General features: G+C 37.8%; 2 protein-coding genes across 9 annotated transcripts; both read right to left on the bottom strand.

The window, feature by feature from the left end:
• Window positions 1-26153: 26153 nt before the first annotated feature.
• On the bottom strand, window positions 26154-118181 carry LOC109047384 (gamma-adducin-like). Of its 8 annotated transcripts, none has more exons than XM_042749143.1 (17): window positions 118069-118181; window positions 88960-89012; window positions 51403-51625; window positions 43754-43892; window positions 41514-41665; window positions 41007-41087; window positions 37289-37438; window positions 37013-37156; window positions 36271-36369; window positions 35249-35422; window positions 34110-34361; window positions 32000-32116; window positions 31454-31537; window positions 31289-31306; window positions 30874-30997; window positions 29922-29999; window positions 26154-26473 (listed from the first exon to the last, which is right to left on the bottom strand). In XM_042749143.1, exons 3-17 carry the CDS (start codon window positions 51595-51597, stop codon window positions 26226-26228), a joined length of 2055 nt encoding a protein of 684 aa, XP_042605077.1. In that variant the 5' UTR covers window positions 51598-51625; window positions 88960-89012; window positions 118069-118181; the 3' UTR covers window positions 26154-26225. The 8 variants fall into 8 exon arrangements, with proteins under 8 accessions (XP_042605077.1, XP_042605079.1, XP_042605076.1 ...); XM_042749145.1 differs by lacking the exon at window positions 118069-118181 and adding an exon at window positions 89104-89195; XM_042749142.1 differs by lacking the exon at window positions 88960-89012 and having other exon boundaries at window positions 118069-118179.
• A 1811-nt stretch (window positions 118182-119992) lies between these two features.
• On the bottom strand, window positions 119993-197512 carry LOC109089835 (NACHT, LRR and PYD domains-containing protein 1 allele 2-like). The gene is made up of 11 exons (XM_042749678.1): window positions 197397-197512; window positions 196432-196600; window positions 188734-188904; window positions 183287-183421; window positions 180694-182481; window positions 172356-172523; window positions 172031-172204; window positions 171758-171922; window positions 170473-170519; window positions 135273-135470; window positions 119993-120808 (listed from the first exon to the last, which is right to left on the bottom strand). Exons 2-11 carry the CDS (start codon window positions 196584-196586, stop codon window positions 120465-120467), a joined length of 3345 nt encoding a protein of 1114 aa, XP_042605612.1. The 5' UTR covers window positions 196587-196600; window positions 197397-197512; the 3' UTR covers window positions 119993-120464.
• Window positions 197513-226311: the final 28799 nt, after the last annotated feature.

Raw genomic sequence — 226311 nt, 5'->3', positions numbered from 1 at the left:
GATCCCTTTAATGATAATAATCATGCTAAAATGATAAAAAGAAAAAAAAAAAAAAAATCACCGTCCGTTCCCTGCAGTCTTTGACTTTTTTTAGCATGGCAGCTTTTTACCAGCGCCAGCACAAGAGCTCAGCTCTCCCCAGCACTTCAAAGCCGCTGCACAGGGCTTCAGCCGTTTGATGTGAAGTTCACAGGAAACTTGAAAGTTGAAAGCACAAAAAAGCCAGCGAGCTCTACGTCTAAAAAGAGAGAAATTGGTAACGTGGCCTTCGACCTGGATGCGTGCTAGTCAGACACCTGACGATGATGCAAGGCATTGTGGGAGATGAGCGGAGCTGAAAAGGCTTGTATAGTTGAGCTAGTACATCAGTGAGATTATTGCGTTCTTGATGTTGTCAGTAGAAGCAGCGAGTAGTGCCTTTGTCTGTGTGGGGAAAAAAAATATATGACAAGTTTTTCATTTTTCAGTTTTCAGTTTTCCTTATTTTAACACATTCAACTAAATGAAACTGAGAAATGCTGCCTTGCAAATAAATGACAAAAATGTAAATACTTCATTTTATTTCAGTTAATGTTTTTTTTTTTTTTCCCAAGTAATGAAAAAGTTTTTTTTATGGTTTTAATTTTAGTTAACTATCATAACCCAGAGATGTCACAGACATCTAAAGTACACCCTTCCTAAAATACAAAATCAGTTATATATTTAATGTTTAATATAACATAACATAACATAACATAACATAACATAATATTAATTTCATGATTTCTGGAATTTAGAAAGCAGAATGAGTCAAATCCTGTAATTTTCTGATCATATAATAATAAACAAATAAATAATAATAATTTAATATGAATTAACAATACAATTTAAAATAACTGTTTTCTATATTAATATATTCCAAAATACAATTTTGCAATTTATTATTTTGTTTTTTTTACTCGTTTTTAGTGTCACATGATTTTTCATAAGGCATTCTAATATGTCACACAATGGGTCACTGATTAATATTTTTGAGTAAACCATGATACACTTTCAAGATTCTTTAATGAATATTTATTTATTTATTTATTTATCAACGCAACTGTCTTTACTGTCATTTGATCAATTTAGTGCATCCTTGCTGAATAAAAATATACATTTCTTTAAGAAAGAAAAAAAAACAACTTATGAACAGTAGTGTACTATTCCATTCTCCAAACCCACTGCTCTCTGTAGGGTCACAGAGATGCAAAAAGGATCTGAGATCTCCCTGCATGAGGACATTCCTTGAAGCTCTCTACAATCAGTCACGTTTAAAAACCCCAATGAGACCTTAATTAAAGAGGAGCCATGAGTGGACTGTATTTAAAGCCAACATGACCAGCCGGCACTGCAGGCTATCGGGGGTCAGAAAATCTCGTTAGGGTCGTCATTCTCATAGGGAGCCATGACAACAGGCACCAGTCAATCCTCCGCTCCCGGCCTCCAGACCGCGTCCACCTGATTAAATATTTAACACGCTCATTCACGACTCCCACAACCAAATTAAAAATGCATCCTCTCCCTGGTCTGCTTTTGAAAACAATAAGCCATGACTGTAAGTGGAAGTCATCTCTGAAGCTCCTGGGCCCAACAAATAGCGTTTAACATTCTCAAAACAAGCAGTTTAAAATTCTTCACCGAGGAAGCTCTCGTTCTCGAAGCCATCGGGTCCTGGAGGAAATAAGATATGTTATTGTGATAATAGAGTGCGGATGAAGAAGTAGCTAATATTGTCAAAAAGGAACTGCTATAATCGCAGTCTCCTCCCTTGCGTGTTCATACTGACGGTGTCTCTCCACCTACATGCTCACTCTGTGACATTCAAAATAAATGCCAGCAATCTGTGGCACTCTAGGGAAAGCTTCACTTTAGGGGGTGAGCGTTTGATAATTAGCTTTGAGTCGCTGCTTCCATCAAAATCACTGGTGTGAGACAAAAAGAGTTTTAAAATGCGTCAATACAGCTGAAGTTTAAGCACGATATTAAATTTATTTTTCCTTTACATTATTGAGCGTATTTAGGGTTAGCAATTAAGCTAATGCTGAAGTATTGAACTCTACGGCTGTAAAAATGCTTTAAATCTTCCAGCTGATTCATCTTAAAATTAATCACTTGCTACGTTTTTTAGTATAATCAGATTAGCTCTACAAATAATTTAAACTCATGTTTTCAAAAAAAAACTTGTGTAGTTCAATCTCGTATTAATTTAAAAATGCAACATGCTAACAACAAACTCTTATGGGATACTTGAATTTTCACACTTGTTTTATGCTAGATGTATGACATTGTTAGCTTAGCAACATGCTAACAACAAAATCTTACACGATACTTGTATTTTATGTGTTTTATGCTAGAAGTATGACATTGCTAGAATAGCAACATGCCATCAACAAAGTCTTACATGATACTTGTATTTTTACAATTTTATTATGATGCTAGAAGTATCATTGTTAGATTAGCAACATGCAAAGTACAAAAATATAAGTATAAAAAGTGAAATAATACACTACCATTAATTTCTTTTTCATCATATGATGCTGCTAAAAAGAACATTATGTTGTGTATTAGGTGTAATGAAATGTGTTTATGTGGTTTAAGGTTCAAAAAACACATCATAATTCCATATAATGTACATTATTGTTTCTCCTCTATGCCCCACCTTTTTTAAACTCGATTTTTATAAAGCTCATCGGTCTGAAAAGCGAGGTGTGCTCTGATTGGCCAGCTATACAGTGCATTGTGATTGGCCGAATGCCTCAAGCGTGTGACAGAAATGTTACGCCCCTCACTGCTGCGTCTGAAAACTCTAAAATGCCTTCGGAGGCAGCATTCCAAAACACAAATTCATCAATACACACTCAAACCCAAACCCTCCCCTAATCCAATTCTCAAGATCGAATTTTGAAGGCAGCATAGATGAATCCTTCGTTGTCTTTGATATCCCACAATCCTGTGCGTTACATTCCGTGATGGTTGGGATAAAAAAAAACATAGATGGTGTCTGAAAGTTGCATTTGTTGGTCAATTTGTGTGTAAATGTATGTTTGTGACTAACTTTTTGCACTTTTGATGTTATTTTTAGCAAAAAATCTGTATTATAGTATGTAAATATTCATTTAGTTATCACCAAAATTCATTCTGTTTTGTTGTAGATAATTAAACCGTTACACTGCCTCAGAAGCCTGTCCGAAATAAGTTTCATGAGTTGCATTCATGCAAAAACACTGCCTGCAAAGTCATTGCCTCATAAGGCAGTGAGGCAACAAGTCAGCTGCCTAGGCTTCTGGATGCAGCCTTACTGTGATGCCACCTCCTCGCAGCACAATACTCATTCCAGCTGCTCTGCTCGTGCACATCTTATCATCAGTTCTCTTTTAGCAGTTCGGTCAATGTACTGTTAGGATTAACTGAATAACTCGGGATATTGGTTTATTTCGCGTCAGAGGGAGTGTAAGCCACGTTTATAAACTGAATAACTTAAGTAATTTGTGGATTAGTGTGTACTGGAGACGCAAACTGTTTCAAACGATTCAGATAGATTCGACCGGTTCACTAAGAAGATCCAGTTAAATAGAAAGATTTGTTCGCGATCCGGACATCACTATCCGGACGAGGCAAAACCAATAAAACCCATTACAAACGAGGCATTTGTTGCATCCAGTGGGGACATAATTACTGATTATAATGACTTATACTGTCTTCAATGCATTGCGTTGTGTATTGCGCTGCATAAACATAAAACCATGTCTGCATTTGTGATCTGAGAAACAACAAACAACAAGATTTACTCTACACTGCCTAAAACTCCTGTTTGAATCAACATTGGCAAATTATTTAAATATAAAAAACGTACGTACAGGCTATGAGTCAGAAGCGCCAGACTGTCATTGTAGGCTTCTGTTTCAGGAAACAGTCCTCATCCTCCAAAAAATGCGCAGCACACATCTGAATATTTGGGTTGGACTGTTCTGGAACAGTGTTGTATATACAACTTAACCACTGATTTCCAGTCATGTCCTCTTTTGTAAGAACAAACAAAGTAGCTTCCCTTTCAGAATGAAACACACAGCGACTCCACAACATGGCGCCGGCGGCAACAGAGAGAATAAAAGTTATGTCTTCTTTCTTTGTGTGAATATTTGGGGTGGCATTATGCAAATCTTCTCACACAGTGATGTAGAGATGTGGGAAGTGTTTAAACGAGGCGTTTTAGGAGGGCGTGGACAAGTCTTAACTTTTATAATGAATATCTCTTTGGATTTGCAACTTTACAGATCTTCTTTATGCGCCAAGAGCTTGTAACACTCGAAAACTCTCTAGCTAAGATGCTAAAATGTGCTAGCAGTATGGTAAAAAAAAAAACACTCAGAACACCTTAGCAAGCATATTACAGACTTAATTTAAACTCATTTAGATAAAATAAGTCTAAATAGACAGGTTATGTTAATTTAATTTAATTTGAATTTGAATTTAATTTTGTTATGTTGTTAGAATGTTTGCCATTCAAAATATAACCAATATTGACAATGCTATTGTAATATCTGCATATAAACTGGTCTTCTTTCTAGCATCTGTTTGCATACTGAACTGCGATTGCTCATTTTCCATGCATCATTTGCTCTGTGATGGTAAATACGCCAAAAAAAAAAAAAAAAAAACAAGCTAAAAAAACATGCCATTAAACTTTTATAACAATAAAACTATGGTTAACTTTCCTAAGGGCTCTATTATTTGTCGATTCCTGTACACAGTCGTCAGAATTTCTTTTACACCGAACCTAATCACCATTCTGTTGCTTTGCTATTGCCTTTTCATTTCAGAAAACTATGTTAATCTTGAATTTCTAATGCAAAGAAGCGAGCCGTAAGTCATAAGAGAACTGTAAACATGTCTTAGGTAATAACTGATCGGATGCAACAGGATATGCGGTTGCTTCTGAAACTTGTATACCATACTCCGCACCCAGAGTGACGCAGTGCAGCTCAAAACCGTGTGTCTTCTACATTTCACTGCTGAGTGTGAATTAGTGATGCTGACCCTCTCTGTGTTTCTCGTTCGGGTTTTGTATGCGCATGTTGGTGTGTGTTTACACTGTAAAGCTGATCCCTGAATATAAAAACACCACGACAAGTATTCTCTTAGCTGCTCTGTTGTTCTATAATGATGGTGATCAGTGTAAACTGTGAGTGACTCCCCAGAGGCATTTACTAAGCAGACTAGCACAAGCTAGCGCTGTTTATAACTGGCTTTCTTTGTCTAAAGTGTAATCAAGCTGTGTGTGGCCTTTATTCATTGAGTGCTGATGGATTTTAGTCTAATCATGTTCAAAACCTCATCCACCACTGTAAACAGGGAGGCAACTATTTACAGAAATTAGCTGCTAGCTTATGAATAACACCTTAGCATATGAGGTGATTCATAGGTTATTCGTGTTATGCAGTAACATTTGAACACGGTAGCTTTTGAATGTTATTTCAAATTTTTTTCAATCAGAGTTTTTGATAATATTATATGAATTTCTGAACTTTATTTAACAGGATCATTTAAAGAGAGACGTACCAGCTACAGTAATACTACAAAATGTCAAAATGTACAGAAATTCATTGCTACTAACTAACGTTTGGGCTGATGTCACTTCCTGGAGGATGAGGTCATTAAGGAACTGCCATTGTTAGTTAAAAGTATTACAAAAGACACCAAAGCCACAGGAAAAGCCTGTGAAAATATTAACAATTTAAACAATATTCCTCCCAAAAAAAGCTAACAGCAAACTCTAATGTCATACTTGTATTTTTGTGCTTGTTTTATGCTTAAATTATTACATTGTCAGCTTAGCAACATGCTCTTAGGTATGTGATATATTCATAAGCACAGAAATACACAGCACATTTGTGTGCTATGCGTTTTAAATTTCATTAGCAAAAGGAAAAAATTAAGAAATACTTGAACTAGTTTTTAATAAATCGACAGTTATAATATTAGAAGGTAATTGTGCACCCGGAGATATAAAAAATGGCAACATCAATTCAAACTAATCTTAATGATTTAAATGAATTGTGATATTGTTATTAAGTAAAACCAGCTAATATGATTTCCATCCATTAAAAAGTAAAAATGCTGTATATTTTCACATCTTATCAAGAAATATCAACCTATTTTGATTAGCGAAAGGAAAAATTAAGAAATACCTGAAATAGTTCTGAATTTTTAATGACAGAACCTGGGGATATTAAAAACAGTTATTTTAAATTGATATTCTTATCAAAAGAACACAATCTAATATAATTTTTCAATTCATCAATTCATAATTTATCCTGTATATTGACACACACATAGACTTCATAACTTGACTAATACCTTTGGACCCTCAGGTGCTGTAACCAGTTTGTTTGGGTCAAATATCACTCAGGGGGTCTTTTGTTTGTCCAGATGCCTCCGAGACACAGAGGAGGACTTCCTGGATGTTATCATGGCTGAACTATTCTCACCCTTTCCTTCAGAAACAGTATCATAATGTCATGTACTGGACCCCTCCCTGCATCTAAGCAATCCACACACAAGTCCCTCTCACACACGCAAGTGCGTCCACATACACACGCCAAACCCTCACACTCTCTCGGCAGCACGTAATTGCCCTTTGGCTTTTGTAGCTCATTGTCTTCCTGTGTTCCTAAGGAGGGACAGCTGGTGACAATGGAAGAGGGACAGAGAGATAAAGAGAGGGGGTTGGTGTTAAATAGGGATCCGGACTGTCCTCCACTCAATGCGATCTGTCTCACTCTGTTGCGGTTTTAACCAGTTATTATTTGCGTGACACTCAGCCACAGACACCTGTCTCTGTTGAGACATCTGTCTCTCTGTCGTCTGGTCTCTTACTAAGAGTGAACGAGTTTCTGCCTTCGGCTCTTTGAAGCGGCGAGACGCTGCCGTAGCTGTTAGCATGAGGCCTCCTCGGAAAATTAGAAGGAAGGAAAGGAGATGATTAAAGAGAGAGCGACAGGTCGATGGACCTAATGTCCGCCTGAGGCCAGGATGTTGTGGAAGTTGTGAATGTTGAATGCATCCATCACCTCTTTAACAGTAGGACAAACACATGTAGATGGGGACTTTTAATCAGCGATTAACTTGTTTTTTTAAGGGTATAGCTGGTGAGTCAGTCAAAACATTAGATTTTATCACAGAAACACAGCTGACAGAATCGCTGTGTTTCAAAACCTAATGTAAGCGATTTAGGGCATCATAGGGGTGCTCCCTACTGGAAATTTGTTCGAAAAGATCAACAGAGTTTGATATTAACATGTGTGCTATGTATTTTTACGTTTAAGATAAAGTGTTGTGTTGTTAACTTAGCAACATGCTAACTACAGTCTATTGCTCAACTCTTTAAAAAGCCTAAAAATACATAGCAATTTGTTTGCGGTGTTTTTACTTTTAAGAAAGTACCATGTGATTAGCTTGTGTGCTGTGTTTACACTTAAAATATCACTTTGTTAGCTTAGCAACATGCTAATTACGAACTCTTACGCGCCACTCTTAATAAGCCTAACAAAAACATTTGTTTGCTATGTGTTTATGTTTATTAAAGTATCTTGACATTAGCTTAGCAAAATGCTAACTACAAAATATTTTTTTTATGCCTAAAGCACGTCAGAATCCAATGTTACCTTCACTTCCTGGCTCCTGAGATGCCGGGATTTGATTGATATTAGAAGGCAGCACAGATGTATCCTTCACTGCCTGATATCCTGTGCGTTCAATTACGTGACAGCTGAACTAGAAAAAAAATTTATAAAGATTTTTGTGTGAATGTAGGTTTTTCCATATTAAGTGAAATTAGTTTTGTAGTAAATTAGAAATCAGTATTTTAGTAGTTAAATTCACTTAGTTATCATCAAAGCTTTCACTATTTTCTTGTCGATCATTAAACAACTATGCAGCCTCATAAATCTGTCCGAAATCAGTTTTATGAGGTACCTTCATGCACAAACACTGTCTGTAAAGTCATTGCCAGATAAGGCAACGAAGCCAGCTGCCTAAGATTTCAGACGCAGCCAAAGTATTACACTGTTAGCCTAGCAACAAGCTAACTACAAACCTTTATGTGGCCTGTAACCAGTGCTGGGTAGTAACCAGTTACTTGAATCTGGATTACGTAATCAGATTCCAGAAATGTAGTACTTGTAATTATATATTAACTTTTAAAATGCTTGTAATCTGATTATACTTACTTTTTATATGGAATTTATTGATTCTGGAAGTCTGGACGTAAATGTTTTAAACCAGGAAGACTTTATGCTTGTCGTTGTTTTCATGTTTATTAATGTGTTTAATGTAGTGATTCCCAATTCCCGTTTTTGTCACCCACTAAAATATAATATTTGTTGAAATATCACAGAAGTTGTTAATATTAAAAAAAAAAAAACAACAACAACACATTAGCATGTTTACAGTTCTCTGGTGCACACTAACATTCACACAAACAAACACAAAAACCAATACAATATTTATTAAATTTTAATGCTAAAATACATTTTAATGAACAAATTTTAATATCTAATAATTATGTTTTTATCAACTCACTATTCACTCACAGTCAACTCACTAATGTAATGTTTAATGCATTTTATGATGTTGATATCAAAAATACAATATAATTACACATTACATTAAAATTACACATTTACAGTGTAATTATACCTTTAAGTACTGAGTAATATTAATTTACTACATGCATTTACTATATGGTTAGGATTAGGGTTTTGCTTTGGGTTACTTGCATGTAATTATGCATAATTAATTGTTATTATAATAGTAAGTACATGCAATATGTGTAAAAATTAAACTTTACGCTTAATTTTCTGTTAATACTTGGGATCTCTATTCAATTAAAACAAGTTTGATTAAAAAAAATTAAAAAGTAATCAGATTATTTTACCTAAAATGAGTGACCTAGATTACATTACTAACAACAGTTTTCATCATGTAATCTGAAATCAGTAATGGCCTACAATTTGAAAGTAATCTACTCAGCTCTGCCTGTAATATATTTGTTGGCCACATGTTTTTATGCTTATTAAAATGTCACGCTGTTGAGATAGCAATATGCATATTATGGCAAATGGAAGTGCTGCACACTCCAAATCAATCATTAATGAGTGATGTAGGGAGCAGCGAGAAAGCTCACTTGGTTTTGGAGCAGAGCTAATGTAAAGTTGAAAAAGTAGATGTTGTAGTTCCTGTCAGCTCACAGCTGTCTCTCTCGCTCTCTTGCTACTAGTGGTTTTCTGTTCCCATCATCTCACAGACTGGTTTTCTGTTTATTTCTTAGTTGACTGCTGCATTTCAACACCCTCGCGGTCTGATGTCATGCCATGTGTCGCAACTGGCAGCTGGTTTTATTAGGTTTGGGTGTTTAAATGTGATGTTCAGGTCTGACTCAGCTGCTCTACCATGTGATGGAGGTTAGCGGTGAACAACTGGTAGTTTTTGCAGAAGGGAACCGCAAGAAATTGCACACTCATGCACACTGCTATCAGAATCTGGGCCATTGGTTTTATTGTGTTAGTGGTGTTAGCTGAAGTAAGCGTCATCACTATTGTTCATACATAGGGTTGGGTTTTTTTCAGTATTATACTTTGCAGCATTACACTTTCAACAACAACACGTTCAACACAGTTTGTGTTATGAACATGAAATATTTGTCAAATTATTGTGTAGCTTAATTAAGCAGTATGTGTTTATTTTATTACTTTTCCAGGTGGATGATCAAGTTTTGCTTAAATATCATTGAGACTTGCAGGTGGGCTTTTTTTAATTAGACCAGTAAGCAACCACCTAGCAACCATCCATAATACCATGGCAACCACCTAGCAATGGCCTAGCAACCCCTAATAACACCTAGCAACCATATAGAAACATGCTAAAACAGGCCACAATACCCTTCCAACCATGTATCACTGTGTAAAACCCACCCAGAACACCTTAGCAGCCACTCAAAACACCCTAGCAACTACATGGCAACATCCTAAAACAACCCAGAACACCCTAGCAACCACATAACATGCAAAAACCATCAGAACACCCTAGTAACCATATAGCAATGCAAAAACCACCCCGTGCACCCTTGCAATCACTCAAAACATCCTAGCAACTCCATGGCAACATCCTAAAACAACCCAGAACACCCTAGCAACCACATAACATGCAAAAACCATCAGGACACCCTAGTAACCATATAGAAATGTTCAAAAACCACCCAGTACACCCTTGCAACCACTGAAAACACCCTAGCAACTCCATGGCAACATCCTAAAACAACCCCGATAACCCTAGCAACCACATAACATGCAAAAAAAACCATCAGGACACCCTAGTAACCATATAGCAATGTTCAAAAAACCACCCCAGTACACCCTTGCAACCACTGAAAACACCCTAGCAACTCCATGGCAACATCCTAAAACAACCCCGATAACCCTAGCAACCACATAACATGCAAAAAACCATCAGGACACCCTAGTAACCATATAGCAATGTTCAAAAACCACCCAGTACACCCTTGCAATCACTCAAAACACCCTAGCAACCAACTCCATGGCAACATCCTAAAACAACCCAGAACACCCTAGCAACCACATAACATGCAAAAACCATCAGGACACCCTAGTAACCATATAGAAATGTTCAAAAACCACCCAGTACACCCTTGCAATCACTCAAAACACCCTAGCAACTCCATGGCAACATCCTAAAACAACCCTGATAACCCTAGCAACCACATAACATGCAAAAACCATCAGGACACCCTAGTAACCATATAGAAATGTTCAAAAACCACCCAGTACACCCTTGCAACCACTGAAAACACCCTAGCAACTCCATGGCAACATCCTAAAACAGAACCGATAACCCGAGCAACCACATAACATGCAAAAAACCATCAGGACACCCTAGTAACCATATAGAAATGTTCAAAAACCACCCAGTACACCCTTGCAATCACTCAAAACACCCTAGCAACTCCATGGCAACATCCTAAAACAACCCAGAACACCCTAGCAACCACATAACATGCAAAAACCATCAGGACACCCTAGTAACCATATAGAAATGTTCAAAAACCACCCAGTACACCCTTGCAATCACTCAAAACACCCTAGCAACTCCATGGCAACATCCTAAAACAACCCCGATAACCCTAGCAACCACATAACATGCAAAAAACCATCAGGACACCCTAGTTACCATATAGAAATGTTCAAAAACCACCCAGTACACCCTTGCAACCACTGAAAACACCCTAGCAACTGCATGGTAGCATTCTAAATCACCAATAACAACCTAGCAACTGCATATTAACAGGCAAAACTACCAAGAACACCTTGAAAACCACTCAAAACACCCTAGCAACTGCATGGAAGCATGCTAAATCACCAATAACACCCTAGTAACTGCATAGCAACAGGTAAAACCACAAAGAACACCTTAGCAACCACTTAAAACACCCAAACAACTGTATAGCAACATGCAAAAACCATCAGAACACCCTAGTAACCATAGAGAAATATGCAGAAACCACACAGTACACCTTGGCAGCCACTCAAAACACCCTAGCAACTGCATGGCAACATCCTAAAACAACCCAGAACACCCTAGCAACCACATAACATGCAAAAACCATTAGAATACCCTAGTAACCATATAGCAATGTTCAAAAACCACCCAGTACACAATTGCAACCACTCAAAACACCCTAGCAACTGCATGACAGCACGCTAAATTACCAATAACACCCTAGCAACTGCATAGCAACAGGCAAAACCACCAAGAACACCTTAGCAACCACTAAAAACACCCAAACAACTGTATAGCAACATGCAAAAACCATCAGAACACCCTAGTAACCACAGAGAAATATGCAAAAACCACACAGTACACCCTGGCAACCACTTAAAACACCCTAGCAACTGCATAGCAACATGCAAAACCACCAAGAACACCCTAGTGACCCAATAGCAACATGCAGAAACCACCTTATACATCCTAGAAACTGTATAATGGCATGATAAAACCACCCACAACACCCTGCCAAACAGATATCAATGTTCAAGAACCACCCAGAACACATTAGAAACCACTCAAAACAACTATACAACAACACCTTGGCATCTAGTTTTGCACCCACTCACATTTTATTTGAAAACATTTTGGTCTGTTAATTCTGGAACAAGAAAATCAAGACTTCTGGCTTGAAATAGAACCAGAAACCGAGAACATAAGAGAAAGGTTTATAAATCTTAAGTACTGCCCAAAGGGTTACATCATTCAAAAGATAAGCTGACACTGCATTAGCCCCAAACGCTGGCCATTGAAAAACAAACACCAATGTTCCCAGGTCTTAAATTTGCTTGGACAGATGAAGTAAAGCCCGTCTCCTTTAGTATGATGGCTGTTGGTTGGATTCAAGTCTGAATGAAATGGCCATTATTCTCATTCACATGGATCAGAGGCCAGCATCGCCCCAGAGCAACAACAAGCTCATCATTTGGTGCCCTGACCCCGCCTACAGCTCATCTCTCTGACATTTTAAACACCCTAATTTAATGCCCCCTCTCACAAGGACATATTTGTCCCCCAACCTCTAGTCGACACCCAAAAGCCTTAGCTCTTTACATCACGCACATAGTAGCCTTCGGGACAAAACTCTTTGAGTTTTCATTGGTGATTTGATATCGACTTTGACAATGAAGCATGCTTCACTATGCTTACATTGCAGTCAAATTCTCGCACAGTCATTTACATGGACGTGACTTCAGACAGACACACAAGCGTATATTTCTTCACCCGTCTGGTTAATGCCGCCAGCCCTGGAGTTTAATCCCAAAATCAATCTCCTCTCCAGGGCTTTCACTTGCTTCATCGTGGCCTTGACAGACAATAAGATCCAGAAGAGAGAGAGAGCGAGAGAGATCATCCGTCTGTAAAGTAGGTCTTCCATTCAAACCAGCTCACCCTTATTCTTCCCATTCATGTTGCTGGGGATGGCTGTTTAGGCCAGACAATGCCTGGTGGTTTGCTGAGATCTGAAAGGCCCGTGCAGATCCAGGCAGAGGTCTGTCGTCTGTGCCAGATTGAAGGCGGATACTGGGGCACCACTTGCTGAGGAACATCTGGACGTCATGCACATCTATTCACCCACTTAACAGCAGAATAGAGATTTCACGAGCATTGTGGAGATCTCTTTAGGAAGAGGACGTGAACTCAGAAGCTTAAAGATTTACATGTTTGTGTTGGAAGGTAAATGCAAATTTAAGATGCCATGTAAACTTCGGATTATCTGGCATTGATGGTTCTTCGGGGACAAGCCTTTCAAGGTTAAGGTTTAATATTAATAACCAACTGGGAAAAAAAATAGTCACATACCTCAATTATCAATTAATAATTATTTATCCTATTCATCATGCCTCAAGACACAGATTTTACATTGGACATCAAGTAGCAACCCAACACAGTATCTAAATTGTTCCCTAATACAAAATTAGTTAGAGAAATCTTGTCATAAAATTAGTTAATATTATATTGAATATACGGTTGCAATTGGTGAGGATTTGGCAACCTGTCTAAATGAAGCCAAATTAATTTGAGCCTTGAGTTTGATTGGATGGACAGCTTTGACATCAACAACAAAAGAAGCATTTATTCGCTATTTTAAGAGTAATGAGCATGATAATATGATTATTTGCATAAGGATTGTTTTTCTTGCTGTCCTAGACCCTTTTTTGGAGTTATGGCCTGCCTGATCTGTCATTGACAGCAATGAGATTAAAATTAGAGCAGATGGAGATTTGGTCCCCTACAGATTTTCTCTCAGTGATCTCACATATTTAACCTTTAGAGTTTCAAACAAGGTCTCAAACACTTCTACCAAATGTTCCTACCAAGATGCCAAATGTTTACAACCAAATGTCAGATACATCTACAACTTTGCACTTGTATTGTATGTCGATATTTATTTCAGTAATGTTCTCATTTGTGTCTTTTTATTTCTCCTAAGGATCTACAGGAGTAAAATCTCAGACAAAGTCTCCTTAGCTCTGAAAGAGCAACTTCGTTTCCTATGGGAATTTAGGGTTAGGATAGGGAAACCTCATCTTCATATCACATCACAAAGGCTTCAAAAACTCTATAAACACAATAACCATAATTTGGGCGACCAGTTCCACTGCTGCTATCTCTGTCCTGCAGATCCACTGTCATGTTATCCCAAGAGGATGGAGGGGGTGTAAAAAAAGACAGACAGTAGTAGGAAAGAAAGGGGGATAAAAGTTGTTATTTCAAACAGAAAAGATCATCACAGCTGCGAATTGAGGATAGTTTCTGTTGAAGAGTGATTAGTTCCTTTGGGTCTTTATTGAGCTGATGTTTTACTGCTCAGTAAGTCATGTTTTTTTCATTGCAGTTGGATTTAAGACCCCTGCCCCCTTCTTAAAAGCTGGTTGTGTGTGTATGCAGGGGGTGGTGGAGCCTTGTCCCCTGCCCCAGACAATGGGTGCAGATGGCCTTCAGGGTGGGGTGAATGTGGGGTGGGTAAAGACAGACATCTGCAAGAAAGAGAGGGAGAGTGTGTTTCATTCTGGAAAGCTAACTGTGTATTTTGGGTAGGAGGAATTGGCCAAAACTAGTCAGGAGGAGACAAGTCTGCAAATATTAACCCGGAGAGTGTCTCAGACATGAGTTGAGGACCTAAAATCATCCACATAATAAAAACAGTATTGTTTTCAGCCATTTTTAGTCATTTACTAACCCTCATGTTGTTCCAAAACAACATTTATCCTCTCTAGCTCCAAAAAGGACAAAAACAGTATAAATATAGATGTCTATATTACTCGTTTGCTGTGTCACGTTTATCTCTTTAGAGTGAAGTTTGGTTGACTCAAAATGTTTCTTTTTTAGTTAACCACGTTTCTGTCCTAGTTTCATTATCTCTCACTGTTTAAATTGTTTTTGTTAATTCAGACATCATGTGTTCCTGAGGAAGTGACAACTCTCAGCCCCTGGTGCAAGTGGGTCAGTGTGGTTTGGAGTGTAAGGCTGATATCCGCTGTCAAGAAAACCCATGTCATCATGAAGTCTTACACCCTTATCCTACCCTGCAAGCAAACAACACAACAACTCTAGAACTTGACCGTTATAATCATCCAAGCTAAGCCGAGCACTTGCTGACAGATTTGTTTATAATGGGAGCTTTCCAGTTTAGTCATGTCATGTCACCCGCTTGTAGTCTATTCATCTGTCACTTTGTAGAAGCTAATCAAATTAAGACGGATGCCAGTGTGGGTGTGGCCAGTCCTCATCTCTGAAAACTGAACAAAACTGCAATAGGTAAAGGAGAATATGAGTCAGACTTAAATAACTTGCCGTGAATTTATTACTGGAAAATCCAGTTTAAGCTTTTAGCTGTTTTGGAACATGGTAGCAAGTTTACATTGAGGCAGGTTTGTTGCTGGTCTTTAGTTGGTCAATCCAGCCACTATGTTCCAAAAACCAACTTGACTCACTGGTGTACGTTGGTTTGTTAATGGTCCAAGATGGTCTACCATCTTATCACCAATTTGGACCAGCAAGAAACCAACTACCAGCTGGACTTATCAAAACATACAACAGGTTTACAGAACATGGTCTTAAGTTGGTCTTAAGTCAACTAGATACTAACTTGGACCTGCAAGAAACCAGCTACCATGTTAAAAAAGACAGCTAGCATTAAGTACAAACTGGATTTCCAGCATAGTTACTGGCTGCCATGAACATGTAACTATCAAAACTCTATTTCCAATTAAACAATTTTGGTATTGGTTGGGTCGCCTCTAAAATCTGGGTCCTAAAGTAAAACAATTTAAGAACCACTGATCTAGTAACACAAATACCTAGATACAGTTCCTAAGAATGCATAGACCTCAGAACATGTTACACAGCAGAGTCTGGTTCCTAATCAATGGTTGTTTTTCTCCCTTCGAGAAACACAAAGGCATCAGTGTGACCTACTGCTCGATATTTGCCCTGAGACTGATGCATTACATGCACACAATGGGCTTATCTCATAAGGAGGCCAAGTGTGTGTGCGTTATGACACAGGGTCGTCCTGGATTAGATGGCCAATCGGTCCTCATTGTGCTCGCTAAGATATCCTGAGAGTTCGCAGAACAGGGCGGCTCTCACAGTATTGCGTTACAGGAAAGAGAGAACCAACAGGTACAAAATGAACCTAAATATGATCTCATGCTTTTCCCTCCCCTCTCTTTCTCTTCGCTCCCCTCCCTCCCTGGCAGCCGGCCATCACACGGGAGACACATTGCATGACTCCCTCCTTTTTATTTCCCCCCGCAGCATTCTCTCGAAACCATCAGACTGGTAAAGGGAGGAAGAGATGCAGTCGGATATTGGTGGTGTTGTTTTGGTGCCTTAATCCCTTTTAATATCAGATTTAGGAAGGAGGCAGAGAGGGACTGGTGAAGACAGAGCCAGATCCCAGTGTCGAGCTGGCCTCCTAGAGTCTTGCTGCAAAGTCATTCCATCTAAACACAATCTCATAGTGGCCTGTCCTCATTTAGAGGGCTGATGGGAGCGTGTTTATCATCGCATTGCTGACACGGCTTTCAGTCGGTTTGGCTCCAATTCAAGAAGCTTCTGTTCTCTCTGAAACGGGCTCGGATTGAGGCCAGTTACAGTCTGACTGGTGCTAATTTTAGTCCCGGCTTAACTGGACTTGCACGCTTTACTTCTAATTATAAAACAAAGCTGTTGTAAAATAGCCATTATGAAGTGGACAGTTCTGACTGGTCAATGTATGTCATGCTAAAACCTACCGAAGGCCTTTAGCCATGATAAAAATACGGTTCTGCAGTTCACTTCTGTTGGCATAGAAACCATGGAAATGCTAATGTACTTAAAAAAAAAAGCAAAATTATTTAGATATGGCAAAAATATTTGTTTGCAGTGGCATATATAAACTTTTGCTCAATAACAGGGGGACCATACTGTGGAAATATTGTGCCTTTGGATGTTAGAATCGGAATGCAAATCATTTTTATAGAATATTGTCGTCAACTATAAAACTGTAATTTTCTGCCACCGGATAGGCTTGGCCCACAAAAAATAAATAAATAAATAAATAAATCAATAGTCATCACTGTTTTCAAACACCAAAATTGGTCTATAGACTCATGCTTATGACTGCACATGCACATTGGCTTGTCCAGCCTGAAAAAATATTTTTTAGCATAAGAAACAATATTCATGGGGCATTTCATTCCAGATTTTGTTGCCAATTTGAAATATGTAAATCAATTGCAAGTTCAGGAAGCAGTTTTTGAGATTTCAGGATTCCCTCATTCACTGTATAGTACTTGGTCTTAGATGCCCCAAATAGCTGCGCTGCAAAAATGGCTTCCGAGTAAACAGACTTTCCTTGTAAGGGGCTTTGCATCCCTCCTCAGACAGCACCTGCTACTGATTAGCATTAGCAAGTAGCAAACAAGGGTTTCGCTGGATCCTATTTTAGCCAAGTTGCTTTACCATATATTTAGTCTTAAATATATGATAAATATGTTAATATGCTTTAAATGAAATAACACATTATTTTACAGAAGCTAAAGAATTAACATTTCCTTGTGTTTTCAGTGAGCAATTGAACAATTTAGCCACTAGCTTAACACTAAGCTCAGTTAGCTTAAACAAGACATCATGAGGAAGGGGGAACAGCATCTTGCATAACACCAAGCTAGATGTAAACTGAAGCCTACTATCTATTTCAAAGAAAGGACGAGCCCTTTGAAAAGTTTGTAAACGGCCTACGGTCGTACTTTCTTGCTGTTCGCAGAGTTGCGGCAACAGGTGTGGTCTCAGGACACCCGCTTCTATTATATCCATCAGACACTAGGAACATTTTATTCACATGCAGACATTGAGAATTTAGGCGTGTATAAGTGTTTTAAGTCACACACTCACACATCCATCTCTGTCACTTAGGAAACCTGACCCTCCTATTTACGTCCACTCAGGTCAACACAGGAGAGGGACGCACTGGAGACAATGTACAGAGCGCAAAGGCTGATCCTGATTAACCCTCTGTGACCTACACTGTCATCCTACACTGTGTGTGTGAGAAAGAGAGAGTGTGAGCCAGGTCACCATGTGCTATTGTGGGTAGGACAGTGTTTAGGGATTGTGTCTATGTGTGTGTGTAGACCTGCAGTGCCGTGGGCTCCATTAAAAGCATTGTCCCCTAGTTGGGACATCCTCCTACCTCCCTCCACGGTGACCCCGCTGACCTCCTTTCAAGCGTAGATGGGGTCTGCCTTTCTCTTGCCCTGGCACAGGGTTGGGACGGTTTCTTCCTTGAAAGTAGTTGGGGGGACTCCAAAACACCATCTGCTCCAGATGTCTTGCCCACTGGACACCGGTTTACAGCGGGACTCGTCACCCAAGGAAATTATACCAACAGAATATCATTTACACCCTTAAAGACAAATGATCTGTTCACATTAGAAAGGCACACTGCTGCCCATTTGAAGTGGGTTCACAGCAGCTAACAAATATATTAATTTGAGTTTAGTTAGAACCACCAGAGCAGTTAATGGGTTAGTTCACCCAAAAATGTTAATTTGCCCATAAATTACTCACCCTCAAGTCGTCCTAGGTGTATATAGCTTTCTTCTTTCGGTCACCGTGATTTTGCCAAGTAAGACATGTTCCTGGATCAACATTATTGTCCAAAAATATAGACTTAACCCAGTCCCTACCCCTAAACCTAACCCTACCCATAGTTTATTACTAAAATCAGAGAGAAATGATAGCTGATTAACAAGTGTGTAGAAGCACCTAACCTTGATTGTAAGCCTAAAACAGATATTCCTGAAAAGTTATATCTCAGTTCTGATTGAATTATAGGAATGTTGTTCCAGGATCAACAAGGATGTTGTTCTTGGTGAAATCATGCTCACCTTCTTCTTTCAGACAAATCCAGTCGGAGATATATTAAACACGATATATCTCATGAACAAAGCCCTCCTGTAGCGAATCAATTCGTTTTTATAAGAAAAATATCCATATTCAAAACTTAATAATCACTTTAATGCAGCTTGAGCTTACTATACACGGAAGCAGTTCCAGGGCAGATGATGTATGAGTTTGGCTTTGCGCATTTGCGCCGTTCAGAAGTGACGCACGCGGAAACACTGCGGAGAGATCAAAACAACGGTCACTAATTAGAAGTACAAAATGAGGATTTGTAAAAAGAATGTCAGAGGATTTCGATATAAGCCAATAGGAGACTGGTTTTCCTTTGCTAAAGTAAGGAAACTTTGCTTCTTTTGATCCTGTAAACAAACAGGTTGCATGCGCAGCGCTGACCTCATATGTCATCCGCCTGGAGCTGCTTCCGTGTACAACTGTTGGCACAAGCTACATTAAAGTGATTATTACCCTTTGAATATTTTTCTTACAAAAACTAATCGATTCGCTACAGGAGGACTTTGTTCAGCCCCTGGAGCTGTGCGAGACACTTTTTTTTTTATGGATGGGCACTTTTTATTTAACAACTTTTGGACTGATGCATGCAACACCCGAGTGGCATTAAACATCTTGAAAGATGAAAAACTATTTTTAATATAACTCTGACTAGATTTGTCTGAAAGAAGAAAGTCATATACACTTAGAATGACTTGAGGGTGAGTTATTTATGGACTAATTTTCATTTTTGGGTGAACTAACCCTTTAAGAACGAACACACACACACACACACACACACACACACACACACACACACACACACACATATATATATAGATTAGATAGATGTTTACAATTATATAACTGCATATATGATTTATTTTATATATGTGTTTAAAAATAAAATATTTTTATATAGTACTGTATATATATATATATATATATGGGTTGGGTTATATATATATATATATATATATATATGCATGTATATACACACAGAGACAGTATACTTTGTTTGTAAAATAGTATAAATATATTTAAAAATTAAAATATTACTGTATGATATATTGATATTTAAAATTGTATATATAATTAATCTAAATATGTACATATATTAAATTATACTACATTATATACTAATATATATATTATATATTAAATACACATATACATACACAAATACAATAAAAACAGTGTTTATAAAAAATAACAATGTATATAACTATATACTATATATAGTATAATGTATATAGTATGTAATATAATAATGTATATGTAGTTTTATATATATAAATTTAAGAATAAAACCTAATATCCATAGACAGACAAACTCATTTTCTCACAAATGTCACATTAGCCTGGAATAGTTTGCATTAGGTTCTCCGTTTGACGTTTATGAGGCGAGGCTCATAAGAACATTGTGTCTCCTGATGGTTCAGCTAGGACTGTTCATGAGAACATACGAACAAACTGTTCAGGCGTCTCAAGGAGGGCAGGAGTGAAGCAAGAGTGCTGAAAGAACAAAAAAGGGAGTCTCTGGTCTTCGAGGGTTTTGCTGACACAAATCCACTTCCCTTCAGCTCCACAGATCTCATCACAGTGGCCTGTAGAGGGAGCGTGTTTCTCCCCGTTCATCCCCTCTGGCTGAGCATCCATCTGGACTTGAGCTGTTTTATTGTTTTGACACTCACAGCAGGACACCGTCTGGAGACCTGGGGCCCCCATCCTTCTCTCTCTCTTTTTCTAACACCCCCACTTCAGTTCCTCTCACTCTTCTTCGGCTTAATGTCGAGATCCTGCGGTCTTCCACAAGAGCCCATCTAAACGATACGTTCACAAGGAACAGCAGTTTCCCAGCTCGCTCTGTTCTCCAGGGACGCCCCGCCTCTAAATGGCTGTATTGTCTAAGGGCTGGTGTTTCGGCCCACTGACCAACTTCCCACAGCTCCTGCAGTCATGAGCTCAGAGGGCCGAGCACAATGACAATGCAGCTGGGCAACCGAGGAGCCTTTCTTCCTGACAGGAAGGATATTTCTGGAGCACATGTGGTTAAATACCAACTGCTTTGAAGCTAGAAGTTACATGGGAATGTTTGTTTAACATTACCTTTGAATTCTACTCTTGATAATAGGATGTTTATTTAGGACGCATACTTAATAGTATGTAGTACTTGGAAACAGGGTGCAAAATCTATCTATCTATATAAACAATCCAAAGCACATACATACCTAAAAACTGAATATAAATATTTTTTATAAACGATATTATAAATAAGTTTAATTTTTAATTTAGAGATCTATTTTTCATTATTTAAATTATGACATTACACACACAAACGTAATACTTATAGCTTGTATGACTATTTAGTAAATACTCCAAAGTATGCATTCCAATAAGGTCGCATGAAGAAGAAAATAAATAAATAAATAAAATCACAAGGACTTTTATTCATTTCCATTTAATGTTGATGCTTCATATACAACCAGAACATCTTCAAAACATTCATTTTCACGGGCAAAATGAATCACAAGGCTGATAATGTTTGGGTCACTATAGAGGCTAATCTTGAGAGTTTCACTATGCATAGGTCTGACCCCAGCTCAGCCCTCAGGGCAGCATTATTCTATGGCTCTTTGAGAGTAAAATGAGTCGATTGAGAAGAATCAAATTAGATGTGCAGGGAAAATGAAAGCAAATGAGGCTTGTGAAACAATCCATCTACAACCAGCCTCATTCTGACCACTTTGTGTCCTAAAACAGCAAAGCTGCCACACAGTGAGCATTAGGGATTTGCCCCCACCCACTCAATCGCCCACGGTTTAACTAACGCGTGAATCATGCCAGTGTTTGGATGAATTTGTTGCATTTTTCAGGTGTTGCATTCACAGGGAAAATGCAGAAAGGCACATCAGCACAAACACAAAAGTAAAGCGCCTACTTTCAAATGAACAGTCTGTCGCTTGTGCAAAAGCAATCAGATGCATATTCAATCTCTGAGAGGTCAAAGAGTAGAATAGACTGGATTTCTCAACACTGAACATTACTTGTTAATATACTGATGTCATAAATTCACTATATTCTTAAAGTAAATGCATTGTATTTGCTGTAAAGAGGGAATTCACTATCCTGCAGCAGGACTTGCCTTTGGTAGTTTATGGTGCATATTGGCGATAACAAGAGTTTTCAGTTAAAAGTGCTTCATACATATGTAATGGGAAACAAGTGATGGCTATATCATGAGAACATGGTTGTGTTCTCATGATATAGATACCACATACACATGATTTTTAGGAACATGTTTTGCTGTGTCAGAGATCCCAGAACTAAAAGTGAGAAAAGCGTTGGCTGTTTGTTTACACATTTTTGACACAACATCCTTTAAGTGCCTCTGTTATGGATTTTTGAAAATGAGCTTTCATGCAGTGTGTAACAGCTCTAGGTTAATAAAGACTTCCTGCAGAGTTTTAAATCTGAAAGTGCACTGTATAAAGTTATTGTCTCTCAAAAGAAAGAGTCTGACTCATTGACTCTGAATCATTGAAACGAGTCGTTTTTAAAACGAATCCCAAGCAGTTTCATGTTGACATCAACATGAAATATTAACATATTGCCCAGCCACTTGTTGCGCGAGCAGATTTTCGCATTGGTCTAAATGAAAATTCTAATTCATTCTTTGCCACTAGGTGCCGCTTTTGGAGCAGTAAAAATAGCGGCACCCATTCACTGCAGAGGATCCACCGGTGAACAAGTGATGTAATTCTACATTTCTCAAAATTTGATGATGAAAAACAAACGCATCTAAATCTTGGATGGTCTGAGGATGAGAACATTATTCAAACTGAGGCGAGTCTCTATTATTTCATGTGCTAATCAACTGTTTGCATGACATATCACTCTCAAACACCATTGTAGTGATTGGCTACAAGACACTTGAGAACCAATGCTGTCATCAATGATGGTGCGATTTACTGTGTCTTACAAATGACAAGGCAATTTAAAAATGTGACGTTCAAGTTCAACGTCTCTAGACCTTTCTGTTCTAGACCTGTTCCCAGTCAAAAATGAACAGCCTTTTAAAAACTGCTTGTAAATCTCATTATACTATATTATTACCAAATATTGCATGCTCGTGGTCGTGGTGCTCTCATGAACATGCGGTGAAGACTGAAATGGAAGAGAAGAAATTGTTGAATAAAGTTATTTTTGTTTTCTTTGTGCACAAAAAGTATTCTGGTAGCTTCATAACATTACAGTTTACCACTGATGTCACGTGGACTATTTTAATGATGTTTTTATTAAGTTTCTGGGCCTTGAACGTGTCAGTTGCATTGTGTCTATGCAGGGTCAGAAAGCTCTTGGATTTCATTAAATGTATCTGAGGTCTGAGTTCTGAAGATGAACAAAGGTCTTGCAGGGTTGGAACGACATGAGGGTGAATAATTAATGACAGAATTTCCATTTCTGGGTGATATTTTTGTAGATAATTTTGGGAATATTTATTGCATAAACTCAGATCAATTAAACCTATGATCAATTAGTTCCAAAAACAAATATAAAAACTGTGCAAATTGAAAGAAAACAAGTTGACAAAAAGATTTAATCTTATGTTTGGTAATAAAAAATTTTTTGTAGGCTGATCATTTTTGACCAGAAACACTGCAAGAGAAACAAGGTGAGGAAAAAATTATATATATTTTTTTGTTAAGTTGTTGTGTGAGCAAAGTCATTACGTTTTAGTACAATGTGATAACACAATATTTTCCTGAAAATAGTAAATCTTGAGTGTGATTTATCGGTCAAAAATAGAGAAAAGGCAAAAAGTTAATTTTAATTAGATGTGCAGCATTTTTGATCAAAATGTCTACATTTCTAATAATCATTAATTATTTTGGCCATGATAATAGTGTAGTGAAGATCTGATATTGTGAGCCCTACATATAGTGCACAAGGCATAACTACCATTTTTATAATCTTCCAACAGTGTGAATATTGAAAATTTCTCCTTTTGTGTTCCACAGAAGAAAATCTCAGTTCAGAATGACATGAGGGGCATTTTTTTGAGGTAAACTAACCTTTGAAATCAAATGTTCCGCTGTTAGTTAGCATTTGCATTTCATAACTGTGAAATGGTTGTGAATCACTGAAACAAGGAAATGGAATGAAATGCATGTTTCCGTCCCCACAGATGAGTGCAGCGTTTGCTTCTTAAAATAGTTTATTTGTGAATTTACACTGATTAGCAATACATCTAAAAGCAAGTCCGTTAGATAACCATTTATATATGATTTCACAGGTCACAAAGAGGCTCGGCTCAAACTCGCATGCCAAAGCAAACAGGCCTTCCGAACCACAGACTAACAGAGAGGCATTAGTAAAACAAGGTGCAAAATGGTCAAAAGGGATAAAAGGAAAAAGAAAAAAAAAAGAGCAACAAAAATTAAAGAGAATGTGATGCACATTCCAGTTAACGCTTCCTACACTTCCTGAAACCAAAAACAGCAATGCGCAATAGAAACCAAAGCAAAAAGAGCCAAAATAAGGAAAACTTTAAAGCAATAAAATGAGTTAATCTTCCCGCCGCCCCAGTTCTCGCTCCAAACTCGCACCCATTAAATGCGTTTTAATCCAACGCCTGGCCCGCGTTCAAAAACACATGCCATTAACACAGCTAAGAAGTGTCTGTCTCTCTCCGTGCCCAAGCCAGTACTTCACATTGCCCACTGGGATATACATCTCTGTCTCAGTGGTTCCTCTTCTTCCTCCCCCTACGGGACGACCACATTCAGGCCTAACGGAGTTCAAACTGAGGTCAAACTGCTAATCTTAACCATAAGAGATTAGCTTTTGGTGTACATTCTGTCCACGGAGCATCATCTCGTGGGACAGGGCACTTCGAAAAGGGCAAATCGAGCAACCTCTGACCTCACGTGAATTGGAAGTGGTGGAGGGAAGATGACAGTCCAACAGCGTTTCTCAAACTTTAGTAACACTGACACTTTGGATGGTTATGGGATGACCAGAAGGTGACAATCAATGACGTAGCACTATAAAGGCCCAAAATGAACCTTAAATGTCTTAGATTGAATAGATTTGAACCCACTGTTGACCCCATGAGAGCCAGTACTTTGCTTTTTTTTTTCCCTCAAAAATAGTTTACAAATATATATTTTTTTCCTTACACATTAACAAGTTTCCCTTCTCCACCCTTTTTCAAGATGCTTAAACATTTCTCATGTTTTCGTTTCGCGCCTCTTTCGCTTTAGATCTTCATCCATAGATGTTTTTTTTTTGTTATGTTGCATACCACATTAAAAAGTGCAGCACAAAAATATTATATTTTATACATATATATCTCATCACTCCAGTTTTCATATATTTCCGTTACATGTGTTTAGTAATCTGAGCTATTACACGATTGAGAAGTCAGGCCACATTATCAGCCATATAAATTCAGACTAGCAAAACATGCTTGGTTTATTTATTTTTTCCGTTCGTTGTTAAAGTATAATATAGAAACGAGTACAAAACTAAATGGATAAAAACTAAATTGTTTCAATTAAAAAAAAAAAAAGCTAAAATGTTTCATAAGAGATGAAGAGTTGATGTTCACTAAAACGTGACTGCTCTGCTTTTTTTAGCTGTTAAATGTTTTCGTACAGAACGGGGAGGAGACTGGAGTGACTCTACACAGGATCAGACCATCGTAGGCATCGTAAGAGAAACTAAATAACACAAACCCTGTTAAAATAACCCCCGAACGGTTTCCAGTGTGTTTCATTAAGCGTTTCCTGTGTAGTGTGACCAATTCCACTTACAGCCGGAGAAATGACGCAAGCAGAACTGACACCATGAGAGATGACGGATTGAAAAGGGGCTCATAAAAGGTCTGTGTGAGAATCTATTAAACATACAGTATGAAAAAATTATGCAGTATGGGCTCATCAACAAGATAAAATCAGAACATTTTCAGTCTATCGGGTGAGAGAAGCCAGTTTCCCAGGAGTTTCCCTCGCTTCTCCTCCTGTTTAAAACTCATAATCATGGCACGTCTTTTAAAAAACAAACTTACTCCACCCATCAACCAACTACCAAAACAAAAAACAACTTTCCTTTTTTTTAAAATTTTAAAAAACAAACGTAGAAACATAAAACGACAAACAAAGACAGACAAAGCGACAGACGTGGATGCTCTCCGTCCTCTAGGCTTCCACTTTGTCTTTCTTTTTGTTCTTCTTCAGGAAGGACGGGGTTCTGAACTTCTTCTTCTTCTTGTTGGGTGATTTGGAGGGCGAGCTCTCGGGCGTCAGAGCCTCTTCGATCTTCTCTCCCGAGCGCACGCTGATCTCGACGCTTTCCACGCTGGTGGTCAGCTGGCTCACACGCTTGATCAGCTCGTCCTCGTCGCCGTGGTCGTCTTTACCGTTCAGCATCACACCGCTGTGGTTCTCTGCATGAGGAACGATGAAGAGCACAACTAATCAATCAATGTTGGGAAGCCATCAACAGCCAACAGTGGTGCTAATGTATTTTATTTGCTTGTGGTGGTTAATTTTTAATGCGTTAATTTTATCATCAATAAATTATACAGTAACTATTAGAAACATTAACTAATGATAATTATTAATGTTGTTTGGCAACCATAAAGATTTGTGCTAAAGAATTATTTTTAGAAGAAAGTTGCTGGTTATTTATTGTATTATTATTAAAGTAAAATTATTAGAAAAAAAATTAATAACGAGTAATAATCACATTTTAAGTTACAACTTTTCTTAGCCAAAAAAAATTGTACTAATGAATTTTATTTGCTAGAAATTGTGTTTTTTATTTATTGTGTGACTGTATTATTAATTAAGCTAAAATAAGCAAAATACACTAATAATTATTACATTAAGTTTTTTTTTTAAATGGTTTATTCCATTGTTGAGCTAAAATTACATTTTATTTAAAAACAAATAATTTGAAAAAAAAAAAAAAAAAAATCAAAAGCAATCAGATGCATATTCAATCTCTGAGAGGTCAAAGAGTAGAATAGACTGGATTTCTCAACACTGAACATTACTTGTTAATATACTCATGTCATAAATTCACCATACTCTTAAAGTAAATGCATTGTATTTGCTGTAAAGAGGGAATTCACTATCCTGCAGAAGGGCTGGTCTTTGGTAGTTTTTGGTGCATATTGGCCGTAAGAGGGGTTTTCAGTTAAAAGTGCTTAATACATATGTAATGGGAAACAAGTGATGGCTATATCATGAGAACATGGTTGTGAACCACATACACATGATTTTTAGGAACATGTTTTGCTGTGTCAGAGATCCCAGAACTAAAAGTGAGAAAAGCGTTGGCTGTTTGTTTACACATTTTTGACACAACATCCTTTAGGTAGATTCTTTAAGCTACAATGTTGCTAGGCAAAAAGGGGACAAAAGATGTGCTAATGTGTTTTTTTTTTTTTTTTTGCTAGATTTGTTTGTGGTGTTTTTTTGTTGTTGTTGTATTATTGTATTATCTTATTATTAATATATTCTAAACTAATTATTAAAAAATATGAACATATAACATGAACATAATAAAAATCTAATAAGTTACAATGTTGTTATTCCATAAAAAAAACTATAGTTGTTGCATTAATGTATTATTAAAAAATTCTAAACTAATTATAAAAACAAACAAAAAACACAATAGATTTAAATACAAATTCTTTGTTACAATGCTGCAGTTCCATAAACTATTTTTTTTTGCATTATTGTTTTATCAAAAAAATTCTAAACTAATTATAAAAAAGCAATAGATTAAAAAAAAAAAATCTAAGTTACAATGTTGCTGTCCTCCCCCCCCAAAAAAGTTTGTGACTATTTTTACATTTATAAAGTAATGAAATTATACATTCACATAAATTATTAAATTATCATATGATAAAATTTACAGAGTTAAACTCCATGGCAGGTGATTACTGTATACTGTACTGTATAGCAGGCATATAGTATAAAACGTTTGAATATTTAATAAAAAGTCACATCTAAACTCGTGATGCCCGAAGTAACAGAAGTTAATCATTGCATCATCATTACAAGAAGCTCTGGGGCAACACGCCCTGGCTCGAGTGTGACCTACACTTCAGATAAACGTGTTGAACGTGCCCTCAACTGTTGTCTACTTATGGCTCATCACCGCTCATGTAATTTGTCTGGTTGAGCAACCGTATATTTTGATGCAACTGGTACAGTACGCTTCCGGTTTCTCCACCCAACACTAAACTTTATCCCGCTGTGTGTGTGTGTGAACACATATCTGTGTTTCCTTTGTTTATATAAGGCTCAATCTTCAGTTTATGTAAAGGTCTCTACTGTGCTCCCCTCAAAGCTTCTCCTGTAATCAACTTTAATTTACTCTTTTAACGTGGGAATTTCAGGTATTGCTTGTTTTATGAAGGCAACAGAAGAGCAAGGTAACGTCCTGCAACATATCCTGCCAGAAAGTTTCGCAACAAGCAGGACAGTTTACTATAAACATTTTGAAACTATGGTTCATGTTGACCTGTGCTATTTTAGTATTGTTTATGTACTAATATTGCATTGATTCATATTTTGAATTCAATGTTATTTTTATATTTCCAATTTTACTAATTTCGTTACATGTTTTTAAATTTTTTTTTATTTAAATCATTCTATTTAGTTTTATTTTCAGTTTTTAAATTGTGGTACTTCAACTTAAACTTCTTTCAGTTAGCTGCCAAGACATTCGACATTTCAAATTTTGACTAGTTATTTCAATTTAGGTTTTTTCATTTAATATTTTATTTTATTTCAGCTTAACTTCAATTATTTTTAATACAAAAAAAAAAAAAAAACAAAAATATAAACACATATATATATACACACACACACAATTAATAATAATAAAAAAACCATACATACATACATACATACATACATACATACATATATATATATATATATATATATATATATATATATATATACATACACACAACAAAATTACTAAACCAAAATGAAAACATAAAAATAAAAACTGAATCATAATATTAAAACTATAAAAGTACCTTAAAGTTTTTTTTCATGTAATATATATAATTTAATTTAATCCACACTCAAATAAAAAAAAATTTTATCAGCCCTAGTTAATCTAGTTATTATAGGAAACTACAACTGAAATAAAAAGAAATAAAAACTAGACATATAAAAACCTACTAAAAACAACAAAAACACTTAACAAAATTGCTAAATCAAAATGAAAACACAAAAATATAAAAATAAAAATTGAATCACAATATTAATAAAACTATAAAAGTATCTCCGTTTTTTCATGTAATATTTATATTTTATTTTAGCATTATTAAACAAATGAGTAAAAAATTATTAAATGAATGGTTTTAGCCCTAGTTATTAAAGTATACTAAAGCTAAAATAAAAATGAATAAATGCTATATAGACATAATAAAAAAAAAAAAACACAACAAAATTACTAAATCAAAATAAAAAAAAAAAAACTAAAAAAAAAAAAAAAAAAAAACTAAAATTAATCCAAAATATATACAAAAACTCTCTATCTCTAAGCTGATTTTTTTCATGTAATATTTATATTTTATCTCAGATTCACTTCAATCACCAAAAATGATTTTAATGATTTTAGCTTATACTTTGCGCTGTTTCAGTATAATGAATTTCTCACAGTGTTTTCTTTCATTTTCCTCTTTTGAACTGTTACCTAGCAACCCTGGTAAACATTTGCAGCTAATATTGACATGATATGCTAACATACTGCAGTTTGGAGCTGCATAACACACACACACACACACACACACACACACACACACACAGGTCACAGCTGAGGCTGAGTGAGGTGAGACAGCTGGCTCTTTCAGTGTGCTATACCTTCTTTAGCGGGAGTGTTTTGTGGAGACACTGACTGAGAGAGTGTGGAAGCGTCGTCTGACGTGAGCTGCTCTTCATCTGCAGGAGTCAGTTGGTTAGTGAACAGACAGACAGACAGTTAGAGAAGTGGACAGGTTAATATGCAAGGATACTGTCAGAGCTGTAAGACGCTCGTAGGATAGACAGTCTTGGCTGTGTGCATTCAAGTTAGTCCTGTGCAAGATGCACTGTATTGATTTTTAGCTATAAGGGCCGAGTTATACCATTAGCATTGACTGGGTCATATATGTGACTTTGGGAACAGGAAATGAGGTGCTCTTAAAAGCAAGGAGGTATCATGCATCACAGTGGTCTTTATTTATTAGTTTACACCAGTTTGAAAGATAAAACAATTTAAAAGTTTGGGGTTAGCAGGGATGTAACAATGCACCACTTGCGTTGTTTCGCTGCTGTTCATAAGCGCCATCTACTGTCAGAGAGTCTCTTTCAGCCCTTCTGCTGTTTTTGTTCAGTGCAGATGTTTTATGTAGTATAGTTTCACAAAGCTTACGTAGGGCCATCTCTGTTTGGATTGTGGTTAAAATGCAGTGGTTGCCTCTCATTTTAAACAGAAAGAGCTCAGACAAAGCCTTAGTTTGTTTATATCAAGTGATTTCTTTTGTGTAACATACTTGTTTGATTTGGGGTTTGCTTTAAAATTTCAATTTAGTTTTTTAAGATTTCAACTTCACAAGAAGCAATAGCCTAATAAAAGGACACCTTTTCATTTACTGTATAATGTCTTTAATCTCATTTTGTAAAAACAAAAAACCATGAGAAAACAGAATCGTGAATTCATAATCCTGAATTGAATCGTGAGTGAATTGTTACATCCCTAACGGTATTATATACACATATGTATTTAAACGGTAGAGTACGGTGGAGGTGTGAGGGACTCGTGAGCGTGTTTTACCGTATACTCCGAGCTGCTGTCGTTCTACTCGTTTCTGGTAGTCCTCCAGCTCTTTCTCGCTCAGCTCGCTGAAGGGGTTTGGAGGAAGTGGTCCTGTCTGCTCCTCGTCATCGCCTGTGTACGGCTGCACGTGTGTGTGTGTGTGGGGGCAGAGCAGAGAACACAAAATAAGACACTCGAACTTATGAAATGAGTCACAACGATGAGAAAAACCACTCAAACACACAGATGAGTTGATCACTGTGCATTCGAAAGCAAGACAAGTCACAAATCCTCTTATATTGAAATGCAAAATATGAAGTGAGAACACCGCAAATCCAAAACTACAAGATTTCGATGTAACAAGGAGTCATGCAGATATTTCAAAAATGAAAACTGTGACACAGCGACAAACAAAACTCCCTGGGATTTTTACCTGCACTGGCGACTGTCCCTTAAAAAGAAAAACAGAGCTTCATAAGACCCTGCTGTGAAACATGAGGCCTTTTTCTTACAAACTGACGCTCATTTCACCACAGTTCAACTGTCTCTGAGAGGATCTGGCGCCATCTAGTGACACGAATGTCACTCTGACACTCACCGGGGGTCTTTCCACCACAATCCCTGCCAGCCGCTGTGACTGCGGCCCTGCCGTCATCATGTCAAACCGGTTCTGTTCACGAATCTGAAAAGATCACAAGGAAGCTCTTTAAGACTCAGTGACATCGATAAAATTGTGGATAAGAGTCGTGATGGCTCACCCAAAAATCAAATTTCGGTCATTTACTCACCCTCAATTTTTAACAAACCTGTATGAGTTTCTTTTGTTTGGTGAACATAAAAAAAAAAGATATTTCGAAGAATGTCAGCAACCAAACAGTTGACGGTAGCCATTTACTTCCATAGTATAGAAATAAATGCAACGGGAGTCAATGGCTACTAGTAACTGTTTGGATATTAACATTCTTCCAATACCTGTTGTGTTCAACAGAAGAAAGAAACTGATGTTTTGAAATGGCCTGAGTAGGTAATAATAATCTCACTATGTTTACTTTATTTGGAAAGTCACAGAAATGCTATTGTAGATTGCTTTCTTTTGCTTTTGGAGCAAGTGTGAGTGCAAAAATGGTATTTGTTTATTTCTCACCTTACTTCTCTTCTCCAGAACTTCACTGGGGTTCGTGTTCAGAGGAACAAACTGGTTGGGATCTTCAATGCGGATCGGAGTCCCACTGGTGTTTCCACCGTCATCAGACTTCATCCACTGCAGAGGAGTTAGAGAAAGTTTTTAGTACAGAATTCAAGAAAATAAATACAGGCTGAGATTTGGAAGCATCTGAGAGCATTCAGAGTCGGTGTAAAGGTCTAGGGACTGCTGTTTTGAAAAACTGCATTCTGTCAATAAACTCATTCATACAAAGTACAAATTTCTGCCATGAAAAGATATGCTCAAATGCCTAGTCTTGAGCTAGATTCAGACTTGGCTAATTCCGTCATTTCATTCTTGGTGAATGAACAGCACAGTTTCATCTGCTACACATATTAAAACAGGCATGATGCTTGTGGTACATTCTCACTACATGAGGCCGTGAACACATCTCCAGAGCTGCTCTGAGAGTCAATTCACCAATACTAACATCATATATAAACAGAAAGTTCACAACAACCTGTCAAAATAATAGTTAGGTTTAACTTGTAACAAAAATATAGTACTACTGTACAGCAGATTATATTTCTCAAATTAAATTATATAATAATAAAATTAATGCTATTTTATAATCAAATTTTTTCTCTATGATTTAATTTTAATAGAGACCCTTTGCAATGTAGCAATTTGTTGGGCAAAAAACGGTTAACAATTTTATTTGACTACATTTTAAAAGATTACATTTTTAATGTTTTACATTTTAAACTTTTGAAGCCTCATAACTTCCTTCAGTTGACTGTCGGCCACTGCCTTCAAGCCTGATGCCACACACAGTTCCCTCCTGACCTCTAGTGGTCGAAGCTTTAGTATTACAGCTTTGGTGGCATTTTTTTTAGGCCCCTATGAAATTCCAAATTATTTACTTTTATCTGTTTTCATTATTCTGGATTCCATTTTAATGCTTAAATAAAATTTTGTTGATATAAATGCATTTCTGTTTAATTGAAATCATGAAACTAATACAATTATACTATAACAATTTATTAAAAAGTTAAAAAAATACGTTTCTGGGACCCTTGTAACATCCTTTTTTTTATTATTCTATTCTGTTTTATTTTTCCCAAATTCTGTTTTCCTTTTTAATTGTTTTTTAATTATTATTATTATTATTTTTTCAAATCTATTGTTTTGTTTTATTTTCTTTATTTCCATTTAAATTGTTTAATTAAATTAAATTTAATTTAATAATTAAGTGCCAACTTCTGTTGGCACTTAATTATGCCTTTAATTTGTATAAAGTCATAAATCCCAAAAATTAAAACAGACATCAAAGAATTTCTAACAACATAAAACATTTGATAGCACTTAATTATTGTAAAAAGTTCTAAAATTTTAAAAGGTTTTATGAATGCAACTGAAAATTGAGTAGACGTTTTATGATTATTAAAATTTAATTAAACAATTTAAATGGAAATAAAGAAAATAAAACAAAACAATAGATTTGAAAAAAAAAAAAAACAATTAAAAAAGGAAAACAGAATTTGGGAAAAATAAAACAGAATAGAATTAAAAAAAAAAAAAAGGATCTTACAAGGGTCCCAGAAACGTATTTTTTTTTTACTTTTAATAAATTGTTATAGTATAATTGTATTAGTTTCATGATTTCAATTAAACAGAAATGCATTTATAATCAACAAAATTTTATTTAAGCATTAAAATGGAATCCAGAATAATGAAAACAGATAAAAGTAAATAAATTGGAATTTCATAGGGGCCTAAACAAAATGCCACCAAAGCTGTAACACTAAAGCTTCGACCACTAGAGGTCAGGAGGGAACTGTGTGTGGCATCAGGCTTGAAGGCAGTGGCCTACAGTCAACTGAAGGAAGTTATCTGAGGCTTCAAAAGTTTCTGTGATGACAGAAATATGAGTTCATTGCATCTGCCTTAAGGTACGCTCAGGAAATAAACACATACTTGCTCATCCACAAAATCCTGTCTGATAAGAGAGACTTACTACTTTTACAGCAATCCCCTTTTTTTCATTCAAAAGGCTATCAAAAACTGGATTGCACAAAACTCAGATGCCCATAACAGAGCTGAGCCTCACCATGGTCTTGGTGCGTCCGTTCTCCTCGCTCGCCCCGTCCGACACGTTCACCTTCATGTAGCAGTTGGGTGAATTGAGCCAGCGTGTTTTCTCTCTCTGCTGTCGCTGCTGCAGTAACTTCACAGGGAAGCGTGGAGTGTCATCGTCGTCGAACATGAACGCCGTCACTGTCGCAGGAATCTCCACTTCGCTCTTGTGCCGCGGCTTCTCCCGCACGATGGGGTGCCGGTACGTGTAGCCTGTCCTGTAACCCTGAAAGTAAAACATAAATTTTTATAATACACGTGAAAAATATTGAAAAGTATGCAAAAGAATTTTATAGTGGAAACAGAAAAAAAAAGCCTGCAAAAGAACAAAACCCATACTATGAACAAGAACTACAAATATGCACCAAACTATCAATAAAAAAAATGAAAAACACAAAGATAACATGCACATATAATTAATAATGAACTAAATTAAAAAGATAATATTAAGATAAATGTACAAAATGTACCTATTCTTAAAGTTCAACTGTGAATTATTCAGCTGAAGTGGTTTATATAATCAGCCGCTGCTTGGAAACTGACTTTGCAGAAAGAAATGGCCAACTACAAAAGGCGCTTTTTTGTAAAGCTCCATCTGCGTTTCAAGCACATTATGTAACCAAACGCTGCAGCTCTCCAGCAGAAGCAGGAAAAGCACATCGGTTCACTGAGAGCTGGTGACGGCGGCTCACTGAGCGACACACCATATCATTATCATCTTCCACATCACTCCATTCTTCTGCCGCGGCTGAGAAAACAGACTTTCCACATGCCTGCATTCTTCCCTATCTCACACGGACAGAGAGAGAGAAAACAGCACGGTCTGCACAGCTGGAGAAAGAGACAGACAGAAAGAAGAGAGAAGTGTTTTGGCTCTCTCTATATACGTCTATATCCGTTCGACTGCCTAATATGAGAGGAAGGAGGGCGGAAAAAGAAAAAGACTAAAAGACGAAGAAATAAGTGATTTTCCAGTCTCTCCGCTGTGATTATTCCTCTCAAACACAGCTGGACTAGTAGTAAGTAGTCATTTAGCAGACTCTTTGGGCTGTTTTTGGCTCGGCGGCTTGGTTTAAAGCGTCCGCTGTGTCTGTATCTCACACAAGCACTCACCAGGTTGTCCAGCATTCTCATGAGCGACTCGAACTCCAGCTCTCCCAGCCTCCACTTGTGCTGAGAGCCCATGTTGACCCCAGCTTCTGCCACCCCCTGCGTCCGAGATCTGTACTTCTCCAGATCCAAGACGATTAGGTTCTCCACTCCTCCAGCGCACGAGAACGCATTCACCTACAGAGAAATGTGCAGATATTTTTTAGAAATGGAATGGTTTTATTGAATTTACTGCCGTATCAGCTTACATACACATATAAAAGAATATACAAACTTATTATAACATTTTATTAAAATTCAACTTAGAAGACTGTAGAATATGCTGATACAGTAGGATGCATGTCTCAGTGTAATACTACTACTACTAATTATTAAAATGGTATTTTTTAAGGAACATTTACACAAATTTTCCATAGTTTAATTTTAGCAGTAAACCTGTTGCACAGCACTTTGCCTTAAGATTAAAGGTGTGGTTTAATGTTTTACACCTTCATTTGATTACCAGAAAAATTTAAATACACATGGAATTTCTGAAAAACAAAACATTACATTCCACAGGGACTTATTATTGTAAAAATAAAAAGTAAAAATAAAATAAAATTTAAACCATCTTGATTATTTAAACCATCAATACAGAACACAGGAAAAAACCTGAAAAATAAAATTGGACCAAAAATAAAAAAATAAATAAACTAAATAAATATAATAATAATAAAAAAAACTTCTCAACTTTTCCATAAAATTTCATTTTTCATTTTTTTTCAATAAAAGGAATTCAGAGGAAAAAAGTTTTTCTGCGTCCATCTTACAAAATAAGCCCTTCAAAGTTTGTGCTTCATTTCTCATCATTGTCTCATCACATTAAAACTTGGGCAGACCAAGCTCTACAGACAAGTTAGTGCTACAATACTAACATGCTGACTGCTCTTTGCCCTTCAAGAAATGCCTGTGAGTCAGTCTAATATGGCCTGTAAGATACCTTGTATATAAACTGTAAAAGTCTACGAGAATGAAGAAAGTTTTACCTGTATTTCACAGGCAAACTGAGCGTTGTAAATGTAGTGAAAGGCCTCTTCAATGGTCTCACCGAGAGCTACAACCCCATGATTCCTTAAAACCAACACCTGCAACACACAACAAATACGTAATTATCTAGCACACTTACAAACGATATTTTCACTTTCATTCTCAATGACATTAGCTATGTTTACATCCAATATCACAAACTAAACTTATGCGCAAAATCACATAAAACATTTGCAAATAAAGCACCATTTCCATCCAATGTGTTGAATAGAACAAAATTGTCACTTCCTGGTTAAGTTGCGCTAAATATTACGAAGAAAATTTCAATTTGCTGCAGCAGGAGAAAGCATTGCATATAATTACGAGCTTCAGAGCGCAGAGACGAAACACGGTCATGTTATCTTATTTTCGGAGTTAATTATAACAAAGCATTTTGACGAGACTTTTCTCAAGAATTTTAGAATGACGAAACTAGCATTTCAGATGCTGTGCAATGAGATCGGTTTGTTGGTTGCTCCAGTTTTCTGCGATCATGTATCTTTTTTGATGTGCATTAAGGAATGTATTAAATTAAATTTATCCAGCTTAGTTGATTGTGTACGTTTCTTTTTTTCTGTGCATTTTAACTAATTCACACCCATCTTTTTCCATCCAACCAACTTTTTATGCGATATCCCAAAATGCGCATAAAAAATAGGCAGCTGGAAACATAGCTAATGACAAGCACAGGAAGTAGTTCACCTTCGCTGATGGTCCGAGGGCTTTCTGCAGCTCTATGCGGTCCTCTTGCTCGTCCAGACTGCCTTGGTAGTTGTAATAGGCAATGTCACCCAGGATCAGAGCCTCCTGAGAGATGGGCAGAAGGCCGCACTTCATAGACGACACCTGACATGACAGAAGAGATCAATGCAAGTCATGGTGATTTACAGTTATAATGTAAATTTCAGCTACATATTACTTAGGAATTGTTGATAGAGCATGTGGAGCAGAAGCAGGCGTGACTGGACGGAGACTTACAGCAGCAGTGGCCGGTGTGCTTATGTGAATGACGCAGCGCACATCAGGTCTCACGGAGTAAATGGCAGCGTGAGGGCTAAAGCCAGCCGCGTCGATCTGCAGGTTGGTGGATCCCTGATTGATCACGTCACCAATAATATTCATCTTCACCTGGAGAACCAAAGAAACACAATCAAGTTTATCACTGAAGATGATTGTAAAAATGTACTAAAGACATTGAAACCTCCTAAAACCCAAAAAACTGTGAGGCAACACAAGCTTTATTAAAGAAATTCATATTAGCACAGATACATCATCTGATCTGATCGCTCTTTATTCCCACATCCTACACTATATCTCATTTCCTATTAATCCTGACACTGTGCTCCTAATTATTCATCAATCATCGGTTGTGTGTGAGTGAATAAAGGTGCTTGTGCACGTCTGATTCCTCAAGAGCTCTGATTGAGTATCAAATTGCATCACATACTTGCCCTGTAACAGGCCACCCAACATGCCTTTCACATGCTTGTCGCGGTCGATGCCATACCCCTTATCACTACCAGCTTAAAATAAACACACTGTCCCACTGCTGTTAATAACATCCAACCTCATAGAGATCATATTTATACACAACACTAATATCATGTGACTGTTCTGACACAAAAACACACTCCCCATATTTCTCATGCAATTCTTACTGCAAGCGCTTACTAGCACATCCCCACAGGAAGTTGGTCCACTTCTGTATGGACATATCTGCTGTACTATGCCACTACACTAATGCTAATGGACTGAAACAAGACCTAGCTGTTCTCTCACGAGATCTTGCGAAATCTTGCATCTCATTTGGAGAAAGAATTGTAGTTTAAACTAAAGTTGGTTTTAGTTTATGATGTAATAAATGCCTTTTAAGGAGTGAAATAAACACTTTCAACAGGGCACATAAAAAGCATGAAAAGGCAAAAACAAAACTACAAGTTACATTTCCTGTTACATGAACATTTGGAACAGTTTACTGCAGTTGCTCCACAGACATGAAATCTCATGCCACATTATGTAAGAGTTACAGTGATGCTTGCTTTAGCAAAACACTACTAATCAACCCATGCTCATTCCTGCGGTTAAGGATTTGAACACACTTCTTAAGGTGCGGCCACATGTACTGTTCTTTGGCAGGTTTTTTATGGGTAAAGTCCAGTCGTTTCAATAGAAATCCATGGGATTATTAAATTCACCATGCATACCAACAAAAAGCTTCTAATTTTAAAAATCACGTATACCTAAAAAGAGCTACATACAGTCAATATAAACTGATCATATTACGCCTGAAATACACTGAAAACATTACAAAAATTACAAAAATGACACTTTAATACTGCAAAACTTTGTTAATGTGCCCATACTTTCATTTTTCAGTAGTCTTAAACTTTGGTGTGAAACCCATCCTGCACAATGTGGGCTATGGACATTAATAATACCCCAAATTGTGTGTTTTCTCTATTCTACATTGTAGGAAAGGCCCAAGTGATAGTAGTAAGTTGATAAAAATCAAACTTGATGACACACCCAAAGTCTTCCAGGTTTGAAATGATTTTGTCCAGAGCAATATGTAATAATGTAATCCATAAAAAGTAACTGTAATCTGATTTAAAATGTAATAATTACAAGTGCATAATTTTTGGAATCTGATCACATTATCTCAAGTATAGACATTTCTCAAGTGCTCAAATCTAGTGTTAATGTGATGTTGTCCGCTGTTAAGAGGGTTTAGTGAAATAATGAGTGTAGAAGAGAGAGTGTGAAAGTGAGCGGTCGTGTAGAGGGTTAATAAAACTCTGACCCAGATTGCTGGCATCATTCCAGCGGGCACCGTCCCCAAGGCCACGCCCACAGAAAATGAGAACAGGAGCTCTGAATGACGGTGTCAGCAACACTGAGATCTCGCTCTATCGCTCTCATACAGACAGAGACAAAAAATCCTGTATGTTCTGCCTATGCAAACGAGATCGGTCTTTATCGAACTCTCACTGTCCATGCAAACAAAAAGAATCTGGACAAACCTGCACTGGCTTTGATCCATGCATAAAAGGTCAACATGCACCTATTATAAATGACCAAAAATTCTGATCTGCCCTAATCCTGAAATGGCACAATGACTGAGTGTATGTTTCACGACTGTGAAAAATGTGTTTGCGGCAGTGGTCATAACTCAAGCCCAAACACAATTCAGCATAGCACTGCATTAAAAACAGCATTAGCCAGCACAAGAGTGCAAGTCAGACGCGGATACTGCCACTGCTCGCGCTTTCAATTCTGTTCACTGAGTCATAAATGCTGCAGGCAGGAGGACAAATGTGCTTCACAAATCTGTTTCAGTGTCAAATCACCTGATTGGCAGGAATTTGTCCAAACAGCATCCACCACGAGTAGCATGTCAAAACTCATTAATACGCCAACGGGAGAGAAAAATGCTCAAAAGCGAAACCTCAAGAACTGGTTCGGTTCTATTCGTCACCAACTAACTTGTGGTTTGCATATATGAGCCAGAAGTGAACTCTTCGCAAGGGCGTAAATGCAGTCGCAAATGCTTGTATAAACTTGATATATGCACTTTTGTTATATGGTGGTAGTAAGAAAAAATCTTGGTACTTACATTGTTACATTTAAAAGTGTGTTGTTATTAGGGTGGTTAGCTATAAACATATTAAAAGCTTTGACTTTAACAGAACCTGATTTTACTCCAGATCCAGTGTGAACAAATGTAGACAAACACCTTCTGTGTTTTTGCACAAATTAATTGGTCCACAAGGTGGCAACAATATCTAGGGCTTTTTCACAGTTGAAAAAACCAGAAGAGACGGAATGATAAACTACTGGAGACGTATACGGAGAATAGACGTTCGCGTTTATGTGGGTTAAGATATACACGCAATTGTTGTTTAAATGAGTACAAAGACATTTTTAACCGTTCATAACTTCTGGAGATATACAGCACAGACACTGGACAAAGATGATATTTTCTAGTGCACTCTAGTGTGTTGGGTTCGCACATGCTATCAAATGGTGTATGGGCTACGTGTTTGGCTACTCAAAGTATACTTTGGGCTTTTTTGCTGGGGTTTTCCAGGACCAGGATTAAGAACCACCACAATATGATTAGAAAATAATAAGCATGAACAACTACAGGCACTAAAAGCCTCTGACGGACATGAAAACACAGGCTAGTACAAATCCGAAACCCACTCTGAGATTTCAAAGAAATAACCGGCTGATTAAGCACATGCCACACATTGGCAACGAACACTGAGCTCAGTCAAGGTCTGCCAATGCATTCCCTCTGTGCACAGCACATATCAGACTGTGAAAATCCCAAACGCACAAAGGAAAACACATATTATTAAGCTCTAGGCAATATTATTGTCTCATTAATAATTTAATCAGACTGCTAGATCACAAAAAAAAAAAAAAAAAAGCCAAAGCAGCACAAAATATAACCTGAAGCTATCAAAACGGAAACATTAAGTAATTATTTATCATTTAATCAACTGATAAATGAATTCCAATGGTAAAACTGCACAAGCCTGAATCCAATCTATTTTAAGTCTTACTGGAATGTGAGTTCAACTAAAGTCACCACTCAAAGTGACCCCTGCAGCCCTGTGGTGTGATGCTCGAGCCGTTCCCAGAACCGCTATCAGGCTCTGCCGTGATAATGCAAGACAGACAGTTTGTTTACCAGATTGGACGCAGAGGCCTCAGCGAAGGAAAGTCCTCTGGGGATGATGAGGATATGATCCTGCTCCTTACTGACACGAACCTACAAGTTTTAAAACACACAAATAAGCAGCTGTTTTTCCTCTCCTGATCAAGTTAGCTCAGGGTTTCTTCATCTATTCCAACAGGCATCCAGATTCTTTGATATTTCCTTCTTTAGCACACCTGGTTAAGCTGTAACTACAGCATTATGAAGACAAAAAGCATCTTTGTCCATTAACAGCCAGTCAAAAGTACACAAGTATAATTTAATAATAATTTAATTTGATGATGAAAGGGAAAGCAGATATAATTTTCTATGTATTTCCTGATTAGTGGAACTATAATGTTTATGGCCTGCAGGAATGGATTGCGAAACCCTGGATTACATAATGTACATAATTCACTTTCATTTCCTTGTTCTAAAATAAAAAAGTATAATATTTAATCTGTTGCAGCAAAATATTAATGATAGTATGCTGTGCCTTACTGTAACGTAACAGCTTGTGAAGTGGGCCCAATTGAACAGGTCCACTAGTCTGTAGAGGCTGGCCAGTTTGCAGCGGATCTGTTTCTCTCCCTTCACCACAGTACTGGACTCCATGCTGAACATGTCGTTTATTGGGGTCACCATGCCCAAACCTGAGAAATAAGAGCAACAAGGGACAATTCAAGAACAGGTTTGAACCATTTTTTAAGATGGACTTCACTTAAATATTTATTAGCCCACTTAAACGCACAACTTGAAATTGACAGGTCTATACTGCTGTCATGGGAAAATGGACAACAAACGAGTATAAATCGATACCTTGATACTAATCAGACTAAAAGCAAGTGCTGTGTCCTGATTCACTGATAACACCTCGAGAGTGTCCATGAAACACTAATATGCCTGAATCTAATAAAGGTGTTTTCAGTTAGACTGATGTAGTTTATACAGCTAAAAACACTGCTGTAATCAAATTTACCATAGCTTATTTAGAACCTTGAGGGATTCTGGTCAAAGAACAGTAAGGAAATCCAATAAAAAAATAAAAAAAATAAAAATAAACTCAATTCAGCCATACAAAAGATCCAGCTACAATAAACACAGTCAACACTTCACATCTAGAATACTCAGACTTTTCAGAATGGCAGTTTGTATATTACAGAACTCTAGTTGGAAAAAAAAACAAAACAAAAAGAATACTAAAAAAAAAAAAACACATTCTGAACTCATTCTAGAGCTCCATTTGATTACGCAATCCAGAACTCTTTCTTGAGTTTCACTGTTCCAGAACTCATTTCAGACCTCCAGTTATTACAAGTATCAGGAAATCATTCTCAAACACCAGTATACCTTCCATTCCAGAACTCTTTGAGCTCCACTTGACTAAACGTTCCAGAATTCGTTGTTAAACTCCAGTTCACCAAACATTTTAGAACTTAACCTTGAACATTCTAGAAACATTCATCCTTGAACTTCATATGACTAAATGTTGCAAAAGTGTTTCCAGAGCTCCACTTTACAAAACATTTCAGAAATCATTCTAGAGCTCCAGCTGACTGACTAAACATTCTAGAACTCAACCTTGAACTCCAGTTGACTAAACAATCCAGTACTTTTTCAAGATCACCACTGACTAAAGGCTCCAGAATTCAACTTTGAACTCCAGATGGCTAAACATTCCGGAACTCATTTCAGACCTGCAGTTATTACAAGTTTCAGGAACTCCTGTTGATTAAACATTACAAAATTTATTTTAACAAAACCATTTGCAGAACTCCACTTTAGGGGTCGACCGATTATCGGCGTGGCCGAATATCTTCCACAACACCAATCAACTAAACATTGCAGAATTCATTCTAGAGCTTCAGCTGACTAAACATTTCGCAACCCATCTCTGAGCTCCAGTTATCTAAACACTCCAGAACTCATCCTTGAACTTCAGATAGCCAAGTGCTCCAGATCCAGAGCTCTTTCCAGAGCTATTCTTAAAAGCTCCGGAACTAATTTCAGAATGTCTTATAGAACTCCAGCTGGATAAATCTAGAGCTCAGTATACAGCGCAAGATTGAGAACTGCTGCTTTCAAAATCTCCACTGAACAGACCTCATGTGCGCAAATATGGGCAGCCATTATTCAAAAACCACAACCATGACACATTCTTTATGGCCTGTTTTTGCAACTTTGTTTACATAAATGGTGTGGGCAAAGAGAGGAAGGCATTGCCATTTATATAATTTTTATATCTAAATAAACTATCAGTGTCTTATTTCTAAATCTCATACCTTTTTCCATTATATGTCCTAGATCAGTGGTTCTCAACCACATTCCTGGAGGACCCCCAACACTGCACATTTTGCATGTCTCCTTTGTCTGACACACCCATATGAAGTCTGTGAATATCTACTAATGAGCAGGTGACCTGAATCAGGTGTGTTTGATTAAGGAGACATGCAAAATGTGCAGTGATGGGGGTCCTCCAGGAATGTGGTTGAGAACCACTGTCCTAGATTATGCTCTAGATCTTTGCATAGTCTACAGACACCTTATGAGATTTGGGCTATGAATTTGAAAGGGATTCACTGAAGTTCTGCTGATAAGTTCCGCATAGCAGAGTGCAGAGAGAAAACAGATACATACACAGAGTGATAAGGGAGGAAGTAGTAAGATAGAAGAATGCCACGGTTTTCCTAAGACAGCTAGTCGTATTTCCTCCCTCAATGTCTGTTTATGGCGATACTCACTGAGGGGTGAGGTGGAGAAACCGGCTACGGAGCTGGCCATGAAGAAGTCTGCGATCTGCTGCAAAGCGAGCAGTCCTGTGGGGTTGTTCCCCTTGTTCATTTGTTCCTGGATCAGTCCCTCTAGCTCATCCCTAAATGCCTGAAAGAGAAAGAAAACACGAGATTAGAGATGACTCACACACTGTAATGAGAGATGGACACGGAGCTGTAATCCTCTCATGCTCCTGCATGTTTAAACCTTCTGTACTCCGTTTTTTTCCACTTGTATCTTGACAACTAGTTAAGTCTATTAACCCATAGGCCTACTCCACTTTCTCTGAAGAGCTGGAGAAGACTCTCTACAAAAAAAGCAAGGTAGTGAAGGATGAAAGTGCCATCTTAAATTCGTTGGGTACATTTTTAGTCCACTGGAACAGTTTATTTTCAATGTTTAGGGAAGGAAACCATCTGTAACTGGTTTTATAAGCAGTACAAAGCTTTTCTGTATGATGCACTGTCATTCTGCGCACCTGCTCGGAGTTCCGAATGAAGCTTGAATGAATCACAGGATAAACAGACACTGACAGAGCACTTAAACTGACACTATGCCTCAGTTACGATGACTGCTCGTTCTTACTTACAGAGACTTACAGACTTGTCTTATTTACAGGTGTGAGTAAGTGTCCGGATGTTAACTGAGGCATGTACAACTTCACTCGGCACTGTATTTGAGATTGGTGAGATCCAAACATACAAACAGTATGCAAAGATATATGCATATCAGAAAAAGGAGGGTAAACTAGTCTCAGCAGACACGCTCTGTTCACTGATGGTCTGATCTGTTTTGCACACAAAATTTCAAGCAGTAGTAAAAATCTGGACTAATTGGTTTTATGCAAACTGCAGGTACTGGGATATATAATCGTTTTCGAAGTTGTTTATATGGTACAGGATTGCAATAAGCATCAATGAATCACTAGATTTCACATCACATCAAATCTTTTAGAGATACTTTAAGGCACTTAGCAAAAATTAACTTATTCACAATAAAAAAATAGTAGCTGTTATCCTTGTTTTGATCTATGTTATCTTGTTTTCTAATAAATAAGCTTATATGATATCAAATATTTTAGATACCAATTAAATTATACAATTCTTTATTTCACTTTCGATACCACAGCAAAAATCACTAAAATCTATGGATTGTCCGTCCATTCTGGAATGTGTTTTTGGGTGATATGTGTGTCCCATAAAGCACTTTAACTTCCCACCACAGGAGCATCCTAGCACGCATCACAGGTCTGGAGAAATTGAGCTAAAGAAAGTCTGATTTCCATAGTCACAGTCGCCAAGCAGCCACAGGGAAGTAGGCATGGTGTTTGTGTATCCATGTGCGGGCCATCCCTGCCAAACTCTCAGTGACTTTGTGTGTGTGTGTGGGGGGTCAGTTAAGTTCACTGAGGCTTGATTTCCTAATCTAGGTTGAAACAAACTACACGGGAAGCAAATTAAATTGGCCCTTAAGTTTGTTTGGATTTGAATGAGAGCCTCATTCATCAAACATATACTGAAAAAAAGAGAAAGAAAGAAGCCATAAATTCATGACGTTAATGCACACTTTGTACACAGCTCTGTGGAATGCTTGATTCTGATTGGTCAGTCACGACATTCTGATGTATGCCATCCCTCGATAACAATCAGTAAAAACTAATAACACAGGCTCATCTGGGTAATTAAAGTCAGCGCTATACTCTTGCTAGGAACATTTTCTCTTCGTGAAAGCTTTGCATTTAGTTAGCTAATAAAATATTAAAACTCAATTCAATATTATGTGTACAATTATTTAATTTTGTCAATTGTAATTATTGCGTTCAAATATTTTAACTCAAATCAATATTTTGAGTCTAATTATTTACTAATGAGGCAAGTAGCATCTGCTTCGCATCGGGGTTCTGATCACCATGTCGGGGTTATTCTGCGGTAACAACTGGCTGGGTGTACATTATCTCTTATGTAATAGCCCAAAAAGTTACGGTAAGGAGTTGTGAATCTTAACTGTAAAAGTGAAGCACATTAACAGCTGTTTAGTGACATTTTGCCCAAATTTCACTGCAGCCATAAAAAGGTTAGTCTACCCAAAAAATGGAAATCCTGTATTTAATTACACACTTTAATGTTGTTCCAAAGACCTACGGTAAGATCATCGTTCATCTTTGAAACATTAATTAATATATTTTTGATGAAATCCGAGAAATCCGACATTTTGATGATGTCCTTACTATCTCTCTGGGCCTTGAATGTGTCAGTTGCATTTTTGTCTATGAAGAGGGTTGCAAAAAAGGTGCAAAAATTTCCAGTAAATTTCAGAAAAATTCCAGACATTTTGGAAACTTTCCAGGATTTTTTTGGAATCTTCCAGGGATTTTTGGAAAGTTTCCATAAATTTTCCACCCCTTTGCAACCATAGTCAGAAAACTCTTGGATTTCATCAAAAATATCTTAATTTGTGTTCTGAAGAAGAATTAACGTCTTATGGGTTTGGAACGACATGAGGATGACTAATTAATGACAGAATGTCAATTTTTTTGAGTGAACTATCCCTTTAAGTGTGGATAATGGGAAAAGTGATGCTTGTCTTGAACTAAATGAACTAAAATAATTGAACTAAATATGTGAATATTTAAATATTTTAGCAAGTGCTTTAGAGGTGAACTGCATCATGATGGAAGATTAACCGTGGGAATCATCAAACATGCCTCCAAAAAAACAAACCTGTAGCCAACATGCTCTCGCAGGGATACGCCATCACAAAAACATGGGTTAACATGCCCACACTTGTCACTAGATCAAAGCAGTGTTGATCTAACCTCGTAACAACACAAAACATAGTAACTACATTAATATCAAATCATAAAACCATATCTGTCATGGGGGAAGATGGGCGTTATCTGAGCTTTGTGACATTGTAATGTGGGCCAGGGTGTGTAATGATCAGATGTGGTGAATTTGCTTTAATAACCCATTCACCTCACATGGGCCACACTTCAAACAAAGCAGCCCGAGCCAACACCGGCCGAGTCTTGCCAAAGCACAAAGGTGAGATGGAGATATCCTGGGACTCTAGTTCCCTGTGTGAGTATTAAATTGTGCTTGGATGAGAAGTGGACGCTCGGGACAGGGTATGAATGATCCCTGCCTGCCTCTCAGCAGAAATTCCTCTCAAACGTAAGTGTCCCGACCGACCCAAACCACAGCGCTCTTGGAAAACAGCTAGGATTCTGGGAATAGCGTGCTTCAATGGTAAAGAGGGAAACAGAGGGGAGTGGGGGAACTAAAAATAACCCAAGGGAGGAAATTCAAGACAAATTCAATTGTGCCATTACAGTTTAATATCATTAACATGTTGTTTCACCTCCTAAGTAAATATCAGCGGTCCCTCAGTGCAAACCGCTATTTTTCTGCTTGGTTCCTGAGTGGGATACATTGACCTTGGTTGTGACAGCACAGATGAGGCCTAAGCATAGCAAACTCCGCCCTGACTATAATAGTCTGACCTTAAACACAGTCCACGGAGAGACGTGCAATTTAAGCAGTGCTCTTCTGCGTGTCAGCACATACGCAGAAACCCTGCAGAGAGAGAGGGAGATGAAAGAGAGGCTTGTTGAATCAGCTCTGATAGAGCAGACGTAAACACACAGGCCTGTGTATCGATACACCTGCTGCCTGGCCTGCCTGGCTCCTCTCCACACAGAGTGTAGGATGAGTGAGAAGAGTGTATATAGTGTGTCTCAGAAACACGTGCTCGGACAGCTGCTGCTAATAAAGCCCAGCGGCACTGCCGTAATTAACCGTACTGTCACACCGCCTCTGTTTTTATCACAATCACAGGGATTACAATGACAGAATCTATTTTAATTTCACATACTGTAAATACAGTGCTCAAACCCTACAGAACTTTTCTAGGGTTTCTCTTCTTTTCAAATTAATGTAGTTCAGATTTCTCAGATTTTCAAAAATAAATAAAAACCCTACATTTTTTATAATTTATAAATTTTTTATAAATGAAAATAGATTTTTTTAATTTAACTTTTTAAATACATAATTAAAACGAATTATATAAGGGATGCACTGAATATTCAGCCACCGAAAATGGCCCAAAAGTGCATTTTTCGGTTTTCGGCCGAAATACTTTTATCACCGAAATGTTGTGATGATGCAAACAGAAACCACGACCTGCACGTGCACCTGCAAAGCGCAGACCACGAGCTCCCCGCGACATTCACTTCTAACCAGTGGGTCTTAATAGAAAAAATTCTCTCTCTTCTTGCCCCCTTTGAGCAGCTAACTAAAGAGATCAGCTCCTCTGATGCATCTGTAGAGGACGTTATTCCTTTAATCGCAACACTAAAGCGTCTCCTAAGCAAAGAGGTCGAGACGGACCACGGAGTGAAAAGTACACTCTTAAGAGTATGTCAGCACACATTTCACTGAGATCTATTCGGATCCTCTGCACTTCATCGCGACTGTACTTTATACGCGTCATAAAGACCATTACTTGGATGCGGAAATAAAGCAGCGCGCACCAGAAATGATCCAGGCCGCGATGGATGCGGAGAACCCGCGTGGAGACGGAGACGGAGAAGCGCACGGAGTATTGCACGGAGAAGGAGATCAGAGCGCAGAAAAAAAGACTCGTCTCTCTGCACCCTCGTTGTCTGATATGTTCAGTGAAATCCTGCAAGAAAATGCCTCAAATAATAATAATAATAATAATAATAATAATACGTAGGCTATTCTGTTCTTAGGCTACTATATATGTGACTATCAGATTGTAGCCATATTTCTACTAGAATTTTTTTTAAAATTTGATATAAATGTTTATTTATGCCCTGGCCCTATTTAAATACACTCTCTCAAATCTTTCTCAAATGTCAGGCAGATGACAAGCTTAACAGGTAGATGGTTATCTGTCTGAAGTCCCCATCCCCAGAAGTGATAACCCTCTTGCCTACTGCAGAAGTAATGCACTTTCTTGTAGTAGTCCTACAGAGAAAAAATTCAAAGGCACTTGACCTAAATGCACTTTGTTTTTATGATCAGAACATTTAATTTTAAAACCTTTCTGCAGGCCAGTAGGCCTGTACATTATTTTTCAATGTACACATGAGTGGAGTCAAGTTAGTTAGAATTTTATTTTATACTGTGCATTGTGCTAAATAAATATTTGCATAATTTGTAATTGATTTATTCTTTGAAACTTTAATATTAATTTATGCAATTGCAATGCCTTGATTTTAGTAAAGTTAGTACACAGTCATAGCCATAAATGCAATGGTACTAATAATTGTCATAATTTCTTTCGGTGTTTTAGGTTTTCGGCCTTGGTTTCCTCTTTTTCAGTTTCGGCCAAGAATTTTCATTTCGGTGCATCCCTAATATATATATTATTTTTATATTATATTATTTTTATTAATTGTAATTATATTTTTTTATATTTATTTTATTACAATTACAGATCATTTTCCACACATTTTTAATAGGATGCTTGTTCTTACAACACAAATATGCAATACCAACTGGATATTACACAGTTATTGTAATTTTACAAAAAACTTCAAGAATCTGAACTCCAAAACAGAATAAAGTTCATAAATGAGACAAAAGATCAAGAATTGGTTTGTGATTTTAAACCCATTCTTACTGATACTACCAACCCTATCACAAATCATTCTTGCAATTTTTAAGTTGACAAGCGGAATTCTCAAACAAATGTCACTGATTTTGCAAGGTCTTAATGCATTCACTACCGTTTGGGGTCAGTAAGAATTTTTAAAGAAATTTTTTAGTCTCATGCTCACCAAGGCTGCATTCATTTGATTAAAAATGTAGGAAAACAGTAGTACCGTTAAATATTACAATTTAAAACACATTTTTCTATTTTAATATATTTTAAAATGTCATTTATGATAGCAAATCAGAATTTTCAGCAACTGCTGGTACTCAAAAAGCATTTAATGTTATCATCAATGCTGAAAACAGTTTACTATTTTTTTTCTGGATTTTTTGACGAATTCTGTTTCAAAGAACATAAAATTGAAATCTTTTGTGACATTATAAATGACTTTACTGTCACTTTTGACTAATCAAATCCATCCTTGCTGAACACAAGTAGTTATTTTCACAATGTGTGGGAGCTGGATTTATTTGCAGCATGTGACAGATGCCATCCATACAGCTTAACTTGTATTGAACTCTGAACATTCCTTTAAACACAGTATGTGTTTGCTGAAATGTCTGCAGGAGTGTAATCTGTGCAGTATGTTCTTTGTAATCTCTCCAGTGTGTGTGTTAACTAATCGCGCGTGTGTGAGTGTGCACTCGCTATAATCTCTCTCTACTGTAGGTCAGAGGTGCTTCGCTGGCTGGATTGTGTTTATATACAAGATGTGGAAGTCGGTGGTGTGCGCGTAATAGGGTGTGGTCTTCCAGATGGCTTTTATGGTGCAGCTGTGTATTTGTGTGCATGATTGAGCTGTAACTCAAAACATCACACCAGACACACAGTTAAGTGACTGACAAACCTGCTCATCTGACAAGAATAAACCATAAATCTTTCATTGTTTCATCTTTCAACAGAGAGGCAGTGTAAGATGCAACCAGCTGGGTTCAAAACCAACTTTACAAGTTCATGGCAGTGTGGCATTTACTCGAAACCACATGGCTCGAGACAACCTATAAAATATATAAGTAAACACTTTTACGTTGAAAGCACATTCTTGCTGATTAAATCAGTGGAAAAGTGGAAAAACATCCCTGTACAGTACAATAACTTTACAAAACATTAAAAAATAAAGGTTCCAAAGGGGGTTTTCGCCATAGAAGAACCATTTTTGTTTCCCTAAAGAACCTTTCAGAAAAAGAAGAACCAAAAGAACCATTTTCTGTTAGTGTAAACAAACTAAAGAAACTTTTTCCACTGTAAACAGCCTTTTGTGTGTTGAAAAGGTTGGAACCATAGATTCTAATTCAAGGGTGAATAAAGGTTCTTTTATTGGAATTGATGGTTCTTTGAAGAACTTTTAACATCTATAGAACCTTTCCATTGCACAAAAGGTTCTTTACAGTGGAAAATGTTTTTTTTTTTTTTTTTTCTTTTAAACACTGTTCTTCACACCAAGAAAAAACTGTTCTGAGAACCATTCACTGAAGGTTCGTTGGTTCATTCATGGTCTCCCTGCAAAAAAACAAAACACAAAAAAAACCTTTTGGAACCTTTACTTTTGATCCTCACGTTGTGTTCTGATCATTTTAACCCGAAGATTTTCTTTTTCCTGAAAACGCTAGTTAATTTTTTTGCATTGGACTAAAATTTGGAGCTAATTGATCAAAGGCCTCATTTTCTGAGTGAATATTTCCAAAATTACCCACAATTAATGTTTTTTTACTCAAACATTGAGGTGCATAAGCTCAAATTAATGAGGCCTGCGATGAATCAGTTCCAAAATAAATACAAAACTGTTGCTGAAAGGCAAACAACAAAGAAAACAAGGCAATAAAAAGATTGAGTCCAAGATTTGGTATACGAGATTTACAAGCAATTTTTAAAAGCCCAGTCATTTTCCACTGGGAACACCAAAGTGACATTTCAGTGTGTGTTTGTGTTTTCTTACTGGACTCTGTAGTATCTGTGTGACCCTTTTCTTCTGCTCCATCATGTTGAAGTCTTGTCGCAGATCTGGCGACATGTTGCGTGCACGCAGGTATTCAGGGTCGTTTTCGTTGATGCGGTCGAAGTAGCCCTCTTTTTTCCCCATGCTGGGGGGCGGAGGGGTCGTCACCACCTCCTGTCTCGACTCACCACTCATCTCTACTGAATTTTCCTGCTGTCTTCACCTGAAGAGAAAGAGAGAGATTCAGCTTGAGTATGTGCATGTACACCCTAGTACACACATAAAAACAAATACTGCACTGACTGAATCAAAAAGCCACAGAGAGGAAGTCCGTGCACTTCATTTGACAGGCAAAACAGTCTCGATCAATAATGCCCCAAGGACAGACTCATCATCCCACACAAACCAGCACATAAGTCCACCGATCAATACAATCAAAAAAACAGCCAACCGCACATTAGCTGAACTCGCTTGCTGAGAATATCTCTATTCACAATCGACTTCGTTCTTTGTTCACCCTTGACAAAAAGAAAAGAGTGGCTGTCCTGCCAACAGTGAAGGGTGGCGTCAGGTCAACCAACAGGAGGGCAGCACTATCCTATAACACTATCAGGTTTAGTTAAGCCTGACTTTGTTCTCTCTCTCATACACACACTATTGTCCCAGACTTGTGGATTTCTCTCTCTGGTGTGAGTCAAGCTGTAGAGCATTATAAATGACTTTCACTACCATTGGTTTGTAAGATTTTTAAAGAAATTAAAGGTGACATTGTGAAAATCTAACTTTTTGCGTGTTTAAGTGCTATAATCGGGGCCCAGGTGCATCATTCGAATGCAACGTTTTTGTATTCGAATGTGGCTTTTTATTTTAAATTCGACGAACATTCGAATATCGATTTTTTTTTTTGACAGCCCTAGTACTCACGGGGTGAAAAAAGTAAGTTTGATCAAAGTAATAGCACACCTCTCCTGAACAGACGACATGATTTCAAGAACCATTCATATATGGGGCGAGGTTTCTTCAAATCCTTAATCCTAGATACCTTAATAGTGACACTTTGCAAACTCCAGACATTCAGCTGGGACTGTTGTGCCAGACAGTGTCAGGCATTTCCCAAGCCACGGTAAAAGCTTTCACCTGCACCTCTCTAGGCTTTCACACTCGCTCTCTTCTGCGATTCACTCTGGAGGGGCTTCTTTTATCTGCTGTACGTTGCTAAGCTGTTTGTTCAGGTCAAATGGCACTTGGAAAGATGGTTCAGATTAAAGACATGCAACTCTGCCAGAAAAAAAAAAAAAAAAAAAAAAACACACGTACTGAGGGTGGGCTCAATAAAAGAGCTCAAGCCAACAACGGCAATACCACAGCACACATTTTTAAGCATGTGAACACACGTGCAAGAAAGCAGAAACCTTATTAACCTGAATAAGAGTTGCATTCTAGCGGAAAAGCCAAATAAGCACTAACATAAACAAATGCTAAAATAAATCAAATAAATCTAAAGGGGGAGATTAAGGGGACGCCGCTTAAGTTTATTATGCTGTCAAGACAACACACCACACGCGTACACACAAAGCTCACATGTTTCAACTCATGATGCAATATCGAACCCAGCACTAGCGACAACTCTGACACACCCACCCAGAAACAGAAACACAACACACAGGCTGCCAAGCCTGAAAGGCAGAACAACTCTAAACAATGACAACAACAACAGGAGGGTGGATTTTTACCAGACAATAACCACTATATTTGTCCCTTTAAGATCCAAAAATGAAGTTTAGTCAGCCTTATGTCATTTCAAAGCTGTTATGATTGCCTTTCTTCTACAAAACATAAAATTAAATGGTACTGATGCTATTTCCTGTAAAATGAAAGTGAGAGAGGAAAAAGAGACACCTTTAAAGTAGTCCATATTAAATTGTGTGTAGTTGGGGGTCAAGGAACTTCATAATAATAACAATAATAAAATAACAGTACTTTTATTCAGCAAGGATGCATTAAATTGATCAAAAGTGACAGTAAAGACATTTATAATGTATTTCTATTTCAAATAAATGCTGTAAATAGAAGAATACTGGAAAAATAAAATGCATCACGGTTTCCATAAAATATTAAGCAGCACAGCTATTTTCAACATCGATAATAATAGGACATGTCTTGAGCTGCAAATCAGCATATTATTATGATTTCTGAAGGATCACGTGACACTGCATAATGAAGAAATGATGCTGAAAATTCAGCTTTGCATCACAAGAATAAATTGTATTTTAAAATATATTCAAATAGAAAACTTATCATAATTTGCAATAATATTAGTTTTTAACTTTTTTATTTTGAGCAAATAAAAGCAGCCCTGGTGAGCATAAGAGACTTTTCTAAAACATTATTATTATTATTTTTTCTTAATCTTATCGACCACAAACTCGTGTGCATTACGGACCACTTTTATCCTACTTCTGACAATATAATATTTGCATCAACTAACCATTTAAAACGTCCCACCATCTGTTAAACAATAAACTCAATGGAATTAAAATCTGCCAAATATGAATCTGGACATGACTCTAATACGGGGACAGGCGGCAGATGTTCCATACATTAAATTATATAACACGAACTGTCCATCTCAGCTTATTGACTGCTTTATGTACAGCAGTGTGTTGATCCGGGACGTGTTCTCGATCGTTTCAAACTGTCAGTGTGGGTGTATGAGGAAAAAAAAAAAAAAAAGAGAGAGTGTGGGAAATGTGAGGAAAGAACAGGGAGGATCCTCAATCCTCACTACAACAGCTGTTCGGTCTCTGAATACAGGCATTAATGAAGTGCTGTGCAGGATTTCTCCTGCATAGTCAGGCTTGCAATAACAGAAAGGACACTAGTAATACAATAGCCACACAAGACAATAAAATACACTACAGGGACACCAGCAGTACGAGTCACAAGATTCACACTGTGTCCTACAGTCAATGGCTCATTGTGTAGCTGCTTTCTCTCACACAGTTTAGATGCAGGGTGACAGGATTCACATTTCAGATGGAAAAACACCTTCAAATGAGCCTATACAACCACTGCTTACCAATTACAGCCTCGCCGGCTGACCGTTGAACTTTTAACACACTAACCGAATTCGGATTAAAAACAAAAACAGATTTAACGAATGTCACGACTTTCATATTTGTGACCCTGGACCCTGGGTCAAGAAACTTCATAATAAAACCAGTCTTAATGTGGCTGGGGTATATTTGTAGCAATAGCCAATTGCTATTAAATTTTTATTCTATACCAAAAATCATTAGGATATTACGTAAAAATCATGTCCCATGAAGATATTTTGTAAATTTCCTATTGAAAATATATCAAAACTTAGTTTTTGATTAGTGACATGCATTGCTAAGGACTTAATTTGGACAACTTCAAAGGCGATTTTCTCAATATTTTGATTTTTTTTTTTGTACCCTCAGATTCCAGATTTTCAAATAGTTGTATATCAGCCAAATGTCATATCCTAACAAATATCCATACATCAATGGAAAGCTTATTTATTCATAATTTTTCAAAAAGAAAATCTACCCTTTATGACTGGTTTCGTGGTCCATGGACACATATATTTATAAATGAGTCCTCAAGTACCTTTAAGGGCACTGTACAGTGCACTCTGCATCCTCCCACACCTCCTCATCTTTAGTATGCATTACTATTTCTCCTCTTATCTTTAGCTGCTCTATAAATAGGGCGCGAAAGATTTTGGGACTCAGATTTCAGTCGCGGCACAAGGGTCTCGCACTCAGAATAGAAAACACAACAAGGTAAGAGAAAAAAACAAACAGTAACATTAATGTTACGTTTTAAACTCACAGGAGATGCGACAAAAAGCGTTTAAGATTTAAAAATAAATTTAAAAAAAAAGTGTCGGTTGAAGAATACCGTTAAATCCCTCTTTTGAAGCTGCTCAACGGAGTTGCATGCAACTGTATGTGTGATCTGCTTAACCACAAACTCGGCTCTAAACGACAGTTCGTCGTTAAATCATAACCCAGAAAACAAAACGGGGTGTTTTTCCAGAATTTTAAGCCGTTAAACTCACCTGTTTGCTCCTCACAGAGTGAAAGTCCAGTACGTTAAGCGCTCGAGCGCATCTCTCTCATTCCCGCCTCAAGAATCCCAGATTACCTCAAAGGATTAAACGCGACAAAAACAGACCCCAAACTCCACAAACAGACCCCAATTCCACTCAGTAAAGCGCAAAACGCCGCTCTCACACAGCGACACTCCTCGTGCCTCGTAAAAGGGGGATTTTCGGTTGTAGTGTGTGTTTGCGAGGAGCTGCTTCAGCAGTGAGAGAAACTGAAGCGCTCACGTGACCAACTAATCCGCCCATTCTCTGAGCGCACGGAGGCGATCGACCAATCGGAACGCAGGATGTCCACTATGCCCCGCCCCCTCGTGTCCCAGCTAAAAGATTTAAAGGTCAGTGTTTACGATACTCAGTGCGTGTATGAGAGAGATATAAACGACTGCATTGTATGACACAAATCCACACTGCACCTGAATCACACGAGCAGTCCGCGCATAGATTAGAAGAACACAGTTGTGATTCAAAACAACCTTTGAACAAATCCTGCCAATACAACATATTGGCAAGTTGTGTTCCCCTGCATTCAATCAATGTTTTGGGTTCAATACAACTGACAGCATCTGTAACCTGCTGTGGATTACCAGGCAACAATTTAGATTAGTTAGTTTGTAAAAGCAAGCAAAATTAGCGTTTAATGAAATCTACATAATATTGCATATTCAGCAAGATATTCTGAATGGATTACAAGCAGAAACATGTAGATTATATTTTCAATTAATTCTTCTATACAAAAGTGTTTTAAGATGTTAAGGTGTCAGTTATAGAGAAAGTGAAGCTGATGTCACGCCGCGTTGAGTTCTGGGAAACTGCTTTGTTTATCCGCCATACTGGAAGGATCACGCTGCCCTTCTGCTATTGAGTATAGGGGCAGTATTTTGATTTTCTGTCGTTAAATCACCATTATATGGCATTCATGCTGCATCGAGAATTGCAAAAGTATCTCAGATCAATGCAGATACTTGCATTTATTCACAAGCTCCTATAGGGATTTGATTTTGCTTGTCATTTGTTGAAATAAATATTAAAAATACAGTGCGTTCATGTCTGTTCGGTTAATGTGACCCACAATCTCTGATTCTCCTCCGTGGCCATAGAAAAATGAATATTTACATTGACAACAATTATACTTCATTTCATAACTGGCCTCTAAAAGCACCCAGCACAAGTAAATAAACAAAACTGAATAACTATTTCCCACAACCTGCCATCCAGAGGACTGGAAACACTATCACCACATACTCACTCTCTGAAAAATGACATATTCTTCTATTTGTTTGAACGTGTCAGCGTTTAACATCTATAACACAAGGTCAAGGTTAGCATGGCCTAGTTTGCGTCTGTAGGTAGATGGCAGAGTGTATTCGCTGTGTACCATGCCTTTTTATATTTTGTCAAGAAACATGGAAAACACAAATACTGTAGTATATTACAGTAGATATTTAAGCATTTTTGTTTACTTTTATAAACGGGTATCAAAAGAGCAGACAGACACCGATATCACACTCATAAATCTCTCTCTCGTAAACCTTTTCCTGTCAACGTAAACACATAGATTAATCATAACTCATACATACAGTACACACAACATTATCTCAGATGACATCAGGGAAGTAAGGATCATGATTGTTGTGTACACAGACATCCAACAGTACAGTAAAACAGACCAAACAGACAAATTCAATCCAGGAATACAGGAAAATTTTAAAACTCTATGCAATTTAATGGCAGCTTTTAGATATGATCACTGATTTAAGTAAACCAATAAGAAGAGAAAAAGACAGAGACAAACAGACTATAAAGAAATGGTTTCCATGAGACAGTTCACAAAAGTCCGGTGGGAGGACAGTCAATCAGATTGACAGCCAGAGCACATGCAGGAATTCCTGCGAGCCGGCAAAAGCAAGCGGAAAATCTTTGTCTCGTGGTTTGGCCTGAAATAAAGCCCCACTTTTATGGAGACTATGCCCTGTTATCGCTCCCTTTCCCACAATTCCCTCTGCCTACTATTTGACTTGAGCAATACCAACAGAACAGGTGCAGATGTGTGTGCGTACTTCCCTGTGGTCTTATGCAAACACACACCATCACTGATTACGCTCTCTCTAATGGTTCTGCTCCATGTTTCCCACAGGTATCTCATTGTAGGAGTGCATTACGCGATGCTAAAATGTTGGAATGCAAACACAAGACCTCATCGCAGACCACTTTCCCCTTCAATTACAGACATCCGGGTCTTGCACGTTGTTTTTACACTTGGTTCAAACTGGATTTGATAATTCTTGCCCTTTCATACGTCTCTTCTGCGGATCATAAGTCCTTATCACTGCTAAGTGTTTGCATTCTGTGTGTAACCTATTGTTTGCACTGTAAAATATAGCCCACAGTTGTGGCTTTACACACACAAACACACACATTGTTGTGATATCAAATCAGGCCATCATTTCTCATGTTTCGTCATAGTGCGGCTCTTTTTGTGTGATGTCTCAGGGAAGGGCAGAATCATTGTGGCCAGAGGCTAATATTTAACCCACCCTGACTTCTGAACAATGCGAACAGTGTATGTCAATAACTCTTCCACACAAACACGCACATTTAAATGACACTCTTACTGAACCTGCATGTAAACTTGGAACTGAGACAAACTCATTAAACTGGTGATCACAAGCATTTCAGAAGATCATGAACACACACAAACAGCGTCTAAAAGAGACTGTCATCTATAACAATAAAAACGCATCAAGCTGGAAAAGTCCGTCGATGACTTAATTTCACCAATTTCGGTGTCAGATTCATTCACTATTATTAAACTACACACACAATATAACATAACAATCCTAACAATCTCAATAAACCAAAACCAACATAACCAAGTTGACCACAAGGCTACTTTCAAAACAAAAAAACTTAATACATCCTTCTTTTCTTTTTTGTGAGTCTTTAATAGTCTGACTGTCAATAGTGTGTCTGAAATCATATTTACATTCTTAAGACTGCTGCTTGGACGACTATTGGTATTCTTGCGCATCAGTATAATTCCTTCATGTTTTCATGGCTGATGTACAAGCATGTGCCGAGATCCGCCTGTAGCACTGCAGCTCCAGGAGGCCAGGCTCACCTGACAGCTGTCAACACATTCCCCAAGTGTAGCAAGTGTAACTTAGGGAACAGCCATCTTGGAAACACGCACACAGTAGACAAACAGTCTCTGCTGTATCTTTGTTTGTCATTTTTTCAGATTCTAAACAGATATTTGGTAATAATTACCATGGAGATGCACAAAAAATAAACAAATCTTCTGAATGCGCAGACATATCAACTTCATAGGCTTATATATTAAAACATGGGTTGGATAAGTCACATTACCTTTATAATTTGTCCTAAATCTGACCTGGTCGGAGAGTAAAAGGTGAAATTTCCTGCTAGGTGCACTGACTTTTCCAATAACAGCGGATGCAGCTTGACTAATACTGTAGTTTTCACTCAGCCGTGAACTCTCCGTGATTGTATGCTTTATCTAGAGAGAGTTCCTCAAGGGAAATGATTTTACCTTGAACTGTTTGAGTCTTGAGCCGATTTCCGATTGTTTTAATTCAATCCGAGTCAGAGCATCACAGGACGCAAAAAAAGGCTTTAAAGAGAACATAATGGAAAACAGGATTTTCCTTGATCTTTTGAAATAAGAGTCTGATGTACAATGGTGTCATACTAGATAAAGATAAAGCCCCCTCCCTCATCCACCCAGACCATTTATGAAAACTTGCAAAACTAACTTTAAAAAAGGCAACAACACAATACTTATGTGTAGAATATGGCAAAGAAGTAGTATAAGACAGTTAATCTTCTCCTTGAATAACCTTATGTACTGGAAACCCAGTACATTCTCATCTTGCTACAGATCTGTGTTTAATTAGTTATTCTTGGTATCCTTTTATTCTCAGTGCGGATCAAAGCCTTTTCTGAATAAAGTAGAGCCAGCATTAATTTCACACTAATAACCTGTTAGCTCGCTCGCTCATTCATGTTTAGGAATTACGTAATGGCTGATGACAGAGAGACACGTTGCTCTTTTGATCATGAAAGCTGCAAAAAAAGACGACAAGCTGTAATTCTGAATAATAGAGATGGCAACCGTTCACAATACAACACGTGATGCTATTGGCACCTATAAAATTTTGCTAAATCACCTGACTTTATTGTGCTAGACTGCTGCTTTGCTCTTATTTCACTGAAATTCAAGATAGACTGAACACTTATGTTCAGTAATGCACGCTTTATAATAAAATTCATCTCAACACAGTCAGTTAATAATGAGTTATTTGTCAATTTTAATCTTTTATTTATCAATCAACTCACAGACTTTAAGTCTTTCACTGATTATCAGATGGATCATAGTTTGTGAACCACAGACTGCACAAACCAAACAAACAAACACCAATAAATCACCATATAACTGATCCACTGAAAACTATCCAGAATCCATTCACCCATGTGTAACAGGCCTCATTTTGTGATGATGCTGATAAATAAGCCGATAAAGAGGATGTTTGTGTGCTGCTATGTATCACATGGCATTGCTGTGACTCTCCATGTCATGACCACACAAGTTCAAGCCCTGCGGGACAGAGTCATTTCAGAGGCACAGATTAGATCCTGATGGAGGATATCACATGGGGTTGTCAAACCTGTTTGTAGTAAATCTTGGCTTTAAAGTAGGGCTGCACGATTAATCGAATACGATTGTCACATCTTGTCAGTAAAGCCGGTTCTGTGATTAGTAGTAAATCTCCATCACCTGCTTTCCAGATGGAGCAGCATTTACTAAACAGAGCCTAGTTCTCAGACAAGCTACGCAAAAAAATGGCAGATGATATAATCGTACGATTATGAAATCGAATAAATAATTTGCGATAATGACAGCTGTTTGCGTACCTTGTCAGTGAAATACGGCTCTGTGTAGTAGGCCTAAATGCTGCTCCATCTGACAGCATGTGAAAATACCACAGTTAATAACATATTTTTACTAACTTCATAAAGTCAATTGAGTGTTTGAAATAAATCCTTCCGTGAGATGTGGCTTCTTACACAGAATAAGGCACGCAACATATTTAATTGCATTCTGTGTAGTGATAAAGGCTATGTTAATTAGCATTGCATTATAGATATACTTTATTATAATGAAAATTATCATAAGAACTCAGATAAACCATATATTGCATAGTCGTTTGTTTATTAGTCACAATGAATCAACGAAAGCATTTAAATCTTCTGTTTATTCAGCCGGGTTTCTTCTTCGGGGCGTATTTGAAGTTTCCGCGTGAGAGTGCCCTCTGGCCTTCAGATAGAGATTCACTGCTGATCGCAGAACCGTACTTCATTGACAAGATACGCATGACAATCGCAGCTCTGGTCTAATCACGATTTTGATTTCATTTTGATTTACCGTGCAGCCCTACTTTAAAGGAACAGAATCACTAAACTTAAATTAGTGGCTAATTAGTTGCAGTCACAGTGTAAACCCTCCAATAATACACTTTATTTCTAAAGTTATAACATGATTCTCAAGGAAATAATTGCTGTCCTATTATTTTCCATTTGTTCTTGATCAAAATTACCATGAGAATTATTAACAGAACTATTAAGGAATCAGAAATCTAATCCATAAATTTTATACAAAAATCTCATTACCAACTCCAAGTCTCAGCTATCATGTTACTTATCTGATATCAGCATAATCTGATCTGGTTAGGTCAGGCTAAAAACTTTACTTGGTGAACTCAGAAACGAAGAGAATGTCAACAAACGACCTTTAGCACAGCATAATAACCATTTCACTGTCCCCGTGGAGCCATTTCAACATTTCTGGCACAGGAATGAGTAAATAAAAAAAGAATGAATATTAGAGATACAAAGGGAACAAGAGACTCATTCACATCTGCAGATGCCATTGCTGCAATCTAAAAAATTTCAATTTCACAGTCACACCATGTCCATTGTGGAGCTGATTATGAGAGAGATGATTACTGCAAGTATATGAGATAATGCTGAACTCCTGGCCTTGACCAAGACTTGTGACAGCAGATTTGTGACTTGTCATTGAACAATATAGAACTGAAACAATCATGGATGAAGGAAGGGATGACTGTTTCCTGGAAGGGTACTGCACAGTCAGGAAAAAGAAGCATGGTGTGTGTGTAAGAGAGAGAGAGAGAGAGAGAGAGACAGAGAGAGAGACACAGAGAGAGGGACAGACAATGATGTACTACCCCATGAGCCAAAAAGACTTTGTCACAAGTTTTGTATGACCACTCCTCCACGCACACACACTTAAAAAAACATCTGCTGTCCACTCAGCCGAACTATCAGAGGTTTCCAGGGAGACAAACACAAACAGTGGAGATGTATGTTGTGGCCCCACCTTTTGTCCTAAGAGAGCAATCGACCTGGTCCCCTCCTCCCCTTCCTTCAAAATTCACATATGGTTCTCTTTACCATCTTCAAGGGACTCATATATAGAAAACATTTCAAACATACGATAAACATAAACCATGTGTACAAAAGCTTTAAGAAGTAATGGAGCAAGCGTGCAATTATATGGGAATTATATGGGATGATCTTCCGTCTTCGTTCTTTGTTTGAGACCTCATGTCGAGCCCTTTACTAGATTACGACATTATTATCTGCCACCTGCTACTAGTAACCACCTAGAGGTGAAGATTTCATATGCGATCCAAAGGTGTGAACAAATACATGCTAGGTCATGAACTTGAACTTTGACCCTTTCAGAGACTAGATGAAAGAGTAATTTGTAGGATGAAGGGTTACTGAGGGGAGTTACGAGCTTTCTTTCCTCTGGGTCTCTTTATGTTTTCAAAGCACACTGACTGAATGAAGGAATCACGCAGAACTTTCTCCTACGTCGTTGTCATGTCCTGCTCAGGAATTCCCCCCAACTGAAGAAAGAAAACGTGTTTTATTCAGGGGGTCGCATCTGAAAGGCAAGAAAGCCTTCTAAAAGGCCTGTTAACATTTTGAACTCCGTTCTTTCTGGGCTTGTTTTAAACAGTCAAGCTATAAGAAAGTTTAGATGCAGGCCATCAGCAAATGTTGTAGGTGCAATAATGGTTTCCTGCATTGCTTAGTTTCTGCCCTGTTGATTTAAGGAAGTGTCTCCTGGGATGGACTGAAGACTGGATTTGTTGTCTAAAGGTTGTTCTGGTAAAATGGTTAAAAAAAAAAAAATGAAGTGGCTCAAGCAAAGCAAAGATCCTGCAATCATTTAAGGCAGGAAATCGCAGTGCAATAGGCAATAGGTGTAACTCAAAGTTTAGGAAGAGTAGGGACTGGAGAATATGGCTGCAAGTTGCATGAAAAGCAAATGGGGAAAACCAGGAAAAACCAAATGGTGTTTCTCAATATTCAAGGTCGGAACTGATCTCCTTAGGATGAAAGGACACCTTGAATATTGGCTTTGATGATAATGTATTAATTATCAATGAGCTTTTAACTAGCGCTGAAAGCTGCAAGGCTCTGTTCCAATCTGGCATGTTTGTAATAGAAGACTGCTGGAGGAAGTGAATCAAGTCCCCACCGAGGTGGTTATTTCTCCATTTCTCTGAGAGAACTGTGGATGCCCCACTGTGTATCAGTACTAAAAACCTGTCGGCAGGGGTTTGGAAAATTCCGGAGCCCCTGTGAAGTGAGCAGAAGGTCAGCTCCAAGCTGAACCAGCAGTAAAGGCCAAGATAGAGACCCATAGATGTCCACTCACCCAGCAGCAGGAGCCATCACTTCCCCTGCCAAATCCATTTATACAGCACCACCTCCTGCCGAAACACCATTCAGCTAGTAACACTGTTCAAGACTAGCTCTTCCCAAACAGATATGAGCATTTGTGGGAGTTGCTTTTTCCATTCAAGGGAATACAGGACCTGTCACTAGATTTGCTGCAAAACCTCGGAAGGAGAATGGCACAACTAAATAGAATAGAGACAAGAACACTTTCTATTTTGTTGTGCAACTGGCCATTAATGTCTGAGTGGTGATGGGTCTCCGCAGTTGGGATGAGGCAGATCAAGAGAACTAAAGAGACAGAAAGCAAGGAGCCAAACTTCCTGACAGACAAAGGGATCCTGCAGGGTCACAGGCATCCAGCCAGAGTCTGCACTGTCTACTGAGACAACACGCAAAGAGACTGAAGCATAGTAATATGTGACTCAGAACCAACAGTAAATCCTAAACTCACAAGTGGTCTTTCCGTTTTGCATTTCAGTCCAGAATTTTTGAACATTAAGGAAAACAATTGCTATCAAGTTCAACAACATTCAAGTCCAAACACAAATTATATCCAACATAAAATAATCTTGAATCATCCAGTTTCCCACAAGCAGGGCTAGTCTTCAGGACCTGGAATATTGTCCAGGATAAGAGGAGTCTTTTAAGGTCCCCTATGACATAGCCTACTCGTTGGGACTGTAGACGGGCGAGCCTACTTCTAAAAACTTCATCTCGGGACACTGTAAATTTCACCAGAAACCCTGCCCACAAGTATGAAAAATTGGTTCCTCAGGAAGAGCTTTGACAATGGAGCACCAATGGACACAGCTGTCACAGTCAGGGTTGTTGAGCCGGTCTGAGGGGGCATGTCACTGCCTTTTCAATGGAGTAGGTTGCGCTCAGTCATATGAGTTGTATCCCTCCTAGTGTGTTGATTTAAGACTAAAGGTCACTCCTTCCAGCTGTTTCCTTCCACACCCCATGGAGCGAAGAAGTAATGAATGAGTGTAGACCATTCGGGGAGGAAGGTACTGACTGTTCAAGGGGTTCTCTCTAACTTTAAACATTTGATGCAACACAGGCAAGTCATTTTTAGTAACAAAGTTTTAAAGAACAAAATAAGCATGTGACCTAAAAAAAAAAGGTAAGTAAAGTTTTTAGAACTGCATATCACAGTCTGTAAAATGCCTTTATACCTTGTACCCGTGATAGTGCTGATGTTATCCAGACATCATATTTTCTCTCTGCAAAGTTGCCCATCACAAATCACCCACCTTGACCATGGCAACTCAGGCATGAAGATATCTCCTCATAAATGGTCCTGGGTGTGGATCCCACATGCCTCAAAGGCCAAGAGACTGAAATATAATCCTGTGCTAGGGAAATGTTTTTTGAGTGTTGAATCTACGCCGAAGCAAATCACCCAGCTCTCCTCAACAGGCCATTTCAGGCTGGGTTTGAGTCACAAGACAACGTGTCACAAAATGTGAGCTTCAATGTGCACAAAGGACTGTCATGAAGTGAGAGAAGAACAGTAAAATTGAGAGATCATACTTACTGCAGATGCTGCAATGCATTTCTCCAATGTAATAACTGATACAGTTTAATGTGTACATACTCCACACTCAGCATATATAAAGAACACTAAAACTGGCATCTCATATTTTTATATAATTGCAGACTATATAATTTATACATTTTTACAATATTTCTGAATCATTTTACCTTCAGGGACATTCAAGGGGTTTTATCAGATTTAGCTCACATTTGAGGACTTTTTTGTCCCCAAAGTACACAGTACTTCTAAACACGAGTATCAATACCTCATTCTTGAATGTTATTTCATTTCCCACCTTTTTTCACCTTTCTCACACACATGTAATTGTATAAACAGGCTACTGGCCTACCTGGCCGGATGAATGATTTTGCCACAAGGAAAACCTGAGATGAAGAGACAGAATATGAGACACGAGGAGTGTGAGCACAGTAAGATTTTTTCAAGGTGAGGCAGCATGTGTCTGAATTTACTGGCCACTGGTAAACCAATAAAAACCTTCCAGACTGTCTCACTTCTCAACAGTGACCAGTGGGGAGAATATCACTTTCATACACCCGCTATGATCTCAGTTTCTCTTTTATTTCTCTTTCCCTTTTTCTGTTTAAGGCATCATCTCTCTCTCTCTCTCTCTCTCTCTCCCAGTCCTGGGCAGTGTATGGATTGTGTGAGCTCAGAACTTGTGGATGACTCATATTCCATTTTTTCTGTCTGTCCCTGAAATGGATTTACAACATACATAAGGAGATATTAAACACTACACTGTGTCCATTATGGTAGAAAGAGGTTTGGTGATGGTCAGTGGAAAGATCTTTTAAGGACAGCCTGCATACTGTAATTTTCCCCAAGAACAACCTGCTGACAATAATATCATCAGACTCAAGAGTAAAGATTTTTTTTTTTCTTTTTCATATTCGTCATCCCTTCCTATCAAAATGCTTGCTACAGATGTAAAAATGCAGAAAATCCAACCTGGTCTGAATTTTTTTATGATGGACTAAAGTTTCAGAGGCAGTGTGAAAACATGATCGACACAACATGAGGTTGTATTTATTTTTTAACGTGCAAAAACTTCAGACAAGAATTTCGGACTAAGTATGCCAAGGCCTTAAATGCAAATTTTGTAGTTGTGGGTAAGTATAAAACAAAATATATTGATTTTATACTTTCAAGATGAGTTGCTGTTTAATTCCCTCTCTTGTTTTTTCCCTGTTCCTCTTGGTACAGAATGAATATTGGACTGGGACATTCTTGCATAGTCTTATTATCCTCTGTTTTCTTTGCCCCTGCTCTCTCCATTTCTTCCTATTCCTCACTGCTGCCATCCCTCCACCCATCCAACCAGTACTAATGCCTCTCTTCCACCTCACTGACTCCCAGCACTCATTTGTCTTTGCTCTTTGTTCGGTGGAGTGGAGAGGGTGGAGGGTTCCAGGCCCCCTCAGAGAGCCTCTCTCTGTCTCCAATGACGGACAGTGCAATACTCTCCCTGCCTCACCCACATATGGAAAAATAAACAAGTGTTCACATGTAGCCACAGAATGTTAATAGCTTCCATAACTCTGCTCTACACCTACCAAAAGTCCATAATACAGATCCTGACGTATTGCATTAAACACCATAAATCTCTAGAGTCAATGACTACTAAGAATCTTCATTTAGAGAATCCTGAAGCAAACTGAGGTAGACTTTTTTTGCAATCAGTTTGAGTGGCAGCTCAACCAAAACAGTCTATAAAGAGATTTTGAAACGTTCAGTCATCATTTTTGCAATTCTATTTGATGCCATCAGTGGACCAGAAATGGAATACTTTACCTTGAATTGTCACAGTTTTAGATGCCATGAAGGTCTGAATAATTTATAGACATTAACCTAACAGTATTACAGTGAAATCAGGACCACTTGATTGTCCGAGACCTGGAACCCAACCAAGCCACACTACTGTTGTGTTTATTTCATAAACCAGGCTGTTTACTCACAGAATGCCTTTCAGATTGCTCCTGTAATGAGTTCCGGCCCCAAAACAGGCCTCTCCATGAGCACCTTCACTGGGGGTCTCTTGGACACTAGGTGGTCTATAAGACTCAATATTGAGTTTTAAAGTGGTGTTCTCTTTCTTTTATGACTAAAGCATACAAGAGCTCTTCTTGAGCCTGAGGGCACATTACACTGGAATTTTGAATGGCTGCTTCTAGGGTTCGCATGACTACTCAGTTTTACCACTTAAATGGTTGTCCTAAAAGTTGTGCAAAACTGCCATTTTTCATAATCAATTAGTTGATATATAGAACATCCTATAGAAATCAAGTCAAGTCATGACTCATAAGGTGCTAGAGATGTGTATGACTATTTCTTCTCATGATTATAGTGACCAAATGTTTAAAAAGTACTGAACCATAAATCGATTCACCAAGTTTTATATTTTAAATCAACAGACAACGTAAAATGACTCTTGTTTGCACACACTAAAACAATAACATTACCAATGATGTTCAGTTTTAAATTACAACATGACTGACAACAGTTTATCTAATAACGTACAAAATGGTGAAATAAAACTTTGAAAAGGTATCATAAAATGATAATCCTCACATTTCAGCCTTTAAATAAACAAAAGGATTACGTCAAAATGATAACTGACTAATAAATAATATTTTATCTGTAATTCTAGATACTTTATCCAAATTGTTATGTGTGTAGAATCGACATAAGCGTGTTTTTAAAATCAACCGGTCAAAATCATGGGGAATTGTATCATGTTTAATCGTTCCATCCCTATCAGGTACAGTTGTTATGGATATATTGACATTGCCTTCAATAGGAAAATTAACAAATATAACGGCTACTTAACTACAACTTTTGTTGCACGAAACAAGTCTAAATCCAATGCAGAACGATACAACCCATCTTAAATGTGCATTTAAATGTGCAATCTTGATGCAGAATGATGCATTTTAAATGTAGCCAGAGAGCAAAAATTCATATCATAGCTGTGAAACATCTAGTCCAAGGCATCCAACAGTTTGTTTATCCTTTTTTCCCTACTTATTAACAGATTAATGCCATTATCAGTTTGACTACAGTGCTCTAAGAGACACCTTGATGTTGAGAAACACCATAAACACCAGACTTCAGAAAAACAGCACCCTTTAATCTCTCTACAGCACTTTACAAATGAACCTGTGAATTTTGCATAATCACATGAATTTGATGTACACTGGGATGCAGTTTGTGGAAGGCAACAGGCAACAAATCTAGTCTGTACAATCATAACCTTCTTCAAGTAGCAACCTTGAAGCACAACAACATATTTGGTGCTTTAATGACAGAAGATTCGGTCCATCTATCCTGATCTTGTTTTCTGTGATGCTGCATAGAGGAACACCCAAACTCACACTGGGTAAATGTTTAGTTTTCCAAAAACTCTGTGTCGTTTTCCCCTCTCGCCTGTTCCAGCTGCAGAGGAAATGACAATGCTTTATAAAAACAACAGCCGGTGCAGTTCATAACCTCCACATCTCTCTGTCTCTCTACAGCTGGTATATCTTGAGTATGGGGTGCTTCCTCAACTGTGAAAGGGGTCCTGACCCTGAAATCTGATGCGTAATATCATAATGAAATAAAATATCAAGTAACAAATGCTAACATGAGAAATTCTTTTATGCTTTTTGAAGAAAGACTAAGACTATGACTACGGCTAAAAGCAGGATTATGGTTTGAGTGAATAAAAGCCCGGATACAAAAAGATGGAGATTAGAAGAGTGACTCCAAGTAAAGTGTGTGATAACAGAATCTGAGCAAGTCAGCAATTTGTCTTGGGTCACTCAGGGAAGCACACAAGTCAGTAAGTGTGTGTGTGCGATATTACTGTACTGAAAAAAATTCTGGACAATATTTATAAGTTGATAAATAGTTTCATGTCACAGCCAGTAACCGATAAATGGTCATTATTTAAATTCTATACTTAAAAAAAAAAATAATAATAAAAAAACAAAAACTAAAAAAAGTTAAAAAAAAAAAAATAAATTTCATTTTTTAAAAAAAAAAAAAAGGGGCGAATTTCCATTTCATGGAGACTTTAAATGCAACAAGTGAATTATAATATGCATTAAACATGAATATTTATTTTGAGATTGGTTATTAAATGTGTTTTTTAAGATTAACTTTAGGTGAACGTTAGATGATGACAAAAGCAAGCTATACATAAAAAAAGATTAAATGAGCTCCAATATCAATATCTCCAATATCGTCCAATGGCAGCATTTTTTTTAAATAGCTCTTAATATTGACTGATATGATACTGATATACTGTTAATTTCTAGTTTTAAAATCCAACTAAAGTTGACCTTCTTTGAAAGTGTATGATGTTTCTGAAAGACACAGAAGATAGTGGGGAGGTGGGTTTGACGGGATACAGGATAGGGAATGTTGGCCTTTTGATTTCTGGATAACAATGGATATTCCATTTCCCTCCCTGAAGTCTCCAGTCGGCTACAGAGGCCCAAAGCTCAGCTTAAAAACTTTGTCATGACTTCATCCCTCCGCTCTCCCACCCTCTTTCTCTGCCTCTTTTCTCGCCCCTTTTAGTCCTGACTTTCCCTCTGCACTCTCACAATTCTCTCTCTCTGTCCCCCTGTGGCGATGGTTCACATGCCGTATGTGTGGCCTCATGGCCTGACATTTCCTGTCGCTTTCTTCTGTCAATGCAGCCACAGGGCCGGCTGCTATGTCATGAAAAACTTTTCATGGATTTTGAACCCACAAATGGGCTACATAAAGTTTCCTGATTTCAGGGTTTTCAATGTTGCAATAAAAGGCTCAAGTGTTCCATTTATCATTTTGTAGTACATATTGAATCATAAAGTAGGTTTTTTTTCTTTTTTCATTATTCACTTACACTCCATTGGATCCAAACCTGCCTGACTTTGTCTGAGTGTCTTTTTTTAGCCTATACAATGAAAGTCAATGGGGTCCAAAACTAAATGTTGGACTCCACTGACTTCATTGCAACAGGGAAAACATTTTTCAAAATGTCTTCTTTTGAGTTCATTTGGAAACAATAAACAGATCTATTTGTGCCTTAGCTCAAATCCACAATCTCCTATGAAGATCAGTGAAGCAGACCAGATGTGGCGCTTTCTGTAAAGAATCATTCCCTGGATCTGTCACGATATCACTGTCAGCATCAAATCAGACCTGGCATTCTGTGTCAGATAGCAAATCTGGGAGGAAATGAGACTTTGAGGGGCTGAACGGAGGAATGCGAGTGGCGTGATAGTGGGACAGGTCGAGAGGGAGTTGGATCAGATCCCCACGCACACCAAAAGTGTCAGTCGCTCTGTCTTTTTCCAGGTGTGTTACTGACATCTTGGATTAAATACAATATTGGAAATGCAGGACAATCTGGACAGCATATGGATACTGTGATATAAGAATACCTGTATCTATATACATGCCAACATGTTACCGATATATCGGTTATCAGCCAAGAGATTTTTTTATTTATTCATGCTAATTTCCCATAATTCCCTCCCTTTTCTTAATTATCTCTGCTATCATTTACCAATTACTTTAAAATTTGTACAGTTCATTCAAACACTTTTTCACAAAATGTTCGCTTATTTATCGGTTATCGGTCATAATACAAAATTATTTATCGGTTTGCCAGAATTATTATATTAAGATCAAAAAGAAAAAGTTAGGAAGGTTACATTACATAGTTCTCTAGACATCCCTAAAAGAACTGTATATTGCTACAAGGGAATGGTGATTAACTCCTGCATCACCAAAGTCCTCCAAATGAGCTCCAAGTGAAACCAGACGCACATGCGGGTATCCTCACGGGTCAATCCCTCTTTCTGGCAAATCAGGCTCTGCCACCCTAAATCAAGCAGAATTTGGCCTGATGACACAAAAAAATAACTTCAGCGTGTTCATAAACTCTTTCTGTGCAAAAACTCATGTTTTTCTTTGATTGTTGCAAACATGTCACATCTACATCACTGCAGAAGAATGCCGTGAGTCCCGGCCCGTGAGCTCAGGCCCAGCCCAAATCCATTTGGTTCAGTTTATCATGGAGACTGACTCCACATTACTCAATCTGTCTCACACAAACACCATTAGTCCACACACTCTGGGGGCTACGGGCCGCCAAGACACACACACATGGTTGCACAGACACACATATGTTACATGCACACCTGCAAATACAGAGGGAGAGGGAGGTTTCCTGTTGTTTAACTTTAAAGTTAGACTGATTCAATGGCTAAAGGACAGCAGAGACTGAATGAAGGGAATGTTGCATAACAGTATTTACACTCAATGCATCATACATGCCTCTTACCATCAGTCACATGACATCTCAGGATAGGATCTGTCCAGAATTGGGAAGTGTCTGATCACACTGGTATGAATGTTTTGAGTAGTATTTATTTTGTACAGCACAGTTGTAAACCATGATTGGATACCTTTTGCTGGCAGATGTTAATGGGAACGGACTTGTGTGAAAATGATCTGCAATCCCAAAGAACAATCTAAAATTATATATATATATATATATATATATATATATATATATATATATATATATATATATATATATATATATATATATATATATATATATATTACAATAAACATCTTGATGCAAAAATAAGGCAATATTTGACACTGAAAGTAGTGTTGAAAACATCACAGTACTACAGAGATGTTCTATTACATAACATATGATTTATAGCCCTTAGTGCCAGTGTGAACTTCAGATCCCAGTTTACAGAAAAAAGTAATAATGTAAAGTAATTTACTGCAAGCGTTGAAACTACAGGCAACTGGATACTGTCTAGCTTTTGGCGAAATGCTAAATTTCTCTTGAAGTGTAGTTTTGAACTCTCTTGGGTCGGTCGTCAGGAATTTTAGTAATGGTAAAAATGGCACTTTCTCCAGTTTATTGACTCTTTAACGCACATATCTGAGTAGCCCTGGGAATTCTGGGATGTGTGGGCGGAGCTTGTGAAGTTGAGTGATAGCATCTTTTCACACTGTAAACGGGATAAACAAGTGATTTACGTTTGGCCCGAGGACTCAGGAGCGAGCTCTTCCTCTTTACCAGTGTTTGACACGACTGTCATCATATAGGGCAAAACTTGTTCATAATTATACACCCTAACATACGTTTTCATTTTTTCAACTCAAGCTTAGGATAGCACAAACTATTTATTTACTGTGACAAGACACATGTGTGTGAACATAAGACATGACACTTCAAGTGTGAATCGGGAAACAGTAAATAATACATGATGACAGAAAAAAGAAAGGTCCTTTTCAATTTTAACAATGTTTACCTTGTTATATGTTAAATCTAATGCAAGCAACTTCTTTTTGGAATACCAGAAGTAAAATGTCTTAACCACTGGATAGAGATCACAGAAACAGAAATGGGTATCTGTGACAGCACTAATATGTCTGAATGACCCCTGAGTTTGGGGCAAGACTACCTACTTCAGCAACATGGCAAAAGAAATCCTATTTTACCATATCTGATTGAATAAAAAGACCATGTAACTCTAAAGAGTGGAAAGAAACATCTTCCTATTGAGTTGTCCTGTAGAATGCACGCAAAACAAACATACGACTCCAACCAACATAATTTAATTTCTAAACAAACGACTCCTGTGAATCAGTTCTTTTTACAGATTCAAATACATACAGCACAAGCAGTGCAGTCAAAATTCGAACAAATGACTCTTATGGACTCAAAATTCATACAGCACAGCCAGAGTAGTCCGATCCCAAAATGAATAAATCTTAGAAAACTGATTTTTAGTGACTCAAAAATATACCGAACAAAGTGATGTAGTCCAAATTCCCAAAATGGAAGACTCTTATGAATCAGTTTTTTTTTTTATTAACGCAAAAACATTGACCCCTACAAATCAGTTAGAATTGTTCTGAAACTATGCCAATTTTCTTTAGCAAAGAGAGAAAAGCAAAAGTCTTTAGCAAAGTCTTTCATCATTATTATAATTGAAATATCCAAATCCTGCCATAAAGAATTTGGAATCAGAATCAAATCAGGAAATGTGTATCAAAACTCAGCTCAACAATTTAGGATAAAACCAGATTCTTCCTCTCCCTTTCAAACACACAGCATTGAGATTTATACAGAGGGCAGCAGCAATCATGTGGACTGGGGTGGTTTTCACAGCATTTCATCTCTGAACGGGAAGCATTCATCTGGAAACGCAGAGCATAATGGGCCAAAGGGCCTGCAAGCAACCTGCTTTTATGCCCACTTAAGATCACGTCGGTAAACAGAAACATATGAAAGACAAACACGCCTGCTGACTGCTGTACTCAAATCCTCGCATGCTGCCCTTCAGGCAAAAAGTGTTTGGAGAAGTGAGATGACAAGGCAGGGCCCTGTTTCAGCATCAGTTTACATCACTCACACTTTTGCACCTTCGCTTACCAATACACACACAAAAGGTCATCCCTTAGGCAAAATGGCTCCCTTCACTATTAAACTGAAGCACACTGTTGACACCCTGACCTCTGACCTGCACAACAATATATCTGTCAAGGTTTTTCCATGCAGACTGCTTAGGAAAAGACTGCTTTGCTGAAGCAAGTTCCAGAGTTGGATACGGGCCTATGGTTGCTGCCTTGTCCGCTAATGATTTATTTATAAGCCTGACTGCAAGATGACAGCTCAGAGAATTTAGTTTGAATTCAACAATAACATACGAACAACTCACCTCCACAGCCGAGGTCCAGGAGCTCACATGCACGCTCATTTTTAAGGGATAGGTTGCCCAAAAATTCTAATTTTGACTCTCTAAAGGGAAGTAGTGATGGGAAAAAATGAGACTGGAGGAAAAAAAATTATATATAAAAATATAATATATTACTCACAAAAAATACATGTTAAACACACGATCTTTGGATATAGAAATAAGATCAGGTGGGAGAAAAAGATAATATATTATTGGGTTTTATGACTGGGGGAACACAATATGGTGAAAAAACACATATTTGCAAGCAAATGCGATCTATGAAGGAACTTGGTAAACAGAGATCCAGGGGGGGGGGATCCAAGAGTTTAGTAAGAAAATGCAAATTTCCTTGGGGAATGCAAAAGATTTGAGAAAACGCTAAAGTTTTGTGAACAAATACAAATTTGTCTGAGGAATGCAAACATTTTGTAAGCAAAAGCAAAAGCAAATTTCTCTGGGAAATGCAAAGGTTTTGCAACAAATGTGAATTTCTCTGAGGAATGTAAAGTTTTTGAGAAAACGCAAAAGGTTTGCAAACAAATGCAAATTTCTCTAGGAAATACAAAAGTTTTATGAATAAATGCAAATTACTTTGGGGAAAACAGAAGTATTGTAAGCCAATGCAAAAGCATTGACATCTAGCCTAATTTTTCTGCAGAAATGCAGACTTATCGGGACAGTGGCGCTTAGCAAGGTGACTCTGCATTGCAGCTCTGGTTTAAATTAAATGCAAAGGAATGTACCTCAAAAATGCAAAGGAGATAACAGCACAATAACCTCAGCAGAGAAGAAAAATCGCAAGAGAAAAATTCACCTGCTTGCGTTCCAGACCTTCCTGTTCTCAGAGTCTAGTCTCTCCTCAAACTCAATGCACAAATTTCCAGTGTTCCTGCATGGGCTCTCCAGTCTCCACAGGAGAAGATATCATACTACTGTACTTATCTTCATGGTTAGGAGTGGCTGATAGAGAGAGGCAGAAACAAAGAGGGAAAGAGACACACTCACATAAGGGAGGGGTCTCTGATTAAAATTCTCCTGGCATATTGTAGAAGACCATCGCAGCAATAAAGCCCAGCCAACTGGCTGTTGTTCAAGTTTAAGTCTGAACTGAAGTCTTTTTTTTACTCCGATTCTGCCTCTTTTTGGTCTTCTGGCAGTGTTTTCTGGAACTGAAGGGAGGTGCAGGGAGGCTAAATGAAAAACTAGCAGGGTAAAAAAAAAGCTAACCCCCCTCCTCTCCTTTTCCCCTCTATTCGCTCTTGTCTTCTCACTTTCTTCAGATGGGGTATTCATTGGTCTCTGAAGGGTTACCCGGTCTGAACAATGCCCAGCATCAGACTGCAACAAAGCCAAATCAGCTTTCAAAAGGTCTTACAAGTTAACGCGGCCTTCAAAGCTGAAAGACGCCAACAGTTTCCTTTGTAGATCCACAATCAGAAATGGAGAGCTAGCATGGACAGAGATAAACCTGATTCTGATTCTGTATCAAATCTAAAACTGTAAGAAATCAGCATTTTAAATTCATATCCAACTGTGATTAATTTATATTTTTAACATTTCCAGGCAGGACCACACTGCCTATGATGCTCCATATTTGGCTATTTGGAATGCATAATTGGCCAGTTTTCACCTTACTTCAGTTCCATGTACGGATGCACTGATATTTAAATTCTGGCCGATACCGATAAACGATAATTATGTTATGGCAGATAACCGATAGATGGACAACAATAATATTTTACTACTATTTATAAATTACTAATGAATCACCAGAAATTAAAATCAATGATTTTAAAGCATCCAATAATGTCATCACAAAATCATGAAGTTCAGCATGGAAAATTTGTTTTGGGATTTGTTAAAGATTACTTTGAACAGTGTTAAATTATAAGGGTTTTTTAAAATATTGAGCATTATATGATGGTAAAGGTCATGTATATGTAGCAGTAGGTAAAATAGACAATTAAAAATTCAATAAAGACTGATACCGATAAATAAAGAAAAACCTCAGCCGATAACCGATATATGTGCATACCAGGTTCCATAGCCTACAAATGGCCTTTTAATATATTTTGACTAAATATTTTGTAAAATAAGCTTTAATTGCATCTTATTTGTGGTATATATTTAGGAATCTTCTCATCTTTAGTAAATATTGATTTGTGTTTGGAGAAAAATATTCAGGGAACGAAGGATGAAGAGAGAATGAGAGCTGAGGTTCAAAAAAACCCACTCTTGGACTCTCCATAAATTCACCTCCATTAAATTCAGACTCAACACATCTCTCTCACGGGGTTCACATGCTAAAGTTGGTTAACGCCTCACATGTGAGAGCGGACAATAAAAATGCCACAAACTTTACGACTCCAGTGTCGGTGGTGATCGTAAAGGAGCTCTTGACAAGTTAGTGCTGGACCAGTTTCTACTGCAACATTTTTGAAAATCTTCAAAATGTTTCCAGAACAAAAAGTGGGACTCTCAATTGGTTGTATCATTTTTATGTGTTTTTAGTATTGTTGAATGATTATCCCAGGGTCTATTTGTTAACTAAAGAGGCGCAAAAAGACACAGTGAGAGTGACACCAAATTAGCATCTGAATAACTTGGCCAATAGAGCCTTTACTTACTATTCTGCTGAGTAAGTCATCAGTACAAGTGTGTCTAGTTTGTCTCAAAAGCTCCAGCTGGAGTCTCCAAAGCAAGTGTTGGAAAAGTGAACAAAATTGTAAAATAAATAAATAAATCAGGCCAGCCTAATACAGGCAAAGCAGCCACGTCAAGCTCATTCCTACCTATCCTGCGGTTCCTGATGTCTTTTTAATTTCTGAGTGAACTGCCGAGCTCTTCTAGGGAGTGCTGACCAAAGGAGACAGTGAAGAACAACAGTTATGGGGGGATAAAGTATGATTGTGTACTGTTTACCACAGAAAACCCAAATGAAAGCCCTCAGCTGGGCCTCTGCAAGTGTGGGTCTCTCGGGGGATGTTAAAAATCAATATGCAACCAATTATTCATGTAGGAGGGAAAGCCTCCTGCGGTCCAAAAGCTGACAAGAAGCTGGAAACTGCAAGCCACATTCTGCTAATGTATAGCTGAGAGTTACGCAACAAATTCTGCGATTTCTGAGGAGTTAAGGCTTCGGAGTCAGAGTCAATGAGTGCAAGTTCCTGAATCTTTGGAAAACTAAGCCAGCTGCGATATCCGGCACAGGTGCCCTCAGGCACAACAACCTAAAGACTGGAAACACACCACGTATAGTACCTGCCTATACTGACTAAATGATATTGGACATCGGAAATGCACACTTCCTATGAAATGTGGGGCCCCAGCTTATCTTTTCACCAGAATAGATCAGAAGCAAAGCACAGAATCAAAATGTGGAGCCTCAGAGGCCCCTGGGTGTCCCTACCATATTTTTGCAACAGACTACCATAAACATATGAAGGTGGATTTTTGATTTGGGGCAAAGTACAGAATCCAAATTTGAGGCCCCTGCCATATCAGTTCACCAGTATACCACAGACACATGGTGGCTTTTTCTTTTGATTTGAAACAGAATACCGAACCTAAATGTATGGCTTCAAAGGCCTCTGGGGGCCCCTAGCATATTTTTGAACAGGAAAACCTTATACATTTGAAGGGGGACTCTTGATTTGGGACAGTGTAAAGAATCCAAATGTGGGGCCCCTGCCGTATTATTTAACCACTATACCACATAGGCTACGTATGGTGGTGGGCTCTTTTGATTTGAACCAGAGTACAGAACCTAAATGTAGAGTCTCAAAGGCCCCCCACCATATATTTGCACCATAATACCACAGACATACGAAGGAGGACTCTGATCTGGGGCAGAGTACAGAATCTAATAGTGGCCCCAGAGGCCTTGAGAGGCCAAAGTCATACTTTTGCACCAGTATACCTTAGACATTTGAAAGTGGACTCTTTGATTTGGGCAGAGTACAGAATCTAAATGTGAGGCCCCTGCCATATTTCACCAGTATACCACAGATATATGGCGGTTGGCTCTTTTGATTTGAAGCAGGGCACTGAACCTAAATGTAGAGCCTCAAAGACCCTTGGGGGACCCTATCATTTTCTTTTTTTTTCTTCTTTTTTTTGCACCAGAAAACCACTGACATCTTAAGGTCGGCTCTTTTGATTTTGGGTAGATCATTTAAATATGGGGGCCCAGAGGCCCTTGTCATTTATTTATTTATTTATTTATTTTTGGACCAGAATATTATAGATAGAACATTATATAGAAATCACAATGCTCAAATTGGCAGTGAAGTAAAAATGTCACATTTCAATTAAACAAACAGCCACTGATCCTGATGTTATATCATGATTTGAGCTCAAAAATCTAAATGTATGATATAGTTTTGTCAAATTCCGTGGCTGATTTAAAATATTTCACTGACATACAATCTTTATTAAATTTTTTATGATTTTAGTCATCCTTCATTCTAGTAAACAGCAGCTATGTTGCTGTAAATTGCAAAGCTGCTTTGGGTGTCACCAAGATGGCCACCGCATTTGCATTAAAGCATGGATGGTCACTGTCAACTCCAACTCTAATCGAACAAACATGAACCAGCTAATTAAGTTCTTCAGCATTACTTGAAAGAAGGATGGAGTTAAACTCTGAAGGTTTGGGGTCCTACAGGAGCTGAGTTTGACACTCATGCCTTGAAGGTATTTGGCTGCTAGGCTTGCACCCACTTTAAAATGTGCATATTCAAAACATTACAGATTCGTAGTTGCAACTCCATTCAACTCCCTTCCTCAAAAGAGTTTGACACGGTTTCGCAAAGGTCAACATCCAGATGTGTGTATGAAAAAAAATTTGCCAGGAATAAGCAACTCAGTAGAATAAAAAAAAAACTCTGTAGGGGGAAGTGAAATCTGTTTACTTAAAATCTTCTCCATGGGGACGAATAATAAATTAAAAACATTCACACATTATATATTGCTGCCATGCTGCAACCACATTTAAGCGCTGGCTAACAGCAGGTTGCGTCAATTGAAAGATACAAAAATGAACAGCCAAACAACTGATAGAAAGTGTCCAGTATGTGGACTCAGATTGAAAATTAATTACTTTTTTATTTGTGGCCTATGGCTACATCTTGCTCTCATTCTAAATGCCTATATTAATTACAAAATATAGTATTTTCTGACATATTGACTGGCCAGCTTGTTAATGAGCTGTGAATGCCATATGAAAAGCAATCAGGCACCAAGCATGCATGACCTATAGTGTACACTTCAATATGTTCAGTGAGAAATCACAGATTGGCTTCCATCCAACTAGTGCTCCTTTCTAGACTGCATACAGAAAAGACAGTGTTAATTAAACTCAAGGGAAGTTCATTTAACCCAGTCAGATACTACAGAACGGTGTACTACATTACTCAAGTATTATGATCAGGGGTCTTGCAAAATACCACATGAAACAAAAAGACTGGATTTGGGCACCATTCAACTGCACTGACATTGATTAAACATTAAGAATCTGCAGCTGTACTTCACCACACAGACAGAAAAATGCTGTTCATCACCAAACTTAGCTTTAAGTATGTTCAGGATTCAAGCTACATTAAAATGATGGTTTACAGGCATCTAAAATAAAACTGTGCTTTTAAAATCTATGACTGGGATCCCGCCTATGCTTAATTTCCCTAGAAACATTAATAATAGAACTCTATTATTGGCAAGGAAAGTTCAAGTTTTTGAAATAGAATCATATTTACCAGGCTTTTCCTGTTTCTGTGCCAGATTTAGGGTTGATGTCAGATAAACAGTATTTTTTGACGTTTCCTGTGCCAAGACACGGATAATGACAGAAAACCACTTTGAGAGGTGATTAATGTGCCTCCTCGTGATGTTTGAAGGATGTTGCAAAACGCTCAAAGTATACATAATTTCATTAAGCATTCCTCAATCTTCAGTGCTCAGAGGAAGGGAATTAAAAATGTGAAACTGAAAAATTGTCATTAAAAACAACCTGCCATTTTTGGAGATACACCACATTGATGTTTATCAGGTGAACAAAATAATTAAAAAAATAAAATAAAAACATATTGAGTATTAAAAAAAAAAACATCTAGCCTAATTCAAAAATTGATAAAATAATCTCTCGTACAGAGCTACATGCCGTATCTGAACAAGGTGCCAGACGTCGCTTCAGAGTGAATCTATTACAGCAAGGTTAATGTACCATGGTTTTATATCAAAGAGCATCTGGGGTCTTGGCAAATTGGGAGCAGGTTGCTTTGACCTTCCTCTGGCAACCCCAAACAATCAAGAAAGTGTCTGAGAGAGAGAGAAAGCAGCAATAAAACAGTCCTTTGAGCATCTTTCTGCCCTGCTTGCCCAGCCAGGGAAGCCAAATGCATCACTGCACACTAGTTCAGCACCCAGCACAATGTGTCTGTTGATGGGGACACACAACGTAGCAGATCAGGCCAGGAAAGGACAGCATGAGACGTACCCAAATGTAACTGAGAAAAACACCACAAAGAAGAATACAGTAGCTCATTTCAACCGGTAAAGGCAAAAGTTCATCTGTGGGAATGGAGGACATCTCAAAAATTCAAGAGGAGTCCAGATGATGGCGCTAAACTGGACCTGTCAAATGTCCCAAAGTAAATAATAATAAAAAAAAAACTGCAGTATGATGAATCGTCCCACAAGGTACCACTGAAATTACACCAAACGATCACAAAATTACATATTTTGCAATTTGCGCATTATTGTCTATGTTTTGACGTCATGTTAATTTTCATGATCGATCACTGCTATCATTTCAGAGTACTCGGATAAACACAATCTTACTGTTTTTTTTTTTCCGCAAATCACTTCCAGTAAGTGCTCAACAACCTTTGGTTTACTGCCACGAGGGCTCTTTGAAGTTGCCTTCGGTAAACACAGACACAGATGCAAACATACATGCAATTACATGCAACGGTGCAGCGCAGTACTATGATCCATCACGTTTAGCTCAGCTGCTGCCAGTGAGGAAAACACCCAACTGGATAATCACACACAATAATCCCACCCTCAATACTGAGTGTCTGTGTTTTAACTGTGTTTTCGGCATTCTACAGCAGTGAAGTCACTCGACAGTCTGTACTGAGTGGGAGTGAGTCCTTTTATGCAGTCAGGCTCTTATTACATTACAAGACCACAGAGCAGGGAAATAAACAGCTTTACAATCTCATCAGTCCATGTAAGATAAGGGCTCTGTTCCAAATTCTAGATTGTATGGCAGTCTACATATAGGCAATTTGCGCCTTTATGGCCAAAGTGTACTTCGGTTTTTACGCGTACTCTAGGGCAGGGGTTTTCAACCTGTAGGGCGCTGGCACCTGTCAAGGGGGGCGCTAGCATCAGTTAAATCAGAGACATTCCCTTGCGGATTTCTGAATGAGTTAGCAAATCTTTAGCCATCCACTAGGGGGCAATCTGACTCCCGCTGCTAGTCGACAGTTAGAGAAGAGTTGGCTCGAGTATCACTCATGCTTATTGACAGTGTAAGATGATTTACGGTTAGCCGTGTCGAAAATCCAACCACGGATTGGCATGTTGTTATCTCAGAAACACACTCAGCCATCACATTGAATCAGGTAAACTGGTTATATGTTTATGTTTCAGTATAATTACGCACGCTATACCAGGGGCGGTTCGAAACCCTTTTTAGGTGGGTTTCAGCCCCTCTATCTGTCACCTTAGCCCCCAAAAACGATCTTAACGATCAGGCCAGTGCTGCTTCTCAAGAAAGTTTTTCATTCTCACGTGTTTTAAGTCTCGTCAGTTTAAACACTAAAGTAATTTTAAGCCATTTAAGCCCAAGACATCTCAATGCGGTACTCACACGGTGTGATAAAGCGTTTCTACGTGCACCGCGCACGCACATATGTGAAGTGCACAAACAGATAGCCTTCTCAGACAGCAGGTGAATACCAATGTTTTTTTTGACAAGTATCCTTGTAAGCAGTCGGTTGTTTTAAGGACAAGGTGTCCAAATTGTAGACTTTTGTTTCACGTTGAAAAGAAACTGAAAAACAATAACTTCTGGAGCAACAACAATTGACACTTGTGTCATGTGAGGGGATTATAAGATTGACGCAACTCTAGTTTAAAGACATTGTATCGCTCAACTTCTGGAAATTAATAGTGCAAACACTAGACAAAGAAGAAAGTTTTCACGCAAGCTATCGAATGGAGAAAACTTTTAAAAGGCTATATGTTTGGTTATACAAATAAGTTTAACAGTTGCACCCCAAATGAAACTGAATCTAAAAAGTGGCCAAATTCTACACAGGAAGCAGTTTTTGCGACATAAAAGTAATGTTCTTCAAATGAAACAAGACATTCTACCCCTCATTGGTTCAAATGCATTTTGTTGTTAGCATGGTTGCTAAGTTAATGGCACTATACTTTAACAAGCATAAAAATACATAATACTCACAAAGATTGGTTAAAAGTATATTTTGAGCTAATTCAACTATATTACCACAAATATTTTTTTTTGGTACTGAATAAAAATATATTTAGAATCAATATTTAGCTTGCTTTGTCGGACATCTTTTTTAAATAAGCATTTTGTTGGCAATCAGTTTTTCACAATCATGTCTGGGATGGTAAAAGTAAATAATAATAAAATTATATTAAAACACACAAATTTAAAAAAAATCCAACATTATCCAACATTACTCGAACACACCATTTAGCTTAGAATTGCTCAACTAAACAAAAACAAAGTCTACTGTATGTGCACATTCAGATAAGGTAAAGTCCTAATGCTGCCAAATATCTTAAAAATGTACTTTTACCTTAACAAAAATCTTTCAAGGTCATCCTTATCTGTGTACATACAAATTATGAGCCTTCCAAATCCAAAAATTATAACTACAAAGGATTTACGCTCTCAACTCAACAAAATGTGCATGGTAAAATACTCATACAAATGACATCATAACGGAGGTGGGGAGTGATATCAGTGCTCTGTGATTGCAGTGAAAAAGAGCAAAAAAGACTGAAAAGAAAGGAGGAGAGGGGTTGGGGAGGAAAGTGTAGGCTTGAGGAGTCATGCAGGACACTTTTTTGCAGTCCAGCCAGAGAATGAGGCAGCAGAGAACAGCTTGCGTTTCTGATGTATTAAGTTATAGGGGTTTGTAGACAGAAACCAGTGTTTGTTTGTCATTTAAAGATGTTGAAAAAAAAAAAACCCTGTGAAATGCTGGACTGCTGTCGAGACATTATTCACCTTTCATTAACATAAAAAACACAAGCAATTGTGCCAGAGGCAGAGAGAGAAAGAGGTTTGGACTCTACAAACGATTGCTCACATGCGTCATTTCTTTAGAATCTGAGAAAAACGGTGAACGAATCATCCAAAAGCGGCTCACTAGAGTCCCGTAGTGCTTTTTCAGATCAAAACCCACATCGCTCACACTGAACTATGATTTATGGGATTATGATAACAAAGCGTCCCAAATCCACTTTACCAGTAACCCTGATTAGAGCTGTCGCATTAAGTGGGTTTAGCCAAAAATCACATACAGCAAGTAAAGCGAGACTAAGACCCTCGGCGACAGATTATTACGCCAATATCTAACCACGTTCCTGATGCGGAGTGTGGAAATGATCACAGATGACTTCACAACCGTAAACAGACCACAGGCCATCATAAAACAAAAAGAAAATTGAAATTGAGTTTTAAGCAATGACTTCAGACTATCCAGAGCAAATAAAGGGAAAAACACTGAATATACAGAAACAAAGGAAAATTCTGCACATATTTTGATTTAGGAAAGTAACAATGGAGGAAATGGACTTCCAATTTAGGCCTATAGTCTAAACTGCAGAAATTTTACATTGCTTTTTACCAAGTTTACCAAATAAATAAACTAAAATACTGATGTATGCATTTTTAATTTGTATTTTAAATATATATTTATTTATTTTCTATACTTTAGTCACGTGACCGTAATTATTTATTCATTGTTTCTAAATGCAAATCTGAACTATTTATCCACATTGATTTTTTTATAGATTTATTACATTTTCTAAAAATTAAGAATATATTATACTATTACATTAGAGCGAATATAACACATAATTGCTGTATTTGCATTACTCTAAGGGTAGGGTAGGGTAGGTTTAGGGTTATGGTATGTGTAGATGTTAATAAACCATAATTTTATCGACAGCATTTTTCGTTGTCGAATTGTACTACCCACTGTTTTAATGGGAAGTAGGAAAATCTGACAGCATAGGACAAATCGACAGAACACCGGTGTATAAAGGCAGGAATCTCTGAGTGTTTGTCTGTTTGCATTTTTATTATGTCGCGAACCGTTCATCCAATCGACTTAACGCGTGGCGGGTGTGTTGCTGCGGACCCAAGGGAGTGCAGTGTCGCATTTTGGTGCAATATGGACACGAGACTCATTCAGAATGAATAAACTTTTAATAAACTACAGAACAGTGCGAGCCGGAAGCTGCACGCCTCACGCGGGAAGGGCTTATATGCTCCGAGATACTTTTAATATAGATAAATTATTATTAAACTGGGCTACTGTACTTTATTTATTTTGTTTTTATCATGTGTAAAATTACTGATTAACGTGACGGATAAAAGCAGCTCATTTTTTTTTTACTCCAACAATATACTATAGGCGTACTACTAACAGAACTCAGGTGATTTTTCAAACTTGATATGCTGTTGTGGTAGGCCAGTTTCAAAATGCATATTTGGCACACTGCCTTTGTCTTGTCCTCACTCAATTTAAAGTGCTCCCACACAGCTGAGGTCTTGGCATTTTTGTCTTCTCTTCCAGATGAACTGAATCATGACGTTCACTCATGGGCGATTCATATTTAAGGGTGAATGAGAACCATTTCGCGAGGGATGCCAGGTGTTCGGGGAAAAAAAATTAGGATATTCGAATCTCAAAATTGAAAATCGAATGCCAACCCACCGAACGTACAGGTCCTTCTCAAAAAATTAGCATATTTTGAAAAAGTTCATTATTTTCCATAATGTAATGATAAAAATAAAATTTTCATATATTTTAGATTCATTGCACACCAACCGAAATATTTCAGGTCTTTTATTGTTTTAATACTGATGATTTTGGCATATAGCTCATGAAAACCCAAAATTCCTATCTCAAAAAAATAAGCATATCATGAAAAGGTTCTCTAAACGAGCTATTAACCTAATCATCTGAATCAACTAATTAACTCTAAACACCTGCAAAAGATTCCTGAGGCTTTTAAAAACTCCCAGCCTGGTTCATTACTCAAAACCGCAATCATGGGTAAGAGGTTAACCCAGAAGACCATCATTGACACCCTCAAGCGAGAGGGTAAGACACAGAAAGAAATTTCTGAATGAATAGGCTGTTCCCAGAGTGCTGTATCAAGGCACCTCAGTGGGAAGTCTGTGGGAAGGAAAAAGTGTGGCAAAAAAACGCTGCACAACGAGAAGAGGTGACGGGACCCTGAGGAAGATTGTGGAGAAGGACCCATTCCAGACCTTGGGGGACCTGCGGAAAGCAGTGGACTGAGTCTGGAGTAGAAACATCCAGAGCCACTGTGCACAGGCGTGTGCTTTTGAACCAGAAACAGTGGCAGAAGTGCCTGACCTGGGCTACAGAGAAGCAGCACTGGACTGTTGCTCAGTGGTCCAAAGTACTTTTTTTCGGATGAAAGCAAATTTTGCATGTCATTCGGAAATCAAGGTGCCAGAGTCTGGAGGAAGACTGGGGAGAAGGAAATGCCAAAATGCCTGAAGTCCAGTGTCAAGTACCCACAGTCAGTGATGGTCTGGGGTGCCATGTCAGCTGCTGGTGTTGGTCCACTGTGTTTTGTCAAGGGCAGGGTCAATGCAGCTAGCTATCAGGAGATTTTGGAGCACTTCATGCTTCCATCTGCTGAAAAGCTTTATGGAGATGAAGATTTCGTTTTTCAGCACGACCTGGCACCTGCTCACAGTGCCAAAACCACTGGTAAATGGTTTACTGACCATGGTATTACTGTGCTCAATTGGCCTGCCAACTCTCCTGACCTGAACCCCATAGAGAATCTGTGGGATATTGTGAAGAGAAAGTTGAGAGACGCAAGACCCAACACTCTGGATGAGCTTAAGGCCGCTATCGAAGCATCCTGGGCCTCCATAACACCTCAGCAGTGCCACAGGCTGATTGCCTCCATGCCACGCCGCATTGAAGCAGTCATTTCTGCAAAAGGATTCCCGACCAAGTATTGAGTGCATAACTGAACATAATTATTTGAAGGTTGACTTTTTTTTGTATTAAAAACACTTTTCTTTTATTGGTCGGATGAAATATGCTAATTTTTTGAGATAGGAATTTTGGGTTTTCATGAGCTGTATGCCAAAACCATCAGTATTAAAACAATAAAAGACCTGAAATATTTCAGTTGGTGTGCAATGAATCTAAAATATATGAAAGTTAAATTTTTATCATTACATTATGGAAAATAATGAACTTTTTCACAATATGCTAAAATCATTAAAAAGAAATGTATATTCGAATAATCGAATATTCTGGTCCAGCCCTAATTAAATCATTAATCAGGAATTATTACGGTGATTAAAATGATTTGAAATTATAGAAAATCATTGAATTTAAAAAAATATATATATATGTATTCATTATTTTTTTTTTGATAAAAGGTGTGCTATAACTTAGTGATCAAATTTATGATTTTGGCTTGGTAGATGATAAAACAAGTGTAAAAACATTTAATATCATTTGTGAGCTGAACATGTCCATCACAAATAAACATTTCTTACTTGGTAGTAACTACATTGAATAGATTCGCACACACGCTGTTCTGTTTCCCAGCATTCCCTGCCTGCGTCCTCAAACGCCCCTGACTTGCAAAATCATTGTAACAAGAGTCCAAGAATCAGAATGACTGATCAAGCAGACAAGAACCTCCTCTATGTCTTCCCAAAAAGCACAACAAATCCCAAAACAGCACTTCAAGTTAAGCTATCGACTCTTAAGCAGAGACTCAAAAACAAAAACCAGCTCGTCTTTACCGCAAGTCAACTGTCTTCATTTATATTTTATGCCACTAAAGCCAGACAAACCTAACTAGTAAATCTACAGGGTTTCAGCTGCGTTTCCCAGACGTCAGAAATCACTCAGGAAGTGTAATCCAAGCATTTAAAACGTCGTTTTTTAGGGCTCTCCCAACTGTCCAGGGACGCGCCGTCATCACTCTCTCTCAGCGGCCGAAGGAACGGGAAGAACTACAGCCATGTTAAATTAATCACAAGAGCTCAGAAAGACTGCGACAGAGAGGGGAGGCTGTAAACTGCCAGTTTTGGGTTTGTGGTCATTACAACCGTCAGCGTTTCCTGCTCCAGGACTGTAAAACGTCTCGCCAGGTCGTCGTGACTGCATCCATGCCATTTACTCAGAAACAGGCCCAAACACCACTTGACCAGCCATTCTCACAAGTACAAATTTCTAGAGAAATGGAATACATTGTACAGACAAATACATACTTGGTTTAGGACCAAACAGTTCAAACTGAAAGTTTCATCACTAGTGGTCAACCGATATGAAGTGGTACCCTTATATGCAACAAACACTTTAACCAAGGCTAGAAACTATTCTATTAATCAGCCAATTATGGTCAAACAGGGTCTTAATTTCATTTTAGAAAATGGGGGAAATTGCCCCCTTTGGTGACCCATGAAGGAGGGATTTTTAATTTGTGGGGGGGTGTTTGTTTTTTTAATTTGCAATCATCAAGCCTAAATGTTTCGTTACTCAATGTATTTGTTTTCGCGATTTATAATTATGTGTTAATTTTAGTTTTATATTGTTACTTACAGATACTTACAGAAATGAGAAAACATATGATTCTAGATGGTGCATGGGGTGATTTTGTTGCGCAGTAGCTTACACTAGGGGTTTACTGCTATCACTTTAAGACTGAATGCATGGATCCAACATACAGTTACACATGCTTTTTCTTTCTCAAATATTTATGTTCACTTAAGACATAGCATTGTGTTTACATGGATACTGGCCAAGACAGGTATTTTCGCATAATTCAGTGTGCGTTTGACCGTTTACCCGCACTAAGCCGCAAAAAAAATAAATAATAATAATAATTTGAGCAGTGGATTTATGTGTGAAAAAAGAGTTGGGTTTATGTGAGGCATAGAAACAGTCTCTCAGAAAGTGTGCGAGTACTCTTTTGCATCTTCTTGCCCTTGAATGATTTAAAACTGTTTAAATGTTTAAATTGGTAAGACTTAAAAACATGTGCTAATGATGCACTGTGTCAGTCTTTGACGCTAAATTGTTTGTGGGAATTTCCCACATTATTAGCATGAAACGTGCAGGAATGAGTAAAATGAACAAATGAACAATACCTGCAATCCTGCACCGAACATTCAAGCACTGGTGAAATATTGGCCAATATGTCATCCTTTCCACTAGCTTGTCGCACTAGTCTTCAACAAAAAGTCGCAGAACGAATAACGCTAATTTGACATGTTTGCGTAATTTATTTTCGGGACTGTAGCTACATGATGCACATGATCTGAGATTACATACACAAAATGAGCACAATAATGCAGAGAACCCACCAAATAAAATCTGGAAAATGTAAACACAGTTTCCACAATACTTCTTCAAAAATGTACACTTTTCTGCAAGATTTCGCGACTTTCAGAAAGCATTTAAAAAAAATAAAAAAATTATAATAGCTGATTTATTATTAATTTTATATCATTATTGATTAGGGTTGCACAGGAGTGTAAAATTTCTGGTAATTTTTTTATAATTTTTTCTGCTCTTTTGCAACCCTTATATCGATAGACCAATATATTAGCCAATACTTTTTGAGATTATTGGCATGTCTTGGATTGGCCAATTTTTAATTTTACAAAATCTAGTGACATTTCATTTTTATTTATTTTTAAACCACCTCCTCCTCTAGAAACTTGAATTGGCATCGGCCGTAAAAAAAAAAAAAACGCATTAGTTGACCACTACTTTTTACATTGTAAAATTTTCTAGATATCTATAATGCATATTTATTAAGCTCATGCAAATTCATATTCATATCAACTAATTTGCACACAAAGAACTTTTTAACATATTCACTTTAAGCCTCTGAAGCATTCCAATCCAAAACATCTCCAGACTCAACCGAAGGTCGTACCCTGAGGGCACGTCTCACTGTGTGCTAAACGAAAAGGTGTAAGTCAAGGTTCAACTGAAGGACTCGCTGTGGGAATGAGCTTTATATAGACTTACCTGCTGGGAGCCCAAGACTGCAATGACTGTTAGCGCTCACGCTGCTGGATCACCTGAAACAAACAAACATAAACACACACAACCATCATCCAAAGTGATAAACGCTGCCAAACAGCTTGAAATAAGAAAGGAAACATCAGCTACCAGTAGATTTTGCTCAGACGGCAGAGGTTTTTCAAAGCTCTTCAAATAACTAGGCGTACTTCCTCCATGATCTGATGTAGCCTACTTCGTTATCTCTCCAAACACTTGGAATGCACATGAAAGCCAAAAGATTAAAAACGTAGACAGTCAACCCCCTCAAGTCAATAAATGCCAAAATATAGTCCAGCCAAAAATCTTATAATTCTAACTCCTGCAGATAAACCTTGAGGAATCATGCTAAACATTCTTAGTGCACCTCTTCTGCATGCCACACATCATAGTGTCAACACAGTTCCATTACTCGGGAACAATAACACTGCATAATTTTTTTGTTCTTGTAGTTTCTTTAGTCAACATACATTTTGCAAGGTAACAACTCAATGTACAAGCTTACCACACCACTAATCAATTAGCCTGCTAACTTAAGGCCTTTTCAAACAAAGAACAATAACTATATTAGTGTCCACACTAAAGGTCTTTGGACACAGAGTCTGAAATTTTCGTCCGTTATAAAAAAAAATTCGGATCAGGTTCAATTTTCTCAATTTTTGCATCCTTAGCAAGCATTTTGATAGGAAAAGATGACAAATAGGAAAAAAAAGCATAAATGATAAATGATAACATTATGTTTATTAGAAGCGCATACCGTAGTTTTTCTGTCTGCCAATTTCAACGCTCAAGCGCTTTATATCTAGGAGGATTCTGATTGGCTGTCAGAAATTTATCATTCATCAGCTAAAAAAAAATGCTCGAAAAGTGATTCCAACGATATTGTTTCTATTTTGTTATTGTTACAGTTGTGGTTTGGACTTCTCTATTCTCTCCCTCTGCTATTATCACTATCATCCTTCAGGTGAATGCCAAATAAAGCTACTGTTCAGTTATACAGTTTTATATGCATTATGTATTTTTCTTTGATGAGCCAATACAAACTGCTACCCTCATTGGACAGACTCAACTCAATAGATGGACTAAATAGTTACAGTGCTTTACTAACAAAACCAGCATAATGATTTGTCTATGGTCACATTTATTGTTATTTAGGGAATTGTAGTGGGCAAAATCCAGCCATTTCAATAGAAATTTGCACAAATCGAGAATTTTAGCCTGAGGGCAAAAGATTCCAACACAAATAACTACTAAAAACCATAAATTTTTCAATAAAATTCAAAATCTAACACAACAAAACTTCCACACAAAACAAAAATCCCGCAAACATAAAAATATAAGTTGACAGCACCTTTACTTTAAAATTTGCCAACACCAAAAAAATTAAAATAAAATAAAAAACATTAAACCAGTCACACCACACCAAAATGTTGGTTACATTTATATTTGAGGAAGTAAGAGTGACAACTTTATTTTGTTTACACAAACGGGATTGATGCCTGGGAATAAATGTGACATTTTTCCCGTTGCTCTCTTTCATACTAAGAGACAGTAAGAGCTCAACAGACCTCCATCAAAGAGCTCAGCTGAGAGGAAAAACCCACCAAATTGACCCTGTCTAGAGCCCTCGGGGACTTCCGCAGCATGTGATAACCATCTTTATCGTCTGTACCAACACATCTGTCTAAACACTGCTAGCTAGGTCAACCACACAGTGGGTAGTAAATGCGGTGAGTCTGTACGTTTACTCAGTATGTCCGATTATGATACGCTTTATACAAATAAAGGATCCAAATGAGAACCATGGAAGATTTTGGGTAGAACCACTTGTTTTTGTCTTGTCTTAATAATCTGAAGAATCTTTTTCATTAGGAATAAAGATTCCTAAGGGGAGATTTCACAACAATGCCATAGAAGAACCAATTTGGTCCCTAAATGAACATTTTTAAAAATGTAAAGAACCTTTTCCCACTCTAAGGAACCTTATGTGCAGTTGAAAGATTCCATGGATGTTAATGGTTCTTTATGGAACCACTGACACCAATAAAGGACCTTTATTTTTAAGAGTTTAGTTATACAGTTCTGAAATTCAATGTTCACTAAACTCCAATTTCTTTAATCCTGTTACGCTACATGCAGATAATTCGGTTACACTCCACTCACAGTACTGATGGGGTTCATGGTCACTTAGATAACATCAGCACTTACATAATTGTGTCTGGCCTGTGTTGTCCTACAGACAGCTGGTGGCCCCTGAGGCGAGGTGATTCCTGCTCTGCCACTTATGCAAGCTAGCTAGCCACATTTAAGTTGCAAACGAAACAATTAGCATTTGTTTTCACACTTCCAGACCTTTTTTTGGCTGAGGAAGCCATTAAATTTTGGGTTTTACTGCAGAGAGCTCGCAGTTATTTTAAAAAACCGTGCCAATTGTGGGAAATGGGATGCTTACGCAACACTGGATTGTTAGTGTGATTCTGTCAGACAGCTCTGAAATTCACAGACTCTCATTCCTGTGTTGGGCTCTTTTCATCACCCTGAGCATTATAGGGCTTATAAGAGGACTGTGCTGTGATTTTTATGGCATACTTGGGTAGCCCAAACCATCATTACTCTAGTCTCAACCTCAGACGGCACACCCACGGTCCGTTCGCTGGACGCTTGCCTACAAAAATGGCTGAAATCACCAGTTCCAATCTGATTAGGGTTTGTCACGAATTCTGAACGATACTACTATATTATTTTGGGAAATTCATGAGGTGTGCATGTGATACTGCCAGTCTGTGGTTGTCAGACATGGTCTGAACCCAACAGAGTGATCAAAGAGCTGAGAGGAAGTCCACTTTGAACGGCTGACAAAGTATATTTGACAGACTTACGGGCAGATGAGTGTTCAATAAACCATCTCAATATGTAAGTATCGCTTTATGCCAGAACAAATGGTGCTTTTATCCCTTCAATAAATGATAAAACCCCCTCAGGACCACTGCAGTGGACTGACAAGCCTTGAGAATATGACTACATTCATGCCAGTTCTTCCAAGGGTACTTTTAAATGGAGACTGATCTCTGTGCTGTTATGTTTTACCACCTGTATTATTATGCTCATAAGTATATTTTAAGGCACAGAGCAGATTTTAGTAGTTCAGGTATCTTGGTATAGTAACATTGTAACAGTTAATGATCTATAGACTCACAGAACTATAAAACAAGTACCTAGATGCTTTCAGTAAAGCCTGAAACCTTCAGTTTTTTACCATAAACAAAATTTTTAAATGAGGAAAACTATAAAAAAATAATAATAAAGAAATAAATATTGATTGGTATGCATTAGCTAGTATGCTTTGTAGGCTTACAGTGCTTGGTATACATTTTTTTAATTGTCCATCGCTGCCACAATCAAACACTGCTGGTGCACCAAAAAGGAAAACCTGCGTCAAACTCGTCTGACGGTAATCTGATGTAGTGACTAAGAATCCCCTGGGAACGAGCAGCTCAATGGTGATGAGGAACTCTGTGTGTAGTGACCGTAGCCAAAGCATAAACACATAGAAACACTCAGCGGAGATACAAAGTCCTTGCAATCTCACAGCTGGAGCAGATGGGCTGGCGACCTTTTGCTCCAATGAAAGGATGAGATTTTTAAACAAACAGCATGTGGTTTATGCAAAACAGCCTGTCACTGCATCAAAGGGTGCTTCCTAACTTCTAAGTTCCTTCCTAAGTTCTAATGAAATACATTCATTTCAGACCAAAAAAAAATGGGTGCGACCACTAAAAAAGCAGAAACTATGTTAGATCTGTTCATCAAAAAATGAAAAACATTATTTACTCATTGTAATGTTGTTCCAAACCCATGTGTTGTTATTTCTTCTGTACAATTCAAGAGGAGAAACTTTTTAAAGAATAGTTTCAGTCCAATTATTTCATCTTATTAATTCACAACGCATATCAACAACTTTTATAATACATTTTTGTTGTTTCCTTTTGGGCCTGGTCGCTATGAACCTCTGTTGTATGGCAACAGCTGTAACTAATACTATTGTTCAAGAATTGCACAATATATATATTTTTTTTGTGTGTGTGTTACACAAGGGGGGGGGTATTCAGTCCTAGGTTATAAGGTTTTGAACAACATGAGGTATGTTTATATGTTGGTATGAATCACCAAATTGCTAATCGCATAAGAGATCTGCAGTCACACCCTAATGTTACATGATTTGTATCTTACGGATATGACTGGTGATGGGAGGGTTTCGGTTCATCTAGCACTGAAAGTGCAACTGATTTGATACACATAGATGTCTTGTGAGGCGTGAGGACTGCACACACCCAAACACACAGATGGATGAGAGAGGGAAACAACTGTGACCTTTTTATGCACTGTCAGGCTCATTTCTTCCTTAGTGTCAATCTTTTGTTTTAACAATGCAAATGAGGACAAAATATGGCAAATGTCATGTTGAACCATTCATGTGGATCCCAAACGTCCCTTACCAGATAACCTTTCTTCCCTGAAGCACGCACCATAAAGACAAGCTCCCTTTAATTCAATAACGCTAGTCCATACAGAGAAAAACTAGACGAGGATCATTCAAACAACACAATGAAGAAAAGTCACTGATTTCAAGCTGTGGTTGGTGATTAACAGTTCAAGTTCATGCAAATGAACAGCAATGTGGCAAATGCCAATGGGAGCAAAGACATTAACTGGGATTCCATCCAAAGTTGCGAATTTAACTTTGGAACTATGGAATTTAACTTTGGTGCAAAATTGGAATCGCATAAAACATTTTGGAATAAGCATCGTTTCCATCCAGCGAGTCAAAGAGAACAAAATCATCACTTACTGATATGGTTGAGGTCAAAAGTTTACATCCCTTAAGAATCTGCAAAATGTTAATTATTTTATCAAAATAAGAGGGATTATACAAAAATGCATGTTATTGTTTATTTAGTACTGACCTGAATAAGATATTTCAAATAAAAGATGTTTACATATAGTCCACAAGAGAAAATAATAGTTTAATTTAAAAAATGAAAAATCCTTCAGGTCCCACTAATTCTTTGTTTTTCCAGCATTTGTGTGTTATTTGAACCCTACAACAACAACAATCCAACAAACCTTCCAACAATGGGCCTTATTAATGAAACTTGCATAAATATATGAGTAATTTGCACATTAAAACAGACCTTCCCGAAAACTGTCCTCCAGATTCACAAACACTTCATAAATGTCCGATTTGTTAGTTAAACGTGTATGTTAATGAATTCCAACTATTCATAAATAGGGCACTCATGCACACTCATTCACAATTAGCATAATCCCAAACTTCATAAAAGCTAAAAAAAGTGTCTCTCATAAGAGGGACTAAAAACAAACAATTAAAGGAATATTTTTTCTTCTGGAGAATCAATGAGCGTTTGAACCTTCTGTATTAATTGCATATGAGTCCTTCAGTTGTCCTCAGTGTGAAAAGATGATCATGGATCTCAAAATCATACAGCCATTGCTGGAAAGGGTTCAAATACACAAAAATGCTGGAAAACCAAAGAATTTGTGGTACCTGAAAGATTTTTCTAAAGAACAGCAGGCAGTTTAACTGTTCAGGACAAACACTGGACTCATGAACACTATCACTAAACAAAAAACAAAGCTGTGGATCATTCAGGTAAGAACACAGTATTAAAAAAAATCAAGGGGATGTAAACTTCTGAACAGGGTCATTTTCTGAAATTCAGCTATTGTTTTCTCTTGTGGACTTTATGTAAACATCTTTTATGTGAAATATCTTATTCAGGTCAGGACTAAATAAATAATAACATGCATTTTATATAATCCCTCTTATTTTGGTAAAATAATTAACATTTTGCAGATTCTGAAAGGGGGATGTAAACTTTTGACCTCAACTGTAAACCGACCCTAATTATCACTAAGAAAAGTAGGAGAAGCCACTGAATATAATCATTTTTATTTTTATTTTTCACTCCCGTTATTTGCATTAACCCTTTTTCACACAAGTCAAAAACCACCTCTAGCGAGCTTAAAGGGGTCATGAAATGAGAAACCAAATTTGCCTTGATCTTTTGGAATATAAGAGGTCTTTGTACCATTAAAACGCCCTGCAAGTTTCATAGCTTAAGACGTCCTTCCCATTATAAACGAGCCATTTATTTAATCAAGCTCTAAATACAGCTCGTTCTGGATCCATGGTAAGAAGTGACGTCACGGTGCGAAGTGACGTTCCAACCATTTGCATATGACCGCCTCCAGCACAAGACAACTACGCTCATTTCATATCGTTGTCGCGCCGCGCGCGCCTCACAAGTGTTCAGTCGACGGACAGCGAGTGGGTCTGTGTACAGGAAAATTACAATGCCACGCAGATGTGCTCAAACATATAAGGTTTTATCATTGCAAGAGCCATCGCTTCGAATGCATCACCCGCTACTTAAACAGTTACGCTCAATCCGCAAATGCTCTGGCTGAGGGTGTTAATAATTGATCCATAGGCGCTGTCGTTAGCCAATCATAACAGTGGGCGTTAACACTGAACTCTTAAAGGGGAAACAACCCAAAAACCAACTGTTTGAATCAAAGGATGAGAAACAGGGTGGGAAAATGTCATAATTCACTACATTTTAAAATTTAAAAAAAAAAAAAAACTATAGTAATACTATAATTGCACCTAGGGGACCATAATAATAAAATAAAAAAACCCATGTCATGACCCCTTTAACAACTTTTTTTCTAAATTTGGCGGTTCCATCACTCGTTTCTAATATGATACTCCAAAATGCACATAAAAACAGCATGAAGAAATAGCTATTGAGTTGCCTCTGATACATTCAAACATCTACTAGGTGGGGAAAAATATTCAAAATTTACTATTTAGCCTTCACAACTAGCCGTCTTAAGGAAGCCCTGTATAAATGCACTGGATTCCTAGTTCATCTAATAGACATTTGAAGCAATTTACGTAAGGGTATTTTTAGACTTGTACGTTGTCTTCTATTTTTTTATTAAAAAAAATAAATGGTTACAATATTGTATTTTCTTCTTGGTTCGGTTTATTTTAGAAGGTAGCATTTCAAAGCATACCAAAATGTGTCAGATGTGATTAAAATTGCCCTCTCCTCGGTTAGAGTGCACCAGTTTATGTTCCAGGATTCCTCTCATAATGGCAATGTCAAGTTAGCTCTGCAAACTCCTTGTGGCATTATCTGTAGCTGTCATTACACACGCATACTGACACTTCCTCATTCAGGCTATCTTGGACTGATTATTTTGGTGTGAAACCAAGCGTGATTGCCGTGTTCATATGCCTAAGCCATAGGATTACAACCCTGCTAATGGGGACCCACTGTCCTGCAGAGTTTAGCTACAACCTTAATCAAACACACCTTAACCAGCTAATGAAGGTCTTCAGGGTAACTTGGCATAAAAATATATACATAGAAATTCACAGGCTGGGTGTTCTGAAGGAGGTTGGAAATAAAATTTGCAGGACAGTTGGACCCCAGAAAAAAGGATTGATGAGCTAGGGCCTAAACAAACCAAGCTAAGAAAGAAAATGTGTCAGGTTCTGAAACGAACGAACATTCCAAACGAGCCAGGTTCAGTTAAGAAAATGCTAATTTGTAGGTGAGGTTGGAGATGGGAATCCTCAAGTTCAAATTGCCCACTTCTGACCTCAAAGCATTCCAAACCATTCTAGTCATACTGCATTCCCGATAATTTGGATAACCAATAGAATGCTGTTCTAGATGCCACCATTTTGGGAATGACGTAAAATGGCACTTCTTAATGCAGATCAATCCGCTCCAACTTTACAAATGGAATGTTCAACTTCTAGTACCATTCCCAAAAGTGGAGGTGGGATATCCGATCCTGCTCCTGGAGGGCCACTGTACAGCGAGTTTAGCTCCAACCCTGATTAAACACACCTGAACCAAGGTAATCAAGGTCTTCAGATTTTCTAGAAACTTCCAGGCCGGAATGTTGGGATAAGCTGGAGCTGAATTCTGTTGGAAGTTGTCTTCTAGGACCAGGATTGGACAATCCAGTTCTAGACGTGAAATGCAAGAGGAGTTCCTCTGGATGGAACACATACAAATAGCTGGATGGAACACAACAGAATGGAAAGGACTGATGGAGTCTCAAAGTGTTTTGATCATATAAAAAATGGTTGATGTAAAAAAAAAAAAAAATCAACAGGATACAATGTACTGGTCAAAGTTGTCCTAAAATTGTCCACAAAAATTGTCCAGGAACAATCAAAGATCTTCCTCTGTTTGTTTTTCCTACTTTTATTTCTATCCGTAATCTTACTGGCCCACCACATACTCCTCAGATTCAGAGGCAGATGTGATCTTGCTTGTCAACTTGTTGCGAAATGTCACTCTTGGCTAATGATACACAAGCAAGCACCATGCAATCACTACCTCAAAAAAAAAAACAAAAACCAACAACATCCAAATACTACAGCTCCAACTCTCCCAGATTGTTCCATTGGGGAAAACAGTAATTCTTATTGCAGCTAAATTGTTCTTGTCAAGGTTTGTGTGACACAGGCCATGGACCAGATCCATCCGGTGCACTGCCGTCATCACGGAGACCCATCTTGTGACATCACAGGGTCACTGGTTTCCCCTTCCTCCCTGAATAGAGCCATCACAGTGACTGCTCCATGAGATCATATGGGGTGACCTACATGCAGCCACTGACAAAAGATAAATTCAAGGGAAGAAAGTGACACCATCGACATTGTCTTTCTTCAAAGACTGTTGTGTCAGCTTTGTAACCCATGAGACCATCTGTCAAAAAGAAAAAGAGCATTTCCTGTCCACTTAATCGAGAATAGGAAGAGGAAATGGAATGCTTTCCTGTCCCTGCAGTGGATTACATCACTGTCATCACGAACACACACTCACAACATAAACAAAACAAAAACGCATATGTCTGAAGCAACTAGCTAAAAGTAGCACCATTGCTAACTACTACATTGCCTTTATAATAGCTTCTTCTTACATTAAGCAGTGTTGTACCACAACAAAATGCCTAACTGCTATTTAAAATATCTTGTCCTCATCTAAACATTGGGAAATTTGTTCCATTTTAGAGAATTAGTTCATTCAGAAGGTTGATTTAAATAGAATGGTTTTAAAAATGTTTTATTTAATAGTTTAGTGTTGCTAACTCATTTCATATATGATTAGCTTGACTGCACTATTAGGAATCAGCTGGCTGCTAGCAACAGTTAACTTGTAACTACAGTTTCACAGTTGCTTCCCCAATCCTGATATCTGTTTTCACGGCCACACATCCACAGTGGAAACTCTGATATGAGTGTGGAGCTGTGCTTTGATAAGCCTGAGACCTGCAGGGCGTGTGCTTCTCACCATCAGGAAAATGCTGTGATGTCAAAGCATAGTCCTGTATATGCAAGGATTTGTTTGCTATACTTTCTGAGGTAAAAAGTTTCAAAATATCCACACAAATGAAGTTAAACCTATTCAAAATGATGTATTCAATGGCAAAGAACACAAATTAGCCATAAATTTCTTTTATTTTTTATTTTTTTAAATAAAGCAATATCTAGCAATTATGGTTAGCTTACCAAACACCATTAAAGTTGACTATGACTTGTTATATATTTCACATTTCACAAGCCACTGTGAGGAACATTCTGAAATTTAAGTTGTTACTCACTAAAAACATCTTCAAAAATACATTACAAGATGCTTTAAACTCAAAGACGCAACAAGACTGTCCTAAATGCAACCATAAGGCCTTGATCTGAACACCGGATTTTGAGCCAAGCCTCCAAAAAGCATTTTTCACAAGTTCTTAAGTGCAGGAGTCAAGTACTTAAGACAAACAACAGTAGGAGACTCCTCACGCAATGATATCAGCTTTACTCAGGGAGGGGGTCAGTGTGCGCTTGCTGTCAAAATACCAACACTAAACTAGCACAGCGACTCATGACAGGGTTTGATTGATGCCGGTTGGTTCAAGAACTAAGAGCGTCACATAGAAATCGTGGCTCAAAACCAAAAGCCTCTGGGGTTTGTTGGCCAGCAATAACGGTCTTGAGCGAGAGTGAAACCAGTCATTTTTCCCGTGATTTTTTTCTAAGGTGATAACACATTACAAACTTGATGCTGGTATTGCATTTGACAGAAGACTTATGACTGCAAGAACAGCAGGGTAAAAGGCTGCTAAATATCAAGAGGAACATCTACTACCATAAATGTCAAGAAAATACAATCTCAGAACCTGCTGTGCCACGTACTTAAAGGGTCATTTTTAAGAGTAAACCGCTGCCTCGTCCTTGACTAAATTTCCACATCCAGGGAACAGTCTGTAAGTGGTAAAGAGCTGGTGGAAAAGAGTGTACATTTAGACCTTAGTCATTATGCAAGAACGCTGCCCTCCATTTGCTCTTTAAATCTTTCAGTGTTATGTCCAGTTTAGCAACACTACAGCAAAATTAGGACAGCATAACGCAAGTGTGAGCCGCAGATGAAGAGTTGGCCCTACTCTGTAACCAGTGCTATTAGAACAAACTGCAATATCCTTCTCCATTAGACTAACCTCACCCATAGCCCATCTTATGGGTCAACAACATTTTCATAGTCTTTTTAGTCTATTAATATATAAAAACATGCATATAATTAAGTAAATGCACCTATTATGAGCATGTTTTCTTCTCTGAATTACTTCTGAATTAAAATTCATGTTTATAGTTAAAGAGGCACTAAAAAGCCTTAAAAAAAAAATCAGTGTCACATGGTGCGACAAAAACAAGGTTAATAAGTCTTTAAGATAATTTTACCCTTTACACAAGGCAAGTTTAGTTCTGTTTGTAAAATGTCACTTGGTGCAACTCAATATTTATACATTATTTTTATATTTATAGTCACATGTATGAAATGTGTAAGGAAAATAAGTTTTTTACATTTAACTTTATGGTTGCACCACATGACATTTTTAGCGAAATGAAAATGAAAAATATACTCCAGAAAATAATGATTAAGATACATTCTGTCACGACCCGCACACAGACAGGTAGATCCAAAAGCAGTATGTTTATTGGGGTGATCCCAAAATCAGAAAACATCCAGGCAAAGGTCAAAATCCAGGTAATCCGTCCAAAACAAGAAACATAGACAACATCCAGAAACACGAGAAACCAGGGAACCAGAAAAACACAGGGTGACATTCAACAAGGACTCCGTGACAATGACAGAACAACCGAGGTATTTATACACAGGGAAATGACAATGCTAACGGGGAATTGGCTGAGTGCAATGATTGATAACCACGGACAGCTGAGTGCAATGAGCAGTGATGAAACAGACAAGACTATGGGAAATGCAGTTCTAAAGTGGCGTGACGATAAGGGGAAGTGAGACCCTCTAGTGGCCACCCAGGGAGACACAGAACAGACACCGTGACACTACCCCCCCCCTCTAAGGAGCAGCTACCAGATGAGACCAGGAGGGAGGTGGACTGGTGGAGGCAGAACAGGGGGAGGGATGGCGGGCCAGGCCCGTGTAGGGGAACTGGGACCGGCAGCGATGGCTCCCCTGGTAGCCCAGGTGGCTCGGTCAGATCAGGGGGCCATGGTGGGCCCGAAAGTTCAGGGGACCACGAGGGACCAGGCAGTTCAGGTGGCCACGGTGGACCCGAAAGTTCAGGGGACCACGAGGGGCCAGGCAGTTCAGGTGGCCACGGTGGATCGGTCCATTCTCGTTGTGCAGACGGCCAGGGAGGAATTCGCCATTTGAGTGACCCGAACGGAACCAGCCAATCGGGGAGCCAGTAAGGAGCAGGCTGTGGCGATGGCCCGGTCACGGCCTTGGGAACGGCATCGGGAACGGCCTCAGACAAGGGCACCGCCTCGGGAAACGGCCTTGGACACGGGTATCGCCTCCGGAACCATCTCGGGCCCCCCGCCATCGGCCTCCGGAACAGCATCGGGCACCGCCTCGGGAATGGCCTCAGGAACGGCATCGGACAAGGACACCGCCTCGGGAACGACCTCGGCATCGGGCACCGCCTCGGGAACGGTCTCAGGAACGGCCTCAGGAATGCCGTTCCTGAGGCCATTGGACAAGGACCCCGCCTCGGGAACGACCTCAGCATCGGGCACCGCCTCGGGAATGGCCTCGGGAAAGGCATCGGACAAGGACACCGCCTCGGGAACGACCTCGGCATCGGGCACCGCCTCGGGAATGGCCTCAGGAACGGCATCGGACAAGGGCACCGCCTCGGGAACGACCTCGGCATCGGGCACCGCCTCGGGAACGGTCTCAGGAACGGCATCGGACAAGGACACCGCCTCGGGAACGACCTCGGCATCGGGCACCGCCTCGGGAACGGTCTCAGGAACGGCCTCGGGAATGGCATCGGACAAGGACACCGCCTCGGGAACGACCTCGGCATCGGGCACCGCCTTGGGAACGGTCTCAGGAACGGCCTCAGGAATGGCCTCAGGAACGGCATTGGACAAGGACACCGCCTCGGGAACGGCCTCGGGCACGACCTCGGGCTCCGCCTCGGGAACGGCATCGGGCACCGCCTCGGGAACGGCCTCGGCATCGGGCACTGCCTCAGGAACGGCATCGGACAAGGACACCGCCTCGGGAACGACCTCGGCATCGGGCACCGCCTCGGGAACGGTCTCAGGAACGGTATCGGTCACCGCCCTCGGCATCGGGAACAACATCGGGCACCGCCTCGACCTCCGGAACAGCCTCGGTCTCGGGCATTACATCGGGAACCGTCTCTGGCACCGTCTCTGGCACGGCATCGGGCACCGCCTCGGCCACCGCCACCGCCTCGGCCTCGGGAACCGCCTCGACCACCTTCTCGGGCACCGCCTCGGTCATTGCATCGGGGACCGCCTCGGGAACCGCATCGGGCACCGCCTCGGCCTCGGGCACCGCCTCGGCATCGGGCACCGCCTCGGTCATTGCATCGGAGACCGCCTCGGGAACCGCATCGGGCACCGCCTCGGCCTCGGGCACCGCCTCGGCATCGGGCACCGCCTCGGGCACCGCCTCGGCATCGGGCACCGCCTCGGCATCGGACATTGCATCGGGAACCGCCTCGGCCACCGCATCAGGCACCGCCTCGGCATCGGGCACCGCCTCGGCATCGGGCACCGCCTCGGGCACCGCCCTCGGCATCGGGCACCGCCTCGGCATCGGACATTGCATCGGGAACCGCCTCGGGAAACCGCATCGGGCACCGCCTCGGCCTCGGGCACCGCCTCGGGCACCGCCTCGGCAACGGGCACCGCCTCGGCATTGGGCAACGCCTCGGGCACCGCCTCGGCATCGGACATTGCATCGGGAACCGCCTCGACCACCGCATCAGGCACCGCCTTGGCATCGGGCACCCGCCTCGGCATCGGGCACCGCCTCGGCATCGGGCACCGCCTCGGCATCGGACATTGCATCGGGAACCGCCTCGGCCACCGCATCAGGCACCGCTTCGGGCACCGCCTCGGCATCAGGCACCGCCTCGGGAACCTCGGGCACGTCCACCTGGACGACAGCGGCCTGCTCGGGAACGTCCTCCTGGACGGCAGCGGCCTGCTCGGGAACCTCCTCCTGGGCGGCAGCGGCCCGCTCTGGAACGTCCTCCTGGACGGCAGCGGCCCACTCTGGAACGTCCTCCTGGACGGCAGCGGCCTGCTCGAGACCCCCCTCCGGGCTTTGAGGAACGGCTGACGCCTGTCTCCTCCTCCTCCGCCCTCTATGATGGCGAGCCGGTGGCTCCTTGACGGAAGACTCAGGCGTTGAGTCAACCATCCTGTGCTGTGGTGCTGGGCTGGCGGCCATCTTGTGCTGTGGCGCAGGGCTGGCGGCCATCTTGTGCTGTGGCGCTGGCTCAGCAGACGTGACGTGAACACTCCTGGGAACCTCTGGGATCTTGTTCAACCTGGAGAAGTAATTCAAAAATGTCTCCGTGGCCATCTTGGACAGTGGCGCTGGGCTGGCGGCCGTCTGGCCTCGTGGCGTGGGGACTGGTGACCACCTTGTGCTGTGGCGCTGAGCTGGCGTCCATCTTGCCTCGTGGCGCTGGCCCTGGCAGTGGCATCATGGGCAGTGGCGCCACCATGGCGGACCTGCGCTTCTTCTCCCCTCTCCGTCCGCCATGGTGAGACAGTGGCTCTGATCCATCCCACACGAGCCCCGGATCGAAGGGGGGCCATGGTTGAGAGCGATGCTGAGCCTCCTCACGACCACTCACTCCTCTGCGACCTCCCCGGGTCCCACGAAAAATGACCAGGCGGGTTCCCTCAAACTCCATCCTTCTCTCCCGCTCGATGGCTGGGGGAGAAACCCCAAAAAACATACCGCTGGATCTAGGCATGACGGAGTCCTTCTGTCACGACCCGCACACAGACAGGTAGATCCAAAAGCAGTATGTTTATTGGGGTGATCCAAAGTCAGAAAACATCCAGGCAAAGGTCCAAATCCAGGTAATCCGTCCAAAAACAAGAAACATAGACAACATCCAGAAACACGAGAAACCAGGGAACCAGGAAAACACAGGGTGACATTCAACAAGGACTCCGTGACAATGACAGAACAACCGAGGTATTTATACACAGGGAAATGACAATGCTAACGGGGAATTGGCTGAGTGCAATGATTGATAACCACGGACAGCTGAGTGCAATGAGCAGTGATGAAACAGACAAGACTATGGGAAATGCAGTTCTAAAGTGGGGTGACGATAAGGGGAAGTGAGACCTCTAGTGGCCACCCAGGGAGATAGCACTGATAACTTTGTTTGTTTTCACAAAAAAACAAATCAGAATGTTAGCAAAACATTACAGTTTTTATTATTTACCTCTTTTCTTAAAACATGACAGTTTTAGAGAAATGTAATTATTTTATTATTTTCATTTTTTCTTAAAGAAGTTGTCGTGTGATTTTTAACATGGACAACCTCAAATGTGAACTAAAACTTATTAACAGTCAAAAGTCTACCTCTTAAACAACAAACAACACCATAAATAATCACAGAAAGAAACAAGCAAAACAAAAAATCCATAAATTTCACCAGATTAGACACACAAACCTGTATCACCCGCTGCAACGTGACCACTGGCCTAACTCTGCTGTTACTCTATTATTAACTTTATCCATTATGACAGGATGCAACGAGCTAGATAAAAAATACCCACGCTTCTTCTCCATGAACTTGGACACAGCCTGGAACCAAAGGACTGTGGTCAAATAGCAGTGTGTTTGTTTGTTGAGTTTGTGTTGCATGCAGATTATTTGTGTCATTTTATGCCAACTCAAAGCTGGTTGTGTTTATCGGATATCTGAGCAGATAGTGTCTGTGAGGAACGTGATCCCTGATGTACACGGTGAAGCTCCAGTAATAGAAGGGAATTCCATGCATTTGGAACGAGCTTGGACGTCCATCTATAATTTGGCAGGAGCATCACCTTCAGAAGGCTTTAGTGCTCTTATTACAGCAAACAGTAGTAAACTCGATCCTATCGGTCATTAACACTTTCCTAAATACCCACTGTAACATACACAATCATTATCAGGTTGAGGAGAATGAACTTGTGAACCTCCATTCCTACCTATGACTCCCATCAACCAATAGGAATTTTAAAAGATCTCATAAATCCAGAAATATCTAGTATTCCCGATTAAATCATTGGGATTCTGTGGACCTTCATCAAATACTAGACATACTTGATGAGGGCCCACAAACTCCCAGTGATTCATCTAGATACATTTGGATGTTAACCATGATGGAAGCTTTTATTCCAAAAAGTGACCTTCATATAATTGTGAGGTATTTTTATTTTTGTACAGGACACCCGACAGATGTCAAGTCTTATTTGGGTCAGTCATATGAACTTTACAGATGAAACACAAATATGCTGTTTGTGAAAATCAACACTTGCCAAAGTGCAAGTAAAAATGAAACATGTTTTGGAACAAATTTGATTCATTTACTCAATACTCACTAGTCCCCACCTACTGGTGTAATTTTGAAACCTTCAGTTAAAGTCAGCGGTTGAAGCACTGAATGAATATAAACAAGTGTTTTTTTGGTTTTGTTTTTCATTCAAATGATTTGAGTCACCAGGATGAAATCAAAATCCCCACTACCAGTAAAAGCCAAAATCTACAGGGTAAAAGTTTTTCCTAATATAGAAATTTAGGACCAACCCTTAAAAATTATAAGTGTGTCACTCCTAATTTTAAAACTCATAAATATCTTATCCAAGAGTTATTCGCCAAGCATTTTACCCCTACGCATAACTCCTAACCCAGGACAGCTTAAACGTCCTTCTACGTCCTAAAAAGTGAAATCCATGTTTCCACAAAGTAAACCATCTACACTATCTATTGCCATACTCTTACATTAAGGTTTCCCAATACTCTCTTAAAGAGTATTGCAAATCGCTAAAACTCCTAGCTATGAACTAGCTCTAGTTAACAAAAGATGACTAACTAACTAGATAAGGAGGACTCCTAGTGGCAAGATAAAAATATTTGTGAATAAGGCCCTTGGTGTTTGTAATACTAAGTAACTAGAGTAATCATTCTGGTTTTAATCATCATCAAGAGTCGACTCCAAAGGTTCGAATCAGTAGAGTCTCAATTGTCAATTAAATTTGTCTCAAGAATCAAATAATCCATTCTTTTTGACATTGACTTCCCACCATATAGATTTGCAACATCTCTTTCCCCTCAATGTAAAAATCAGTCATTAGAAGTTTAACAAGGATGCCTAAAGTTTTATCTCCAGATCAGCTCACTGACATTCTGAGCTGTTTATCACCAACACATAAGAAAATAATATTAACAATTAAATTGTCATGGCAACAAACATATATTACAAAGCTCAAAATAAAGTTGTGTTATACTTTCTCAGTTCACTCACTATGGACAGGTGTGGCAAAAAGTAACTTTTGAAAGTTGTTTGTGAACATAAAGCCTTAACAACAGGAACTATGGGTAGGGTGTGTCCGCTCAGGCAGATGAGTCGTTATATTTAGTTTTTTTTTTCTCTCTCTCTCTTTTTACGCAATCAGTGCAATAGAGCACATTTCCTTTGTGGGCGGGATGCCACACTTAGAGCCACGGTCAGAGGGGTCACACACACATATACACTTCATTGAACAAGATTTTCTTTGCAAAAGCACACTGATGAAGTTTTACGATCCGTTTTTTACGAAAATACATTAAAGGGCTGTTACTTTTTTCTTTGCATACACACTGGTGGAAAAGCTGGAATAAAAACTGTTTTGCAATAAGTCATTTTAAAAGTAACACCAGTAACACTGATTCAGATTAGACATCCATGTGCACACATACACAGCATATACATGTGTATAACTTCAGGCTAGACCCGCACCTAAAGATGCTCTCTCTACATTCCTGGGAAAGGGGAGCTGTTTTGGCTGCAGGGAGGGATGTACAGCTGCCAACACGTATATGTCTTCATTAGCACACATGCGCTCGGGTTTGTGTACTCAACCGTGAGAGAGGGCGAAAAAGTTGAAACAAAAACTCAAGCGCAAGAATTCCAAACGATTCAATGACAAATTGAAGCGAGACGAGGATTAGCTTGGCGATTCACACCTTCAATTACGTTGTCAAAAGACACGAGGCTTCAGGGAGGACGTCTTTAGAAAAGAGTTCAAATGAACGCAGCACATTTTAATCTGACCCCAAACCACACTGGGCTGTAAACCAACCTCACCCATGAGAGTTCAAGCCCACTTCCTCTAAAACTGACTGTGTTTTAAAATCTCAGGATTTGTTGCGATCCGAGGCTCGGTCTGATTTAAACCTTACCAAGAAGCGAAGTGCTAGGAATGTGACTTTATAAATAAAACAAGCCCCTACTATCTATCAATGAAGAAAAGAGTGGTTGGATGTCTTTGTTTTCATGGCAGTGAGATGCACAAATGTGGAACATTTTAAAGTCAGACAAACAGACCCCCTTGGGATTTTATGGATACAAAGTGTTGCTTTTAAACCACAACAAAGGCCCATCGTCCATTGGAAGCAATGTAAAACAACTGCACAGAACTAGATTTAGTCTTGAGATGTTTATATTCGTCTCTATAAAAGAAAAAGATTACAATAATTTGACTTCAGGATGTGGAAAAGGACCTGTGTTTGACAGGGTCAGGGTGAATTCATAATATAACCAGTTCAAATGAATGTTCTTCACATGCTACTTTTGATGCAATGCTTGGAAGTTATATAAATTAAAGCTTGGGGTTGGTAAGAATTTTGAATGTTATTGAAAGATGTCTCTTATGGTCACCCAGGCTGCATTTATTTGATCAAAAATACAATAAAAACAGCAATAATTTAAAATAATTTTTCAATTTAAAACAGCTGTTTTCAGTTGTAATATAGTAAACACCCAAACATATTATTTGTCAATGAAGAAAAAAATATTCTAAAATTACTCCATGTTTTAGTTCACAGGGTCCTGGTGCAATTACAGCATTCTAGTCCACAGTTTTGAAGCAGAAAGCAAGACAGGCATGACGGGCACATCTGGGAGTGATTGTGCCGCTTTCAGCAGATGTGAAATGACAGTGATTGGTCCCATTAAACTCCTGACCTGGAACATTTTTACTAATGTGTTCCCAACACAGACACACGCCTCACCCTAAACACCACCAAACAACATTATTACCCACACAAACCACATTTGAGCTGTTTACACTATAGCAACGGTCAAACCACAGCTACATCCCTCCTGATACCACCAACAAAAGTCAAATAGTTACAAAACGTTAAAAGAAGGTGACGGAAAAACTCTATTTTAATAATATCTTAATAACTAAAAATAAAACTTATGTCCTCTCAGACCCAGCATGCACAAAACCTTTTCCTCATGGTCGGGGTACAAGTCTGTCCTCTCAGACCCAGCATGCACAAAACTGGCTGGGACATCAAACGTTTTCGGCTCAAACTCATTTGAGTCAGCTCTTGGCATCTCGTGCTGTTTTTTTTTTTTCTCTTCCTCATGGTCGGGGTACAACCTCGTAACCATGGTGAAGGGCTGCGAATATCAATGCAAATGGATTCTCTGCTTGCAGGAATTCAGCCGGACCGGAGGAACCCCGAGTGCCACTCCAGAGGATGAAATTCTGATTCCCACAGAAAACCAAAAAGTATCAAACCTGACAACAAAGAGCAGTTTATACGGCATCTATGATTGAAATGTAGCTGAAATTTCAGAGAAAAACTTTAGTTCCCTTGTCAAAAATGCAGCATTTTCATTGTGATATCTTGTTTGTGTTAGTTTTAATCTAAAGAGCTTTTCTTAATCACTTATTACTATGCTACACTACTAGGCTAGGCTGTTAGCTTGCTAACTTATGATTTCTAAAAGATAAAACAACAAAAGGGAAATGCTAAGTTCATAGAAACATACTCTCTGTATTCTTGCTGGTTTTGAAAAATGTATGCACCAATTTCAACAAAAGCTTATATTTGACTCTAAAATTGTCATGCGGTGTAACCAAGTTAAAGAAATCCTTGCTGAATAAATGGATTAATTTCTTTCTCTCAGACATAAAAATCTTACTGACTTTTTAAAAGCAGGGCATATAACCCATTAAACAACAAAAAAACACACACACCACAATTTTAAACAATCATAATTAAAATAAATAAATAAATCTATTCATTTTCACAATAAATATTAATGTTAAAATGTTAAAAATTGTTTAAAATTATTTTAACATGATCATTAAGGTATTAAACATACTAACTAAACAAATAAATAAACACATAAGTAAATACAAAGTGCCTGAAGTTGAGGAAACACTCTATAAACATGGAAGAAAATCTCAACTACATCTAAAATTATTCTAAAGATCTATTCATGTTAGTATATGATGAATTATTCATTCATAAATACAATGTTTTGAGGGGTTGCACCACATGACATTTTACCATCTGAATTAACCTTGTTTTGTCAAAAAAATGAGACTTGTTGAGTTTGACACAGTCACAAGGTCTTTAGGTGTTTTTTCATTTCATGTTTCATGTTTTGTTTTTCTCCAGATTTTTTTCACATTGGTTGCACCACATGACTTTGATTTGGGCAAATACAGCAAAATATAATTTCTCCAAAATCATTCTCCACACAGCTGTAAGTTAAACATAAAATATCTCCTAACTGGTTTCAATGTCACATTTTGCCTAAGCGAGGATGGAAACATAACTCGACTGTGGAAACTTGTCACATCTTCTCTGAACAGAAGGACGTTGAGCGTGTAAAAGAACATGGAAAAGGTCTCTTAGGCAAGAAGTAAGCCCATTCAAAGTCTGTGAAAGGGGTCCTCAGTCACATCCAAAGCAGTCTCATGGGGTCTGTCCTTCTTCTCACTTCCTGTGGTGGGATAGAGTGGTGTTAGGGCTGTGAGAACCATCTCTATGGGGCCTGTTTCCACCCACACATGTATAAAGAGATTATTCTGACCCTTATCCCACAGACACGCCATTCCCGACAATGATGCTGTCTTATGCCACACCAGCACATCCAATTATACTACAAGACTTATTCATGCTGCTCTGTCATTTATCTTGTTAACCAACAAAAAAAAAACCCAACATAACAAAGACCGCATTTTGCTGCTGTGCGACCGTCTTGTGGGTTTATAAATCTAAATCTATAAATGACAGGACTGAATCTTGAATGTCAATGCAGATGTTTTTGTCCAATGGACTTCAGGTTGTAAAACTCTCGTTTAAGGGGTTGGCCAATGATAATAAGAGAAGTTCTTCTCTTGAAAAGCATTTCTTGAGTCGAAGACATCACGAGAAAGGACATTTCCATGTGTCGACAAAAATCCATGTCCTTGACCATCACTTATTAACTGTGTTGTGCGTTTGTATTTAGACACAAATTTGCATTATTCCCTTAAAAGTGTAATTGTGATTATTAATTTTCACAATTTAAATTTAATGATTTGGATACCATTGTTTAGATGAAAATAAACATGCTGAAATCTCTCTAAATTAAAAAAAAAAGTTTATTGCTTTTCTAGTATTAAGCACACAGAATAACATAAGTGGACTTTGAACAATTAATTGCCACTTTGAACGATTATGTAATTGTGCCATTCGTAATTATAATCACGATTAGAAATTTGATTACTTGTGCAGCCCTAAGTACTTGTATTTTAAGTCTAGAACATTCAAATATTGCACAAAAAATTGCATTATTTTTTGTTCACTGTTCAGTATGTAGTTAAGAAAAAATAATTAAAATTTTCTTATAGTTTGGCGCCACTTTCGCAAACTGTTTCACCATACTTTTTTTCATATTTACTGACTCAATTTACAGTGGCACTTTCATTTGTAATAATATACTTTAGCTGTTTTTACACAGAAACCCTCTCTGAAAAGTTTTATTATAATTATTATTATTATTATTTCTTGGTGGAAATGGACTTAACTCAGATAAAACACAGCAAGTCAATTTTAAAATATGTAGTTAGTAAAATCCCTAATTTACACCAGTTTATTGGCATTTGTAAAAAACACACATTTACATATGAAAAAAAGTGCTTGGCTACGGGTGCAACCTTTCAGTCCCTTCACCACATGCAAACAGTGAAAAAGAAAACCCAGGATAAAAACACAAACTGAAATTAGACTCATATGGAGCGGCCAAGACCAAAGAAAGTGAGAGTAAGTTGCACAATAACAAACACCACCACCAACACTCCACACACGCTCACACATCCTCAAAACAAAAATATGAAATGTTTCCATGGCAGGAACGCAGTTTCGGCTCAAACCATTTGGAGGTCAGCTCTGGGCATCTCGTTCTGTGTGTTTTTTCTCTTCCGCATGGTCGCGGGGTACACCTCGTAACCATGGTGAAGGGCTGCGAATATCAATGCAAATGGATTCTCTGCTTGCAGGAATTCAGCCGGACCGGAGGAACCCCGAGTGCCACTCCAGAGGAGGAATTCTGATTCCCACAGAAAACCAAAAAGTATCAAACCTGACAACAAAGAGCAGTTTATACGGCATCTATGATTGAAATGTAGCTGAAATTTCAGAGAAAAAACTTTAGTTCCCTAAAGCAAAAATGCAGCATTTTCATTGTGATATCTTGTTTGTGTTAGTTTTAATCTAAAGAGCTTTTCTTAATCACTTATTACTATGCTACACTACTAGGCTAGGCTGTTAGCTTGCTAACTTATGATTTCTAAAAGATAAAACAACAAAAGGGAAATGCTAAAGTTCATAGAAACATACTCTCTGTATTCTTGCTGGTTTTGAAAAATTATGCACCAATTTCAACAAAAGCTTATATTTGACTCTAAAATTGTCATGCGGCCCAACCAACACAAAGAAACCCTTCCTTAAAAAATCAAACAATTTATTTCTCTCAGACATAAAAATCTTACTGACTTTTTAAAAGCAGGGCATATAACCCATTAAACAACAACAAAAAAAAAAAAAAAAAAAAAAAAAAAAAAAAACACATACCAGAATTTTAAACAGTCATAATTAAAATAAATAAATAAATCTATTCATTTTCACAATAAATATTAATGTTAAAATGTTAACAATTGTTTACAATTATTTTAACATGATCATTAAGGTATTAAACATACTAACTAAACAAATAATAAACACATAAGTAAAATACAAAGTGCCTGAAGTTGAGGAAACACTCTATAAACATGGAAGAAAATCTAAACTACATCTAAAATTATTCTAAAGATCTATTCATGTTAGTATATGATGAATTATTCATTCATAAATACAATGTTTTGAGGGGTTACACCACATGACATTTTACAATCTGAATTAACCTTGTTTTGTCAAAAAATGGAGACTTGTTGAGTTTGACACAGTCACAAGGTCTTTAGGTGTTTTTTCATTTCATGTTTCATGTTTTGGTTTTCTCCAGATTTTTTTCACATTGGTTGCACCACATGACTTTGATTTGGCAAATACAGCAAAATCTAATTTCTCCAAAATCATTCTCCACTCAGCTGTAAGTTAAACATAAAATATCTCCTAACTGGTTTCAATGTCACATTTTGCCTAAGCGAGGACGGAAACATAACTCGACTGTGGAAACTTGTCATATCTTCTCTGAACAGAAGGACGTTGAGCGTGTAAAAGAACATGGAAAAGGTCTCTTAGGCAAGACGTAAGCCCATTCAAAGTCTGTGAAAGGGGTCCTCAGTCACATCCAAAGCGGTCTCATGGGGTCTGTCCTTCTCACTTCCTGTGGTGGGATAGAGTGGTGTTAGGGCTGTGAGAACCATCTCTATGGGGCCTGTTTCCACCCACACATGTATAAAGAGATTATTCTGACCCTTATCCCACAGACACGCCATTCCCGACAATGATGCTGTCTTATGCCACACCAGCACATCCAATTATACTACAAGACTTATTCATGCTGCTCTGTCATTTATCTTGTTCATCTATAATCAAAAAACCCAGCAGAACAGTATGTGGACATGTCTAAGACCGCATTTTGCTGCTGTGCGCCTGTCTTGTGGGTTTATAAATCTAAATCTATAAATCTGAATCTTGAATGTCAATGCAGATGTTTTTGTCCAATGGACTTCAGGTTGTAAAACTCTCGTTTAAGGGGTTGGCCAATGATAATAAGAGAAGTTCTTCTCTTGAAAAGCATTTCTTGAGTCGAAGACATCACGAGAAAGGACATTTCAATACAAATAAAAAAACCCAAATACTCCACCAAAAGTGTAATTGTGATTATTAATTTTCACAATATAAACAAAATTAATTATTCCCTTAAAAGTGTAATTGTGATTATTAATTTTCACAATTTAAATTTAATGATTTGGATAAAACTCTCTAAATGAAAAAAAACATACTGAAATCCCACTATTAAGTATTAAGCCTCAAATATCAAATATAAAATTAAGCACACAGAATAACATAAGTGGACTTTGAACAATTAATTGCCACTTTGAACGATTATGTAATTGTGCCATTCGTAATTATAATCACGATTAGAAATTTGATTACTTGTGCAGCCCTAAGTACTTGTATTTTAAGTCTAGAACATTCAAATATTGCACAAAAAATTGCATTATTTTTTGTTCACTGTTCAGTATGTAGTTAAGAAAAAATTATTATTAAAATGTTCTTATAGTTTGGTGCCACTTTCGCAAATTGTTTCGCCATACTTTTTTTCATATTTACTGACTCAATTTACAGTGGCACTTTCATTTGTAATAATATACTTTAGCTGTTTTTACACAGAAACCCTTTCTGAAAAGTTTTTTTATATATTATTATTATTATTTCTTGGTGGAAATGGACTTAACCCAGATAAAACACAGCAAGTCAATTTTAAAATATGTAGTTAGTAAAATCCTTAATTTACACCAGTTTATTGGCATTGTAAAACACATTTACATATGAAAAAAAGTGCTTGGCTACGGGTGCAACCTTTCAGTCCCTTCACCACATGCAAACAGTGAAAAAGAAAACCAGGATAAAAACAAACCTGAAATTAGACTCATATGGAGCGGCAAGACCAAAGAAAGTGAGAGTAAGTTGCACAATAAAAACACCACCACCAACACTCACACACGCTCCACACATCCTCAAAACAAAATGAAATGTTTCCATGGCAGAACGCAGTCAGCATGTGGAGCTCATATGTTTCTGATAAGCTTTGATGGGGAACTGTGAGGTAATGATGAAGTCATCCTCTTCACATGTACAAATAAAAAAAAAATACTTTCCAATATACAATCATACTCACACTAACACTAACACACACACACAGGGCAAGCACACACAAAACACACACAGAAATATGACTATAGTTTACAGAGCTTGTCAGGGCAAGAGAAGATAAAATTACAATTACAATTTGTGTTTACCTTTACACACGGCTGAATAGCAGATACTCCAAATGTATTTCTATATGTATCTGACAGCAGAAAGTATACTGAGCCAGATGGAGCTGAGCCGAAGAAAGAAAAACAGAAAGAAGTTCACCCTGCCCTGATCATTTGCAATATTCATTCGCTCCTTATGAAAAATGTGTGAAGAGAGACAAGTGGACATACCCATGGAGCGGGAAAATAACGGAGAAAGAATAAAAAGGGCTCAAGTTATTAAAGATTTAAATAAAGACACTGATTTTAAATCTTGCCAATATTAACAGAAAATTGTGTATCTACACAATGAACACAGGATGAGCCGTATTGTCCAATTTGCATAAACATGACTCTTACGAAGTGATTTGTTTTGCTGAGTCAGTCAAAAAGATTCACAAAACAGCATCAAATGCACTGAGTTTAGCATTTGGAATAAAACTTGATCAGCCAGTGAATTATTCAGAGCTGAACAAATGACTCCTTCGCTAAACCACGAGTTAGTATTGACCGGAGGTAACACTGTGCGGGTAGCACACATTATCAGAACTCCAACAGTAGTTATGTATATACAATGTATGAAACATATCAAGCTTAATATTCATATTTATATGAACTCCAGATAGGCTCAAGCGGCAACCTCCCACTCTCTCTAGTGAAGCCAACAAATAAACTACCCAAACTAAAATTCCCAAACTTACAACAAGAGGCTGACTCCAAAAGGCAGTCAATCCCATAGACTCCCCATGTTAAAATTCCCAACTTTACAGCAGAAAAAAAAACATGTTTACAGCCTGGTACAAAAAATTATTTTTGCCCTTCATGACAACCGTGAGGGGGTAAATTTTTTATAAGTCATCCGTTGAAATTATATTAAGCCTTTAAGTTCTGCATAATTAAGGGCGTGGCCACTTGTGTGACAGGTGGATTGCCGCTGCTGTCACTGCCGTCGAGCTAGGTGGGCGTGGCTTCAGTAACCAGCTCCCGCCTGTTTGCCCATTTTCAATTATATGGGAGTGATGCACGGTGACGCGCTGCCAAAATATCGACACGGCCCGCTCCCCCCACCTCAAAAACCAAAAACACTCTTCAGAAACACTAAAAACAAACAAACTACGTCCATGTTTTTATACAGTCTATGGATAGGCTACACTACTTATCCTGCAATGATCTGTCATTAGTCCCGTCCCCCTGCACCACAACCCAGTTCTGATGGGGCTTACAGTAACCCTCCTTCGAATCACAATCAAACAAATCTCAATCCCTGATATTTTGTGATGTGTAATCTATTAAAACTGGTGCTGTCAAATGATTAATCGCATCCAAAGTAAAAGTTTTTGTCTGAATATTGTGTGTGTATACTGTGAATATTGATTATGTATATAATCTGAGTTTTTGGTGTAATGCTATGTGTTTATGCAGTTTAAGTTTCAAAAAAGACATTATTTTCCACATACTGTACATTATTGTAACACCCAAAAGAGAAAGGAAAACTTGAATCGCATCATTTGACCCCTTTAGTAACCGCATTTTTTTTGGTTGTAACCATGGTTAGTTTTTGTAAGGGATATTTTAATGTTATTTTATATCTTTTTATTTTACGGCATGTATTTGTGAAAATGATTAGGCTATACGTATAGCACACACCACACAGAACAATGCTGCGCATTTCAAGACACTTCAGTGTATATATATATATATATATATATATATATATATATATATATATATATATATATATATATATATATATAATATATATATATATAGACAGTACAGACCAAAAGTTTGGAAACATTACTATTTTTAATGTTTTTGAAAGAAGTCTCTTCTGCTCATCAAACCTGCATTTATTTGATCAAAAATACAGAAAAAAAATGTAATATTGTTAAATATTATTACAACTTAAAATAATAGTTTTCTATTTGAATATACTTTAAAAAATAATTTATTCCTGTGATGCAAAGCTGAATTTTCAGCATCATTACTCCAGCCTTCAGTGTCACATGTAACATCCAGTCTATCACATGATCATTTAGAAAGCATTCTAATATTCTGATTTATTATGAGTGTTGGAAACAGTTCTGCTGTCTAATATATTTGAAGAATAAAAGGTTAAAAAGAACTGCATTTATTCAAAAAAAAAAAAAAATTTCTAATAATATATATTTTCTAATAATATATTTTTCTTTACTATCACTTTTGTATCAAGTATCAAAACCATCAAAAAAAAAAAAAAAAATATCACATTTTCAAAAAAAAAATAAAAAGAAATTACTGACCCCAAATTACTGACCAGTAGTGTATATATTGTTATTACAAATATTTATATTTTAAAAACATAGCTTCTTTTTTTTATTTATTTTTTTTACTTTTTATTCATCAAAGTATCCTAAAAAAGTATCACATGTTCTGAAAAAAATATTAAGCAGCAGAACTGTTTCCAACTTTGATAATGAATCATCATATTAGAATGATTTCTAAAGGATCATGTGATAATGATCCTAAAAAGTCAGCTTTGCATCACAGAAATAAATGTTAATTTAAAGTATAATAAATTTAAAAAACAATTATTTTAAATTGTAATAATATATCACAATATTACATTTTTTTCTGTATTTTGATCAAATAAATGCAGGCTTGATGAGCAGAAGAAAACTTCTTTCAAAAACATTAAAAATAGATGTGTCTGTGAAGTTTCAGTTCAAAATTCCCTACAATATATATATATATATTAAAACATACAAATTATGCCCCCTTTTACAATATGTAATATAAGTCTCAGGTGTCCCCAGAATGTGTCTGTGAAGTTTCAGCTCAAAATACCCCACAGATCATTTATTATATCATTTTGAAAATGCCGATTCAGTCTTTTTGCCTTGTGAAATCAAAATGACAGTGCCGTGGGTGAAAACTTACAGATTATAGGGTTTTCATACTATAACAAAAAAAATCTTAAAAAAAAAAAGATAATCAAAAAAACACACTCAAATTTCCTTTTTTCAGACGCTTGCAGAAAAAGGCTTACCAAAACAAAGTTACTGGGTTAATCTTTTTCACATTTCCTTGGTTGGTAGATGCACCGGGAACCTGATTATACAGTAGCACTTAAAACCTGGAAAAGTCAGATTTTCATGATATGTAACCATAGACTGTATGTAACCTCTAAAAACTATTTGTGATGTGTGATACACGATTTATTCTTAAAGTACTTATTTTACTTTTGGTGTATGTATAAAAATAAATATTAAATTATATATTAATGTATTTTAAATAATTAAATCTAAATATCTATATGCATATTAAATGTTTTTTGAATAAAAATATAAATTATTTTATGCTATATAAAACAATATTGTTTTAATATGTTTAAAGTACATTGAATTATACACACACACATATACATATATATATACATATATATATATATATATATATATTAAATTATCTTAAATAAAAAATAATGTTTTGTGTGTATAATTGGCTCTTAATATGGTACTTTCATGCATTAAAATACATTCAATTTAAAATACAATACAAATAAAGAAAAATATACGTTTTAACTAAAAATACAGAAAATTAATTCGTAATTATAAAGACTGACAAAATATTGTAAATAAAAATATTAACTTTTAAAATGCAAAGAATAGCTTTTTTCAAAAAAATTATAAAATAATAATAATAATAATAATAATAATAATAATAATATTATTATGTATGTATGTGTGTGTGTGTGTGTATATATATATATATATACATACATATATATATATATATATTTGTTTATGTCTGTTTCACCTGACTAACACACATACATACATACATTATTTATTTATTTATAAGTATACTGACACTGTAGCGCTTGTTTATGTCTGTTTCACCTGACTAACACTAATATCCCATGCATATTCATGCTGCATCAAGCACTCTATTAAGAACTGAACACTGCTGTCTAATCATGACAGTGTCTCTGTTAGAGCCGCAGCAGCGCAGGGAGGGAGGGACGCGCTGGAACTTCAGCAGCGCGTCAAACGCGTCCCTGTGCTGCGGCTGAAGCCACAAATCCACTAAACACAGCCACAGACAGCCCTGCTTAGCCTAACCGATGCCTGAGTAACACATCCGAGCAGAACGCACTGAACGCCGCTTACCTGTGACGGTCACCGCGTCTGGAGAGCTGCGCACAATCTGCTGCTTTCATTCAGTCCGCGCACGCGTTCGGTGCAGGCAGCACCATGGGCAGCACGAGCGTTTTGAACTGTTCTTCTTCTTAGTCTTATGGCGGCTTGTAACCATGACTTGTCAGGTGCATACCGCCACCTACTGTATTTTGAACTTTAGGTCCATGTAAGCGATTAGTAATATTGTTTCTAATCTATCTCTGCCCCACACAGTCATATTGACCATTAACTTGAGAAATGTTATTGCATTATACCAACTTGTTTTTGGAATAATAAGAGGGATACTAAATAGATTTCGAATAGAATTCACTCAAAAGGCTAATCTAATGCGTATGTCCGCATACTTTACTAACCCTTTATAAGCAAATGCTTCTATCTAGTGGTCAAAAATAGTAGTACATCACAATACGGAAGCGTGCTTGGCCATAACGTGAAATGCTGTAATTGTGAACTGTTTAGTTCATAACTGCATGAGTGAAAACAGTCCTTCTGAAGTAACGAACTCATCTACATCTCGGATGACCTGAGGGTGAGTAAATGTTTAACAAATTTTAATTTTTTGGTTAAGTATTTCCTTGGTAGATTGTGCAAACATCCTTCCGTCATCAATCATTCTATCACACAGACAAAAGATCACAAAACAACAAACAAAAAAATCAGTGTTTTACCGCATTTGGTCTAGTAATCATTCTGTCATCAATCATTCTATCAGATGGAGAAAAGAGCAGAAAGCAGGAAACAAAGTGGTAAAATGAGCAAAGTTTATTGAATAATCCTAGTTGCATATGTTTCAATGCTCAGACTTCATATGGCCAGCACAAATCCAACAAGTGTTATTATACAGGAAGCAACAGCAATGGAACATTTCAGCTTCACAACATCGTCCTGTGATGTTCAAAACCTTAAAATGGAGATTTCTCTTAACTCTTACTCGTGAAGACATATCCATTGAAACCAAACAGTCGTAAAACTAAAAAACAATGGAAATACAACCAAAAATGTCTGATCAATGAATAAACCAATGAGTATTAAATGATTATTATAAAAGATTATATGATAAAGAGTAATAATAAAATGATTAAAGGATAATAAATGATGAATGAATGTTAAAAAAATGGAACACACAGGTTGCTATGAAGAATCCTTAGATCCTTCACCTTTAGGAGTAAAAAGACCATTTTCATTTGGCACAACTCAAACCAGCTACTGAAAAATTTATTCATAAAATGAGACACCTGCATTACATATCTAGCCCTGTAAGCAAGCTGTGTTCTTGAGATTAAGTTGTCATCGTAACTAACAGATAAAATAAAATAAAAAATCGGAACTATCATACAGTGGTCCCAGAAAGTATTTAGACACTTAAGTCACACTTAAAAATCTGAATTTCATTGTATTAGATACTAAAAGGTGCAATCAATAGAATGCTACCATCTTTCTTAACACTAACTTAACTTTTTTAGAGACACTGATTCAATCAGTGGTCTCAAGTTCCCTTCTGACGCAGAACCACCATCGATGAAGTTGATTATATTAACATACACAAAGTTTGACATCCATAGATTTTTCTTTTTTACTTTGAACACTACCTACTGATTGTTTAATTATATCTCGAAAACCGAACAAACCTCATTTTGTGAAATGTTTTGGTTGAAAAGTGTACTTGTGCTGTAAAATAAGGCAGCAGCTATTTGCACGATAGATGCTATATTTACGCTAAGTGCAAAGTCGGGTTGAAACAACCCAGCATTTTTTAGAGTGTAACTTCTATTTACACTATGTAAAAATAGCAGTATTTTCTGCTATTTATACTACTTATATGTGCACCTCAGTATTGTAGTACATTACAAAACAGTATGCAGTAATAACATATTGACTGTAAATTATCATTTTAATTCAAATTATTAAATGGATCCTGACTTATTGGGACAATAAAGCAGCTCCCTACACCTACCCTAACCCTACCCGATACTTCATTTTCAACTTTTTGATTATTTTCCTTAATTTTTATTGAAAATGCCTTTCCGATGTAACATAAGATGTGAAAAAGTGTCAAGAATGAGTTCGGCAAAAGGTGGATTCGAACTCGGGTCGATTGCATCAAAAAGTCTGCACTATGCATTTTACCACTTACGCCACTGATGCTGTTATTTGACAGCCGTCTTTTGTAGTGTTGACTATCCCAAGCATACGTTAATGGGCGGAGTTAGTGTTAATAGCTTCTGCCAACAAGGCGAGATATTTGCACTTAGTGTAAATAGACACTCTGATAAAATAAAAGGCACTTGTTTTGATATTATTAGTTGTGTTTAAAGAGTGCAAATATTTTTGGGGCCACTGTAGATCTCCTGGTGAATTTAAATTACTCATCCTGTTTTTGTAACATCACAGAGAGACACTGAATTAGTATAAAGCACAAATCCAGCATAGATAGGTTCAGTGAATGTGGTGTTGAATGTGTATAAGTGTCTGAGAGTGTTTGTGTCAGAGATGCTGTAGAAGGACAGAATGCCGGCCGGCTCGTCCACATACACTCCTACTTTGTTTAAGGGAGGTGCTGGGGGAGGAATGTGTGTTCCCCTATTATCATGCCAGGCAATCAGTTTCTCCCCGAAGCAGCTCAGAATCCAGGATTTGTCATTGGCTCCAAACCTGCTTTCAAAACCTTCTCCTTTCCTGCCGATTCCTTCATATGACACGACCATATCACCTTCACCTCTCCATTCAGCCTCCCAGTAACAGCGTCCAGACAGACGCTCTTTACACAGAACCTGCGGAAGGCCGTCAAATCTCTCTGGATTATCAGGATATATCATTGGATCTGGATTACGCACCAACTTTTTGTTGCCGTCTGCAACAGACAGGAGATTGTGTGCCGTGTTTGGATCCAGTGTGAGATCACAGAAATCTGCACAAAAGAAAAGAGAACACAATTAAGACCTCAAAATATGTTCAAGAATCAAATTGGTCAAATTGGACTTTTCGGTTCCACATAAATATTCTTGACCACATGTACACAGTTTTATACTTGAGATCTTATTCTGGTCTTCTGTAAAATGGTGTCCTGTGAAAAAACGTATGTGTAGACCTACATTTCAGGAGCTCTTCTCTACTCATGTTCTCTCCACTGTGTTCCTGTTAAATAAAAAGAAAAGCATAATGTGTCATGTTCTAATTGTTGGACTCACCAAAAATGTTGAAGAACACCAGACTTTGAGCCAAGCCTTCAAAAAGCAATTTTCATAAGTTCTTAAGTGCAGGAGTCAAAAAGGTTTAAGTACTTAAGCAAACAACAGTAGGAGACTCCTCATGCAATGATATCAGCTTTACTCAGGGAGGGGGGTCAGTGTGTGCTTGCTGTCAAAATACCAACACTAAACTAGCACAGCGACTCATGACAGGGTTTGATTGATGCCGTTTGGTTCAAGAACTAAGAGCGTCACATAGAAATCGTGGCTCAAAACCAAAAGCCTTTGGGGTTTGTTGGCCAGCAATAACGGTCTTGAGCGAGAGTGAAACCAGAGTCATTTTTCCCGTGATTTATTTCTAAGGTGATAACACATTACAAACTTGATGCTGGTGTTGCATTTGACAGAAGACTTATGACTGCAAGAACAGCAGGGTAAAGGCTGCTAAATATCAAGAGGAACATCTACTACCATAAATGTCAAGAAAATACAATCTCAGAACCTGCTGTGCCACGTACTTAAAGGGTCATTGGTAGTGGTAGTTGTGTTGCTGTCTATGGAGGATCAGAAAACTCTCGGATTTCATCAAAAATATAATAATCTGTGTTCCAAAGGTTTGGAATGATATGAGGGTGAGTAATTAATGACTTTTTGGGTGAAATAACCCTTTAAATATATTAAATAATATTTTGCTTTCCATCATTTATTAGATTATTTTTGTAGTTTATTAGGGATCAAGCACCTAAGGTATCTATTATATTTGTTAGTTTTCTTTTTCTTTTGCTTTTGAGTCTATGGCCACCCATAGAACCGCTTGCAGGCACACAGATAAGCTGGCAAAAACATTGTGATAAACAAGTGTTCTTTCATAACGCTTCAACAAATCTCATGAAGCGTACACCAAAATGGCCAAAATATATCTCCGCAACACTTCTGTGTTCAGACCAAACTTGGTGTGTGTTATAACAACCATGACCTGAGGGTACATAAGTGGTTACAGCACAGCACCACCTGGTGGTCAAGAGATCTGAAAAATGTATTTTTTTTTCTTATAACTTTTAAACAGTTTGACACGAATTAATCAATGGTCTTGTTAGATTTGGTGTAGAATACCAATTAAAACAATACCAAATTTTTTTATGTCAGAATTTTAGCATAAAATGTTGTACTTTATGAATGCTTTCGCTTATAGTTACAAAACTTGGTTTTTGTCTTCAGCACCATTCCATAAAGCAATCATTGCAAATATTCTATAACGTTTGTGAATTTTGTCTGATAGCCATGAATCTTACCTCATTCTATTGCTTGGATCCTACAGAATTTAATGGTGTATGTTTTTTGACAGTTGATTTACTTTTTTGACCTACTTCTTTGACCTACTTTTTTGAACTTTTCTTAGACCAGGGGTGTCAAACTCCATTCCTGGAGTGCCACAGCTCTGCCAAGTTCAGCCTCAACCTTAAATCAGTGTTGCAGATCAAGTTAATCAACTCCTCCAGGCTTGTTTGAAAACCACAGGTATGTGTTGTAACAGGCTAAATACACACTGGAAAAGGAGATCAGAGTGGCAAAGAGGAATTATTCTGATAAAATAAGGACTCAGTTCACTTCCAACGACTCAGCATCAGTGTGGAAAAGTCTGAAGGAGATCACCAATTACAAGACACCACCCCCCAGCTCTCTGGAGAATCAACGACTGGCAGACGATCTGAATGAGTTTTACAGCAGATTTGAAAGAAGAACACCCATGACCTGCCCTGAACGCCTCTCCACACAACCGTTCACACCATTCACAACTCCTGCAACCCACCTTGAAATGCTTCTCCAAACAACCGTTCTCACCATTCACAACTCTTACAACCCGTCCTGAACACCTCTCCAAACAACCGCCCTCACCATTCACACCTCCTGCACCCCCCCTCTCCCCCACACCTGCAATACAGATAAGCGAGGATGCGGTGCGCCAGGTCTTCCGGAAGCAGAAAAGGAAAAAAAAGCACCAGGCCCAGACAGTGTTACACCAGTCTGTCTGAAATCCTATGCTGACCAGCTGGCCCCCATCTTCACACAGATCTTCAACAGATCACTGGAGCTGTGCAAAGTCCTTTATGCTTCAAACGGTCCTCCATCATCCCCATCCCAAAGAAATCCAAAATTACAGGACTAAATGACTACAGGCCTGTGGCTTTCCATCTGTGGTCATGAAGTCATTTGAAAAACTGGTGCTGGCCCACCTAAAGGACATTACTGGACCCTTGCTGGATCCTCTTCAGTTTGCCTACAGAGCAAACAGGTCTGTGGACGATGCAGTAAACATTGGACTGCATTATGTTCTGCAACACCTAGACAGACCACGGACTTATGTGAGAATCCTGTTTGTGGACTTCAGCTCGGCCTTTAACACGATCATCCCAAACCTCCCCCTGCCCAAACTAACTCAGCTCTCTGTGCCCACCTCCGTCTGTCAGTGGATCAACAGCTTCCTGACAGACAGGCAACAGCTAGTGAGGCTGGGAAAATACACATCCAGCACCCGTACAATCAGCACTGGAGCTCCTCAGGGCTGCGTTCTCTCCCCACTGTTCTTCTCCCTGTACACCAACGACTGCACATCTAAGGACCCCTCTGTCAAGCTCCTGAAGTTTGCAGATGACACCACACTCATCGGTCTCATTCAGGACGGTGACGAGTCTGCTCACAGACAGGAGGTTAAAGAGCTGACTGTCTGGTGTACTCTCAACAACCTGGAGCTTAACACACTGAAAACAGTCGAGATGATCGTGGACTTCAGGAGAAACCCCCCTGCTCTCCCCCCACTAACCATCATGAACAGCACTGTTACTGCAGTGGAGTCATTCAGGTTCCTGGGCACCACTATCTCTCATGACCTGAATTGGGACATTCACATTGACTCCATTGTGAAAGAGGCCCAGCAGAGGTTGTACTTCCTTCGCCAGCTGAGGAAGTTTAACCTGCCACAGGAGCTGCTGAAACAGTTCTACTCCGCCATCATTGAATCCGTCCTCTGCACTTCAGTAACTGTCTGGTTCAGCTCAGCTTCTAAATCTGACCTCAGAAGACTAAAGAGGGTAGTCCGGACTGCTGAGCAAATCATCGGTACAACCCCTCCCTTCTATTCAAGAACTGTACTTATCCAGAGTGAGCAAAAGGGCTGGCAAAGTCACTCTGGACCCCTCACACATCCAGCACACACCCTGTTTGAACTGTTGCCATCTGGTCAACGCTACAGAGCACTGAGCACCAGAACGGCCAGACACAGGAACAGTTTCTTCCCCCAGGCAATCCATCTAATGAACACTTGATAATAACTGTGGAACACATTACACTATTTATATTTACAGACACACACATTATCTAACACACATACTTAGTGCACACTTAAATTATTATTATTTTTTTTTGTTGTTGTTTTTTTTTTTTTGCACATAATATACCTGTACATACATAACTGCTCATTGTAATATATCTGCCATACAATTGTCAATATGTATATTGTCATTCCTTACCTACTTATTTGTATTTTTTGTATTTTTTATTCTTTTATTGTGTGTTTTTTTGTTCTGTCGCTGTCATTCTGTTGCACTGCGGAGCTTCTGTCACGAAAACAAATTCCTTGTATGTGTAAACATACCTGGCAATAAAGCTCATTCTGATTCTGATTCTGAGTTGGAACTAAACTCTGTAGGAGTTTTTACAGCCCTGTACTGGACTGTTGGTCCGATATTTACCTAATTTCACTTAGATCATCATGAGACCGTGAGGGCAAAAAGTAAATAAGTGTTTTTAATTATCTCAATCCATTTTGTTGTAACTCATCATCAAATCTGATATCAAGGCAAAGCCTAATATTTTATGCAATAGTGTACTTTTGCAATACTTTTACTTCCTTTCCATACTAAAACAATACATTTACATAGATCCTAATAACTCATTTTTAAATTTAAATTGAACATTTAAACAAATGTGCACATTGAAATTTTCTTCAGATTGAAATTAGTTGTTTGCAACTTTAGTTATCTGTTTAATAGGACAACATTGTATATGCCATGTAAATGATGAGATGGCTACACACACACACACAAACATATATACACAGAACAAAATTATAAACGCAACATTTTTTTTTTTGCCCCCATTTTTCATGAGCTGATCTCACAGATCTAAGACTTTTTCTATGTAATTATGCCATTTAGTCAAAGCCAATACTGTCTTAATACTGCATTTGTATCTTTATAACATGTATCTTATACATGTATCGTATACATTTTGGCCAAATGTTTTCAACAACAGGAAAAACTGAGCCCTTATTTAGCTACAATAAACTTTGTAGACTTTAAGTTGATGAAAACTGTAAAGCACTGCACTTATTGCCTTAGATGCAGCTGTTCTAATGATGTACAAAATAAAGGCATTTATAATGACAAACACCAAATATGACGACAGTGTTTAATTATTCAAAAACTAGGGTTTTTCTCATTTCCTGAAAAGTAGCTAGTTTGGACATACAAGGTTTCCGTCCAACAGCGACAAGATTTATGATTTTAAAATTACCTCAGCTTCTCCTGTTGGCAGCTTCACTCCTGAATCCTGAAGCTATTGTTACTCAGGTACAGTTCCTTTAGACTGGAGTTTGATGATTGTAGAGCTGAAACAACACAAATCAGCGAACTTACAGGCGGACAGTCTTAATATACAACACTGAAAGATTACGTAATTGACCTATAGTCGAGTAGGTCTAAGTGTAAGTATACACCACACCCACTGGTTGCCGATGCTTTACAAAACATTGCTTAAGAATCAAGCAGAATTACCTCAGCCTTACCAGTTGGCAATTTGGACACATTGAGTCCAAAGATCAGAGTTTGACGAATGACTGACCTTTATCACAGCTCCACACCCCTTAGTTACACATACTTTACAAAACCTTGAATAAGCTGAGCTTCCAGTGAGCAGTGTGACTTTCAGTGAAACGGGTTCATTTTTGAATATGAATTTGCAAATCATCATCCATGTGTAAATCACACTAGAAATGTGTGTATTTTGAGACTTTCCTGGCAGCCCTTACCAAAAAGTAGTATACTTCAAGTTTATTTTATTAAGTATACTTAAGTAAAGTTCAAGTATATTTAGACTTTTTGTAAGTATAAGTCAAGTATACTTAAATGTCATTTTAAGTATATTTCTGAGAAGTACATAAAGCCCATTTCTGAGAAGTACATAAAAAGTAAACTAAAAGCATACTTTCCTATTTTTAGTTTAAAAGAAGTATACTAATAGCACACTTGAATAAACTTCTTTTTCGTAAGGGAGCCTCTACTCTTTAGCCAATCAGATGCCAGCTTACTGACATGTTTTCACTTTATTTCCTTCTACTGTAGAGAAGTGAAGCCAAAATGTCACAAGATAACAGCTATGGAAGGTGGATGGGGCCAAAACTCTTTTAACATATAAAATTTGGCCACAAATTTGCAATTTGTATCAACACGTACTGTTTATCCGCAATAACACCGCAATTTTGAGTGCTTTTTTCTGTGTAGAAATGCACATTCTGGCCATGTTAATGTGATAGTTTTGCTGCATTTCTATAGCATATGTAAAGTCGCACATTTTAACCATATTAAGATGACAAATTTGAACGTGTCTCTGAATACACTCACATTCTGCCCAGGTTTGAACGTGATTCATGTAATACTTAAAATTATAAAGCAGATTTACCATTAGATTTACCCACATATTAATCCCTTCTTTAGTTTATTGCGATATTTCTTTACTGATATCTAATGTGCTAGAGCAAATTACTGTAACAATGTGAATTAAGACTGACATTATCCCTAATGAACAAATATAATGTCTGATATTTGCATACATGCATACCAGTGTACCACTGCTACATCTTTCACAAATAAACATTATTTCTGATGTTTTTATATGTATATACATTCTGGCCATGTTAAGGTGTCAGGTTTGCGGCGTTTCTTTATTATGTGTAAAGACGCACAGTTTTACCATGTTAAGACAACAAATTTGAATGTGTCTCAACACACTCACATTCTTGCTATGTTCGATCATGTAATACTTATAATTATAAAGCAGATGTACCATTAGATTTATTCACATATTAATCCTTTCTTTAGTTTATTGTGATATTGCTTTACTAAAATCGACTGTGCTAGAGCAAATTACTATAATGTCGAATTAGTTAACTAAAAAGGACATGACAAATCATGACATAAGACTGACATCACACTCAAAGTACCAATGCATTATCCCTCATTACAACATCTTTCGCGAATAAACATGTCTGATGTTTGTATATGTATATCATGTCAAATACAGAAATTTAATTGGCTGATGTGCATGTTGTCACATTAATGAAGACAAAATGTGCATGTTGACACTGTCAAATTTCACTCATCCCATTCAAAGATTTTTGGACCCATCTGCCTTCCATAGGCCACTCCTGATGACCAAATTTGGAGCAAGAGTCTGTGCAGTAGTGACCACAAACCAGTGCTCGAATTTAATCAAGTCTTATGGGGGGTCCCCACTTTTTTTTTTTTTTTTTGGTTGGGGGGGGGGTACGTACTTGCAATCCTATAAAATACATTTATAATATGAAAAAAAAGTAATAAAACATGCTTAAGAATAGGCTGGAATGTCAGGAACAACAGATATAAATGATAGATGTATAAAGCACTATAAAAAAAAAACCTGAGATGTCTTGGGGGAAAAAAAACAGTAGAAGATAATCAGATGTCTTCCAAACTCGCTAAAGGCTGTGACTGTCAGAATCAGCAACATGACGGAAATTACGAGGTAATTTTTTAACTTTGTATTGCCATTTTTTTCTAACTTTATTGAATGTCATCTTTTATGTCAAATTCAAAAGTGTATTTTTATAAGCTTTTTTCAAAATTTCTAAGTAAAACAATGGAATAAGAATAAGATACCAATGGAATAAAATCAGTATTAACAAAATTAATTTGCACCACAGAGGTGGCACAGAAGAACACAAAAGTGTCATGTAAGTACATTTACTGAAATTTAATGAGGCTCAGAGGTGCCATGAGTGCAATTAAATTCATAAATTCATGTTGAGATTAATGTTTTAAATATAACATTTTGAATAAAGAAATATTAATTGATTTAAATAACTGAAATGATACTTTAAAAATTAAACTAAAGCTGCCAGTAGGTGGCAGCAAAGCACTGATTTTATCACTGAATCGTTCATTCAGTTGATTCATTCGAACACTGATTTATTCAGGAACAAAGCAAGTGACTGTCTTTATGAATAGGGGATTGAATTATTGACTGACTAGATTAGTTTAAAAACACGTTCATTCATAAAAGAAACAACTGAATTTGAATGGAGATGTGCAGCGGCTCAGCTGTGACTGTTGATTTCCGTTGTTGAAACAGAGCAAAATCAGACAATAGTGTTACAGTATAGTCAGACAATAAGTCACTTAATATTTATTTTTTGTTTATTGAACTGATGTATTAAGTCAATATCACACTGGCAATCTCCCTTAATAATCATTAAAAGCTGTCACTCATCTTAGTTCATCACGATCTCACAATGTTCCATTAAAGTCAAGGAAGCTCCCTACACCGCACAATGAATCACTAATTTACAGTGTGTCTACACTTTGTTTTTTATAATTAGAGGATTTGTAAGCTTGCATAACTCAGCAGTGAACAAAACGTTACAAAGTATTTTGAGCAATTCTGATTAACATTGTGTTCAAGGAATCTACAGATATGTCTGTGATGCATTACTCAGGGCTGCAAAAACACATTGTAAGTATAAAACTTTGAAGCTCCCATCAGCGCAAACACAAATATGCTGATCGGGTCAGTCACACTGGTGCTCCTAAATATTTTTTCATGTTCACATAATTTTCGCATTGTAGAGCCCTGATGGAGTGGACATTTACAGTATCCTAACTGCATGAATTTCATCAGATTTGTCTTTATGATCTTTACTAAAATAAAAATATCTGGGGGACCCCCTTAAGTCTATTTTTTACTTCTTTTGGGGGTTCCCTAATGCCTTGGGGTCCCGGTTCCCCCAGCCCCTACTCAATTCGAGCACTGCCCCAAACTCCTGCAGACTCAAACGCAAGCAAACCCCCTGAAATTTTAGTAGCTGCTCCAGTTTTGATGTATGCTGAATGTACAGTCACGTTATGAAGAATAAAAGTTAAACTTAAAGCTTCAATCTTCTCTAAAAACTCTGTGCTGGTGCCTCTGTGACTACTCTGTGACTGACGGCTGAAGGTCTAGAATTCATGGCAGCTTTTTTTGGTCAAGGCCCGCCCATAAGGCCATTTGATCGACATGTCAAACAACCAATCACAGTTCGTTTTGTTCATTGTCACATTTCGTTGCGTGTAAATGTCGCCACAATAACAGACCGGTGTATAAAACTCTCGGACATATTTTAAGGATTCTGTGCCTCGAACTTTAACTAGTTCACATACTTTTGAAACTCCAGTGTTTAGTTGATCCTGATAAGTGCTCGTTGTCACAGTTGTAAACACAGCAGCTTTCTTCTTTCGTGAGGGGGTTTGGCGTCACGGCATCTGTTTCCAGGCAGAATGTTAAAGAACGTGACACACACGTCTCGCGGAAATCCTGTATAATTCAACCAATCCAATGACGACTTCAACACTCCTGAAGTGTTTCCACTTTTGTGTCCCATATGCATCAGACGTTTAGCCAACGGTCCGTGGGCGTGACGTTTGAGGCTGAGACTTAGTGTCTATTTACACTAAGTGCAAGTAGCCCGCCTTGCTGGCAGAGGCTATTTACACTAACTCCACTCACTGAAAAAAGATACTCATCTAATATCAGTTTCAGTGGTGTAGGTTGGTAAGGCATGTGCATTTTGACGCGATCGACCCAAGATCGAACCCACCTTTTGCCAAACTTTTTGTCTCCCTTTTCAAATCTCATATCCCATCGTAAAATAATTTATTTTCTATAAAAATGAAGGAAATAATCAAAAACTTGAAAATAAAGTATCTGGTAGGGTTAGGGTAGGTGCAGGGAGGGCTTTATTGTCCCAATAAGGTGGCATCCATTTAATAATTTGAATTAAAATTATAATTTACACTTAATACATTATTATTGCACACTGTTTTATAATGTACTACAATAGCGAGGTGCAGATAATTGCTGCTATTTGCACTTAGTGTAAACAGCATTTATTGCCACTGCCAATAATTAAAGTGTAAAGCCGGCCACCAGGGGTAAATCAAAAATGTTTTGGCTACCCATTTCAGAATGTGTGTGGCACACCCAGTTATTAGCATCACACTCTTATTCGATCATGAGAAACTGTGTATCATTGAAGATGTAAGCTTCAATATTAGACTGCTGTTTTGTAATAAAACCGCAACAGTGACAGTAACTTAATTTATGTCAGGGAAGCACAATCAACATGCAAAATCAGTAGTTTTGGCATTTTGAATAGAATAACAACACATATTTGTATTCAGCCATGTCTGATCCAGTTTATTTACGTTCAAAGTAATCCGCTTAACAGCATCCATAGGGCTTATAGTCAAAAAGTGTGCATATTAGAAGAAATAGTGATTTACTTACATGCTAATATTTCTTTGGACAGAATGATCCTTTCTATTTATTTTCCACTGAATTATGCCATCTGATGAGCATTAGCTGCTTCCAGTGCTGTCTGCTTGTTTTCTCTGCCGCAGTCGATGACTCGGAGGAAGATCATTTCCTGCACATGTTCCACTCGTCTCATATTACATGCTCATAACGCCCTACCTCTTCCTACGACCAAGTTACTTTTGCTTTCTGTCTTTGTACATAACTAAGGGCTAAAAGAATGCAAAAATACACATCTATAGCCTATACAAACAAAGACTACTTAGAATTGACTGTTAAAGTAAGATGGTGTCTCCACCCATCACGTAATATATCAGATAAGTCATCACACATCAGGCCAATTAAAGAATTCAATAAATTGATGGGTGTGTGTGTGTGTGTGTGTGGGTGGGGGGTTAATACTTTTATTTGGCAAGGATGCTTTAAATTGATCAAAAGTGATGATAAAGACATTTATAATGTTACAAAAGATTTCTTTTTCAGATAAATGCTGTTCTTCTGAACTTTCTATTCATCAAAGAAACTTGAAAAAATTCTACTCAGCTGTTTTCAACATAATAATAGAAGTAATAACACGTTTTTGAGCAGCAAATCAGCATATTAGAATGAATTCTGAAGGATCATGTGACTGGAGTAATTATGCTAAATATTCATCTTTGAAATACATTTTAAATACATATTTTATCATTTTAAAATATATTCAAATAGAAAACAGTTCTTTTAAATAGTTAAATATTTCAAAATTTTACTGTTTTTGCTTTGGATCAAATAAATGCAGGCTTGGTGAGCAGAAGATACTTTTTTAAAAAACATTTGAAACAAACTCCTTCGTCTTGCAGTTAAAAACATCCACATGCCAAGAATAAAGAAAACAATTCCATCGATATTCTCAATTCATCACAACTATAACGACATGTCCGCAACAATAACTAAATGCATTTGAGGCGGCGCAATTATAACGACATGTGAATAATCCCACCCACTCTGAGCGGTGCTAAACTGCAGTGGAAACGCAAACTGAGACGAGTCGAGCCATGCAGTGGAAAAGCGCCAATACACACAGTGTTGAGCAGTAACTAGTTACAGTAACAATATTACTTTTTTGAAGTAACTAGTAGTGTAACTAATTACTATTTAGGTTTCAGTAATAATATTAAAATTTCCATCCATAAAACAGCTCGTTACTTAAGTTACTTTTGATGCCTCAACCCCTACTGATTTGAAATCCAACAATCCAAAAATTCCTATTTGCTCTCATAATTTTCTTGCACAGACACATGAAGTCAGCAGCGCTGCAGACAACTTGGAATATGAAAAAGCTTACATTTAATGGATGGAAATATTGCCATTACATTGTTTTTGTCAAGAGAAAAGATGAACTGAACATTGATTTGCAAGTTGTAACATTAGTTTACTCAGGCATTACATAGCTTGCCCACCTACACCCCTCTGATCCTGATATAACCCTCATCTGTCCCTCGGGTCATTTTGACCCTGTTAGAATGTGGTCTCCAGGCCAGATAATATTAAGGATCCAGTCCCGGATGCCAGATCCCGTCAGAAAATATCAGTTTGTCCAGTAACAGAATAGCTAGTCAGCAGTGTTGTTAACACCCAAAGCCTGTCAACAGCAAGTCTTGTATCCAAAAATACCTAAAAAAAGTGTTTTAACCGTCTTCTGTCTGTCAAGAAGTTGACAGAGAAAAGCCAGAGAAGAGCAGAAACAGGAGACGAAGTGATGATTAAAAGAGTTTATTGAACAATCATAGTTGCATATGTCTCAAATGTTCAAACTTCGTCTGACCAGCACAACCTCAACATTTACTGTTATACCAAAACTGCTTCACAGCAACATCCTTGGGATTCCATAAACATTCCCTCTTATTAATCTCTTATTCATACAGACAAAAGTTCATGAAACCCCACAAACATGAGATTGAACGACAATGAAAATACATAAGCTAGGAAAAATGTATAAGAAATATAAAACATAATAAATGAATAAACAATAAAAATACTTAAATGATAAAATGAAAAATTATCAAAATAATCAAATGATAAAAATAATCAAATAATAACTCATATGAATGAATAGTGACTATAAAATGATTATGTGAATAAATGATTATAAATGAATAAAGAAAAACATAAAAATAAGAACAACACACACAACATGCACGTGGGGATCTAAGAATCCTTCAACCCAAAATTGATTTTAAAAAATATTCAAAAAATTGTGTTAATTATACCAAGATTTCTTTACTTTTGTCACACTTGCTATTCCTATTAGAATACACACCAAAAAACTGAGTGGATTCAAGGAGTTTAAATGGGTGCAATAAAAAAAAAAAAAAAAATGTAACAGAAGTCATTTTGACCCACATAGGAATTAATGGAATTTACGAGAACACTGCATTTTTCATTACATTTAATTTATTTATATATATATATTTGATATACAAAATCGGAGACAATCCAGTAAAGATTTATACCAAAACAAAGCACTGAGACTACAGAATATTCCCAATGCAGAAAAAAATCACATACACACACACAAACGCACACACTCCCATAGAACACATTATAATGTTTCATGTTTCTGCTGGGACATGACTGTCATTTTAATTTATTGTCTTTTTTTTCTGTTTTTTTTTTTTTTTTTTTTACTTAACACAGTTAAATTTGAGCCATTTGGTGGAGACCAATGATTTTATATCATATTTACATTTTTAAAAATATATATTTATTTCATATTTATGAAAATGTTTGAATATACATATGTGTAGGATATAAATCAGGTAGTTTTATTTTTATTTTTTTATTTTTTTTACAAAATATAGATTTTGTAATGTTTCAACATATGTTTTAAACCATAAACAACCAAATTGAAGCCTTAAGATTATCTCATTTCTCATGTTACACTTGTTTTGCTCAGTTAAAAATCTCCATAGGGTTCAAGAGGACCCTCTAGCGGCTGTAACCATAAAATGCAATTTTATGTCATTTTCCCCCACCAGATGGGATCAGAGACACTCAGTGACTCAATTCCAAGGCCATCTGTTGGTTTTTGATGAAACAGGACTGAAATTTTTGGGGTTAAATAATGTACAAAAAACTGCTTATTTGCATATATTTTCTTAAAAATATTCAGAATAAAAGGTAAATACAATAAATATAATAAGTGCTGGTGACCGGTCTGTTTTCACCTTGTGTGATGCTTTTTGCTCTTTTGTTTCATGTGGATTGCTTTAGTAAATGCTGCACTAAATCCTCCACAACCCAAAGCTCAGTCAGCCCAGTATATATACAAATGTGAGCTAAATGGTAAATCACATACAGTTGGAGGCAATGAGACTTAATAGTTCAGGCAAAGGGTGATGGGAGCTGGAGTCCAATGCAAATAAATAATAGTTCAGAATAGTGCCCTCTAGTGGCTTTCAAGGGCATACTAGCTGCTGACTGTGACCATAACTAGTAATAAATTAAAATTTTGAGTAACGATACCAAACCTTCACACAATGTCCTGGAGATATATATGCATGTTCATTCATAGAAGGTTTTCTCTATGAACGAATGGGGAAGAGTGCCTTTTTATGTGCATTTTGTGTCTTTCCTATGGGGAAATGGAGTAAGAGTTGCTCTGCATTCAATTAAGCCATAAAAGCTATGTTACTGTATCTGCCTGAGGTTTCCTGGCTGCCAGTATCCTGGGGCGTCATTCACAGACATCCTGGCACCCAATCCGACTGTTAGGCGGGGGTCTGTTGGATTATTTGTTAAATATAACAAATAATAATGTGTCTGATTTGTCCATCTGTTACACCTCCTGTTTTCATAATCACTGTCAACATGAACATGCATATGTATATATCTATTCTAAAAAAATATATATATATTTAAATTAAAGGACACTTGTTTTGACATTTTTAATTGTCTCATAAGACCTAATACTTTTTGGGGCCACTGTATATTTTGTAATTATTCACCCTGTTGTTTAGCATCACAGAGAGACACTGAATTAGTATAAAGCACAAATCCAGCATAGAGGGGTTCAGTGAATGTGGTGTTGAATGTGTATAAGTGTCTGAGAGTGTTTGTGTCAGAGATGCTGTAGAAGGACAGAATGCCGGCCGGCTCGTCCACATACACTCCTACTTTGTTTAACAAAGCAGCTCAGAATACAAGATTTAAAACAGCACACAAACCACCATTCAACAATCTACCCCAAAAAGAAGCCAAAAACCCATCATTTGTCATTGGCTCCAAACCTGCTTTCAAAACCTTCTCCTTTCCTGCCGATTCCTTCATATGACACGACCATATCACCCAACCCGCTCCATTCAGCCTCCCAGTAACAGCGTCCAGACAGACGCTCTTTACACAGAACCTGCGGAAGGCCGTCAAATCTCTCTGGATTATCAGGATATATCATTGGATCTGGATTACAAATCAACTTCTTGTTGCCCTCTACAACAGCGAGACGATTGTGTACTGTGTTTGGATCCAGTGTGAGATCACAGAAATCTGCACACACACAAAAAGAGAACATTATACAAAAAAAATTATTAAAACAAGAATTAAATTGGTCTTGGATTTACTTTTTGGTTCCACAAAAATATTTCTGAACACATATACACTGTTGAAACATTTTATACTTGAGATCTTATTCTAGTCTTGTTTAAAATTGTGTACCATGAAGAAAATATTTGTGGACCTACATTTGTGTAGTCCTGCTTTAATCATGTTCTCTCCCCCGTGATCCAGACTGTCAAAGAAAAAAAAAGCATAATGTGCTATGTTCTATTCAAAAAAAAAAAATTATTAAAAAAACAATACTTTAAAAAAAAAAAAAAAATGCAAATAAAATAAAGTAAATAATCATTAAATAAATAATATTTTACTAGACAATTTTTTTGCAATTTGTTAGCAGTAAGGTTAAAAAAAAAGCGGAAAATTTCAGAAACTTTCCAGAAGTTTTGGAAACTTTACAGGATTTTTTTTGGAAACTTCGCAGAATTTTCTGAAACTTTTGGAAGGATTCCAGAAATTTTCTGGAATTTTTCAACCCCTTTTTCAACCCTAGTTAGGAGACAAGCATAGAAGTTGCGAAAGAACTATTGTATCCTGTATTATATTTTTTTCTTCTTTTTCTTCTTCTTCTTAGAAAGTTATGAAATGTGGCACACAGATAGAGGACTTTCTGAACATTAACTACAGAAAATTGCCCTTCTAGGGAGCTTGCACTGCATCCTGTAGTAGACACATTGGGGACTACAGCCAGCAGGACCCGAGTCTGAAGCACACGTGAAAAAACTTCAATCCTATTGGTCAATGTAGCCTGTGATGTCTTGGGTGGGCACCCAGAAGACTGGATTGGGGGTGTCACGATGATCACGGTGTGGCATCTGTAGGTAGACTGGCCTTCTGGGCTCCTTTGACATATCTGTCAAAAGTCTATTGGCTCAGGTAGGTGTGGGCATGGTCAGCGGCATTCGAGAGGTTAATTCTAAGCTGGTTAAGGTCCTCTTTACCTCTGAGGGGTCTGGCCCATCATGGGCTAGTGAGCCAGTACTCTCCTGCTCCTAACCCCCTTCCGGAGTCAAGTCCAGAAGATAGTACCTCACTCCTCCTCCAGAGTGTTTCTTAGCACTGGGTAGTAAGGTTGGGCAGCCCAACTGAAGCAGGCGGTCCCCCTGAACCCTGCATGCTAAGTATACCCCCCCCCACCGCCCCCCATTTTTGTTAGGGTTTTTAGTGGATGGCCCTGTGTTAGTCAGATGGGTTTAGGAGTGGGCTGCCTACCCAGGTCTCTGCGTATTTTTAAGTGGGCCTCTTTAAATCCTGCATATTAAGTTTGGGTGGAGTAGACCGTTCCCCTGCCTTAGGGCTTTTAAGTGGACAACCCCTGCTCAGAGTGTAGCTGTCTGTGGATAGTTATGCTCCTGCTCAAGCTTACTATGCTCTGGAATATAGTGGTCTGAGGGCAGCCTGCCCTCTATGACTAGGTTAGGTTCCCCTTGGCACAAGCTCTCTCAAGTAAGCGCTGAATCGTGTCTAGGAAACTGCTATTCGAGGATAGCTGTGTTCCAGCTCGGAGTCTGCTCCCTTTTTTAGGGGATTGAAGTAGTAGTCTCCTTGAGACCCTCGCCTAGACTGTGCTGTCTGCGCTGTTTGGGTTTTAAGTAGTGAATGCTGTCAATCGATAAAGAAAAAATTTTTACTTATTAATCGCACCTTTTCCCCCCTGAAATTAATGGTGATTAATCCCACCTTACATTAATCTTTTTAAATATACTTTTAAGTTGTAATAATTTCACATCCAATCTTCAAATTAATGTAGAAACAACATAAAGTCAGTATATTTTTAATATTTGTTTAATGGCATCTTTTTTATGACTGAAGGCGATACCATTTATTTATTACTGATACCAATACTACTGATGTCTCTAGGAATTTTTTTTTTTCCCCACTAGTATTTAACCATTGACTATACAGGTATGTAATGTTGACTATACTAACATTACAGTATAATTGAGAGCTATCAATTTTAACATTTATTAGACTTAAAAAAAACTTCAAATTTAAGTGAACTTAAACCAGTCTTCACAAAAATCCATTATAATAAATGTCATTTTTTACCTGTGCCCGTAAGTAAGTAAGAATTATATAGAAATTGAATAAATTTATCAAACACTAAATTCTAAATTAAATGTAGATAAATCCTAAAAGATACAAACGTTATTGATTTTCTACATCACCTTGGTTATTCGATTAACAGACAACAAATCAAATAGCTTATTCTGCTAAACATCTATTACTTTAAGAGCTGCCGCTGCTGAACATGACAGATCTGACACGGATGCTCGTAATATGATACAGGCTACAGCACTCCGCCATATTTGTGCGTGCAGTTGAAGAGCATGCACTACGAGCACAGCCAGTATAATGTGTGACAGGACAGGTTAATTCATTTTTACTGACATAACTCATCATAAAACATCACACTACTTCATCTAACTAATCTCCTACCGAACACCCTCGGCACCTATATGGGCAACCTTCAGCCTTATCTGAGGGAACTGCTATTCAAGAATAGCTGTGTGCTAGCTCGGTGATTGCTCTCCTGCTTAGGGTTTTTAAGTAGCAGTCTCCTTGAGCCTTAGCTTAGACTGTGCAATATCCCCTATTAGGGTTGTAAGCAGATAGCCCCCTCTCTGTCTGGGCAGTTTTGTGTGAAGGTATTGGTAGATAGCTCACATAGAATAGTTGTCTGAGGATAGCTGTGTTCCTAACTTAGTTTATATGTCCCTCATTCATCTGAAATTTGGTTCCCCATTTTCAAATGATCTAAGCAGTCTGGGGCATCAGTTGCTTGGCCCCTTTCTAAGGAAAGGTTAAGTGTGTCTCTATCAATTCCTTGGTGTTTTCCCACCAGGTGGACAGGCATATGCCATAGCATGGAATAGTTGGAATTTCGTTCCCCAAAGTGTCCACAAGAGGACACAGTGCGAGCTCCCTAGAAGGTCAATGTCTCAGGTTACACATGTAACCATGGTTCCCCGAGAGGGAACGAGACACTGCATCCCTTCACCATGCATTTGACCTGGCTGTTTCGCATTAAAGCCCTGCATTTCAGCCCGAGCCCGACGGGCCCCGACTTATTTATGCCCCTAGGGCCGGGCTTCGGGCCAATTTTCACGTTATAGCTCACATGCGGGCCGGGCCTCGGGCCTTTTTTTGGGTTATCCTTCTATTTATATTTTATAAATTAAATAAATTAAAAAATAAAACATTAAATAAAAAAATGAGAAGTTGACGTCGACGATAGAAAAACAAACATAGAAAGACATTTCATAACCTCATACCATTCATAATCTGATAATTCAACCCGTTATAATTAAACTGACATACTGACATGACAGTCTCACACACGCACGCGCGCACGCACGCTTTTCCATCAGCGCGACCCACGATTATACTTCACTTATATCCACTTATTGTAGTAGTAGCTATTAGAGGCCTCTAAAGTAATGTAAATGTAAACAGCACGAGACCCTGCTACCGCAACTGTCAAGACTGGCTCGCTCTGTGTTTAGTGTCCCCGCCAGCAGCAGCGAACGTGTCTTCAGCGCAGCGGGAAGAGTGATAGAAGAGAGGAGGACTGGGTTAAAACCTTCCACTCTGGAGGCTATTCTTTTTCTCCACGATGCTCTGTAAGAGACTGTTCTAACTTTTCATTTGACTGGACTTTATTTTTGTTTAACTGTTGGAAACTAATGGAAAAAAAGAATGGACATATTCTGTGGTGCGTTTTTGAGGTAAGATAACCTGCAAGTTTGTTTTTAATTAATTTAATTAGTTTAGATTGTAGGCTATTTCTCATTTCGTTTGCGAGCGCTGTTGCGAGCCTGCCTCAGTATTTCAATTTTTTTTATTTTATTTTACTCACTGTGGTTTAATAAATAAACTTTTATTAAACTGTCTGTGTGATATGCTTGAAGTGTTTTATATATGGATTTTATTGTAGCCAAGTAAAGTATTAGCGTTAATTTGAGAGGTTTAATTGATTAAATATGTTTTAGGCTGCTCGCTATCGGCTCGGCTGTTTAACGTTAATCGTCATTTTAAAAAAAAAATGCTCCAAACATTTTTCTAAATCAACTTGATAAAGAAATGAAAAGAAACATAACACAAAACTGACCCATTTTTTAATTGTTGCAAACAGGGCAGGCTTCCGCTGTGTAATAAAATAAATAAATAAATAAATAAATAAAAACACGGGCTCGTGTCGAACTCGGGCTGATAATTCTGATGAGCTGTCGGACACGGGTCGGGCTAGGGCCTGAGCGTCTCGGGCCAGGGCCGGGCTCGGGCCTAGATTTGAGGCCCGTGCAGGGCTCTATTTCGCATCTCCTTCACACAGCTAAGTTGGTAACATGTTCAGCAGGTGCCCTTTTACACTTCCGGGTGCCTGCCCATGACGTCACAGGACATGTGGACCAATAGGATTAGAGTTTGTTTTTCACACATGCATCAGACACTCATTCTGCAAAGTGTCCACTAGAAAATGCAGCATCTTGTTCCCTCTTGGGGAACCATGGCTACATGCAACTCAAACCCTGTAGCACCACCAACTGTCCAAATTTGTCTATGCTAATAATCTTTGAACTGTAAGTTTTTTTCCCCCTCTAATTCCTTGGCTGAGTTAATTGCACCAAATTACATCATTTTCTGTCATTACATTGTTTAATATTCTGAATTTTCAGGGGGGAGAAAGGGTTTTCTAAATTTGTCCTAGAAGGTTTAGACTATGTTCACACTTCTGCATCTTTTTTGAAGCTTCCAGCATCTGTTTTACATAATAATCCTATGGAGTAAACTGTGTAATCAAAAAAGTCTTTTTTGCAGCTCAGAGCTTTTTAAGTTGAAAAAAGTTAAACTTTTCTGAAAAAGAAAAAAAAACATCCTACGTCAAGTGCCTTTTTGACAGCTGAGCAATGACAAGCAAGTAGTGAGACCTGTCGTTTCCATAACAAGAAAAAATGGAGAAGGTGCCAGTAGATAAACTTTGTTTAATCTAAATATGCCGCAAACCGTGCATCATCCTACCGAAACTCCTGGACTAAATTGTTATAAGCACCATATGGTATCCTTTCCCGTATGTCGTTGTGCACCCACAAACATTGCTGTGAACTGACCTTCTCCTCCCTGTTAACTTCAAAAGCAAATGCAAGAGCTAACATCCTCTTTTTGGACATTTCCGCACCACACAGCTCTAGGCTACTGTTGTTATGGCAACAAAAGATGCCCTCTTTACTGAAAAAAGCACCCTTGTCAACTTTTTCTAAACAATATATATATATATATATATATATATATATATATATATAAAGTACCCTTCTCAACTTGTCAAAAAATATGCCAAGTGTGAACATGCCCATGTGAACATACATTTTTCACCAACATTGGCTGAGATCATATTCAGACCATGCTGGCAAAAAGTTAAAAGATTTTTTCATAGACCACACCATTCTTGTGTAGTGTATCAATAAATTGAAGTGCACACCAAAATAGAAACCATAACATAAGTCAACAATGCTATTCAGACCAAAACTACTACACAGTATAGAAACAAAAACTTAAGGGTAAGCAACAAATCTGTCAACTCCAACACCTACCTAACTTCTGAACAGTTTGGTCCATATCTTTCATTTTGGGCATCAACCATTTTTAATTTTGTCGTAAAATTTTGCAAAGGTTGCAGAAAATCATGCTTTATTTTTGTAGTTCTGTAGTATACTACTAGTGCAGAAACTGCCGACCCTAGTTTTAACAGAAAAACATTGGCTATGTAAATGTTAAATTGGATCGTACACGTAAATACTTATTTAATCACACTCTCAAAATATAAACAAACATCAACACATAAACACACATCAACTCAGTCCCTTAATTTAGAGTTCATGAATGAAATCATATAAGACTACTTTTAATTAAAAAGTGTTCATCATACCAAAGTTTTTCCAGTTTGCAGTTTGGATTCTCCTGTCTGAGTTCTGAATCTCCAGGGTGATTGTAGCTCAGATCCAGCTCTCTCAAATGGGAGGATTTTAAACTCAGAGCTGAAGCCAGATGAGAGCAGCCATCCTTTGTCACCATACAGCCAGATAAACTACAATGACAGACATCAAAGGAATACATAAATAAATAAATAAATAAATAAATACATACATAAATACTTATCTATTTATTTATTTTTTACAATTACCTCAGCTTCTCCAGTTTACAGTTTGGACTCTTCAGTGCATCAGCGATCGGCTTCACTCCTGAATCTTTCAAGTCATTATTACTCAGGTCCAGCTCCTTTAGACGGGAGTTTGATGATTGAAGAGCTGAAGCCAGACTTTCACAACACTGATCAGTGAAATTACAGATGGACAATCTAAACAGAAGATTAAATGATTACATAATTTACCTTTATGACATCAACACACTTACAATGCACAGTATCTCACTTTTCAACTTTTATCCAACATATCCACTTTCTATATACTGTAGGTAAAAAATAATTGTATAAAAATAAATATACAAACCTCAATATTTCTAGTTGACACTGACTCTTCAGTGCATCAAAGAGCAGCTTCCCTCCTGAATCTCTCAGGTCATTGTTACTCAGGTCGAGCTCTTTTAATGGGGAATTTAATTTTAGCGCTGTAGCCGCACTTTCACAACACTGATCAGTGAGATTACAATCTGACAATCTAAAAAGATCAGTAAATGGTTAATTAACACTTTGCATACCACTTAAATAGGAAGACTGCAAAATCATTTGATCTCACCATTAACAACTGTTACTTTGTCCTAAACATTTCAAAGCTCCATTTATCACAATCACAGTTGATCTCTCTAGGGCCCTGTTTACACCTGGTATTGAGATTGGTCGATCGGATCACAAGCTGACGGGGGAGACACATTCCCGTTCACACCTGGTGTTTTAATCCATCTCTTCTGTTCACTTCATGATGGCGCCAGTGTGTGTGGCATGCCGTCTGCTGCTTCTAGTCCCGCTTGTGTTTGTGTTGTTTCTGTCAACTGTCTGTAAAAATGTCGACTCTCTACTGGTATATGATCGCCAAACACTACTAAATATAAGATCTGCCACAAATGACTTGGTGAACTACGATCGGAGTGAACAGAGAACTTCTCTCCCATTTGTATCTGCAATCCCTTTTTACCTTTGGCACGCGCCAGATCCTCTTTTCGGGAAGAGGCGTTATAGACGCCGGGGTAAATGCAGTGGACTGCTGGTAAAAAACAAAACGCTATCTGGCGAAATGTTTCTGGATCAATCATTATACCACACTTGCTGAAAACAAACTCGATCGACGTCGCGTTATTTCCTGGCATTCTATGGATTCTGTATACACTGGGCTGATAACGCTCATCAGCAGGGACGTGGATGTCCCCCCTCCCCGCTCACCCCGTCTCCGTAGAGGTGGTGTGAATCTCCAAAGCCTTCGGCCGCTGGATCGGGAACCCCTGATGGCAGAAGGCCTGACTCCGACCAGGATAGCACTGGTAAATGCTAGATCACTAACAAACAAATCCTTCATTCTTAATGACTTTTTCACCTCCCGTGCACTGGATTTTTTATGTGTGACTGAAACATGGCTAAATGCCAGTGAACTAAGCATTTTTTCAGAAGTTTTACCGATTGATTGTACATATTTTAACTCTCCGAGGTTTTCTGGACGAGGAGGAGGAGTAGCGACAATTTTTAAAGAAAAATTTGAATGTCGTCAACTGTCATCAGACATTTACTCCAGCTTTGAACTTAATATTTTCTAATTAGGTCGATTCCAGCCGGTGTTGTGTGATCTGATATACCGACCACCTAAATATAATAAGGACTTTATCAATGATTTTTCTGACTTTTTGTCTGGAATTATGTCAAATTATGACAGGGTTTAATAGTTGGTGACTTTAATATACATGTTTGTTGTCCTATGAAGCCACTAATCAAAGATTTTTTAAATGTTATTGACTCTTTTAATTTGGTCCAGTTTGTAGCAGATCCTACACACGAGCATGGACACACATTAGATCTTGTTTTATCATGTGGTTTACAAATTTGTAATCTTGAAATTTGTGAATCGTCTTTTTCAGATCACATGCCTGTTTTATTTGAGATCTCTCTCCCTTATTTTAAACCGAGTGGACCAGCTCGGCGATGTCGTGTGTTTAACTCTTCCACGGCTGCAGAGTTTTCTACTGTTTTTAAAGTTTGGATGAAACTAATTGTATGCTCACTTCCTGATCTAATACTGAAGAGCTATTCTCACTGTTTGATTCTTCCTGCCAAAGTGTGTTAGACGTTGCACCTTTTAAAGTTATGCATTTTAAGCCAAAAAGTGAACCATGGTTGAACGATACTACTCATGCTGTCAGACGAGAGTGCAGGAGAGCTGAATGACAATGGAAGAAAAACAGATTACAGGTGTCTCTTGACATCATAAAAGACACCTGGCATAAATACCAAAAAACTGTAAAAACCGAGAAAACCAAAATACCTTTCTGATATTATCTTGAAGAATTCTCACAAACCTCAAGCTCTTTTTAGAACAATTAATGCTGTACTAAATGGGCCTACCTCTCAACTGACTTGTTCTTACTCATCTCCAGATGTTTGTGAAAAGTTTTCACAATTTTTATAGGTAAGATAGAAAATATTAGAGCACATAATTTTACCTTCCTCTGAGGACCCTTCTATTATTGTCACCCGCCCTGCTGTCTTTAACCAGTTGGAGCCTGTGTCCTTATATTTTAAGAAAGATATAATTGATCAAATGAAATCATCATTTAAAACAAGTTTTTGAAACTATTGGGCCCAAAATTCTAGGAATTATAAATAGCAGTCTGACCACAGGTGTTGTACCACAGGGCTTCAAATATGGAGTAGTACAACCACTAATAAAAAAAACGAATCTTGACGCATCAGTTTTCTCCAATTACCGACCTATTTCTAAACTTCCATTTCTTTCGAAAATACTGGAGAAAGCTGTATGTATACAGTTTGCAATCTTTTTTGGAATTACATGGAATTTTGGAGTTGTTTCAGTCTGGATTTAAAGCCCTTCATAGTACAGAAACTGCACTCTTAAAAGTTTTCAACGACCTCTTATTGATTACAGACACAGGAGATTCTGCTATTCTAATGCTGTTAGACCTTACAGCTGCATTTGATACTATTGATCATAATATTTTTATCTGAGGCTGGACCACTGTGTTGGTATCAAAGGTACTGCTCTAGAGTGGTTTAGGTCATATCTGTCCGATAGGAAGTTTTCTGTTTGCCTTGGAGATTTTGTGGCCCAAATGGCACCTTTTCCTTGTGGAGTCCCTCAGGGGTCTATTCTTGGCCCGATGCTGTTTTCCTTGTACATCCTTCCTCTTAAAACACTTCTCTTCAATCTTTATTTGACCCTCTAACTTTTGCACTCACTATTCTAATTCTATTCTATAAAAAAATGACCCTTTTAGACTTGCACTATTTACTAACAGCTTTAAAAAAAAGAAACCACCACTAGCTTCTCATCTTTTTGTATTCTATCTGTTCTTTATTAAAAAAAAAAAAAAAAAAATCAAAAAATGACTCTAAAAAAATCTTCCACTATTACTTTCCTTAACTATCTTTTTATTTATTTATTTATATTATTTTCTTTTTTTTATATATGATTTTTTGCTACGTGTACTGCATTAAGCTAACTGAGACTTGTTATATTGTCCTCATCACAACAGAAAAGAAAAAAAAACTTTTGGTTTACTAAACATTTACTTTAATTCATGTATACTCACTATAAAAACAAAACTGTGCCTTTGAAAAAGAAAGAAAACAAACAGGATGCGTTTTCAGCCATCTCTGTTTCCTTAAACTTGAGGTGCGGCCATAAAAACAGACTTTTATTTTTTTCTTCTGTTTGTTTTGTTAATTATTTAACAAACATATTTCATGTAGACCTATTTATTTTATTCCTATCATATGTCATTTTATTCTGCTTTTCTCCATTTTCTCCTGTGCGTGTAAAACTAAACCACTGAAAATAAAAAAAATTCTATCATGACAACTCTCTGAAGATTTTAGCATGGTGATGGATATGATAATGTTATACGTTGCTGCTGCTGTTGGTTATTTTTGTAGTTGTAGATTATTGCTGCTGCAAGCAAGTGCAGGAACTTGCTACTGCCAATATAAATGGCAATACGGTGCTGTGAGTATTTAAGACCTACTGCTGCTGCACAAATAGCATATAAAATAACTCGTAGCAGATCTATACAGGTGGAGGTGGGAAAGGTGGAGGGTTTCAGAGGAACTCTGAAAGCGCACTGCAAAATGCTCAAGTGAATGCTAAGCAGCCATTTAAATGTAAAGCAGTAAGCTCATTGGCTGCGTATGCAACATGAAGCCATCAGCTTGTGCCAAGGTTTTTAACGCTGTGAATATCATCAGTTACATTAAGAACCCATCTGTCTGCGCCATCTAGAGTTTCATGAAAGAACTTGACATTTATTTTTAATGGGTCATGTACACTCATCCATTCTAGTTTAAATCTAATTTATAGTTTTAATTTTGTCAGTTAACGGACAGGAAATGAACATCATAATGTTTATAAATTAGCTCAGGCAGCAGAGAGTAGGTGGATTTTAGTGGCTGTTCGAACACATCTGACCAAATGAGCGTCCACACTGTGAGCGCAATCGGGTTGATAGTGTTTTCAATTACCTCTGAGCTCAAAACGTTTTAGACCCCGTTCACACATGTATTTAGTGTTGTCCACTTGTGATTGGATAAACAAAAATACATCTCAATACCAGGTGTAATCACGGACCTAGAAAGGATAAAAAGACACAGGAGTATAAAGGTAAAACAGTATCAAAACTCGAGAGCTTGTCAATCTGAATGTGAGAACTTGTCATATCTACATTCGTATTTGTAAATTGACATTTTTACTCACAGCTCTGATGTGAAAAGCTTAATCTATCAATTTGCACACACAGACAAAACCCCCGTGTTTTGAATTGGAAGTTGCAGATTAATAGCTACAAATGTGTAAAATGACATTCACACAAAGAAAATGAGAGACAAATTTTTACGACATATTTACTTTTGCACTTTACTTCAGTTTTGCTGCACAACATCAAATCGGCTCTTACAAGCTCTCAGATCTGGCAGTACAAGTTCAAATCCTAGCGCTTTGACTTTTTCAGTATTCTGGTTGCAAAACTCACTTGTGCACTTGTATATGCAGATGTGAGAGATCAGAGCCGGGGGCGGGGCTTGTGCGGGGGTGCGAATGCGAATGAATACATTTTATTGGTCGATGCCTGACCAAGAACGCCAGCCATCGCTACTTGCAGAGAAAGAAATTTGTGTTTTATGCATATGTATCAGTTATTTGTAAAACACTGCAAACTGTTTTCATTGAAAATCCTTAGCTTTTACAGGATTTTAAGACACTAGATTCATCTTGTCATTCAGGTATTATCTGGTAGACAAATAATTCAACATCTTTCATATGTATATCCTAATCCTATTGCATATTGCAGAGTAAACTCACTGTACCAGAGCAGCTGAAAAACAGTCACATGTTTTGATCTCACCGCCACGCGGTCATGTAGTTCATGAAGCTATCAATAGTACTAAACAACTCGCGCTGTTAATACGCTTGAATGAAATTAATTGGGAAAGAAAGCAGTTTCACTATATTTACAGTGAATTTTAGTAATTATTAACACATAATGTGCATTGATTGTGCATGGATAACTATGCTGACTATGCTTTTCAATAGCATATTCTGGGTAATAAAACAGTGTTATGTTCTCATATTTCTTGGCAGTCAGATGTGACCAAACACTTTAAGTGTAACTTTTAACCAATAAAATAACTGTACTACATTTTAGCTTACTTCTGATTAGTTCATTTGAAGAGATTTTGGTACTAAATAATATGCGCAATAATTATGATCCATGAATGACCATTTAAAATTTAACATTTTCTTATATGCCTATTTATATTACAATTAGTGTAGTATTTAGGGTTATAATAGAGGAAATGTTTTTAAATTCCAGTGCAAAGAGGCAAATTACAGGCATTTGGTGTCCAGAAAGATAATATTCATATATAATGCTATTGTTTAACCACTAGATGGCCTTATTGATGTTTAATAAATACATGTATTTAGCTCTTCTCTAGTTGCTCAAAAAAGCATTGATGGTCATGACTGCTTATATTTTAGGTTTTGCTTTTTAATGTACATTTAGACATTATCAAACACTCGATTTTTATAAGTTTGATTTTTTTTTTAAATGTTACATTTAAAAAAGTTCATTACTGACAAGCAAATTAAGAATTTTACCCAGTGAAGAAGTTTGAATTCTTTTTACAAAACATAAAAATAACAAAAACAACAAGAGTTATGTCAAAACTCTGGTACAGTGATTTGCAGTGGGATATACATATGAAAGATGTTGAATTATTTGTCTACCAGATAATACCTGAATGACAAGATGAATCTAGTGTTTTAAAATCCTTTAAAAGCTAAGGATATTGAGTGAAAATAGTTTGCAGTGTTTTACAAATAACTGATACATATGCATAAAACACAAATTTCTTTCTTGGCAAGTCGCGATGGCTGGCGTTCATTGGTCAGGCATCGACCAATAAAATATATTCATTCGCACCAAAGCCCCGCCCCCGGCTCTGATCTCTCACATCTGCATATACAAGTGCACAAGTGAGTTTTGCAACTAGAATACCGCAAGAGGAGTAGCAAAAGTCAGAACGCTAGGATTTGACCTTGTACTGCCAGATCTGAGAGGTTGTAAGTGTCGATTTAATGTTGTGCAGCAAAATTTTAGTAAAGTGCAAGAGTAAATATTTCGTAAACATTTGTGTCTCTCATTTTCTTTGTGTGAATGTCATTTTACACATTTGTAGTTATACATATACACATATTTTACAAATTTACATATCAGAGCTGTGAGTGTAAATTTCAATTTACAAATACAAATATCAATATGACAAGTTCTCACATTCAGATCAACAACCTCTCGAGTTAGCATCCATACAGGAGTAATAAACTGTGATTATATTGAGATTACAACATCTATATTTACAAATTTCAATATTTAGACTTCTCTTCCAATATTCCTAAACTTTGCCATGGCACAGGGATTATCTAATATGAAAAAACATGCCACTTTATGACCAATAGGGTTCTGACTCCCGGTCTATGTGCATTAAGTCTGAGTTCAGAAGATCTTAGTTACAATAGATGAAACCCCAAAAATGATCTAGCTTATAACCTTGAAACAATCTGACAAATATGAATTACTATGATGTACGTTTACACAAAAACACAAATTACAAAATACAACAAACATTTCATGCAGTTCCTCACAGCTGATAACATTATCTTACATACAAAATGACAAATGCCAAATGCTTACAACGCTTTTCTGCAGTTCCTCACAGCTGGTATCATTCTCCTTCTGCCTTCATCTGATGTGTTGAATTTCTTGAGGTTCAGTTCGTCCAGCACCTCATCTGACATCTGAAGCATGTAGGATATTGCTGAGCAGTGAGGGACAGAGAGTTTCGTCCATGAGAGTTCATCTGAATTCACAAAGCTCTGAATCTCTTTGTAGAGAGTCTGATTATTCAGTTCCAGCAGACAGAGGAAGAGATTGATAGATTTATCAGCTGACAGTTGTTCATTACTAACAATTCTATCATTAATATACGTTGCAACTAAATACATGGCCCCTCCGTTGTTCTCTGTGTATCTCAGTAGATCCTGTAAGAGTATGTGATTGGACTCCAGTGAGATGCCCAGCAGGAAGCGGAGGAAAAGATCCAAGCGTCCAGTCTGCAATGATTTATTAACTGCTGCTTTAAGCAGCATGTACAATGATAATTGCTCGGATATGTAAAATGTCTTCAGTACTTCCTTCTTGTTGTGTATGTGGCAGTAAAACACATAGAGAGCTGCCAGAAACTCCTGAAAGCTGAGATGAATGAAGCTGTAGACTTTCCTATTATGAATCACAGATTCCTCTTTAAAGATCTGAGTGCAAATCCCAGAATACACTGATGCTTCAGTGACGTCTATGCCGCTCTCAGTCAGGTCCTTCTCATAAAACATCACATTGCCCTTCATCAGCTGATTGTAAGCCACTTCAGCAAGTTTCAAAATCACTTCTCTGTTGGACTGCAGGAGTTTCTCTGGATCGCTCTCTTCATACTTCTGAGTCCTCATGTTGATCTGAATCAGCAGGAAGTGGATGTACATTTCAGTCAGAGTTTGAGGGATTTTTGAATTGATATCTTGTTTCAGGATATTCTGAAGCACAGTGGATGAGATCCAGCAGAAGACGGGGATGTGGCACATGATGTGGAGGCTTCTTGCTTTTCTGATGTGTGAGATGATCGTGTTGGCTTGATCCTGGTCACTTATTCTCCTCCTGAAATATTCCTCCTTCTGAGGGTCATTGAATCCCTGGATTTCTGTCAGACGGTTGATGTATTCAGAGGGGATCTGATTGGCTGCTGCTGGTCTGGAGGTGATCCAGATGAGAGCAGAGGGAAGCAGCTCTCCTTTCATGAGGTTTGACATCAACGCATCCACTGATGAAGTCTCAGTCACATCAGAAACTTTTACACAGTCTGAAAACATCAGTGTGATTCTGCTTTCATCCAGACCATCAAAGATGAACACAACTTTACACTTCTCATAAATCTGTGAGTCCAGATCTTGAAGTTCAGGATGAAAGTCCAGCAGAAGTCTGTGAAGACTGTACTCATCATCTTTAATCAAGTTCAGCTCTCGAAACGGAAGCACAAACATGAAATCTACATCCTGATTGTCTTTTCCCTCGGCCCAGTCCAGAACGAATTTCTGCACAGATACGGTTTTTCCGATTCCAGCGATGCCTTTAGTAAGAACAGTCTTTATTTGGTCTTTCTCCTCTCCTCCTGGTTTAGATGAGGGTTTAAAGATGTCCTTGCAGCAGATTGGAGTGTCTTGTGTTCTGGTTATTTTCTCCATCTGTAAAACCTCATGTTCTTCATTCACCCCTTCTCTCTCTCCCTCAATGATGTAGAGCTGTGTGTAGATGGTGTTCAGGAAGGTTTCATTCTCTTGTCGTTTGATTCCCTCAAATAAGCGCTCAAACTTGTTCTTCATGCTGTTTTTGTGAGTGGTTTTGACTGTTTTAATAGCAACTTCATTTTCCCCACTGCAGGCGCATCAAAAGAGAAAGCAATTAGAGCATTTTGTCTACATTTCACATCACACAGAACAGAGCTCTTTCAGGTATATACCATGCTGGCATGCTTCACAAATATACTGCAATTTTTTTCTCTAATATGCATGTATTCTTTGTCCAATACAGGCAAAAATCTCACATGTCTCCAGCGGTCACTGCTGACCCACTGAATCTGTAGTCTTTCTAGGCACGCAAATGTCTATGTTACAAATGTTAAAAAAAGTTGCATTTTATATCTTGAATTTTGTGGCCCTTTTTATTCATTTTGGTGGCATTTGCAACCTTATGTGAAGCTGTTTTACACCAGCTTACTTGTTGTTATGCTTGTTGGAGGATTAATGTTTAAAATAGGCTGGAAGTTTTTTTAATGATTTAAATTCATAGCAGTGATAAACACACTGCTCTCTGGCTGTCAACAATGAAGACTGATCAGGAAGATGAGGATGCTGCTCGACTGTGTCACTGATTATGAAGGCTCTGCCATCTGGAGGTTATATTTGTTAAAATGGCACGTATCTAGTCAAAGGCCAAACGTGCTTGAGTAACACTTATAAACTATATATCCACTTACCTATATAAAAGAACAAAAAAAAATTAACCTCCTTATTTATATAGCTAATATTGCATGTTTGTAACAGTTTTGGAACAAAAAACAAAAAAAAATGAACCCCCTCTTTTTCTCCTAGAGGTACAGAGAAACTACTGAAAAAAAAATCTCACGTGGCTTCACGATTCACAGCTCCAGTTCTGAAATTAGAGTGTGGATCCAATAAATTTGTTGTCTTCTCTCTCCTACCATAGCAGCACTCTTTAGCAGGAGAGTCCTCCTCCATTGCCATGATTTCAGATGTTTTTCTGAAAATATAACACACAGTACAAAAAAAAAAAAAAAAAACACTGCATGTGCAAATAAAGTCAACATTACATAGGCATACAAATATGACTGCAAAATGTTTATTTAAACAGCTACGGTTCTAACAGAAGACTTAATGTATTTTCTTAATGTATTTTTCTTTTCTTTTAACATACTACCAAAAGACAAAGCAATCGTATTGTTATCTAATGTCTCAGGTTCTTGTCTCCAATACTGGAAAACATATCTTACATGGTTTCAGGATTCACAGCTCCAGTTCTGAAGGTATTGGGTGGATCCATCGAATTTGTAGTCTTTGTAGACACACAGGTTGCACCTCCCTCCTCTCTGCTCTCATAGCGACGCTCTTTAGCAGAAGAGTCCTTCTTCATTTCCATGATTTCAGAAAATTTTATTTTTCTCCTAGAGATCCAGAGATAAGACAAAGCAATCGTATTGTTATCTAATGTCTCAGGTTCTTGTCTCCAATACTGGAAAACTTACAGTATCTTACATGGCTTCAGGATTCACAGCTCCAGTTCTGAAGGTATTTGGTGGATCCATTGAATTTGTAGTCTTTATAGACACACAGCTGGGACATGGTGCACCTCCCTCCTCTCTGCTCTCACAGCGACACTCTTCAGCAGGAGAGTCCTTCTTCATATCCATGATTTCAGACAAGCCTTTAGAAACGTAAATGAGACAGAATTAGGAACATTGGCTTCTTCCAATTAAGGGCTATTGTGAAATTTAAACATTTTCTGTTATTTAACAATTTGGAAGTTATTATTCATATTTTTATTACATCTAGACTCTGTACTACTGTAATTCAGTGTATTGTGGTGTTCCTTATGCCTCATCATCACAAAATAAGGATGATATAGCAGTGGAGAAAAACATGAAACAAATTATTTGTTTTCACACTTCCGTGTTTCTCAAAAGCGGAAGTCGCCATAGTTGGGTTAACTTGAGCAGTGCATGAGTACCACAAACATATATTTTTTGCATTCCCATTTGCTCAAATAGAAACAGAAAAACTCCACGATAGTGTTTTCACGACTTTCAATAAAAGGAAAAAAATAAGAGAGACTGATAAGGACACTCAGAAGAGAGAGCGATGTCAAATTTACCGTCCCTCCCATAGTGCGTTATGAAACACCCTCGCATTGGCATTAACTAAAGTTAGTTGTTTCGTGTGTGTGTAATTTGATGCAAAGGTAATATAATACAAAGAAAAGTGTTATAAATGTACATACATATTTAAAAAAAAAATACAAATATGAAAAATAGGATTCGAGGCTTTACGACGCTGATAACCGTTATGTGCGTCATCACATTGTTGTAAATGTAAAATGCTCTTTGCTAGTTTTCTGTTTACTGTTACCGCGAAAAATTAAGCGTTATTATTAGTTATTATTGTTATAGTTACCTGATATTTTGCTGAAAGTAGTAGTTTACTGTGCCCTCATCTTTTAAACTCCGCGTAGAACAAATTATTCAACGACCAACGCAGAGAAGCGAAACCGAAAGAAAGAAATGCGAGCAGACAGGGGCGTGCCCACGTGGTGGCCAGGGGTGGCACCGGCCCCCTTGACACCCCAGGTGCCCCCCTAACAGATGTCTAGGCTTGTTTTTAGTACATTTCTAACTGCATCTGGCAGTGGCGGATTCTGGCTTGTGCAGCTGCCTAGGGTTGCTTTCGTCTCCTCTTTATACTTAATTTTAGGCGGTTTCTATCGAGCGCGCATAATGTTACGTGATCCATGTAATGCGCGAGCACGAATCTCTCCACTCGCAAGCGGATTTCCTTCACTCACACAAAAGTGGACGTGTGCTTTTAAATATACATTGTTATCTTATGAATGGTCTCTGCTCTCGCTCAGATATTGTGTGTAGTCTTCGCATCACTGAAGACTAGAAGAGCTTTTTTTCTTATTCAGGTGAAGAGGCTTATCTCACTAAATGGAAGCAAGCTGATTATAGTCAGCCTTCTCTAGTTATTTATTTATTAATAGCCTACTTATTTTAGTTAAGTGCTTAAATTGTAAATAGCCTATGTATTTATTCAATTATTTTATTTAGTGCATTTGTATTTTGTTGTTTTTGCATTTAGTTTAGCAATAAAAGCGTTTTGGTTCCAGAAATAATCATTGAGGGTGCTTCTGAAATCTAATTTTTACTTTCGATTAGTTATATTTAAAACCTAAATTTAAATGAAACTATTACAGCTGGAAATTAAGGTTAAAAAAGGATAACGAATAGAAAAGAGAAGCACCACTAGATGGCGCCCTAGCTCTGTTAAATCAGAGTTCACCGTCTGTTTACTAATCACCAATAACACCTTCCGTAAGTTTTTGTAGCACACTTGCTGTGCACCTTCAGCCCAGCAGATGCTGCTCTCAGTCTGAATGTGCGATATTCATATTTATATTACATGCATTTGAGATTCTGTATTGCTTGCCCTGTGTCACTGCAATTATAGACTGCAGGGATTGACTGACAGCTTTCCGCGTGACGAATCACTTCCCACAGAGCTCCAGTGTGGCGTGACTCACAGCCTATGAGTTCGTGAGCAATAACTCTACATGCTTATCAATAATGCACGCGACCTGTGAGTCACACACAGCGCACGTGCGTGTTTCTGGTCTGGATATGAGCTACTTTGAAGTATAAGATGCTGATAGAAGACCAGTAGGTAGCTAAATTAAATACATGCATATATGCATACATACATATTAGCAGCGCTATTATTTTGTGGAAACTTTAAACAGTTTCTCGGGTCATGTGCTCATTCACACACACACACACACACACACACACCCACACATTTGATTCAACAATGATGCATTAAATTGATCAATAGTCTTTTACAAATACAAGTTATTAATATAACAATTACAAATTGCTATTACTACTACAAACTAATATTGTTCTTTTGAACTCTCTATTTTTTAAACAATTTTAAAAATACATATTATTCGCAAAAATGTTAAGCAGCACAGCTGATAATAAGAAGAGATGTTTATATTTATTTTTATTTTTAGCCAATCAGCATATTAGAATGATTTCTGAAGGATCACTGAAAACTGCAGTAATGATGCTGAAAATTCAGCTTTAATCACAGGAATAAAATAATTTTTTAAATATATTAAAAAGTTAATCAGCTATTATAAATTGTTATAATATTTCACAATAGTTTTTTTTTTCATTAGATTCCTCAGTAAACTTTTAGGAGTTCAGTCATATAGATTTGTTAACTTCAAAACTTACAGACATGGACTAAAAGCCCCAAAATTTTAATATAGATTTAATGATGTTACAAAAACAACATTTTGTTGAAGCACATGGTTTTCAGTGACAAAAATTGTACAAATACCCGGTTCACTCTGTGCTGCTGTATCAGACTGCACACTGCTCTGTGGAGGCCTCATGGCAGTTTGTGAGTAATGATGAAGCAAACGTGTCACTTCCTGTGTGCTACTCAATGGGTCAGATGGGTGACAATGACAAATCCCATTCTACAGATCCAAACAAACACATTCACACCTCTCTCTACTTTCGGTCTAACACTGGTGTGCCGAGACTTGGGCGTAGTTTTCAGTGTTTCTTCACACATTAGCAAGATGTCCCTGATGAACTGGAAAAACAGCAAGAGAAGCTAACAAGGTGTTTTTTTTCTGTTTTTTTAGAACATGAATGTGCTGACTGCTCCGTTCATGTGTGAGGCTGGTTTGTGCGCTAAATGCAAAAAAGCTCACAGATACATTTCCTGTCCATCGTATTTATCTGTCCATGTGATGAGCCCGAGTGCGCTTGGTGAACATGACGTGTGGTGTTTCGCAGACTCACCAAAATTATTCACAGTTCTAGACATTTCCACGTTTATTTTAAACTAAATTAGCTGTTATAATTTTTTTTCTTTAATTCTAAAATATTTATTAAATATTTACATATAACATCTATTATCATCATTCCGTTTCTAAAAAAAGTTATTTAAAAGTTAAAGAAGAGACATGTTTTGAAACAATACTTTAAAGCTTCTTTACTTCTGCTACATCTGTGATGTAAACCTGTGCATGAGTTTACAAACCTTCTTACATGAGTAGAAAACTCCCACTCTCAGGAGTGATGATATTACTGCGCCGAGGTCGAAGTGCTGCGAAGTGCTCTTCCGCCATACATTATAGTCATAATTTTTATCTGCTTAGAAAGCCACCACTGTTTATTTTGTCTCACCATTCTTACTCGTGTAACTACTCATGTAATGAAACAGAGGGGTCCAGAGACGAAAGCAGGTACAGTCCTTTAATGGGTAAATAAGGATAAGCCGCAAGGCTGATAAACAGAACAAAATCTTCACAAAAGGATAACCAAGGAGTGCTTCGCTGCTTTCTCCTGATACAGTAACTGAAGATATCAGCCGCAGATCCGGGCGGCTCTTAAACAGTGAGATCTGGACAACTGGAGAGATGAGGAGCCCTCTGCTACTCTCAACTTAGGCCACTGGATACAGCACAGGAGTGGTAAAACAGCAGCAAAAACTGAGGCTCAATATGCAAACAAGACTTAGACAGGACAGGACAAGACAGGAACTAACTTCTGAGAAGTAACGGTAACACTCGGCTGCGTGCATCAAGGTCAAACAATAATCCGACAACACAGACACGAAAGAGAGAGCTTGATATAGCGTGGGCAAAAGAGATAGATAGAGAGCAGGTGTGAAGATGAAGAGAGAATGAGACCCAGCTGACGGTAATGAGAGGTTGAGAGAATGGGTGTGTGCGTAAGAGTGTAAAAAGAAAAAGTAGGACATAGCACAACCAGCAGAGGGAGGCAAAGGATAAGAAAAGAGAAGGAAAGAGCCAGGCTCATGACCGCAGGATGGTCAATGCAATGTGAACAGCTTTATTCTTAACCCTGTGGAAGTCTCTACAGTTTACGGAAGAATTAAATTTGTGCTTATTACTTTAAATGTCCACAACGCTTCCATGTAGGCTCCTTGGTGCTTGCTGAGTGGAACATCAAAAAATATTCAGTAATAAACGAACAAAAGCCATACGAAATGCATGTAAAGTCCCTGCATTGCATATTAATGTGTGAGGCACGTGCACACGAGTGGGGTAAGATTTTCACGGGGGTCGGATTTCGGTACAACACCGGGGTGCGGATGCGGTCCGCCATTTGAAAATCAGTTATATAAGTATTTAAGGATAAAATACTCGAGTTGCTTTTTTAATTTTCAAGAGTCCTTTTCCTCGGGTCGAGTCAAGTCTTGAGTCATTTGAGGTTGAGTCTGAAGTTAAGTCTGAAGTCTATAAAAATGTGACTCGAGTCTGAGTCACTAACTTGAGTGCCAATCTCTGGCATATGCACACCCATGTTCTATGCCAGCCGCCAGCTGAACCTGCATAGCCAAATCATCAGAAGTTCTGCAGGTATTGTGAAGAAACAAGCAAGGGTAATAGCGAATATGGCAGATCATGGAAATAATCTTATGTTCCAGGATTACCAAGCACCTCTGACAAGCATCTGACCTTGTAAAATGTGTTGTAAGTACTGCTGCTGTAGTTTACACAGAGCACGTGCGATCACAAATCTCGAAAGTGAAAGTAAAAAGCGATAGTGCATTCGAAAGCAGTTTCAATGCCCCGCATATTAATATGGGCTCCCTGATGCCCGCATTTTATCTACACATAAAGCAATGATATTAAGACCCAGCTGATTTTTCTCAAAATAAAACTCAATTATGAACAGACAAACTTTGAGACTGGATAAGAGATGAGATAAAAAAATAAAAAAAAATGGTAAAACTGGCAGAAAAATGTTAAGTTTAAATCTTTCCGATTTAACATCCAAAATCTTGAAGATGAGCTGCTTCAATATTCATGTATCTTATATCTGTGAGCGTGAGGATGACTACTTTATGTTTTTTGTCTGTTGTGTCACTAACCTCTGGAATGGGTGTTTTATTATTACAGATGGGTTAAGTGAAATGGCAAACTTTACAGAAGTCAATAATTTTGTCAGTGAATCTGACGAAAAGAGGATACAGAACTTGGGACGAGCTTTAAGTGGATTGGTTATCCAGCTCTGTCTGCTACGGGTAATAACAACTTCTTTTGTCCTTTATAATGCTCATTTGAATCTAGGGCTGGGCGATATATCGCATGCGATTGTCACGCGCATTTCGTCAGTAAAGCCGGTTTCCTGATTAGCGCTAAATCTCCATCACCTGCTTTCAAATGGAGCGGCATTTAATAGACAGAGCCGTAGATCACTGACAAGCTACGCAATATCGCGTTCATTATCGAAGGCGATTCATGTGCGATAATGAACGCGATATTGCGTAGCTTAAGTGATCTACGGCTCTGTCTATTAAATGCCGCTCCATTTGAAAGCAGGTGATGGCGATTGAGCGGTAATCAGGGAACCGACTTTACTGACAAAATTCGCGTGACAATCGCATGCGATATATCGCCCAGCCCTATTTGAATCACTCTTTGAATTAATATGTTTAATAGTGTTTAGATTATTTGGATATGTGAAATTGAAGATTGCCGTCCATAATGAGTTCAAACCCACGTTTTAATTCAACTGAGGGTCTGAATTGAAATACAGCTAACTCATTGTAAAAAGTTCAATGTTTTAGACTACACTGTTTTACAGAAATTGAGGATGTCTTTTAATGAATATTTGGTAGATCTGAGCAGTGGTACTGTTTATATGGTGATAGGATCTGTCTGTTCTTGTTCAGTTTATGACAATTTTGATTCAGTAAGTATCACTGCCATATGACAAATATGAATGAAGGGTTTTAAGACAGTGAGAACTAAATTGACTTCACATGAGGTCTTGTGGATTTGCTTCTGAATGTACTGTTAATTTAATACAATAATATGGTATGATAATTAAAGATTTGCATTAAAAAATATACATATATTAGGCATTGAGTATGATTAACAGTAATGTCATGATATAAAAAATACATGCATGACAATAAGTGAACAAGTAAGTTCTATTTTTGAAGTTATACACTTTGATACTTAAAATGTCATTTCGACCAAATGTTCTTAACATTGACAAGTTTAGGTTTATGTTCTTTTATGTTTAAATAGTATGTGGACTATGATGATTGCAAATGGATCCGTGGTGAAAGTAAAACTTAATAAAAAGGGCTATTAAGTAATAAAATAGGAACAGTTCTACTTTTTCGATGAAATAATGATTATGATTCCTTTTATTTCTATTTTTAAAGATGGCTTAATCTGGGTCTTACTTATTTTTGGTTTGTTTATTGTTAGTTAGACCACCATTGTGTTTTGAACCCCAAAATGGTTTTAAGGGAGAACTGAAAGGAGTGGATTTACAATCCGTCTCGTTGCGCTATAGATTGGAAATTATAGATTTTCATAAAATCAGGGAATCTTTACTGGGATTTAGGTTACAGGCAATGTCTGTATTTAGTATCTGTGAGGTAACTGAGGGTCTGACCCATGTCAGGAATGCAATAACAGTGTTTCCTTATGTTTATACTTTTCTTGTAATGAGTTCATTTTCTGATATGACCAAATTAACCAAAAACATTTGTGTCTAAGGTCATGAAGGCCAACAATGCACTACATTCTCTGTAGGATATTCAGTTCCACTTTAGTCCTTAAAGCAAAATATATTTAATTGTGCTTGCAGTGGTTGCGAGAGGCTGCAGACTGATGGAACAATTGTTTCAGCCATTGAAGAAGTATAATCATAGGAGTTGAGAAATATGTGCCATATGCTTTTGGGCTAAATTTGAAGATGCTTTGTTACAATATGACATTGCTATGCTACTAGCTAACAAATCCATTATCAAAATGGAACAACTACATGACCATCTTGAAAGTAACTGCTATAGCCCCACATCGATGGTCTACAATGTCACTGCATGGATGCACATGAACATGTTTCACTTTTGTCTTTAGAGATAATGCCCAGTAGGAAAACAACGATCTTTGTACCAGCCACTTTTGATGACTTGGTATGAAAAAATGTCCAGCCTCACAGAGTGTATATGTGGCCACAGTTCATGCCATTGGTCCTGATTGGTACCCCTCTAATAAGTGTAAACAGGGTGACTGTTCTGAATTGGAGTATTGTATTGCTAACATGCCACTGAGTATTATCCACATGTGAAATCACAACAGGCGAATTGAGTATCTGAATTTGTTGTGAGTTAGATCAATGGATTCGCCGTTTTTAGCCAATCCTTATTTAGGACAACGTCAACGCCTTGTTTTGAGGGGAAGGGCTGGGAGAGCCCCTCCCATGGGGACTGGAATTTAAGATTCCAGAGACAATTGTGACCCGCCAGGGGAGCATGCATCACCAGTCCACCTTCTGTAGTGACCTCACCTGGTAGACCAGACATGGGGTATTGGACCCCCCCACCCCTGGTCTAAAACGGGGACTGAAGGAGTGGATGTTGTTATGGCCGGCTTGTGGTCGCAACAAACAAAGGAACCATCCATCAAAAATCTCAAAATAACACCCAAAGTTTATTACATAATTCTAGGGTATTTACATAATATACCACAACATTAAACCGCAATTTGCAATGGTCTGAGAAAACAACAAACGACAGATCCAGTCAACACCATGTGGAGATGATGTTGTTTCTCCACACGCTCTCTCTCATTCTGATAACCGGAATACTTATCTTGGAACAATACCTAATTGGAACAGGTGATACTTATCATCTCTCCTGCCACCTACAAGAGAACAAAAAAAAAAAAAAACACAAATACATAACCACACTTACACCATAACAATGTCGATCTATGCCAGCTGTTGGTGGTGGACAGAGGTCATATTGGGCAGTCTGACAGGTCTGCAGCTACACAGCACCATACAGAGCAACTGTGTTCTGACAATTTGAGCAATTTGAGCTACAGTAGCTGGTTTGTGTGATCAGAATCTGGCATTATGCTTCACAATTGTTTTGCAGCGCTATACAAAAATGGTTTTGTCTATCAACACGAAATCCATAACTTTTTGTCAGGACTGTCTGATTATGATCTGATTCGATTTTGGTGAAAATCAGAGTTATGGTCAAGGGGGAGTTCGAAAAAGTAGGTTTTCAACATAAATCAAAATGGCGGACAGGAAGTTCAGCCCACAGTGGCATAATTGGTATCTATTTTGTCGGCATGATCCAAGGAATATTTTGAGACCAGTTTCATTATAATAGGCTAATGCAATCAAAAATTATTAGCATTTTTGGAAATTTCAAAATTAATGGTTAATTAATAGTTTATCACTTTTGACCAATAGGTGGCGCTGTTACCAAAAGGATGTGGCATGGTCAGTGTGAGGTGACAATGGCACATACAAAGTTTGGTGTAAATATTTCAAAGCTTTGCAGAGATACAGCCTGAGATGCAGTTTGGTTTCTTTCCAGCAAAACTGTTTCGTATGTCGACACAAAATCCTTTTATAACTTTTGACCACAAGGTAGCGCTTGTACCCCCAAACTTTTTGAGTACCATCAGGGCATGGTGCCGAAGAAGCATACCAAGTTTCATAATGATACATCAATGTGTTCGTAAAATATAGCATTTTACTACATAATTCAAAATGGCCAATGCCCAAAATGGCGACAGGGGAAAATTGGGTATCATATAACTCGGCATGCTGCACCTATTCTAAAGAGACCAGTTTTTTTTTTTTTTTTTGGCCAAACCATTCAGAAGTTATAAGCAAAAAAACAATGTTTCATATCTCCTGACCACTAGGTGGCACAGTGCCGAAACACTGTAGGTAGTCTCAGGTCATGCTTGTTATAACACAGACCAAGTTTGGTTTCAATACGCCAAACCGTTGCGGAGATACAGCCTCAGATCCATTATTTGATAACGGTTTGACTAATCAACTGGGGAGAATCAGACAAACTGCCTAGGACGAGTTCGAAAAAGTAACTAAACCTTATGAGAAACCTTTGGTATTCATTCGACTCGGCATGAGCCAAGGATTCAGAGGAAAAAAAAAATGTCTTCTGTGCTTTATGGTTCAAAAGTTATTAGCATAAACATGAGTGAAACTTTGGACAAGTGGTGGTGCTATAGAGTTTGAGTTAGAGACTCCAAATTTGCTGTGGTTAATGTTGAGACTGTCCTCTATCAGTGTGCCAAATTTCACGACTTTCCCAAAAGCGATTTTATGGGCTGCCATAGACTCAAAAGCAGAAGAAGAAGAAGAAAAAGAACACCAACGGATACAATAGGTCCCATCGCTTTATTAGGAACACAGCATAAGTGTGAATCACACAATATCTGTCTTTGAACTCACATGTGTCAGATCCACTTGGAGAATTCGATGTTTCGCTTCACTTTTCACTTGTCCCCTGACTGCAGCTGCCTAACGTTACTCTCACCTACATTCAGGTGAGGCGAGGGGCATCTTAAATGAGCCCATCGTCTACACTGGATGCGGCACGGCACGACAAATCCAACAAAGTTAATGGATTCCCTGTTCTATTTCTGATGTAGTTCAAGCTATTTGCAACGGCTGTTTTGTCGTTTCCATTGTAGGCAATTTCAAGCTGTTGCAGTACAGCATGACAACGGTAACATCCAGTGTAGACAGGGTTCAGTTTCTCATAATGACGCAAATTTTTATCTAGTCGACATACCAAGAAAAAGATTACACACATTTCGAACAGACAAACTATAATAAACATGACATTTTCAGACGCGGCTAAAGCTAGTGTTAACCTTAGCTAACTTGAGCATTAGCACAAACGTAACTTTTAAAACAATGTTGTATGATGAAAAATTTAAGACCTGAGTGAAAATATGCACATTCAAATACTGAATGGCTGCTCTAAACTCAATTTTATTTTCAAGTTTTAATTACCTCAGTGTGGAGCTCAGATCCCATCCATAGCAAGAGACAAAATGGCGATGGGCACGAATCGGTTTCCTTCGCAAAGGGGCGGCGTTTCTGAAGAAAACATAACTACTTTATTTAGCTTTAACATGATTTATTCTATATGATTGAACATCCTTTCAGAAATACATAGTACATGATTCAAATATGTTTAGATGAGAAGCATAAATTAATCATGTAAGAAATGCATATTTAAAAATTCAACAACCTCCTCATTGCCATTTTTTCAGTGTTGATGCATTTGATGTTATTATTCAGGGGCTTGGCTTCAGCCTTTTCTGTCGTCTGGTGCTGCTTCATGGAGAAAGTTTATCATTCTTATGTGTTTAAATCTTGTCAGTTTAAACATTAAAGTGTTTTCAGCGCAAGGCAGCATGAAAGAGATCTCAATGCAGTACTCACACACAGTAATAGATTGTTTCTGTGCACACACAAACAGAAAGACGCAGCTCACACAGAGCGTAAATACCAAAATGAGTTCTCTTTTGCGTCTTCTTCAGCAAATACACACAAAATTATGTCAGAATGGCTGTCTTGATGAGTATCCACGTAAACACAGTCGGTTGCATCTTAATCTGCATCTTTGTATCTAATGGTCTCTGAGGGCTAACCCCCCCCTGAGCAGGGACGTGCACAGACATTTTGAGCGGCAGGGGCTCAAGTGGAAAAAAAGGCACTTCTCATAATTATTATTTTTTTCTCTAAACAAAACGTTAAATATATTAACACAACTCTGACTTACTTACCGATTTTTTTTTAATTCCATCACACTCACCCAATTGTTTCATGTTTCATTTTTCAACAGATGTCTACAAAATAATCAATTCACTGTGTTATTATAATTACACTTACTGTACACACACACAAACTGATGGTGACAAAAACTTTGTTTAACATTTGAGGGAGGGCTGTTAAGATCTATCAACATAATACAGATAGCCTAGTTATTAGATGAGGAGCCTGAGATCAAAATGATGAAGTTATTGTTTAAGGCAGAACACTTCATGTACTGTTCAATTTTGAGATTTTGGTCTATTTTGCTTCGATGTCTTCTTTTGCTTTAATGGAAAGAAAATTTCCAAAATACACATTAAGGTGTTTGTTTTAAGCCTACTGTAGAAAATTGGATGGCATTTTAGGCTGGTTTGGCTATTGCTACCGGAATGGTGAGTCCATTAAAACTCATTCTGTCATCAGTCTCATGTTTCCAGTTTATTCTCTCAACATGTAGGAGTAGACATTTCCATGGTTACAAATGTTGGCAATTGTTGGTTTCTGATAACCCATAAGCAAATAGAAACCATTAGTATATACAAAACTAATAAAACAAATCCAAACAAAAATCCAAAAACAAAATAAATAATGAAGAAAAAAATTGAAGAAACTAAGTACTTCAATGTAAACAGCACATTACACTTACATTGTTAACAACACAACAATTCCACACAAGCCATGTATGAGTAGAGAGATGGCTTCTCACACACACAAACACATTGGGACTGAGGCTTGTTTAGTAACACAGGTGTTCTTATCAGCACTCAGTCAACCAATAAGATCACAGCAGAATTTTCTACAGCCGCTCCCAAATATGCTAACATTTGCATACAAGAAAATGTATAATACCAATTAATTTTATATACAATTTACATGTTTCATTCACATGGTCTACAACCATTTCAACCCATTGGAATTTAACAGATTACTAATACCCTATACTATTAACCATAAAGGTTCCCACAATTTCCCAACTCTAACAATGATAATGTCAAGATTTGTGTGCGAGGAGCTAAATAAAGAGTACCTACTTTAACAATACATTAGACAGAGATAAATCATTATAAATGCAAGTAAATGTGGAAACCATGACTCCGGGAAGACACTAGACAAAGGGAGCCAACCAATACTGCCCAACAGGATACTAGATAAACACAAAGCTTCAACAAAACAGTTTCAGATGACCGTTACAGGCCATAACAGAACTTCTTGAAAAGGTGGAGGCCATGGTTCTGGCAGAGTTGTAGACGGAAGTATTACTGTCAATTGCTCTAATAGAATCCCAGAGGTAAAACAAGGCTCCAACAGCATGACTAAGATTAAGTTGATCACAAAATAAATAGCCTTGGCTAGGGACAAGGTGATGAACCGGAACAGAGCAAACAGGATTGAACAAAGGGCCATGAACAAACTTGAAAAATTACACTCCCAAGAAATACAAACAACCAACAGGACCTTGATTAATTTCTCTCTTGTGAAAGACACTGACCCATCAGCAGGTTTCTGAGTCTGAGAGAAAAGACGCACATCACATTGCCATAACTTCTCCACATCCTTATGCAATCCACATCCTTATGCAACTGATCCATGGAGTGGGAAGCCAGTGTGCAAAGCTCAACAGGTTTCTGAGTCTGAGAGAAAAGACACAAATCACCTTGCCATAACTTCTCCACATCCTTATGCAACTGATCCATGGAGTGGGAAGCTTGACATAAACACTGTGTCATAGAATTAGTCTTCTCACCCAAAGAAGTAGGTCCCTGCAGTGTCCACCCCAGGCGAGTACACAAAGCAGCTGGACTTCCAGGAGGACCGAAACGTACTCGCTCTTTGGAACAAAGAAGGTGAGGATGATCAGCTCCCACTAGTAACATAGGTTTAACCTTTTGAAACCTTGAAGACCTAAAACTTCTGCCGCAAAAGACATAAGTATGGTTCTCTGAACAGTCATCTAATATGGCAGTCGTCTCCAGAGTCTTTCCTTGGTGGCTCAGAACTACCTTTACAATTTTCAGAAGAACAGAGTTAAGACCACTGCTCAAATGAAATATCCCAGAATCAGGTTTGTGTGCATTCACTCTATGCAGTATTCCTAAGTGACAATTCTGACACACTGGACATTTTCTTTGCAGGTCACAGTTGAATGATCTATGGGCCCAACCACATTTCCAGCAATGGTTATTGTCAGCAATTCATTCCTGTTTGGCTACTGTATCAAAGCTCTGAAATTCAGGACAATGACTAAGATGGTGTTCAGTACGGCAACAGTATGCACAAGATGGTTTACATCCCTCATTCCTTTCCTCTGATAATTTCACTGTTAGTAGTTTTAGTTATCCTTCTCTGAGTGGGAACATTCACTTCTGGACTCACCCCATGAAGGAAAGCAGCTGTTTGGAATTGGGACATGATAGGTCTCCCTTCTCTTGTCTGAAACTTGAAACATTCTGATTCCTCTTCCAACCAAACGGAGAAATTAACCAAGTCATAAGTTTCATCTGGTCGAGTAGTTTTAGCATATATTGCAAAACTGGTGACCTGCTGTGCTGAAAGCTTACTGAGCAATTGATGGACATGTGATGAACAGAATAACTCTTTTGCTCCTTCGTGATCCCAGGACTGAAGCATGCCGACAAGAGCTTGAACTTGTACAGCAAATTGACCAAACCCAACAGGATCTCCTGAACATACAGCTGGCAAGTTCTTAATAGCAGAAATCTCCCAAAGCACCAACTGATGGGGTTGACCATACCTTTTCTGGAGAGCCTTCAAAGCAGTAGTGTAAGGCCGGGAATGATGGGCATAAGCGAAGGCTAAATGTCGGGCTGCTTCAAACTTCAAATGATCCAGAAGAATATGATACTTATATTGTTCAGTTTCCTGTAGGGGCATCAGATTCTTCAATGCCATGTTCAACATGGCAAACTCATGAGGGTAATCACTCTTAAAATATGGAAATGAAAGTCTTTCAATAAGAGCTGACCTTGAAGGCTGTAAAGCGGGCATCATTGAGGCACAGTTGCTGGTCTCTGAATGGACATTGCTGATCAGGTACCATCTGTTGTAATCCAGTTTGAAAGAGTGCAGATGTTTGATTCATATCTCTTTGCTGGTCTTGAGGTCCTGAAGCAGTGATATCTCTGGATGTCAAAGGATTCTGAGCAGACATAATGGAAGGATTAACTTGCTGCTCCATAGCTTTTCTAGTTTGATGTTGCAAAGGAATTTGCTGAGAATGACCAAAAATGCATTGGAATCTCCAGCTGAAAGATCTCTAGGAGGCAACGTTGCAACTCTTGAAGGAACACAATTAAATGGAGCATGGGAGCCATTAGATGAATATACTGGATAAGCAAAATCAGGCAGGTGTGGAGGATAATCCTCCACTTGGAAAGAAGGGCAGCCAACTTGGAGGCATCCATTGATGACTAGGCATATAAAATGTATTTCCCTGCATTTGATAAGGAGGAAAAAGGCATATCATATGTGCTTCTGAAATTATTATCTTTTTCTATATAGTGTAGTAGTTAGATTTGTGTCGTACGTGGCCGCTTGTCGAGCATGAAAAACACAAGTTTTATTAAATTCTGAACATATTATAGTATACAGCATGGAAAGAGTGCTCCCTTCAAAATTATTAAAAACAGTCAATCACACAAAACTACAAAAAAAAAAAAAAAAAAAAAAAAAAAAAAATCACAAAAAAATAAAACACATTATTAAACCTTTTTTAATAAATAAGTTAAAAACACACGAGAACAAAATAACACAACACAGCACAAAAAAAAAAGACTGTAACTGGAGATTCGAGTGTGTGGATTCCCACCTAAACTCCTCTAATTGGTCATTGCGTTTTAGAAATCAACAAACATGTCTGTGATTGGCTACATTGCTCACCTCTGCTAAATGTCATTGTAAAATTATTTGACGCTTTCCATAGAAGAAGATACATTGGATTGTTTGCCAAATCTATTTCAAGATGCTATTATTACGAAGAAAACTCAAGTCCGACTGTCCCCCTCAGTCCAAAGGGGGGGCATAGGCATGTCCGTGGTGGGGGCCAGGCTCAATCAAATCAAAAGAAGTTTGAAAAAAAGAGACCTTGCATTTTTCTAAATTCCACTGCCGAGTCTTGCATTTTTCAAAGAAAAAAAACATGTTCTGTGTGATTTGTGAATGCCTTTAGAATGTCCTGGGATGGGGCCCCCCAAAGGGGTGGGGGCTACGGGGGTGTCCTGTACACCACTGATCCTGTAGTAGATACTACGGAAAAGACACTGATTTACCGTTATCAGTAATCAGCTGCTCGCGAGACTCGTTGTCAGGACAACGACCGTTGACACGAAGGAAGATCTCACGTGTGGGCTATTAATCTATGCGAGTGAAATATTGCAGAGGCAAATAGTTTTTGTACAAATATTTTTTATAGGAATCTACATAAAAAAAGTAAAATAAAAATAAATAAATAAAAATACTGGCCAATGTACTGTAATCACAGCATTTGCTACGTTGCAAGCATAACTGCAGTGTACAGGGCCTATACATAAAGACTTTAATGGCAATGAAAAGAACCTCATTTAAAATCTTCACTTGCATTTCAGCATATCTCTGAACTGCAGTTGTACTGTATCTGTACTTCCTTATACTGCAAATCTACAATTGCACTTCATTGTGTTGCAGGTTTACTGCTGTTGAACTTTGAACTGCAGTTGTATACTGTACTTCATTATACTGCAAATCTCCAGTTGTACTTCATTGTACTGCAGTTATACTACTTTTTACTGCAGTTGTACTTCAATGTACTGCAGTTATTTTTTGTAAGGGTAGTCACATCTGCTCCGGTTTATTTAGGTTCAAAGTTCACTAAACAGGACCGAGAGTGCCACTTAAAAATAAAATGAAGAATAAATTTATTGATTTAATAATTCAAACATAAAAATATATATAACTAAATAACTTTTTAAATGGACAAATTAATAGATATATTTAAAGATGTTTATTTAATTTGTGTTTTCAATTATAGTTTAATAAAACAATAAATTAAAAAATATTTTTTTTAAATGTATAAATAAACTGTTTATTGAATTCATGTTTTAAAACGTGTATTGATAAAATAATTAAAAGGTACATTAATAAAAACATTTTTAAATGCACATTTTAAACCGCTTTTTAAAAATGTATGTGGCAATTGCTTTTCTCTCTCTATTTGCCAATTGCTTTTCAAAAAATGCCTTGCCAAATGCTTTTCTTTCTCCAGTTGTCAATCGAGTTAAAAAAATGCCATTGGACAGTACACACGTGGGAGCAACCAATCATCTTTCGCCTCGATTTGAAGAGCCTAACCCTCTCTGGATTGTAAATGTAACATGCATTGTTATTGGACAGTGAGAAAAGATTTATGTTATTATAGCGGGAGTATGAAGACGGATTCAAGCTACACAAAATGTCAGGGGAATCTGAACGTGTTTGGAGAAGGATTGTGGATGATTTGTTAGCTTTAGCTGATTTCTGTGAAAGAAATTCTCATCTCGGTTATCAGGGGCTGACGCAAAATGCGGCATCGGCAGCGACATTTCCGGCTGCATCTCCAGCAGCACGGACTTTCTTCGCTGGCCAATTACATAATTTGATATAATACTTTTTTATTTTAAAATAAGGATTTAACAGTTTGATGTGTGCTTTAAAACTGTATCAGAAAATAGACCACTTTGTATTGAAGATGTAAGTTTAAACCACACAGTTCACAAACAAGTTTATTAGAAATTTGTCAATGTTTACATTCATGCATTTAAAAGACGCTTTTATCCAAAGCAACTTACATTGGAATCAAGGAATTGAACCTGTGACGTTGGTGTTGCTAACACCATGCTCTTCTGAGCTATAGGAAAAGCCAAGCATTGTTAACCAAGCATTACTACACTAGTCATCTGAGAAGAAAATATGTTCTTCGAGAATTCAGTAATGAAGAGGCAAAGAAAATGCAAGGAAGCAGCATTTATACTATATCCAATCCTTCTTAAGGCCAAAGAAGTGGCATTAAAAATTCTGAATGACATTTATTCATCCAACCAATCATCTCTTACATGAAAGATTGAGGTGGAAAAACAATCAATGACTCAATGAGTTTTAGTCAGGAAAGTGAAATAATCTCCAAACAAAAGATGCTTGAGCCTTTCTCAACACTAACTTTTCAGAGACACTTTTTCAAGCAACTGGTCTCAAGGTCCTTTTTCATGCAGTGTCCTAACAGGAAATATATTATGTTATAATAATATAGGAACATGCTACACAAAGATTGACAGCCATAGAATTTTTTCTCTTTACATTGAACAATACATATTCATTTTTTTTATATTTAGAAAATTGTGTCACATAAGACCAACTTTTTGGGGCCAGTCTATATCTTGAAATTATTCATCCTGTTTTTGTAACATCACAGAGAGACACTGAAGAGTTATAAAGCACAAATCCAGCATAGATGGGTTCAGTGAATGTGGTGTTGAATGTGTGTAAGTGTCTGAGAGTGTTTGTGTCAGAGATGCTGTAGAAGGACAGAATGCCGGCCGGCTCGTCCACATACGCTGATACTTTGTTTAATGGAGGTGCTGGGGGAGGTATATGTGTTCCAACACCACAATGATTGACAACCAGTTCTTTCGAAAAGCAGCCTAGAATCCAGGATTTGTTATTGCCTCCAAACCAACAGCTATGACCTTTATATGACACTGCCACGTCACCCTCCCCACTCCATTCAGCCTCCCAGTAACAGCGTCCAGACAGACGCTCTTTACACAGAACCTGCTGCAAGTCATTGTATCTCTCTGGATGATCAGGATATGGCTCATAATTCGGTTTGGAATTATATAACAACTTTTTGTTGCCCTCTAAAAGAGAAAGACGATTGTGTGCCGTGTACAAAAAAAAAGACAATCCACAAGAAAAAACACAAAAGAAAAGAGAAGAAATAAGACCAAAAAAAAATTTTAAAAAACAAAATTGGTCTTGCATTTACTTTTTGGTTCCACAAAATACATACATTTTTTTGACCGCATGTACAGAGTAAACATTTGATACTTGAGGCCTTATTCTGGTCTTCTGTAAAATGCTGTCCTGTGAAGAGAAAGTATGTGTGTGTGTGTGTGTGTGTAGACCTACATTTTTGTAGTCCTGCTTTAATCATGTTCTCTCCTCCGTGATCCAGACTGTCAAAGAAAAAAAAAAGCATAATGTGCCATGTTCTATTCATCTAACTTGCCAAAAATGAAAATATAATAAATAAATAAATAATAATAATAATAAAATACAATACAACAGATAAAATAAATAATCATTAAATAAAAATATTTTGCTGTCCATCCTTTACTAGACAATTTTTGTACTTTGTTAGAGGCCAAGCACCAACCATTATATTTTCTTATTGTTCTTCAGCTCTTAGATTATGGCAGCTCACAGAACTGCTTCTGGGAATCTTATGAAACTGTCCAAATATGTCTATGCTAATAACTTTTGAACCATATTTTTCCCCCCTCTCAACTCCTTGGCTCACAATGGGTCACTTGCACTAATTGACTTCATTTTCTGTCATGATCTTTTTTAACATTCTGAATTTTTTTTAGGAAAATATATATATATATTTTTTCAAATTCATCCTAAAAGGTTTGTCCATTTTTCACCAACACTGGCTGAGATCATATTCAGACCATGCAGGCAAAAAGTTAAAAGATTTTTGATAGACCACACAATTCTTGTGTAGTGTATCAATGAATTTTGATGAAGTGCACACCAAAATGGATGTGAAACTATATGTCAACAATGCTATTCAGACCAAACTTGGTACATGTTATAACAACCATGACACACCACAGCACAGTAACACCTACTGGTCAAGAAATATAAATTTTTGCTTATACTGTAACTTCTGAACAGTTTTTAATTTTGTTGTAAAATGCTTTATTTTATGAACACTTTGGCATATTGAATTTGATGAAATATTTGGGTTTCAGTCGATACAATGAACTTGAACAGGTAAGCTAAACTTTAAGTTAAAATATTCCTAATATGTTGGACTTTATATTAAAAGTAGCTTACTTTTACCTTTCGAGACATTCCCTCACTTTCATTGACCAATAAGAGTGCTATCTGTAATGTGTGTGTTGAGGGAGGCATGATAGGCGAAAGGGCCTTTTGCAAAGGTTGTAGGAAATCATGCTTTATTTTTGTAGTTCCGTAGTATACTACTAGCGCAGAAACTGCCGACCCTAGCTTTAACAGAAAAACATTGGCTATGTAAATGTTAAATTGGTTCATTTTCTGCCGCTGGAGTCACATTCTCAGAAGATCTATTTATATGGACATGTAAACACACATCAAAATCCCTTAATTTAGAGTTCATGAATGAAATCATATAAGACTACTTTTAATTAAAAAGTGTTCATCATACCAAAGTTTTTCCAGTTTGCAGTTTGGATCCTCCTTTCTAGAAATGAGAACTGAATCTCCAGGGTGATTGTAGCTCAGATCCAGCTCTCTCAAATGGGAGGATTTTAAACTCAGAGCTGAAGCCAGATGAGAGCAGCCATCCTTTGTCACCATACAGCCAGATAAACTACAATGACAGACATCAAGGGAATAAATACATATTTATTTATTTATTTATGAATAAATGAATGAATAAATGAATGAATGAATGAATGAATGACTAGTTTAAATTTGCCTCAGCTTCTCCAGTTTACAGTTTGGACTCTTCAGTGCATCAGCGATCAGCTTCACTCCTGAATCTTTCAAGTCATTGTTATTCAGGTCCAGCTCCTTTAGACAGGAGTTTGATGATTGAAGTGCTGAAGCCAGACTTTCACAACACTGATCAGTGAAATTACAGATGGACAATCTAAACAGAAGATTAAATGATTACATAATTTACCTTTATGTTAGCACCACACTTACAATGCACAGTATCTCACTTTTCAACTTTTATCCAACATATCCACTTTCTATATACTGTAGGTAAAAAATAATTTTATAAAAATAAATATACAAACCTCAATATTTCTAGTTGACACTGACTCTTCAGTGCATCAAAGAGGAGCTTCCCTCCTGAATCTTTCATGTCATTGTTACTCAGGTCGAGCTCTGTCAATGAGTTATTTATTTGTAGCGCTGTAGCCACACTTTCACAACACTGATCAGTGAGATTACAATCTGACAATCTAAAAAGATCAGTAAATGGTTAATTAACACTTTGCAGAATACCCACTTAAATAAGAAGGTTGCAAAACTGTTTGATCTCAACATTAACAACTGTTACTTTGTCCTAAACATTTTAAAGCACCATTTAATCACAATCACAGTTGATCTCTCTAGGGCCCTGTTTACACCTGGTATTGAGATTGGTCGATCGGATCACAAGCTGAAGGGGGAGACACATTCCCGTTCACACCTGGTGTTTTAATCCATCTCTTCTGTTCACTTCATGATGGCGCCAGTGTGTGTGGCGTGCCGTCTGCTGCTTCTAGTCCCAATTGTGTTTGTGTTGTTTCTGTCAACTATCTGTAAAAATGTCAACTCTCTACTGGTATATGATCGCCAAACACTACTAAATATAAGATCTGCCACAAATGACTTGGTGAACTACGATCGGAGTGAACAGAGAACTTCTCTCCCATTTGTATCTGCAATCCCTTTTTACCTTTGGTGCACGCCAGTTCCTCTTTTCCGGAGGAGGCGTTATGGACACTGGGGTAAACGCAGTGGACTGCTGGTAAAAATCAAACGCTATCTGGCTAAATGTTTCTGGATCAATCATTACACCACACTTGCTGAAAACAAACTCGATCGACGTCACGTTATTTCCTGGCATTCTATGGATTCTGTATACACTGGGCTGATAACGCTCGTCGGCAGGGACGTGGATGTCCCCCCTCCCCGCTCACCCCGTCTCCGTAGAGGTGGCGTGAATCTCCAAAGCCTTCGGCCGCTGGATCGGGAACCCCTGATGGCAGAAGGCCTGACTCCGACCAGGATAGCACTGGTAAATGCTAGATCACTAACAAACAAATCCTTCATTCTTAATGACTTTTTCACCTCCCGTGCACTGGATTTTTTATGTGTGACTGAAACATGGCTAAATGCCAGTGAACTAAGTTCACTGTTTCACCTTTTTTTTTAGAAGTTTTACCGATTGATTGTACATATTTTAACTCTCCGAGGTCTTCTGGACGAGGAGGAGGAGTAGCGACAATTTTTAAAGAAAAATTTGAATGTCATCAACTGTCATCAGACATTTACTCCAGCTTTGAACTTAATATTTTCTAATTGGGTCGATTCTAGCCGGTGTTGTGTGCTGTGATATACCGACCACCTAAATATAATAAGGACTTTATCAATGATTTTTCTGACTTTTTGTCTGGAATTATGTCAAATTATGACAGGGTTTAATAGTTGGCGACTTTAATATACATGTTTGTTGTCCTATGTAGCCACTAATGAAAGATTTTTTAAATGTTATTGACTCTTTTAATTTGGTCTAGTTTGTGACAGATCCTACACACGAGCATGGACACACATTAGATCTTGTTTTATCATGTGGTTTACAAATTTGTAATCTTGAAATTTGTGAAGCGTCTTTTTCAGATCACATGCCTGTTTTATTTGAGATCTCTCTCCCTTATTTTAAACCGAGTGGACCAGCTCGGCGATGTCGTGTGTTTAACTCTTCCACGGCTGCGCAGTTTTCTACTGTTTTTAAAGTTTGGATGAAACTAATTGTATGCTCACTTCCTGATCTAATACTGAAGAGCTATTCTCACTGTTTGATTCTTCCTGCCAAAGTGTGTTAGACCTTGCACCTTTTAAAGTCAGGGTTGCCAACTTTGGGACTTTGGCTGGAGTGAGACTAAAATTTCAGTTTGCGCGTGTGCGCGGAGAAAATGTTTGGTAACCCTAATTTTAAAAATCAATGTCAGTCCTTGTTTACTTTGTATAAAGCTAGTCAAATTATGTGACTAGCTTACCTGCTGAAGCTCTTTTTGATTCTTCTCCTCTCCAACTTTCTTTTGAAATATTTCAGCATGCTCATCTAATAAAACGTAATTAGGTCAGAAATTTTCAGAATTCAGAACTTTTTGGCTCAACTGCCACGGGGACTGGTAGATGAAAAAATCCACCAGCCAAGCATATTTTTACCGGTCAAAATAATAAACAGCCTTTTTTTTTGTCACATATATTCATTTCAGTACATTTAATTGAGATAATAAGGTAGGCCTATTATGTTGAATACAAACATGAAAATTGTCCAGAGCAAAATTTGAAATGTATAATAATAAAAAAAAAATCTATATATTGATCAAAATCAGAGAAATGTATGAAATATTACTATCATTGGAGTGAAATTTTTATTTTTGTCAGTTTTGTTACCTGACTCGTGTGTAAGGGAAGGCAGAACGTACTCGGTTACTTACGTAACCTCGGTTCCCTGAGAGATAAGGGAACGAGTATTGCGTTGCAAACGCTATGAGAAAACTAATTTTCTCGATAAAATAACGGCCATGGTGTGTAAAGCAGAAGCAGCCTGGCCAGGGCGGAGTGTGCAGGATCCGCGAGTGCTGAAGACGTTCTGCGCGGCTTTGATGGGTGCCCGGCCACAAATGGGTGGCGACCGCTTCTTCCAGTGGCAGGAGCTTCACATATCCTTTTTCCTCAGCGCCGTCAACAAATAGAGCGTTAACTGTACGTACACACCGCCGCCGACTTGAGCTGCAAAGAAGCTCTGGTCGCTTTGTCAAAGACGCTTGTCAAAAAGTACGGGGAAGCTTGACGCTTTGGCCGCTCTGAATATTGAGTGTGAAAATTTCATATTTTGGTATGAACATTAACCCGCCAGTGTGGCGGATAGCATTTTGAGATTTACTCGCCAAACGGAAAATCTACCCGCATTTGGCGCTTGGCGCGTGTTAATTTCGGACCCTACATTAGACTATTTTTATTGAGCAATTTAGCTAGCCCACATCATAACGCACGTCAGACAACATTTGCAACTATAGTTGAAGTCTGTAACTTAGTCTCGGCAGACTGATTAGGCAAGAACGTTTGCAGTGACAAGGGTCACCCACCATTTTATTATTTGCTTTCCTTGATTGTCTTCCAAACTTTCACACCTGCCGACTCCGAACCTATGCCCCGAACTCTCTCTGAACTTCTCACACGCAACTGACGTATCAGGTGCAAGGTTTTTAGTCAATCAACGATCAGAGAATACTGCAGTGAGAACGTTGTAGGGAGATGTAACAGCTGTGGGCCTTAAACTCCTTTCCTGTCATTAATACGCTGTGGTCTAGTCATCAACAGAAAATTAACGGATTGAGAGGGGAAAAAAAATTGATTTTGGCGTGACATTTCTTGCGTGTGCGTGAGAGCGTGAGATTGATGCTGAAAGCGTGAGTGTCACGCCAGATGCGTGAGAGTTGGCAACCCTGTAAAGTTATGCATTTTAAGCCAAAAAGTGAACCATGGTTGAATGATACTACTCATGCTGTCAGACGAGAGTGCAGGAGAGCTGAACGACAATGGAAGAAAAACAGATTACAGGTGTCTCTTGACATCATAAAAACACCTGGCATAAATACCAAAAAACTGTAAAAATCGAGAAAACAAAATACCTTTCTGACATTATCTTGAAGAATTCTCACAAACCTCAAGCTCTTTTTAGAACAATTAATGCTGTACTAAATGGGCCTACCTCTCAACTGACTTGTTCTTACTCATCTCCAGATGTTTGTGAAAAGTTTTCACAATTTTTTATAGGTAAGATAGAAAATATTAGAGCACATATTTTACCTTCCTCTGAGGACCCTTCTATTACTGTCACCCGCCCTGCTGTCTTTAACCAGTTGGAGCCTTATCTTTTATGAAAGATATAATTGATCAAATGAAATCATCCGCCTGTTTTACAGATTTTGTCCCTCCACGTTTTTTAAAACAAGTTTTTGAAACTATTGGGCCCAAAATTCTAGGAATTATAAATAGCAGTCTGACCACAGGTGTTGTACCACAGGGCTTCAAATATGGAGTAGTACAACCACTAATAAAAAAACCCAATCTTGACGCATCAGTTTTCTCCAATTACCGACCTATTTCTAAACTTCCATTTCTTTCGAAAATACTGGAGAAAGCTGTATGTATACAGTTGCAATCTTTTTTGGAATTACATGGAATTTTGGAGTTGTTTCAGTCTGGATTTAAAGCCCTTCATAGTACAGAAACTACACTCTTAAAAGTTTTCAACGACCTCTTATTGATTACAGACACAGGAGATTCTGCTATTCTAATGCTGTTAGACCTTACAGCTGCATTTGATACTATTGATCATAATATTTTGATCTCTAGGCTGGACCACTGTGTTGGTATCAAAGGTACTGCTCTAGAGTGGTTTAGGTCATATCTGTCCGATAGGAAGTTTTCTGTTTGCCTTGAAGACTTTGTGTCCCAAATGGCACCTTTTCCTTGTGGAGTCCCTCAGGGGTCTATTCTTGGCCCAATGCTGTTTTCCTTGTACATCCTTCCTCTGGGGTCTATCCTGACAAAACATGGCATTTCGTTTCACTGTTATGCAGACGACACATAACTTTATCTGCCATTGAAACGAAATGATAACAGCTCTGTAAAATTATTGTTGGACTGCCTCGCAGACATTAAAGCCTGGATGGCCATGAATTTTTTACATTTTAATGAGAGTAAAACTGAAATTGTGATATTTGGCCCAAGTAGTACCCATGTGGTCGTATGCTGGTGTCAGCCAGGCATCTCTTTCACGCCTGCAGTTGGTGCAGAATGCTGCAGCTAGACTACTAAAAGGGGTAAGTAAGCATGACCACATTTCTCCCATACTGGCTTCCCTTCATTGGCTTCCAGTACGGTTTAGGATTGATTTTAAAATTTTAGTGTTTGCCTACAAATCCCTAAATGGTCTACCTACCTTTCTGACCTTATACAACAACATGTTCCATCTAGGTCTCTTAGGTCGACAGATTGTATGCTCTTGGCTGTTCCTAGAGTAAGGCTGAAACATAGGGGAGATCGGGCTTTCTCAGCTGCGGCCTCTAAACTATGGAATAATTTACTATTGTCTGTGAGGCTGGCCCCAACACTATCTGCTTTTAAATCTAGTCTTAAAACACATTTATTTTCCTTGGCTTTTAGTTCAGTTTGAGAGCTGTGTGTTTTTGTCGTTTTGATGTCATTTTATTTTTGTTGTTGTTGATTTATGATGTGGGATGTACAGCACTTTGGTCAACTTCTGTTGTTTTAAATGTGCTCTAGAAATAAACTTGACTTGACTTGACTTAGACCACTTCTGTCCTGATTTCTTTTGAAGGGAGGGTGTATGGGCCAATGTATGAGGGCTTTTTCTGATCTTTCAATCTAATGCACAATTTACAAGCCAAATGCTGTTTTTTTTTCATTCACAAAGCTTTTTTTTTTTTTTTTTTTTTTTTAAATGTTTACTGAATAATAAAAATAAAAAATCTTAATGAAAAAAAAAATTACCTATAAGTTGTCAGCAAATACTTTAAATTTGACAGGTGTTCAGAAAAGAATGAGATACAAATCAGAAAATATAAGTAAATATAAGTTATAAAATTATAGTACAAAACATATACAATTATAAAGTGTTACACAAATTATAATGGCATTTGTTATAAACAACAAAAACTTAGCAATGCTACAAATTACATGTTTGCATGAGAGGCTGGACTATTGCAATGCTCTCTTGGCAGGTCTTCATCAAACATTTACAATTAATCCAGAACGCGGCAGCAAGATTAATTTTTAATGAGCTGAAAAGAATGCACATCACACCTGTTTATCAATTTGCACTGGCTACCAAAATTGATAAATTTTTTTGCTGCTCGCATAAAATTCAAGGCATTGATGATCCCTCCTGGTGGAATGACCTGCCCAACTCAATCCGAGCAGCTGAGTCCTTTGCCATCTTCAAGAATCGGCTAAAAACACTTCTCTTCCATCTTTATTTGACCCTCTAACTCTAGCACTCTCTATTCTAATTCTATTCCATAAAAAAAGACCCTTTTAGACTTGCACTCTATTTATTTACTAACAGCTTAAAAAAAAAAAGAAACTACCACTAGCTTCTCATCTTTTTGTATTCTATCTGTTCTTTATTTATTATACAATTAACAAAAGCAAAAAAAGGCCTCTAACAATAGCTTGCTCTATTCCTTTCCTGTTATATCTTTTTATTTATTTATTTATATCATTTTCTTTTTTTATATGATTTTTTGCTACGTGTACTGCTATAAGCTAACTGAGACTTGTTATATTGTCCTCATCACAACAGAAAAGAAAAAAAAAAACTTTTGGTTTACTAAACATTTACTTTAATTCATGTATACTGACTATAAAAACAAAACTGTGCCTTTGAAAAAGAAAGAAAACAAACAGGATGCGCTTTCAGCCATCTCTGTTTCCTTAAACTTGAGGTGCGGCAATAAAAATTAAATGAAACAGACTTTTATTTTTTTCTTCTGTTTTGTTTTGTTAATTATTTAACAAACATATTTCATGTAGACTTATTTATTTTATTCCTGTCATATGTCATTTTATTCTGCTTTTCTCCATTTTCTCCTGCGCGCGTGTAAAACTAAACCACTGAAAATAAAAACATTTCTATCATGACAACTCTCTGAAGATTTTAGCATGGTGATGGATATGATAATGTTATACGTTGCTGCTGCTGTTGGTTATTTTTGTAGTTGTAGATTATTGCTGCTGCAAGCAAGTGCAGGAACTTGCTACTGCCAAAATAAATGGCAATACGGTGCTGTGAGTATTTAAGACATACTGCTGCTCCACAAATAGCATATAAAATAACTCGTAGCAGATCTATACAGGTGGAGCTGGGAAAGGTGGAGGGTTTCAGAGGAACTCTGAAAGCGCACTGCAAAATGCTCAAGTGAATGCTAAGCAGCCATTTAAATGTAAAGCAGTAAGCTCATTGGCTGCGTATGCAACATGAAGCCATCAGCTTGTGCCAAGGTTTTTAACGCTGTGAATATCATCAGTTACATTAAGAACCCATCTGTCTGCGCCATCTAGAGTTTCATGAAAGAACTTGGCATTTATTTTTAATGGGTCATGTACACTCATCCATTCTAGTTTAAATCTAATTTATAGTTTTAACTTTGTCAGTTAATGGACAGGAAATGAACCATAATGTTTATAAATTAGCTCAGGCAGCGGAGAGTAGGTGGATTTTAGTGGCTGTTTGAACACATCTGACCAAATGAGCGTCCACACTATGAGCGCAATCGGGTTGATTGTGTTTTCGACTACCTCTGAGCTCAAAACGTTTTAGACCCCGTTCACACATGTATTTAGTGTTGTCCACTTGTGATTGGATAAACAAAAATACATCTCAATACCAGGTGTAATCACGGACCTAGAAAGGATAAAAAGACACAGGAGTATAAAGCTAAAACAGTATCAAAACTCGAGAGCTTGTTGATCTGAATGTGAGAACTTGTCATATCGGCAAGTCGCGATGGCTGGTGTTCATTGGTCAGGCATCGACCAATAAAATGTATTCATTCGCACCAAAGCCCCGCCCCTGGCTCTGCTCTCTCACATCTGCATATACAAGTGCACAAGTGAGTTTTGCAACTAGAATACCGCAAAAGGAGTAGCAAAAGTCAGAGCGCTAGGATTTGACCTTGTACTGCCAGATCTGAGAGGTTGTAAGTGTCGATTTGATGTTGTGCAGCAAAATTTGAGTAAAGTGCAAGAGTAAATATTTCGTAAACATTTGTGTCTCTCATTTTCTTTGTGTGAATGTCATTTTACACATTTGCAGTTATACATACACACATATTTTACAAATTTACATATCAGAGCTGTGAGTGTAAATTTCAATTTACAAATACAAATATCAATATGACAAGTTCTCACATTCAGATCAACAACCTCTCGAGTTAGCTACTGATTTACATCCATACAGGAGTAATAAACTGTGATTATATTGAGATTACAACATCTATATTTACAAGACTTCTCTTCCAATATTGCTAAACTGTGCCATGGCACAGGGATTATCTAATATGAAAAAACCTGCCACTTTATGACCAATAGGGTTCTGACTCCCGGTCTATGTGCATTAAGTCTGAGTTCAGAAGATCTTAGTTACAATAGATGAAACCCCAAAAATGATCTAGCTTATAACCTTGAAACAATCTGACAAATATGAATTACTATGATGTACGTTTTTGTCATGACAGTTCGTACATTATACATTCCACATTTCATGCAAATTGAGGATGAGTTTTTTGTTTTTTTAAGATACAAAATGACAAATACCAAAATACTTACAGGGCTTTTCTGCAGTTTCTCCCAGCTGGTATCAGTCTCCTTCTGCCTTCATCTGATGTGTTAAATTTCTTGAGGTTCAGTTCGTCCAGCACCTCATCTGACATCTGAAGCATGTAGGCTACTGCTGAGCAGTGAGGGAGAGAGAGTTTCGTCCATGAGAGTTTATCTGAATTCACAAAGCTCTGAATCTCTCTGTAGAGCGTCTGATTATTCAGTTCCAGCAGACAGAGGAAGAGATTGATAGATTTATCAGCTGACAGTTGTTCATCACCAACAATTCTATCTTTAATATACGTTGCCATTAAATACATGGACCCTACATTGTTCTCTCTGTAACTCAGTAGATCCTGTAAGAGTATGTGATTGGACTCCAGTGAGATGCCCAGCAGGAAGCGGAGGAAAAGATCCAAGCGTCCAGTCTGCAATGATTTATCAACTGCTGCTTTAAGCAGCATGAACAATGATAATTGCTCGGATATGTAAAATGTCTTCAGTACTTCCTTCTTGTTGTGTATGTGGCAGTAAAACACATAGAGAGCTGCCAGAAACTCCTGAAAGCTGAGATGAATGAAGCTGTAGACTTTCCTCTGATGAATCACAGATTCCTCTTTAAAGATCTGAGTGCAAATCCCAGAATACACTGATGCTTCAGTGACGTCTATGCCGCTCTCAATCAGGTCCTCTTCATAGAACATCACATTGCCCTTCATCAGCTGATTGTAAGCCACTTCAGCAAGTTTCACAATCACTTCTCTGTTAGATTGCAGGAGTTTCTCTGGATTGCTCTCTTCATACTTCTGAGTCCTCATGTTGATCTGAATCAGCAGGAAGTGGATGTACATTTCAGTCAGAGTTTGAGGGATTTTTGAATTGATATCTTGTTTCAGGATATTCTGAAGCACAGTGGATGAGATCCAGCAGAAGACGGGGATGTGGCACATGATGTGGAGGCTTCTTGCTTTTCTGATGTGTGAGATGATCGTGTTGGCTTGATCCTGGTCACTTATTCTCTTCCTGAAATATTCCTCCTTCTGAGGATCATTGAATCCTTGGATTTCTGTGAGACGGCTGATGTATTCAGAGGGGATCTCATTGGCTGCTGCTGGTCTGGAGGTGATCCAGATGAGAGCAGAGGGGAGCAGATCTCCTCTGATGAGGTTTGACATCAACACATCCACTGATGAAGTCTCATTCACATCACAAACTTTCTGAGCATCTGAAAACATCAGTGTGATTCTGCTTTCGTCCAGACCATCAAAGATGAACACAACTTCACACTCCTCATAAATCTGTGAGTCCAGATCTTGAAGTTCAGGATGAAAGTCCAGCAGAAGTCTGTGAAGACTGTACTCATCATCTTTAATCAAGTTCAGCTCTCTAAATGGAAGCACAAACATGAAATCTACATCTTGATTGGCCTTTCCCTCGGCCCAGTCCAGAATGAACTTCTGCACAGAGACGGTTTTTCCAATTCCAGCGATGCCTTTAGTAAGAACAGTCTTTATTTGGTCTTTTTCCTCTCCTCCTGGTTTAGGTGAGGGTTTAAAGATGTCCCTGCAGCAGATTGGAGTGTCTTGTGTTCTGGTTGTTTTCTCCATCTGTAAAACCTCATGTTCTTCATTCACCCCTTCTCTCTCTCCCTCAATGATGTAGAGCTGTGTGTAGATACTGTTCAGGAGGGTTTCATTCTCTTGTAGTTTGATTCCCTCAAATAAGCGCTCATACTTGTTCTTCATTCTGGTTTTGTGAGTGGCTATGACTGTTTTAATGGCGTCTTCATTTTCCCCACTGCAGGCGCATCAAAAGAGAAAGCAATTAAAGCATTTTGTCTACATTTCACATCACACAGAACAGAGCTCTTTCAGGTATATACCATGCTGGCATGCTTCACAAATATACTGCAATTTCTTTCTCTAATATGCATGTATTCTTTGTCCAATACAGGCAAAAATCTCACATGTCTCCAGCGGTCACTGCTGACCCACTGAATCTGTAGTCATTCTAGACACGCAACTTTCTATGTTACAAATGTAAAAAAAATAAATAAATGCACTCATACAGTCACATTTTATATCTTGAAATTTTGTGGGCATTTTTTATTAATTTTGGTGGGATTTGCAACCTTACGTGAAGCTGTTTTACACCAGCTTGCTTGTTGTTATGCTTGTTGGAGGATTAATGCTGAAGATAGGCTGGCAGCTTTTTTAATGATTTAAATTCATAGCAGTGATAAACACATTGCTATCTGGCCGTCAACAATGAAGACTGATCAGGAAGATGAAGATGCTGCTTGATTTGCGTGTGTTAAATGTGTCAGCTTTCACTGTCACTCATTGTGAAGGCTCTGCTATCTGGAGGTTACATTTGTAAAAAGGGCACGTATCTAGTCAAAGGCCAAACTGAAAGGTGCTTGAGTAACACTTGGGATCTATCTATGCATGTGTATGGCCGTAGATAAAAATCTTTTATTATAATAAATATTTATATACCTAATATTGCATGTTTGTAACAGATATCCAATCAGTTGTATAAATAAATAACCTCCTCTTTTTCTCCTAGAGGTACAGAGAAACTACTGGAAAAAGAATCTCACGTGGCTTCACGATTCACAGCTCCAGTTCTGAAATTAGTGGTTTGATCCAATGAATTAGTTGTCTTCTCTCTGCTCTCATAGCGACACTCTTTAGCAGGAGAGTCCTCCTCTATATCCATGATTTCAGATGCTTTTCTGAAAATATAAGACACAGTACAAAAAAAAAACACTGCATGTGAAAATAAAGTCAACTTTACATAGGCATGCAAATATGACTGCAAAATGTTTATTTAAACAGCTACGGTTCTAACGAAGACTTAACGTAAGTGTTTTTATTTTTAATAAACTACCAAAAAAAAAACCACATGGAATAAAAACAAAAAAATTGGAATCCTCTTTTTTTCTCCTAGAGATCCAGAGATAAGACAAAGCATTCATATTGTTTCTTATGCCTATCTGATGTCTCAGGTTCTTGCAGGGCCGGCCCGTGCCATAGGCAACATAGGCAGTTGTCTAGGGCGCAAAATGCCTGGGGGGCGCAGCAGGAAAGTTATTTTTTAATTTTTTTTTTTTTGGTCAGAAGTGCCCTCTCTTGTGACCATCGTGCATTCCTACACCCATATATTAAGAAAAAAAATAATTTCTGACAGTTATCATAATTTTAGTACTGATCGATCATCGAACTGATTAAAATAATGTTAAAATAAAATAAAATTGACATCAACGAGAAATCATAAGATTTGACAATATGTCATGTTGAACTAATTTAAACACTTTCTGCGTCATGACGTAATTATAATACATCATCATAACGCATTATTTATGCATGGCGCACGCAGTTAAAACAGTCCTTAAAATAAAATTCTCAAAAAATAAAATAAATAAAAAATTAACAGAAATTTTTTTTTATCAGGGGCACAAGGCAGGAAGCGACGCAAAGAAATGGAGCAGAAAACATACAATACAATATAAAGGTAAAAATCACAAGTTAACGACTGTGTATTAGCCATGCGGCAACCTCCTGCTCTCACTCTTGAGGTGAACATTGAAGTGAATTAAACTGTAATTCGTCACCTGGCCGCTAGAGGCTGGCTCCAAAAGGGAGTCAGTACCATAGACTCCTCATGTTAAAATGCCCAACTTTACAGCAGAAAAAAAAACATTTACAGCCTGGTTCAAAAAAAGATTTTGGTCTATATAGCTCATTTTGCCCTTCATGACAACTGTGAGGGGGGTGCTCATATTTCTCTGTTGTAATAAGTACTTGTCACTGTAGGCATAGTTGTGGGAGTAGCTCATGTCTGGTCTCTTTAATAGGCTATTTTATCAGATTCACCAGGGCTCTAGACTTACTTTTTGCAACTTATTTTCTTAGGTGCACCCAAATTTTCGACCGCATCGCATTTAACACCGCAGTTTTACAAGTTCACTTTTTTAAAATCAATGTCCATATAGACAATATTGACTTGTAGTCTAAATGGTTAACTAACAATCTGATGAACATAAAGTTCTTTATTTGAAGCACAATTCTACAAGAAAGGTAACTTACTGAAAAAGTGTTGGTGCTTAAAGTGCTTCACTGAGCTGAAATTTAAACTTAAAACATCTCAAGATAAATGAAATAAAAAGAAAATCTAAATTAAGTGTTTAAAGGACTTCAAACTGAACATCTCATGGCTCAATGTCTTATGGACTATCCTCCATTGCAGTCACATGCCCCTCGGATTGCCAACTCCTGTAGTTTGGCCTTCTTGATCTTTGGTCTTGGCTAAACCAGCTGGCCACACTCTCTCTAGCATCAAAATCTTCCAGACTTGGCCCCTCTACACTGATTCTTATCAGATCTTCCACTGTGTCTAAATGAAGGGATGCTCTAGTGCAGTGGTTCTCAACTCCAGTCCTCAGGACCCACTGCTCTGCACATTTTGTTTGTCTCCCTTATTTATCGCACCTGATTCAGATCATCAGCTCAATAGGAGAGAGATCCATGAACTGAACTGAGTGTGTCAGATTCAGAAACATTCAAAATGTGCAGAGCAGCGGGTCCCGAGGCCTGGAGTTGAGAACCACTGCTCTAGTGTCTGATCTGAACACCTAAACAGTCCATAAACAGCTTATACTACTGTCTCAGCTATTAAAATAGTTCAGTTTTGTATGTAATAGCAAAGTGATTATATTTCATTTCGTTTTTTTATGAAGTTCATTTAGAAAAACGTTTAGAGCATTTTTTGTTTATTAAATATATTTTAGTTTTTTTAAGTTAACGACCAAGTGGCCAGCGTTAGACAGTGAGCCTATGTTTGATCAATTTAAACTTCTCAAATCATCATGACATGCCTAAAATAAAATCTATCTAAATGTGTGCTATATCCAGTAGTTTGTGCGGAGACGCTTCAGGACATGGAGGCGATAGCATGATTACTTGCATTTTTTTCAATGGATACACCTTCATTTTTGCAGATGGCACTAGGGACGGGGGGGGGGGGGGGGGGGGGGGGGTGACGATGTGGTCTGTGTTTTTTGCAGCACGTTTCTTTATTTGTTTGTATTGTGAGTATTTGCAGCGCGTGTTGTCAAACTGATGAAGATGTTTTGATTCGTTAAGCTCTCTCGGCCACCGTAGCAGGTCCTGTTGGGGTATGGATGTATTTGTTTTGGTGCTAAAGAATCGGGTCAGGACAGACGCAGGCTGAAGCACAATAATAATCTTACCATTACTTTGAACCCACCTTCTTACTACACGCTGTTCTGTTGTCAATAAACACACATGACGATGACGCTGCCACTGACGTTTACGTTCTCTGTGTGTGTGTGTATGTTGAATTTTAATATCATGGAAAAGTTCTTTATTTTTTGTAATTTAATTAAAAAAGCAAACTTTCTTATATTCTAGATTCATTGCACACAAACTGAAATATTTCAAGAGTTTTTGGTTTTAATTCTGATGGTTACCACTTGCAGTTTAGAAAAATTTAAAATTCAGTATCTCAAAAAATTTGAATATTTTCAAAGATAAATCAAAAAAAGATTTACAAAACAGAAATGTTCAAAGATCTCCAAAGCAGGTTTAATTATGCACTCAATACTAGGTTGGGGCTTATTTTGCAGGAATTACTGCTTCAGTGCGGCGTGGCATGAAGGTGATCAGTCTGTGGCACTGCTGAGGCGTTACTGAAGCCCAGATTGCTTTGATAGCGGCCTTCAGCTCCTCTGTATTGTTTTTCAGATGTTACTTATCTTGCTCTTCACAATACCCCTTAGATTCTCTGTGAGGTTCAGGTCAGGCATGCTGTCTGGCCAATCAAGCACAGTAATATCATGGTCAGCAAACCACTTGGAATTGGTTTTGGCACTGTGGGCAGGTGCTAAAGTCCTGCTGCAAAAAGAAATCAGCATCTCCATAAAGCTTGTCAGCAAATGGAAGTGTAAAGTGCTCCAAAATCTCCTGGTAGATGGCTACATTGACTTTGGACTTGATAAAACACAATGAACCAATACCAGCAGATGGAATGGCACCCAAATCATCTCTGACTCCAGAAACTTCACACTGGACTTTGGATTCTGTGCCTCTCCAGTCTTCCTCCAGACCTTGATATCCAAATGAAATGCAAAATTTACTTTAATCTGAAACGAGGACTGTGGACCACTGAGACCAGTCCAGATCTCCTTACCCCAGGTGAAATGAAACCTATCCCAATTTGGTTCAGGAGTGGCTTGGTTCTAGGAATGTGACAGCTGTAGCCCATTTCCTGAAGACGTCTGAGCGTGGTGACTCTTGATGTGCTGACTCCGGCTTCAGTCCACTCCTTGTGAAGCTCTCCCAAGTTCTTGAATCTGCTTTACATGACAATCTTCCCAAGGCTGTGGTCATCCCTGCTGCTTTGTGCACCTTTTCCTACCACACTTTTTCCTTCCATTCAACTTTCTATGAATATATTTTGATTAGCACTCTGTGAACAGCCAGCCCTTTCAGCAATGACCTTCTGTGGCTTACCCTCCTTGTGGAGGGTGTTGATGATTATCTTCTGGACAACTGTTGCATGTTCTAAACTAGCCCAAGAGGTACCCAGTATTTATACTCAAAATTAATCAAACTAATCAAGCTCAAAATGGAATATTCAAATTTTTTGAGATATTGAGTTTTTAATTTTCCTGAGCTGTAAGTTCTAACCATCAGAATTAAAACAAAAAACTCTTGAATTATTTCAGTTTAAATTAAATTACATTAAATAATTAATTAAACATTACATTACATTAATTAAATTACAAAAAATAAAGACCTTTTCTATGATATTCAAATTTTTTGAGATGCACCTGTACTATCATCTATGACTGATCTGTTGATTTTTCTGGACTGAAAAAATTTGACTGCTGGACAGCTTGGTCCCCCCCAGTTAAAAAATCCTATCTGCGCCCCTGCTCTAGAGCCCTGTTTACTCATAAAATACCAACAAGACGCTTAAACATATCTATTTAATTTTTATCACAATTTATTTACTACTTATTTATGTTAATACTTATCAGTATTTATGTAAGGGATAATGTACATACAGCCGGTTGTTCTCGCAGAATAAACCCTGACAGGGTGATCACACTGTATCAGCCTGAAGGGGTTTATTCTGTGAGAACAACCGTCTGGATGTACATTATCCCGCTTATTACACAGCTACTTGCCACATAAGTAAATAATTAGATGCAAAATATTGATTTGAGTTTAAATATTTGAATGCAAAGCTTCCGTGAAGACAGCAGTTGCGAGCAAGCATCAAATTCAAACTACGGACATTTAAGGGAAACATTATAAAGTAACCGGTATACTTCAAACGAAGTTCATTTTCGTTCTTTGTTTGGGGGCAAAAACAAGTTCGAAAAGGCTGAGCAACGGTATACTGTTTCCGAACATTCCGACAACGATGAAATGATGAAGTGTAGGCAATCTAGGTGTGAGACGGGCACCTATGGTCAGAATATTATAGACAAAAGAATAATGTTATATATATATATAAGAATAATTAAATTTGCTTATTGAAAGAACAGCAGCAGCAGTATGGTGTAACATTTATTTGAAACACATGTATTTGGTACTTGCTACCTTATATCTTGATTCTTTACTCTTTCCTTTAATTCTTTTCATGGCTTTGGAAAACTTGTCTCGGCTGTTTCTCTGCGTTGCTTTTTGCATCCGGGTCGTCGACACCAAGCTAAGCAAGTTTTGATATTTTATAAGCTAAACAAACGCAAAGCTTCCACCAAGAAAAAAAATAGTTCAAGCAAGAGTACAGCGCTGACTGCTGTTACCCGGATGAGCCCGTGTTATTAGCTTTAACAGGTTGTTATCCAGCATTAGTTAATCCACTGAGAACTAACATGAACTAACAATGAAAAAAAGCTTTTTAATAAACTAACTTATATAATATAAAATATATTAAAAAAAAAAAAAAATTAGTGGGGGGGGGGGGGGATCTAAAATCTTGCCTAGGGCACCAACATAGCCTGGGCTGGCTTACATGGCTCCAGGATTCACAGCTCCAGTTCTGAAGGTATTTGGTAGATCCATTGAATTTGTAGTCTTTATAGACACACAACTGGGACATGGTGCACCTCCCTCCTCTCTGCTCTCACAGCGACACTCTTCAGCAGGAGAGTCCTCCTCCATATCCAGGAATTCAGATGCTTTTCTGAAAACATAAGACACAGTACAAAATAAACATGCAAATAAAGTCAACTTGACATAGGCATAAAAAGCTAAAGACCTAAAAAACTTAATTTAAAAAGCTACATTTCTAACATAATTCTTAAATATATATAAACTACGTTGTTGTTGTTGTTGTTATAAACTACCAAAAGAAACACTTGGAATAAAAACAGAAAAAAAAAAAAACTGGCATCCTCTTTATTTCTCCTAGAGATCCAGAGATAAGACAAAGCATTTGTATTAGGTCCGTGTAACGCTTCACAATTAAATTTTCAGACCATATGGTGAAAATGAACAAATGAAACCAAACATTCATTTTTTTTCAACTACTTCATAAATTAACAATTGCCATTTTCTTTCCTTTTTTAACTTTTACTTTAGCTAAATTGTGACTTCAGAAATTGATCATTTGAATAAATAAAATCTAAAAAATATATATATATTTTTCATTTTTTTTTATCTTACAATATGCGCTGTGGGCTGTACCATTAGCGCGGGGCTGTGGCCGCAGACTGTTTGTCACGGTTGGTAAACCGTGATCTCTGGGTTTTGCCCTTTGTGGTGAAGTCAGTGTGTTTCGCGTCTGCACTGATAAACTTGTGGGCGTCTCCGTTAATTGTCATCAGCACCAGCTGTCACTCATCACTCTCTCCCTATATAATGGCTTGTCTCACGTCTTGTGTTTGTGAGAGCGTTGTTTCATGTTTGGTAACTGTTCTTTGCTTCTGTGTTGTTCTGCGTTGGATATCCGTGTCTTCCCCCGGAACCTCATCCACTCATCGCACCTTCACAAGCATCACCACTTACCTTCGGCTCGATTCCCCGCAGTTCCTGTGCCATCCTCTCCTGCTGCCAACTCACCATCACCATCTGGATTACTCACCGTCTCCCACTATCTTGGATTGTCGTCTTCCCAGCATTGTTTGTATTCTTATTTGTTTTGTTTGGTTTTCATTAAATTGTTCATACTCGCACTTGTTTCCAGCTTCTCCTTCACCCAGTCGTCACAGAACGCTCTCACCCAAAGATGGAAGCAGCGAGCACCACCTCTTTAACTGACTTTATTCACCACAGCTTCAACCGTATGGATCAGCAGCAGGAGAGCATCGCTAACACCGGACACGCTATCCAAGCGCTGGTGGCACAGGTGTCCGAGCTCACCCAGCAGATCCACCAGCTCACCTCTCCCACTGCGCCCATCGCACCGCCTGCGCCACCCGTCCCCCGGGAGACCCCCCAGGATCACTTCCAGCCAGAGCCGCGACTTCCGGCGCCAGAAAACTACAACGGTGAGCCAGCTTTCTGCAGAACTTTCCTTAATAAGTGTTCCATGCACCTTGCCTTACAGCCCCGCACCTTCGCCACCGAGGAATCGAAGGTTGCGTTCACTCTGACTCTACTTTCCGGCAAGGCCGCCCTATGGGGGACGGCGGTGTGGGAGAACCAACATCCGTGTTGCGCCTCGTTCCACACCCTCTCGGAGGAGATGAGGAGGGTCTTCGATCGAGCCGCGGCTGGCAGGGAAGCCGCCCACCAGCTCTCAGACCTACATCAAGGGACCTCCTCTGTCACGGATTACTCCATCCAGTTCCGCACCCTGGCGGCCTCGTGCCAGTGGAATGAGGCGGCGCAGTGGGATCGATTCCTGCATGGGCTGGCCGACCGTGTTCAAAAGGAGATCTACCTCCTCGAGCTGCCCCCCACACTCAACGGTCTCATCGACCTAGCCCTGCGAGTTGATGCCCGGATTAATCATCTGGGTCGACAGACCAGTCCTACACGCCATCCCATCTCTCCGGAAAGGGGCCGCTCGAGTCGAGAGAACGCGGTCGGTCCCGTCGACGACCACGAACCCATGCAGGTGGGTAGAGCTCGGCTGTCCCGGAGGGAGAGAGACCGCCGGAGGTCCCAAGGACTATGCTTGTACTGTGGAGGCTCAGGAAATACCATCTATTCCTGCCCGGTAAAAGAGCCAGCCCGGTAGTAAAAATGAGGCTACTATCGGGTGGGATCTCCGCTGGGATGTCCTCAACAACATCATCGACTCTCCTTCCGGTGAAACTGCGGTGGGAGAATCACACACACGACTGTCACGCCCTTCTGGACTCCGGAGCCGAAGGTAATTTCATCGACTCACTCCTTGCACGTCACCTGAACATTCCTGTCCTGCCTGTCTCTTCCCATCCATGTCACCGCACTCAACGGCCAGGAACTGCCTCCCGTCACCGACTACACTCAACCCATCACTCTGCTCACTTCAGGCAATCATTGCGAAACCATATCCTTTTTTCTCATGGACTCGCCCGTAGCTCCCATTGTCTTAGGTCACCCCTGGTTAATGAAACATAATCCACGAGTGGATTGGGGTTCCAACACAGTCACATTGTGGAGTGAAAGTTGTCATGTGTCTTGTCTGGTGTCTGCTTGTCCTGTTGTCCCTGTCTCTGGTTTTCAGAAGGAGAACATGGTACAGTATTATCAAACGTGCCCGCAGAGTACCTGGACCTGAAGGAGGTGTTCAGTAAGTCCCGTGCTGCTTCTCTTCCTCCGCATCGTCCCTACGACTGTGCCATAGACTTAGTGCCAGGTAAGTCTCCGCCTAAAGGCAAATTATACTCTCTTTCTATTCCAGAGAGGGAGGCCATGGAGAAATACATTTCTGATTCCTTGGCATCTGGGTTCATCCGCCCTTCCTCTTCTCCAGCGGGGGCGGGATTCTTTTTTGTGGGTAAGAAGGATGGTTCTCTGCGACCTTGTATTGACTACCGATTGCTGAACAACATTACGATAAAGAACACCTATCCATTACCACTCATGTCTTCAGCTTTTGAGAGGTTACAGGGAGCATCCGTATTCACAAAATTGGATTTACGTAATGCTTATCATTTGGTCCGCATCAGGAAGGGGGATGAATGGAAAAACCGCCTTTAATACCCCTAGAGGGCACTTTGAATACTTGGTGATGCCGTTCGGGCTCTCCAACTCGCCAGGGGTTTTCCAAGCACTCGTTAATGACGTGTTGAGCGATATGGTATATCAGTTTATATATGTTTACCTGGTTGACATACTGATTTTTTTCTTCATCTCTCCAGGAACACGTTCGACACGTCAGACGAGTGCTCCAGAGATAACTTGAGAATGGTCTTTTTGTCAAGGCGGAGAAATGTGTATTCCATGCACAGTCTGTTCCCTTCCTAGGGTATATCGTCTCGTCCAATGGAAAACGTATGGACCGTGACAAGGTTGGCCCTCTCCAGATTCCCATAAGGCCCTACAGCGGTTTCTGGGGTTTGCCAATTTCTATCGGCGTTTTATTCGCAATTTCAGCCAACTAGCCTCACCTCTGACGGCCTTGACCTCTCCCAGTACTCCGTTCAGGTGGTCAGACGCAGCTGAGACTGCGTTCACTAACCTCAAAAGCCGCTTCATTTCGGCTCCCATCCTTGTGGCCCCTGACCCCACACGGCAGTTCGTGATGGAGGTCGACGCATCAGAGGTGGGGGTAGGAGCAGTGCTGTCCCAACGTGCTGCCTCGGACGATAAGGTACATCCTTGCGTGTTTTTTTTCCCATCGTTTATCTCCTGCTGAACGCAATTATGACATTGGTAACAGAGAGTTGTTGGCCTTCAAATTAGCTTTAGAGGAGTGGCGTCACTGGCTGGAAGGCTCAGGGGTACCTTTCATTGTGTGGACCGATCATAAGAATTTAGAATACATTAGAACTGCCAAAAGATTCAATTCCAGGCAGGCTTGGTGGGCACTTTTTTTCGGTCGCTTTGATTTTACTTTATCGTACCGCCCGGGTTCCAAAAATGTCAAACCCGATTCTTTATCACGTCTTTTTGATCCCTCCGCCTGCCCGGTGACTCCCGAGTGTATTTTACCTGAGAAAGTAGTGGTCTCAGCACTCGTATGGGAGGTCAAGTCGAAGGTCAAGACAGCCTTAGAAGGCGTAACGCCTCCTCCCGGTTGTCCACCGAACCGTTTATTTGTGCCGGAGGAGTTAAGGTCCGAAGTCATTCAGTGGGGTCACTGCTCTAACGTTGCTTGTCATCCAGGGATAAGTCGAACTAATGGGTTAGTTAAACAACGATTCTGGTGGCCACTTATGGCTCGTGACGTCCGTGATTTTGTTTTGGCTTGCTCAGTTTGCGCCAGTGGTAAGTCATCTAACCAACCTCCTGATGGGCTCCTTCAACCGCTGTCTGTCCCTTCGAGACCCTGGTCCCACATCGCTCTAGATTTTGTTACCGCCCTCCCGCCCTCTAATGGCATGATGGTCGTTTTGACCGTAGTGGACCGGTTCTCGAAGGCGGCACCTTTCATTACCTTGCCCAAATTACCGACAGCCAAGGAGACAGCGGTCACTGTCCTAGATCACGTCTTTCGGCTTCATGGCCTCCCGGTAGAGGTGGTTTCTGACAGGGGATCTCAATTTATATCCAAATTTTGGAAAGAGTTTTGTAAATTGTTAGGAGCGTCAGTTAGCTTGTCTTCGGGTTATCATCCCCAAAGTAACGGGCAGTCTGAGCGAGCCAACCAAGATTTAGAGAGGACGTTGCAATGTTTGGTCTCCAAGAATCCTTCTTCCTGGAGTCAACAACTCTCTATGGTGGAGTATGCTCACAATTCGTTACCAGCGTCAGCCACGGGCCTTTCTCCGTTCCAGTGCAGTTTAGGTTACCAGCCACCAGTTTTTCCCAGTCTGGAATCTGAAGTCGCGGTCCCCTCCGCTCACGCGTTTGTCCAGAGGTGCCACCGCACCTGGACCAGAGCCCGCGAGACTCTGCTCCGGATGAGGGAGCGCACTAAGGCCAAGGCCGATCGCCACCGGTCAAAGCCTCCCGTTTACGTCGTGGGTCAAAAAGTGTGGCTTTCTACCAATAACATTCCTCTGCGATCTGTATCTAACAAGTTAGCTCCCAAATTTATTGGCCCGTTTACTATCACCAAGATCATTAGTCCGGTGACAGTCCGCCTCAAACTACCTCCAGTGTACAGGAGGATACATCCCGCCTTTCATGTGTCCAAAATTAAACCCGTGTTTTATGCACGTATTAATCCGCCTACTCCGGTTCCCCCGCCACCACGTCTCGTAGATGGGGAACCGACTTATTCGGTTAATCGCATTCTGGACTCGAGACGGAGGGGGCGAGGATTCCAGTACCTGGTGGACTGGGAAGGTTACGGTCCGGAGGAGAGGAGTTGGGTACCTGCTAGGGACATATTGGATCACTCCCTTATTGATGATTACAATCAGCAGGTAGGCCCTTCTGGGAACTCCAGGAGGCGTTCTTAGAGGGGGGGGGTACTGTCACGGTTGGTAAACCGTGATCTCTGGGTTTTGCACTTTGTGGTGAAGTCTGTGTGTTTCGCGTCTGCACTGATTAGCTTGTGGGCGTCTCCGTTAATTGTCATCAGCAGCAGCTGTCACTCATCACTCTCTCCCTATATAATGGCTTGTCTCACGTCTTGTGTTTGTGAGAGCGTTGTTTCATGTTTGGTAACTGTTCTTTGCTTCTGTGTTGTTCTGCGTTGGATGTCCGTGTCTTCCCCCGGAACCTCATCCACTCATCGCACCTTCACAAGCATCACCACTTACCTTCGGCTCGATTCCCCGCAGTTCCTGTGCCATCCTCTCCTGCTGCCAACTCACCATCACCATCTGGATTACTCACCGTCTCCCACCATCTTGGATTGTCGTCTTCCCAGCGTTGTTTGTATTCTTGTTTGTTTTGTTTGATTTTCATTAAATTGTTCATACTTGCACTTGTTTCCAGCTTCTCCTTCACCCAGTCGTCACACTGTTTCACAACATGGCTTAATGTAGGCTATCCTACTAAAACAGTGACACTGGAGGAAACACCTTATTAATAATAAACATATAGGCTATTATTTACAGACAAGCAGAATAGCCCAGAATATGGAAGCAAACTGTGCTAAATTGCACGTTAAGTGTCAGAATATGAATGCAATGCGCAAAGTTTCACATGAAGCAATTTCCTCCGATAGAAAACTATGCCATACACACACACAACCACCACAGAAATCGGTCTTCATATATCTCTGTGTAATGTTTGAACTGTAAAAGCTACATTTGATTATTATGATCAATAGTGTAGTGGAGGGTATTCGCAGGTATACGGCGTAGGCTATACCCACCTCTTTATCAGTCGCACACTCTCATACACAATCCAAAATCACTAAAGCACACCATACAATAAAGTGTCCTGCATTAGCCAGAATCATGACAGTCCACCATATGAGTAGTTCCCAAAACACAGCCAGTAAAGACAGTGATGCAGAAGCGCTGGCTTCCCTTTAAATATAATTGATGATTGCGCCTATGCACGCTCTGTCCCCATCCCAATTAGAGAGGATGCCGACAGTGACAGAGATGCTGCCGCTTAAACTACAAATTTGAATGAAGACGTCAGCCAAAATGAGCACTCTTTAATAACAGTACCAGTGCTCGAATCGGGCCGATACGCATACCGGCACTTTTATATTTTAATATTTAGCGTAATACACACCAGCACTTCTCGCATGTTGCCACCGGTACTCAGAGTCAAAGCATCAGTATCTGGGTGAGTAGAAATGACACCCAGGAGGGGGCATCGTGAATTAGCCTACCTCTCATCTCGACAAATCAAGTGAATGCAAGCGGAGTTGGTCTGGTGCGTGTGCATGTCAGGGGAGCCGCATAGTGGTAAAATAATATTGAATTATTGATTACAAATTTGAATCAGTAACAAAAACAATACCTTAAAAATAAAAAAAGGAGGTTTTTAAAATCAGATATTTTTTTCAACCGGTAATGTCCTATAAACTTTTCAGTCTAAGGATCTAGTAAACGGAACAGTAGGCCTATGTTCAAAACAGCTCTAATACAGAGAAAACCCAACAGATTTTGCATTAGAGACCACAGAGAGTCACACGTCCAGAATTATTCTTTGCAGTGTGTATATTTGTTTTAAAAGCACGAGTGTTTTATAATGGACGCTGGTTGAAGCCTGAAAGTGTTTTAGATTATGCGCTGGTGGGTGTACTGATTCTGAATGGATTCATATAGTAACCTGTACAGTCAGGTCAAGGCAGCAGGTTTAGTGACCTTTTGGCATCTCCCTGTGGTCCAGGGCTGACTTTCCCAAAAGCTTCGTAAGCCTAAAAAGTTTTTAAAAACGATCGTACGACTGATCTTAATATTACGGTCTGTTTCCCAAAAGCATCGTAACTTAAGTAGCACTTGAAAATCATCGTAGATCTACGAGTGCTCTGGAGTAATCGTAAAGCCCTAAGTGCATCCTAAGAAGAAAGATTTATGCGGTCACCTGCAGGACATTCACTTAATGAAAAAAATTAATGTTTGGTTTCATTTTTGCATTTTTGCATTTGCACCATTTGCATTTGTCTGAAAATTGAATTGTGAAGCGTTACACGGACCGTATTGTTTCTTATGTCTATCTGATGTCTCAGGTTTTTGTCTCCAATACTGAAAACATATCTTACATGGCTCCAGGATTCACAGCTCCAGTTCTGAAGGTATTTGGTGGATCCATTGAATTTGTAGTCTTTATAGACACACAACTGGAACATGGTGCACCTCCCTCCTCTCTGCTCTCACAGCGACACTCTTCAGCAGGAGAGTCCTTCTTCATATCCATGATTTCAGACAAGTCTTTAGAAACGTAAATGAGACAGAATTAGGAACATTGGCTTCCTCCAATTAAGAGCTATTGTAAAATTGAAATATTTTCGTTTTGGTTTTATTTGATGTGTTTAAAGAAATATTAGGGAAAACAAACTAAAAATATGTCTCAGATTTGTTTTTAATGTTCTTAAATATGGCGGAATATGTACAAAACGAACGGTTTAATCGTTTTTCCGTTTTGAAAACAAAAACGAATAAAGGAATTATCCAAAGGTACACGGACCATGATGGGACGCAGGCTACATGTTCTTTGGCTCGTTTTCACATTCCTGTTTCTCAAAAGCGGAAATCGCCATAGTTGGGTTAACTTGAGCAGTGCATGAGTAGCCTACCATAAATATATTTTTTTGCATTCCCATTTGCTCAAATAGAAACAGAATAACTCAACGATAGTGTTTTCACGACTTTCAATAAAAGAAAAAAATGAGAGAGACTGATAAGGACAATCAGAAGAGAGAGCGATGTCAAATTTACCGTCCCTCCCATAGTGCGTTATGAAACACCCTCGCATTGGCATTAACTAAAGTTAGTTGTTTCGTGTGTGTGTAATTTGATGCAAAGGTAATATAATACAAAGAAAAGTGTTATAAATGTACATATTTAAAAAAAAATATATATATGAAAAATAGGATTCGAGGCATTACGACGCTGATAACCGTTATGTGCGTCATCACATTGTTGTAAATGTAAAATGCACTTTGCTAGTTTTCTGTTTACTGTTACCGCATAAAATTAAGCGTTATTATTAGTTTGTTATAGTTACCTGATATTTTGCTGAAAGTAGTAGTTTACTGTGCCCTGATCTTTTAAACTCCGCGTAGAAGAAATTATTCAACGACAATAGTGATGGGTCGTTCGCGAATGAGCCGACTCTAAGAGCAATTATATGGCATGAGGGAGGGGGCCGAGCATCACACACACACACCACACACACAAACTCAAACTCGGAGAAGAAACCGCATCAGCCCCTCGAAAGTAAGGCAGCTTGCTTTTCTGATTGCAAATCTCTCATAAAATAAAAATATGATAGGCATTGTGTGTGTGTTCATGCTAGTTATACAAAACATAACTAGTGAGATAGTTCATGCTGGTTATATAACATGCCAAAAAAGAGGGACCAGTTTAATCCTTTCAGTTAATTATTTTTCTTTAATATGGGTTCTATTATGTTGTTCAGATTCAGATTGTATTTGTTTTGTAATGTTGTTGCTTCTATACATTAAAACGTTGTAATTTAAATGCAAATGTTTAGTATTCTTTTTTCATAACAAATCAATGCATTTTTAAAGAAATTGTGAGACATTGTAAGTATGATTTCATTTAATAATTTAATTAGAATTATTTTCACACCTATCATAGTCAAAACATTATTGTTTTTAAAGAACCGTTTGTGAGCCAAAAGAGCCGGCTCTTTTCAGTGAGCTGAGTTAAACGAGCCGGCTCACGAAAAAGAGCCGAAATGCCCATCACTAAACGACAAACGCAGAGAAGCGAAACCGAAAGAAAGAAATGGGAGCAGACAGGGGCGTGCCCACGTGGTGGCACCGGCCCCCCTCAAAACTCCCGAAAATCGACTGGCCATCCCAGGTGCCTAGGCTTGTTTTTTAGGCCTTTGCTTTCTTCTCCTTTTTATACTTAATTTTAGGCGGCTCCTACCCAGCTAAAACAGTTACGTCGTGACGACGTAACTGGACCAGACCATATTGGTCGCAGCGACGTACTAAATAACGTTCCAGCCGACCATTACCTTGAAATACACAGAGCTAATAAACTCAAACCTTCTCTGGTGCAAAAAATAAACCTTATACAATCTAATAGTAATCTAGTTATAGAGATTTATAATAAAAACATTCATTACATACATGCAATGCAAACTAATACAAAAACATTAAATTGTAATAAGAAAATAGACAAAAACACACTGCATTCATTCATGAATTAACATTTATTCAGTGCTACTTTCAACAAATACTAAGCCAAAACATTTTGAACATTAAACACATTCTTAACCATGCAAAGTGTTACCAAGTCATGAGCACAGAAAACTGAACACATCAATTCATAGATTACACAATATAATCAATTGAAAAAGTTTGTCTTATTAAGGATGGACATAGTTAATTATGTTATCAGTGAAAATTATAAATTAATATAATTACGAGCAGTCTTATTAATACAACTCTCCATAATTTGGTGCAAAAAATAAAGACATGATAAAAAGATAATGAAACAATTCAGTAGATACTTAATTACTTTTTTGCAGAAGAAAAGTTCAATTGTTTCCCCAGCGTCCTATATGAGGCACCTGCTACAAATGTCTGGTGATGTGCTTTAATACTGCTTTACTATCAGAAGATAAACCTAAACAATATTACAATTACCAAAGAACCATAGTTCTTGAGCTTCTCAGAAGATAAAAGAAATTCATTCATACAGATTAAAGATATGTAAAATTAACAATATGGAGATTTCTAGCATCTCTCCTGTATTATTTTTCCCACCCCAAAAAACATAAACAGTTTTTAAGAAAATGAGTGTGTTGAGTTTCTCAGGAGAATGTGTGATCTCTGATTACTGACTGTGGAGAAGACTCTTTCAGACAGTGCTGCGGAGTCAAAGTTAGGTGCTGGACAGCCGATAGAGAAGAGGAAGAGTGTCTTTCTTACCCCAGCAGCAGAAGACTGAGGGAAGGATAGGAGGGTGACACTTCACATGGAGGCTTGATGCAGTGTTCTCCCATATAAAAAGTCACATGATCTTATGTCATACACCTACAGGAAAGAGTTCCTCTAGTGCAGAGTCAGAGACTCCAGATGTCTTGCAAACTGGAATCTTTTAATAACATTTAGCATATTATTGTAGTCAGGTTTATTGTTTTTATTATAACACATGGCAAAATTATGAGAAAATTGTTAAACGTGTTCTTCCCCCTCTTCTTCATCCTGAGCCTCCACCGTTAATATCCTTCTCTGAGCTGAAAGGGAGGATCATCTTGTTAATGTTGCTAATGTATGTACACAACCATTCAAACATTTTTTTTTTTTTATGTTTTTCGAGAGAAGTCTCTTCTGCTCACCAAGGCTAAATTTATTTGATCACAATCACAGTACAAAACAGTAATATTGTAAAATATTTGTAAAATTTAAAATAACAGTTTCATACTATTTTTTGAATACACTTTAAAATGTATTTCATTCCTGCGAGGCAAAGCTTAATTTTTCAGTAGCCTTTACTCCAGTCTTCAGTGTCACATGATCTTATGTCATATACTGATTTGCTGCTCGAGAAATATTGCTGATTATTATCAATCAGTGCATTTACATGCACCTCATCGCATTATTGCCGCTCTGACCAAAGCGTGCATGTGCTCATGACGTACATGAATGACATCAGGTAAGTCCTTGCTCTGATTTTTGGAAATAATCACATTATTTGTGCGCATGGAAACAGTTGTGCTACTTAATATTTCTGTGTAAATCTTGAATTTTTTCTTCATGATTATTATATGAATACAAAGTTCAAAACATTAAAAAAAAAAAACTTTTGTAAAATTATAATTATAAAATAAAACTCTTTTCTACCACTTAATTGTCTTCCCAAAGAAAAAAAATCGTAGTCACTCCAACCTTTTGAACTGTAGTGTAGTCAAAAATATTGTGCTGCACAACTGTTTTCAACAAAATATTTCTCAAACAGCAAATCACCATATTAGAATGATTTCTGAAGGATCATGTGACACTGAAGACTGAAGTAATGATGCTAAAAATACAGCTGCGCATCACAGAAATAAATTAAACTTTAAAATATATTTCAAAATTTTGACCAACTGTGTACATTGCTACATTTAAATGAAAACCACTTGTGATAAACAATGCACACATTCTCAAAAAAAAAAAAACTTACATTCTGATGAATACTTCCTTCCCTCACTGCTGTCTTCTTCAGTCGTTCCCAGACTTCCTTATTTTTCATTTTTCCCTTGAATCTACACAAACATAAACAAATAAAACTAATTAAACAAATACATTTATAGACAATTTGGATAAGTCACCTGAGACTTTTGTTGATGGTGGCCACAAACTGTGAATCTTCCTTTTGAAATCTTAAGTGCTTCTCCAGCTTCTAAAGGGAAAGGCAGATTCTGGGGCCATTTTCACAGAGAATTTTATCTTACTACTAGGTGTCCTAGCTAGGAGATTTAGCTTAAAACCTATTAACAAAACTCTCAAGGGTCTACAGTAACTAAAAAGAGGGTTGAGTCATTGCAATGACCTTTTTCTTTGTTAAATTTCCACACTTGGAGCTCTTAATATTGAACTCTCAAAGTGCACCAGATAGACAAATTTAACTTGAAAATGTATGCAATTTCTTACACAAGACCATGCCCCCAGATCCCCCAAACAACACAAGCCTCCATAGTCTCAAAAAAAATAATCCTGTGGGAAATACAGCAAAGTGATGTGGTTGTGTATGATTTAGGAATAGGGGAGATCCTTTACATTGGTCAAATTTAGGCCAACTCCAATATTTTTTAAACATTTAAAAAACGGGAGGTTCTCATAAAGGCAGTGGTTTACAATTGTGGTCCTGGGGACCCGCAGCACTGCACACTTTGTATGTCTCTCATTAAACACACTTGATTCAGATAATCAGCTCCTTAGGAAAGAGCTCCATGAACTAAACTAAACTTGTGTCAGTTAGAAGAGATGCATAAAATGTGCAGTGCTGTGGGTCCGAAGGTCCAGAACTGAAAATCACTGTCTTAAGGTAGTCTGCTCAGCTCATAATTTTTCATTTTACACACAATTCTAGAGCCATTAAAGCACATTAAATTGCCAGCAGGTGGCGGCAAGTCACTGATTTTATCATTGAATCATTCATTCAATTGATTTGTTCGAATGGCTGATTCATTCAGGAACGAAGTACGTGACTGTCTTTATGAATGGGTAATTGAATCATTGACAAAGAGTATGAAAACTTATTTTACATTTTAGAAATATTTTACAATATTACTGTTTTGAACTTTAAAAATGCAGTTCATTCATAAACGAAACACCACTGTGTTTAAATGGAGATATGCAGCGGCTCAGCTGTTACTTTGTTTGAAACTATTTTCGTTGTGTTGTAGTCAGACAATATAAGTCACTTAATATTAACTTCTTGTTTGATGAACTGCTATATTAAATCAATATCACATTTGTAAACTCCCTTAATAATCATTAAAAGCTGTCACTCATCTTAGTTCATCTTATAGTGAGAGTATACATCTGTCATACATTACTCAGCGCTGCAAAAACACCTTGTAAGTAAAAATGCAATTAAAACGGTCGCATTGTTAGAGCCCTGCACTGCCGGGAAAACATGACTAAACACGACTAAAACAATATGCAAAGTAACATAGCACTTTATTTTATTTCAGAAAGTATTGTTTCTTCACATTTTGTTGAACATATTATATTCATGTGCAAGTTCAGGGTTTTGGTACTTGAACGTTTCATGGTTCAAAGGAAGGCAGGCTAAGTGTCACTAAATAAACAAATAGCCTGTATTTTCAGCTAATTGTCAGCCTCTTTCATGTGTGCTTCTCGTAAACAGTTAGTGGATATGCATATAAACAGCCTTTTAATTAACAGAGTAGAATAATCCTGGCTGATAGTAAGACATGCAAACATAAAGAAAACCAAACTGCACGCAAAACAGGTTGCCTGCAACAGCCATTTTAGGATAGTTTGCAGCTTGGTCTTAGTGATTTAGGAGTCCTCTTTACTGCTCCTAATGTTTCACAGATTAAGGAGCTAGTTTTAGCGCTAAAACACTTTGTGAAATACTCTTAGAGCAAAGATTTAGGAGTCCTAAATTAAGTACTGACACACCCATTATTTTTAAGATTTTCTCCTAAATCGGCAAGTTAATAATACATGTAGTGGAATAATATGAAAAGTTATCTGGAGACCAGCTGACCACGTCGCTACAACGTCCCCAATGGGACTAACTAGCGACGTCTTTTGAGGACGTTCCCACGACATTTCTGGGACGTTAGCCGAGATTCAAAAAAGTGGAACTTTACCACGACGTCCTCACAACGTCGCCATAAAGTATTGTCGCGCTGACCAAATGACGACGAACTGGCGACGTCCTCAGAACGTTCTGTGTTTGCTGGGTATCCACCACTGATCTATACATATATAAATAAGTAAGTAAATACGATGACGTACTTCTTTATAATGTGTTGAGATTCCGTTTCGCTAGCCTGTAGGTAAGGAACGATGTGACAGGAACACGCACAGAACACTATTAAACGCCGTGATGGTAAATATTTACCACACCCGCGGTGTATAACACAGTGGGAGGTTGAAATGAAGAAGAGGCCTGCCATAACTTAAGAGGACAATTTTAATTATTTCGTTTTATCGCTTGGAGTAACAAACCCTTGTCAAAAAATCCTAAAGGATTCCAATAAGAAAATTGTACAGGATTCTAATTGGAATTTCTATCATATTTTGGAACCGTTCCTATTGGATTCCGATAGGAATAGTCTTATAGGACAAGACATAAATATCCTGTAGGATCATTCCTATAGGATTTTAATGGGATCCAGTTGGATGACTGTTTATATGGGATTTCTATTTTTTTATTTTATTCCAAAGGTACACTTTTCCATTGTATTTGTTTTATGAACAAATAGTACTTGCAGTTTGTTTAAACTCACCCTGATGTAGACATTGTTCATTGTATGATGCACAACCTTCAGTAATATTGTAAACAACATGAGAGGTGATTTGTGCAGCACACAGCATTAGTGCAAAAATTTCTAAAGCACTGATAATGGATTGATCTCACACACACACACACACACACACACACACACACACACACACACACACACACACACACACACACACAGTATGTAGCACTTGTGTCCTCCAATGTAAATATCCCCATGGACCAGTTCTAGACTCTAAAGGAGTGAGGAGGAACATATAAAATGTATACAGGAGACCAGAAATTGAATATAAAAAATAACACTTTACTGTAACAATAATAATAATAGCAAATACAATCACATCACAACACAGAACAATAAAACATCAAACAATGTAGAATTTGATATAGTAACTCAGTTTAAATTCCCTTGGAGGTGTATAATACTGTTCCTTTCATGCAATAAATGTAATAAAGTTCCGTTTGTGTGTAATGTAAAAAGAGAGAAAAAAATGCAAAATATTGTATCAAATATATTCCAAAGCAATCACTAATGCTCTGTCAATTGAACATATGGACGATTACTTCCTGGTTTTAGATAAGCCAGCTCAGTCATTTCTGGTCAGTTGTACTGTGCTTTAAGGGGAGTGCCCTTTGCTCAGTTTCTCTACAAAATACATTCACAATTTGAAGAAAATTTTTGTTTATCTAAGAGGACCAAACTTCCACATTTACCATTTCAGGAATGACAAACGCGGGTGTTAAATATTACGCAGGTAAATCTGCTAAATTGTTCTGGACTCATTGCTATGATTGACAGTAATAAGGGAAGACAAGCCAATGTCAAAATAGAGCGGTCCATTAAGTGATTCAGACTAAATCCAGAGTTGCAAAACTACAACAGTAACAAGTCTGTGTTGACTGAATGTATTTAGCAGCTTTGACAGTTAAAGAAAAAACTTTAAAAATGTAGTAACTAAATTGAATCTAAAAATATTTCAAAGTATTTAATGCATTATTTAATTGTTATACCATTAATATTTAACTTATTTCATTTGTAGTTAACTAGTTCTTCCTTATACGCTGTTGGTGTCGGGGCATTTTTTTATTATTAAATGACATGAGACTTTGTGATTCCTGCACTTGCTATACTTTATACTTCAGTACAATAAAAGTACACAAATTTGGAGTTAAAATCCTTTAAAGTGAATTGTACTGCACAGCTATAGAGTTGAGAGGGCAAATATTATAAGTGTTTAAAATGTGTTCATGACTATGAAGGTAAGTAATTGATTATCAATCATACCATTATGATGTCATTTGGGAGATAGCATCTCTAATGTTAGCCTAAACCAGTGGTTCTCAAAGTGTGGTACGAGTCCCTCTAGTGGTACACAGAGGAATCACTAAGTTAATTATAAATTAATGTTAAAACACGATACATTTTATCTTAAATGTAAAAACAACTTTATTCAAATAAAGATTAAGTACAGTACAGTTTTTATTTAACTTTTAGGTACAACACATTTTAATTTAAACATTATTTACGTTTTTTTTTTGTTTTTTATTTACCTGTAAGCACAGTGCAGTGTTAATGTTCAAACTGTATATTTACAATGTTGAAGTGGCTGACAACAGTAAATATTCTTATTAGGAATAAAAATGTCTGTTTTTTTGTTTGATTGTTTTTTTTTTCATCAATACAAATAAAGTATAGCGCTACACAAAAACGTAAACCTCAATTCAAAACAGCTCAAAATGGTGTCAGAACAGGCATTTTGTACTCACTACTCCAGTGATTTATACAATTAAATTTTATTATAAACAGCTTACATTAATATTTCATTAATATCAGTTGTTAAACAATTTTGCTATGTAATGGCAGACTCCTATACTAATCAGCAGATACAGTAACGAGATCAACAACTCACCAACAGATATAGTTAATTCACCAAAATTGTTTGTTCAGGATGCAGCTCAGATAAGTATCGTTATTTCTTCCTTTTTACCGTGTATAAATAAACTTTTAAGAAGTTAAACAACGTTAATCACTCGATTTCTCAGCCTTCCTCTCCTCTTTGACCGTTACTGTTCAAAGTATGCGCGCTACAGTTGCACGCGCACTACGTTCAGATTTCTTAAAGGGGAAGCGTACCATTATAGATGTTTGTGTTTCTATGAATTTTTAGTCACATGTAATACACTTATTCGGACATTATGAAATATCATATTTATTATATTTGCCTTACTGTATTAGGAATTTCAGTTTTTATATTTGTGTATATTCATGTGGCTGCATTTTTATAGGTTACAAGCACACACACACACAGTGTTACTCTAAAAAAGTAAAGTTACTCTTAAAAAGCAAGTAATTAACAGAATCAAATAAGATCCTGCAGGACAAAGTGAATTTCCATTTAAAAATACAAATCAATAAAAGATCCTACATGAAAAAAGTAAATCCCATTAAATAAAACACAATGTCCAATTAGATTCTAAGCATCAAATAAAATCCTACAGGACACAGTAAAATCCAGTAAAATAGGACAAAGTGAAATTCCATTAAAATCAATCAGAATGTCCAATAGGATTCTAAGAATCCATTAAGATCCAAAAGGATAAACTGAAATTCCAATAGGATTTTTTGACAAGGGAAATAACATAGATCACGAAAAAAATACAGGTGAAGCCCTTTTAAATGTCGTTTTACCGCCTGTCGTTAGGCCTAGGCGTAGCACACGTTTACTACGTTTTTACTTTCGATTGTGGAAGTGGATACACGTGGGAGCTGGTTTCTCATTGGCTAGTGAGGTTTAGTTATATTTAAATTCTAAAGTTATATTTAAAAACTAAATTCAAATGAAACTATTACAGTTGGAAATTAAGGATAACGAATAGAAAAGAGAAGCACCACTAGATGGCGCCCTAACTCTGTTAAATTAGAGTTCACCGTCTGTTTACTAATCACTAATAACACGTTTTTTGTAGCACACTCGCTGTGCACCTACAGCCCAGCAGATGCTGCTCTCAGTCTGAATGTGCGATATTCATGTTTATATTACATGCATTTGAGATTCTGTATTGCTTGCCCTGTGTCACTGCAATTATAGACTGCAGGGATTGACTGACAGCTTTCCGCGTGACGAACCACTTCCCACAGAGCTCCAGTGTGGCGTGACAGCCTATGAGTTCAATATTCAGACGTGAGCAATAACTCTACATGCTTATCAATAATGCACGCGACCTGTGAGTCACACACAGCGCACGTGCGTGTTTCTGGTCTGGATATGAGCTACTTTGAAGTATAAGACTGCTGATAGAAGACCCAGTAGGTAACTAAATGAAATACATGCATATATGCATACATACATATTAGCAGCGCTATTATTTTGTGGAAACTTTAAACAGTATCTCAGGTCATGTGCTCATTCACACACACACACACACACACACACACACACACACACACACACTCAAATGTCCTGCATGCTCTTGTTCATTGAAGAAGTCGTCACTCTGGGATCAAGTAGACAGTAATTTTCTCAGTCCACAAGAGAGAATCAATACCACTGATCCTGAATCAGCCATCGAGACCAGCACTGACTCATCTAGCAGTGAGATGATCATCAAAGATGATCAAATAAATGAAAAATAGTTGGGTCAGAATGAAATCAAGCAGAAATACAGTCAATTTCCGAAGCAGGACACTTTGTCTGAAATTTTCATTTGTCAGTGGATAGCTGTTCAGTTCAAATATTCGTATTATAGAGTGCATTTTGTTGACAGAAATTGCATGATGAACAAGTTGAGTCAGTAATATTTAGATCTGTTCTTGTGCAGATTAATTTCAAATGCATAAATCTGGTTTATTTTGTAATAAAAAGCTAATGAAAGCATGTACAGGTTTCACCATTAATAAATGATCGTAATTTTTGAAGAAGGACAGTGAATTATATTTTACTCACCTTTAAGACTTCTTGTATTATGACATTGTTTTCATAATATTTAAGCAAATTCTACTCATATAACTAAATTAATTTCCATTGCTATAATGAGTCTGGATGCTTTATTTTATTTTTTTTAAATTGCCATTATTTTCAGTAGTGATTGTCATTGTAATATCGTAATACTGTTTTTATTTTATTTTTACATAAGTACATAAAGACAGCACAACAAATATTATGATTTATAAATATTTTAGAGTTTATGGAATATTCAACAATGATGCATTAGATTGATCAATAGTCTTTTACAAAAACAAGTTATTACTATTAAAATTAAAAATTGCTATTACTACTACAAGTAATTTTTCTATTTGAAAATAAATACTCTTCATTTGAACTCTCTATTCATTAAACAATTCTGAATATATAATAAATAAATAAATAAATAAATAAATATATATATATATATATATATATATATATATATATATATTATCCACAAAAAATATTAAGCAGCACAACTGATAATAAGAAGAAATGTTTATTTTTAGCCAATCAGCATATTAGAATGATTTCTGAAGGATCACTGAAGACTGGAGTAATGATGCTGAAAATTCAGCTTTAATCACAGGAATAAAATACATTTTTAAATATATTAAAAAGTTAATCAACTATTGTAAATTGTAATAATATTTCACAATATTTCTGATTTTACTGCTTTTTTTTTTTTTTTTATTAGATTCCTCAGTAAACTTTTAGGAGTTCAGTCATATAAATTTGTTAATTTCAAAACTTACAGACATGGACTAAAAGCCCCAAAATGTTTACATAAATTTAATGAGGACACAAAAACAACATTTTGTTGAAGCACATGGTTTTCAGTGACAAAAATTGTACAAATACCCGGTTCATTCTGTGCTGCTGTATCAGACTGCACACTGCTCTGTGGAGGCCTCATGGCAGTTTGTGAGTAATGATGAAGCAAACATGTCACTTCCTGTGTGCTACTTAATGGGTCAGATGGGTGACAATGACAAATCCCATTCTACAGATCCAAACAAACACATTCACACCTCTCTCTACTTTCGGTCTAACACCGGTGTGCCGAGACTTGGGCGTAGTTTTCAGTGTTTCTTCACACATTAGCAAGATGTCCCTGATGAACTGGAAAAACAGCAAGAGAAGCTAACAAGGTGTTTTTTTTTCTGTTTTTTTTAGAACATGAATGTGCTGACTGCTGTCTCGGTTCATGACGTCAAATGACACCTCCGTTCATGTGTGAGGCTGGTTTGTCACTAAATGCAAAAAAAATTAACAGATACATTTCCTGTCCATCGTATTTATCTGTCCATGTGATGAGCCCGAGTGCGCTTGGTGAACATGACGTGTGGTGTTTGTGAAAAATAACCCTTTCTGGGATCCAGTATCAGTACATACGCCATCCGTTGAAGGACAGACAAGGATGTTATTTAAAGTCATTTGTGTTTGTTAATGGTAAAAACATTAATGTCAATGCTGTTGATTTTCATCAAAAATTTGAATTTAGTGACTCATGTAACCATCAAGTAAAATAAAAAGTTAGAAAATGAATTTGTCATGGGATTCACATGAAAACAAAATAACTTCCTGTTGATTACACCAAACTTTTAGGTAGTTTTAAATTTTTTAATTTCAAATATGTGACCTGGACCACAAAAGCAGTCATAGGGTCATTTTTTTTTAAATATATGATATGAAATAGGCTTTTATATGATATGAAAGCTGAATAATTAAGCTTTCCATTGATGTATGGTTTTGATAGGATATAGGACAGTATTTGGCTGAGATAGGCCTACAACTATTTGAAAATCTGCAATCTGAGGTTGCAAAAAAAAAAAAAAAAAAAAACAATTAGAAATATTGAGAAAATCATCTTTGAAGTTGTCCAAATTAAGTTATTAGCAATCCATGGGCTATTACTAATCAAATTTTTTTTTAAATATATTTACTGTAGGAAATTTTCAAAATATCTTCATGGAACATGATCTTTACTTAATATCCTAATGATTTTTGTCATAAAAGAAAAATCGATAATTTTGACCCTTACAATGTATTGTTGGCTATTGCTACAAATATACCCGTTATGACTACTTATGACTGGTTTTGTGCTCCAGAGTCACATATTAGTCATATTTTCAAGAATTACATTTTATACAAACTATTTTATTTACAAAGAATGTTGCCATTTTCATAAGACTTTCATATTTAATGTATAGAAAGTGTGTGTATTTTTGAACAGCCAACACACACAGGACAAAATCACTTGAAAACATTTCCCCCAAAAGGTGCACAGTTAATATTTACAGTATTAGATAACAAATATATACACTTATAACAATAATATTAATCAATTAAAAAAAAATTAAACATAAAACCACAAAATAAACACAAAACAGCCAAAACTGACACACGCACACGAACTGACACGAAGTCTCATATTCTATTCATATTCATGGTGTCCCAAAATAGATCAGTTGAGTACACTTACTTGATCTTAAGAAGTGCTAATATATCCTGTGGCTCAGTGGTAGAGCATTGTGTTATCAGCGTAAAAGGTTGTGGGTTCAATTCCCATGGAACACATTAGATAAAAAATGTTAGCCTGAATGCACTGTAAGTTGCTTTGGATAAAAGCATCTGCTAAATGCATAAATGTAAATCATTTTTAGTAGCCTATATTAAGTAAAAAAAAAATAGTGCAGCACTTTAAGTAGGCTACATTATGGAAGTGTACTTTGTTAAACCTGGGATATGTAAGTAAATAAACTACATATTTACATTTTGTATATGAAGCACACAACTATTTCAGACTCTGGTTTACCAATTTAGCATGACGCAATCTTTCCTGTAGCTCAGCTGCTAGCAGATGGTGTTAGCGATAGCAAGATCATGGGTTTGATTCCCAGGGAACACATAAACTGATATAATGCTTTGAATGCACAGTACAGACGCTGACTGGATGATTTTTTATTTTTAATTAGAAATACAAAAATACTTTTTAAATATACTGTTAAAGCCAGTCAGTTTGGCTATTATGAATGACAGATGATGCATAAAGGAAAAGACAACGTGTGATGTGAAACTCACATCAGTGTGCTGAGTAGATGTGATTCACGTCATTACAGTCCAACAGGATACAGACTCATCGAGCTCCTCTCTCACAACAGCCTGCGTTATGATACTGCCAACACACACATCTGAAATGCTTCAGGGAATCAGTGTGAGCTGTCAATCTTCAACAGGCACCCCAGGTGTCCTTTAAAAGAACAGTCCACTCATGAATGAAGGACACTATCATCATTTACTGTGTCAAATGACTTCACTGATGTTAAATGATGTCATGTTAAAAGAATCCTGATCATTGTCAAAAGTGAAATAAATAATAATAATACATTTGTTTTTTTTAAAAAAGTCATGTTTAAAAAAAAAAAAAGTCTTTTTTTTTACGTCCGCCATCCTTTGCTGACTAATTTCCCGGCTTTATTCAGAATATATATGCAAAATAATGGCGTAACGGCCTGACAGCTGTGCGACAGCGAGGTGAAACTCAACGTAAGCGGGGTGTTTTGCATAAATCATGCAAATTTCTTTGTAATAATTGTGTTTTCTTCCTTTTTCTGTCTCATTTTGCTCATTTTCCCCTCAGTTCGGTCAACAGGAAATGAGTCAGTGTGCGTCTTACATTTCTGCTCACATTTCATTCAGTTCTGACTCTGAGAGGTAAAATAGTTTGATCTAAACTGACGGATTTACCCAATAAGTGTGTGTGCTATGTATTTTTAAACGTACTACTACGCTGTTAGCTTAGCAACATGCTAATGCCAGACTCCACTGAATCAATTGAGAATTGAGCCTTAAATACAGTAGATATGACTTGTGAGCATTATTAATATAAACCGACTAGCTTTACTAGCCTAGCTTTGCTTTGTGTGTGTGTGTGTGTGTGTGTGTGTGTGTGTGTGTGTGTGTGTTGTCATTTAAGGCCTCTGTATTTGCTGTCATCAAATCAGTTCTCCTGTTGTCATTGTCACTTCCATTTCAGTGTAATCTTCTATTGAGCGGGTTTTGTGTGTATATGTGTGCATGCTATGTCTTTGTGATTCAGTCTTCTTGTATATGTATATGTTTGTTATGTATCTGAAGGAAATAGCAAGCTGACTGGGAATTGTTTTTCTGTAGTTTTAACTCGGCCATTGGTCTAAATTTTGAAGTACGTCAGCGTTTAGCGCGTTTCGACCGATAGCCATCCCACATCGCAGCTCTTTCTCACACACAGACACAGTTTGTGAGATGACACGATGCCGTTTTGGGGTGTGCGTCATCATTTTTTAAAAATTCACACATCCACAACATACGTAACTGTTTGAGCGGCGAGCGGGACCGTGGAAATAGAGTAGAGTTCATTGTTGTTTCTGTGTGAGTATGTGTGTGTTGTGATTGTCTCTGCTGTTCACAACAGATCCAGGTACTGATGCTTTTGAAGCATTTTACCAGGTGAAAACTGGCAGTGACTCACAAACACACTGGCTTTGTTCCAGAAGCTGCCTACCTAGGCACCATAGGTGCTCTTGACACAAATATTTTCAGAAAGCAGACAGCATAATTATGTAAGACCCAGCACTTTGACCAGAATTCAAAAGCAGCTCTGCATTATCATGGAGACGCCAATCCCAGAATGCATTGCGAAAAAAATGAAGGTGGCAGATGACGCAACAGAAATATTACTGTTAACAAATAGAAAAAAACTATTAACAATAAATTACATTACAGATAAATTTAAACTAAAAAAAATAAAAAAAATACATAAAACAACATTTTAATTTTAAAATTTTTTTAAAAATACAATTATTTTTAACAAACACCTTTAATTATTTTATTTTTTTTTTAAATAGCACTGCGGTGGAACAAATTTATTTAAATAAATAAATAAAATTTAATTTAGGATCCAGTCATAAATACACTCTTAAAACAATTATAAATATATGCAATAGTTATACACAAAATTATTAATTCTATAAATAAAAATGAATGTACTATAAAACTATTTAAATATGGTCTATTCATATAAATACAAACAAAGAAATAATTATAAGCATAAACTCTATGCAAAATTATAAATTAATTCTGAAATGGTATAAGAAATGAATAGACTACAAAATACAACACCTGAAATATATTTAAAGAAAAAAAATATTATAAATATAAACAATAGTTGTGCAAAATTACAGATTAATTAAATAATGATATAAATAAAAATGATTTTTTTCATAAATAAATTCATAAATATACAACACCTAAAGTATATTAAAAAATAAACAAAAATAAATAGAAACAATAACTATATACAAAGGCCTGTTAAATAGCAGCTATTTGCAGAAAATTTGCAAAAATAATGAAAAAAAAAAATTGTGCATGTTTTTGCCAGTGTTATGTATTATCTTATGTATTGTGTATATTGTCCCTTATCATATACCTCCTCGTTGCAGACACATCAGGGCCCTCTGTGACCATCAATATGCCTGCAGGACGGATTGAATTAGAATTAGAATACTGCCTTAGAAGACCGCTGCCAATGTACTGTAGGTAGCAGACAGCACGGGCAGCTCACTAGGCTTCAGTATGTGTTCGGATACATGGAGAAACTCAGATGTCGTCACACCCGCACATAATGGGTCAGAGTCCTTTGTAGCGCAGTGTAATAACAATGGACAGACGTCAAAAAATGAATCACCCCGGCCTCCTTCTAAACATGTCAGTCTGCTGTGTGTCAGCAACAAAAATTCAGTTTGGGAGAAATATATTATTACCCTTAATGCCACTTTTATTAGCAGCGATAGCAATTCACAATGCAGTAGCACATGCGCTAACCGCTAAGCTAAGCTCCTTCTCCTTGATTTGTCTACTTTCGCTCACATTCATCTTTTCCATTTTGCTCTTTTTGTCTTTATCTGAGCAAATCTGAGTGCTTTGTGTGTGTGTGTGTGTGTGTGTGTGGAGTGGAGTTGCGTCAGTGTGTGCAGTGATTATTCACTGCAACGCCTGTGTGTGGAGGTAGTGAGAGTGTTTTGTGCGTGATTATTCGTGTGTGTGTGTGCGTGTTGTCGGTGGGTAGCGGGCTGATGGGCAGGATGCTGCTGCATAAACAGTGGGCTCCAGAGCCGAGCCGTCTCTCTTGCGTTTCCTTCCCTGGCTGGGGGGCGCTGACGGGGGATACAGGGCGTAAAAGCGCCCCTGGCTGTTAGATCCTCCATGATCAGCTGGAGATTAGCATCACATGCTCATTATTAGTAGTGATTGATAGGACAAGCACCACTATTACTACAGATCTTAGTCAGACGCCATATTGAATTTTATCTGGATGACAATGAGGCTCTTTACATTGCCATGCACTGTATGAAGGTCCTAGATCACATGCATGCCTATACTTAACTTTCAAAACTGTTTTTGTAAAGGTTTTTTCTATTGAAGTTATTTTTTTCAGAAAAATAACTTTGTCAGTTGAACAATTGGCTTGTTGTTAAACAACTGTAACCATAGGGGTGCAAGAGTACACAAAAATATTGTTTTAAAGAAGCCCAGTACCTGCTTGACTCATCATAGTAACCAATTACGTGTAGATAACGTAATCTGTATAATACTTGTAATTAGATTACATTAAATATATTTAAAATACTTGTAATCCAACTACAGTTTGATTATATGATTACATAGTTTTCACATGGTCACATATTTCATATGTGTATTCATTTTTGTATATTTTGATTGTTGTAATTTTACATTTTTATGATTTAGTTATTAGCTTTTCATTAAACTCACAAAGCCCCTGCAGTTCTTTCGCGAACCCCAATTTGGAAAACTTTGACGTAATATAATTTTTAATGCACTTCATGTTGTTAATATCAACAAATGGAATATGTGATAAATGTGATACGTTATAGGTCAAAAGTAATCTAAAAGTAATCAAAAAGTAGTCTGATTATATTACCTGAAAATTGGAATGTAATTACAATTTTTGTCATGTAATTAGGAATTGGAGATGGACTACAATTTCAAATACATAACCAGTGCTCCAGTTTTGTTTATTGTTTTCCTCAAAAAGCTTAATTTCTTTTCTACTGAAGAAAGAAAGACACAAACATCTTGGATGAAACTGGGGTGAGTAAATCATCAGGAACATTTTATTCTTGAAGCGAACTAATCCTTTAAGAGGCTCACAGCTGAACAGTTAATATAGTTGAAAAGTTAATTGAAGATGAGTATGTGAATAATACTGCAGCTCTTTGATCTGAGCCAGTAGGTAACCAACCAATACACCCAAGAATTACCCAGAAAACCCTGACAGGCCTAGTAGAAACCCCCTAGCGTTGGCATGGGAACCACCCTAAAACCCACTTGAACTTCTGAGTAACAACACAGCCACAACCCAGCTGAGGTTGTGCTCTAAAACCCATTTCTTTTCCAAAGATGTTATTTTGAACACAAAATATTTGAATGCCGAAAGTTAGCATGACGTTTAAAGCCAATTAGTTTACAACTGCAAGTATGAGGGACATGTTCTAGCCTGTCCCAGCTTCGCCGCAGGAACAGACAGCTGAGTAAAAGCTTCCCACATCACACACACACTCGAGCAACAGATGAGAAGACATGTCTGTGGTTCATTAGTAATGACCCACTCACAGACACACCTCAGCCCCACCCTGCACACCCACTGGAGTGGAATGGGGTTTTTACGCAGCGCTAGAGTTTCATTCTCACTCTTAATGGAAAGTGTGGGTGGATTCCCTGCTTGTAATCACAAAACCTATTTTTTTTTTTGTATGATATCCACAAAGTGTGACATGACCAGTAGAGTGGGGTGAGCGATTAAAAAAGCTCTTTTGTTTTTGTCGAGTCCTCGAGGTCTGGCACGGACTAGCGCTGTTTACATGCCCTGAGGATGTGCATTGTTTCTGATGCCTGGTCTCGCATAGCAGCCCTTCACTGCCAGTCTAGATCTGCTCAGAGCTGTTCCCATTTCCTGCTGAACAGGAAGAGCCAGCCCCCACTGGTCTTTGTCACTCAGAGAGACAGGAAGAGGAAATGGCCCACAGGAAACAGCTCCCCCACTTGCTCCGAATCATCCCACTGTACACTACATGAATTTACTTGCACACTCTGTCCTCAGTCAGCTGCCTTATGGTAAAATACAGTGTAAAAGGAAACATGTATGTATGAATGTTAATATACATATGTGTGTGTATATATATATATATATATATATATATATATATATATATATATATATATATATATAGAAAGACAGACATAAAAATTCAAAAAAAAACACTGAAATTTTATGTAGAAAAACTCCACAGAAGTTGGTAAGTAATGTTAAATGTGAAATTTTAAAGTAGAAAGACAGACATAATATTTCAATATTTTCTAGAATTTGATAATTTTATTTTAAAAAAATTGTACAATAAAAAAAAATCTTTTTACTGTGTATGTAACTTTCTTAATGTTTAAACTAGTGCTGTCAAATCGATTAATCGCATCCAAAATTGTCAAAAGTTTGTTTACATAATATTCATGTGTACTGTGTATATTTATATGTATATATACATGTACATATTTCATAATTATATACATGCATGTGAATATATTTATATATATACGCCGACATATATTATATAAACACAAACTTTTATTTTAGATGCGATTAATGACAATTAATCGATTGGAGAGCACTAGTTTAAAAATATGCATGTTTTCCCGTGTCCTAACTACTTGCTTCGTGACGCCATGACACGTGAGAAAAGGTATCTTTTCCATGCCAATCTGAGTTTTTGTCCTAACTAGCCGTGGCGGCAACACACGAAATGTATATTTTAGAAACGGTTTCTATTTCCGCAACGTCGCGGCTGGAACAACAACATACAAACTATATGACAGTCTATGATTATGTGCTTTATTCAAAGTTAAACATGTTTAATGTGAGTTTGAATGTCATATTGCATTGCATTTATAGCCACAGTGAAAGCAACAAGATTACCTTGTTACCTAAGATCTGAGTTTACCCCATATCTTGAAAATAAATAAAAGCAAAGATGTGCGTTAAATCTGTGAACTCACTGTGTACCAACAAGTGTATTCCATAACAAAGATCAGTCACTCAGTATGTACATTTAATAATGTACATTAAAAACACATGTAGAAACAAGTAGACCCGACAAACACTGAACGCAAAGGCAGAGACTTAAATACAAAGGATAACTAGGGAAACACAGGTGCATATGATCATAATAAAACTAAACGAGGACAGGAACATGACCAAATAAGGACAAACAGGAATAGAAACGGGCAAAACAGGACACAGACATTCCAGAATCCTGACAGATATTTGGTAACACTTTATTTTAAGGTGTCTTTTTTACACGTTATACGTACTTACTATTAAAATACCAATAAATTATGCATAATTACGTGCAAGAAACTCTAAACCAAACCCTAATCCTAACCCTAACCATATAGTAAGTACATGTAGTTAATTAATATTACTCAGTACTTAAATGTATAATTACACTGTAACAAGGACACCTTAAGTGTAACCGGATATTTTTCTTACACAAATGCATGGCTTCGCTTTAGAAGGCATTTATTAATCCCAGAAGGAGTTTGGAGTTCTTTTTATGATGGATGGATGCACTTTTTTGGGCTTTAAAATCTCGTCCTCCATTCACTACCATTATCAAGTTTGTAAAAGTCAGGACGTTTATGTATGAATATAACTCTGATTGTATTTGTCTGAAAGAATAAAGTCATAAATGACACCACAATTGTACAATAACCGTATGCTTGAAGAATATTGCTCAGAAACTAAAACATATTACGCAATGAGATTTCAGGACTCCCACTGACCGTTATGTTGTAATGTTTCTGTCATTTTAATGCTATCATACAGTCTTTTAAAGGGAAGTAATACAGGTGCAGTGTCCCCACAATCTAACCAGAAAGAAACCAGAAATTTACATGAGCACACATCTGTGACTGACGCACCCACCGCCGGCTCCCGTCTGCCCACACAGCGTTCACAGCTCTCAGCTGCCGCCAGCCATTTTTGGACTGGGAAAGAGGGTTTTAGTGGTTAGCTTTGATATGCACATCCCTTTTTTGATCCTGAAAGTGATACTGAGGGGGAAACGCAAGTAGTTTCTGCCTCATTGTGTGTGAGGACAGAGCTTGTCATCGAAACTTTTCAAACCAATTGCCAAAAATGTATCATTGGCCGAAAAGCATGGAAAAACATTGACATTTAAAAATAAGGAAGTGCTTTAAAAATGATGGGAATTTACAGATTATACTAATGAAAATACAGTAATAAGTAACCGTGCTGGCAGAAATGTCACAGATTCATACCAAGCAATGCTATATAGGAAAACTTTCTAAATGTGTTTAGGTTACTATTTTTAAAATAATAATAATAATAATAAAAAATATATTTTTTTGATATTCTGTTCAAACTATTTCTGTGGGACAGCTAAAATTTTTTTGGAATTAAAGATGAAATAATAATTAAAACTATTTATTTAATTGAATATCAATTCAAAAGACGTTGAATATGACTTTAATCATTGGATAACGTATAAAAATGACATGACAACAGAAATAAATAATTAAAAATAATACGAATATTATTATTTACATTGTTCTCGGCATTTTCGGGATTTAAATGCTTAATGCGTTATCGTCAGCAGCTTTTATTTCAGAGAAATGAATCTTCAAATAGACCGTGGTTGTGATTTTTGTTTTTTAAGTGTGTGTGTGTGTATGTGTGTGTGTGTGTTTGGACAGTCACATGAGTCATCAGCATTGTACTTCCAGAAAAATTATTTGAATGCTGAAAAACAATGTAGTCAAACACGCCAGGGTGCTGGAGGTAAAGAAATATACAGTAAAATATGTACAAATGTGTGTTTATCTATGTATATGGCTATTAGATCTCAGACATCCGGCTTCATTGTTCCAGGGGTGTCGTTACTCATATAGCTTGTGTGACTCAGGTTCGGTATTTACTTTTAAGTGGTTGACTCATTTTAATCATTTTGCATACTTTTAATAAGATGGTGGATTTTAGCACTTCACCAGCAGTCCTCCCACTCAACAGGGCCGTCTGCTGCTAGCCTTTTCAGACAGTCAAATCTGCCACAGCGCTGGACTGCGATATTAATAAAGCAATGGAGTAAATAACACCAAAACAATGATGCGGTTATATAATGATACACAAACTGCACTAAAATGCCATTTCGAGTGATTCCGTGCAACCCTTTTAATTAGGTTCAGCCATCGTTTGTTCATTAAAGGAAGAATTTAGTCAAAAATGAAGATTGTGTGACTCACACTTACGATGTTCTAAACCTTTCTGGAACAATGAATAGAGTTATTTAGATGCATGTCCTGGCTGCTTTTTTCTATACAATGTGAATGAGGACTGGGCTGTTGGGTTCCTAAAAGCAAAATATATTTTTGTGTTCCACAGACTATTTAACTCAAAAATAATAGTAGCAGTAGTAGAAGAATAAATTAATTAATTCATAAATATAATCATTTTCTCACCTCATGTTGTTCCAAACCTGCACTGAAAAATCACAATAACAAAACTTACACTCACAATAACAAAATAACAAAAATAAACAGCTAATTTGCGAATTTTTATCTCATAATTCAGATTTATTTATTTATTTATTTTGTCAAAATTGTTGGGGGAAAAAAACAGAATTCTGAGTTCTTTTTTTTCCTGCCATGAATTACAAAGTTTTATCTCACAGTTCTGACTTCTGTTCTTGGAATTGCAATTTAATATCTCACAATTTGTGTGTGAGTTTACATCTACAATTCTTCTTTTCTATAAAAGATTTGTAGAAAAGATCACAATCTTGAGAAAATTCTGAGAGAAAATCTCAGAATTGTGAGAAAAAAGCAACAATCCTCAAAAAAAAACACAAAAATACCCCTATTAAATTTAAAAACAATTACTAATAATCAACACTTATCAAAATTGCTAGTAAATGTACAAATAATTACTAAGAAGCAGCACGTAGCAAATTTAATAAACATTAAAATTTGAAATAGAAAGACTGTAAAATGTACTCCAATAATCTTTGTTTTATTTACAACTTCCAAAAAGAATTAATTTTTTACAGTGTGTATGGACTTTTTTCCTTTAGACGAAGTCCCCATTCATTATAACTAACGCAAAATATAATGTAGTATTATCTAAAATAGTAATACACCGTTTAGCTTAAAATCATAAATCAAGCTTAATTAATCCTTCAGTAATTGGTATACAATAATACTGTTGTTAAAACTGATTCAATTCCTAATCGCAATCAAAAAAGCAAAAAAAATTGATTTTCTTGTTGCAGAAAATGAATCTGTCATGTAATTTAATGCTACTGGCATATGTGTATAAAAATAAAACTTGATCTACAACTACAGTTATTCAATATTCTTCCCTACTGGTTTGGAATTACCACACACTCTGTAATTAATGCTTTTCTTCGTGACACACTTTCGTGAGTTTACAGTTTCTCAGAGCCACCAAACTTGTCTTGAAGAATGTCATATTCACCCAGAAACACATTCAGACACACTCGCGCATAAACACACATGTGTGCGCCCACGCGCTTATCACCCGGTGAGTCATAGCAAGGACATGTAGCGTCTGCAGACGGAGACACACAACAGTTTTCTCTTCATCTCCCGGCTTTAATTGGCTCGTGAGGAGTAGGTAATGGTTGATACAAGTTGTGTTTTGGTAAAGCTGTATTGCGTGTTGTGGGCGAAGAGTGTATGTGTGGTGTATGGAGAGCTCTGTCTGGTCTAATGAAGGCACTAGGTTACGATATTTTTAGCTTCTGCCTCAGAGGAGGGGAGAAAACCTCCAGCTAAGAGATGTGTCACCCGTCTGTTGCCATTGCCTTTTTTCCTCAACACCCCCTCCGGCCCTCCTCCCTTCGATTCTTCATCCCTCCTTCCCTCCCAAGGGATCTGAGATCCAAGAATATAGAAAAATGAGTCATTCGCTTCATATCGCTTTCCATCGAATATAGGGATGTGGGATGCCAACTGCAAATATGAAGCATAAAATACATATCAGGCTTGCTAAAAATACAGAGAAACTTGCACACAGGAACGTTCCTGGTTCAAAACAAGTTCAAAACAAGTGCTATCATTGGCATCCGTGGCATCCTGTTCCTCGAGGTGTCAAAATAAAAAATAATAATAATAAAAAAACATGGTTACAGTAATGCACTTTCAGTGCAAGTCTATGGTGTGAGACATTCTGAAAGGTTTCGTGGTTTGTTTGGTTTTGTTTAATTATTCTATACAAAAATTAGTGTTATTTGGGCTGTACAGATACTACTTTTCTGGGCGGATGAACACTTCATCAATTATTACGTAACAACAGTTTAGGATGAGGTCATTTAGCTAGTTAAACTACAAACTACAAAAAGAAAATTTACCAAAAAAAAAAAAAACAACTCCTAATCAAAACAACCACAAAAAAAAACACCTTTTTACATCGCCATGTAGCTACATTGTCCTTTTAGTGGTGGGACTACTTTAATGGGCGGATGAATGTTTTGTTATTCATTAACAACAGTATCAGTCAAGCTATTTTGAAAATTGGCATAGCTATACAAACTATGTTATAAAAATGATCCAAGTTAAACTGTAAGCTACACTTTAGCAAAATTAGCTAGTTAAACTACAAGCTACATTGTTGTTTTAGTGGTGGAACTACTTTTTGTGCGGATGAATCTTTGGTTATTCAATACATAACAATAGTAGGGCAAGCGATTCTGAAAATTAAGTTAGCTAAGCTACAAATGGCATTGTAAAAATTAGCTAAGCTAAACTATAAGCTACACTTTAGCAAAATTAGCTGGTTAAGATACATCATCCTTTTAAGTGGTCGGACTACTTTTCTATAATTCATAACTGAAAACAGAATCGGGCAGTCTCAACTACAAAATATGTTACAAAAATATCTAATCTAATCAAAAACTCTTAAAAGTGAAAAAGTAGTAAAAGTAACTAGTTACACTACAAGCTATGTGGCAAAATTAGCTTGCTACATGGTAGCTACTTCATATTTTTTCATATATGATACAGTAAAAATAGTAATCAGGTTGTTGAAATGCCTGTTTTGTAGGAAAACATCTAATTTGTTGGGGACATGAAGTAAAACAGCCTAAACAACGCTAATGCTAACATGCTAATGCTACCACCTCGCTAACTGCACTATTTTATTTACTATTCACTATTTTATGTCATAAATATTTCTGGTAACATTTTGCGCATTTTACCAGGCTTACTGGCTACACAGTCATTACGTGAGTTGAAAAGTGGATATAAATTTGCACAAAGATGCTAACATGTAAAATTGTCGATATGCACTTTCAAAATATTGTATTTCAAAAGTCATCCAAATGCAGTGTTGTAAATCCACGTTCCAAAACCACGGAATTCAAGTACTTTAACGTGGTTGCCGAGATTAAACCGAGGGTTGTTTTTCATGTCCACGGGTTGACGCAACCCCAATAATGTGATATTTAGCCCCTAAAATGCAAATTTTACCAGGGGAACCCCGCTGAAAAACGTTTATTTTGTCCCCCGGAATGCATTTTTTATTATCGGGGGAGCCCCTTCGAAACGCCGTTTTGGGCAAGTTTTGAATAGCAATTGGGCGGGTTTTGTTGTGAAAACCTGGCAACCCTGGTGTTGTACCCCATAGATTTCCATTGTACATGCACTATTGTAAACGCCTTTTAAAACAAGAGTGATGAGATTAAATGGTTTTCTGTGGCAATATGACACGGACGCTGTCAATAAAGCTTAACCTGCACTGAACCTGAAACATTCTTTTAGTATGCATTCTTCCCTGTGAAAACATTTCATGTTGCAATCAGTGTAAATGGTTGTCATAATAAGGGTCTTCCAGGGTGGAGAAAGGAGGAGGGCCGTTCAGCCCTGGCCTGCAGCTATATGCTGCCACATGGGGTGAGATCCGAATTCCCTCTGTCTGTCATTTGCCCTTTCTTCTTTCTCTCCCCCCTCCCTTATCTGTATGGAAATGAGCAAACCAAATTCATCATCCAAGAAAGAATGTCAAGAAAATTCTGTAAATGAAATTAACATTTGTTTTCTAGACAAGTCTGTAATGAGAATGACTGTCATTACATTTAAACTGGACAATCATAGCAGGTAGAACAATAGGCTGTTTGTTTACATCTTGAGATTAGCTCTGGGAAACCCCTGGAAGCCTCGAAACTTTCCAGTTGAATGTCAACACCTCTGAAATAGAAGATTATCTCACACGCACATACATTTATGAGAAGTTATGGGAATGTGCTTCCGTAAACAAAACAATGCACTTGGATGGCATTTTAGAGTGAGGAAACACAGGAATGAGGAACATTTCCAATGTCTTGTTTTAAATCCTGTAATGCTTTTTGGCATTGAATATAATTGTATAATTTCATTCAACTCAATGCCAGTTATTTAAAGTCAGCAGATCTGCGCTCCACACAAACACAAACAACTGAGTTCACTTTAGGTTGGTGTTAGCATGTTGCTAACCAAACAATGCAATCGGGTTGTTAAAGAGTTATTTCACCCAAAAAATTAAAATTCTGTCATTAATTACACACCGTCATGTTGTTCCATACTTGTAATACCTTCATACATCTTTAGAAAACAAATTAAGATATTTTTAATGAAATCCGAGAGCTTTTTGACCTTGCATAGACAGCAACGCAACTAACATGTTCAAGACTCAGAAAGATAGTAAGGACATCATTAAGGTAGTCCATGTGATATCGGTGGTTTAACCATAATCTTATGAAGCAACGAGAATACTTTTTTTGTGCACAAAGAAAGCAAAAATAATGACTTTCTTCAACAATTCCTTTACTTCCGTGTCAATCTTCAACGTGCGTTCACGAGAGCACCACAACGCATGCATGTGATGCTGCTGACACAGGAAGCACTGATGTCACATGGACTATTTTCAAGTCTTTACTACCTTTCTGGGACTTGAATGTGTCAGTTGCGTTGCTGTCTATGCAGGGTTAGAGAGCTCTTGGATTTCATCATTTGTGTTCTGAAGATGAACGAAGGTCTTAATGGTTTGGAACGACACAAGGGTGAGCAATTAATGAAAGAATTTTCATTTTGGGTAAACTATCCCTTTAACTTAATGCACGTAATGCATCCCTGTTTCCGGGTCAAAACGCTCCATCAGATCCCAAAAGCAAACAACAAACTGTGCTAATATACACTCATGGTGGGCTGTAGTACTGCTGAAAAATCATGAACTCATGATACTATTTATTTATTTATTTATATTGTTGTCTGTGATTCTGTGAATTCCATGTATTCTGAAGCCATATGAAACCCTTGTTTGATGATCAGACCAAAATTAACGTCATTATTACCACAAATCTTCCCCTCTGCGGTTACTCAAAATTGTTTTATTTAATGTTTTTTTTTTAATTAAGCAAGTCATGATTTGCCGCAGCAGGTTGCATACATCAGTATTTTATTTTATTTATTTGGTAAACTATATATATATATATATATATATATATATATATATATATATATATATATATATATATATATATATATATATACTGTATGATATGACATTTAAAATAGTCTTAAATGACATGAGGGTGACTAAATGATGACAGAATTTTAATTTTGTGTTAAATTAACACGTCACTATTTTTGAAAATAGGTTAATTTTCCAACTCCCCTAGAGTTAAACAATTGAGTTTTACCGTTTTCGAATCCATTCAGCCGATCTCCGGGTCTGGCGGTAGCACTTTTAGCTTAGCTTAGCATAGATCATTGAATCTGATTAGATCGTTAGCATTTCGTTTAAAAATGACCAAAGAGTTTCCATATTTTTCCTATTAAAAACTTGTTATAATCAAGGAACTTTGCTGCCGTACCATGGGTGCAGCAGGCGCAATGATATTACGCAGTGCCTCATATTCCCCAGCTAGGTAACCATGGTACAGCAGCAAAGTTCCTTGATTATTACACCGGAATGAGAGTATAGTTCCTAGCCATATCACCCTAGAAAATCGCAAATTTTCATTTTCCATCAGTCTTAGTTCACAATGTAACTACAGAAGAGTCAAGTTTTAAATAGGAAAAATATAGAAACTCTTTGGTCATTTTTGAGCAAGATGCTAACGGTCTAATCAGATTCAATGATCTATGCTAAGCTAAGCTAAAAGTGCTACCCCACTATCAGACGACCCAGAGATCGTCTGATTGGATTTGAAAATGGTAAAACTCAACTGTTTAACTCTTGGGGAGTAGGAAAATTAGCCTGTTTTCAAAAATAGTGGCGTGTTCCTTTAAAGTTAGGTGAACTTCCCCATAAATCGCTAAAATAAAACTACAACAAAAATAAACATTGCTCTACTGTTGACACCCATTTGACCTATTGTACACTCAACATGATCTTATTACTTGTAATTCTCTGGGCATTAAGCTCTGCTGGCTGACTCATGTTTCATTCTTAAATCATATGATTATCTGCTTGTAAAAATAAACAACTGGAGCTGTTATTCTGGCTTATTTGATCCAGCTCTAGAAATATTTTCAAAGAATCTTCCGAAGAAGACTGCATCTCCTCTACTTGAGTTTGTGCCACTTCCTCATCTTGCTGTTCATGATTTCTACACCAGTCAGTCGCTTTCCACCCTCGCTTACTCAGACACCGAAAGAGAGAATAATGTTGTTGCCAAGATTTTGCAAAATCCCTGCGTCAGGATGTTACCTAAAATGCTGTCTAGCTAGGTTTTAAAAGCTACAGTGAATGCCTTAACAATCAGAAAATAACAAGCAACTGTCCACCTGAATCCAAGTGAGAAGACACAGCTTTCAAAATCTGGGTGCAAACTGAATATTTTCCACATATGTGACAGAAAATAGACGCATGCCGAGGCGAGGACCTCGATGTGGTTTCTCGTTCAATCAGACCGCGTCTGCGAGCACCTGGAGTCTGTGCTATTTTTACTGCTCCTGACTAGAGTTGCTTTGTTCTTCTGAATAGAGAAGGCGAGGTACATTTATATCTCTCTCTCTCTCTTTCCGTGCCCTGTAGCATTGTGACATTAGAATGATCAGTAATACAGTCAGAGGGGTGTGTAGTGTGACTCAGGCCTGTGTGTGTGTGTGTGTGTGTGTGTGTGTGTGTGTGTGCTTTTAGGAATGAACTCTACTTCAAAAAACAAAAGCAAACAAGATTGTTTAACAATGAACATTGTCCTGTAAGTTGTCCAGTCCATCCATTAACATCACGTGAAGCGAAAATCTGTGTGTTTGTAAGAAGTAATTCCACTATTAAGCACCACTGCAAGCAGAAATGGTGGGTTTTGATGTGAGAGGAAAACAAGTGACAGATCTATTATGGATTATAATCTATTTTGATCCGAAATTATTAATTTAAAGTTAAAATGCCTGAATGATGGATTTGGTTCTTACAAAAATGCAGCTTTTCAATTCACAAGATGTTAACTGATGGACTGGAGTAGTATGGATTACTTGTGGATTATTGTGATGTTTTTATCAGCTGTTTGGACTCTCATTCTGACGGCACCCATTCACTGCAGAGAATCCATTGGTGAGCAAGTGATGTAATGCTACATTTCTCCAAATCTGTTGTTGACGAAACAAACTCATCTACATCTCGGATAACCTTAAAGTGAAAACATTTTCAGCCAATTTTAATTTTGGGGTTAACTATTCCACATTAAAAGATGTGACGCAATAAGCAAGATTTTAAACATGTGAGGCGTTAAGGCAAACAGACGTTTTATTCGAAGTGCATTACGTTCTGTTCCTGGAACACTCGTTCACTCCTGGAACACTTCCATGTTCTGAAAGAATTTTTACAGCCTCCGCTTTTTTCTCTCCTACTATTCTTGAGTC

Source organism: Cyprinus carpio, chromosome B22 (genome assembly GCF_018340385.1).
Source record: "Cyprinus carpio isolate SPL01 chromosome B22, ASM1834038v1, whole genome shotgun sequence".
NCBI classification, from domain to species: domain Eukaryota; kingdom Metazoa; phylum Chordata; class Actinopteri; order Cypriniformes; family Cyprinidae; genus Cyprinus; species Cyprinus carpio.
The sequence above is the reverse complement of the archived record's forward strand: the minus strand, read 5'-3'. Positions and strand labels throughout refer to the sequence as shown.

Excerpts from the sequence above, each read along its gene's own strand:
- LOC109047384 (XM_042749143.1), bottom strand. The coding sequence starts at position 51,597 with ATGAGTGGTGAGTCGAGACAGGAGGTGGTGACGACCCCTCCGCCCCCC. Across the intron at positions 41,088-41,513 it reads TCACAAGCTGTTACGTTACA|GTTCGTGTCAGTAAGGAGCA; the intron begins GTAAGGCACAGC and ends TAAAACTTGTAG. Across the intron at positions 36,370-37,012 it reads CCCTCGGACCATCAGCGAAG|GTGTTGGTTTTAAGGAATCA; the intron begins GTGAACTACTTC and ends TGTGTGTTGCAG.
- LOC109089835 (XM_042749678.1), bottom strand. The coding sequence starts at position 196,586 with ATGGATATGAAGAAGGACTCTCCTGCTGAAGAGTGTCGCTGTGAGAGC. Across the intron at positions 183,422-188,733 it reads GCTGTGAATCCTGGAGCCAT|AAAAGCATCTGAAATCATGG; the intron begins GTAAGCCAGCCC and ends TTATATTTTCAG. Across the intron at positions 120,809-135,272 it reads GGCTGAATGGAGCGGGTTGG|GTGATATGGTCGTGTCATAT; the intron begins GTGATATGGTCG and ends GGAGAGGTGAAG.